The 288,358-nt window shown below is 34.6% G+C and overlaps 1 protein-coding gene and 2 pseudogenes across 2 annotated transcripts in view; all 3 read right to left on the bottom strand.

Moving 5' to 3' along the window:
- The window catches only part of PCDH10 (protocadherin 10), a 62,899-nt gene extending 34,649 nt beyond the window's left edge, over positions 1-28,250 (bottom strand). Inside the window, exons 1-4 of one of the 2 annotated variants that reach the window (XM_037992010.2) lie at positions 24,766-28,250; positions 23,135-23,193; positions 22,486-22,592; positions 14,130-14,435 (exon numbers count right to left, since the gene is read on the bottom strand). In XM_037992010.2, coding sequence (XP_037847938.1) covers positions 14,130-14,435; positions 22,486-22,592; positions 23,135-23,193; positions 24,766-27,396 — 3,103 coding nt within the window. In that variant the 5' untranslated portion in view covers positions 27,397-28,250. The remainder of the gene's footprint in view (positions 1-14,129; positions 14,436-22,485; positions 22,593-23,134; positions 23,194-24,765) is intronic. The other variant, XM_007999800.3, reaches the window with a different exon arrangement.
- A 23,850-nt stretch (positions 28,251-52,100) lies between these two features.
- On the bottom strand, positions 52,101-52,991 carry LOC140712131 (R3H domain-containing protein 2-like; annotated as a pseudogene).
- A 140-nt stretch (positions 52,992-53,131) lies between these two features.
- Positions 53,132-230,775, bottom strand: LOC140712130 (R3H domain-containing protein 2-like; annotated as a pseudogene).
- Between the last annotated feature and the right edge of the window lie 57,583 nt (positions 230,776-288,358).

The raw sequence follows: 288,358 nt of genomic DNA, 5'->3' as shown, positions 1-288,358 counted from the left end.
ATAGATATATTTGGTATATGTTACAGAAAGACATTGTTTTCCATACTAACAGATGACTTTCATTTACTTTGAGCATTTTAGGGCATCTGTGTCTTTTACACAGGGCTATCAGGACACAATAGGATAACAATATCTTGTATAAGGCTAGAATTTGCACCAATGTGCCAATACAATTCTCTAAACATAGATGAGTCAAATTCTATATGGACATTGATTTTCATCATTTTAATTTCTTTTTGCCTGAGCAAATAGAAATCCTTTTTCTACAATTATCAAATATAATATGCTACTTCCTATACTGAAATAAAAATCTGTTGTTTGTATTCTTCAGATGATTTTCACTGTTGTACATAACCAAGTATCTTTACTTATTGTAAGTATACAAGTTAAAATAATGAGAATATGAAATTTTAAAAGTTATAATCATGCTTTGTGATTAACACATGAAACAAATAAAGCTTAACCTTTGCTGAGTATTATGTATTTAGTTCTACAATATCTGTTCCATTGGTTTCTTGGATGGAACAGGAAAATAAGGAGACTGTACTTTTAAAATATGTATTATGTGAAAGAATATATGTACTGCAGATGTAAAATAGTGATATATAGTGAAAAGAATATTTGGAGTCTGATTTTTCTCTGGGAGTAAAAGAGAGCATAATTAGTTCTATTTAAGCCCAGAATTGTAATTTTGTCCATACTCAGACTGATGTCATTGTTCCAATTTTAACTGAATATATGGTTGCCTTGAACATTTAATGAGTGCTTCTTTTGGGCAGGCACTCACTGCTTTAAACATGTTAAATAATTTAATTTCCACAATGAGCTTTGGAGGGACTATGTCACAGATGCAGAAAAGGAATTATAGGAAGGTTAAATAAATTAGAGGGGTCCCACAGATAGTAGCTGGCTGGGTGAGTAGTTGAAACCTGGCTGACTGACCCCATAACTGGTGCTGTTCACCACATTGCTTCTCTGATGTGAGAACATGTACAAAGGTCACTCATAAATCCATAGTATGCTATAAGTTCAAAGGAATTAAAAGCATACTTGGAGAGCAAAATAAAAAATGATACCTTCTAAAATTAAAAGTTCCAAGCTATAAAAATGGTAAAATTTGTGATGCTTATGGAAAAACTGTTCTGAAATCAATAAGAACAGGGTATGTTTCAGGCATGTATTTACTTAGTATACCACATCCAACCAGGTGAGCAGGTTGTGCTTCAGGCACATTTTCAAGCTGAAAACTTTTCAGGAGTAATCCAATATGCCCAAGGTTGGTTTATTCATTGCTAAAAATCTCAAAGGAAGACTGTTGATTTGCATGAGGTTTAGGGAAGGGAAGGAGGATACAATAATTCAAAATACTTTTGCATTTTTTCTTGTTTTGCATTTTTCAATGTTTCTAGGATGACCCAGAGCATATCACACTGAGAAAACCTCATTGGAATATTTTTATTTGTGCAGTAGGTACAGATCACTTAACATCAAGCGAGGATGCATTGGGCTATGTGTGGTCAATAGCAATTTAAGTTGATCTAATTCCCTTTACATTATCAATCAGAGTTCTGATAGTATTTATTTTTATTTTTCCTGTGGAGATCTCTTAAGAGTATTTCAGTTTATTTGACTATTATATTGGTATTTTAAATTAAAATATTAATCTTATTTCTATATATCAGCCTGTGATGAGTTCATGAAACATAAGCATTTTCCTATACTCCAGGCCACGAGAACATTTATATAATCTAGTTCCAGGCCAAACAAAACTGAAGACCACTGTGCTTGGAATACAGTTGTGACCAACAATGAGTTTTCTTGAATGTGGGTCACACTGTTCTTGTCAGTAGCTTGGGAAGACTTGCTTAAAGCAGCTGGTTAAAAAGTGTTTATTTACAGTTTTAAATTGTTATGGTGCTTCTTCACAATAAATAATACCACTAAAAATAATAGGGCCAATTGATGCCCCTTTGAAATTAGAGAGGAAAGTAAGTTAAAGGAGAAGAAACTTAAAACATTAAAAAAAAGAACACAGACTTAAAATTAACTTCAAAACAATACAATGTGCCTTTGTAACTACTTTAGATGTTTCCTTGGGGAAAAAAAAAAGGTAATCTTTCTCTATATTGGATATATAAGCACACTTTTTATAAGCATTATGAAAACAATTTCTACAAAAATTACTACAAAGAGTGATTTACATTATCAAGGAATATGTTACTAGATTTCAAGCTCAATTTTAACTGTGAGAGGCAAATATTAAATTATTCAATGTTAAGTATTTGCTAAAAATAATTCTAATATAAGCCTGAATGTTTAATTTTTGTAATAATTTCAATAGGCATTAATATTATGTTTTCATAACTTGAGAAATAATTATCTTCACACCACTCCATAATATAACTTAAAATTATAGATTTCCTCAATCATTAGCTTAATTCAAGCTCTAAGAAGTTAGAATTCACTCCAATCCATCAAAAAAGGCATTTCTGCATTGTCTAATACCATTTTGCCTATATAAAATTAAGTATATTTATATAATAATATAAAATATTTATAAATTGATTCTAAAATTATTTACTATAGCCTATTTCACAGGACTTACTGTGATCCTTGACAGAAGAGAACTGTCACCTTGTAACAATTTACAAAAGTGATATCTTTATTTTGTCTTATTTCATTTACTCATGCCTATAAAATGGACACTCAGTAGGTAGTTACTTCTGTTATTACTAAATTTAGTATTAATGTCTAGCCAATGTAAGTTTTCCATTTTATTATTTTCTCTTTCCATTTATTTTTCTGAAATGTATGACTAATTCATGCTTTCACATTACCAAGTTAGGCTATATTATAATTTAATCTCCAAACATCAACTCCAGATAGAATAATTGTATATGGCATATAAGACCTGCTTGCTATATCTTCCAAAGTGATGAAGAAAGCATGTATTCCTTCTAGGTTTAAGGGTAGCAGGCAATTATGACTTTGAATGATTAATAAGGGGTGTTTCATTTTTATTTAATTGTCAGTCGTTCTATACTAACTGCCACCATGGATTGCCTTAAACTTCAATAGAGGATGATGTGACACCAAAAGTGAAAATTCTCATTATAAGAGAAATAAGCCAATGTAGTAAAGAGAAGACTCCATATTAGACAAGGTTAAGATATTTTTCATCTAGAGTCAACTGACTTTGTTGTACAATAATAGCTTAATGTGTAAACTATTATTACATACAATATGAAGTTTTAAACCTGCGAGTTATGATGCATACTTTTTAATATACACAATCTATGGTATTTATTACATATGTACATATTTGACATTTTCATACTCAACATTTATACTCTATGCATCTCCCTAAATCTCTTTCTAAAACGACAATATCTTAATTTTGTTTCGGACATTTCATTCTCCATTGCAATTCAACATGTGAGATGAGAAAAAAAAAAGACTTTAGGAAACTAAATTTTTTTCCTCTAAAAAATTCCAAAGAAAGAAAGATAAAGTCATTCCCAGAGAAACAGGAAGGGAGGGAAATGAAACCAATGCTTTTTCAATTGTCTCTTCTTCATCTTCAAGTAAATTGAACCTTTCTCTCCTTTGCCAGATGCAGATGAGGAAAGGCATTTTGTGGGAAAATACAATGCAGGGCTAGAACGTGATATTTCACCAAATCACAGATGGCATATGCATACGTATGTAGTTTACAAAGCTTTCTAGGTAAAATGTTTCCATATCCCTCAGGAACAAGAACCAATGTCAAGGTTAGGATATTTCCTGTAATGTGTAATTTAAATCTTACAGGAGCTATATAGATCCATTTCCCCCTTTTCTGCTCTCCATAAAGACAGATTAACTGATTACCATCTTATCTGTGTATCATTTGTTTAAATACTTAACATTTATTATGTCACCTCTTTACTTTTCCTCTCAATTCACAATTCCTTGAGCCATTTAAACTCTCTTCAGATACGCTATTTCCCAAAATGTTAATCTCTTTACTCTATTTAAAATTTCCTTTAAGCATCATAGTCCACAATTTGTCACAATCTTCTAATATGTGTTCAAAGAAAAATGAAATACAAACATCTCATTTTTTCTACTCTTTTGCTAGTAGATGGTATTCAAGTTAATATATTTTAAATATTTGTTGCTATGAAAGCCATTAAGTTAACAAAGGATTACATTTCAGTCAATAAGATATGAAGACAAGCATAAAGCATTTCTGATAGATTAGCCATAAAGAGAACTCCAAAGATAGAGAAATTATATCCAAGGAGAACACTATATCTTCCAAAATGATGAAGAATGCATGTATCACTTCTAGGTTTAAGGGTAGGAGGCAATGTGACTTTGGATAATTAATGCTAACTAAATTGTCGTCTTTGCTCACACACTGGTATATATTAGGCTCTGCAGATGTTTTTTCCCTATATTATCAAGGAAATCACTGGCTATTAAATTTGAGTGGAACTCAAACATACTCCATTATTTCTCCAATTACATAAAGTTTAAACCCCAGAAAAACTAATTTTTGGTTACAGACTAGGATAGTAGTAATGCTTCGGGTAGTAGTAACTCTAAGTGGGCAAAAGAATGGATTTCTTGACATACTATAGTGGTAATATTTTGGCTACTGGACATATTATGTGACAATGTTTTGGTAACTATACAGTGTACTCATTTTGTAAAAATTTCTTGAGTTATACATTTATGATTTTTGTACTTTTCTATATGCATATTATACCTTGATTAAAATTTTTTAAAATAAAAACATTGCTACCTGTAAAGCTGATTTCAGTCATGAATCAAATCAATTGGAAATATAAGTAATATTAATATATGTGAGAAAATTATGGAAATTTAAATAATAAGTAGATAACCAATGATAGTAAAAAAAAAACTTATTTTTAAGAAGAAATATTGCTCTTGTGGTTATGTTAAAAACTGTATCTTTTACAAGCAAAGTGTAAACATTAATGGATTAAATGGTAGAATCCTTCTGGATTTGCTTTGAAACATCTGAATGAAGGAGCAGTTTTATCAGTGTTTGGATGAAACAAGTTTGGTCAAGAGTTGATTCTTTAAGCTGAGCAATGGAAAACCTGAAAGATTTAGTACACTATTCTCTCTACCATTGTATGCTTGAAATTATTCATCATTTAAAAATATTTAAAAATATTGCTTATGAGAACTCTTTAGATTCTGTATAATATTGTCCTCTGTTACCATTGTTTTTTTAAAAAAGATTAAGGTAAGTAAAGAATCAGGATAAAGCTATTTCATGACCTCTAATGTAATCATCTGATGTGCATTTCTAAAGAAAATAGACCTAAAATCTGTACTACCAGTGACTAACAGGGCAGTTAATTCTGGAATCAGAACTAGGCTTATTAATGGTGAAAATAATACACAAGAATTTTATCCTAATTTTTCAGGTCAGCCTCAAGTTTCCTATACATTTTCTAAGCATACAATGTCTGGCAACTGCCAAGCTGTAACATTAACTCTCATATCTGTAGACTTACTCCTACCATTCATATTAAATCTACCTGTGAAACATTTAAGCTTACATACACCATCAGGTGTATATCATCATGACAAATTTATTATATCTATTTTGTCTACTGTTGCCATTGTTGGCTCAGAACTTTCTACTATGTTTTGCACTTTAAGAAACAAACCCATATCTTTTATTGGAAGAGGAGAGCTCCTCTATCTTGACTATTTCTGTATCCAAGGTGATTCAGAATTTAATCCAGAAAATATATATTTAATATTGATTTTAGTTATGTGTTACTTCTATGTTTATGTCTTGTTTAAAGAAACTTAATTGAAAAATATGATTAAAACATTTTAAAATACATTTTTATGGAATAAAGTGGTAATTTTCAGCCCAAATATAGTGACTGACATATAGATGTGCCTTAAAACACTTGGTGATAAACTAAAGCTAATTTTCTAGTTTGTGTAAAATATATGATGAATATCAAACACAGGTAATATTGGAATCTAGTGTAAGATTCAGGCCAATCTTAAGGTGGGGAAAACCATCTACTGACTACAACATTTTTACTAGCAGTTAAAAATACTGCCTTTCTCATAATACATAAACACTAGTACCAGAAACCTGTTTCATCTACAGTGTCATAGTTTATTTTGCCATACTTAAGCACTGTAAACTTAACAATCAGTACCTTAAAAAAAATAGACTACCCAGGCGGGGTGGTTCGTGCCTCTAATCCCAACACTTTGGGAGGCCCAGGCCAGGAGATAGAGCCCATCTGGGCTAACAGGATGACACCCCGTCTCTACTAAAAATATAAAAAATTAGCCGGGTGTGATGGCATGTGCCTGTAGTTCCCAGCTACTCGGGAGGCTGATGCAGGAAGATCCCTTGAACCTGGGAGGTGGAGGTTGCAGTGAGCCGAGATCGCCTGGGTGACAGAGCAAGACTTCATCTCAAAAAAAAAAAAAAAAAAAAGAATATACTAAAATGCTAAAATGAATTCAATCATGTATCTGTTTCTCAACAAGCACCATATTGTCATGTTAACAGCTTCTGATAATAAAGTAGCCATTCGTTAAATACATTGACTCCTATCTCCTATGTTGCACATAATCAAAGTTTGTTCCATAGATATAATTAAAAATTAAATATAACTGATTAAAAATGTAATGATTCTATATGGGATTTAAATGTATGTGAGTGTATCCATATGACTGAATCATGAAACTAGAACATATAAAATGTATTTATAATCCCTTGTTGAATGACTTGAAGTTATCATTGATAATTCAGACTAACACTGTATTGTATATATATACAGACACTTTATCAAAGTTAATTTCAAATATTGTCTCTTCAATCCATACAGTCAAAATAATTGTATCTCTAAGAGAAAAGGTATGAGTAAGTGTTTTACTATTACCATACATAATGTATATACATTATATCATATAAGGTACAAATTATAGAATCATAAATAAAATCCTGATTTTTATCTGCAAAATTTCTAGCTTATAATTTGTTTTTAATCTATGTTTTTGGTATGTAATTATGTTTTGGGAGACAAGGTTTTTGAATTTCCTACACTCTCCTCACCTAAATTGAAGTAGGTCAAGCTAATTTACAGTGACTAGGAAGTCTTATTAAAACTCAATACAAACCTAAAATATTTTGTTACACTCCAGGAAACATTAAAATGACTCACATTATGCTGAGTTTAATCTTAATTCAGTAATGTTATTTAATCTTGAACAGTGAATCTCAGAGTTCGAAACAGTTTCTAATCTTTATTATCTAAATGACACTATCTAATTTCTATTAAAAGGATTGAAGATGATGAAGACTCACCCAAAAAATGTCTGGCACATTGAGTATTGAATAATGTTTAATGATATTTATAGGCAATTGAATTTGTAGATTCCAGACTTATTTACAATATCTTTATAACTTAACATGTTCAAATTTTGACTCATATATCTTCAGTATGATGAGGCAGGAAAAAATTCCCAAGTAGGTATTTCTTTTCATTGAATAATTCTATTTATATTTTAATTGATAGTCTTACTTTGTTAAGCTCATATGATAGACAAATGCTTACACAGTTTTATATCAATGTACAAAATAAGAAAGAGGATGAAAATGATCTGTAATATAAAATGAGGTATATAAATAATATTAATATGCTAAATGTTAATTCTAAGAAGTCCTAAATATGCATGAGATAAACTGCTTTGAAAAGCAGTTGAAGAGTCATACTAAAGAGCTATAAAATATTGAATAAAAGTATAATTAACTTTTATCTATTATGTTTTCTCTATATGCCCTTAAATGACAATATTTTACTTAACCATTTATTTGTGAACTCAAAAATATAATTTTAAAATGCAAATAAATAAATCCTACATGGGAATTAAATAAAGAAAAAAAGTGACTAAACTAGAGGAAAACATAAACCTCTTAGTTTTATAAAAAGATGAAACATGAGAGCTAACATATTAAGTTGCTAGTAAATAAAAGAAAGATGGCATTGCAGATGGGGAAGAATGGGGAGTAATCAAAATTCTAAGAGTGTTAAGAAATATGAAACAATTTAACTCTGCCTTAGGATATGAAATAAGTTCTTAGAACAAATCAAAAGACGTTTAAAATCTCAAAGTCCTGAAACACTCCATGATATTTTACACAAACACACTAGTTGGGTGCATTTCAATAGCTTGAATTAGTTTAAATTCTACTTCCCCATGTAAAAATCTGTAGGTGTAGCTAACAAAGAATATAACTAATTTAAAACATTTTTTAAAAATTGGAAGAAAAGAATAAAGTTTGCTTGGAGGTATCAACAACTGCATGTGTGCATAAATGAATGAATAAATAATGACAACATTAATGAAATTTTGCATACTTTAAAAATGCCCATTAATTCATTTTTCATCACATAATTATTTAGCATTTATAATATGCATAGCTGGATAATGAGTCGAAATATGCCAAGAGAGTAATTGTATTGGGAAGAAAAATTGTAGTAGAGCTGGAGCAGATTTTAGCAAAGTTAATAAATGGTGAGAAAGCAGTTACAAAACATAGTACTTATTATTGTGTAAGTTTTGAATATTTAGAATATAAAGTTTGGGGTGAACCACAGGTCAAATTATCAAAATAAAGTCAATTCAATTGAAAGTCATTAAAATAGCACTTTTAAATATTGCAGATAATTATAAAGATAACTATACTGATAAAATAAACTATGAAATTGTTCTTTAACTGGGGGAACAGAAATTTCTTGCATGCTAACTAGTTCCAAATTACCCACAGGCACAAATTTTAAATGACTTGAAATAAGTCACAGAGAAGTACTGATGTCTGAGTAAGTAAAAAAAAAAAAATTGCTTACAGAAGTGACTAGATATTTATATATAAAACAACTGCTGTGTTTCATATCTGCACCTCAGAAGGATTTTTATAGCTTTCATTTTAAATTGTACTAGCTGAGATAGACCACTATACAACAATTAAAGAAAAAGAAACAAAATATAGTATCTCATGTATCTAGTGTTACAGAGAAGTTCCCACCAACTGCTGCATCACTCAGTTAACTGGAGGAATGACACGAACTATGAATAGATGACCATTTTTCAGAGAAGTAGAATATAAAAAATTCACCAAATACAATAAAATAAGTAATATTATAAAATAGTATAAAATATAATAAAATTCAGATAGAGAAAATGAACAGAGTTAATTTTTTTTTTTTTTTTTTGTCTGATGCCTAGTTATCATTTGTTTCCTATTCCTGGAGTTGAAGTGAGTAAACTTTTTGATAATGACAGATTTATTCATAATTCCTGGATAAAGGGATTTATTGATAAAATAGAATGACTAGTATATTTCTAAGACCATAAAACTGTCCCAAAGAAATAAACTGAAAAAGTGAGAAAATTAGGTTCACCAATCTGTATGTATATAAAAGAGTAAAAGAACAACAAAAAGAACCCACTCTCAGAGTACACACAGTAGCACAACATGGAAGAAAACTAATCAGAAATTAACACATCAAGTGAAAAAGAAAAAATCCCGCAAGAGAGGTCCGTTCATTTAGTGGTGTATGGGCCTATAGGAAAGCAAGGCCTTCTAGAAAAATATTTATTTTTGGACTTTAACATTGGATAGTGACACCATATTTATGACATTAGAGGAAAAAAATCCTAGAGAAAGCACTATACAGAGGTACATAAGTATGAGGTAATGTGTATCAATAAGAAAAATCATTTTATTTTGAATTCTGTGTATGCTCTTACAGCACTACTGAGTTCAACAAATTATGAAAACTCACAGAAGGCAGGCTGAGATAATGAAGGGATTGGAAGAAATGTTACTAAACAAAACATGTTCTACAATTTCAATCAACTAAAAACTTGAAGTGCACATAGACATAATACAGATACCTAAAAATTTCCCCCATTTAAAGTTTATCGATAAAAGGTCTAGATAAAGGTTTAGCAGTATTTTAAATGAACTGTTTTAGAAATTTATTTTTTTAATCATGATATGGGTGTGTCAAGTTGAAATTTCATGAAGGTTAACAAGTTGGCAAAAATAAAATTAGGTCAGGAGACAACCAGAATGACTTTTAGTATACTTGGACTAGTACAAATGTTGTATAATATGAAGGAAGGATGTGCCATGAAAATAAATTGTTCCCTTTAGACTCTAGAAAGCTCCATTGATTCAGAAATGTAGTCATTATGATGCAGTTTTTTTCACTTCATTCAGTACAATTTATCATTATATGACACTTAAAGAAATATTTTCATGAGTATATTTTGATGTAATTGTATTGAGTACCTTATGATTGTCTTCAATTTTTAGGAATTAATTATGTTTATTGGCAAGAATCAACAAGTATCCAAATAACAAATACTTATGCCTTTATTACTGTATAGTTCAGGCTGATAGGAATTGAATTTCATGTTCATTTACTGACAAAAATCTTAAGAGATGGTGTTCAAAGTATAAAGCCAAAATCATAAGCAGGAATGACTATAAAAATATTAAAGTGTTTTAACTAGTAGGGTTTTCTGAAATTATACTAATAATATAACTTTTGTCAATTACATTATTGACTTTATATTCATTTTATATTTTTATTTATGGAGATTATCCAGATGGTTTTACACATAACTTATTGTGTCATTTGAAAGAATGAATTATTTTAAGTAAGATGTCTATGATTCTAAACAAATCCTTAAAATTTTCATGATAAAAATGCAATGTTATTTTAAAACTCCAGAAAATATTTTCTTTCATTTTAACATGATTATTTAAAGTGCTGCAGGTAATTATTAATTTTAATTAAAAATGAAAGTGGTATTTTAGTGTTTTTAATTACGCTAATGAAAATTAAAGGTAAAGTAAAACTGAAATTTATTAACGTTTTAAGGTAAATGTAAATATGGCATTTCTGAATATATGGCCATGTTCTACATGTTTAAATTGATTTATGCAATCTTTGAGTGTATCCCTTTGCTCCATATCAACTTAGCAAACTGTAACAGTATAACAAAAATAAGAGAAAACAAGCTCAGAAAGTGCTCATGAATAATTCAGCAAGTATTGAAAGATGTGTTCAAAATTATTCCTGATTTTTAAAAGTCTCCTTTTATTAAATACATCATTTATGCTCTTCATGTGTCTTTTGTTAATACATTAAAATAAAAAGAAACATAACTGTAAGCATATTTTTAAGAACATGAAGTACATTATTTAATGTTTGCATCCACCTATTTTTGTGTAAAAGTTGTTTTCTTGCAGTTTTTAGTTTTAACTTTAGCAATCGGAGGTATAGAAATCAAAAGTTATTTATATTGACAATGATCTCTTTTGTAATTTTAAGCATATCGTCATTTCCTTGTCATTATTGTAGAATTGACAGTGACAGTTTCATTAGGCTTTTCAGAGCTTTACACAAACATAACTAAATATACTGCTATTTTTCCTAACATTAAAATGTACATTATATTCATTATGAAACTGCATATTTAGCAAAAAAACCTACAACTTTAATAATTATTAAAATATTCTGATTAAAAGCAAGTAATTAGTGCCAATTTTTAGCTTTTTTAATTATGTAAGGGATTTGCTTTTAAACTTAAAAGATGACACTATTTCTATTCTGAATGAAAAAGAACACAAGTATCAAAAACTGTCACCATATGAATTTGGGGGGCAAAATGGTCAGGAGTAGTCTTGTTTTAGAGTTTATATTATCAGACTAACCATAAATTTTTTATGATTATTAAGTCAGAGCCGTGGTGTAATTTTAAATATAATTGGATGACTCTAAGAGGACATTAAATACTAAAAGTTAAATAAAAAAAAAAAGTCTAGACACGATTAAAGTTGTATGAAGAACTAAGAAGAGTAGAAGTGAAAACAACAAAATAGCTATTCTTCTGGAAATTTTCCACTCTGGGTCACACGTCAACCCAAACCCTAAATTTTGAGCAGTGTGAACTGGCTAAAACAGATTGGGGGGGAAAAAAAAACAAAAAAACAAATAAACAAAACAAACAAACAAACAAACAAAAAACTACTATTAAAAACTAACTCATTCCAACATACATACATATATATATATATGAATAATGTGCAAATAATTAAAAATTTCCTGGTGAAATAATAGATGCATTGTTTTGATTTTTAGCAACACACATAAATGTTAATAAATTTCATAATCCCTGAATGAGATTTCTAAATGAAATACCAGATTCTTAAGAAATAGAAAAATTTGTATTAAATATATATGCAGCGTTAATATTTTAATAATAAAAAATTGCTTCCAATAGTCTTATTAATAAAAAAATCTAGTCAGTAAAGAAAAGACATTTGTAGATGTTTAAAATTCCAGGTCGTCGGCCGGGGGCGGTGGCTTAAGCCTGTAATCCCAGCACTTTAGGAGGCCGAGACGGGCGGATCACAAGGTCACGAGATCGAGACCATCCTGGCTAACATGGTGAAAACCCGTCTCTACTAAAAAATACAAAAAAACTAGCTGGGCGAGGTGGCGGGCGCCTGTAGTCCCAGCTACTCGGGAGGCTGAGGCAGGAGAATGGCATAAACCCGGAAGGCAGAGCTTGCAGTGAACAGAGATCCGGCCACTGCACTCCAGCCTGGGTGACAGAGCCAGACTCCGTCTCAAAAAAAAAAAAAAAAATTCCAGGTCTATATGTAAGTATAATTTCATCAAGAGCACTAAGAGCGAAAGAGGGCAAGTTGATTTTCCCACTATATTTGAAGTAGATTTACCTGTTATTATATGGTAAAAGCAAATATTGTATTTATTTAAAAATACAAATTTTTATTAATCTGAATCATATACCCTTCACTTTTTGCCTTGAAATTATTAATAATGTATTTCTTTAATGTATATTCTTAGTTTAAGTGAAACAGTAGTTAAATTCACTGTTTAAATTTTGGAAAAGTTTTACTTTTAATAGTAAATATAATTTTGAGTCCAGAATTCGATTTCAGAGGCAAAGACAGCATCATGTTCCTCACTTACTAAAATTTGGTTTTAGGCTACTTTATTTCACTATCATGTGTGGATTTGTGAGTTAAACTAAAGACATTAGCATCCAAATTGCATTTCAGATATCTCAATATTTCCTGTCTTTAAGTATTTGTTCTCTCTTTGTATAACTTTAAAAAATAAAGCAAAACAAATGATTTTTTGGTTCTGAAGTGCTAAAGTGGTACATCACGCTGGGGTATTTGTGGTTCTGAGTAATTTGAAAAGCTGAAAACAATCTTTTATAAAACACCCCATGACTATTGTTGTCACCACAATGTATGCATCTAATAAAAGACCATTCTTTTAAGCATATAACACTTGTCTATTTGCATTATCTCTGTCCAGATTAGTAGCCACAACCTCAATGCATTCAATCTTTGCTTTTCACATTATACATCATAAGGGCTAAAATAAATATTCTTCTGTTTTTTTCCTTTAGGTTTTTAAAAACACTTTTACTTTTCAATTTCATCGATCATAAAAGAAATGATATATCTACAATCTGTCTCATCTTTTGTTTCTAGCTTATAAATTCCACAGTTATTTTTGTAGTAGATGAAAGAAAACATTATATAGGATGGATCTGCTATACAAGATAAGTCATCTTTTGATTGAGTTGTCATGAGTTTTTATCTTTATCAAACATTATTTATGTAGTTTGACCAAGATATTGAATTGTCAGTAACATTTATCCATTAATTAAATGAAAAATATTTATATTTCTCATTACCAAGATCCTCAAAGGAAGTACATTATGGAATCTCAAAGCATTTTTATTCTTCACAATGATTACATAAAATAATAAATTTGGAGAATATAGTCCTATATTTTGAAAGAGCTAAGTGCGATTATTAATGTCTCAATGTTAGAGGAATCTATTATTTTAAATAAATAAAGAATATTGCTCTAAAGTGCTGCCAGCATCCTGTCACATTTATCCTTGTTTCTTAAAAAAACCTGAACTCCATTTTTACCAAAAAGAGTGGAATGTTGAACTTTATCTCCTCAAAGGGAACACTTTTACAGAGCCCTTTGTGTAATACTTACTCAAATATGGTGGTTTGTAAGGCGCTCGCGTATTAGACAGCAGTCCGTCCAGCTCCTTCCTCTCCAGAGTGCTGTGAAGGGCCTTCTCTTTGCCAAAGGTGGAGAAGGACCGCTCTGCCCCAGGCTGGGCTTCTGGAGTTTCAAACACCTCAGTGTCTGGAACAGAGTCCATGCCGGGAACATGCAGATTGCTGCGATAATCAGCAGCCTGGCGTCCATCAGAAGGGACAAAAGAAGGCATCCAGCACCGATCTGAGTGGCCCAGAGCTTTACATTCCTCAGTGCAATTGGAGAAGAGATCCATACCTGTTAGCAGAAAAAAGAAACTACAGATGTAGTCTTCACCAACATGACCAGTTACTTAGCAGTGTAAGATTACAGGCAGCATAAAGGGTGACAAGTGAAGGTGTCTTAACAAATTTTCCCTGGCTTATCCTGACAGGAACCAAATATCATTTTGTCTCATTTTTGTTCATCACTTTAAAAAGAGAAAATGATCGACAAATGTAAAAGATAAGATTCTTCTGGCAAAGAGGTCTCTGAAATAGATATTTCTAAACTACTTAAGGTATTGGGAAAAAATATTGGCTCTAAATAATTTAAATAACTGGGAAATGGTGAGTAAAAAAAGTAGACATCTTTTAAAAAATCTCTCATGAAGTGTATAATAGAGAAAACAACAAGGTGTAAAAGCTTTAAAATCCATGATCCCTAACAATGATATCTGATTTTTTTCCTTAAAAATAAATAAACATAAGAAATATGCCAAGCACCAAAAATGATATTTAGATTATGAAATTTGAATATGAAGCAGAAAGTGAAATTCAACAGAAATGTGGTATACACAGAGGAATATCAGTAAAAATCAAGAATAAAACACAATTTCATTAGCAGCCAAAAGCATATTTTCTGAGATTTCTAGGAAATGACTTCCTAAAGATATTCCTCAATGACACTGTGGTAGTCCATATTACTAAAAACCACTTATCATTTACCACCTTAGACAAATCCAGAACAAACGACTGTAATTAGTGAAACCAAGGTAACCAAATGCAGTGTAAATCAACTGCAGATACTATTGACAAATACCTTATTACTTGCTCTATATTGGAACACACTTGTCCTAGTCAACCAAGAGTTGTTTGCTTACTAATCCTATAATACCAAGATTTCAAAGGACAAGTTCAAATTTCATTGTCTTCCTTAGATTGACAAGATTACAAATATTATCTGATTATGATCAAGAAAGGTCATTGAGTTTCTTAAGCAAAGCATAAGAATTTTCGAGCAATACAGAATACTATTTAATATGAATGCTAATACATAGCACTACACAGAAAAACACATAAACAAAAATAGCATTTTAATGTTTTTCTAAACATAGTAACATATCTATCAAATATTTTAAAACAGGGCCGAAACGATCTCAACCTATTCTCAAACTTTAAATGGATAAGAAGCTCCCCGGCTCACTGGCATGGAGCTGGGTGTGGAATGACAGTGCCTAGTAGGCCACTTTTATTTTCTAAATAATATTAAAAAAAAAAGAAAAAATAATTAAAAATTTTTAAAACAGGATAAATTTGAAAAACAAAAGTATATTATTAGTCTGTAGAAAAGAAACTCGAGTCCATACACAGTCTGGAAAAACATTTTTTAAATCAAAAAAGTAATATTTATTTAATGAACATACTTGATTGTTACTTCTATTAATATCAAAAGTGATTTGAGCTCTTGAACAAGTTTTGGATTTTAAATTCCTGATAGTATTCTGTTATATATTGATTTATGTGTGTTTGTGTATATGTTATCGGCATATAAAAAATAAAATAATTTTTCAAAACTATGAACACTTCAGTTTGTCTAAAAATAATTTTTCAAAATTATGAACACTCTAGATTAGTTTGTCTAATACTATCTAGATTATCTAGATTATCTAATACTTAACTCTAGTATTTTGGAGTTAAGAACAGCTAATTACATAAATTAAAAAAAGTAACACAAAGCTTCTTATCATATATTAATCTTACTGTGTAATGACTTTTAAAAAATTTTATATTAAACTATGTAGAATGCTAACTCTGACTTTGATTATAATATTTCACTGATAATTTTCCTGTATAAGCCTGGAAATAAATTACTGATCAGTGAACTGTTGAGGAACAGAAACGTGAGCTGAAGCTGGGATTAAGGAATCTGACTGAGAACAGCATGTAAAACATGTAAATGTTTCACTAGACACCAGAGAAGCTCACTCCTTTATCCTATTTTAGGAAGAAGATATGTGAAAAGAAAAAGAGAAAGGGAAATAGAATGTCCCTGATACACGTTTACATACTAACTAGGTAGAGGCTACAGAACCAGAGAGAAGATTTATATTTTGACATGATAAATGCTGCCTATTTGTTAATAGAATGATAGGGGAACATAGATTTTTTTGATAGTAGAAACTATCTTTAAGAGTAAAATTATTATGAGCAATTATTTATTTTTAAAATAAACTTAATATATACTCAATTTGAATAGCTGATATAATTACATTCCAATATAAATTTGAACTAATACCATTTTTCCCACATGATGAATAAATATCATTTTAAATATGCTAGATAAGACAATATACAACCTTTCACATACTTTTTTTGCACCTAGGCCCAACTACTCTTCTACCTGTGAATATGACAATTCTACACATAACTTTAATAATCTAGTATGTCAATATACATTAGGATACTGTTTGATTTTGGTAGAAATTACTTTTATGTAGTTTATACCCCAATGTGCCCATTTTCTTATTTGGAAAGTATGTTTTTCTTCTGTCTCTTTCGATTATTTGAGTTTGGTTAAAATTTCCTCAGATTACATAGTAAAGTTCACACACGTTGAGAATCGGTATTAAAAATAAACTGTAGCATGTGCATGGCAAAAAAAAAGAAAAAGTGAAGATATAGAAAAGTTTTTTGTTTAAAGAACAGTATCACTCTACCAAGGCAATAAACATGTAAATAATGTTCTTAATAAATCTATGAATTAATCCTTTTAAAGTGGAAGTCCTTTAGTAATAATATGCAGCTTCATATAACTAGAAGGAAAGGTAAGGTGGCTCAAATTGTACATAAATGTTTCACCAGTTTTATTGATGTGTACCTATTTCTCAGGAAAAAAAATCAGACATAGAAACAAACATTTAAAACATAACATTAATAGTAAATCAATAAACAGATAAGTAACAAAAATTAATTGAAAATTGATTTTTTCATTTGTTCTGTAGTTATATAGTTTGAGAGCCACATAAATTTATTCCGTTACGATTCCTCATCTTTGGAAGACATTGTATAACCAACATTTTATCTTTTATCATCTGTCGTTAGTCCCATTAAATATAGTACTTTAATTACCAAATAACCAGAGGTATATTTAAGTTTTGTTGTGATAAATGACTTTATGATGCACAGGGATGCCAGATATTACAGTAGCTAGGATATATTAAAATGCATAACTTTAACACTGTTCTTACAATTTTTTAATAGCTCAAATTGACACCTCAAAAGTTGGTAAGTTTAACTTAATTTTTCTTTTTCTCATTCAAATGCCCTTACTATGGAAACTGTGGGTTTTTACAACAGAAAATTACAGACCAAACCTCAATTAAATTAAAAATAAATAAATAAATAGACTTTAGGGATCCATGTGCAATTTTGTTATATGAATATATTGTGTAGTGGTGTTGTCTGGATTTTTAGTGTAACCATCACCTGAATAATGTAAATTGTACTCATTAGATAATTTCACATCCCTCACCTGTCTTCAGTCTTCCCACCTTTCAGAGTCTCCAATATCTACTATTCTAAACCTCAGTTTTGAAATTTTGGTAATATCTAATAAATGTTTCAACATATACCTTTTACTTGCAATCTCTTTTTCTAGTTATTTATTTTTTCCACTTTTCAGAAATAATCGGTTCTGCAAGGGATGACAGCTGACGTGATAGACTGCCTGTTATGCAAATATATATGCAAACAAATTTTGAAGTACATGGTTTTCAACTGGCAAGTAACTTGTCCTGTATACTCAGAGGCAGTGGATATTTCCATTGAGACCAAATTGAGATTTCAGAAATTTTAGAATTCAATTTGTGCTATTTTTTTTGGTGACTGTCATAATACAATATTGTGTGAACATTTCTTTTTGTGCAACAAGCTTTCATTGAAAACATTTTTTTCCAAATATGATAAATTAATTTTAAAGAAGATAAAAGACTTCTCACATTTTGAGAAGATTTCTAGTCTTTTAACTACTTAAGATACATTAATTGTAACCGCAAAAATTGCAGTATGTTTTAGGAAAACATGGTTTTGAAGCAGATAGTTATTAACATAACTCACTCATGAAAAAATCAAAATAAGTCCATAAAATTTTCTCCCTACCTATAATCTTTCAAAATGTATATATTTTTCACCATTTCCTCTCAATATTTTGTCTTCTATATTGCTTCCAGTTATAAATCTCTCCACATTTTCAAGTTGTAGCTCCAAGTTTCACAAGTGAATAATGTTTTATAAATACTGGTATAAATTCATTTTATACATAAACCCAAAAGCAAATTTGACAATTATCTAAATTCTTAATGGAGTTTGGAAATAGGTATTTGTGTTTATAATAAACCAATAATTCTATTGCTGATATTGTAGTAATGCAATGGCTTAATGCATTTCAATGATATATTTTATCTACTAATTTGAAATTACTGACCAATCAACTCATTTTGTTTTTAAAATTCATAGTCAAATTTTGACCATGTATTATATCTATATCTATAATTAGTTAGAAACTAAACATAGTTGGAAGATAAGTTCTCTTATAACTGAAAGAAAAAATTATTGAAGAGAAATTTGATAATTTTCAGAGAATGTCTAACAAGTAATTCAATCACTCATTAGGATTCTTCAACATATTTTTTTAAAGGCACAAGGTATTAAAAATAAATCTACAATTAAGCTTAGCATTATTGACAATGTAGGTATCTAATAACCGGAAAAGCAACCTGTCACTACTAACAGATCACTTTAAATATACCTCAAATAATATTAAAATGTTTAAGAATATACAATTTAAAATATTCTATCTGTACCCTAAAATAGAAAAAAAATAATTATGTTTTAATCTAATGACATAATAAAGTTGAAAACATACATCTTTAAAGTCCAGTTCTTTGGCTATTTAAGCTGTGATTAATCAGTTTTTCCTCTTGTGATGGTTTATGTTTGCATTTACCACTTCTCCTTGGACTACTGCCATATCTAACCAATACATCAATAGTGCACTGAAAAAAACGGAAAGCACCTTGACAAGGCTATATAAAGAAAGTACCACAGAGCAGTGGTCAAGGCGAAGAATTTCACACATGGAGCCAGGTGCAGTGGAAAACTGAAAAAGCTTATGTGATTCTCCGTGCAGCTGTCTTCGTGTTTAAAGCCCTTCTATGAACAACATTGGTGACGGCAAATGGCTTAGAAAAAAGAAAAGCAAGAAGGAGGGGGTGTAAGATAGAACAAAAAAAGAAAACTATTCATAAAAGAATAAATAGAAGGCATATCTAAATAAATAATACAGAATAATGTTAATGAAGAAAAAGAAATAGTAGTAAAGAAAAAGGAAGTTTAAACAGGTGAAGCACTGAGCTAAACAGTCTGTACACTATAGTGTGGAATGTGGTACAAACTGAAAGAGAGAATTCAGAGTCTTTATCTTTCCAATGTTAGCTTTGCTTGATAATCTAACTTTTCCCCACTAAAATCTAGTTAAGTGAGATTTGCTTATTACAGCATAATGTTTTTTTTTTTTTTCCTATCCTGAACTTAGAAAGCTATGCTATGAGTAATATTACCTAATTTTGCAAAATAGTAAGATCATTAATATCTGGCTTTACAGTGAAATACAACAGATTTATCTGAAATGGGCTTAAATTTTTGGAAATAGTCTAGCTGTTTGATGTGAGGCTTATAGTACGTAACAGCAGTATGGATTGAAAAAAGTTTTTAAGTAAATGCACTTTAATTCTCTGCATTTGAGGTTTTATACTTAAAAAAGAAAACACTTCAAAATCATTCTTATAATAAAATTAGACATTAAATCTGATTGCAATTCAGCACACAAAGGTGCAATCACTTCTTAACATAAGTGTTTTATTACAATCCTAAAATAGCTATTATTGTACCCAGTATGTTGTGGCTGCCCTGTAACTACTAATGAGATACATAAACGGATTGCTAATTCTATAATACTTTTACATGTTTAAGAACTTAAAGATAAGGAAAAATATTTAACATTTTGATAAAAATAAAAACTGCCTGGCTGAAGTGTTTTCCACAACACATTTTAACATTTTTGTATTCTTTTAAATGCTTTGGCATCTCCAATAATTTGAAAGAAACATTACAGAAATGGTAACACTGGGTGACTGTAAAATAAAGTAGCTACTGGGAAGATGCACTGATAAGAATATGTTCTCATCTATCTTCCAAATTTGGCTCTTTTTGCAGATGTTTATTCATTACTCTTTCTTCAGTTAGGTTATTATGGGTCATTATGTCTGAGGGACTAAACTAATTGAAATGTTCATTGAGATTGAAGTGCTACAAGAAAAACAAAGCCGGGCGTGTGGGGTGGGAAAGGAGTAAAATGCATCCAAAGAAACATGCAACAGATACTCTTTTTAAAACATTAAACATTTTGTTTTAAAAGTTTTAAAAGGCTGACAGTTAAATTAGAAACTCTGAAGAAGAACAAGGATGAGCAATGCTAAATGTACAGTTTTTAAAGATAACAATAAATCATATGCCATATATAGGGCAAAAATGAAAGGGACTTTGTACTCACATATAAACTTCTGGCAAGATCTGGTTTGTTGTCAGGTTCCCAGACACTAAATAGATGCTCTGTTCACTTAGCGTGAAGGCCCGCAAGGGGCAGGGACCTCCGGGGATTCTTGGCAGTTCTCAAGTCTCATTAGGCCTGCATATTAATGACTCACAGCAATATAAAGAGACTCTTGAGCAGCCTTTTTTCCCTTCCTCCTGCGTGGGTTTCCCAAGGCTAAGGCAGCCACAGACACAGCACACATTAGCCAAGTGAGAGGCTTGTAGCAACCACTGCTGCCAGGCCACCATGGGGTGTACGCTGCCCTTTGACACACTGCCTCAGCACCATCCAGAGGTCCACCAAGTGTGTTAAGGAATGAGTGCTCTCGAGGACTAATATCACCTTGAAAATAAGAACCTATCACTCTATGGTTATATTATTAACTAAAATAAAGGTCCAGTTTCAACAGAGCTGAGTTGAACCCAGAGACAGTCTAAGATCAACATTTTCAGGAGTTAGAAAATTTGACTAGCCTTTCTATTTCTTCATGTGTCATATAAACCCAAAACTAGTTAGAAAAAGTAAAATATTCAACAAATACCCTTCAAAGATGAAAACCAAATAATTAGGAAGGACACCAGAAGTTTATTAAATCATTTTCATTTTAACACGCGTTTTATTTCATGTAAGAGTTTCCTTTTAGTATTAGTGATAAGAGTTACCAGTATCTCATAAAACTTGACTTATAATAAGAAAAGTAAAATGAAATAAAATAAATATATATCACATTGGAACCTGTCAATGACTACCGTCAAGCCCAAATACAAATATTCTCAGAGTTCACCTTTTGATGTGTCATGGACCCTGTTGAAAATATGAAGAAACCAAGGACACTTCAGAAAATACACATTATCACGTATTACCTAACATTCTGAAGCCTAAGACTCAAGATTAGAAACCCTGTTTTCAACCCATTAATGACTTTTAATCACCATTACTTTTCTCATTCAATACTTTGTGGTGTGTAAACTGCATTGCCCTGGAAAACAAGAAATGTGGATTCTAGTGTTCAGTCATCCATTTATCCTCTTGTGACCTTGTGCAGGTCAATCAATTTTATCCATCTTCAGTTATCTCATCCATAAACAAGTTTAAGAACACCTTAATTGTCTGAAGACTGGTAACTGGACCAGGTGAGAGAGCTATGTCTTTCTGTATGCAATGTGTCCATTAAAGAACATTACATAAGCAAGATACATTTGATATTCTGAAACTCTCCACAATGAATTCCTAACTTTAACTCTCCAAAGGAGCATTGCATTTTTACAATTCTCTTTAAGTCTGCAATTATCAAAGTAGAGTGACACTCTTTTTCTGTAGAGTTACCAGCATTAAACATACGGAAAATTGCCTAGGACATCATCCTTCCTGGGTTTATTTTTAAAAATGAAAACTATAAAAGTTAGCATTTAGATTGCCCTTTGATCACACTTACCAGCTGACTGGGCACGGTTGGTGGCATCATGATCACTATCTCCCTGTTCACTGTCTCCATGACCACTGTCCTTAGAGCTTACTATGTCGGCTTCCTGGAATGCAGAACTAGAAGTACAAAAATGTGAATATTAGAATAAAAAAGGTGAAGAAACACAGAAAACATTCTTCTGCCACCACATGGTCACAGATGGTGCTGCAGACCCACAGACCTCTTAGTTGGCTTTGTTTCTGCATAAAGCTAGTTTTTATAACCTAAGCGTAACTCTTTAAAAATGATCGATTAACAGTCATTTTGAGCACTTAAGTCATATAAAATTTAGGCTTATTCTACAATTGGAGCTAAATACATGTTTATATCATTTTCATAAAATAGATATACATTTGGAACAGTAAGGAAGACTATCAGAAGCTGTGTAGGAGTGTAAATTGACAAAATATTCAAATATATTTTAAATGTATATAAATGAAATATAATGTATAATTTTTAATGTTTTGTTTAGGAAACACAATATAATCCGTATTTATGTCCTGCCTTAATTGAAAATATTTTATACATTTTAATTTTAATTTAGAATAATATACCTACTTCCTACTTCTACTAGGTAGTAAATTGTCCATTACTTCTAGGGAAAAAAAAGAGTCCATACCTGTTAACTCGGCGAGGTCTGTCAACTAGATAGCTGAGCTCTGCTCGCTGGTGTTTAGTCTAGAAAAAAAAAAATAAATATATCAAGAGCATTTGAATGCTATGGGTTGAACTAGTAGTCTACTTTTGAGGTTAGGGACTATATCTAGCTTAAGTAATTGTATATATTTTTATGAATTTCCAAGCTCTCCTAAGACCTCATCCTAGTGATTTCTGTGTAAGGGCAGGGGAGATAGGCAGAGACACTTGAAACCACATTTTAGTCACTTGTAAAGGTTAAAAAAATAAAATTGGCTAACTTTAAATGTGTGTGTGTGTTTTTTAAAGACAAAATACAAATGACTTCATGGCTAAAGCACATATACTATTGTCTCTAACAGAGTCAACCTGTTTATATTCTGCAGTCTTTTTTTTTTTCAGTGGCTTAAAAAAAGTGTTTAGGTGCATACTGGTTGACACAAGAAAAACAGCACGCTCAATAAGCAAAAAGTTTGGATATTTTGTGGAATTATGTTGTTGTTTATTTTCAAAATGTGCTTAAGATACAAATGAGCTGTACAAATATTCATGAAAGTCAATTAATAATATCTAAGACTCAAATAAAATAACCTGCCAGGAAAGGAGTTCATAATCCTGCCCGCCCCGCCACACCCCCATTCTTTTCCACTCCAAAGGCTCTCTGCATTTGCCTCCCCACCTCTACCGCCCACACACCTTTCCGGTCCAAACTTTCTTTTACATAAACCAACTCTGTTCTCCCCCCAACCCCCCACCTCCAGCTCTGTCACTTCTCCATCCTTTTAAAAAGAAGTCAGAATTGACAAGTCAAATTCTTTTATGAAGAAAGCCAACAGCAGTGATTTATCCAAAACAGTGGCAAGAAGATGATTATTAGCTAAAAAGATATATTTAAGACAACAATTGTTTAAGCCTTTCGTTAGTTTACTCTTAACAGGGGTTTGTGCCAACGCAGCTTCATTCAAATTCACACTGTGTGGGCGCTCGGCTTCAAGAGCGTCTGTAAATGCTGTCCAGAGCCGAACTGAAGGATTTTTTTGCAACCCGAGTTCAAAGGACAAGGATCTGATAACTTGTTCACTAAAACATGCATTCGAGGTTAGACAACTGTGTAAAGTTAAACAATCTATAGCTTACTTGTACACGCGACTGAAAGCATAGTTAAACAAAGCAAAAATAGAGCCAACTTTATTAACGCCTGGGACAGACGCGAAGAAAGAAGACCTTTGCCAGTGCTAGAAAGTAAGTCCCTCCTCCACATTTCCCTCTCCCTTCACGCAATTTCCCTTTATCCCCAGGTTACTGAGAAGGGAAAGGGCTGACAGGAATTAAGGTTTTAAAGGAAAGATGGAAGAGCAAAGGAGGGAGCTCCAAGGTGGCAAAGTACCAAGGGGACGGAATGAAAATAAATGTGAAAGGGTGGAACAACGCGAAAGTTAGGTTACACACCAAGGAGTGGGAGAAGGTGACCGCCCATCTCCGCTCGCACAACGATACACATAAGGTAATATCCTAAAAATAGATACACAGTGCACCAGAGATACAAGGGCCAGGCTAGAGGAGGCTTTCTGATGGAGGAGATGAGAGATGGTGGTCCTTTCGCTTCAGCCTTACCTCGTTGGACAAAATGCTTCCGTTGGAGATGATATCAGGCTGCTGGTCGGTGTAACCGGTGACTATGGCCCCGCAGGGGTTGTGCTCAGTGTCCGTACTCCGCGAAGGGCTGCAGGGCTTAAGAAACATCAGGTCGGTCTTGGCGGACTCTGGGGTCAGGCAGACCTGGTAGCAGTAATTCTGGTTGTGGTGGTGGGAGCCAAAGCCCCCGGACTCCTCCACCGGCACCTGGGCCGGGTTACTGGGTACATTGGAGCTCTGCACCAGCATGATGTCCGACTTACTGAGTTTCTTCTTGCGCGCCCGGGCTTGGCGGCCACAGCAGGTCGAACCTCCGCCACCGCAGCAGCAGCAGCAGAGGCAGCAATCGCTGGCCAGACAAGTGTAGATGTTGAGCTTCTTCTCTTTTTGGCAACGCACGGCCAGCACGATCATGGCTAGCAGGAAGATGAAGGACACCGAGCCCAACGCGATGATGAGGATGAGGGTGAGGTCTAGCGAGGTTTCCCCGCCGCCAGAGCGGCTGGGGCGCTGGTGCTCTCCCGACCCTCCGCCTCCGCTCCCGCCCCCGCCCTGGGGCTCCACGGCGCCATCCACCAGCTGAACCACCAGGGTGGCGGTAGAGGACAGGGGCGGCTGCCCATGGTCGCGCACCTCGATCACCAGCTCATAAGGCCGCTGGGGGTCGCGCTTGGCCGGGACTCGGCGCGCTGTGCGCAGCTCCCCAGTGCGCCAGTCCATGCGAAAGAGGTTCATTTCGTTGCCACGCACGATGCTATAAGTGAGCCGGGCGTTCTCGCCATCGTCCGCGTCCACGGCGGCCACGCGGGTGAGCAGGTAACCCGGCTCCGCCGAGCGGGGCAGCACCTCACGCGCTGGAGTCCCGTTGCGCCCTGGTAGAGGCGCCACGATGGCAGGGGCGTTGTCATTTTGATCTACTATGAGGATGTTGACAGTGGCGTTACCCGCCAGCGCCTGGGGGCTGCCAGCGTCCCGGGCTTCCACCTGAAAACTGAAGTCCTTGAGCTGCTCATAGTCGAAGGAGCGCAGGGCGTACAAGTAGCCGTTCTCAGAGTTGATAGACACGTAGGTGAAGACGCTCATGCCTTGGATCTGGCACTCGAGGATAGAGTAGGCAAGCTGGGCGTTGGCGCCCTCATCGCGGTCGGTGGCGCTCACCGCGTAGATGTAGGCGCCAGGCACGTTGTTCTCAGTCACATACACGTCGTAGACCGGCTGGCTGAAACGCGGCGCGTTGTCGTTCACATCCGACACTTGTACCTGGATCGACTTACTGGTGGAGAGCGCAGGCTCGCCCCGGTCCCGGGCCACTACGGTCAGGGTGTAGGAATCCCCCGCCTCTCGGTCCAGAGGGGCTTCCGTAACGATGGTGTAGTAATTCTTAAATGAAGACTTGAGGCGGAAAGGCACGTCTCCCAGTAGCTCGCACTGCACCTGCCCATTCTCCTCTGAGTCGCGGTCAGTCACGCTGAAAAGGGCCACCACAGTGCCGGGCGCCGCACCCTCGCTCACCGCCTCCTTCACGGTGCTGAAGCTGATCTCTGGCGCGTTGTCGTTAGCATCCAACACTCGCACTAGCACCTTGCAGTGCGCAGGCACGGCGTTGGGGCCCAGGTCCTTGGCTTGCACGTACACTTGGTACACTGGGCTCTCTTCATAGTCCAACTCGCCGCTTACCTCCAGTCGGCCAGTGCGCGGCGAGAGTCCGAAAAGCTCCCGCGCCCGGGGCGAAATGTGGCTGCTGAAGGAGTACACAACCTCACCGTTCTGGCCCTCGTCCGGGTCGGTGGCGTTGAGCTGGATCACGAGAGTGCCTGGGGGCGAGTTCTCTGGTAGGGACACAGTGTAGACGGGTTGGTCGAAAGCGGGCACATTGTCATTGGAGTCCAGCACTCGGATGGTGAGTAGGGCCGTGCCGGTGCGCTGCTGCTGGGGGGGCAGGCCTGCTCCCCCGCCACCTCCCCCTCCTTCTCCTACTCCTCCCCCTCCTCCCCCGTCCACCGCGGTCAGCACGTAGCGGTGCACCGCTTGCTGCTCTCGGTCCAGTGGCTTCTCCAGCACCAGCTCAGCGAATCGGTTGCCATCCCCCTGGGTCTGCACGTCCAGGGAGAAGTAGCTGTTGGGGGTGATCTCGTAGTCGCGCAAGGAGTTGGTGCCCACGTCTGGGTCGAATGCGCTCTCCAAGGGGAAGCGAGTGCCTGGTGTGGCGCTTTCAGAGATTTCCACCGTCAGGTCCGGCTCCGGGAAAGAGGGGGGGTTGTCATTAATGTCCAGCACCTCGATCTCCACCTGGAAGAGCTCCAGGGGGTTCTCCAGAAAGACCTCCAGGTGCAGGACACAGGAGGGGCTCTGTTTGCAGATTTGCTCGCGGTCTATTTTCTCGTTCACGTACAGCACCCCGGTCTCCAGGTTGAGGTCTAAGTAGGGGGTCCTTGAGTTTGGCACCGTCTGAAACCCGCGAGCCGAAAGTTTTGTAATGTCCAGACCCAGATCTTCAGCGATATTCCCCACGAAAGTGCCATGTTCCTGCTCCTCCTGTACCGTGTAGTGAAGCTGGGAAAAGACTCCTTCCACCATCCAGAGCAAGGCAAAGAATAATAGCACAATCATCTCCAAAAGGAAAGGAAGTAGCTTCCCGCAGCCAGTCAGCTACCCAATCACCTCCCCCACCACCACGAAAAAAAAAAAAAAAAATCTGAAAAAATACAAATAAAAGTGCGCTACGTAGGGGCTCCTGTGGCTTTCTGTCTTTAAAAATCTTACTCCTTTTGCTTCATTTTAGAGCTTCCAGCAGTCCAGCCTCATTTTTTTAATCTTAGCACAGGAAGGGTGACAGGCGTCCCCTTTCCTCATCTGTAATCTTTCCACTGACCAATTAATAAAATAACAATAATACAATAGTCAGCGTCCTTTATTCCGACAGTCTTGGCGCAACGCGGCGCTGGCAAATCCCAAAGAGGAAATTTCGGTATTTCAAGATTGTCCTCGGTTTGTCTTCTTGCTGATGGGAGGAGAATGAGGAGGAGGAAAAAGAGGAGGAGGAGGAAGAAGAAGAAGAGGAGGAAGAGGAGAAGGAAAAGGAGATGCTGTTGGCACCGTTAAACATGCCTCTTAATGTCAACGGCTGGCAAATGCAAAAGGGCTTAAAATCAGCGACAGAATTTTGTGCCGGAAAAGCACAGAACGGCTCTGCAGCTTAAAACTTTCATTCTCTTCATTTCTCCGGATGGATGTTCTTCTTGACATTTTTTTCCTCTTTCGTTCTATTTGTATTTTTTGTCTTTCATCGTCTTGGTTCCCTCTGTCTTCATCTCCACCGTTACTTGCCTCTCTGTAAGTGTAATGAGCAATTTCTTTTCTGCTGTTTTCTTCCCAAGCCTCTTTCCCTCTAACCTCTTTTTCCTTCCAGTCCTTCCTTCCTCCTGCTTCAGCCTCTGAGCTTGTGGTCTGGGCTGGCAGTTTCTGAGCTCCGAGCGCTCGGCTTCTCCGTTTTTGCGCAGCGCCCTCATTCTGCCAACCAATCGCCGAGGAGCACCACCCACCGGGCTGCCGGTGACTGGCCAAACCGGCCGCCAAACAGATACGTCACGGGGCAGCCGGGCGGGGCGGGACAGAACTCTCGCCCGAGCGACCGGGGTGAGTGTGAGTGTGAGAGCGAGAACAGCCCCGCAGGTCCCGAGGCGCTGGCTGGGGACGCTGCCGCGGAAAGTTCCCAGTCCCCAGCCGCAGGTAATGGGGAGGGAATAGAGAGGTTCCCCTGTTTGCATCAGCAAATGCGAAAACATAATAGCAACAACTGCGGTATCCTCTCCTAGGAGCGGGATTTCCAATGATGCTAACATTCTTTTTCCTTTAAGGTATTTTCCCTGATACGGATCATGGAACTAAATCATCTAGAAGGGGAAAAAGTAGCGCAGGGGCCACTAATTGGCAAGGGTTACCTAATTAAGGGACCCTAGCAGAGATTGGCAGGGCATTTAAAAAGTGGGTATTATATGACATGTGTCAATCTAAGGTTGAGGGGTCTGACGGGGCCGCGAGGAAAGGGGTTAAGCAAACGGAGTAGGGGGTGGAAGTGGCTCCTAAAAAGCGGAGGAATTCACGCTAAACGATGTGGGATGACAGCGCTTATAGACAGGCAGACGCGTTCGACGTGCCTCTTTCTTCCCTAAATACATATTCACAAAATACTTACCAAGTAGATTAACTCACTCGAGGACCTAGCTTCGAGCCGTGAGTGCGTTTATCAGTGACTGAGGAGTTTGATTTGAGCCTCTTCCCACGAGCCCGCCATCCTAACGCCCGGCCCTTGGGCAGCCGGCACACAGCAAAGCCAAGCGCTGCAAAGCGCCTCTGATATCCCTGCGCCTTGTGCGGCCAAGTGCCACGCAGCGGCTGGGAACACCGACTATTTTCTAATTTTTTTGGCAATTGGAGATCGATCCCTTTACCCACCATGCTAGACTTGACCACTGATTTCTGCCGATCCTGGGGTCAGCCCGCGGGGTGAGGACAGTAGGGCGGCGGCGAAGGCGGGCGGAGTGGTGGGCAGGAACGGTGCACAAGAGGGACCCGAGTGTGCACCGCTGCGGGTATCTGCGAACACGTTTGCACATGCACGGTACTTGCATCCATCCTCCCTGGCCCAGGGCTTAGCTCTGTGTAAGCCCCCAGCGGAGCCTTCCTGAGTTCTGAAGGACGCGCTTGACCAGCTGTCAGTGCCCATTCCGGAGGCGCAGGGGCAACGCGGCACATCTACATAGCTAGTTCTTGTGAAGTTAAAAAACAGCGCGAACTCTTTAATGCTAGAGAGTGGATAGAACGCCAATTCTCTAAGGAAAGATATGTAAATATATATTTTTAATTAACGGGCTACTAGCAAGGAATTGGTTGTTTATTCACGATAGAAGCCCCTATTCAACCTCCTTCCTTTGCAAAGAGATAGGAAGGTCCTTTGCTGCTTTCTGGTAATGAATGACCCAAGAATACGACCACCACAACCTGCGGGAAAGGTAGAGTCTTTTTCCCGACCCGGAGATACGTTGCCATTCCCTCCTGGCAGGGAATGAAGGAGGGCAAGTGTCCATGGGCGTGATTGTAGCCTGAGACGTGCTTCTGAGAGTCCCGCGAATGCACTGCCCCGATTTCCGCGCCACCCCCCCCTCCCCGCAACGCCGGGTCCCCCCGGCCCCCGCACTTCGCTCTTTCATGAAGATGGGTCCTGCCTTTGAGCGCTTAGAAGGAAAGGATGCCAGCAAAAATGGCTAATCCTTTTCCAGCTGCAGTAAATTGAAGACTGACCAAAGCCAAGCGAAAACCGCTGCAGTTAAAATGATTTTAGCATCATGTCTGCGGCTGAGAATGGAGCGGCAGTGTATAAAGGGACCTGTGGATCAATGAAAAGGAGATTATAGTGTATCTGAATATTAATACGGTATTGCATCTGTACTTCCCACCCCTCCCCCCTTTCTTTTTCATCAGATCTGCAGAGTTGAAATGAAATATTTTGAGCTCTTCAAGCTGACTCGTCAGAATCCTGGAGCCTTTTAAAAAATGACGGTAATTTTCTAATGTGTTCATTTGTACGTATGGAAACACTTGTGTGTGTGCGCGCGAGTGCGCGCGTGTTTGCATGTGAGAGACATGCAGCTGAATGATAATGCAGATCCAGAAATTGGGGAAGAGGGTTTCTGCCCCCGAAATATAGATGAACTTTGAGCTGACTTGGGGCGTATGCTGAAAACCAGAGAGCTTCCAGAGGTGGAGATGAGATGGCCAGATTTGCCTGTAAATAATCACTACATCCACTGTAACACTTGAGCTGCTTTTATTTTTTTATTTTTTTAATTTTTTTATTTTTTATTTTTTTGGTAGCAGCTGTGTTTGAATGGAACTCTCTCCGCAAACGTGGGTTACAGGCGTCTCCTAGCGGCGAAATCAGCATAGGGCAGACCAGAGAATTTTGCTTTGGAGAGCTCGCCTTTTGGGGGCTCTACGAGATTTCTTGGGTCATAGGTGTCTGTCTGCACCAGCGTCGCTGAGCCCAGGTCCCCTAGAGGTCTCGCCTCTCCGACTTCTAGTCTCTGTGGCGCCAGCCGGGGACCGGCGGGGTGACGGTGGGGTCTTCTTTCCAGCAGAACAGAACAGAGCCTGGTCCTCCGCCTCCCGCTAGATAGCTCCAGCAAAGGGCAATTCCAAGAGCATTTTGTTTGGAGCCAAGATCAGAGATTGGCATTAATAGTCTTCTGTGCTCCTTTACCCTAGAGCCTTTAAAACAACCACACCCCATCACCCACAAAACAAAACAACACTCCACATTTGCCTTTTAAAATGCCTCTAAAATGTAACAGGCTTACTTTTTCCCTTGCTCTGTCAATCAAACAGATCCTGCCTTTCGTTTTTCTTTTTCATTCTTACTCCTGTGGATCCCAGAATTTAGTGAAATGAGGTTTGATACAGCACCCTCAGTAACGAGGTTGACTACATCTTTGAACTGTAGAGCATCATGATGTATATTCTGTGTTCTTCAATTCCCCCGTTACTGGAGCGGAAAAGGAGAAGGAAATCTATTGTATGTAATCCCTTCTTCACCCTCCCCCTTCCACCCCCTAGGAACGCAAACTGTTTGACCCAGGACAAACAGCACCCTAAGAAACAGAGGAAAAGCAATTTTATTATTTGGAGGGAGGTTATCAAAATCAGTTTTCATAAAAGTCCTGCTTTATATATTAGAGTGATAGTGCATATTTTTTATTTCAATGGGCTTTAAGTGCAGCAGAAACGGGGGCGCTAAGGATCCCACAAGTGTGTTTTACAAACTTTGAAACTGAGTTAAGGGTTTGCTTTCTTCTCTGCCCTTTGCTGCAGAGGGTGGGGCAGAAACAAGTTTGTTAACCAGCCTTTGGATAAATGAGTGTTTGCAGTGATTTAACATGACTTGAAAGCAATTTGTTTCTAAATCCTTTTATTATTGCTATGTGCCCAGAGCTTTGAGGGAAGTGTTTTTTTTTTCTTTTTTTTTTTTCTTTTTTAGAATTGGAAGAAAAAAAATTACTTTATCAATAACCAGGCTCCACCAGGATTGACCAAGATGTTTGTTCCTGGCACTTGTCATTCTCAGCAAGCACAGCACAGAGAGCAAATACAAAAGGCCCAAAGTGCATTGCATCTTTTATGGGTAAGCATGAAATAGGTTTATTTGTGGTGGTGTAGTCCAACTTAAGAGGTGGGAAGACAAGGCTTTGGAACCAATGCCACAAACATTGTGTTAGTTTTTGTTCATCTGTAGTAAAAAGTGAATGCTGACTAGAATTTCTGGGAAAGATTTAGAGCATATGCAATTTTAAGTATTCAGGTAACTCTTTAGTTACTGTGTTTTAATCGTTCAAGCCCATCAGAGAACAAACCAATCCTTGTTCTTGGGATTGAAAATACTAGATATCCCATCAAGCACCATTATCTTGATATTTAAAGTAGAAATATGCTTCTCCATTTTGTTTAACCTAGTTAATATTGGGGTGGCTTCACATTTCAGTGCCTTTTCAGTTATCAAGCAGGGCCAACATTTTGTTAAACTCTAAACAGTGAATTAAAAGCACTGAATGAGCTGAAGCAACCCTCTAATGCAAAATGACAAATTGCACTTAAGCGATACATGAACAAAAAATCATTTATGGATTTTTACAATGGTCTGAGCAAATGAAAGCAACATGAATTATACATCCTAATGCTCACAATATCATTTTCTAATAATACTGTTTTAGTTCAGATGCTATACTCTGCTCCTTTCTGTAACAGAAATTAATCAATAAGAGGTCCAGGCATGTTTTTAAATTGGGCACCGGTTTGTGATACTGATTCCAAAGTGTGTCTGTGTATGTATACATATGCATATATATATATGTGTGCATACATTTTATTTTGGTTTTGGGGAGGTGGGTTGATGACAAATATTGAACATGCATTCTTGTCAGATTCTTCACATATTGTGTCTTTTGGTAGTAAATAGTCCTTTGAAAACTTTTGTTTTTTCCATACCATCTTTAAGAATGTGAATAAATAGATCTCATTCAAAATGACAGTCTTTATTGCCACATGAATTCTTTTTATAAATTAAAATGCATTACCTCATCTTACTCTTTTCTTCCATTACTTTGGATATTAAAACATCTTATTTCTCCAAAGTGTCTCCTAACCTTTTCATATTTGTTTTATCCTCTCTTTTTCAGATTATTGTTTTATTCTTTAGAGCATTAGAAACATACCTGGGCTAGTGAAAAGGTCATGGCACCTTAGTTTTGTAGCCTTAGTAGACAAAATATACCCTATGGGTTGTCTTAAATTACAGAAAAAAATCAATCAAATAAAATTTTATGTGCTGTTTGTGTTTTGAGTCTGAAAAATACAAAAATCTAGTTTCCTTTGTGTTATGATGATTGACTACTCCTAGCATTTTTATTTAACCATTTGTGGTTTGTATAAGTGGATAATTTTTGGTAGGTATGTAGATTTTAAGTGAAGGTGGTGTCTGTGCTGTGTTGCATCCTCAACCACAGGAAACTGCTAATCACCCAGAGGCCTCTAAAGTCACATTATTAGGCTTAATCTTAATTATCTAGGTTTATTAAAAAAAAAAAAAAAAGAGAGAAAAAAACAAAACAAAACAAAACATTGAATCCCCATTTCTGCTTTTGACAGCATTAACAACTACTTTTACTGAAAGATTACTGAAATCAATGATGTGATTAGGATTGTAAATAAGAACTAAAAGACATTTAAAAAGCCAGCTGCTTTGCTTAACAAGGAGATGTGTAGATTTTACTGACATGGCCCAGAGACAGAAAATGAAGCTTCAAATATAGAGGTCGATATAGAACAATTTCAAAAATTAATTGCAAGTTCTGATCAAGTTCATATGAGTAAGAGAGAAGTTGTCTAGAAAGAGCTCTTTTTTTTTTTCCTTACCCAATGATTTTACTTTTTATTTGATAGAGATACAAAACCTGCATAGTTTTAGTGTTTGCCTGGAAAGTGTAAACTATTTTCTTAAAAGGAAACCCTTTGATTTTTAAAATACAAAATAAGATTATTCTGTATAATAAGAATAAGAACCCAAATTTTGATTAGGGTTGCAAGTCATAGAGCTATATTCTGAAGAGTTTTAAAACATTGGGGACAGACATTATCAAAAGAATATAAATCACAGTTTGAGAATTACATTAATGATTAGAATTACATTAGAATTAAAATAGTAAATCAGAACAAACAGTAAAACAGATACCTCAATTTAAAAAAATATATATTTCTCTCAGTCTCACTGCCTGCTTAGTATAACTCTTTGTATAAGAAACACGATTTCCATGATATCTTATTTAAATGGGCTTGGCAAATGCTGCACTTTATTGCTCTGTTTTATTGCAATTTCATCTATTCATTTTAGGTGAAAGTTACTAATGGTTTTTAAGCAACTTGATATTTACCTAGAATTGTTACATAAGCTATATTTGATATTCTCTATCTATATAGGTTTTATTATCCCAACATTCTAATTAAGGCTAATAAAGATGTTCAGAGTTTTAAGTAACTCACTGCATTATTACAGAATTCAAATCCAGATCTTTTGCTGCCCATATACAGGCTCATTTTATTACCCCGTTGGCTTTCTTCAGTCTGTCTGAATTGAATTTACTTAGCAGGTAAAACAAACAAAAAACTCAAATTACTTAGAAATGGAGTTAATCCAGATTTTGGACTGACAGATATGCTGATTTTAGTCTTAGTCAAATTGGCTAGTACATTACTGAGTTAAGTGTTGAAGGAATTCATAAATATGTTTGAGGGTTTTCTTCTTTAAGAATTTTTATCAGTGAAACAAAGCTCGAATACGTTTTCTCACAGAGGGTGACATTATAAGCAGTCATCTTTTCCTCATGCAGAAGTGCCCAATGTGGAAATCATAGATTCCACATTTTTTTAAAGGAAGGAACAAGAAAATTGATGAAACAAGTTCAAAATGAAGGTACCTGTGCCTCATCATTCCTGAAGAACGCTGATCAATGATCCCAGAAGTATGCCATGTTCTCTTAATTCATCAGAGATTGAAAGCAAAGGAAAATCAAGAATTGTACCCAGTTTACACGGTGCAAATATTGGTGTTTATTTTGTAAACATTTCTGAAGCAATCTTTTAAAGGGGAAATGTGTTTTTGTTAAATGAATTTCAAGTATCACTTCATGCTAATTTCTTCTTCAATGTTGCTTAAACATGGTTTCAGCCGGTCCCGGTGGCTCACGCCTTTAATCCCAGCGCTTTGGGAGGCCGAGGCGGGCGAATCACGAGGTCAGAAGATCAAGACCATCCTGGCTAACACAGTGAAACCCCATCTCTACTAAAAATACAAAAGATTAGCCGGGCGAGGTGGTGGGCCCTGTAGTCCCAACTACTAGGGAGACTGAGACAGGAAATGGCATAACGCGGGAGGCGGAGCTTGCAGTGAACTGAGATCGGGCCACTGCACTCCAGCCTGGGCGACAGAGCAAGACTCCGTCTCAAAAAAAAAAAAAATAAATAAAAAAAATAAAATAAAATAAAATAGTTTTAATTATAAAGTTTTGAAAATTAAAAGATTAAATTTATTCATGCCAGGAGAAAAGTGGAAAAGTGGACCTTTAAATTTTGAAAGACATAATCAACGAAGATGATTGTGGCATCGTATTTACTACTATAAGTAAAATTTGTATTAATATTTTGGTATAAGAACTGACAGAGAAAAAAAGATCAGGTTTATTTTAGAACTGTACTCAGTAATTCAGAGTATATGTAATAGGCTCTATAGGGTAGGTTATACATATTTTTTACTCATTTCTGAAGGTACCTATCTGTGACAGGAGATGATATGGTAAATTTATGAAGAACATAACCTTGATAATTAAACCAAATTGCTTCATATTCTTGCTTCTCTAAATATTTGAAGTTGGACAAATTATTTTGAAGCTCTATTAAGTGTGTCAAACATTTGAAACATTTATTAAACTACGATGATACATTGACCTTGTTATTTTGAGGTTTCAACTGAAATGATATAGGTAAAATTCTTATTCTATAGCGGATTCTCAGTAAATATTAACTATTTGTATGATAAGGTGTTTTGGATGAGGTAGTCTATAAACAGATATTTGTTGAGAATAATTGGCATTAATTTTCTTGAGGATTTTATTTCCTTTGTCAAATATATATTATTTACTAGGCAGATACCAAAACATTTGGTGTCCCTATTTTGAGGGAAATTGCAATATAATTTTGAAGACTAGATGCAAATGATAAGTGAAGAAGACAACTAACTAAATTTTAGTTAAGCTTCAAAAACATAAAAGTCAATTATGAGCTTTTCCCATAATCATATATCACATTTATTTGCTTTCTTTCAGATAAACTTGTATTTTTGGTAAGTTAAAATTTATATGATAAAACTGATAGGCAGATAAATTATAAAAATCATTTTCATAAGCAGACAGCTCATTCATTTTTGTTTTTTTATTTAAATATTTGTCAAAATTTTATTATTAAAGGGTTCTAATTTGATAGAGTCATTTAGTTTTTTTCCAATTCTTTAGCGTAGCATCTTAATACCTTCCCTTTATTCATGCCAATGAGTACTAAAATTCTCAAAATTTAAAACAAATTAGTGAAAAATAAGCCTCCTAAAATAGGATGAATTCATTAGAAAACCCAATTCTGAGCCTTAAGCCTCAATTGTATTTGACCTTTCTTTTCTTTTCTGCATTTTCCTTGCCATTGTCTGCCTATGATTGCTTTTATTAACATTCTTTTTAGTAATTATTACAATTTGAGAGGCAAAGACTCAAAAACAGGCATTGGAGTCTAGCCATACGAATAGTGAGAGAATGGAAAATAAATGTAAATTATGATATATGTTTCGCAATAATTTCATAGTCCTTAATTTTGTAATCAATTTGATAAAGAATATATATATATATATAACTTCATTAAGAGTATTAAAAGTATTAAAACATATGACTATGAGTGCTAAAGGCATGGAGAAAAAAGAAAACACTTGAATAAAATAAATTAAAGATTTCTAGAGAAGGACAGCTTTCGTTATGATTTTAAGGGCAACAGTGGTGCAGATTGGTAGAAATAAATATCCGAAGAGAGTTAGATGGACTTGAGCACTAAAGAAATGAAGGCAGGGATAGCAAAAACACTTTTCTAGAAAGGTCATAGAAACAGCAAATGAATGTATTCAATTATGGGCCAATATCCTGAATTTGGACCCAGTTGCTTAAATGCATAATTTCAGCAGTCCTCAATTTTGTTTCATTTGATTTATGTTTTCCCCATCTCCACTAGAAACTTGTCCAATTTGATGTCAATGGAAATGCGTGAGATCTTTATTCAGCTTTCACACCTGAGCAATGCTTTTGGTATGTCTTGGGCTAATAGCCAATGTTCAGTCTTAGAATTATGATAAAAACCTAATATTATTGCTTGTTCCTTAGCATATATATTTGAGAACCTTGGCGGCTGCTGCTAATTTAATGGTAAAGTACTGATTGCTGATTTTCTCAAAGCTTTTTTTAAAAACCGTAGCCAGTCAGACTACCTAACAAAGTACCTAATTTAACAATAATATATTTACATTTTGCTGGATAACACAAGTGGCAAAAGTATTGTTTAAGCCCAAGGAACCTGACAAGCATTCAGTTGGTCACAGGTTTCGATGGATTTGTTGGCTGCATAACTAACTAGTACTTAATGAAGATGTGCTGACTGGATGAATGAATGCTTGACTTTTTACCTTTCTGTTTTAAATTTTAAAATATATTTCTAAGATATTATACCTTAGTTTCACAAGCTATGTTTTTAATAATCTGTATTTGTAACAAGTATTTTAAAATTAGTTATTTTTAAGAAACTTTACCTAAAATGAAAAGTTCACTGTACCTAATTACAAATGTGTTACAATACTTGATGTCTCCCAATTAATACAGTGCATTTCTCTAAACTGCCACTACTCAAAAGTGGTATCTCTTCTTATAATTTTCTTTTGTTTTCAGATTTTCTTCTATTTCATAATACTGTGTTGAATATATAAATATGTATAGAGTAAGTACAATGGTCAATATTCTGAATCGTTTTGTTCATTTTATAAGGTCATGATGTCATACTAAGAAGAAACCCCCTGAGATGAGAATGTTCGATGTTAAGAGTGAGTATGACTGATACAGAAAGACATTTGCTGCCCTACGTAGAATCAGGAGGTATTTTAATTTTGAAGCATGTTGCAGGGTGAAGTTAAAAAGAAAGGTTGATTAACCTGTTATATTTAAAATGATGTCTTGAATTTCAAGTCAGAGGGGACACTGTTTAGCTTCTAGTTTCTCTGTTCTTCAGCCTTCTGAAATGGAGATACTTCAGTTCAAATATGGTATGTTGGTCACCATGGTATATTTTATTTTTTCTTCTCTTGGGTTGATGGCTAACCCCAGTCTTCTTTATTCCGTAACTGACACACTCATATTGTTTGTGGTTTAGATATTATGGAGTTTGTAAAACTTAACTCTGTATTTTGGCTATCTAATAAGGCATAGGTCGGTTGTCCAGAGTGCAAGAGTTTAAGTGGAAATGTACACACATGCACACCTGTGTGCACACACATACACGTGAGGAAAAAATGGCATTGCAGTTAAAACTTTATTTTGTCATAAAAAATAGAAACAGATCTGTGCAAAATCAGATGATGCTACACACAGAGTATACTTGGATTACAATGGAGAACTTGAACGATCGTTGTGAAAAAGAAAGTTTAGTTTTTTCATTTTATATAATATACAAATATGAATTCCAGATGGATTTAAGCATTCACTAAAAATATAAAACCACAGGATAACTAAATTTGTAGTACTGAATATTTCTATCACTCAGATATGTTTTTTAAAACCAGGCTTAACATTGTACCTTTTCATGTCTACTCCCCAAGGCAAACAAAAACAAAAACCAACCAACAAAACAGAAAAAAAAAAAAAAAAAAAAAACCCAAAATGAAACAGAAGTTTTTGAAGGACAGCAGAAATGGGAAGTTTTTTCCATGATGCAATACGCTAAATGGAAAGTAACCTTCTCCTGGAAGCTACACCTAGATGGCCCTAGTCATGTGAAACCAGTGATGATAGCAACAGATGAAGATTCTGGACAGGGAAACTAAGGCTTGAACAGTTTGGATATGTCTGTTATTAAAATGTACGCATCTTTTGACATTGGAGTAACAAGAGGGGGTAAGTAGGATTGTTAGCTTTTTAAAATATTTCTTATTAAGAGAATTTTTTAAAAGCTCAATTTTTGGTGCTAAAATCCAAGACACGCTGGAAGGTGGCTTATTTCAGTTGGAAAGATAGTAAGCTGGTTTTCAGAGCCCAAGTAGACAGTATATTTTGGAATCCTGAAGTCTGTTATTTCTAACATGCACAGATAGCATTGACAAATTATCTTCTGACTGAAAATCTAAGTTACTGATGTTTTTGATGGTTATTTATTTCTTATTGCAATTCACATTGGAATTTTTCTAAAGGTTTTTTATGTTTTCATTTATTTGTTTTAGTATATTGGTTCTTATCTGATTAATTATATTTTTTCCTAGAATTAAAATAAAATTATATTTATCTCAGAAAGGCAAAGAATGAGTAAATATTTAACCTAGAACACATGATATGTTTATTATAAAAGTTTATTGATCTTTATCGTTATTCTTTTTAACAATGTATCAGAATTAGGCTATGTTGAGATGGGACAATTTATTTATAATCTTAAAACAAGTACTTCTCTAAGTAAATATGTTTCTCTTTTTTCTTTGTAAAATTCGTAGTTTGGGGTTAGCTGGCATTCTCATAAGTTACATAATATTTTTATGTTTAAAATAAGGGTATGCTTGGGGGCATGAGATCTGATTCTTAGGTTGGGGACTGTAACAATAACTCCTATTTATGTCTCTGTTTTAAAATCAGATCTATTGTATACAAAGAAGAATTTTACATGTAATAGCAGAAATGTAATAAATCTTAAAGTTTTAATTTTAAAACTTAATTAAAAATATAAATGCCACGATACTTAAGGACCTCTATTTAATATGCTGCTTCTGTCTTAAATTGTTGACGTTCACACTGTCCTTGCAGAATTTTATTGCATTCAGGAACGTTTGTGAATTTTCTTTTATCTAAGAAGAATGTGTTATATTTCAGTGAATTATAGGTGGCAGTATACACAGCTAAATTCCATGTGTTACTGCAGGTAGATAAGAGGTTTTTCAATTGTTTAAAAATTTTATATTTAAGCTTTTTGTCATTCTAGCCTGGTTTCTTAATGACCTCCCATTTTTGGTCTTAATATAAGAACACCAAGTAAACTTCTTTTGATAAGAGAATGCTGGTGAGAAGTATTTTGAATCTCAAGTTTATTCTGAATGTTAGTTAAATGCATTTCAAAAAAATTGCTAAATAAAGATACATTAGAAAGAGTATAATACTCATTGACCACTTGATTTAATATTAAAATGAGAATTTAAAACCAAATGAACTCTTAGAATTACATATCAAGCCAATGACAGAGAATTTTTTATTCTGTCTCTTTCATTTTCTGTTTTAAAGGTTACAAGCAAATATGCTTTGACTGCTAAGTTGTGAAATGTAATACTTTTCTGATTTATTATCCTGAAGTGTGATACCTATCTATGAGAAAGTTAAGTACAAAATTGCCGTTCTTTATGCCTGATATATACCCTGAAAGTATTATATTCATGAGAATGATGAGAAAATTATATATGGTATGAAGAAAGAGAATAAACCTTAAATTGATGATCGATAGTTATACTGTGGCATCTCATGGAGAATAAAAATGTTGAGCATTAGGGCAGTCTATTAACTTCATTCCTTTGAGAAACTTTTACAAAGTGTGTCTCAAGGTTTTAATGACAGTTATTGAGAGACATATGGGGTGGTGGAAGTGAAAGTCAGAGAGGTAAACAGGTCTAACTCTGCTGCCCTGCATGCTTTTCCTGTTGTGCTGTTTTACATACTGAACCTTGTGAAATGTGACACCCCTTTTCCTTTGAAACTGAAATTATTTTATCTAATCAAAATTTCTCATGTGTAGAGGAGGACATTGAGAATGAGATGTTCTCAGTGTAGGGTTGACATTACAGAATATAACCTCTGATAAGTAAACATTACTTCGTTTTTATTTATGTTTACTTTTTTTTTCTTCTTTTTTGAGGCAGAGTCTTACTCACTTCAGACTCAAATTCCCAAGGCTCAAGCAATCCTCCCCCATCAGCCTCCCAAGTGGGACTCAAATTCCCAAGGCTCAAGCAATCCTCCCCCATCAGCCTCCCAAGTGGGTGGCACTACAGGCGCACACCACCATGTCCAGCTAATTTTAATGTTATCATTATTTTGGCTGGGCACAGTGGTTTATACCTGTAATCCCAGCACTTTGGGAGGCCGAAGTGGGTGGATCACGAGGTCAGTAGTTCAAGACCAGCCTGACCAACATGGTGAAACCCCACTTCTACTAAAAACTACAAAAATTAACTGGGCATGGTGGCACACACCTGTGGTCCTAGCTACTCGGGAAGCTGAGGCAGAAGAATCACTTGAACCCGGGAGGTGGAGGTTTCAGTGAGTTGCGATCACGTGACTGCACTCCAGCCTGGGTGACAGGGCGAGACTCCATCTCAAAGAAACAAACAAAAAACAAAACAAACAGCAACAAATATATATATATATATATATATATATATATATATATATATATAATCATTATTTTTAGTAGAGATGAGGTCTCACTATGTTGCCCAGGCTAGTCTTGAACTCCTGAGCTGAAGAGATCTTCCCACTTCAGCCTCCCAAAGTGCTGGGATTACAGCCATGAGCCACCACACGTGTCCTATTTGTGTTTTCTTGAGCGTGGGATTTTTTTTTTTTTTTTTCAGATGGAGTCTCAGTCTGTCGCCCAGGTTGGAGTGCCGTGGCGTGATCTTGGCTCACAGCAACCTCTGCCTCCCAGGTTCAAGCAATTCTCCTGCCTCAGCCTCCGGAGTAGCTGGGATTACAGGCGCCTGATACCGCACCTGGCTATTTTTTGTATTTTTAGTAGAGACGGGGTTTCGCCATGTTGGCCAGGCTAGTCTTGAACTCCTGACCTCGTGATCCACCTGCCTCAGCCTCCCAAAGTGCTGGGATTACAGGCGTGAGCCACCGCGCCCTGCCCGATTGTGGGATTTTTATTTATTTTATTTGTTTGTTCTTTCCCTCACCATAATTTATTTATTTTAAGATACTCAATTACTTTATAATTATTGACTCATAATCAACTTATAATTTTCCAGTATGTATTATTGTTTGCATTTGCTCACATTCACACTGGCCAATTGTTTTGCACCATTTAACACAAGCAGATGTATCAACATCATTGATTCTTATGTGAAATAAGCAGATTTAAATAAATCCAGATTGAAACTATTTCTTCATAATATTTCCATGTTCTTTTTCAAGGTCCTTAAAGATAGAGTCTCAAAACTTGTATGTTTCTTAAGTACTCTTCAATGAATTTTTATTGCTTTTTGATAAGATATAGTTCTTCAGCATTTGAAAGTCTGAACACTCCAGCATTTAGAGTTAAAAATAGGGATACATCTATAGAAACCCAAGGAGATTTTAGTTAAATGTATTGAACTAAGTTCATTTTAAAATGTGAAGCCATGACAATCTGCTAAAATAGGAGACCGATCAAAGAGTCTCTTTTGGGATGGAGACATGCAATGGGCCCCAGGTTTTATCTTCACTTTCTGAATAATTTACTCACTTTGATAGTTCCTGAGTCAGATAGTGTGTCGAGAAAGAGCAACTTTTCACCTGAAACTAGTACTAGACCTAAAACTACCACATTACCATAGGATATGTCTCCCCAAAAAGTCTTTTAAATGTATTAGTTGAGATTTCAATACTTAAACTGTTGCCTAGGTTAAATTAAAATAATAAAACAAACATCTTTGAGATGTAGATGTTGCGATATAAGTACAACTGACTTATTTTGCATGTTTAACTAGGGCCTAGGAAAAACCATTTATACAGGTTGTGCCTATATGGACCTATATGATAATCTAGATATTAGATCCTTTACTTTTATGGACTCACATTTATATAATATAAAGCCTTCCAGAAATTAATAACTTGTAATGTCCCATGTAATTTCACTTTGAAATGAAAAATGGCAAGTAATTTTGATTACTTGCTTAATTCATTTATTTATTCAACACATATAGAGCACCTGTAATATGCCAAGATGCTTGAACACATTAGTAAACAATGTTCTTGCCTTCATATGTGTGTGTGTATAGACAAACAATATCAATTAAGTATATTAAATAAATAAATCATCTTGAATACTAGGACATTAAAAGTGCCATAGAGAACAGAAAAAGTAGAACAAGTTAAAGGAATCTCTTAATTTTAAATTAAACACTTGTTTCCTATGAAATTTGTGGTGGTTATAAAATACAGATATGAGGTTGAATGGGATAATAAGTGAATATGGTTGTTATGCCATGAGAAGAGAAAACAAAAAACAAAAATTTGGTTGTTCTTTTTTAAAGTTTCTTTCAGGAGTTGCTTTAAAGCTGATTTCTCATTAGCCACCAAATTGAATGTTTTCCCACTCGGCAATTTGCCCCACACACTAAATCGGTGGCAGAAGCACTGAAATAACTTCGTCATTCTAATGGCAAGAAGGCTTTTAAAAAATTTTTGAATAAGTTTCCATTTTTTGATAGTTAACTTTTTTGCAGAAATGTGAGTTAGTATTTTAAGTGTCAGTGGAGGTAAATCATTGGTTCAGGATGTTGCATATCCAGCAGGAACCCTGGGAGGAATTTCTTTTTTACCTTAATAAAACTGTTATCATTTATGGGGAGTAGCTAACAGTAAAATATATGCAAGGAAATAAAAAGCAAAGACAAATCTAATTACTATTATTTGAACAAGTAAATTTCATATAGAAACTGATGACAGTGAACTGTGTCAAACTTGACTACTCTGACCGTGTGCCTCCATTGATTGGCCTTTGCAAAAATCTGATTTGTAGTCAAGCAGTAATGAAAATGCTTAAAGATGCTGAAAGTCAGTATAATGGGCACTTTTGGAATGTATCACGTCTTCAGTATGCTTCCAATATACATTTTATAAGATTTCTTTCAGTTCATTCGGTTATATTATTAGATAAGCACTAATCTTGGAAAATGTTATTTCCTATACTGCATGCAAAATCTGTAGTGAAAAATGCTCACTTCTTACAGTTCTCTGGAAGATTTTGTCTTGCTAAAGTTTCGTAGTTTTATTCTACCATTGTGTCTATCACCTAAGATTACTTATTTATTTGCTTACTGTCTTCACATACTTACTTGTTTTAGAAAAACATGAAATAATTCCTTATAGGTTGGAACTTTGTGGTAGGTGCTTACAAGTACTTTTCTGGATAAAAATATTTGCATAGAAAAAGTGGTAAGATGATAGGGCCAGTGTGAGTACCCAATTTTTGAACCACCACTTAGTTATGTCTGGGTCATAGATGTATGTGGACTAGAAAAGGAGAGATGGATCCCAGGATAAAGGCGGGAATATCACTAAACGTAATAATATTAGAGAAACAGAAACCTGGGTAAATTCAGTCAAGTTCTACATATGTGATGTTCATAATGATGACAGTCAAGAAGAAAATGTTAAATATTGTCACCTATATGCCTTTTAATAAGGCAGAGATATTTTTAATTCATTTTAGAAAGATGTCTATGAAATTGTCCATATTTTTATAAAGTAAATAACAAACTACATTAATGAAAATAATAATTTCAGTAGTGTCTGAAGTCCTTGACTAGTTATTTTAAAAATGCTTTGATAAGGAAAATTATTTTGTATGTATTATCTATTTTTAGATTCTGATGGATACATTACATCATTACAGATTGTATTCAATCTAGTTTTAAAAAACTGCTCCATATATATTTAACTTACTGATTTGCCATGCCTCATTAACTGTAAACCTGTTTCTCAATGAATTTTCTATTATTTATAGGCTTACAGTGCAATGAATTAATATATTTACAATTATATATTAAAAACTTTCTCAATCACATTTAAATCATTCTTCCTTCTGATACAATGAGCTCTATTTTATCAGAAGTTATATGGAATTATACAAATTTACCTGTAAATGTGTTTCTAACTTAATTTCATCACATAAAGTTGAAACTATATGTCTTAGTGTCTTTAGAAAGATTGTTAAATTTATATAATATCTTTCTGGGAGAAATGTGAGTAATTAAGAGGCACAATGTTACCTATTTAATTAGCCTATTTGTATCCTCAGAAGAATCCTTAGTTGTGAAACGTATGAGGGAGCTTGCCCTTAGTTAATTGAATCAGAGGATTTTAAAAGTCATTTACATTTCTCCTTACTCATTTGGTTTCGTTTTGTTTACTCTAAAATGGCTCACCAAAAGATTCCAGACCATAAACTTTTGTCTAAGTAATATTTTGTTGAAACTTGTGTAAATCTATGGTCAAATCTAGGGTCAGTATCAACCCTATTTTGTTCCCAGAAAGCACTGAGTACATTTTTACAATAAAGAAGTATTCAAATATAAAAATATATCACGTAGATCTTTAAGAGTAAGGGATTCAATGTGTTGACACCCATTGAACAATTCAAAATGCAATTTGAGAACTACTTCATCTTTCTTTCCTGTGGATATTGCTAAACCACAGGCACAAAGAGCTTAGTTCACTTATGGATCCTCCCTTCCCCAGATAATTATATTTACTAAGATAAACTTTACCTATTTTACTTTAATATTTCTTTGAAAGGTAAGTCCCAGTTTAGAAATCAGTGAATGAAAGGCATCATGCTTTTAATTACTTTTAAAATGAATCTAATCTATCTCCTTTGAAAACTCTAAATTAGATTAAACTTTTGAGGGAGAAACAAAAGCAGAGGGGAGTTGCCGTGAAGTGTTTTGAAGCCAAACGTAAGTTGCCAATCCTTTTATGGAATAAAGGAAACTAAGAAAAACAGCAGCTGCCATTTCAGCTCAATAACTCCAGTACCTCCTAATGAAATCATTTTAAGACTGCTGAGTAGAAATAGTTTAAAGGTCCATTGTAAAAGAAACAAGAATTTTATTCATTAATTAGACTCGTCAGAGACTGCTTTGAATTTGCAAAACTGAATAACCTTTTATTCCATGGTTATAGTTAAATCCTTAAGCTCATTTGATTTCCTATGTCCCATTTGATTTCCCTTTAAGTTTTCACCTTTACAAATGCATTATAGGCCAATCCCATAATGTTTTCATTGCCCTCTCACTTTAGTAAAAAGGCAACGGAGTAACTTCATAAAATTAACACACAATTGTGGGAATATAAATTGCAGAAATGAAGTCTGCTGATAATGCACAAGTAATAGAATGGAGAACATTTTTGTTTATGTGTTTTCTCAACTTCAGATAGCTAATGGAGACTTATATATATATTTTTAAATTTTAATAGTGACATTTTTATGCTGTAGAATATTAGACTTGTGCAGAGATTACTTTTGGTTTTGTTACTTTTCAGTTAAGATTTATTCAAATGCAGAATTCATGGCAGTATTTGAGATTCTGCCATCTAACAGGTATGAGACATTAATTCATACTTCATTAATTTAGAATTTCTGAAAATTTGGGTCTAGTATGATTTTTTTTTGACAGTGAAAAAGAGGGTATGCTAAAAAATAGTATACATAGTATGTAAAGTATACATATATACTTATGTATATACTAGGGAAAAGTATACATATTTAGAAATCAGCAGGTTTCAAAATTTTAAGAATAGTTGAAAATGTTCAAAGCATTATTTTTCAATAACTATGTCACGGCTACAACTTACTAATTATATCATTTATCTTCGTAAGAAATATTTGGTTGTTCTAGAGCTTAACATACTTCACATTATTACAGTTTCTTAAAAATACTTAAAACTTTTCTAATGCAATAAATTTGAATTTTAATCAAACAGTACAGTGAACAAAACAGAGATCTATTGCTCCAGCCTCCTTATCAATATACACAGTCCCCAGGGGCAATACTCTGAATCTTTCAGCTGTTTTCTGGTATTTGTGCATGACACAAGCAGTACTCTAATATTTCTGTTTCTTGATTTTCTGCTTTAGAATGTATGTTTCCATTAATGTCTTAGAGTGAGATTTCTTTTAACTATCTGCCCATACATATAAAACCATGTTTCCTCTCTCTCCATTATCCCAAAAGAGCTGTATTATATTTTTTGGTTAAAATATTATTTAGTGTTTACATTATTATGAGCATATAAATTTGCTTTTATCTGAGCTTAGTATTATACTTTGAATACAGTTAGTTTCTTGAGCAAATGTTTTTATTGGAGGTTATATCTTGTTTTATCATATGTTTAATTTACATATACTTACAACTCCAACACTCCAGAAACACTATAAATCCTGTCGGTACAAACACATCAGGTAATCTCCTGGGTTCTTTTTTTTTTTTTTTTTTTTTTTTTTTCAATTTTTTAACGACAACTTCTGAAACAGCTGCTCTTTGGGTCAGCTACATAGCTGCTAACCCCAGACTTCCTATCACCATCATCCTAGACATTCCTTTTGCCTTTCTCGTGTGTTCAGTCTTTCACTTATCCTCTTTCTGTTATTTCTTAATTTTAGGAAAACATTTCCTCCAGAAACTTATGAGAAAGGAATCATGGGCATTACATTTTTGAGATTCTACAATTATCAGAAACATTATTGAACATAGTATTTGACTGAAGATGGAATTCTAGTTTAGAAATTAGTATTTTTCCAAATGTTGAAGTTGTTTATTCTAACTTCCAGTGTTTCTCTTGAAAAATGTTATGATGTTCTGATTCTAAATGCAGATCTGTCTAATGTGAACTGTTGTGCTTGTTAATCTTTCCAGAAGATTTTGTTATTATTATCTCTTTATCTTTGGTATTCCACAATTTCAAAACAGTATATCCTGTGTGCCACTCCCCATAAAAACACAAACAAAAAAATACATTTCACTGGGTTGAGTACTCAGCAGGCCTTTGTACATTCTGAAAGATAAATATCTTTCAATCTTCAAAAATATTTTGATATCATTTCTTTGATGATTTTATTCTTTTCCTTTACATTTTTTGATATTTTTTCCTTAAAATTTAAATCAGTGCTCGAATTATATTACCTTTTATTGTCTATTTTCCATATCTTTGTGATTTTTCTGCTTTCTAAAATGTATTCTTAACTGGACCGTCTAACCCTTCTGTGGATATTTTTATGTGTGTTGTTACATTCAGTAATTTCTAAGAGTTATTTCTTTTACTCTGAGTTTACTTTTTAAATAATCTCATTGTGCTTTTATGGATACATTATCTTCTATTATGTCTCTGAAATAATTAATATTTTCTTTTGAATTATTATCCTTCTATGTTTCTTCTTTTTCATCCAAGATCTTATTTTCTATTTATTGATTTTGTTCACTTTTCATTTAGAGGATTGATTTATATATGGTACTCATTGACCATCCATTCAGTTTTGAATGCTGAACAAAAATGTTGATTTACTGCTCAGAATAAAAGTTGATTGGATGCTTAGTGTGCATGAGTCAGCTTGCAAATGGCTGGTATACCTCACATAAAGGAGAGTCACTTAATTGAGTATTTTTAAGTATTAATGTTTAGGATCCATTTATCCTGGTCTGATGTTCGTAGAGAAGAATTTTCTAATCTCCTGCAGGTGAGTGTATGAAATTGGCTGGGGAGTTCCATTTTTGATAATGCAGACATTCATATTAAGCCCGTTGTTTTTATTTGTCTCCCGTATTTCCCTCCACTCCTATCAGCTATGTCTGGTGATCCAAAGATAAAACCCTCTTTTGCTTAACATCTCCATAAAGTTCATGTGTGTTGAGGAGAGAGGGGTACTTTAAGGATTGGTAGGAAAGTTAAAAGTATTTTTAGAGAAGTAATCTTTCCTGTCATTCAACAAACCTCATTATTTTCAGTCTCATCCCACAAGCTTTAGTAGTTCTTTACAAGTCACTAGTATTTCCCATTTCTGAGTAATTCAGTGTCTACAAGGAGGGACTTGGCTTACTTCCTTTGGTTTTTCCTTTGAGGGAGCTTTGGCATTGGCTTTCTTTACTATACTGTATCCGTTACCATTTATCCATCTATTTTTCTTTTACCAAAAAATGTTTAACATCTCTCATCTGCTGTAGTTTCTTCTCCCTTTCTTGTGTTTGTGTGACTGTTTTGCATTCATTCACTTGTCACATGAATGAAATTGAGAAAAAACATTCTCAACCAGAACTCACTGCATCTTCAATTTTGTAAAACTATTCTGTAATTCAATAATTTTTAAATTTTATTTTAGTGACTTCACATTAATGACACTTTGCATTAGCTGAGATAGCAAAATGTTCTTGTGAGGAAATGGTTACTTGTTAGCTATGGAATTCAAATCTTGGCTGCCCACCACTGGGATAAAGTTGATTTGAAAATGAATATATCTATCTACTGATTGAATTCTTCAGTCAGTAAAGATATACTCCTATAATATACCAGAGTGTTTAAGTGATTTTCTCTAGTACTCAATTCCAAATACAAAAAGACAGTGTTAATGAATGAGACAGCCTATCAGTAGTATTGCAATGTATGGTTAGCTTATTCCTAGAATAATTGCTACTGTTATTGTCCATGAGTTTTAGACATCACTATTGATGATTGCTACTAAAATATTAATAAAATTGACCAATATCATAAAATGTCTTACCCAAATATATAAGACTCAGTGAGCATATTGATATGTACTATTAAATTGCTGTAACTGACGAAGATATAAAAAGAATATACTATTGAAAAGGGAGTAAATTCAAGGAGGAAATGAATTAAAAAGTTATTTAGTGATAGTATTTTTGGCTATTTTCTATTACAAAGGAAAGATCAAACGTTGTTTAATGCTTTTGAATTAGTGGCTAGATACTGGCATTGATAATTGAGATATGAAATATAGGAAAGATAGAAGTTTGGGTGAGAAATGTTGGATTTGGTTTCAGGCAAGTTAAGCTTGAGGTTATTTTAAAATATTAAACAGCAGCCTGTAATACAGTACTGCAGCTCATCAGAGATGTCTAGGTCAAATATGTAGAATTGATCAGATTAGCTTAGCTACACAGAACAGAAATATTCCCATATCACAAGTGTTTAAGCAAAATAACAGTTTATTTCACTCTAGTAGAAAAAGGCTATGGAAGGCAACTTAGGCTAATTTGAGCTCAACAAAGTTATCCAGGCTTTTTCCAGATGTCCACTCTGCCATCCCAAGGGCTGGCCCTCCTCCTATGAGGTCCAAAATTTTGCATGTAAATGCTTCATCACAATGGTGTCTCCAATAGCTAAATGGAATAAAGGAAGAGGACATCACCCTTCTGTTTTAAAGACACTTAGTCAACCTCCATCACCATTCTGTTTACATCTCTTTGGCCAGAATTTATTTGTATCTCATGAAACTACAAATAAATCCTGGGAATAGAGTCTTTTAATCTGTATGGTAACCCAGCAGGCTAAAAACCAGCTTTCTGTATTTAAGTAAAAATAAGAGAATAGAGGAAGGAGTATGTACCTGACAGTTTTGATTTAAGTTACTGGCACATAGATTGCATTTTGAAATGTAGATGTAGATGTATATGAACCAGAAAAAGTATGTTAAAAATCTTATTTTAAAATCAGATTTTTGCAGGTTGAGCAATGAATGCAGATGAAGAACTAAAGAGAAGTAGAGACAAATCCTTCAAGGAACTTGAATGAAAAATGAGGGACAGGACAGTATCTCAGAAATTTAGGTTTGTGAGAGACTAAAAGTGAAATCAGAAGGAGACCAGTCAAAAATGAGGAACATGATGAGCCTGATGACCAAGTCGAATTTTTAAATGATGCTATATAATGATTTTCTACTTAATGAATGTATGTGCACTAATCCTTTACTTTAGATATTATCATCTTTTTTTATGTAAGTGCAAAAATGTAGGCCTGAAAGGTTAAATAACTTAAATTGAGACACAGAGCTGTGAATTTAACCAATGCCCCAATCTCAACTCATAATCTCAATCTGTCCCACTACCTCTTCTTAATTAGGAGGGATCTTAACTCTTAGGCATAATTAATTTACTTTTTTTTTTTTTAATTAGGAAGTTAAAAGCTCAGTGAAGGTGAGATGGTGTTAGTCAGAATGAACAATATAAGTATGCTTTCAGTGGGAAAAAACTTTTTAATGGTGACAAATTTCAAAATAATTTATCTAGGATCAGGTGCTGAAGGTGCACATTCTAATTATGTTTCCAAAGTGGAAGCTGATCGCTATATATTTTTTTGAGTGACAGAATTTTTTTTTCGTATTTAAATACATAACTAACTTTCCTCCAAATAACCCCCAAATAATAAACCAGATTAAATAAAATTCACAGTGAATATGCCCAACCAACATCTGTATGTGCAACTAAACACTGTGTCTATTACTGCAGTGTGAACCGTAAACAATATAAAAGTGTTCTGGGGAGTCGAAGAAGCCCAAGTTTTAACTCTGTGGTATTTGGGGAGAGAAGATGCAGAAAGTAAGAGAAAGGGGAAATAAATTTTCTATTTCTTAATTTTGTCCTTCCAATATATTCATAAAGACTAAAAGAGAAAAGGAAGCTTGGAATTATAAATAAATAGAGGAATACGGGAGTGTGGGACTCTTGCAATGCTACCTGACCAAAACATATGAAAGAAATTAATTCCTTTCAGATTGAAAAGTTGGGAGAAGAGATGAAAAGTGACAGAAGAGGATGGGAAAGAGACAGAAGAAGAGGGGACCATCCAAGGGAAAAGAAGGGACCCATGGCAGGGGAGTAAGATGGAGTTCAGTACCAGTGAGTGCCTGTTTCCATCTGTATCCCTGTTATCTGAGGCTCCACTTGAGGGTCTGTCTCCTTTCTTGAAGCCTCTATGCTGTCAGGATCTTCCAGTCCCCTCCACCTGCCTCCACCCCTACAGAAAAGGTCCCTTCCCCTTTTCTGTTTACTAGGAGTTGGCTCATTCCATAACCCTCAAGTCATAGTTCTTTTTAGTCAAAGAGGGAGACTCAGGCATTTGCTACTGCTCAGAGCCAGGAGGTTGCCGAAACCCTACATAGAGAAGGATTCATACCATTTGATGATTCAGTGAAATCCTGCTATAGTACACTGGTATGCTACCTGCCAGGAGGCCTCCTTCCACAGACAGGCTCACAGGGACTAGCATGGGTTGCTAGAAGGGAGGCTGGACCACATTTTGGTAAGAAGGACCAAGCTTGCATCTGGCCCCCCATCCTGCTTCTCTGGCTGTTGATCAGGCCCTGGTACTGGGGTTGTGGATCCCATTCAAGCTTCTATAAGCTGCCTGCTCCTAGTTAGGCATTATAGGATATAAACCAATCTTCTAGGATGGTTGAGGTAGCTGTTGACCACATTGGGAGCTGCAGACCACGGAGTGAGAGAGAGAGAGGTCAATATTTCTGGTTGGAATTAGAATACTGTCCAAGGAGATAGTAAAAAATCTGGATCTGTTGAGGGGGCTGCATGTAGTTCTGGGCAGAACTTGCTGAGTGGAACAGTTGGAGATAGGGAGGAGCTGTCCTGTGGGAGGGGCTGTACTGCAATGAAGCTTATCTGCTGAGGATGCTGAAAGATAAGTGGGGACCAGAACAGAGGGGAGGATGGGTCAGCTGTTTCAGTAGAATCTTAGTGGTAAAGCCTCGTTTCTCCGAAGGGGTTGCTGATGTTGTTGGCCTGTGAGATCTTGTGATTATTCATGGGAGGCTGTTGCTGAGGCATGGGTGGGAAGAGAGGAAGTTGCTGCTGCTACTGCTGGGCAGTATAGGGGAGAAGGCCCCGGACAGACAGGGATGAGATTACCTGGTTGCACAATTCCAGGGCACCTAGTGCCATACCTGGCCTGGAGATCCTTCTTGCACTGCCACCTTTACTGCTTCCAATGCTGTAGTCAGATGAAGATAGAGATTCTGCTGAAGTAGCTGGCTTTGGTAGCAAAGGGTCACATGTTTCAAGGCCATGGCTCTGGAGATTTGAGTTCACTATTGGTGCTGCTCTGTTGGATGCTTAGGGAAAGCTCAGCCCCTTGAGTGGCAGCTCAGCCCCTTAAGCTAATCCGCAGCCGTCATGTAGATATCTGTTCTAGACAATCTCTTTCTGTACTGAATTGTTTCACTTGAGAATCAGTCTCTGTTAAAATTCTATATTCTTCTCATCCGTTATATGTCCTGAAAACTCTGTTCAGGCAGTCTTGTGTTACTGGTTTTGTTGATGATGACAGATTTTCAAGTTTGAGCAACATTGTGGTCCATCCCAAAATAGGCAGCTATCCAGTGTAACTGCCTCTAGTGATATGAAGTCATCTGAGGGAACCTCTTAACTGGTTATTGTTTTAAGAAATTTCAGAATCTCCTATTTTAATATTAGTAGCATCATTTTTGGGGGTTCTTTTTCAGTGTACTTACAATAAATTCATGGAAATCTGTTCCAGCAAAGTGTGTATAATTTTGGCTTGAGTGTCTGGACACCATCTTCCTTGGGACTTTTTTTGTTGGTTTGTTTTTGTCCTTGTCTTCCTTTTCAGAGACTTTCTTTGAGGACTTTTCTTTCTCCTTATCAGAAGGACAATGAATGTGCAGTTGAATTGCATCCTTGGTCCATCACCAAATGGGGTGGAGGGCTTCTCACATTTTGCTAGGCTATGCACAACTTCAACTTGGAACTGGACTTGGCTGTTGTTCTGATGTGACCATATTTGATGTCCATCTTTGTGTCTCCTGAGTCAAACTGGTATCTTCCCCTCTTTCTCAATTGCTTTCTTGTCTGGAGTCTTAGATGTAATTTTGTCTTTGATTATAGGTTCTTCCATCAGTTTTTTTTTTTTTTTTTTTTTTTTTTTTTTCCGGATTCTTTCATTAATTCAGAGGATCTTTTGAGCAGTGTTACTGTTAGACATTGACCAGCAGTGCAAGACTGATATATACCAGTAGTATGTATTTAAATAAATTATCAATAACTAACAGAGATGAGAATGATAAAGACCTGGGTGGTAGAGAAATATTTTTACTTTGTGTAGGCAAGCCCCAGCTGGGACCAGTTGCTTGATGGTCTGAAATAAGACTATAGCATATTAATATGATTCAGTGTATTATTAGTACAAGGTTAGTTAAAATATTCTAATGCATTCATCTCCTAATATGATGTTCTTACATGAAGAATAATCCACTATTTATGGCTCATTGTGGGAAGAAGGTATAAATGCGTATAATTATTTGGGCCCTTAATATGTGCTAGTGCATTGAAGTCTTTTAATGTTTTTATTTACATTTTTTTTCAACATTTTGAGGTTGATAAGATTATTCTTTTACAAATGAGAAAACTGAAATTGAGGTCAAGATTAAAAGGCTGGTAAGTGGTTGAATCAGAGTTGTACTCAAGGCCAACTCCACAATACAAAATCTAAAAAACTCACTATATAATATTGTCTGCTTGGATGCATGTATTTGTTTCCTGGGGCTTCTTTTAAAAATTAGTCACAAACTTGGTGGCTTAAAAAAAACGGAAACTTATTTTCTCACAGTTGTAAAGACCAGAACTCCAAAATCAAGGTGTTAGTTTCTTCCAGAGCCTTCAGGGAAGAATTATTGCTTGCCTCTTCCAACTTCTGGTAGCTTAAGGATTCGCCTGACTTTTTGGCAGCATCACTCTAATCTCTACCTTCACCTTCACATGACCTTCTTCCTTGTGTCTGGGTGTGTTACCTTTTCTGTCTCTTATAAGGAAACTTGTCATTGGCTTTAGGACCCACTGGGACCCCTGGGTGATTTAGGATCAACCAGCATGATCTTGTCTAGAGATCCTTATCTTAATTACATCTTCAGAAACTCTTCTTCTAAATAAAATAGCATTCTAAAGTTACAGGTGGACATATCTGTTGAGGGCCACTATTCAGCTCATTAAAATGAGCATGACCACATTTTTGAAAATGTGTTTTTGAATTGTGAAATATAATAAATATACAGAAAAATATGTAATACTAATGTATAATATAATTTAAAATTACGAAGTGATCACCCTTGTAGCTACTACCCATATCAAGACACAGAACATTCCCAGAAATCTAAAATATACTGTTTCCTTTAAGGATCACCTCATTCCTGTTCAATGGAATTATTATGACTTTATGGGAATTACTTTCTTGCTTTTCTTTAAAATCTTACTACTCATATTGTAAAATAAGACAGTTTTACATGTTTTTCAATTCTATATAGATGAAACATTATTATATGTTATACTTTGTGTTATGCTTCTTTTAATTAATATGATATTTATAAGAACTATGTATATCATTGAGAGTGGCGGTAGCAAATTTATTTTCTTTACAGCCTAGCTATATGTTTTTCATTTGTTACATAAGTTTATCACATTCTATTTTTGACTATCACAAACACAAACTATAAACATTTTTTATTTATTCTGGTATAACTGTGCACAGTTTTATATGAGATGTATGCTCACTAGATGACAGGTTTGCAAAGTAGTTATAGCAATATACCTTTCATTAGCAGCTTATGTGAATTCCCAATGTTTTCACATATTTAATAGCACACAGTACTGCCTGAAATTTTAGTTTTCTTATAATTTCATAGATGTGCAGTTATATTCCATGATGGTTTTAATTTCTCTCTCTTTTTTTGAGAAAGGATTTTGCTATGTTGCTCAGGCTGGTCTTGAACTCCCAAGTAGCCAGGATTACAGATGCGTGCTACCTTGCCAGGCTTAGGGTAGTTTTAATTTAAATCTCTCTAATTACCAATAAAATTGGATATATCTTCATAGGTTATTGGATTTATACTTTCATAAACTTTTTGCTGGTTCAACTGTTTTTCCCATTTTTCAATTTGATTGTCTTATTTGTCTTTCTTCTTATGGTATGATTTTGGATAGGAGTCCATTTGTTAATCACACATACTATAAATGCTTTCTTTCATGTAGTAGTTGTCTTTGCTATCTTTTTATTGTGTGTTTTCATGAGCAGAAGTTCTTTTTGTAATGTAGTCAATTTTATTCATTTTTTATTTATGGTTAGTGCTTTTGGTACTTAAAAAAATCTTTTTTTACCCTATGTTACCACTGCTTCTAATTTTAATTTTTCTTTTTCTGTGCATCTATCACCAGCTAAACCCTTTGCTGATTGACATATTCTTTTTCCAGAGATGGTAATATATTTAGGTTGTAATCAAATCTTGCTTAGTGGGAGCAATTCTGTCACTTTAAGATGTGTTGTATAATTCGTGTACATGATTTTTCCAACTTAACTTGGAAGCTAGTCGTAATTTGCTCATTTTCATTTTCTTAGGAGATTTGTTGTGGTGGGCCTTAGCTATCCTGTAAGTATGAATAAAAGAGGGTTTCCTTTGAAATTGCTTTGCTCTGATAGTGCTTTGGTTAAAGAATCTTCCCAACGGATTTCAGAGTTGATCATACTTTATATTAGTTAGGTATTTGACTATATGAAAAAATTTACTGTTTATCAAATATTTATATATGATACTTCAATGAATTATCTAGTGAAAGCTATAAATACATGTAGCTATGATAATTTTATGGAAGACTCTCAGATTCATTAAATTACATAATCAAGGGCAAGCTAGGAAGTTAAGTGCTGAAATATCAACTCAAGTCTGACTTTTTTTCAGTTCTTCCCTTAAATAAAGTTTTAAATTTTGGAGTGACAGATTCACTTATTTTAAATTATATCACCAATTTTAAGAAATAAAAGAGCCATATCATTTAAACTATGTCCAGATTTATCCCTACAAGCATTCTTTCTTTATCCAGATTCATGTAGAGTTATTCACTTTATGATCCTTTTGGTTTACATGTTAGTTAAATGTAATGTGTTTTCTTTCTCTGGGAATTTTGGGGTGAGGTATAGGGAGCCTCTGTCGGATAAAACTTGCTTAAGCAAGTGGATTTTATTTCTTTCTTGTTTCCTTTCTTTCTTTCTTTTTGTTTGTTTGTTTGTTTTTTTTTTTTTGAATCAGAGTCTTGCTCTGTCACCCAGACTGGAGTGCAGCGGTACAATCTTGGCTCACTGCTAACTCTGCCTCCCGGGTTCAAGCAATTCTCATGCCTCAGCCTCCCAAGTAGCTGGGATTACAGGCATGTGCCACTACGCCCAGCTAATTTTTGTATTTTTGGTAGAAACGGGATTTCGCCATATTGGTCAGGCTGGTGTCTAACTCCTGACCTCAGGTGATCTACCCTCCTTGGCCTCCCAAAGTGCTGGGATTGCAGGCATAAGCCACCGTGTCCGGCCTCTTGTTTGCTCTTTAGCATATGTATTAGATGAGTGAAATAAGGGCAGTATGGGCAAGAAAAAGAAAAAATATTCAATTCAAGAAGTTTATTTACTATTTGTCTACAATACCATTTGACTATGGTTGCTTTTTAAAAAAAAAAAAAAAAAATTCTAGTTAAGCTTATACAGTTTTAGAATATATAAATGCCAGTGCTTTAAAATTAAAATCAGATTTATATATTTGTAATGGGCAATTTATAACCTTCTGTCTCAGAAGTTACTTTTTAAGAGCAGATTCAATGATTCCAAACTCATCTACTAGCTCCAGACTAATGATGAAGATACATAGTTATCTCTGAGGTTATAGATGGGCTAGGGAAGAAGAAAAAGTGAGCATACTGATCTTTTGACCCTATTTGCAAAAATATATGAAATATTATAATGAACAGGTAAGATTTTTAAGAAAACCTATATTTTAAAATGCAGTGTCTAGACTAATATAGCACTTTTGGATAAAAATGCTCACAGTTGTGCAGTTGTGTGAATTTTCTAATCCCTTTTGCCTTCTAGCATAGGACCACCGTCAATTTATCATGTAATTAATTCTTTAAAATTATAGTATCTGTATAATAATAGACTGTAGTGAAAATTTTGGTATTCGAAATAACATCTAACATGTCAGACTAATATTAATCACCACGTAGTAAGCCATCTTTTACACATGTTTCCATCTACGGTTTCTTCTTGGTGTTATTTCTCATTTAGAAAAATTTCAGGAGTTCCTAGATTTGAAATCCTAGTATAAATACACTTCTTTAAAACAATTTCTTTTGTTTTTAATTATAATCACATCTTTTTTAGTAGAGCATCAGAGAGGGTAGCTTTTATGTGTCAGTTTCTCCACTGAGTTATGCCCTATCATGCTTTCAGGACATACATTTATTGTACAAATATATGTCCTACTAGTTGGTATAGGTTGAAGTCAGAGTAAATCTTTACCATTCTACTAGGTATTGGGGGCTTCTCTTAAAATCATGCTTTTCAATTTACTTGGAGTCTCCTTGGCTCCATCTCCTGCTGTTGTAATCATCAGCGGAAGTTCATAGAGAGTGGAATTTCTCAAAATATAGACAGTTTTTTTGTTCAGAACACGAGCCCTGCAGGCATTTCTTTTCATTTTTACTTAGCTTGGGATATTTAGCTGCACCTTTGACTTTAATATGCTTATTACAGAGCCTGAACACAGAATATGCTTCCCCCTGCTTTGAGATACAGATGGCAAAAATCCTTAGTCTGCCAAGGAATTTTATTTGCTTTTAAATCCTAATAGTCCCACTACATGACTTTGTTATATTAAGATTTTAATAGTGCAAATAAGGGTCAAGGCTTCTTTGTTGATTAAATTATAAATCACCCTTTGGCTTTCTAGTATCTGACAGTTATTTTCTATTTCATCTTTAAAAGCGGAAGTCCATGAGCTTTTCATCCAGTGATGTAGTTGGATTTTATTCATGTTCAGACTCATTGAAACCTGCCAACCATATAAAAACAGTTGCCAATATGGGAGAAGTCTTCCTTGTGTTGTGATAGAAAGGATTTCACTGTTTAAAAGTAAATTTAAAATAAAAATGTATTCCCTTCATTAAAAGAGGAGCATGTGCCTGCTTGTCACAGGTGGCTTTCTATAAGAATAAGAAATAGGGTAGACTTATTTGAAAACATCTTCAATTGTTTTTCAAATTGTTTGTATTTATACACATACATACATAATATTTATATACGCACACCCATACACAAACATCACCCCATATATATATACACATATATACACACACACATATACATATATCATATATGTATATATGTATATGTGTGTGTGTATATGTGATTTTCTTTTTTCTTTTCTTTTTTTTTTTTGAGACGGAGTCTTGCTCTGTCGTCCGGGCTGGAGTGCAGTGGCCGGATCTCAGCTCACTGCAAGCTCCGCCTCCCAGGTTTACGCCATTCTCCTGCTTCAGCCTCCCGAGTAGCTGGGACTACAGGCGCCCGCCACCTCGCCCAGCTAGTTTTTTGTATTTTTTAGTAGAGACGGGGTTTCACTGTGTTAGCGAGGATGGTCTCGATCTCCTGACCTCGTGATCCGCCCGCTTCGGCCTCCCAAAGTGCTGGGATTACAGGCTTGAGCCACCGCGCCCGGCTACTTACACTTGATTTTCAACCAACTTGGAATGCAAATAAAACTTTTTCTTTTTCTTAAATTAATGCTTCTATTTTTTTGACTTGTAATTTATGTGTCTGGATTTTAAAATGAGCTGAATTTTGAGTCAGTGAATTTCTCTTGACATTACACTTAGTATGGTTTTGCTCTACTACCTGAGTTCTTTTTTGTAGGTGGAATTGTTATCTATCTAATCTTCTGTAGCAGCAAATATAGGATCATAGTAAAAAACAAACAAGCAAAAAAAGTTCTATTGATTTTGCCACTGTGATGTTTCCCTATCACTTCCATCCCTTCCATTCATTCTATCACGGCCCTAATTCCGGTCCTCAGTTCCTTACATCAAATTTTTGCAAGTTTCTATTTAGCCATTTTGCTTTACAATTTCTCTCCATTCCAATTCATTCTAAATATTACTTTCAAAAGTATCATTTTAAAAAAATATAGTCTTATCACACTTTTTTCTACTACAGAACCTCCCGTGTCTTCCCATTGCTTTTGGAGTAGTTTCAAATTCCTTAGGAACTGCACAGTTCAATTCAGCGGCCACTAGCCTTATGCAGCTATTTAAATTTAAATATAAACTTAATTAAAAGTAAATAAAAGAAAATGAGTTCCTCCATCACAGTAGCCTAGTTTCAAATACTCAAAAGTCACATGTGGCTAGAGATTACTGAATTGAACAGCACTTTTCTAGAATATTTCTCTCATCATTAAAGACTCTATTGGACAACCCTGCGTGGAATGTTAAGACAACCCTTCCAACTTACTTTTAACCATGTTCTAGCTTATTTTTTCAACCTCATTTTCTGCTACACAGTGTTAACATGCTTCTGTGATCAAGTCATATGCATTTACTCATTGTTGAAAGCATCAGTCATTCAATTAACAAACTTCACTGAGCACCTTCTATATGCTGGGCACCAGTCTGTTGGAAGCACCACTGTGAATTTAAAACAAAACAAAGCAAAACAAAACAGCTGTCATGGAGTTTATATCAGTGGGGATTATAAACATCCAAAAATTTCAAAATGTAAAATATCTTTTGGCAAAGAGCGATAGACAGAAAAATAAAATCTGGTAATGTGTAGAGAATGATGGGTGGTGGTTAGATGGGGTGTTCGGGAAAGGGCTTTTTGATAAAGATATATTTCAACAGAGGCCTCAATAAAATGAGGAAGTGAAACATGCAGCTCTCGGGTAAGTGTAAGCTAGTCATTCTGCTGCATTCAAGCTTTTTGCTACTCTTAGCTTTGTGGAAATATTAATAAAGGTCATAACGTTATTAAGTGGTAGCCTCTTATCTTGCTTTAACGTTTTTTGGTCTCAAGCCAGAATGTAATCAGAATCATAGACTATTAAAGCTAGAGGCATCTATAGAAATCATCTAATCCATTTTGTAATTTTAAAAAGGAGGTACCTAAGATTTAGATAGGGTAATTGATTTGTTTTAAGTGACAAAGTGAAATAATGGTAAATGGCAATTAGAACCCTGGACCCTTAGTATTTTCTGAATAGTACTGAGTTTTCCAAGTAATGAGATCCAGATGCTGATGACATCTTGAACCTTTAAAAATTTTTTTTAAATGTATTATGTATTTAATGCTTTATTTTGATTTTTCTTCAGAAATTTGTTGATGTTGATATTTAAATGAACCATTTGGTTTTCTCTTTATGCTGACTTTTCATATGGTCATTTGGAAGACATATTTACAACGATATACACATGTGGCTATCTTTTAAATTTTACTTTCCCAATACTATAAAACATTTATTAGCATTATAAACATGATACACACATATGTATATATGCATGTGTATGGTGGGTATATGTGTATATCTGTCATAATTCAAATATCAATTTTATGTTCTGCCTTTGTATTCACAGAATGTATTCACAAAACTCTAAAATTTCTTTGTGTGTGGTATTAAATAGCATAAAGTCATGAATTTTAATTGAATTATGGCTTTATTCCCCCAATAGAATCCTGAGAAATTGCTCTAAGAACTCACAGAAGGTGGCTTAAGGTTTTTTTTTTTTTTTTTTTTTTTTTTTTTGGAGAGGGAGTCTTGCTCTGTCGCCCAGGCTGGAGTGCAGTGGCGCGATCTCGGCTCACTGCAAGCTCTGCCTCCCGGGTTCACGTCATTCTCCTGCCTCACCCTCCCAAGTAGCTGGGACTACAGGCTCCCACCACCATGCCCAGCTACTTTTTTTTGTATTTTTAACAGAGACAGGGTTTCGCGGTATTAGCCAGGATGATATCAATCTCCTGACCTCGTGATCCGCCCTCTTCGGCCTCCCAAAGTGCTGGGATTACAGGCATGAGCTACCGCACCCGGTCCTTAAGAAGTCTTAAAGTCATCTATGATAGGTGAGTACTCAGGTTCCTCTCCTTAAAGTCATCTATGATAAGTGAGCACTCAGATTCTTCCTTTGTGGGATGCAAGTTCATGACAGATTCCTCAAGGTTAATAGCTTAGTAGTATAATTTTATTGCAGTCACTGTATTGTCTACGCATAGTAATGTTGTAAGGCACATCTTTATTTAATAATTCTGAAAATATTTCGAGCACCTAACTTCAGCTATTGAGAATAGATATAAAATTATGCATTATGCTCTATAATTTTAGGGAAAGAAATTATTTTCTTGCTACATCAATAAATCTTTCTTTCACATACATCCTTTCCATATAATAAATATCCATTTCTCTTTCATATATCCATGATTAAATGTCTTAAATGAATAAAATATTTCTTTTGAAAATATACAGAATGGTTTGTCAAAACATGTGAAATGCACTGTATGGTTCCAAAATCTGTTTTTCATGTTTTTCTTTGGGGTGTGATCTGTTCCTGTTGGTTTAGTGTTTGTGCCTTAATTGTAGTATATCCTTAAGGAAATTGAGTATTGGTAGACTATTTATTGCAGTTGAAGATATAGCAAAAGAAATAAATAAGTTTCCAGGAGGGAAATACCTACAAGTGAATGATAATACAGTCAGTGTAAAACAGCCTTTCACTAAAGAATGTATATACTATTATTTACTCAAAAACTATTCAGCAACTATTTTACCCACAGGTGAAATGCACTGGAGTGTCCAGTTTTGTGTCACGTGTCCTTTCTGCCATTCTCAGGCTAATGGCACTCTTCATGACAAGCCTGATTGTACTGTTAAGCTCCAGAGGAAAAAATGTGGCTACAGAGTATATTAAAATACATACAATTGAAAAGGAAAATGTTCATTTTTGCAAGCAGAAGATTACCAACAGAATGCTAAAATTGAAGGTCAGTTTTAGAATGAGCTCTCATATTATGGAGTTTATGAATAAACTATGTATTATATAAGAAAAGAAAAATCAATTTTATACCGAAGTAGTGCTTTCAAAAATGTATTTTAGTTTTCTTATAGAAAAGTAGAAAAATGAAAAATACATGAACTCTTTCTTAACCCTAATCTATATTTTTTAAGAATTTTTAAAATGTTTCATATGTGAAGTAAAGAGGCAAGAAAGTGAAAAGATTTTTTTTTTTTTTTTTTTTAAATGGAGATGCTATGGGAAAATATAGGCAAATGAAGGAGTACAAATAGAAAATGTAATTTTATTGAATAACAGAAAAAAAAAAATAGTGCAAAACAGCCTCTCTATTCTTTTGTTCTTGGGATCAAAGCTTTCATTCCTGGTGATTGGTGGAATCCTTTTGGTTGCTATGCTCCCTTGAACAAAATCTTAAATCAAATTAACTCAAATTCTGTGTGTGCTATTAGAAACCATCTCATCTCATAACATGACTTTAGTATATTTTTCTTAATATCAAAGAAATTATATGGGCTAAGTAATTCTCAAAGCACCATATAAAGTTTAGGTATTTCTTTAGACGAAACAAAATATATGTTCTTTTTCACATTTGTGTTTGATTTTATTATAAAATTTGACAGAAGAAACCAAGGAAAGAGAAAAGAGAAACCTCTGGAGACTTTGTATTTTCTTAGCTGACAAAAAAAGCTTCACTTTTAGCAATTTTTCTCTCTCTGTTTACTTATTCTAAAGTCTGACTGAAACCAGACAAGAAAAGAATATTATATTCTGTTTTTGGCTTTTTACGGGATTTTTTTTTTTTTTTTTTTTTCAGCTAGAAGAAAGATTTGAAGTGCCTTTACAAGGTTATTTCCAAGGTAATGTTTATTTTATTTTTAAATAGCAAATTTTTTGAGATTCAAAATCAACATCCAGTCCATATGTCACTGAATATAAAGTTCCCAGTGGTGAAATAGGCACAAAGTTAGCCTTGCAGACTGTAACTGACAAATGTGGGTATAAGGAAAGGAAAGATTTGAATTTGAATTTGAAATATGAAAATTCCAAGCCTAAGATGTATGCCTTGGTTTTTGGTGATGAGAGTTAGAGACACAAGAGAAATCAGTTGTATTACGACAGTAAACAACACACACCTTGCTTTGCTTTTGTGTCTGCCTACATGCTTATAGTCCTAAAGATTTATGGAAAGGGCAGAAAGAATAAATCAAGGCCTGTTTTAATATAATCAATCCTATTGCCCTCACAGAAGAAAATATGTTACCTGTGATAGCAGCTTAACAGTCACAAAGTTTCCATCTTAACAGTGACAATCCATAGATTTTATTACTCTAAGGAACCATTTGGGTAGTTAATATGGAAGGTGCAGAAGTAAAGAATGTAATTAGTCTACAAATCAGGAGGAGATTCATATCTCTGAAGTTTTGATTTTTCTGATCCACGTAGTACTATATATCTGGATTTATTTAATTCTTTAAAATTCATCAATCATTTTTATTAAATCTTGCACATAATTTGTGAATTTATTACTGAGAATTTCATATTTTATTAATAACATTCAAAATGATTTTCATTGGTTTAGTATGTATTCTACAGCATAGATAAATTCTTGCTATTTCAAATAATTTAATGATTCCTTACTGGATATTTTATTAAAATATAGTCTTATTATTTTTCTTAAAATTTGTATACATTTTATTTTCTCCTCTTGCCTTACTACACCAATGGCGGATTCCAGCACAGTGTTCATTGAAATTCCATACTTTCTCATTCCCAATCTTGTTCCCAATCTCAAAGGGAAAACTTTCAAAATTAAATATATTTTTGTAAAGCTCTTTAGATCTTCTAAGTCTAAGGAATTTCTCCGTTAGAGTCTGCTTACATTTTCATAATGAGTGCTACAATGTTTTGTCTATCTGTATTGAGAATTCCATATGATTTTTAAAATAAGATGGCAAAATACAAATACAGATTTACTAATGTTAAGACAACTTTTCTTTATTGGTATAAATCCAACTTAGATATGATATATTATCCTTTTTATGTAATTCAGCAAATTTATTAATGCTTATAAAATTATAAATATTAGTAAATTTTAAAAACTGAGTGTTTTCTTACATGAGTTCATAGATGAGATAAAACTATAACTTTTCTTTTTGGTTTTGTCCTTGTTAGGTTGTGGTATAGAAGGTGCATATCCTCTTTTTCAGTTCTCTTGAATGATTTATATATATTTAAATTGTTTTTGAGATTTTAATAAAAATCTCCAGCAAAAACATTCAAGCCTACTGCTTTCTTTCCAAGAAGATTTTTTAATTTTAATACAATTATTGAATTAATTGATTGTTATTATTATTTAAATCAAATATAGATTAATGTTAATGGTATAGGAAATTTAAGTTTTGGATGTTTTGAAATAGTTTTGTTCACGTGTAATTGTTTAAAGATTTGTCCACTTTTGGTAAAATTTTGAATATCTTGGAATTTTTTGTTCATAATAAACTATCATTTTGTTATATCTACAGGTCATCTGTCTCTTTTTAAGAGAAAAATAATATCCAAAGAAGTTCCACCACTCAGAAGGCTTTTACATTTCATGTCTCATTTGCCAGAATTTCTTCTTACAAACTCTAAACCAATCATGGTTAGGGTAATGTAATTACCTTGCTTCGTTTTTAGGTGATAGAGTTTTCTTTCCTTTTTGATGATTTTACTATGGAAGTGTGAACACTTGAACAACTCAGTCAGCAATAAAGAATGAGGTTAGAACTGGATTTAGCTGGAAAATCAACATTGTCTAATATAGAAAGAAAGGAGCAAAACAGAGAGAAAAAAAAAGTGAGTTTGTTTATTTGTTGCTTAAACTGATTGAAGTTGTAATCCTGACCCTTTGTAGCTGGAAAAGTCCTGATTACTTTTCCTGATTGCTTGCAAAATAGTGGTTCTTTATTTCTTATTTTGGTTATAATTTATTTACATAATGGGATTTATTATCTGAGGGATAGTTTTAGTTTTTAAGTCCACTTGGGATGCTGTAGAGTCAGTGGAGAATGAGCATGTGATATTTTAAGGAATGATGTCATATGTTTACCTGAGCCAGTTTGAAACTTCACTGAGACTAGGATGAGACACTTGCTTTGCTATATTAGTATTCAGGAATGCTAGTGGCTATGACAAAGAGGCCAAAACAACAATGGTTAAGACAAGATAGTATTTTATTTTTCTAAGTCTGAAGTATATATATTAATACTTACATTAACTATATATAATATGTTGTTATATATAATAACTATAATAATATAACAATACTTTAAACAATATTAACAATATATTAAATTGCTTAATTTCACAGGAAGGTAAAATTGATCTTGAGAGCCCAGTTTGGAAGTAGGACACATCACTTTTGTATGCATACCATTGAAATAATTCATTTAAATGGCTACATATAACCTCAAGGGACACATGTAGTATAGTTGGACATGGATATACATAGTAGTTTTATTAGTGAAATGAACAGAATTTATTTTTTGGTAAACAACTTGTAGTCTCTGCTCTACTGCCAGTCATTGTTTAAAGTTAGCGTATATATCAGAAAAAGAAAAAAAAAAAAAGTAAATTCCTAGAACTAAATTTTGCAATGTTTCTAATAGTTTTTCTATGACACTGGATTTTTTAATACGATATGCTTTTAAGTAGAACAATGTTTCACAGTTAAAAAGCTAAAACTCCTACCACTTGTATGTCTTAGTAAAAATGTAATTTTGCATTGTATAAAATGTTATATATTTCTGATTTTCTTTCGAAACTAGTATGCACTCTTGGTTCTGATGTGAATACCAGCCATTTAATCACTGGGTTATTTCTATTTATGTAGTCATGATAGCAAGCTTTTCAATACTCAGGAAACTTATTTATCGGTGAAATAGTCCTTCACAAATGCTAAGTCAATTGAGAGTTTATAGGTTGTTTTTGTTCTTGTTTATTGTTTCTGATCTCTGCTGTCATGGATGTATTATTGTGTTCTAATGAGGTGAGGCTAATCTGACAGAATATGAATAAAATAGAAATTAGATAAAAGCTATTGTAAAAGTAAAAATACCTTGCAGAAAAGGAAACATCAATATTTAATATGTTCATTTGTATTCTGTGAACTATGTCGAAAGAAAATACTCTCTAATATTCTTTGTAGATTTTGTACTGGGTGAAACACTGCCAAAATGGAAGCACATTGTTGACACACAAAAATGTTACATTAAAACAACAACAACCAACACTGTGTCATTATACTCTCCTCTAATTGTTATCAAAGCACTATACTGACTTTAATGCTTTACTCTTTTAGATATATTTATCAAGAAATTAGGCTCAAATTTTGAGAACATTGCAACAATGGAAATTCTATTCTGTTTTTCTTTTTTTTTTTTTTTTTCACTTAACCTAATCAAATATGGTTCTTAGAAGGTGTTTGTTTCAACAAAGTATTATATGATAATTTTTGCCTAATTTTGTCCCCTTTCTTAAAATATTGATCGTGAGTAAAAAAATGTTTATCATCCTGCCTCTTAGTCTTCTTGTAATATTCTTTTTAATAGGAAGATGATATTACTGAGGGTATTGAGTTTACTCCTATTGTTTTTAAATCTTACAAGAAATTACAATTTCTAACTTAGTAAATATGAACCAAGATACATTCTTTATTTGTAGTTATTTATTTACTTTAATATACTTTAATTTTTTGAGCAGTTTTAGGTTTACAGCAAAATTGAGTAGAAAGTACAGAGATTTTAGTTGCACATATTTATTATAATAGACTTTAATATTTTGAGTTTTAGGTTTACAGCAAAGCAGAGTTGAAAGTAAAGAGATTTCCTGTATACCTCCTGCTCCCACACATGCGTAGCCTCCCCATCATCAATATTGTCCAACAAAGTTGTAATGATCAATGAACTTACAGTGACATCATGATCACCTGTAGCCCATAGTTAACATTAAGGTTTATACTTGGTGGTGTGCATTCTGTGGGTTTGGATAGATTTGTAACGGCATGTATCCACCATTATAGTATTATACAGGGAAGTTTCACTGCCCCAAACATCCTCCGCACTCTGCCTGTTCGTCTTCCTTCCCTTGTAAAGTTTGGCAGCTACTGATTTTTATTTTTTATTTTTTTAATTTTTAATTTAATTTTATTTATTTTTATTTTTTTGAGACAGAGTCTTGCTCTGTCGCCCAGGCTGGAGTGCAGTGGTGCGATCTCAACCCACTGCAACTTCCGCCTTCTGGGATCAAGCAATTCTCCTGCCTCAGCTTTCTGAGTAGCTGGGATTACAGGTGTGCACCACCACGCTCAGCGAATTTTTTTGTATTTTTCGTAGAGACAGGGTTTCACCATGTTGTTCAGGCTAGTTTTGAACTCCTGACCTTGTGATCCGCCAACCTCGGCCTCCCAAAGTGCTGGGATTACAGGCATCGTGAGCCACCGTGCCTGGCCACTACTGATCTTTTTACTGTCTCCATACTTTTTCTTTTTTCCCTAAAGTCAAATAATTAGTATTAAAGAGTAAATAGCCTTTTCAGACTGGCATCTTTTACTTAGTAAATGCTTTTATGTTTCCTCCTTTTTTTTTTTTTTTTTTTTTTTAAATGGCTTAATAGCTCATTTCTTTTTAGCACAGAGTAGCATTACTTTGGCTGGATGTGCCACCATTTACTCATCAATTCACCTGCTGACTGACATCTTAGTTGCTTCTACATTTTGGCAATTATGAACAAAGCTAATATAAACACCTTTGAGTATATTTTTGTGTGGACATAAGTTTTGCACTTTTTAGGATTAATACCAAGGGAGCATGACTTCTGGATTGTGTGGAAAGAGTGTTTAGTTTGATAAGAACCCACCAAACAACTGTTTTTCAAAGTGTTGTATCATTTTGTATTCACATCAGCAATTAATGAGAGTTTCTGTTGTTCCACATAGTAAACAGCATTTAGTGTTGTTAGTGTTCTGGATTGTGGCCATTCTAATAGGTGTGTGGCATCTCCTAGGTGGTGGTATTACATTGTTGTCTTACTGTATTTATTTATAGATATATAATTTATAGACTTATTTATGAGCATTTCTACAAAACGATGAAAACATTAACCAAGATTGTATATTCTCTATCCTAGTTTTTGTTTGAACTGAGCAATTTTTTTGTCTATTATGTTGTAAAATTATTACAAATAACCATATTTGTTCCAAATCAAATTAACTGTTAGATTCTTTGATACCTGGGTTAGTAAAATAGTCCCTGAGTTATTAAGCCATAAACCAGTATGGCCACTCTTCAGAATAATAGTGTTAGAACTGTTTATAAAATTGCTAACCTGAGGGTGGTCATATTCAGTAATGACAATTTTTTTAATGAAATTAAACATCTATATTAATTTTGTATTGGTTTTGTATTAGTCTGTTTTCACACCGCCAAGAAGATATTGCCTGAGACTGGGTAATTTATAGACAAAAGAGGTTTAATTGACTCACAGTTCCACATGGCTGGAGGGGCCTCAGGAAGCTTACAGTCATGGTGAAAGGCAAAGGGGAAGCAAGGCACATATTCTCCTGAGAACTCACTATCAGCAGAGAACAGCACGGGGGGAACCACCCCCACGATCCAATCACCTCCTGCCAGGTCTCTCCCTCAACACGTGAGGATGACAATTGGAGATGAGATTTGAGTGCAAACACATCCAAACCATATCGGGTATCAAATATTCAGACATTTCTTGCCCTCATGTAGCACTTCTTAACGTAAGCTTTTGGAACAGGCTATTTTTGGCTCAATTAATTTATCCTAGGGAATATTCATTTTGAACACTAAAAACAAGTGTTTTCTCCCTACTCTTTATGCTTTATGATGATCAACCTAATATTTAAAGTACTAATCAGCATGCAGAAGTTTAATTTTTTTCCTCCTATTCTACCTTCTTATCCTCCTCCTCTTGTCATTGTCTTCTCTTTCTTTAGCAGTAATAATTGCAGTGAGGAAACAGCCATGACAGCCTATTTTAATAGAAATGACATATTTGATTAAAACTTCATTACTTTTAAAAGAATATTATTTATACTACTTTTCAGCTCCATTTTACATTTTTATCACCTGCCTTCATCTCTGTCTTGACTATCAATGTATTGGCACCGTTTACCCATACCAACTCAATAGTCAAGTATAATAACCAGGATGACTATTTATGTTTTCCTTTTTATCATACTAGTTATATTAGCATTAAGAAATATTAAGCCTCTATACTTAGTTCTTATTAAGTTTCAGTATGGGTCCTCACACTTTTTGGTTTGAAATTACATTATTAGTAGTTGTTGAGACCAACCCCAAACACTTTTTAAAGTTTGCTTTAGATAAACAGTGTTTACTATATTAGAAATTGAAACAAACATTTCCAAAACATTTTTATTGTATATTAACATAAATATTATGGAAAATAATGTTAATTTTGAAACAAAAAAAAGTGAGAAAAGCATTGTTTTACATCTTTGCAAATCTCTTTAATGTCTGCCTCAATAGGAGATTCATAGGGTTTTATCCCCTTCTGCATTGGTCTGTTGTGATGTCATATGTCATGTAGCCTTTAGAAACTTCCTCTGCATTCTTGTATGAGAAAAAGAGTGTTAAAAGCAAATAATGCTTTATTATTATAAGAAATATAGTTCTGACCTTGTGAATCCACTGAAAAATTGTTGAATATCTAGGAGTCCTTTAACCATACTTTGAGAACCACTGCTACTGAAAAATATTATCCTACTCATTCAATACATCTTGCTTTTCTCTCAACTTCACCTCTCTTATGATCAGTCGCTTGTGAATTTTTACATTCCAGCGTTACACTAATGGATTTCTGATGATATCTAGGTCAAAGTATGATGTTAAAAGTTATGTCTAACTTTGCATGTATAATTCCTCTGCTAAGGAAGCTTTCACTCATCTTCTAAACATTACTCAGATGTCACTTTCCCTGTGATACATTAATCACTTGCTTTTCTTTTTCATTGTATGTACTTCACAAATACTTTTATTATCTCACAACCAGATATTAATTACAGTTTGCAAACCAAGGTGTATTTAAAATATTACTTTCTTTATTTCCTTTAGATAAAACTGATTTTACTATTATACTCTGACTTTCTAAATTTACAGGAAATTATATCTCCAATGTGGTAGGTTCTCCTTCCCCAACCTAATGTCCGTTCAGAATCTGAGATGCCTACTTTGTGCCCAGGGAATGGACAGGAGTTTCTGATGACTGGTGATGGTACACGCTGACTTTCTCACTGCCTGTGCTTACAGTGGTTTATTCGACTAACACTTTTTAGCTGTTTTCATGCCATGCTTGAGGTGTCAAATCTCTCCTGTGCCTGGTGACCAGCCCACGACCATTCTTCTTTGAGGCCTGGAAGCAATGTCCCATTACTGTTTGGATCTGTACCTCTGGGCCCCACCAAACAATAGTTTAAGGGGAACCTCAACTTACTTCCTGCTTTTCCAAGACTCTTTTTATCTTGTCCCAAAAACTATTATGCTCAGTAGGTATAGAACTTACAAAACAAATTTTCAGAATTTGGACAAGCTAACTTTATTTTTAGTTATATACCTATTCCAAATACATGAGGCTTGAGGCTTACTACTTTCTTGAAGAAGAGGCAGCAAAAAGGTAACAATATGGGAGAGGAAAAGAGCAATAATTAATATACTAAAGTTTACTCAACCATACATATATTAGACATGTTATTTTATTTGATGAGTATTAGCTTTGTATCCCTTTATTAGTTTTGTATCCCTTTCCCCAAAATACATATATACAACGCATGGATGGACACGCATGTGAAGTCCTGCTGTAGGTAGATTCTAGTGCCAAGCATAGTGACCAGCATTTATATAATAGGACCTATATAAATGCTTGTTAAAGTCATCTAGAAAAATATAACTAAAGTATTTTTACCTGCAAATACATTGTTTATATCTTAATTTTCTTTCCGTTCTCTTTTTTTAATAGATGGGTTCTCATGATGTTGTCCAGGCTGTAGTGCAATGGCTCTTAAGAGGTGCAATCACAGTGCACTATAGCCTCAAACTCCTGGACTCAAGCATTCCTCCTGCTTTGGATTCCTGAGTATTGGGGATTACAGCCGAGTGCTACTACATCGGCTTTGTCTCTTAATTCTTTTTGAAAAAGGATGTAAGCTATAACTTCTTCTTTATTATTTGAATTGAGAAAATGAAGGACTAAAAGGCCATATATAAAATATTGATACCCTTCTTTAAGGACTTTAATATAGTAAAACAAGTTTTTAATATACTAAGAACATTTACTGAATATCAATGCATTTTAGACTCTTTGTTGTGGTACAGGAAGTATGCAGTAGGTAGGCAATGTGTTTTCTGATCCAGAATTGTTTATAAAGTAACATTTCCTTGCCAGCGTTGGAAAATTATAACGAACTAGCATACTGAAGTATGCACACTAATCTATTTGTCTACTGGAGTTTCTTCTGAGCATTAAATGAAATGATATTTTAAAATAGCTAGTACAGTATATCATGGCTGTTAGAATCTGCTCAATGAATGACAGCTATTTACTTTACTTTTTTATTTCCCTCTAACTATAGACCTTGTGGGTGTATAGCACAGCTAGCTATTATACAGCTACGAGGAATACCAGTACCTGCTGCTGCTAATAATTCCTTGATGGTTTATCTCATAAAACTACTCCCAGATTTCAAAAATGTTTTTGAATTTAGGAAATGAGTTAATATTCCTAATTGTAAGTATCATCTTTGATTTTTACAATACAGATTTTTTTGTTGGCATCACTATTGAAAATACTTCCTTTTGTCTGACAGTAAATCAAAACAAACACTCATTGTATTTATTTGCATGGTTACATTAAATATGTTATAAAGGCCTCTTTTCTCTGAACTTGGTCTAAATATGCTTTTCATTCTTAAATAGTTACAGGAATAGATGAGTTTTTCCTCTATTTGTAGTTCTTTCAATCCCAAGTTTTGTTCAGTGATCACTATCATTGAAATTCTGAGATGTATTTAACTTTTACACTCACTGTTAACTTGCCTAACTTAGTTCATCTAAGCTTGTGTGCAGGTCAACTTTGACAAGTAATTTAGAAGGTTGTCATATTTGACATGAAACTTCTGCGATCATGGATTTTCTACTCTATTAATATTGTCAACTGAGCTGTTTTCTGACATTCTAAAATAAATGTGAGCTGTATTTACTATTATTCAAAAGACAGATCACTCAACTCCTCTGAATGAAAAATATTTTACTGGCTAGTGAGGAAAGTTATATTCAAAAAAATTAGTGGGATGATCATTCAAATTCCCATCAGTGTAATTTAATTGGAATTTTCTTTGGATATACTTAAATTTAACTATTGTGTTGTTCTTTCTTAGGCTAAATGAATACAGCAATTTTTTTTTAAAACTCCATGTCAAGAGGTTTTAGGCTGCCTTTGTTCATTTCTATTTTAAATCAGCTAATAATTTCTCTAAAGGTTGCAATGTAAATGTACCATGGGAGGCAAGCCTCTCCCTCCCCCCTACCACTTGATGGAGAGGGAAAACTCTTGAATGAGTCTTTACATTAAGCAGAGGCTCTCTTCCAGAATGAAAGGTTTCTGTCAATGCAGTTCCAGGAAGTTTAACTGTTTGCAAGAAAGTGAGTGCAGCAATCTCTTAATCAGCATAGAATAATGGTTAAAAGCAGGTTCTTTATAGCCAGATGTCTAGGGTGCACAGTCCTGTCTCTACCACACTGGACCTTGATTAAGTTACTTTAACTCCCTATGCTTCCATTTCCTCAATTGTGAAAGGGGGATAAAAATAAAGCAACCTCATCAAGTTGTTATGAGGTGCAAATGAATGAGTTTTCATTTCTTATTTTTAAAACATTAGGAATTATGGCTGGCACACACAGTAAACCCTACATGAGTTAATAATTATATAAATACATGAAGTTATTTATTACTAAGATATGCCAAGTACTGGGTTTAGAGAAACAAGAGAGACAGACATGACTCTTGTTCTTAGGAAGATTATAGTCTGGGCAGCAGGGAGTCAGTACACGTGAATAGACAAAGATGGGGAGGGAGGGTGCTGCAAATTTCTACAAGTCAGTGTAATGTAATGACCTATTTTCCTTCATCATTTGTGTTAATTCCATATGCTTTACTCACATGGCCTCTGTTGGGGCTTCATTTCTCCCACTATGAACAGTGAACTTATTCCATTGCATACCCTCACAAGACAATTGCCATCAATCTATTCAGGAATGATGGTGTCCTCTGCTCATCAATATATTTATTAATGCCTCAGAAAAGGAAAACTCTTAGTCATTATTTCTTTTAGTTTTTTATGATCCTATTAATTATTATGCTCTTTATTGATTTGTTGCATCCATATTCTTCTAGTATATAAACTTTCCAGCATGTTAGGGTAAGTCTTTCTCTGTCTTATTCTCTTTTAATTCTGCAGTACCTAGGATAGGTTCTAGTACATGGAGCACTTAGTAAGGAATGAATGCATTCATGCATGAATGAATATGTCTATGTGCTCTTGTGTAAATGTTAATGTTGGATAGATTTCCAGAAATTTGAATTGCTTTATCTAAAGTTAGGGGCATTCTAATTTTATGATGTTCCACCTAATTATCCTTCAAATGGATTTTACTAATGGACATTTTCATCAAATATGTATGAGAATGCACGTTTCTATAAATTTTTACTAATACATGATCTTAGTTGTATTATCAGTCAATATGTGAACAATATTTATATTGGTTTAATTTGTATATCCTTGATGATTGGTAAATTTGAGCATTTGAAAAATATATATATATTTTAAATGTATATATATGTATACACACACATACATATACTGGCCCTTTATATTTCTTTCTCTGTAAATAGTCTGTTTACACACTTTGCTAATTTGCTTATTAAAAAAAATACTGATTTGTAAGAAGTCATTTTGTTCTATCGATGCTATTCATGATATATTGGTTTGTACTCTACAACCTTTATAAAAGCTTGTGTAGTTATAGTATTTTATCTGTGGTTTTAATTGTATTTATGATATAGCATATTTTCTTATTTTTGAATAACAGCCTAGTATTTTTCTTCCCATTTTTAAGCATTTGTGTATTGTTCTTGCCTACTGCCATAGCTTATACTCCTATACTCTTCAGAATAGGAAAGACAATCACCAGCTACCTTGTCTTGTCCTTGATCTTAGAGAAAATGTCTTAATTATGGTTTTTTTTTTCTATCGGCTGTTTGTTTTTGCATGCTTTTTATCAAGTTTAGGAAGTCAATTTATTTTTCTACTTTGCCAATAGATTTTTTTAGAGTTATGGATGGATGTTTAATTTTATCACCATTTCTATTGAGAGTAACATATGATTTCCTTTCATTAATATGCTGATGTGATGCATTATATTAATTGATTTGTAAAAATAAATAACCATACTTGCACTCCTGGAATGAACCCAACTTTGGCATAGCTATTTTATTGTTATTGTTTTTTAACTTTGATTGACCTCAGTTTGTCTATATTTTGTACCTAAATTTTGTACCTAAATTTAACCATGAGTTTTGATTTTCTCTTTCTTGTGATGTTTTCATTAATTTTTATTTCAAGTTTATGCTAATAAGTGACATTTACGTTCCTTTTATTTTTCTTTTAATTTCATATTTTCTGTATATTACTATAATCATTGATTAATGATTATATGTATATGTTTATATATGTATGTGATTTCAACGACTGTGAAAGCATCCCCAAAATCATAGTGAAAATTAATTCTTTTAGTACTATTTGTAAAATAGAACCTAAATTTTCCACTGATGTAAAATGCCATTTTCTTTTCGTATATTAAGGACATATGCTTCTGTGTTTAATTTCCGTTTCATTGGTCACCTTTCATCAATAATATATTCCTTAATAATGACTTTTTAAAATAAAAACTCTTTATGGCTAAAAGACCATAACACCATCTCTAACATTTTGTTTGTTCAAGATTATCTTATGGATTAAATACTTAAATGTAAAACCCAAAACTATAAAAACCCTGCAAGACAACCTAGGCAATACCATTTAGTACATAGACAGGAGCAAAGATTTCATGACAAAGTTGCCAAAAGAAATTGCAACAAAAGCATAAATTGACAAATGAGATCTAATTAAACTAAAGCACTTCTTCATAGCAAAAGAAATTAGCGACAGAGTAAACAGACAACCTACAAAATGGGAGAAAAATTTTGCAAACTATGCATCTGACAAAAGTCTAATAACCAGAATCTCTAAGGAACTTAAATTTACAAGGAAAAAAACAACAACCCCATTAAAAAGTGGGCAAAGGACATGAACAGACCCTTTTCAAAAGAAGACATACATGCAACCAACAATCATGAGAGAAAGCTTAACATCACTGATCATTAGAGGAATGCAAATCAAAACCACAATGAGATACCATTTCACACCAGTCAGAAGGGCTATTATTAAGAAGTCAAAAAATAACAGATGCTGGCAAGGTGGTAGAGAAAAAGGAATGCTCATACACTGTTGGTAGGCGTGTAAATTCTTTCAACCACTGTGGAAGACAGTGCAGTGATTCCTCAAAGGCCTAAAGATAGAAATGCTTTTGACCCAGCAAACCCAGAATCCAATACTGCATATATACACAAATGAATGTGAATCATTCTATTACAAAGACACATGCATTCATGTGTGCATTGCAGTACTGTTCGCAATACCAGAGACATGGAATCGACCTAAATTCCCATCAATGATAGACTAGATAAAGAAAATGTGGTACATATACACCACGGAATACTATGCAGCCATAAAAAGAATGAGATCATGTCCTTTGCAGGGACATGGATGGAACTGGAGACCATTATTCTTAACAAACTAATGCAGGATCAGAAAACCAAGTACTGCTTGCACTTGTAAGTGAGAGGTAAATGATGAGACCACATGGGCATATAGAGGAGAACGACACACATTGGGGTCTTTTAGAGGGTGGAGGTTGAGAAAAGGGAGAGGATCAGGAAAAATAATGGGCACTGAGCTTAATACCTGGGTGATGAAATAATGTGTACAACAAAGCCACATGACAGAAGTTTACCTGTGTAACAAATCTGCACATGTACTCCTGAACTAAAAATTTAAAATATAAAAGACTATCAGGACTGGACGTGGTGGCTCAGACTATAATCCCAGCACTTTGGGAAGCCAAGGCATGAAGATCGCTTGAACCCAAGAGTTCAAAAAAGAGTATCTTGGCTATGTTTTTGGCATTTTACTCTTTCCTATGAAATTTATAATACATTTTCCAGTTACAGAGGGGAAAATACTAGAATTTAAATTAGAATTTAATGTATTCTATAATTTTCTTGGGAGAGAATTGACATCTTCATAATAGTGTGTTTCTCCTTGTTTTCCATGAATATAAATAAGACTTTATTTAGGGATTCTTAACTCTCTTTCAATATTATCTTAACATCTGCATTATGGTTGTTTCTTCTTTTGTTAAGTTTATTTTTAGCATTTCACACTGTGTGTTACTATTTATAACGCTATTTAAAATACATTACCTAGCTACTTCATGCTTGAAATACATTTAATTTTTGATAAGCCCTGGTAATAAATGCTTACCACTTCTAGTAACTTATCTGATTATTTTTTAGTTTTCAATTCTGATAATTATATGAATTTTGAATAATCGAAATTTTGTTTCTTTTTTTTTCCCAGTGATTTTCTTTCCCCCTTTTTTTGTGGCAGACCTCTGTAAGATTTTGAATAAAAGTGATGATAACAAGCATACTTATATTTTATATTACTTCAGAGTTAATGATAGTAACTATTTCTCATTAAAAATAAGGTTTGCTTTATTGTGATTATTTGAACATCACTTTTGTCAGCCTGTGTGTCTTTCTATTCCTAGTGCGCTAAATTTTCACTTGTTAGCAATATTAATATGTGTAAATTTCAGCAAGTAACTTTTCTACATTTATTAGGATGATTTTATATTTTTTCTTTTAATATATTACTGTACATTCATATTTGTAAAATAAACTCAACTTGGTCATGTTGCATTTTTTTATGTTACTCTTGGTTTGATTTTCTAATACTATTTTTAGGATTATTATAGGTATGTTCATAAATGAGAAACGTCTGTTTTTTGTATCAATTTCAAAGTAAGGTATATGCACTCTATCTAGTCTCTAAATTGCTCTCTATATTGAAATATCTTATCCTTGAAAGTCTATTTGAATTGGCCTATTAAAAATATCTAGGCCTGGTGATTTTTGGATTTCTTTTTTTAAATTACTATGCTAGTTTCTTTAATAGTTATTATAGTACAAGTGAGGTTTTTTTTTCTTAATCAGTTTGATATTTAAAAAAATATAAAATCAATTTCATTTAACTTTTCAAAACTGTTGACATAAAATTTGTTTATTATACAATATGATTATATTTAAATCTCTAATATATATTTATTATATTTATAATATAATATATATTTATTATGCAATATGATTATATTTAAATCTCTAATATATCTTATTTATGTGTCTATCCTTCCACCTGACATAGGTTGCCCTACCTTCTTTTTTTATTAGCCCAACCAAAATTTATATCTATTGGTCATTTTTTGGTGTATGTCTGTTATTGTTTAAAGAGCCTATGTTATATTCTTTCTTTCTTTTAGCAGGGAGCTATACGAAAAGCAAAATCTTAAGAAAACATGACCAATGTACAGAAAAAATAAAAGTGAACAGAGAAAAATTAGTAAGTACATATAATTGGAAACACCTATTTCTAGATTTTAAAAACTATGAAATCAAATTGAAAAGAGATTTACATAAAAGATGGAGGTCTTAAAATTTCTCAGATAATTTGAATAAGCCTTCAAATAATCACCAGATTCAGTGTATGATATTCCTACTTAAGCTTATTTTCTAGTAACTATCCCTGTTATTTGAAATAATGATCTACTGAAAGGGGCAAAGGAGAAAAAAAAATAGACTCTAGAGTTTTGTCTACGAAGGATCTTTATGACTGGCTTATTAGCACATGAAATTGACTTGAAAGAAATACATCCAAAGTCTATTAAGTTTTTGAGGAAATTGTTTTTTCAATTTCCTCAAAAAACTCCTGAGCTAGGAGGAAAAATGCACTCAAAACAATCCTCTGGCTCTTACATTTTCATAAGAAACAACCAGTGCAAGATGGATAGTTCCCAAGGGTAAAGAACAAGCAAGTATTTCCCAGGGAGCAGAACCTGAGGTCATGGAGAACAATAAACAAGGAAGTAACTTTTGGTCAGGAATGTGGGTCTCATTAAAGAACTTTCCCCACAGTAGGGCAAATCAGGTGTGTCTCAGTAGGGGTGCTTTGTAAGACCTATCCAGCAGGATTGTATGATTATTATTAAGAGGGGTGTGTGCTGTGTTCTTTTTTCCCTTTCTTAAATGTTACTTTTCTGCTATAGTTATCTTATCCCTGCTCTACCACTGACAACATACATAAGACTGATTGTTTTTATATCATGCTTTGCAGGACCACAACAACCACTCCCAGTCATGATGGAGAGGAGTGTTCAATACCCACAGATCCTGAATTTTGAGCTGATTATACTAAATAGATGGGACTTAGTTTCATCTGCCATGGGGTAAGCGTATACTACCTGAGGGAACAGGTACACATGAATATTTATTATTACAATAACTGTTTGTGCAGAACTTGCTTACTGCTCACCAATATTCTTATTCTCCTCTAATTGATGTTAGAAATAGACTTTTCCTAGCTTCTCTTGCTTTTTTGTGTAGACATTTCCTGAGGTCTAACCAATGTAGTATAAACATAGTTGATATATATCATTTCTAGACTTGACTCATTAAAGATTCCCATGTATGGTTATTTAAGCTTTATTTGCTTCCTGTCTAGTGGAATGGAGAAGACTGCCAGGGAAGTCTTGGATGGCATAGGGTGAAGATGGCAGAGTATCTGTTGGCCATTTGGAGGAGGATTGTTCTCTGATCTGTTTACTCTTGTAAACAAGCAATACATTTCCAATATGTGCTGTTTCATATTTTGAGTTCATTTGTTGCAGTAGCTAGTTGATCTTACCAAATAAAAGCAAGATTATTGAAGAAGTAACAGTAAATACATGTATTAATGAATTTATCCTGAATGAAACATCATTTACTTCTAGCTTCACATTATTGTTTGTAATCAATTTTATAATAATACTGTTATAACTATGTGGTCCTAATTCAATGTTCAAATCGCCCAAATTATTTTTTATGGTGAAAACAGTAAGTTTTAACTGAAATAATTAAATTCAACATAAAAACTGCTAAATAAAGGAATATTTCTGGCTTATGTCATGATCTATTAAAGTGCATTTTATATCATCAGGAATCTGTCCTACTCATTTCCTTTGGCTTAGATTTTCTCTATGTTGATTCTTTTCTGCACAGGTTCTCTATGGTGAAGATGGCAACTTGCTGACTCAGTCTCAGAATGCCTTAAATCCACATATTGTGGCAAGTGGAGGTCTGCTTCTCCAATATCTCTTCCAGATAAGTCTGGAGAGGACTGTAATTGATCCACCCTGAGTCATATGTCCATGTCCAAAGCAACGAGTTTGGAAAATTTCATGACACACTCCTAATTTTGTGGTAGGAGACACATCAGAACCACACAATGAGTCAGTCTTATGTATACAATAGAGTTTCATCTTCCAGATGAAAGGAAAAAAAGTTGTAAAACAAAAACAAATATTCACTAATGGGGATCTATCTGAATTTCACCTGTAACTACAAATGCCCAAAAGTAGATTTACAGTTCTCCTAGAGTGTCATGAATTTCAAAACATATACATGGAATCATAAGGTAATATCTTAATCACTTCTCTCAACTTTCTGTTGAATCTCTCCTTAACATAAAATGAGAATATTTTAGCAGTAGGAGAAGGATTATTTTTTCATTTATAGACCTTTATCAGGCACTAATGTAGGATTGAGTTTGACCTGATACAGTGTTCTATCTCTGAGTGCTGTCATTCAGGAGTTTGATTGTAAATACAATTTATTTTATATGATACCAATATAGAGAACAAATTTACTTTTTTTTCTCATATAATCATGTAATCAATTGTTCCAACATAATCTATTGAATAGATATTGTGGCATTTCCCTAATTATTTGTAAAGGTACTGCTACTAGATATGAATATTTATATATGAGGATATGAATCATGGCTCTCTGATTTGTTCATTATTTGCTTGTCTATTCCTGTGCCAGTACCATACAATTGGTACTAATATAGTGTTCTGATATTGACAGGATGAGATGTTCCTTCTAATGCTGTGGCTTTAAATTTGTCTTGGTTGTACATTTCTTTATATTCTTCCATATACATTTGTGGTTCAGTTGTCAGCTTTGAAAATCACTTTTGGGATTTGAATTGGAATTGCATGAAATTTGTAGACTAACTTGTAGAAAATTGACATTTTTATGATATGAATTTCCACATTCTTATAACCATGGGTGTGTTATTTATTTTCACTTTTGAATATTATTGTGGGTTTTTAATAATAAAAATAACAATAAGTTACATGGTGGTTACTATGTGACAGATGTTGTCAAAGTTCCATCCATATATCAACTTATTATATATTCTTATGGGAAGATACCATTATTATCTCCATTATGCAAATAAGAAAACCGAGGTACAAAGAGCTTAAGTAACATGTGCTAAGTCATATAAGAGTAAAGCTTTATTTGAATGCATACAATTTGTCTTCAGAGCTTGAAATCCATTTTATTTTATCTTAATTTTACTTTAAAAAAAAAAAAAAAAACTTTGGAGACAGAATTTTGCTCTGTTGCCGAGGCTGGAATGCAGTGGCATAATCTTGGCTCATTGCAACCTCTGCCTCCCAGGTTCAAGCGATTCTCCTACCGCAGCTTCCCGAGTAGCTGGGACTACACTTGTGCGCCACCATGCCTGGCTAATTTTTTGTATTTTTAGTAGAGACGGGATTTCACCGTGTTAGCCAGGATGGTCTCAATTTCCTGACCTTGTGATCCGCCTGCCTCGGCCTCCCAAAGTGCTGGGATTATAGGAGTGAGCCACTGCGTCCAGCGTGAAATCTTTACTAGTATCTGATATTGCCTCCCTAAGAACTTTGCCCACTCCTTAGTGATACTACCATTGGCTTAGTATTTTGGATTTTCTAGTAGACAATAATATAATATTTGCATAAAGCAAATACACTTATTATTACATTAAAATTTTTAAACTGCTCATTTGTACTTGCTTTCATAAAGCCTTAACTAATTCCAACAAAGTATTGATTACTGTGGATGATAGTGGTAAATCTTGTTTTGTATCTAATATTCTTTTTTTTGTTTGTTTTTTGTTTTTGTTGTTGTTGTTGTTGTTGTTTTGAGACAGAGTCTCGCTCTGTCCCCCAGGCTGGAGTGCAGTGGAGCAATCTCGGCTCACTGCAAGCTCTGCTTCCTGGGTTCACGCCATTCTCCTGCCTCAGCCTCCCGAGTAGCTGGGACTACAGGCGCCCGCCACCGCGCCCAGCTAATTTTTTGTATTTTTAGTAGAGACGGGGTTTCACCGTGGTCTCGATCTCCTGACTTTGTGATCCGCCCGCCTCGGCCTCCCAAAGTCCTGGGATTACAGGCGTGAGCCACCGTGCCCAGCCAGTACCTAATATTAAATAAAGTGCTACTAAATGTAAGTGAGATGCTTGCTGTAAGTTTTATTAAACACTATAAAGTTATTTCCTGTCTATTTTCAAGAAGTTTTTATTATTTTAAATGCATGTGCAATTTTTTAAAGTATTGTTTTACATCTCATATTAAATAAAATGCTTGTAAGTATTTAGTATATTACTAAATATCGGTGAGATGCTTGTTGTAAGTTTTAGTAGTTAAACACTATAAAGTTATTTCTTTTCTATTTTCAAGAATTTATTATTATTATAAATGCATGTACAATTAAAAAATGTCTTATTTGCTCTTATTTTCTAATATGAAAACATTTGTGCTTTCCTGAGATGAATGCTGTGCTCTCATGAAAGATTGCAGAGTCAAAAAGTAGCCTCTGGAGTTAAGACTTTCTGGTTTTAGGGCCTCCTATGGCCACTTACTAATTATGGGTCTTAGGAGAGTTACTGAAACTTCATAATGGGTACCAATCCTAGATCCTGTCAAAAGGAATCCTTCTCTTGGCCATGACTTTGGAAGGTCCTTTACATGACAATCACAAAAAAGTATTATTAGATCTAATTTATTAGATAACACTTGGGTGTCTCTAATTGTTATGATGGTAAATGATTAATAGGCTCCAAAAATGCATATATGTATATGTTTATATAGATACACACACAAATGTGTATATGTATATGTATATATGTATATATACACATGCTAATATGTTTATCATACATTTTATTGATATAAAGTTGTATAACACACAACTTACAAATAATAATAAAATATTCAATATTATTTCAGTATTATTTATTGTAATTCTGTATAGCCAATTGCTTTTCACAGAATGTTTTCATTGACTTTTGCTGAACTCCTGTGTATGAAGCCAGCTTACCAGTGTATTCACTAACAAGTGTAGTCCTGACATGAACATTGGTTGATATTTTCATTTACATTAATAAGGCAGTGAAATAACACAGACGTGTATTTGAACTTCACTTGTTCATCAGTGATGTGAGCAACTTCTTTGCCAAATCAGATAATAGGTTTAGAATAATGGAATAATATTTTCCCAATTTTTTTCTACTAGCAAGGTAATGGCTACAACAAGACACGTTTTTAGGCTTAATGCAAGTTATTAACATTTTCTCTATGACTTTTTAAAGTCTAGACAACAAAACTGTAAATCAAACCCTGATTTATAGTATTTGCCCGGTTTTTTAAATGTAAATTCTCCCAATATGGCTAATTTCAAGCTACTAGTGTGGAAGGAGATGCACAGTAGAACACCATTATATGATAGCCCCATCTCACCGGTTAGATGAGATAATCTCAAGAGCATAGAAAGCAGCAAACTGTATTAAAGTATTTAGGAATTGATGAATTTTGAATATTCCTTTACTTTTAATATAATTTATTTAAATATAAGTTTATAAAGTCCCATTTCTAGTAGTGTCTATGTTAAAAATTGGCTTGCAAAATTTTTGAAAATTTAACAGTTCTTGGGAGCCTGTGTGAACACACTCCAACACATACCTCTGCTGGCAGAATGCAGCACTCACTGCTGCCATATGACAACCCATTGCACTAAACATATACTTTGCTACACCTTTCAGGTTCCAGAAAAACATTCTCCACATCTCTTGGCCTACGCTTTAAACCAAAAAGGTGACCACATTAATTATGAAATGTGTAGACTGGACTGCTCCCTTTGTTGGAGATGGACTTTGCTCTTGAGCATAAGGAGGATTTGAGTAGCAGAAGTGCAAAGGAAAAATAGAAGACACATTAATTAACTTGACAAATCTTTCCTCAGAAAGGACCAGAGCAATAGGTTTTGCACAATGTCATATCACATAAATAGTGCAGAACTTCTTTCTTTTGGTATTGCAGTTCATGGTTTGGAGTTACACATTCACTAATGTTACACAAAGCCAAAAAAGAAACATTTTGCAACTCTCAAGAGTTGAAATTATCTTGAAATTGTATATGTGTCCTCTACACAGAACATGAAAGACACCTAAAATCATTAACAATGAAATGACCATTGAACATTTAAATTGCAAATAGCAATATTTTGTAAAATACACATTAATATTTAAAATTTGAAAATAAGTGCATAAAATTACATTTATTGAAATAATATGATTTCAAATTTGGATATTTATTAATTGTAACTTACATTTTATCTTTAAGTTATTTGGTATATATGTTTACTGAACTATGACTTACTTCGAGAAAAAGTACACCAAGTTTAAATGTTAGGCTCAAATTTTCACACAGAAAAGCACGTCTGTGGAGCCACCACCTGATGCAGAAACAGAACTTCCCTAGCATTCCAGAAGTGTTCCACATTATGCTGACCCTTTTGGAGTCACTGTCAATTCCAGAATAATCTTTATCCTGACTTCTTACATCAGAAGTTACTATTGCTGCTGCTGCTTCTTTTATATGTATGAAACTCTGCAGCCTTTTTATGTGTCTTGATTCTTTCCCTCAGCATTGTTTGTGAGATGTATTCGTATTGTAGCACAAAGATTTAATAGTTCATTTTCCTTGCTGTATAGCAATCCATTGCATGAATATGTCACTATTTTTTAGTTATTGATGGACATTAGAGTTATTTTCCAAATTTGTATTAAATATTACTACTATGAATATATGTTGTATATCTTTTGACAAATATGTTTTCAAATTTCAGTAGATATATATATGTAGAATGGTAATAATGCAATTGCACTGCATGTGTGGGTCAAGCTGTAGAACTACAACCTAACTATTTTATAAATATTACCAGTTTGAACTTCCATCAGCAGCATATGAGGTCAAATTTCTCTATACACCATACACCTGCTAACACTTGAAATTAGTTTCGTTTTTCATTTTAATATTATGGTGGTGGATATACAGTGGTATTTCAACCTATTTTACTTTGAATCTCTTTAATAACTATGACTAAGAATTTCAGCATTTTTCATATACATAAATTTGTCACTTGGATTTTTTTTGAAGAGTCTGTATTTTTGACTTTTGTTTTCTACTTTTTTTTATTGATTTTTAAGAGTTTGTCTTTATTTCATTTATGTTTTTGTTGGCTATAACAAATATATATCCAACAACATAAATATTGAAGACATTGATTTTAATATGCAAATATTAAATATTTTTGTCTTTTTTTTTTTTTTTTTTTTTTTTTTTTTTTTTTTTTTTTTTGAGACAGGGTCTTGCTCTCTTGCCTAGGCTGGATTGCAGTGATGCGATCATGGCTCACTGTAGCCTCAACCTCTGAGGCCCAAGTGATGGTCTCTCCTCAGCCTCTCAAGTGACTAGGCCACAGGCGTGAGCCACCACTCCTGGCTAATTTTTAAAGTTTTTATAGAGAAGGTGGAGGTCTCATTATGTTGCCCAGGCTGTTCTTGAACTCCTGGACTCAAGCAATCCTCCCAAAGTGCTAGGATTACAGTTGAGAGCCACCAGTTTTGAGCCCAGACTTTTTGTCATTCTCAATAGTGTATTTTGACCAAATAAATTTTAATGTAATCCAAGGTACTGTTTTTTATACTATTCTTTTTCTTTCATAAGAAATCCTTGATACCCATGATCAGAAGTATAATCGCCTGTGTTTTCTAATAAAATCCTTGTTGCTTTACCTTCTATATTTAGATCTATAGACCATCTGCAGTTGAGTTTTGTTTATGATATGAGGTGTTTAGATTCATTTTTAATGTAACTGCCTAGTTGATTCAACATCATTTTTAGAATTATCTTCCTTACCTAATGTATTGTGCCATTGCTTTATTATATGACCTTGCATGGTATCTGTTTCTAGACCCTATTTAAACACTTAAAATATCTTTTAGGCTTGTCAATAAAACAGTTTGTAAATTGCAGTAGTTAATAATAAGTCTTGATACCTGGTAATGTAGGTTCTCCAGCTTTCTCCCCTGAGATTGTCTTTGTTACTCTTGGCTCTTTACATTCCCATATATACATTGGAAACAGTTTGCCAACTTCTATGTAGACACACAAGTACCCACACAGGCACCAACTTGGATCCTGATTAGGATGGCACAAAAGCTATACATGAATTTGGAGAAATTTATATTATTAAAATACACTTCAAATTCATGAATGTGCTATATTCTTCTAGCTAACATTTTAACTGATACCTATCATTAATCTCATGAAGTTTTCAGTGTACTGGTTTGCACATTTACTTTTAGATATTTGATTTTTATGCTATTAAAATTGTATTATATTTTAAATTTTTATGTTTTTACAATTGCATGTGTTCTATAGAAAGGCACTATTTGTGGTAATATGTTGCCTTTGCATCCCGAAACCTAGCTAAACTCACTTATCATTATTATTATTTTTTTTCTTTTGAAACTGGGTTTCACTATGTTGCCTGTGCTGGTCTCAAACTCATAGGCTCAAACAATTCACCAACCTTGGCCTCCCAAAGTATTGGGATTACAGGTGTGAGCCACCGTGCCTGGCCTAACTTATTAATTTTAATATTTTGAATATATTTTTAGAGGTTCTGCAATGACAGTCATGTCACCTGTAAATAATGAAAGTTTTCATACATATTTTAAAAATTTCCAACTTCCTTAACTGCCATTGTTTAAACATTTTCTTGTCTGGTTGCAGTTGTCTACCACCTCTTGTGTAGTGCTGAACAAATTTTGTTTACTGAGAATCTTTGTATTCCTTCTGATCTCAGGATTAAGTCTTTTAAAAAATCATTATAAAAATAAGATTTACTTTCCACAAGGAGTTTTATTTTTAATCAATAATGATTTTTGAATATATCAAAGCATTTAAAAATCTATTGGGACAATATTTTTATTGTAAATGTACCAAAATCTATAATTTTCAAATGCTAAACACACTTAGCATGGATGGACTAGAACCCACTTGGTTGTGATGTTATTTTTCTCTTTCATTGTTTGATCCAATTTACAAATATTTAGAGTATTACCATTTATGCTAATAAGAGAGGTGGTTCTGTAATTGTTCTTTCTTATAATGCCCTTTTCAGGTTTTTGTTTGCAATTTGGGACATGTTGGAAATAATTACTTCTTTCATCGTCTTTTAGAAGAGTTTATATAAAATTGATGCTATTTCCTTCTTCAACATTTGGATTTGACTAGTGGACCCTTTTGTGCATGAAGTTTTATTTGTAGAAAGTGTTAGAAATGGATTTAATTTCTTTAAACATGCTAAATCTGGTATTCTAGTTTTTTTCTAAGTTTTGTTTTCCAAGGCATATGACTATCTCATTTATATTTTCAAACTTATTAAAGTTTACAATATTCTTAAGTTATCTCTTAATGTTTACAGGATCTATAATGTTCTCTTCATTTAAATTGATATTGGTCTCTTTATTTCTATTTTCTGGACTAGTTCTGCAAATAACTCATTAAAAGTAGTTAAAATTCGTATTCCAAATAAAAATCTTTAATCTCAGATGACTTTCTGCATTGTACATTTGTTTTCTATTTCCCTGATTTTACTTTTACATTTATTAATTCCTCCTTTCTGTTTTCTTTGGTAAGATTTTGTGCTATTTTTCTGTCATCTTGAAGTGGAAGCATAGATAAATCATTTATTTTCAACTTTCGTTCTTTTATATGTTTTTAAAGGTCTGAGTGTTCCTCTAAATTCTGCTTTAACTGCGTCTTACAAAACTGAAAGGTTCTATCTCAATTAGATTTCAGTTAAAATACTTTTTGAAATTTCTGTAGTGATTTCTTATTCAACCTATGCATTGCTTAGGGCATTTGGGGATATTCTAGTTAGAAGTTTGTACTGATTTCTTGCTTAATTTCACTGTGGTCAGAGAATATTCTCTAAATAATTTAAATCTTTGAAACATATTAAGCCTTGCTAAAGAATCAAGAAAATTATCAATTTTGGTAATTATTTTATGTGCACTTGAAAAGAATTAATGTCTGTCATTGTAAGGTACAGCTTTCTATTTATGTCAATATGTTGATGTTATTTATCATATGTCAATATGTATGACAATCATATATCACTATGAATCCTTTTATTCTGAATTTACCCATTTCTTTCTTTTTTTTTTTGAGACGGAGTCTAGCTCTGTCCCCCAGGCTGGAGTGCAGTGGCGCAATCTCGGCTTACTGCAAGCTCCGCCTCCCGGTTCATGCCATTCTCCTGCCTCAGCCTCCTGAGTAGCTGGGACTACAGGCGCCCTCCAACGCGCCCGGCTAATTTTTTTTTTTTTTTTTTTTTTTTTTTAGTAGAGACGGGGTTTCACCGTGGTCTCGATCTCCTGACCTTGTGATCCGCCCGCCTCAGCCTCCCAAAGTGCTGAGATTACAGGCATGAGCTACCGCGCCCGGCCTTACCCATGTCTTCATTTGTTACTGCCAATTATTGGTTCAGTGTTTTAAAGCTATGTTACAAGGTGCTAATATAATTATAACTGTTATGTCTTTTTGTGGACTGACCATGTTATCATTATGATATAGCCTTCTTTGCAAGTACTAATGATTTCAATCTTAGAATCTACATTTTCTGTTCTTTTTGTTTCATACCATCTTTTTGTGCTTGTTTATGGTTTTATTTTTAACATCATTTTATATTCAATCTTTTTGTTTTTGTAGTTTTAGGTCATGTCTGTAAAAAGCAGCAGACATGGGAATTTTTATCTCAGTTTGAAAATATTGTATTTAATTGGAGTACTTATTTTCTTTCTATTAAACATAAGAAGTGATATATTTAAATGTATATCTATTGGTTTATTGTATGTTTTCTACTTATTCCACTTTTGTCTGTCTTTATACTGTCTTTCTTTTGTATGAATCACATTTTTTATTATTTTATTTTTCTTACTGGTGATACATTCTTTATTATGTCCAATTTAGAAAAACATTTGGTCATTATCTCTTCAAATATTGCTCCTGCTTCATTCACTTGACCTCTTCATTTTAGGTTTCCATTCAACAGTTATGTCCCATGAAGAAAGTGTATCCAGTCCAGCTTACAATTCAAAAACACACATGACTCTGAAGTTAATACCCTATTTTTTAGAAAAGGGCAGAATTGCTTTACTCATGATTACATTATCATCATCAAGAAATATATTTTATTTTTAATGGTCAAGATTTAATAAAATTAATACTTTTTACTTCTTTGTCATATGTGAAATTGGCATTTTAAAAAACTGTGTGGGGTTTTTAATTGTTGGTCCAAGCTGTGAAGCAGAGTGCAATGTGAGTGCTAGTGCAGCTTGGTGCTAGCGCTTTAATTTGTGTTATGACCCCAACTTTTTTAACCACCATTGCTTTTGCACCATCAATGCAGATGTCAACAAAATGGAAAAGGTAAATAGCATCTTAGTATTAGGATGAAAAGATTTTTCACATATGCAGATGGCGTTTTAAGAAATGTTACCTTAAATTAATCAGGGTTGAACTGGATTGACATAAGGTTATGTTTCTTAAGGGTTCCCTTCTCTCCCTTTAGCCATTTTCCTTGGGTATAGCTAGTTAGGAATTGCAACAAATTGCAACAAAAGTCTGGAATATTCCCTGGGACCTTTTCTTAGCTGGACTCTAAAGGTAAATCTTTGACTCTTCAGTGTTAACTGATATTAGAAAGCTCCCTTCTTTCAGAATGCATTCAACTTAGCTTTGTAACCTACCTCTTGTCACATCAGATTTTGAGCAATAAAGGTAAATCTGACAGTTTGTTTTATGCTGCTCAAATCTCCAATTTTATCTCTAGCACTGGAGACTGCTTAAAGTTCTTCTGATGTCTTTTTGTTCCTCAATAGTGGTTCTGTCTCAGCTAAGGCTGAATTTTCAATCTCTTGCTGTGCCCATTTTTAGTAAATACCTCTTGGAGAAATGTATATGTAGAATGTCAGCTTGATTTTCCATGACATTCTTCTCTTCAGAATGTTGGCCCCACTGGTCCTTCAGGCTTCTGAAGCTTTCTGATTTTCTTTAAGAAATTTTTTTTTTCCACTTTGCTTGGCTTTTCCTTTTGTTTTTGGTAATAGTAGTAGTGAAAGCTATTACATTCTGTTCAGAAGAGGAATATATCGGTTGTAGATTTATTTATTTTTGTTCTGCTAAAGATGATGGTATTTCAGTCTTAACAGTTTTCTATCTCTATCCTTCTGTAATTTATTCTGGGTGATTATGTTTTTTGGAATATTCAGGTCACTCACTTTTTCTTTCACAAAATAGATCTATTATTTAAATTATCTATTGAATTTCATGTTTAATAAAAAATATATTTTTTATTTTGGAAGTTACATATTTTAAAAATCACTTTCTTATAGTGTCTTTTTTCTTTAAGGTATCTATTTTTTACTAATTACTTAAAACATATTTATTTCATAATCTCATGTTTTTTACAATTTAGAGTCATGAGATCTTTAAATAACCTGATGGCTATGTCTAGTGACAAACTCTCTTAGTGTTTCATTCCTTAAAGTAGATGTTGAGATATATATATATATATATATATATATTTGATATTTTACTTTAGGTAACCTTTTGTTCTTTGGATTTAAAGAGCTTTGGTAAAAAGGTTTTTTTTTTTTCTTTTTTCTTTTTGCTGAAGTCCTTAGTTGTCTCACTTTTCCCATACTGATTTTATTTTAATTTCATAGATTAAGATTTCAGCATCAAAAATATATTTCAAATTCAGACTTCACACTGTGCATGGATCAAGATGTAAATTTTTTCAGGTATATTTTTAAACACCTACTCTCCTAAGTAAGAAGCAGGAGAAGCCATCGAAGTAGTTTTTACACCTTTTACATTTTTTTTTTAAATCAGGAAAATACCACTTTGGAGCATGATATAAGTATCTCAGATTCAGCCTACCACCTCATGCTCGTTCAAGGTAGTGCTTCCCATCTTTATGAGCACATTAAAACACATTTCAGGGACTTCTAAGACTGATGCATGAACTCAGATCTTCTCAGACCATCAGCTCCCTCTCACAGCAGAGGCTTTCAGTTTTCCCTGTACTTCTGGCCTGTGCTAATTTTGTTTTTCCTCTTACTTCTTTACTTCTTTTTTTTTTTTTTTAATTCCCTTTTTCTTTTTCTTTTTGAATTCAGCTATGTTTTTTGAAACATTTTTATATTAGATTTTATCCACAGTACCTATATGTTTGCATTCAGACTGTGGGAGTGCTTTTCTAATTAAATTAGTGTACCATGCTGATGGATGTTTTGTTAACAACTTCATTTCAGTATTACGTTGTCATATATCTCTTATGACTTTGCTTACCTGAGGCAGTTTACTTGTATCCCGTGTATTACTTCTATAATACATTGTTAGAGTACCTGGAAAATATAGTCTGCAAATTTTACTCCTCCCAGCATTTCAGTTTGTGTCCATTATATAATTTCTTAATAGTTTGCAGCAAACAATATTATAGTGCTTGTTAGTCAGAATAATCCTACTCCCACCCAACCCTTCCCTGCAAATATGTCTATGTCTGAATGTCTAGAACCTGTGGATATATTAAGTTACATGGCAAGGGAGAATTGATGGAATTATAGTTGCTAGTCTTTCAACCTTAAAATAGAATTATCTTGATTATACTAATGGGTCCAATGGGATAAAAAAGATCATTTAAATGTGGAAGTAGTAGGCAAAAGTATCAAAGCCTGAGTCAGAAAAGTAGATGCAATTATGGAAGTGAGGTTAGAGTGATACAATGAAAATACTCAACCTGCCATTACTCACTTTGTAAATAGAAGCAAACCACAAACCAAGGAATCTAGGCAAACTCTAAGAGCTGGAACTGACCGTGAAATAGATTTTCCCTAGAGTGTCCATAAAGGAATGCTGTCTAGCCAACTCCTCGATTTTAGTCCAATGAGACCTTTGTCAGACTTCTGAACTCCAGAACTGTAAGATATTAGATTTGTGTTTTAAGGCACTAAGTTGATGGTCCCCAATTTCTGTTTTAATCTAAAATATTTTGAATGTCAAAGCAGTCATATATCTTCATGACATGGAAAACAGAGGATTAATGATAAAAGATAGGATTCCTTAGAAATTAACAATCTACAGTAATGGAACACTGTCAGCTTTTACAGTGTGGCTGTTATAGCTTATGGGTTTCTGGTTTCTAAGCATGCAGTGAAGGAAGGGAAAATAATCTTTCTACTTTATTTGTTGTTTGTGAAGCTGATCCCTCCTAGATGTAAAAGAACATTGGATGTTTTTTTCTTCATGAAATTATTAGACATTATAATTAAGGTAAACTAATTATAAAGCAGCAATAGTTTTATTTTCAAAAAAGTAAGTTTTCAAGATTTTAAAAGTATTTTTTTCATAGGTATTTTAGTGTGAACTGGAGAGAGCCTGGCAGAAGCCGTTGCCTTGTTTTAATTTTAATTGTAAATTAAATATTTCACACAATACCAATACCAATTGGGGGAGCATGTTAGGCAGTATCAGTATGTGCCTACATGTGCCTACGGATTTGTATAAGCATACGTTTTATCATGATAACTCTGGCAAACTAATTTGCATCAGTATGTAATCAGAGTCGAGACTTGTTTTAATTTAGATTCTGGATTAGAAAAACTCAGTACATAAATTCAGACCTAAGAGCGTTTGTAAGTTGCATTATTTCTTTTGAGATACTGAGACATTATTACATATTTATATATCAAACAGTTTAAAATAATTCTGACATTTTTATGTCTCTACTTTAAAAAAAGCTAGAACTTACTCTGTCTAAAATGCTTTCTTATTCTGCCTCTGTTTCTTTCTCTCTCGTCCTCATTTATTAAGTGCCTTGCGAGCAACTTGGGCACGGTCCATCACCTCTAGATATTTTTGTGGAGGACATCCATCAGTTACATTATTCCGATTAAATATGTGTTTGGAGATTGGAAAAAGAGAATGTTCTTTATTATTTCTAATGCTTCCCTGCTCCCCACTGCCGTATTTAAGAACAGAGTAAAGTTCAAATGACTGCTTTAAATCACTTTTACTTTTTTAAAAAGGTAGAAAAATATAAACAATTTTGGTAATACAAATAATGTATCTCTACAGACATGGAATGTGGTCTTTTAAATTGAACATGTCAAAATGAATTAAAATGCTGGAATAGCCTAGCTGTGGTATTAATTGATTAGTATTATACTATTATATTGGTTATGTCAATGACTCATAAGGTGTGCCATTTCTGCATTCATTGGCAGCATAGCTGATTTTTAAAGGACTATTTCTGGCTTCATTGACATTTGTAGTGACCACAGTTCCTTTCAGTCACTTGCTCCATTTGATGATCATTTCTTTATTGGCTCAGTGGTAAAAAAAACATATCTTCAGTGTTATTTGAGTACTCTGAACACAGAAAAACTCAGACATTGAAGCAATGGACTAATTAACATGCTTAATTATGATAATTCAAATGGTAAATGATGCACTTAAGTTTTAAATTATGTTTTTCATTTGTGGATTTAGCAGAGTCTTCTTCCAGCTTAAGAGTAAAGCAGAAATTTGCCCCCTGCAAAAATTCAAAAACAAAAAATATAAAAAACTCCCCAAAATATCAATAGAAAAAGAAAGCAGCCTACTTGGCCTTAAGTTGATTTATGTTTTTGAGCCAGAAATGAATAAACAGAAGCAGTAATTATAGTTCATAGATTATTCAAAACAAAGTAAACATTATTATTGCTTTCCAATTATGCATTTTTAAAATTTATTTTATTACTTACTGATTATTTCACAGTCCTGCCACATTAGTATACTTAGACTACTTCCTGTGTTAAAACCAATTAAAATGTACAAATTAAATTTTAATTTGCGTTCTATTTCAAGTGCAATAATGTTCTGAAAAATCTTCATATTTCCTCTTAGAAAAAAACATATAAATCTCAGCTACCAAGTACCAATTAGTATGATTCTTTCAATATTTTAGAAATTTTCTGATCACTTTCAATTTTTTTCACATTATAAGCAAAAACATGCAAATAATATTTTAGTGTATTTCAATATATGTAAATTTGTTGTTAACTATTGTGGCTATGTTATGCATAAAATGTAATCATAGAATGTCAATTTAGCTCTGAAACACAAATCTCTGTACAGAGATATTCATACATTAGAAGTAAAGATATTTTTTCTTTTTTAATAGACTCAGCATTAAACTCATAAAACATATTTCTTGTGTTAAAATAAAATTATGCTTTTTAAAGATGATAAGGCAGATGTTATTCAAGGTGTGTCTGTGGGGAGGGAGGACTATTGCCATAGGTATAGGGACCATTTCAATGGGATTTATCATGAGTAGAGGGAGATTGGGCTCAATTCCAAATATGGCATGACCAAATGGAAATTTCTAGCTGAGTAGTTAGGTTGTTGTTGGAGGATGGAAAATTACCAAAAGGAAACATTATGGGTAAGAGGAGAATCTAGCTAAACTTATCTAATATGATTCTTGTTGGACATAGGCCACAATGATCAAACATTACCTGGAGGTGGAGGATAAGGATGCAGATCAGATGTCTAGGGTGATAAGATACCAAGAGTTGGGGGTTCTTTCTAAAATGACTTATCAGGAATCATGCTAAAACTGGATTTTACAAAAAAGTACACATATGGGTATAGGAAAAACTAATGTTCACTTAAATCTGTAACTTGGTAAATTAAACAACGTTTATATTATTTTTACACAGAGGCAAAAGACAATGTATCATACGTCTTAATTTCAAAACATTACCTCTGGTTGTTTTGAATAAAATAATAAGTTTTAGAAAGCATTCTGCAAGATCATGTAATTTAAGAGTACTCTGTAAAACAAGACTTGGACAAGGACCAATGTGAGCAGAACAACCAAGGGAAATTGCCTAGTTGGAATGCTACCACTGGTTCTATCTTCAGCTGATTCTTATTGCTGCTGCTGTTGCTGTCCTTGTTATACTTGACTGTAGCACAGGTGGCACAAATGATTTATAGCTGAACTTTGTATCTTTGCATAGCTTTCTCATATTTCACATTTCAGAACAGAATCTTAGTGGTCATTTTTGGGCCAAGGACAGGGAAAGAGGACCATCTTTCCTCTTTCAATCTATGTCTCAGGTCATCTCTCCTTCAAGTAAAATGGACAACCAATGTATTGTTTGAAATTCTGACTATTGGAAAATATTTTCTTCTCCACTGTCCTTTAATTCCACCTAAATATGATGGGACTGCTGTTTGTATCTGTATGATATCAACATGCGATACCATCCTTAAGCTGAGTTTGAATTTGGAGCCATAGTTGTGATTTGAGAGAAAGGCTGCAGTGCAGCAGGAATAGATGGAACTGAGAATGTGAGCCAGTTCCTCATGTAATTTAGCTGTGCCTGCAGGACATTCCCGGTTTCTATTCTTTATATATCCTTATATACTGCCACTTCCACTTGGTATTAAGGTATTGCTGATGTAGGGGAGGGAATGTATCTTTTCCTTCTACCCATCTTAGGTTCACCACGCCGGCTAATTTTTTTGTATTTTTAGTAGAGATGGGGTTTCACTGTGTTAGCCAGGATGGTCTCAATCTCCTAAACTTGTGATCCACCTGCCTTGGCCTCCCAAAGTGCTGGGATTACAGGCATGAGCCACCATACCTGGTCAGAAATTTTTAAAATATAAATAAGAAAGGAAACAGTTTTATGACTATCCAGTACAAATGAGAGTTCGTGTCAGAAAGTAAAATTTAATCTGAGAAATGAAGAATGCAATGGGGCATATCAGGAAATATTATCACAACATGTGTATGACTTCTATGATTTACAACATATTTCTGGGATAACTTCAGTTTTATTTTAAATAACCAAAACAACTCTTTTCATTAAGTAAGTAGTAATGCCAGTTCTATTATTATTCCAAACTATAGATAGTCAACTACCTTTAGGTATTCAGGCTTCATAACAACATCATGATAAATGCGTGAATTTGAATATTTCTAGAAAAGGAGGCATAGTATAATATGCTTTATCTAAAAATATAATTGATGAAAAATAAGTCGTAGCTTTATAGACTCAATTTCTAAATTGCCTTTACATGCAAAAATATTGCTTTTATTTAAAAGATGTCCTTTGAAATATGTTTCTGGACATAAGCCCTTCTGATCCTATGCTTTTTTATTTTTCCATCCCCTGCTTAACACCATAAGTCCTCAGCAGAGTGAAACTTCATGTATAATATTTTCTACAGACAAAGTTACCATCAACATCAATAGCAGCAACATGGCAACAGCCAACATTTACAGAACTTTTTACTAAGTTCCAGTCACCGTATAAGTGCTTTGCAGGAACTCTTCTTTTCACTTCTCACAAAAATCCTATGAAGTGATTCATATTGAAACTGAGACTCAGAGAAATGGGATGAATTGTGAATTGGTCAAGGTCAAACAACCCCTGCCAGTTCAGGGATCAAAAGCAGTCTGACTCCAAAGTCAGACTTTAAAATCAGAGTTAAACCTTTATCTTCTGTTTCAGTTTATGCTTTTGTATAGCAACTCATTTTAAAATTTAGTGGTTCTAAAGAACAATCACATTTAGTATATCTTATTTTTGGGGGAGTTGACTAGACTCAATTGAGTGGGTCTTCTGCTTCACCTTTTGCTTCCTGGGGCTATAGTCAGTACGAGTTTCAAAGACGGGAACACATAAGATGGCTCACCTAACATGGCTGGTAGTTGGCACCAGCTGTTGACTGAGTACTTAGCTGGGGAAGTCAATAGGAGCACTTTGGATGTCCTCCATATGGCTTTCCTACATTCTTTTCTCATAATGAGTGATTTCCAAGAAGGAACTTTCTAAACAAGTTAAAGCAAAAATGGCAAATCTCTAATGGCTCAACCTAATACGTTGTATAATGTCACTTCTGTTGTGTTCTAGTTGTCCAAGAAAGTTGTAGGTCCAGTCCAGAGTCAAAGGGAAAGAAGTAAACCACCTCTGATATGGTTTGGCTCTGTGTTTGACCAAAATTTCATGTCAAATTTCAATCCACAGTGTTGGAGGAGGGGCCTGGTGGGAGGTGACTGAATCATGGGGGCAGACGTCCCCCTTGCTCTTCTCCTGATACTGAGTGAGTTCTCAAGAGATCTGATTGCTTAAAAGTGTGTAGCACTTCCTTCTTATCTCTCTTTCTTGTTCTCTGGCCATGTAAGATGTGCCTGCTTCCCCTTTGCCTTCCACCATGATTATAAGTTTCCTGAGGTCACCACAGCCATGCTTCTTGTACAGACTGTGGGACTGTGAGTCAATTAAACCTCTTTTCTTTATAAATTATCCAGCCTCAGGTACTTCTTTATAGCAATATAAGAATGGACTAATACAGAGAATTAGTACCGAGAAGTGGGGCATTGCTGTAGATACCTGCAAATGTGGAAGCAGCTTTGTAACTGGGTAATGGGCAGAGACTGGAACAGTTTGGAGGGCTCAGTAGAAGACAAGAAAGTGAGGGAAAGTTTGGAACTTCATAGACTCTTGTTGAATGGGTGTGACCAAAATGCTGATGGTGATTTAAGTCTAGGCTGAGGGGGGTCTCAGATGGAGATGAGGAACTTATTGGGAACTGGAGCAAAGATAACTCTTGTTATGCTTTAGCAAAGAGACTGGGGACATTGTGCCCCTGCTCTTGGCATCTGTGGAACTTTGAACTTGAGAGAGATGATTTAGAGTATCTGGTAGAAGAAATTTCTAAGCAGCAAAGCATTCAATATGTGGTCTGGCTGCTTTGAACCACATACATTATATGAGTGAGCAAAGAGATGATCTGAAACTGGAACTTATATTTAAAAGGGAAGCAGAGCATAAAGTTGAAAAATTTGCAGCTCGGCCAGGTGGTAGAAAAGAAAAACATATTTTCTGGGGAGAAATCTAAGCCAGTTGCAAGCATTTGCATAAGAGGAGCCAAATGTTAATAACCAAGACAATGTGTCAAAGTCCTGGAAGGCATTTGAAAGCAGCCCCTCCCATCACAGGCCTGGAGGTCTAGGAGGGAAGAATGGTTTTCTGGGCCAGGCCCAGGACCCCACTGCCCTGCATAACTATGGAATGCTGCTCCCTGCATTCCAGATTCTCCAGCTCTAGCTTTGGCTAAAATGACCCAAGATATGCCTCAGGTTGCTGCTCCAGAGAGTGCAAGCCATAGCCTTGGCATCTTCCACATGTTGTTAAGCCTGCAAATGTGACAAGGGAGAGTTGAGAGAGCTTGGAAGCCTCTGCCTAGATTTCAGAGGATGTATAGAAATGCCTGGATGTTCAGGCAGACATCTGCTGCAGAGGCAGAGCCTTCTTGGAGAATCTCTACTAGGACAGTGTAGAGGGGAAATGTGGGGTTGGAGCCCCTACACAGAATCTCCACTGGGGCAATGCCTAGTGGAACTGCGAGAAGAGGGCCACCGTCTTTCAGTCCCCAGAATTGTAGATCCACAGACAGCTTGCACCATGCACCTGGAAAAGCTGCAGGCACTTAACGTCAGTTTGTGAAAGCAGCTGAGGGGCTATACCCTGCAGATCCTCAGGAGTGGAGCTGCCCAAGTCTTTGGGAGCCCACCATCTGCATTAGTGTGGCCTGGATATGAGACGTGGAGTGAAAAGATATTATTTTGCAGCTTTGAGATTTAATGACCACCCTGGTGGGTTTCAGACTGGCATGGGACCTGCAGCCCTTTTCTTTTGGTCAATTTCTCCCTTTTGTAATGGGAGCATTTACTCAATGCCTGTACTTCCATTGTATCTTGACAGTAATTAACTTTAAAAAAAAAATTATTATTTTTTATTTTAGAAGTTCATAGGTGGAAGGGACTTGCCTTACCTGAGATGAGACTTTGGACCTGGTATTTTCAGTTAATGCTTGAATGAGTTAAGACTTTGGGGGACTGTTGGGTAGGCATGATTGTGTTTTGAAATATGAGAAGAACATGAGATTTGAGAGAGGCCAGGGACAGAATAATATGGTTTGGCTCTGTGTCCCCACCCACATGTTGAATTGTAATCTTCAGTGTTGGAGGAGGGGCCTGGTGGGAGGTGATTAAATCATGGGGATAGACTTCCCCCTTGCTGTTTTCCTAATACTGAGTGAGTTCTCATGAGATCTGGTTGTTTTAAAGTATGTAGAACTTCCTCCTTATCTCTCTCTTTCTCCTTCTTCTTCTCCAGTGATGTAAGATGTTCCTGCTTCCCCTTTGCCTTCTACCATGATTGTAACTTTCCTGAGGCCTTCCCAGCCATGCTTCCTATACAGCCTGCAGAACTGTGAGACAATTAAACCTCTTTTCTTTATAAATTACTCAGTCTCAAGTAGTTATTTATAGGAATGTGAGAGCAGACTAATACAACCTCATTTGTGGAGGTGTGGGCATTTTAATTTGCCATGCTACTGATTTACTGCATTGTAGGTCATGTTGATTTCAATAAAAAATTCATTTAGTATTTATATGTTAGCACAGTGGTGTTAAAATTTCCTTAGAGAAATAATTATTAACTTCTGTATTTTTATATATCTTTGAATCATAAGCACGAAAGGTACCTAACATGACTGCATTAACTAACCTTTTTGTAGCTATATGTTCATTGGCATACTTTGTTGGCCTATGAAATGAAACTTTTGTTGCTGGAAAACTAGAGCTATTTTAAAACATTATTTTTATCATCATGTTCTTAAATTTTAGTATTGTCTATCTAATCTGGAAATGTTACTTATATTAAACCATTTATTTCTAGTTTTTGTTCTATTTTTATATTATATTTTGGGGTTTCTTCGGCAAAAAGTTTCACACCAGTGTCATTTCAATGACATTTCATTCCAGTGTCAAGAAAATGATAGACCTATTATTTTTCCATAAAGAAGAAAAAAATGACACATTTGATTTCACACATTGTATCCATCAAAACACCATAAATAATGGCTGAAAATATGCATGATTTTATTAATTATTTAGTATTACACAATTAACAAAAATATGACTAATTCACATATTTCTTTATGACTTTAATCATATTATTTCATGATATTGCTAATAAACCACCAAAAGTATGCCAATAAGACTGGGAGGTAATGAAATTATTTAGATTGTAAATAATGTGATATAATAGATTTAAATAGTTATATAACTTAACCAGTATGGGAAAAATTACACTTTTGATCTAAGTATTATTGAAAAAATGCCTGGAGAATGAAAGTGGTAGTAAGTAGAGCTTAAAATAATAAAATAAATATTAAGCAAGTGTATTAGTCTGTTCTTGCATTGCTATAAATACCTGCACCTGGGTAATTTATAAAGAAAAGAGGTATAGTTGGCTGATGGTTCTGCAGGCTGTACAGAAAGCATGATAAGCATGATACTGGCATCTGCATGGCTTTTGGGGAGGTCTCCAGAAACTTATAATCATGGCAGAAGGCAAAAGGGAAGTGAACGCTTCACATGACTGGAGCAGAAGGACAAGAGAGAGGGGGGGTGTGCCACATACTTCTAAACAGCCAGATGTCATGAGAACTCACTCTTGAGAGGATAACACCAGGGGGAATGGTGTTAAACTATGAGAAACCGCTCCCATGATTCAACCAGTTCCCATCAGGCCCCACCTCCAAATTTGGGGTTTACAATTGGACATGAGATTTGAGTGAGGTCACAGATCCACACCATATTATTCCACCCATGACCCCTTCCAAATCTCACGTTCTTCTCAAAACAGTCCCTCAAAGTCTTAATGTATTCCAGCATTAAGTCAAAAGCCTAAAATCTCAACTGAGACCAGGAAAGTCCATTTTGTCTATGAGCTAGTAAAATTAAAAATGAGTTAGTTACTTTCAAGACAAAATGAAGGTACAGGCATTGAATAAATACTTCTGTCTCAAAAGAGAGAAATTGGTCAAAAGAAAGGGATTGGGGGCCCCACACAAGCCTGAAACCCAGCAGGGCAGTTATTAAATTTTAAAGCTCCAAAATAATCTCCTTGGCTCCCAAGGAATTGGGCAGCTCCACCTCTGAGACTTTGCAGGGTGCAGCCGTCATGGCTGCTTTCACAGACTTGCACTGAGTGCCTGCACATTTTCCAGGTGCACCATGTGGGCTCTTAGGGGATCTAACTTTCTGGGGTCTGGAGGATGGTGGCTTCTTCTCACAGCTCCACTAGGCAGTGCCCCAGTGGAGACTCTGTGTGGGGGTTCCAACCCTACATTTCCCCTCTGCACTGCCCTAGTAAAGGTTCTCCATGATGGTTCCTCCCCAGGCAGGCTTCTGCCTGGATATCCAGGCATTTCTATACATCCTCTGAAATTTAGGCAGAGGCTCTAAAACCTCAACTCTTGTACCCTGTGTACCTTCAGGCTGACCACCACATGGAAACTGCCAATGCTTATGACCTACACTCTTTGAAGCAATGGTCTGAGTTGTGTCTGGGGCCCTTTTAGCCATGCTGGGGCTGGAGTGACTGGGATGCAGGGAGCAGTGCCCTGGGGCTGAGCAGGGCAGTGGAGCACTGGGTCTGGACTATGAAACCATTCTTCTCTCCTAGGCCGCCAGGCCTGTAATGGGAGGGGCTGCCACAAAGGTCTCTGAAATACCTTCAAGGCCCTTTCCCCATTGTCTTCACTGTTAAAAATTGCCTTCCCTTTAGTTATGCAAATTTCTACAGCCTGCTTGAATTACTCCCCTGCAAATGGGTTTTTCTTTTCTTCCACCAGGCCAGGCTATACATTTTTCAAACATTTATGTTCTGCTTTCCCTTTAAATATAAATTCCAGTTTCAGGTCAATTATTTGCTCATTTAACTGATCATATCCTGTTAGAAGCAGCCAGGCTACATATTGAACACTTTGCTTCTTAGAAATTTCTTCCACCAGATACCCTAAATCATCTTTCTCAGGTGCGAAGTTTCACATATCTTTAGGGCGAGGGCATAATGCCTTCGATTCTTTGCTAATACATAAAAAAGTGACATTTTCTCCAGTTCTTAATAAGTTTCCTATCTCTATATGAGACCTCCTCACTCTGACCTTCACTGTCCATATTATTATCAGCTTTTCAGTCACAACAATTTAACTTGTTTCTAGGAAGTTCCAAACCTTCTTTCATCTTCCTATCTTCTTCTGAGCCCTCCAAACTGTTCCAACCTCTGCCTGTTACCCAGTTCCAAAGTTGCTTCCACATTTTCAGGTATCTTTATAGCAATGCCCCACTTCTTGGTACCAATATTCTGTATTAGACATAGGTCCAAGCTATATCAATTTTTTTGTATTTGAACACAGATTCAAACCATATTAGCAAGCGTATCGGTGCAATATGGGCTGACCATTTTCTAAACTGGGCTTACTGAATTCAATTTGTTAAGCTAAATATTGTCTTTGAAAGTATGTTATATCAAAGCATAGCCAGTATTTTATTTTACTCTTTCCTGAAATGTATGAAATAACTAAATATTTGCTTGCAACTTCCTTTTAAAATATATTACTGGATGTTAAAACTGATCACGAGGTTCTGGAGGCTTTCTACTGGGAGTTATATATTCATCATTGAACTTAATATACATAAACACTTCAAAGTAGAGCTAATATTGCACCCATAATAAAGAGAGAAAAGTTACCATCAGAGAGTGGAATAAATTGTTTAAAATCACACATCAAAGATGTGGTGGAGACTAAATTTGATCCTATGACTTTCTGACTCCAAGCCTGTACTGTTTAGAATATACTATTAAGTGTCTTAAAACAGTTTTTAAAAGGGTTAACTTTGATATAGCTCACCCAATACTCATTTTTTTTAAATTTTATACATTTGCCTTCTGTCAGGCACCATTGAAAGCAATGAGGAAAGAGAAATGAATAACAGAGCCATCTTTGTGGCCTTATTGGTTTCATAGTTTATTGGCAAAATACAGCCACTAGTCAAATTGTGATCAAAAATTATAATCACATCAATTTATAATCAAAACATGTAAAAGTGCCAAGAGAAAAAGAAACACGTTACTTCTAGATCAGATAACAGGAAATCAGAAAAGTCTCCCATAATGAAAATTTTTATTTGAGCTGAGATCTGAGGAAGATAGTTTAAAAACATAAAATGCAGGGAGTACTTGGGATGAGTTCCAGCCGGTAAGAAAAGCATATTAAAGGCCTTGTTTGAGAGAAAGCAACGTCTAGTAATTAAAATAAGGCCAGTATTATACAGCCAGAATCCAAAGAATAAAGGGCAGGGCATAGAAAATGAGTTACTGCAGGCAATGGCAAGATTATGTTTTGATCATGCGAAATACTTACATTTTAATCTGAGCTAATCATTGGGAAGCCTCTGATGTATTTTCAAAAGTGGGTAGCAAATGAGATTTGCATTTTTAAAACTCCCCATTGGCTACATTGTAGAGAATGAAGGGGATGAATTAAATGATTAGTAAATTTAAGATATCTTTATGTATCTGAGTGATGATACCATATGACATATTGAATAAATGGTAGAATTCAGGGGAGAGTGCTAGGCCATGAAAAAGTATTTTGGGATAATTTGGAATATAAGGAAGCTAACTAAAATAAATAAGGGTATAGATTATAGAGCAGAAAACAGTGGGCTACTTCTAATTCCTGGGAACAGCAAAGTTTACTGAACAAGTTCAGAAGATTCAGCCAACATTGGAGAATGAGAGTAGCAAAAATGTTGGAAGAAAATGGTTTTGTAACAGCAAAACAAAGCGTTTGAAGCAGAAAGAAAATAGTCAATAATGTTATATGCTCTTGAGGAGTGAATTGAGACAGGAGAGGAAAAAGTAATTTGCATTAAGTAATGTAGAGGACATTGGTTATTCTAGTGCAAACATTTTGACAGAAGTTAGGGGCTGAAGCCAGATTGGCATGAATTAAGGGTGAACACAAGGTAAGGAAAGAAATACAGAAAGAAAAGACCAGTTCTTCCAAGATATAAATCTTATGAAGACGATAAGTAAAATAGATTTATAGCTAAAAGAAAATGCCCTGTCAAGATATTTTGTAAAATTCTATGGTAGTATAATTGACTCACAATAAATTGTATGTATTTAAAGTGTAGAATTTGACAAGTTTTGAAATATCTATACACTTGTGAAATCCTCACCACTCTTAAGATTATAAATGTATTGTCAGTCCCTAAATTCCTTCATTCCCCTTTGGAGTACTTTTCTTCTGTCCTTCCCTAACCCTTTGCCCCATCCAAAGGCACCTGCTTATCTGCTTTCAGTCACAGTGATTAGTTTGTTCTTTTCTAAAATTTTATATAAATGAAAACATACAGTATGCTTACATTGGTTATTTGACTTCTTCCATTTAGCATAATTACCTTGAGAGAGTGTTTTTGTGTATATTCAGTGTTCAGTCCAGAAGGGCTTCAGGATGGCTGACTAGAGGCATTTGGTATTTGTCTCTACCAAAAAGCAGAATCAAAGTAGTGGTGAGATAATCACACTTCAGATAGGTCATCTGAGAGAGACAACTTGAATAAAGTAATCAAGTGATAGGAAGAACATAAAGCAAGGAAGGAGAGGCGAGTGAGGCAGCCTCCTCAGCTGGGATCAGCAGGAGGCCTCTGCGGGGAAGGGGAAAGGGTAAGTGAGTGAACTTCAGAGGTTCACATCCCCACTGCAGACTCCTGCATTCTAATCGTGAAAAAGACTCTAGATCCTCGTGGACCTAAAGGCTAAAATAGGGAGCTGCTTAGAGACTGTGCAAGGCATTGCTTCAGAGAGGGAGCTCATGCTAGGTCCCACATACTTGTTGAGCCCTAAGGAGCTACAGCAAGATGCCATATTGAGAGCCCAGCCACTACCAGACTGCATCCTACTCTGGGGCATAACAGAACCTGCATCTCCACATCTCTGAAGACTATTGACATGCCCTGCCTATAACCACAACCATAACTGGCTGCTGACTTCAAGGGTAAATGTGAGCCATTGGCAAAGACCCTGTTGCCCCAGCAGTAAAGCCACCATTCATTTCCATATGCCCTGACATTAGATTTCCCCACCTGCAGCAGCTGCAGCTATGGATGCAAAAGTCAGGGCTGAAGTGCAAGTAAAGTGTACTTCCCAGCCACCTGCATATGGCTGCGATCACAACAAGTAACCCTACCTTCCCTAGTAGCAAGGCTGTAGTGTGGCCACTGATGCCCCAATCCACTGCCTTGGGCCTGGGGATTACCCCACTCCTGCTTACCACAGCCAGTGCCTTAAAGCACCACAAGGGGGCCTGAGAACAGGTTTGCCCAACGGAGCTCTGCCCCTCCGGTGCCTAAGCATGATGTTTTGGGGTCTGGAAACCATCCAGCCCGTCTACCATAGTAGGTACCTGAGCCCTCTGCCCAGAGGCCTGAGGTTGGGCCCACCCAATGTACTGCTACCACCACAGTGGGGAACCATCTGGATGTGCCACCTATGGTCCTGGGGACTGGCCCATCAAGCCTGTCACAGCCACCACCAACATCAGAATAAACTGCTTTGGACTTACAGATTAATCTCGCCACTGTTGCTGATATCACTCAAACCACTCATATAGTCCAGGGCCCTAAGGACTTCCTCACTGGCTCAACCCACCATTGCTACTACCAGTACACACACAAGTTGCATGGAGGCCCAAGAAATGGCCCACCTGGATGCTAACATTAGTGCCAGCATATACCACCTGGTGCCCAAAGACAAGAACACTCAGCTTACCACTACCACCACTGGGGCCTGAGGACAGGCCCACCCAGCGTCCCCATTCTGAATAAAACTTTACCACAGCCTCCACTACCAATTGCACCCTAAGCCACCGAGGAGACTTAGACACTACTGACATTGTTTACAGCTAAAATCATATGGAGACTATACTATTGCATGCAACCAGAATCAAAGCCAAAGTGACCTACCTCATCAACACCGTAGATACATCTTCTGGAAAAAATTATTTCATACAAAAGTAAATTCAAAAAATTAAAAGAAGTGACTGTTGCATCACATGTGTAGAAATCAACATAGGGCACAAGAAAAATGAAAAAGGAACACAACAATTTTCCAGCAACAAGTTTCAATGAAGAAATTTATGAAATCCCATAAAAAGATTTGAAATAATATTAAAGAAGCTCAGTGAGATACAAGAGAATACCACAAATAATACAAATAAATCAGAAAAACAACTTAGGATACAAATCAGAAATTTACCAAAAGTATATCATAAAAAATAAAGAAATTCTAGAGCTGAAGAAATCACTGAATGAAATACAAAATACATTCAAAAGCTTCACAATAGATTAGATCAACAGAAGGAAGAATTTCAAAACTTGAAGACAGGTCTTTTGAAATAACCCGGTCATAACCCAGTCAGACAATTAAAAGAAAAACAGAATTGAAAAGAATGAGCAAAGCCTTAGTGTCACATGAACACTATAATGTGACCAAATATTTGAATTGAAAACTTTCCAAGTCTAGAAAGAGATTTAGACATCTAGACACAGGGAACTCAGAGATCCCTAGAGAACTACAATGCAAAAAGGTCTTTCCTATAGCGCATCATAGTCAAATTGTCAAATTCAAAGACAAAGACATAATTCTAAAAACAGCAAGAGAAAAGCATTTGGTTAGTTATAAGGGAAACCAATTAGACTAACAGTGGATTTCTCAGCAGAAACCAAACAAGCCAGGAAACAATGGGATGGTATGTTCAAAGTGCTGAAAGGAAAATTGCCAGCCAAGGATAATATATCCCCTAAAGGTATTCTTCATAAATGAAAGAAATAGAAAGTCTTTCTCAGACAAGCAAAAACTGAGGGAATTTCTCAACACTAGGCTGACCTTACAATAAATGCTTAAGGGAGTTCTACACCTGAAAGTTAAAGAGTGATATCTATTATCATGAAAACGCATAAAAGTGTAAAATCCACTGTTACAACAAACACACCAACAAGGAATAGAAAAAGTTAAAATAGGACCATTTCAGAAAACCATGAAACTACAATAATAAGCAATAACAGAGAAAGAACAAAGGAAACAACCAGAAGTCAACTAATGAAACGGCAAGAACAAGCTCGTAAGTATCAATAATAACCTCAAAGGGAAAAGGATTAAATTTTTCACTTAAGGGATACTGTATGAATGGATTAAAAAAAAGTAACCTAACTAAATTCATACTATAAGAAACTCATATCACCTGTAAAGACACATAGAGACTGAAAATAAAGAGAGGGAACAGAAAAAAGATGTTCCATTCAAACGGAAAGCAAAGCAAACAGGGTTACCTATACTTATATGTGGTAAAATAGACTTTAAGTCAAAAACAATAAAAGGAGGCAAAGATCATGATATAATGAAAAAGGATAAATTCAGCAAGAGGATATAATAATTTAAAATGTATGTGCACCTAACACCAGAGTACCGACATTTATAAAGCAAATATTATGAGATATAAATGAAGAGACAGATTCAAACACAGTCACAGTTGGAGACTTCAACACCATGCTGTTAGCATTAGCCAGATCATCTAGACAGAAAATTAACCAAGAGATATTGGGTTTAAACTGCACATTAGGTAAAATAGACCTAATGAACATTTAGAATTTTTATAAGGTGTAAATCATAACGTTTTTCTTTTGTGGATTATGCTTTTAAATGTCGTACTAAAGAAATATCAGTTTAACCCAAATTCATAAATATTTTCTCCAGTGTTTTCTGATACAATTTTTGAGTTTTAGGTCTTACATTTAGATATAAAATCCATTTCAATTTAATTTTTATATGGCATTCCTCTAGATTGAAACTTTTCCAATAAAATGTGTTGAAAATATTAACCTTTTCTCTTTGCATTTTCTTTGCACTTTTATCTAAAATAAATGGACTCTCTATGTAGATCTACTTATAGACTCTATTCTGTTCCACTGATCTCTTCTTTACTCATATGAGAGCACTACATTAAATGGATATTATTCTTTCCTAAAATGTTTGATAGAATTCAGCACTGAAAACATTTGGTCCTGACAATTTATAGTAATAATATTACTAGTAATATTATTAAGTATTACAGAACCATATCTCTTATGAATATAGATGCAATAACCCTCCACAAAATATTAGAAAATAAAATACAACTGTATTAGTCAGTGTTCTCTAGAGGGACAGAACCAATAGGATAGATGTATGTATGAAGGAAAGTTTATCAAAAAGTATTGACTCACATGATCACAAGGTGAAGTCCCACAATAGGCCATCTGCAAGCTGAGGAGCATGGAAGCCAGTTCAAGACCCAACACCTCAAAAGTAGGGAAGCTGACAGTTCAGACTTCAGTCTGTGTCTGAAGGCCTGAGAGCCCCTGGCAGATCACTGGTGTAAGTCCATGAGTCCCAAAACTGGAGACTTTGGAGTCTGATGTTCCAGGGGAGGAAGCATCCAGAAGAGGAGAAAGATGAAGCCCGGGAGACTAAACCAGTCCAGTCCTTCCCTGTTCTTCTGCCTGCTTTATTCTCGCTTCAATGGCAGCTGATTAGATGGTGCCTACCCAGATTGAGTGTAGGCCTGCTTCTCTCAGTCCATTGACTCAATTGTTAATCTCCTTTAGCAACACCCTCTTATATAATTTTTGAGTTTTAGGTCTTACAGTTAGATATAAAATCCATTTCAATTTAATTTTCATATGGTGCTTCTCTAGATTGAAACTTTTCCAGTAAAATGTAATCAGGATGGTTCTGGTATAGTCTTTTACTCTGTAGCACAGAGCTTTGTTATGGCAAACACTCTTAAGTCATTTTGAAATGGTTATATTTCCTCTAACTTTGCCAGAGCCAGGAAGGCGTCTTTAACTTTCCCCTGTGAGAACTTAGAGGTGGTGATGTTCCTGGAGGTATTCCCCCCAAAAAATGTTTTGACTTCTTTATGAATTAATCTCCAAGGATTCTGTCTCTTTCGTGCTAGTCCATACTCAGCTTCCAGTATTCAGTTACAATTACAGTGAGGTATCCTATCAGTTTTTGGCTCTAGTGGTTTCTGTTGCAGGTAAGCCAATCTGGCCTGTGACTCTCTGGATCCATATCTCTCTCCAGATTTCCCAGTGCCTTTTTGCCTTGCAGCCTCAGTGATATGGTTTGGATTTGTGTCCTTGACCAAATTTCATATCAAATTGTAATCTCCAGTGTTGGAGGAGGTGCCTGGTGGGAGGTCATTGGATCATGGTGGCAGATTTCCCCATTGTTTTTCTCATGATAGTGAGTTCTCATGAGATCTTGTTTAAAAGTGTATGGCACCTTCCCCACTCCCTCTTTCTCCTGTTTCAGCCACGTAGGACATGATTGCTCCCTCTTTGCCTTCTGCCATAATTTTAAGTTTCCTGAAGCCTCTCCAGGCATGCTTTCTGTACAGCATGTAGAACCTGGAGCCAATTAAGCCTATTTTTAAAAAATAAATTACCCAGTCTCAAGTAGTTCTTTATGGCAGTGCAAGAACAGGATAATGCACTCAGTTCTCTAATGTGTCCAAGGAAAGTCACTGGTTTTCAGGTTTTCCATATTTATGTTGTTGCAGCTATGATGGCAGGAGTGATAATTTCCTAGCTGCTTTAACATGTTAGCACTGAAGCCAGAACTTCTATGATATGATTATTCCATTCTTTTAGTTTACTTTGATTTATTTCAATTTAAACATGTGACTTCTCTACATTTTATAGAACTTCATAAAGGAAAAAAATAAGCTAAAAAGATAATTGTAAATTTAGATATTTTGAACCTACATAATACAGCCATGAAAGAGTTAATAGGTCCCGGATTAATATTGCATTTTATAATGAAGATATTTGAGTGAAGCTTATTTTTATCCTTTCAAGATATGTTGCTACTAACAGAAGTAATAAACATTGTTTGGTCGAATATTTTCATACATGTTAAATTATTGTGATAGTTGCCGTTACAAAGTGATTGGCGAAGTACATATCAAATGAAGTCTCCCATCTCAGTGAATGAACACTGTCTTAACAGTGCACTCCTTTTGAGCATCTTGCTAAAGGACTTCAATTTTGTTATAAATGCTTCTTGTATTAAATTTTCAAAAGAGGTTTATATACTAAGTAAAAACCTGAATTTGCTTCTCTCAAATTACTGTATCAAAACTAATGGAAGATATGTTGCTGTTGGTTAATTTCAGCTTGAAATTCTATAATAAATATTTCTGGAATTGTGATGGGCTGAAACCTCCAAATTTTATGCTCCCGTTTCTGTCCCCAAAAGCTATCTGACCCATAATTATTGTGTTTAAAATTTAATTTACTATTTTATAATTCTATGAAACTTCGTATGATAATTAGAGATATGTCTAGAGCAAAGTAATTTCAAATCTAACTATCAGCTTTGGGAACCTGAATGAGGCAAGCCCAAATGACAATGACTTATGTCTCTGCATCCCCAAATTTCCAGAATATATCCTCTGAATATCCAGGAACTGGGCTTAAGCAATGTCAAACTGAAGTTTGTCTTTTCTGTTTCTGTGCTGAATTGGAAGCTCTTTATATTTCATGAAATGTTTGATTTTACTATGCAGTCGTATGTACCTCCAACTGACTGTTAGGCACTTTTGATTAAGAATAAATCTAGTTGATCATCTATAATGAAGAGAATATTTATGATATTTTGCTGACCACACAGCCTCAAGTATCTCTCTAAGACTGTTTTTTTTAAGAAAGAAGACGGCATTATAGATCATTGGTTATCAGTCTGGATGAACATAAGGATGATCTCAGATAGTTTTGAAGAGTTCTGAAACCAACGTATCTATGAACAGAGATTCTTATTTGGTAGATGTAAATATGACCTTGGTTTTAGGATTTTAAAAACTATTCTTATATAAAGTCAGTATTAAAACCAGTGATCCAATGACTATAAAGTAACTATGTCTTTTTAGATTGGTTCTCATGACCCTTAGTTCAAAACTGAAGAATTTTATTTCCTACCAGCTTGCTTTAGTTTTGATAAATGCTATGATTTGAATTCTTGTTCCCTCCCAAACTCATGTTGGAATTTAATATCCATTTAATAGAATTAAGAGATGGGACTTTCTGAAGTGATTAAGCCATAAGGGCTCTGCCCTCATGAATGAATTAATGTCAATGTAATGAGAATGGGTTTGTTATTGTGGGAGTAGGCTCCTTGTAAAGAGACAATTTTGTCCTGGTTTTCGTTCTGTCTCACTCTCTCTTTGTCCTTTTACTAAATGGTGTCTTGTGCCATGTTATGTCACAGCAAAAAGGCCCTTGCAAGATGCTGGCTCCTTATCTCGGATTTCAAAGCCTCCAAAATTGTGAGAAATAAATTTCTGTTCATTATAAATTACCCAGTCTGTGGTGTTCTGTTAGATCAGCACAAAACAGATTATGACAACAGACAACTATAACAATGAACAATGCTGAAATTCCTTTTTAATATAATATCACTGCTGAACTTTTTTTTTTTTTCCCTCAATGAGCACAACTAAGTTTTTTAAGCAGAAAAATTTCTGTACTTAACCCTGTTGTTAACAGCCACTATGATTCACTGACAGAGTCCAACACTTGCTGGGGCAAATGGTGTTTGAAAAAGTCTTTATATTTTTTTTTGCTTGATCTTTTTATGCTAAATTTAATGTACCCAATGAAAACAAAATATCAAGTACCATGAATGATGAATCATTTTATTATGCATTCCCTATAGCTGATCCTCTTTTAAAAAGTTGTAAATTATTTTTCTTAATCTTAGGGCTTTTAGGAAACAAAACTCAAATTATTTTCTCTGAACATTAATGTATAAAAACAGTCAACATATACTCATGAAATTATGTATTTTTAAAAAATAAAAATATGCTTCAATTTATTTATAATTTAACCTTAGTTCCCAGAGCTCTATAAATATTATACAAAGAATATATACCAGGGAGTCTTCAATTCCCTGATAGGAGCGATTACACAAACCATTGTGAGGTTGACTTTTTGTTGAGTTGATGCCAGCTACACTAATAAATTAACTTTGAAACATTGTGCGCCACAGACAAAAAACAGAAGTAAGGCTATTTACAATGATTTTACTTTTATTTCAAAAAAGTAAAAGATTATCAATTTTATAAAAATAGTAACATATTTTAATACTTATTTGCAATTTATACTCTTAAAATACTATGCAATTGTATGATCCGTAAGGTAATTATGAAATTTCTAAGAGGGGATACTGTGTAATATATAAAAGACCCCAATTTAGACTAATATTTAAACATCTTCTTTTAATGTTCAACAGCATAAACTTCATGAAAATAACATTAAAACTAGCTTGGAGGACTTAAAACAATATGAAGCACAACATATGTAACACTTTCACCCTACAAGCTTAAACCCAGAATATGCCTTGCATATAAACATAAAAAGTTTTAATTTAGGTAAATCAGAAATCATCAGATTAACTGTCAATTCTAGTAAATGAAGTGGCTGTATGATGGTTTCTATGAACTGTATGCTATCAATGGTAATATTTTTCACTTTTTCTGGAAGTGTCATGTAATATAATTAAACTTATCTTCTGTCTTTTGCAATTGTAAAAGAAGTCTTAAAAAAGCCTAAATATGGGCTGGGAATGGTGGCTCATGCCTGTAATCCCAGCACTTTGGGAGGCCGATGCGGAAGGATCATGAGGTCAGGAGTTTGAGGCCAGCCTGACCAACATGGTGAAACCCTGTCTCTACTAAAAATACAAAAATTAGCTGGGTGTGGTGCTGTGCGCCTGTAATCCCAGCTACTCAGGAGGCTGAGGCAGGAGAATCGCTTGAACTTGGGAGGTGGAGGTTGCAGTGAACTGAGATTGTGCCACTGCACTACAGCCTGGGTGACAGAATGAGACTCTGTCTCAAAAGAAAAAAAAAGAAAAAAAAAAAGCCTAAACATGTGGATCTTAATTAATACATAGAACTACTTAATGTAAGAGGTAGGAATAAGAGCCTTGTGTTTGGATTTAAGTTTATCGCTTTTTCATCTTGCCAACTATCCCTTTCTCAAATGTCTTACTACTTGAACTGTGGGCATTTAGCTCACTATTTTTTAATGTCTGGCCAGTTTATTATTTAATAGATTGTAATATATAAGTGCATCATATTCTGATCTAGATTTTAAGTTACTTGTACATCTGAGAGATCTTTTTACATTTGTTTTAAGCTCTGTAGGGTCTAATAAAAAGAATAACATCTTTTAGAGATTTAGCATATATGTTGACCTTTTCTTCTAACAATATTGATAATTACTCTAGTCAAGTCTTTTCCTACTCCATGGAAATATGGACTTTACTGTATTATTTCTTGCTACATCCTTTGAGGAGATGTTGTTGAAAAAATGTTGGGTGGGCAGACTACGTATTTTTCTTTTTCAACTTTTCCTATAAACCATAGCATGGATCTATATAAGCTCATTTTCACCAGATTTAACTGTAAGGGGTAAATCAATGGGCGACTGGGCAATTACATTTAGTCTTCAGGTAAGCACAATGAATTACATAGTATTTACACTACATTTTGCTTAAGGGAGAGTGGAATAAGTAGTATTGTTCCTGAATTTCTATATTGGATTTTCTTCCATAAAGCCACTGCTTTGGTTTGAATGTTTGTTTCCTCCAAAACCCATGTTGAAATTTAATTGACATTGTGACAGTATTATTAGATGAGACCTTTCAGAGGTGATTGGGTCATGAGGGCTCTGGCTTTATGGGTGGAATTAATGCTGTTACAAAAGAATGAGTTTGTCCCCCTTTTCGCTCTTGCTTTTCTGTCTTCCACCATGTGTAAAGGTGCAGCAGGAAGACTCTCACCAAATGCCACACTTTGATCTTGGTCTTCCCAGCCTCCAGAACCATGGTAAATAAGTTTCTGTTCATTATACATTACCTAGACTCAGGTATTCGGTTGTAGCATGACAAAACCAAATAAGATAACCACTAAACCTTATTTTTCCTCAGATATACTGTCAAATGAAGTACCATTTTTAAGATTTCTACATATATAATGCCATTTTCCCAAGACATATTTAGGAAAAATTCTAGTAATTTCTAACTCTTGTATTAGGATTTAAGAAACATAAAATCATCTCAATGTAGCTATAACGCAATAAGAACTTTGATTAAGTTAAAACAAATAATAAAAGAAAAAGAAGGTTGAACTCACAGAATGCCCTTCTTTTCTCATTATTTTCTTCTTTAAATCCAGGGAGCTGGCCCTTTTACAGGAAAAGGTAATTTTAAAATATCAAAATAAAACTCTTATTGTCTCATTCGTACGGGGATTGAACTTGCCTAGAAATGCCATATCAGGAACACATTTATTTATATATTTAGTTAAGTTAAATACTCTTGAATAGTTAATGCCACTTTGTATTCTTAGACTACTTTTTCTAATAATCTAAATAGTTTACTGAATATTTGTGTATGATTATGGTAAACTGTCCAAAAGGTCAAGATGATGAAAGAATTCCCTCTTATATATTGTGGTAAAGCTGAGAATAACATTTAGATATTAGATGCACACATAAATAATAAACATTATGTATAAATGAAATATTGCACGTATTGTCTTTATGAAATGTTACACATTTGTTTTTAATGTTTAGCTCAGTAGTAGTTACATTCATTCCATAATTCATCTGAGATTAGGTTTTAGGTGTAAGCAGTACCTCCTCCTTTATTTATATGTGCACAAAGTTGTTTGGAGACACTATCAGGCTTAATTTTCTGCCAGTGAAAAATGGTCAAGAGGTTAAATATATTCAATAATAATATAAAATTATTAGTTTTAAAAATTCTACAGGATATACTTTTTATATTTAAGGCCTTACTTTAAAAACAAACAAACGAAAAACATTTTTAATGTTGTTTCTATAAGAACCTTACAGTCTTTAGGATTTTGTTTGTGTATATGTGTGTGTGCGCACAAGCGCTTGGTTTTCTCTATGAATTCAACTCTAATGAGAGCAGCACCATTTATTGATATTCTATTCTATTTCAAACATTATGTTCCAGACATTTCAGAAATGCTACTTCATCTAATCTTTTAAAAATCCTATAATATAGATATAAACATACCCTGAAGTCTCCTCTGATATGTGGCTTTTTCGCTCCTGTAATTTGTCAAGCAGGAGGGTATTTCCTCGAGTAGGAGAGAAGGTTACAGCTCTTTTACTCCCACCTCCCACAACTAGCTCGGCGGGTAAGCCAGGGACGTCACAACTCTTTCGCTCTCGCAGTTGGGCTAACAGGAGGGAGTAGTGTTCAATGGTTTCTTCTCTTACATTGTTCGGGGAGCAGGAGGGAAGGTTACAACTTTTTTATTCCCGCCATCCGCAGCTCAGCAAGTTCCGAGTTCTTGTCCTGCAACAAAGGAATAAGATATGTCAACACCAGAAAGTAAATAAGGCAGAAAAGAATTTTGAATGACAGAAGGAAAACTCTCAAGTGCCAGAGGGGATCTGAAAGCGGGTTAGCCATCTGTGAGGCTGAGTCCTGGGTTTTTTATGGGCTTAGAATGGGGAAGTGTATGCTGATTGGTCCATGGGTGGTATTGGAAAAAGCACCATTGGACTGGTTAAAGGACATCATTCAGAAGGAACCAATTGAGAGAGAGTGGGTAGGACAAGGGATAGTTCTCACGGCAGCCGTGGCCTCTATCTGGAACTGGCAGCTTGGATTGCAGGCTTTAAGCTGTCCTTGTTTTGAGGATTGGGTTTCCTGACTGCTTGCCTAGGAGTTTGTCTTCTGTCACCATCACAGGCATTCATGATCTCTTAGGTAATACTTCACTAGCTTTTAACATACCTCTCTCTTTCAGTATATTCTGAAACTACTATGGCTTATATGTTTACCAGTATTTTTTAAAATGAAATATAGGTCAGATTATGAATAAGAAACAAATGTAATTTATGATAGTCTCCAAGTAAAGTACAAATTTCATCCCATTTTTACGTTATTCTTTATTTTACAAACTCCTCTGTTGACATATGCCATGAATGGATCCAACTAAATTTAACTATTCGGGAGGCAGGAAATATAGGGCTAAAATATAGACTTTTAAATTTGCTTTAATGTTGCTTAACTCTGTGACCAGGAAATTTACATCTGTAAAATTAAGATTATAATATTTAACTACCATATAATACCCATATACTGAGGGTAAAATACTTAATGTATACATATTGCTTTGTTACTGCTTAATATGTGCTAGCCTTTATGTTATTTATTTAATGACGTCCCCCCCAAAAAAAGATAGGTTAAAGTCCTAACCCTCATGACCTCAGAGTGCAGTCTGGTTTGAAAATAGAGTTGTTACAGATATAATTATTTAAGATAAGTCTTTTATATTGGAGTAGGGCGAGTCTCTAATCCAGTGTGAATGGTGACATTATGAGAAGACATGGAGACATAAAGATAAAGCCACGTGAAAACGGTGGCAGAGATTAGAGTGCTGAATCTACAATCCAAGGAACGCCAAGTGTTACCTGGGCTGTCACTAGAAACCAAGAGCGAGATGTGGGACAGTTTCTCCCTCAGACCCCTAGGAAATAACCAACTATGTTGATACCTTGATTTAAGACTTTCAGACTCCAGAATTGAGATAATAAATTCCTGTTGTTTTAAACAATCCAGTTTTTAGTACTTGGTTATCACAGCCCTAGGAAACTGATACATCTTATTATATCAACTTTTCTTACGTATATTCTTTTATCTTTATTCCTCTGCTCCCACTATGCTAGTTGTGCTTTTCAGTAATTAACTCTTACTTTTGCTTTAAGCTCAGTTCTCTAATGCATGTCTGTACCTCTATCATACAATCCACACTCTCAGCTATTAATTAATATATCTATATCATATCCTTTGTCATAATATGATTTTATGATTTACTTCTATATAGTCTGCTTTGCTGGAATATAAACTCCCAATATTCAAAAACTAAAATGTATCTGCTTTGGATTCTTTGTTAGTCCAGTATCTTTCACAGTGTCTTGCACATGGAAGAATCTCAAAAGGTTTCTGAATGAGAATTGTTTTGTATTTTGTTTGTTTTTAGTAACTGTGACCATAACAGAGTATTGTTTCTAGAATTTCTTTGTAATGCTAATTCTAAAATTTATAGAAACATTGAAGGCTTGTAAAAATCATGTTGGACAAATATGCTAAGTAAATTCATTTCTTTATAATAATTTGCAATTTTATTAGACTACAAATATATCATTAATATTTCAGCATTAAATATTTTTTGTCAGAATATTTGTTTGCAAATTAGAATAATTCCAAACTTCTGAAAATTCAATTTTTAAATAAATGCATATATTTAAAATTTAGGTTTTTATCAAGTTCAACATTATGTGCCAAATTTTAAATGGTTAAATTATTAGTAGAAACTTGGAGAAGTATTTTATATCCAAATATCATCAGCATAATTTACATTTATTTTTTCTTACATTAAATCACAAAATAAAAACTCATAACTTAAAAAATTTCTTCCTATTTAACTAAAATCAAGATATATGGAATATTCCACATCTGCCATTTATTTTGTTGAAGCTCACTAGATAAATATATCCTCATTCTATAATAATAAATAATGTGTTTGTAATTTAAGCAGTAAGATACCCCCAGCAGGCTGAACCCTGGGTAGCAAGGGGAAAAACATGATTTTTTGATGCACTGAACCTTATAGTGCATACCCAGGAACATGCTGAGTGTAATATTTTTTACTTATCCCCGAACAGTAGAGATTACTATTGGTACCTGACAGAATTTGTGAGGATTCAAAGGCCAGGGAAACATAGTTCTGACTAGGAGGCTGCTATGTTTGTGGTTCACAGAGGTAAGATGTACACTTTACCTGTGTCTATTCGTATTCTGTCAATTATATCACCATCAGACTTACGACGGTCACATATTTTGTTTTTGTTCCTTTTTTTTTTTTTTTTTTTTTTTTTCTGAGACAGTGTCTCGCTCAGTAGGCCAGGCTTGAGTGCAGTGGCGGATCTCCGCTCTGTAGACTACAGGTCCCGCTACAGCCGCCCACCACCACGCCCGACTAACATTTTTGTAATTTTGGTAGAGGCAGGGTTTCACCATGTTAGCCAGGATGGTCTCGATCTCCTGGACAGTCACATGTTTTATACCTTATGGTGCTTTGTTAACAAAAGACCAAGCGATCTATGGAGGAAAAATGAAGAATTTATTTTCTATTAAAAAAAACAAATCTGCAGATTGGAAGGGCACAGCCTTCAATACAATGAAAATGTGCTCTCTGAAGAACAAAGAAAGGAGCTATCTTAAATAGAGAAAATTCTCACCCAGGTTTTCACTCAGGACCGTTTATGCAAATGGCAGTTTCAAACTTGTTCTGTTCTGATTGGTCAAAATATTCAAGCTCTGATTGGGTGGTTTCCAAGCTCAAAACCAGATATCTCTGTCAGATGGTTCTTTCAAATGACCAGTTTCAGTAGTGGCAGGGGTAGAGGGAGTCCAGCCACAGTTTATCTTGGCACCAACTATAGGAACTGGTTTGGTTTGACTGTTGAAAGGGAATTTCTGTAGCACCTTTACAACATCTTCCCAAGAACACAAAGTATGTGACCATTCTCACACCCAGTCATGGCTGCTTGATTCTGTTTTAACTGTGAACATCTCTATTAGCCATGGGAGTCTATTTTGTCTGTCATCTAGGGGTATAATTTAACACTGCCATGTAAACCTGCTTTCTCAATGCATTTTCTCATATGGTAGTTGAAATGAGATTTGATTTTAATTTGAAGGAAAAAGTGAAAAAATTATAGGGTCTTTTTTTTCATTATAAAGTCTTAAAACTCAGTATTGGTTATATTTCTCCTGTCAAAATTTAGTACACACCCATCATTGAAAAAATGTTAAGGAAAAATTTATGGTCTGGTTACAAGTAGAATAACATTTTTATTTGTCTCTAAAAACCACTTCTGAAGGATTAATGAAGTCTCTTCAATGAACATTTCTTATATTTCTTACATTAACAAAACCTGATCCTATCCTGAAGAGACTTCTTCCTTGACTCCCTTCCAGGTGGAATTTGTTGTCTTACATACTCTGACTACACATCACTGTCCAAAACTATGGTAAATGTTCTCTTCACTTCCTCAGTGTTTCTGTGTTGTTATTCCTTGATCCATTTTTTTAAATGGAAAAAATAAAAAAAGAAAATCCACTTTGCCCATTTAGAGCTCATGCCATTAGGATAAATGCCTTTACCCTTACACATCCATAGTACCTACCATTTTATTGAAAATGTTGTCCCATGAGGTGCATTATTAATACTAATTGTAGAAACCCCATCCAACAATATTGCTTTTCAGGCCTTTCACATTCTCATCTCCAACAGCTTATCTTCATAACACCTTTTAGTTTCCTCCTCTTTAGACTTTAACACCTGCAACTGCAGGACTAAGGAATATTAAATTCAGACCTTTTAAATCTCACTTCCTAGCAACTTTCTCTCTTCTTTGCCGTCCTAACTTATTTTTTCTCTACCGTGTTGGGTCCTCAAGTCCATTTATGCCTTTAATTTCATCTAGATCTCTCCACCCTGCTATGATAGATTTTTCTAACACTGAAGGTGATTAACCGTCACAGTTTGGTTGAGACTAGGGGTTTCTGGGAACTCAGGACTTTTGTGCTAAGGCTGAGACATGAGACAGTCCTGCCAAAAACCAGAGAGGTTAGTCATGTTACTTCAATCACTGTAGCCCCAGAATACTCTTGCTCTGTTCCACCAGCCTGGTAAAATTACAACCTAATTCCCTGGAGAAAATCACCTAGCTTGTTAAACTGGCACCACTGGAAAATGTAGTTTATTTTTTTCTTAACATTGCCTGAGAATAGTGTCATTTATGTCAACTGCACTTTCATTGGTTTGTGATTCTTCATTATTGTCCTTATACTTTCAGCCTCTTAACTGCCACACTGTCCTCCCTGTGCTTCCCTAAAAAATTAGAAACAACTTGACATAGTAGTAGCTACTGCCAACAGGCCTACATTTTCACCTTTATTACCTCCATCAACATTTAAAATTAACACCCATTTAAATGGAAGAGGAATTACTTCTTATTCAAAGCTAATCTCTTCATTTATAGTCTTGAGTTAGTTTTACCCTGCCTTTCTCAACCTTACTTTCATTTGACAACCAAATCTAATTTATTCTTGCTGTATATAGTCCTGAAACCATTTCAATTTTATCTACCTCCAGTGCCAACACCCATCTCTTAACTTGACCATTAGCTTCATAACTTGACCTCAACAACTTCATAACTAGTCATTTTTCTCATATATATACACTATATATATATATACTTTCCAACTGATATATTACATTTAACTGAAGTGATCTTTGAAAAATGCAAACTAATCATTTCTCCTCGTGAATCAAAATGATTTAAAAACATTTCATTATGCTTAACATAAAACTCCAACCACTAACATGACATGCAAACTACTAAAACATTTGGCCTGAGATTTTCTGTTCAGTTTATTTTCTCCTCTTTCAATTTATGCTCCAGATAAACTAAACTTTTCTTGTATTTCCTGGTACAAGCATGCTGATATTTTGCTTACAGGTTTTCCATATGTTGTTACCATTTCACCAGTCCCTTTTCAGCACCTAACTGCTACTTACTCTTCAGATTACATCTTATATATTACCTTTTAAGAATCATTTCTCAGAGTCTTAGACTGGTTAGGAGCTTCTGTAATTGTTCTCACAGCATGCTATACTTCCCCATCGAAACACCTGTCAAAATCTATTGTCTATCTTCCCTAATTGACTATGAATTCTCCAAGGAAGCTTGTCTTTCCTTTTTCCAATCATATGCCTTAATACTTGGGACTTACTGGATAAGTAGTATACATTTATAAATAAGGTAAATAAATAATTCAACTTTAAAAAATTCTTTTTTGGTATCTAGTTATATTTATTATCAGATATACATTAGCCTAGTTGTAGTAACCTTTTCACAATGTATACATATATCAGAATATTATGCATACAATGTAAATATATACCATTTTTAATGTCAAAAAAATTACGAGATAAGGAATGTTATTTAACACACATTTGGAATTCCTAAAACTTTGTCTTGAGTAAGACATATGAAAATATTTTAGTAATTTTTAAATGTATTATCTTAAAATGTAGACCAATTTATGATATTGGATCATTTAAGGGATCAATTATTTCGCATTTCTAGAAAAGAGTTTATTGAAAGATTCCTTTAACTTTATTTTAAAATTTTTTTGACTTTTATTTTAGGTTCAGGGGTCCATGTGCAAGTTTATTATATAGATCGACTCTGTCATGGAGGTTTTGTGTACAGATTATTTTGTCACACAGGTAATAAGCATATTACCCAATAGGTAGCTTTTCAATTCTCACCTTCCTCACAGCCTCCATCTTCAAGTAGATCCTGGTGTCTGTTGTTCCATTCTTTGTGTCCATGTGTGCTCAGTGTTTAGCTCCCACTTACAAGTAAGGACATGCAGCAATTGGTTTTCTGTTTCTGCATTAATTTGCTTGGGATAATGGCCTACAGCTCCATCAAAGTTGCTGCAAAGACATGCCCTCGTTCTTTTTCATGACTGCATAGTATTCTATGGTACATATGTACCACATTTTCTTTATTCAGTCTACCACTGATTGGTATCTAAGTTGATTCCAGGTCTGTGCTATTGTGAATAGTGCTGTGATGAACATCTGCATGCACATGTCTTTAAGATAGAACAATTCATGTTCCTTCGGGTATATATCCAATAATGAGATTTCTGGGTTGACTGGCAATTCTGTTTTAACTTCTTTGAAAAGTTGCCACACTGCTTTCTACAATGGCTGACCTAATTTACATTCCCAAGAACAGTGTATAAGCATTCCCTTGTCTCCATAACCTTACCAGTATCTGTTTTTGGACTTTTTGTTAATGGCCATTCTAACTAGTTTGAGATGGTATCTCATTGTGATTTTGATTTGCATATCTCTGATGATTAGAGATGCTGAGCAATTTTTTCTATGCTTTTTGGCCCCATGTATATCTTCTGTTGAAAAGTGTCTATTCATGTTCTTTGCCCACATTTTAATGGGGTGGTTTGTTTTTTGTTTACTAATTTAAGATACTTACAGATTTTGGATATTAGACCTTTGTCAGATGCATAGTCTGACAAAGGGCAATTAAAAGGCACAGAGTGGCAAGTTGGATAATATTTTCTCTCATTCTGTGGGTTGTCTGTTTACTTTGCTGATAGTTCCTTTAGCAGTGAAGAAGCTATTCAGCTTAATTAATCCCATTTGTCAATTTTTGTTTTTGTTGCAGTTGCTTTTGACATTTTCATTGTGAAATCTTTGCCAGTTCCTGTGTCCAGAATGATATTTCTTAGATTATCTTTCAGGGTTTTTATAGTTTAGGTTTTACAATTAAGTCTATAATCCACCTTGAGTTGATTTTTGTATATGGTATAAAGAAGGGGTCCAATTTTACTCTTCTGCGTAAGGGTAGTCAGTTATTCCAGAACCATTTATTAAATAGAGTTAGGGTTAGAAGTTCTTTCTCTATTGCTTATTTTTGTCAACTTTGTTGAAGAACAGATGGCTGTAGGTGTGCTGGATTATTTCTGGACTCTCTATTCACTTCCATTGGTCTATGTGTCTCTTTTTGTACCAGTACCATGCTGTTTTGGTTACTGCATCCTTGTAGTACAGTTTGAAGTCAAGCAGTATGATGGCTCCAGCTTTGTTATTTTTGCTTAGGATTGCCTTGTCAATTGAGGCTCTTTTTTTGGCTCCATATGAATTTTAAGATTTTTTTTTTTCTAAATCTGTGAAGAAGGTCATTGGCAGTTTAACAGAAGTAGCATTGAATATGTAAATTGTTTTGGGCAGTATAGCCATTTTAACAACATCAATTCTTTCTATCCATGAGCATGTAATGATTTTCCATTTGTTTTTGTGAATCTCTGATTTATTTGAGCAATGTCTTGTAATTCTCACTGTAGAGATTTTTTTATCTCCCTGGTTAGCTATACTTTTAAATATTTTATTTTTTATTTTCTGGCTATTGTGAATGGGATTGTGTTCTTGATTTGGCTCTCAGCATGGATGTTGTTGATGTATAGAAATGCTGACATACATACATTGCTTTTGTATCCTGAAACTTTGCTGAAGTTATTTATCAGATCTAGGAGCATTTGGGCAGAGACTATGGGGTTTTCTAGGTGTAGAATCATCACAACATCTGCAAATATAGAGAGTTTGATCTTCTCTTACCCCACTTTTATGCCTTTCATTTCTTTCTCTTGCCTGGTTGCTCTGCCTAGGACTTCTAGTAATATGTCAAATAGGAGTGGTGAGAGTGGATATTCTTATCTTGCTCCCCTTCTCGAGGGAATGCTTCCAGCTTTTACTTTTTCAGTATGATGTTGGCTGTGGGGTTATCATAGACGGCTCTTAGTATTCTGAGGTATGCTTTTTCAATGTTTTTGTCTAGTTTGTTGAGGACTTTTAACATGAAGGAATGTTGGATTTTATTGAAAGCCTTTTCTACATCTATTTGGATGATCGTATGGTTTTGTCTTTAGTTCTGTTCATGTGATAAATCATGTTTATTGGTTTGTGTACATTGAACCAACCTTGCATACCAAGGCTAAAGCCTACTTGATTGTGGTGGATTAGCTTTTCAATGTGCTGCTGGATTTGGTTTGCTGATATTTTGTTGAGGATTTTTGCATCTATATCCATAAAAGATATTGGCCTGAAGTTTTGTTTGTGTGTGTCTCTGCCAGGTTTTTGTTCTTGATGATGCTGACCTCATAGAATAAGTTAGAGAGGAGTCCCTCCTCTTCAATTTTTTGGAATACTTTCAGCAGTAATGGTACCAACTCTTCATTATACATCTGGTAGGATTCAGCTGTGAATCCATGTGATTCTGAACTTTTTCTAGTTGGTAAGCTTTTCATTATTGATTCAATTTCTGAACTCATTATTGGTCTGTTCAGGGATTCTATTTCTTCCTGGTGCAATCTTTGGAGGTGGTATGTTTCCAGGAATTTATCCATTTTTTTCTAGTTTTCTTCAGTTTGTGTGCACAGAGTTGTTCATAGTAGTTTATTCTTCATTTTGTCATTGGTAATTGTGTTTATTTGGATGTTCTCTCCTTTTTTTATTAGTCTAGCTAGTGATATATAATGTAATAGATAACTAACTAGACTAATAAAAAAAGAGACTTATTTATTCTTTTAAAAAGCCTATTCCTGGATTTATTTATCTTTTGCCTGTTTTACATCTCAATTTCACTTAATTAAACTCTGATTTTGGTTATTTCTTGTCTTCTGTTAGCTTTAGGGTTCGTTGGTGGTTGTTACTCTAGTTTCCCTAGATGTGATGTTAGGTTGTTAATTTGAGATCTTCTTAACCTTTTGATATGGGCATTAAACACTGGTCCATAGAGTTGTATTAATACAATTCTGCTGTTTTCTTATTAAATTTCTGTCTGTAAAATCTATCTATTACTGAAAATCATATATTTAAGTGTCCTAATATTATTGTATTAATATGTCTTTTTGTCCTTTAGTTTTGTTAGTATTTTCTTTATGTATTTAGATGCTCTTGTGTTGGGTACATACATATTTTCAATTGTTATTTCCTCTTGATTCTTTGACCCCTTTGTCACTATACAATGAAATTATTTGTCCCTTGTGACAAATTTGAGTTAAACTCTATTTTGTGTTATAGATGGATAGCAACCTCTGCTGTCTTTTGTTTAGCATTTGCGTGGCATATCTTTTTCCATCCCTTCACATTCAGCTTATGTGTATGCTTAAAGCTTGAGTGAGTTGTTTGTAGACTGGTAGCATATGGATGGAGCTTGCTGTTTTTTATTTTTGTTGTTGTTGTTGTTGTTTTTGTTTGTTTTTTTTAAATTCATTTAACCACTCTGTCTTTTGACTGGAGAATTTCTTTCATTACATTTAAGGTAATTATTGATAGGTCAGGATTTATGCTGCCATTTTGCAACTGATTTTCTGACTGTTTTGTAGTTTCTTGCTTTCTCTCTTACTGTCTAGCTTTGTGACATGATTTTTTTTAGTGGTATGCTTTAATTCTTTCTTTTTTAATTTGTGTATCTACTATAACTTTTTTTCTCTGTGGTTACTGTGAGGCTTACATAAAACATCTTTTAGTTATAAAACCTAATGACAAGTTAAACCAGTAATATCTTTACTTTGACTGCATATAAAAGCTCTACATTTTAACTTCTCTTTCTCGTTTATTTTATGTTATTGATGTCACATTTTACATTTTTTATATATTGTCTATCCATTAACAAATTATTATAGCTATGGTTATTTTTAATACTTTGGTCTTTTTTATATTAGCATTAAAATTGATTTACTCACCACTATTACAGTATTAGAGTATTTTAAATTGGATTACATTATTTCTTTTAGAGCAAGTTTTATAGTTTCATATGCGGGACAGTTCTCTGGATGGCTTTGGACTGACCCAGTTTTCCCTCCTTTCTTTGTTTGTCTATATATCTCAGAAAAACTGTAGAATGTACTGATAATGCAATATCTTTAGATGAAGAACCACTGCTTGAAACAGACTAAACTTTTTTTTTTTTTTCTGTCTCTCCTACAGAATGTATCATCTTAAGTTAGGGCAGAACTCTCTGAGATAGCCTCGGTTTTGTATCTGTTCACTGGAGGCAGGGTGCTCTTTAAAACTTTTTCCAGGGAGTCACATGGCCCTTGAGGTATATAACCTAGGGTGGGTTGCCTTTTGGGTTCTTCCAGTTGTGGTGCAAGTTGGGTACATGCAGTGAATACTGCATTGCTCCAGGCAGCTTTCTTAAACACTATTTTTGTACTAGAGGATTAGATAGAGTCAGAAAGCTGGAGTGTAAGGAGCTGGGGAAAATGGTATTAGTTGAGTATGTAAGGATCACTTTATCTAGTCTTTGGTCTAAGCAAAGGTATTATAGTATTACAGCTAAGACCTCAAAAGCACAGGCAACAAAAAACCAAAAATAGACAAACCGGACTATATTAAGCTAAAAAACATCAGAACAGAAAGGGAAGACAGAATCAGATGAATGGAAGAAAATATTTGCAAACTATTCATCCAATGAGGAAATAATATTGGGGATATACAAGAAACTGAACTCAACAGCAAACTAAATAAATAAGTAATAATAATCTCATTAAAAAATTGTCAAAGAATCTGAAAAGACATTTATCAAAGGAAAACCTACAAATGGTCAGCAAGTATATGAATAAATACGCAACATCACTGATCATCAGGGAAATGCAAATCAAAACCATAATGAGATATCATTTTACCCCAGTTAGAATGGTTGCTATAAAAAATAAAACCCAAATTAACAAATGCCAGCAGTGATATGGGGAAAAGGGAATTCTTCAAAATTACTATATATATATTTTAAAATATTCATTTTTACAGCTGTTTACAAAACTTATGTTATCTTATATTCAGAGGATACATGTTCATGTTTGTTACACGGGTATACTGTGTACTGGTGGGGATTGGGCTTATGGCATATCCATTACCCAAATAGTGAACAGTGTACCCAATAGGTTGTTGTTCAACCCTTGTCCCCCTCCCTCTCCTTTGTTGGAGTCCCCAATGTCTATTATTTCCATTTTTATGTCCTTGTGTACTCATTGTTTAGCTCCCAATTTTAAGTTAGAATATGTGGTATTTTGTTTTCTGTATCTTACTTTACTTAGGGTAATAGCCTCCAGCTCCATTCATCTTGTTGCAAATGACATAATTTCATTTCTTTTTATGACTGTGTAGTATTATCTGGTGTATCTATACCATGTTTTCGATATCCAGTCAACCATTGAGGACACATGTTGGTTCCATTACTTTGCTATTGTGAATAGTGCTGCAATGAACATATGAGTGCAGGTGGGATATTTTTGGTTTTTATCTTTTTAATATAATGATTTATTTTCCTTTGGGTAGATAGTAGATAGTAGTTAGACTGCTGGATCAAATGTTAGTTCCATTTTTTTTGAGGAATCTCCATATTGTTTTTCATAAGATTGAACTAGAAAAGATAACTCTTGTACTCTGTAGGTGGAAATGTTAGTTAGTACAGCCATTAAGAAAACAATATGGAGGTTCTCAAAAAACTAAAAATAGAATTACCATAAGATTTAACAATCTCACTATGTGGGATTTCTCCAAAGAACAAAAACTCAGTATGTCAAAGAGATACCAGCACCCTTATTTTTAGTTAAGCACTGTTCACAATAGCCAAGATACAGAAAGAACCCATGTCAATCAACTGATAAATGGATAAAGAAAATGTGATTATACACACACACACACACACACACACACATATGTTGTATATTTTGTCATATATGTGTATTTAGAAGACAAAATCTGTTGAATGGGATAAATTATTTGCAGACCATTCAATGAGGGCCTAAAATTGGATATATATAAGAAACAAGAAATATGTATATGGGGATAAATGTATATATACTTATTTATATGTATATATCTCACATTTTCTTTATCCATTCATCAGCTAATGGGCACATATATATATATATATACGTGCATGTGAAATACTATGTATACTATATACAATGAAATACTATCCAGCCATACAGCAGAATTAAATCCTGTTATTCACAACAACATGGATGGAACTGAAAGTCATTATATTAACTAAAATATGCCAGGCACAGAAAGACAAATATCATTTGTTCTCACTCACATGGGGTAGCTACACAAATTTATCTTATGGAGGCGGAAAGTAGAATGATAGTTACCAGATACTAGGAAGGGTGTGGAGGGCGTGGACCAAAAGACGTTAGTTAATCAGTACAAATATTCATTTAGACAGAAGGAATAAATTATATTGTTCAATAGCACAGTGTGGTGACTATAATTAACAACAATATATTGTATATTTCAAAAGAGCTAGAAGAGAAAATATGAAATGTTTCTAGCACAAAGAAATAATAAATGTTTAAGATGATGGGTATCCTAAATAACTCAATTTGATCTTTACACATTGTATGCATGCATCAAAATATTACATGAACCCCATAAATATGTACACATATTATTCATTAGTAAAAAATGACTAAAATTTTTTAAAAACAATAAAGACAAAAAAGAAAGTAATAATTTAGTTTTTATTTTAATTGTACTAGAATGTTTCCAGCAGGCAAGTATTGATATCTGATTTATGACACATATATACTTTATATAAATTACTCTTGCTTCTTTTGTGGAAAAGGAATTGTGGAAAATTTGAAAGCAGAAAGAGTATTCTTCAGGCTACTTCCAGCCAGGAGGAAGGGTTTAAAATGAACCTGTGTCAGTAAATTTTTTAAAAAACATATTGAACAAGTGGAATATATAGGAATTGTGTACAGCTTATGTATGAAGAAGTCTATATGTCTCACTGATTTTTGCCTTGAATGGTGGAATGAAATTCACCATCATGTACTATGTTAGGGAAGGCATGAAGAGGAGAAGATTTGGCGTTAGTTATAGAGAGTAGAGGCTAAGAGATTATTAAATTATTTTTGGAATTGGTTTTGAGTTACCTGTTGGACATCTAACTAAAATGTATATGATAGAAATGTACATAAAGGAAAGACAGATATCCAAGGAGGCAAGTGAGTATGGTAGTGAAATTGTCACTGAATAGGAAAGAAATTTCACGAAGAGGTTGAGAAAGAAATCAGGAGGTAGGGATGCCCTTTAAAACAAGAGAGGGGACAGTTTAGGAAGGAAATTTCAGTTAACTGTTCCAGAGAAGAACAGAAAGGAATAAAAAAGTATCAGTATAATGTAGCAATAATGGCAGTAATTATTGACCTTTTTATAAATAGTTTCACTGGGATCAGAAACTTTGGACGGCAAGGATACCTCTTTCACTCAGAGAAGTGTAAAAACAGAATAATATTTAATTTAGGTTATTATTTGGAGAGGCAAAGTTGCAATAAATATTATATTAGGTAGAACACAAAGTCATGTACTTGGAGTGAGGGTAAATGGATTGGTTAAGCATTTGATGGGCGAGATGAAAATTTGAATAACTACTGAGGGTAGCAAACTTGGCTAAATCACATGCTAATAAGAACAGCAAATATTTTCAAGGACTATTGAAAAACATTTGCTTACATTAAAAAATCCATCATTATATTCTTAAGTCATTATCAGTGTGAATATTACACTAAACACATTAAAATTACTAAATTAAATGTATTTCAACATCTTTTATATATACTAAATTGTGGTTCACACATTTTTAACAAAATTATCTCATAAAGGACAACTATTTTTGTATATTTCTGATCCAGAAGACATGCTGTTTTATTAATTAGTGTACAAGGAATTGTTAAGTTAGATGATTATGTTCAATTAAGTATAATGAATATAATTAATGTAGTTGGTGTTTTAGGTTCTTGAGTTAATAGTGCCATTAAATGCTGCTGTTTTTGTTGTGGTAGTGATTATTGTTATAATAGAATACAAAACTTTGAGATGATAAGAAAGTTGAACATTTTACTACTCTTTTATAGCAAGTTGTACATATACATTCAATATATGTGTGTGTATATGTGTGTATATACATACATATGTTTATCATTTAAATAGCAGATCATAACTTAAACACATTATACAATGATAGACTTCTAAGTCATTACATTAACTACTTCAGAACATTTATTTCTTGTTTATTTAGAAAGAGTGGGTTGGAAATTGAAATATGGGTTTAAAATTATACTTAGAAGATGAGTATATAGTCTTTTAATTATCTGAAATGAGAAAACATTCATTTGGTTACTATAAAGATTTGTTAAGCATTATAAACATGCCAAATATTTTAGATAAGGTAATTTTTCTTATTAAATGCTTTAATATTTTACTTTTATGTAAAAACAATTTTGATATTAGCCATCAGTAACAACACACAATAAAATTTGAATAATAATTATAATTTGTTTCCCTACCTACTTCTACAGGCAATATTAATGAATATTTAAGTACTGATAAATGAAAATTCTTCTTATAGCTTTAAGCAATGCTGTAAAAAGCATATGAGCTATGTTTCTTGAATTATTTATGGTATATAGAGCATAAAGAAAAGATTTTAAAAATAATTTAGAATTACATTGATTCTAAGCAAAAGTTGTATTATATTACATTGGTAAATGGGAAGAAATTCTTATTTTGTATGTATTTTCTCATTTTATATATGACCATGCGTAATTCCATGTGTTTTATTTTCTCTTATCTTAGTCATGTAAGCCTGCAGCTCATTTGGCTTCTATTGTGTGAGCTAACTGAAAGTTCCTACTTATAAATGTTTTGAAAGGATAAGATAACCCATAAATATTTATCTCCTTACTTCAGAAACTCATGTTATGCATTTTTTTGTGTGTGTGATAAAGATTTATGTTTCCCTCCTAAAAAATGCATGTTCTTAATGTTTGAAGTTTCCAAGTGGTGTCTTAACATGCAATTTCACAATTTATTTTCTGAAAACGGGAGATGACTTTTCTTTGTGTTGGGTGTTGAAAATGTGTCTCGAGTTCTAGTTTGTCAACCACATAAACCTTTCAATATAGGGAAGAAAATGTTGCTTCTGATGGTTTTCTTTCAGCGAAAATAAACTCATCATAAAATAAGGGTGAGATATTTTAATTCAAAAGACTTTTTGTGTAGTCAATAGTAATGAAAACATTTAGAAATACTGAAAAACACAAATTCTTTTGTCTTCAATATCCTTTCATGTAAGTAAAAAAGTTGGAATAAATTTGTGTTTTTCAAACTGTGCTCCTTTATTCCTTTCAGTTAGGATTACTGCATGTGGCTGTGTACAGTGCAAAAACAGAGGTTCCGACTGGCAACCTGTAGGCTGACAGGACCATGGTTCTAAAAGTAACCCAGAAAGGAGAGGGCAATAAGTCTAAGTAGTAAGATTCTGAATCTCCAATTCATAGATTCAAGAGAGTAGGTATACTTTTAAATGTTGTATTAGATTGAAACGACTGATTCCTTGAATTTGTTTTCTTATAAAATCCATCTGGTGTGTGTGTGTGTGTGTGTGAAGAATTAAAATGATTGATTTAGTTTTTATTGTTTAGTACTATTTAGTTTTTATTTTTTCTTGAATCAGTTTTGGAAAATTGTATTTTATCAGAAACATTTCCATTTTCTTTTGCTTAAAATCTCTTCGACAAAATTTTTTGTAGTTTTTTCCATCTTTTTATATCTGCGGCATTTGTAGCTGCATTTGTATTTTAATGTATAATATTGTGTATTTGTGTTCTCTCTTAGGTTCTTGACTGGTGTTAGAGATTTGCCAAATTTATTAATTTTTTAAAAGATTCAACTTTTTGTCTTGTTAAAAAGTTATAAAAACCTTTTATAAGTTGAAATTTTAACTGTGTTTATTTGAGCAAAGAGAACCAAAGCGAAGCAAAACAAAGCAAACAAAACTAAAAAAGAAATGATTCACAAACGGGTAGCTCTCCAAACCAGATCAGGTTCGGAGAATTTCAACCAATAACATGATCTGACAGCATTTATAGAAAATAGATGTGTCATTTAGGGAACACTTAATTGGTTACGGCTTAATTGGGTAATTGGTTACAAAGCCTCCTCCAATTAACTAAAGCTCAGCTACTACAGTTAGACTTGACATTGGTTTTGTCTTTTTAGTGAAGGAGCTTAGTGAAAATCAATGGCCACACATAAATTTTATTTAACAGTCTCTTTAAACCTCTTTATGGGGCATATGTGATGTTTGAATACAGGCATACAATGTGTAATAATCCAATCAGGGTAATTGAAGTATCTATCACCTCAAGCATTTATCATTTCTCTGTGTTAGGAACATTCCAATTTCACTCTTTTCAGTCATTTAAAAATATATGATAAATTATTGTTGACTATACTCACTCTGTTTTGCTAATAAATTCTAGACCTCATTCATTCTATCTAACTGTATTTTTGCACCCTTTGACCATCCCACTTTATCCACTCCTCCGTGGTGCCCTTTCCAGCCTCTGGTAACTACACTCTCTATCTCAATTAGTTCAATTGTCTTAATTTTTAGCTCCTACATATGACTAAAAACATGTGAAATTTGTTTCTCTCTGCCTGGCTTGTTTCACTTAATGTAATGTCCTCCAGTTCCATCTATGTTGCTACAAATAACAGGATTTCATTGTTTTTTATGGCTAATACTAATTCCTATGTATGTACCATGTTTTCTTTATTGATTCGTTGATTCAAAATCTTGGCTCTTGTGAATACTGCCACAGTAAACATGGGAGTGCAGATATCTCTTCCATATGCTGATTTTCTTTCTTTTGGATATGTACCTAGCAGTGGAATTGCTGGATCATACAGTAGTTCCATTTTTAGATTTTTGAGGAACCTTTATAGTGTTCTCCATAAAGGCTATGCTATTTACATTCATGCCAACTATGGGATGTGTTTTCTCCACAATGTGTCAGGGTTCTCCTTTCACCACATCCTCACCAGCATTCATTATTGTGTTTTGTAATTTTTGATTGTGAGTTGTCATTGTTATAAGTCTTATCTCAGGTGATCCTTGTGGCTGGATGACATGGATATTCTTCCAGGAGGAATCGTGCTTGATCTTGTCAGGTTCCTGAGAACACCACAAACTAATTTCCTCTTAATTAAATTAATAGTCTTGAGATAACACTGTAAATTCAGACATCAATCTGTGACTAAATTTTTTTCTTTCAACTTCATCAAGTAATAAAGCAGGTTTAGAATTTTCCTTGTGGTGCGCTTTACTTTGGAGCAAGTTTATTTCCATTTTAAAACGTCTTCCCAGGTATTTATCTTATCCTAAAATTAGCTTTGTGAATAGTATTCCCCAATCCATCTCTACTTTTCACAAACCCCTGATCTTTATATAAAAAGTCATTTAATACCTGGGTTCCGACTATTCCCTGATGGTGTCTGGCAACTCAATTGCTTAACAACATTTCTAAACCACATCCCATTATCTTCCTTGGTCTCCATTTTCTTCAGACATTATATATATGAGAAAGGATATTAAATTAATATTACCCAGCATTTTATATATTTTATAATCAGATTTTCAAATCAGATATCATCTTAAGAGTTCGGATGTTATAAAAATTTTAATATCACTGTAATATATAATTTTAAAGTTCCCTCTAATTCACTATAATTTATGATCCTTTCATTATTTTATAACTAGCAATTAATATATAATTAATTGCTTATGGGATAAAATAAATACTTTAAGAATTTAAGTCTACATAAATAGCAAAACAAAGACCAACTTCTTACAGTCAACCTAAATTATTAATGTGTGGATTCATTCAGTATGAATGTGTGCTTCCCTCATCTTTACCTACTCCAGTCATAAAAGCAATTTTTTTTATTTTGCTCTGGAAGAATGCTTTACAATTTTGACTTTATGATAAAAAATATATCTGAAACAAAGCAATAACTCCTTAATTTGATACCTTAACTCTAAGCATTACACTGGTGCTATTTAGTATATTGAGTCTTGGTATGAGCATTCATTGTTTATTTTGATAATGTGCCAATGTAGATATATTTGGAAAAGAATCGTGACATGATACATATAAAATTTTAAGACATTATGTGGACTTTAATAAAAAGGCCAGCAAAAACATATTCATTTAGGAGATCTTAATGATTGATCCTTATATTAAGTCCAATTAAATGTGTATAATAATAATATCTTATAATGACTTTGTAATATTTCACTTTATATATTAGCCAGATAATATCACTGTTTATATATAAAGAAATTGACTTAATAAATAGGAATAGTATATATCACGCTAGAATTGCCACCAGTTGCTTTTTCTACATTTCATCTTCTCTTTTTGTTTTTCATTTTATGCTACTTTTTTTTTCTGCTTTCATGTCTTTCTCTCTGTATTTATTTACTTATGTTTGTTGCTTCAATGCTAATATCCTTACTTGTTACCAATAATGTGCCTACTTTACATTCTTTTTTCTTAAAAAATGATTCAGTTTCTACCCCCCTCCCCCAACAACAACAACAACAGCAACAACAATGTAACACATAGACCAGCAACACTTCAGGGTAGCACCATTTTTTTTTTTTTTTTTTATTCAGTGTTTAAGTCTACCAAGACTTATATCCATAGAAATTACATACTTTTGACTCTAACTTGGAGCCCACTCATGTTTTGGATTCAAAACCCATCTTCTAAACAATTTTATTCTTTGTTTCTTCTATCCCAGCCCTATACCTGGGAAGGTACTTTATAAATTATTGCTGGATATGGCTTACAACCATTGAGTGCTTACCCTAAGTTCTATGCTTATTTTCTCCATTGCAGGTACAAATATTTTTCTAACTGAATACAAATACATAGTACCAATTAAGTACTTTAAACTAATATTTGAATAGTGCTTTATAATTTATAAAACAATTTCATGTATATTATTTCAACTTTGTGTGGAAAGTAGTAGAATTATCTGCATTTTATGAATGGAGAAACTGACACTAAAAAAAGATAAAATGATTTACCTAATATGATAGCATGAAATTCCAAAGTTTATTGGAGATGTATTTATCTAGAACATTTCCTGGCCTATTTTAGATGATGAATAAATGTTTACTGCATGAATAAAATAATGATAGAGTAGTTTTATATCAAATCTCTTTTGCTTGCTACCTCTGTGATCTTGCACAATTTTCTTGAGCATTCTGAGCCTTAATTATGTTTTCTGAAAGTTGAAAATAACAGTGTTCTTTTAAAAGAACTGCTGTGTATAATGTTAACTATGGGGCTTTAAAAAATGAAAGAACTACTAAGAATATTAAATGAAATAACATATTATGACATAATGAACAGTAAATACTAAATGAATTTAGCTTTCTTCTTTTATCTAAAGAGTCATGGTTATTTTTTTGTGTTTCAGGACATACAACAATATCCTTCATTTAAACCAGGCATTTTACTTCTCTGCTATGTTATTATTTTTCCAAAAATGTGCTGCATATCACTGTCAAAGTGAAGAAATACAAAGTTTGGAGTCTTTATTGATAAAATAGGGCTACATTTACATTTATGAAGGCTATACATATTTAGTTGTCGTAATTTACATTTCCATACTGTGGCTGTGACAAACTAAGCCTAAAACTCGCTTATAAATTCAATTAAAGATTAAAATTTATTTTAAAAAATCGGCCTATTTTATAAACACATAAAACAAAACATCTCCCCTACATATTTATATTTTTAAACAGAATTAGAATTGTAAGAGAAAATATATTACAGAGGTGATTCCTCTGTAAGATGCAACTGAGATGTAAGATGTAGACTTGAGATTTCTCCAAAGAATTTATTCCTTTGACATTACCACTGGCATCTACTGAAACATTCCTTGTACTGAGAGGATAAAATATTTGACATTTTATATACAAAGACTACTGCAGTACAAAATAAATATTATTCTCTTGTTTGATCCTGCCCCCCCATTCTGAAATTTGAGAAATTCTTTTTGCCTCTCTTCAAATATACAGATGAAATGTCAAAATCAGAGTCATGTTGAACAGTTGAAATCTTGTCTCCATGATTTTCTTTTTAGTTTGGATTTCTGAAAGCTGACTCAAACTCACGTTGCATAAAAAGTTTCTTTCCTCATCTCTCGAGGATAACCTGATTTTCTGCACATAAATGCAGCTTAAATGCAGGCTTGCACATGTTAATGGTGGATTTCTTGTGGCATACCCAATAGTTGTCTACATGTTGCAATTGTGCACTCATTAACTTGTTCTTAACAATAAACTCCTGAATAGCACTGGCTAAATCTGACTTTGCCCATGTATTCCCAAACACTTCTTATGTACTGTATATGCATCTTTGTACATATTATTAAACTGCCTTGGTTAAGAAAGACATTCTTCCATCTTTTATTTAGTGCTTATTATGTGCTATGTACTGTGTAGATGCTAGAGATACAGAAATCAATACATTGTTCTTTCTTGTAAGTGTTAATGAATAACAAAGCCTGGAGTTCTTTTTATTTTTGATTTCTCGGCTATAGATACCACATGTTCAGATATACTTGTGACTTTATAACAAAGATGGGACATGTAAAATCTAGAAATTTCTTATTAATAAGAATATTTACAATAGGAAGAAATCATTTTTACAAATAACCTAGGAACACAGATGAATTATAACTTGGCAAGACTATTGTTTTATAAATGGTTCATTTTCTTATAGCTGCGTCAATCCTAGAGGGTCAAAGAGTTGGGAAAATAAAAACCTAATCCACATTGCTGATAAAATAAGAGCTTAACTTGCTTAATAATGAGACACTGTAACAGTTTAATTGTGTGAACTAACACAAGAAAATATCCACCTAATGCTTAAGACTGCAATAAATTGAAATAAAAGCAAAGTCAAAATATCTTAGAAATTAAACATTATGCCCAGGCATGGTAGCTCACACCTGTAATCTCAACACTTTGGGAGGCCAAGGTAAAAGCATTGCTTGAGGCCAGGAGTTTAGACCAGCCTGGGCAACATAGTGAGACTGTTTCTACAAAATTTTAAAAATTGCTGAACATGGTGTTGCGTGTCCATAGTTCTAGCTTACTCAGGAGGGTAAGGCTGGAGGATTGCTTGAGCCCAGGAGGTTGAGGCTGCAGTGAGCCACGGTGATCACACCACTGCATACCAGCCTGGATGACAGAGCAAGATCCAATCTCAGAAAAAAAAAAAAAAGGAAATTGAACATCTTAATACTTTATGTCATTAACAAAACCAATTCAACTATTTTTCTGATGGCACTATTAGATAACTCTGCAGAGTTAAAAAATAGTCCCAAGATGCTAATAATACTAGACACAGATACAGTAATATAAAATGGGGTTTCCAAAAATCATCATTGTACAATGCTAATTCACTGAACACAGGCTTACGTACATCTTTGCTCTTGGTTTTTTTGAGCCATAAGGGTTTCTTATTTTGGGAACCTAAACTATGAGCTGTGCTGTGCAACTCTCATCTTTGGATATAAGGGCTAGAGATGATTTCTTAGTGCCAAGGAAAAGGAGCTAATTTAATAATTTTTACTAACGCCAAGAGAGTTTGAAAGGTATATTTTTCTCTTTTTATCTATCTTCATCTTCTGCTTCTTACTTTATTGTTTCTGTACCTCTGTATCTTCACAATTTACCATCAGACGTGTCTTCATAGATTTCACAGTAAATAACTCAAACTGTGAAATTGAACCAAATATTATTTTCTTACGTTAAGTTGTGTTGTGATAACAAATTATTTCATTTTAAAATTTGATTGAAGCTACAAACATTTCTTGCTTACACTGCATGAGTGCTGTACATCGATTGTATCTCTGCTAAGCTTGTCTGGTCTCCACATGTCTTATAATTCTGGGATACAGACTGGAAAACAAATGATATCTTGGACATGTATTCTCATGGAAAAGCGTAGAAATGCAACAGCCCAAGCCATATTGTAGCGTCACATTTAAAACTTTCTCCTGGATGAAGTTATAATAAACATGATGTCTTCTCACATTTCCTGGGTCAAAACTTGTCATTTCGCTATGCCCAAAGTCAATAAAATTGGTCTTACGTTACTCCTCTAAGATAATGACATAACAATGCGTAAGACTGCAAATTCCATTACAGAGATAAAGAGTGAACAGCTGGGAGTATTAATTCAATCTACCACAATGTCTTCAAGCAGATCGTTTTTTCTAAATTGCCCATCTTGTTAATAATATCTTTGATCACCATGTATTGAAGATGGCAATCATTTGTAACTTCTGTTTATTCCTCACTAAGCACAATTAATTGACCACCAAAAATGTTATGATGCTACCTGTTCAATATCTTTTAAATATGTTTCACTGTATTTTCATCTATTGCTACAATCTAAGTTCTAGCCATCATATAATTTATCATATGAGTAATTACTTCTATTGCCTTCCTAAATTGACTGATTTAAGATGTCCCTTGAGTTCCTTTTCACACCAAATAAAAAAGGGTTGTTTCAAAATAATGCATTATGAGATGTTGCTCCTCTGCATATTTTGTGTGTTTTTTTAAAAATTCCAACTTTTATTTTAGTTACACAGAGTACATGTGCAGGTTTATTACATGGGAATATTACGTGATGCCGAGGTTTGGGGTACAGATCCTGTAATCCAAGTAGTGAGTGCAGTACTTGATAGGTAGTTTTCAACATATCCTCTCCTCCCACCCTCCCTTCTACAGTAGTCTGCAGTATCTATTGTTTACATATTTATGTCCATATGTGTTCAGTGTTGAGCTCCCAGTTACAAGTGAGAATATGCAGTATTTGGTTTTCTGTTCCTGTGTTAATTCACTCAGGATGATGACCTCCAATTGCATTGATGTTGCTGCAAAATACATGATTTTGTTCTTTGTTATGGCTCTGTAGTATTCCATGGTATACATGTATCACCATTTCTTTATCCAATCTACTGTCACTGGGCACTTGTGTTGATTTCATGTCTTTGCTATTGTGAATAGCACAGTGATGCAGTGATAAACATAGGAGTACATGCATTTTTTTGGTAGAATGGTTTATTTTCGGTTGGGTATATATGCAAAAATGGGATTGCGAGATTGAATGGTAGTTCTATTTTAAGTTCTTTGAGAAATCTCCAGACCGCTTTTCACTGTGGCAGGACTATTTATATTCCAACCAACAGTGTATATGCATTCCCTTTTTTCTGAAACCTGTCTAACATCTGTTCTTTTGTTTTTTGTTTTTTGTTTTTACTTTTTAATAATAGTCATACTGACTAGTATGAGGTAGTATTTCATTGTGATTTTCATTTCTCTGATGATTAGGGATGATAAGCATTTTTAAATGTTTATTGGCTGTGTGTCTTCCAAGAAGTGCCTGTTAATGACTTTTGCCTATTTTTTATTGTTGTTTATTATTATTTTGCTTGTTGATTTAAGTTGCCTATAGATTCTGGCTATTAAGCATTTGTCAGATGCTTAGTTTGTGAATATCTTCTCCCATTCTGTAGGTTGGCTGTTCACTTTGCTGATAATTTATTTTGTTATATATAAGTACTTTAGTTTAATTAGATCCCACTTATCTATTTTTGTTTATCTTTCAATTGCTTTTAGAGACTTAGCCAAAAATTATTTGCCAAGGCTGATGCCAAGAAGAGTATTTCCTAGGTTATCTTCTAGGATTTTTATAGTTTGAACTCTTCATTTGAATGTCTAATCCATTTGAGTTATTTGTTGTACATGGTGAAAGGTAGAGGTCCAACTTCAATCTTCTACATATATCTAGCCAGCTACCCTAGCACCATTTATTCAGCAGGGAGTCTTTTGCTCTTTTCTTGGTTTTGTCAGCCTTGTCAGAGATCAGATAGATGTAGGTATGTGGCCCTATTTCTGAGATTTATATTCTGTTCCATTGGTCTCTGTGTCTGTTTTGTAATATATCATGCTGTTTTGTTTGCTGTAGCTTTATAGTATAGTTTGAAGCTGGGAAATGTGATACCACTGGCTTTGTTCTTTTTGCTTAGGGTTGCTTTGACTGGTCAGGATTTGTTTTGGTTCCAAATAAATTTTAGAATAGTTTTTTTTTTTTTTTTTTTTTTGGTAATACTGTGAAGAATAAAGTTCACAGTTTGATAGGAATAGTATTGAATCTGTAAATTGCTTTGGGTGGTGTGGCCATTTTTACAATATTGTTTCTTCTAGTCCATCACCATAGAATATTTTTTCTATTTATTTGCATTGTCTTTGATTTATTTCAGCTGTGTTTGATAGTTTTCCTTTTAGAGATATTTTGCCTCCTTGATTAACTGTATTTCTAGGCATTTCATTTTCTTTGTGGCTGTTGCTAGTGGGATCATGGTCTTGATTTTACTCTCAGCCTGGACCCATATTAGTGCATAGAAATGCTACTGATTTTCATACATTGATTTTGTATATTGAACCTTTAGCAAAGTTGTTTATCAGATCTAAGAGCCTTTGGGCAGATTATTTAGCATTTTCTAGGTATGGAATTATATCAATGAAGAGAAATAGGTTGAGTTTTTCTTTTCCTGCTTAGATGCTTTTCATTTCTTTCTTTTATCTGACTGCTTTGTCTAGGAGTTCTAATACTGTGCTGAATACCAGTGGTGAGAATGGACATTCTTGTCTTGTTCCAGTTCTCAAGGGGAATGGTTCATGCTTTTACCCATTGAATTTGATGTTGGCTGTGGGTTTATTATAGATGGCTCTTATTATTTTGGGGTTATGTTCCTTTCATGCCTAGTCCATTGAGGGTTTTTATCATGAAGGGATGTGGGATATTATTGAAAGCTTTTTCCATGTCCACTGAGATGATTGTATGGTTTTTGCTCTTAACTCTGTTTACGTGGTGAATCAAATTTATTGATTTGTATATGTTGAACAAGCTGTGCATCCCAGGAATAAATGCTACTTGATTGTGACATATTAACTTTCTGATATGCTGCTGGATTCAGTTTGCTAATATTTTGTTGAGAATATTTGTGTCTATGTTCATTAAGGAAATTGGCCTGATGTTTTCTTTTTTCATTGTGTCTCTGCCAGATTTTGGTATCAGACTGATTTTGGATTCATAGAATGAATTAGGGAGGAACTCTTTTCCTCAATTTTTTTGGAATAGTTTCAGTAGGATTGGCGTCAGTTCTTACTTTTATATCTGGTAGAATTAGGCTGTGAATACATTTGATCCAGGGCTTTTTTGGTTGGTTGGTTCTTTATTACTGATTCAATTTCAGAAGTTCATATTGGTCTATTCAGGGTTTCAATCTCTTCCTGAATCAATCTTGGGGGGTTGTGTACTTCCAAGATTTTTTTCAATTTCCCTAGATTTTCTAATTTGTATGCATAGAGTTGCTCATAGTAGTCTCTAAGGATCTTTTGTATTTCTGTGGGATCAGTTGTGATATCACTTTTGTCATTTCTGACTGTGCTTATTTGGATCTTCTTTTTGTTTGTTAATCTAGCTAGTGGCTTATTAATCTTATTTTTCTGAAAAACAAACTCTTAGTTTCATTGATATTTTATATGGATTTTACCATCTCAATTGCATTATTTAATTTTAGTTATTTCTTTTGTTAGTTTTGAAGTTGATTTGTTTTCTTTTTTTTTTTATAGGTTCTTTAGGTGCTAAGTTAGATTGTTAACTTGAGATCTTTCTAACTTCTTGATGAAAGCATTTAAGACTATAAACATTACTCTTAACACTACTGTGGATGCATCCCAGACATTTTGGTAAATTATATGCCCATTTTCATGAATTATAAATAATTTTTAAATTTCTGCCTTAATTTAGATGTTCACTTAGGAGTTATTTAGGAGCAAGTTGTTAATTTCCATGCATTTGTATAGTTTTGAGAGATTTTATTGATATTTATTACTGTTTTTAATGCACTGTTGTTCAAGAGTATGTTTGGTATGATTTCAATTGGTTGAACTTACGGAGATTTCCTTTATGACTGTGTGGTTGATTTTAGCATATGTTTCGTGTCCAGAAAAATATATATTCGGTAGTTGCTGGGTGGAGTATTCTGTAGATATCTATCAGGTCCAGTTGGTCAAGTGTCGAGTTTAAGTCCATAATTTCTTTGTGAGTTTTTTGCCTTGATGATCTATCTGATTCTATCAATGGGGTGTTGAAGTACACCACCATTACTGTGTGGTCGTTTAAGTTGTTTTGTATGCCAAGAAGAATTTGTTTTATAAGTCTGAGTGCTCTAATGTTAGGTGCATATGTAATTAGTGTATTAAAAGCTTCTTGTTGGATTGCCCCTGTTAGTTTGTAATATCCTTCAGTTTTCCATCTTTATTTTTATTGGCTTTAAGTTTGTTTTATCTGATATAAGAATAGTGATTCCTGCCTTTTTTATTTTCCATTTACATGGAAAATCTTTCTCCATCCTTTTACTTTGAGCCTGTGAGTGTCATTATATTTGAGATGATTGCCTTGAAGACAATAGATGGTTGGGCCTTGTCTTTTGTCCAGCCTGACACTCTATGTCTTTTAATTGGGGTGTTTATCCCATTTCCATTCAAGATTAGTTTTGATCTGTGTGATTTTGATCGGGTCATTGTGTTGTTAGCTGGTTGTTATGTAAATTTGACTATGAGAATTGCATGGCCTGTGGGCTATGTGCTTAAGTGTGTTTTTGTGGTAGCAGGTGTCTTTTTTTTCTCTTTTTTTTTTTGTATCTGTGTTTGTTTAAGGACCTATTATAAAGCTGGCATAATTGAAACATATTCCCTCAGCATTTGCTTGTCTGATAATGATTTTATCTCCTCTTATCTCCTCTTCACTTACGAAACTTAGTTTCAGAGGATATGAAACTCTTGGTTGGAATTTCTTTTCTTTAAGGACATTGAAAGTAGGTCCCCAATCTTTTCTGGCTTGTAAGGTTTCTGTCTCTAGTGAGACTAGGTAAATTTGTAAGGACTTTATCCTCAAGTATATTTTCCAAGTTGCTTATTCTCTCTTCTTCTCTCTTTGGGATGCCAGTGATTTGTAGATTTTTGTCTCTTTACACAATTCCATATTTTTCAGAAGTTTTGTTCATTCTACTTAGTTCTTTTTAAATTATTATTTGTTTTGTTGGACTGAGTTGATTTGTAGTACTGGTCTTCAAGTTCTGAGATCCTTTCCTCAGCTTGGTCTATACTGCCGTAAATACTTGTGATTGTATTATGAAATCCTTGCAGTGAATTTTTCACTCAATAAGTTTAGTTTGGATTTTTCTTGAAAGAATTATTTTATCTTTCAGCTCTTGAATTCTTTTATTGAATTGCTTGGCTTCCTTGGATTGAGTTTCAGCTTCCTCCTCGCTCTCAATGAGATTCCTTGATATCCAGAATATGAATTCCATGCCTGTCATATCATACATTTCAGATTGATTAATAACAATTGCTGGGGAGCTGGGGAACTCATGTGGAGATAAGGAGACCCTCTGGCTTTTTAAATTTTCTGGATTCCTGTTTTGATTCTGTTTTACCTGGTAGGGTTGGTGTTCCTTTAAATCTGGTGTAAATTGAGTATACTTAATTGGCTTCATTTCTGGAAGTTTTAAGAGAACAGACTCTGTACAGTGTCTTTGTTGTTGAATTCTTGCCCTAGGTTTCAAATGGGAGAGAATTAGCAAAGTGGTTTTTGGTATTGTAGTTTGGGCTGCAATTCAATTGATGGTACTTGAAAGCAATGGGGTGGTAGATAGTTGCTCCTTTGTGTAACTTTGGATTTGCAGCTGTGCTTTGTGATGTGAGGGGTAGAGAGGTGGCATTCCCCTGTATCCCACCCCAACCAGGTCCACTCCTGAGCCTTGTGGGAGGCAACTCTGAACTCTGACACTCTACCTGCTATTATTATTATTATTGTTAGGTGTTTCAGGTCATGAGCATCCCTCAGGCAGAGACCTGGTAGGGAAATAAGCCACACTCTTACTGGATCAGCCCTGTTGAGGGAGGCATGCCTAGGTCCCACGCCAGCCTGAGAATCTGTGCAACTCATTGCTCTCAATATTCTGAGAGTGTAGGTCCTTCCTATACCTGGAAATTGGGCTCAGAGTCCAGCTCAGCTATCCTGAACTCTGGGCCACAGTCCTGGAGCACCAGTACCTGCTCCTGGCTCCCTCTTCTGGACACTTGAGTTTGTATTAATAGTAAAGCTAGGATCCCAAAGGTCCATGGCAAGAGTGGAAAGTTTCCCAGTCTCTTCAGTCACTGCAGCCCCAGGAGCTGTTCAGGAGCAGAAACTAGCCTTAGCATTCAGGCATCCCACACAGGGTCCCCAGCTTCCTTCTTCTTTGGCTTTAGCATCTGTCTTTTTTTCCATCCACATTTCTCTCCACAGATCTATTTAAATTATGTTGGTTTAGTTGAAATTCTGGTCTATTTCCATGGGAGTGGCACTTCTTGGCCGCATTTAGTTGGCCATCTCCTTTTTGTGATTCTTCGTGACTTTATGGATGAAATTTTTAAACCAAATCCAGATGATCTTCTAGGCCTTTTATGATATGGACTTTAGTTGGTGCTCCAACCAAAGTTTCCAACTTTACCACTATTCTATGCTACATTGCTCTTTATCAGATTGTACCCTCATTTTGAACTTTCTTTCCCTTGTTTATTCAGTTAATGTTTCCTCTGATAAGGTGCTAAAACAACACTATATCTGGGGAGGATGTCATTGCTACCCCCATCACAGACTATATTTTAAGTAATCTTCTCTGTAGTCTTTTAGCACTGTATACATATTGGTTTTGGAATTCACACTTTAACATAAATGCATGAAAATATGTGTCTCCTTTACTAGACCATAAATACTAAAGGAACACTTCGTAATATAGCTCTGAAATTTGGTTTTTCTGTATTTAAATGATTGCAAAGATTGTTTTATTTGATTTCATTTTTTAGATGACTACCAGTATTTTTATAATGTTTCATACATTCCATAATATGAAATATATAGCACTTTGCCAAATAACAAAACTTCAACTTACCATAGCTTGATCTGCCATAATGTGTGGGAAATAATTGGACCACAACCAAACTTTCAGCTAAACTTACCTGAATTGAGGCCCAGATATAAATTCCTTTTATGGGGGGGCAGAGCAAGATGGCCGAATAGGAACAGCTCCAGTCTCCAACTCCCAGCACGAGCGACACAGAAGACCGGTGATTTCTGCATTTTCAACTGAGGTACTGGGTTCATCTCACTGGGGAGTGCCAGATGATCGGTGCTGGTCAGCTGCTGCAGCCCGACCAGCGAGAGCTGAAGCAGGGCTAGGCATTGCCTCACCTGGGAAGCACAAGGGGGAAGGGAATCCCTTTTCCTAGCCAGGGGAACTGAGACACACAACACCTGGAAAATCGGGTAACTCCCACCCCAATACTGCGCTTTAAGCAAACAGGCACACCAGGAGATCATATCCCACACCTGGCCGGGAGGGTCCCACACCCACGGAGCCTCCCTCATTGCTAGCACAGCAGTCTGTGATCTACCGGCAAGGCAGCAGCGAGGCTGGGGGAGGGGCGCCCACCATTGCTGAGGCTTAAGTAGGTAAACAAAGCTGCTGGGAAGCTCGAACTGGGTGGAGCTCACAGCAGCTCAAGGAAACCTGCCTGTCTCTGTAGACCACCTCTGGGGACAGGGCACAGTAAACAATAACAAACGCAGCAGAAAGCTCTGCAGACGCAAACGACTCTGTCTGACAGCTTTGAAGAGAGCAGTGGATCTCCCAACACGGAGGTTGAGATCTGAGAAGGGACAGACTCCCTGCTCAAGTGGGTCCCTGACCCCTGAGTAGCCTAACTGGGAGAAATCCCCCACTAGGGGCAGTCTGACACCCCACACCTCACAGGGTGGAGTACACCCCTGAGAGGAAGCTTCCAAAGCAAGAATCAGACAGGTACACTTGCTGTTCAGAAATATTCTATCTTCTGCAGCCTCTGTTGCTGATACCTAGGCAAACAGGGTCTGGAGTGGACCTCAAGCAATCTCCAACAGACCTACAGCTGAGAGTTCTGACTGTTAGAAGGAAAACTATCAAACAGGAAGGACACCTACACCAAAACCCCATCAGTACATCACCATCATCAAAGACCAGAGGCAGATAAAACCACAAAGATGGGGAAAAAGCAGGGCAGAAAAGCTGGAAATTCAAAAAATAAGAGCGCATCTCCCCCGGCAAAGGAGCGCAGCTCATTGCCAGCAACGGATCAAAGCTGGACGGAGAATGACTTCGACGAGATGAGAAAAGAAGGCTTCAGTCCATCAAATTTCTCAGAGCTAAAGGAGGAATTACGTACCCAGCGCAAAGAAACTAAAAATCTTGGAAAAAAGTGGAAGAATTGATGGCTAGAGTAATTAATGCAGAGAAGGTCATAAACGAAATGAAAGAGATGAAAACCATGACACGAGAAATACGTGACAAATGCACAAGCTTCAGTAACCGACTCGATCAACTGGAAGAAAGAATGTCAGCGATTGAGGATCAAATGAATGAAATGAAGCGAGAAGAGAAACCAAAAGAAAAAAGAAGAAAAAGAAATGAACAAAGCCTGCAAGAAGTATGGTATTATGTAAAAAGACCAAATCTACGTCTGATTGGGGTGCCTGAAAGTGAGGGGGAAAATGGAACCAAGTTGGAAAACACTCTTCAGGATATCATCCAGGAGAACTTCCCCAACCTAGTAGGGCAGGCCAACATTCAAATCCAGGAAATACAGAGAACGCCACAAAGAACTCCTCGAGGAGAGCAACTCCAAGACACACAATTGCCAGATTCACCAAAGTTGAAATGAAGGAAAAAATCTTAAGGGCAGCCAGAGAGAAAGGTCGGGTTACCCACAAAGGGAAGCCCATCAGACTAACAGCAGATCTCTCGGCAGAAACTCTTCAAGCCAGAAGAGAGTGGGGGCCAATATTCAACATTCTTAAAGAAAAGAATTTTAAACCCAGAATTTTATATCCAGCCAAACTAAGTTTCATAAGTGAAGGAGAAATAAAATCCTTTACAGATAAGCAAATACTGAGAGATTTTGTCACCACTAGGCCTGCCTTACAAGAGACCCTGAAGGAAGCACTAAACATGGAAAGGAACAACCGGTACCAGCCATTGCAAAAACATGCCAAAATGTAAAGACCATCAAGGCTAGGAAGAAACTGCATCAACTAACGAGCAAAATAACCAGTTAATATCATAATGGCAGGATCAAGTTCACACATAACAATATTAACCTTAAATGTAAATGGACTAAATGCTCCAATGAAAAGACACAGACTGGCAAACTGGATAAAGAGTCAAGACCCATCAGTCTGCTGTATTCAGGAGACCCATCTCACATGCAGAGTCATACATAGGCTCAAAATAAAGGGATGGAGGAAGATTTACCAAGCAAATGGAGAACAAAAAAAAGCGGGGGTTGCAATACTAGTTTCTGATAAAACAGACTTTAAACCATCAAAGATCAAAAGAGACAAAGAAGGCCATTACATAATGGTAAAGGGATCAATTCAACAGGAAGAGCTAACTATCCTAAATATATATGCACCCAATACAGGAGCACCCAGATTCATAAAGCAAGTCCTTAGAGACTTACAAAGAGACTTAGACTCCCATACAATAATAATGGGAGACTTCAACACTCCATTGTCAACATTAGACAGATCAACGAGACAGAAAGTTAACAAGGATATCCAGGAATTGAACTCATCTCTGCAGCAAGCAGACCTAATAGACATCTATAGAACTCTCCACCCCAAATCAACAGAATATACATTCTTCTCAGCACCACATCGTACTTACTCCAAAATTGACCACGTAATTGGAAGTAAAGCACTCCTCAGCAAATGTACAAGAACAGAAATTATAACAAACTGTCTCTCAGACCACAGTGCAATCAAACTAGAACTCAGGACTAAGAAACTCAATCAAAACCGCTCAACTACATGGAAACTGAACAACCTGCTCCTGAATGACTACTGGGTACATAACGAAATGAAGGCAGAAATAAAGATGTTCTTTGAAACCAATGAGAACAAAGATACAACATACCAGAATCTCTGGGACACATTTAAAGCAGTGTGTAGAGGGAAATTTATAGCACTAAATGCCCACAAGAGAAAGCAGGAAAGATCTAAAATTGGCACTCTAACATTGCGATTAAAAGAACTAGAGAAGCAAGAGCAAACACATTCGAAAGCTAGCAGAAGGCAAGAAATAACTAAGATCAGAGCAGAACTGAAGGAGATAGAGACACAAAAAACCCTCCAAAAAATCAATGAATCCAGGAGTTGGTTTTTTGAAAAGATCAACAAAATTGACAGACCACTAGCAAGACTAATAAAGAAGAAAAGAGAGAAGAATCAAATCGACGCAATTAAAAATGATAAAGGGGATATCACCACCGACCCCACAGAAATACAAACTACCATCAGAGAATACTATAAACACCTCTATGCAAATAAACTGGAAAATCTAGAAGAAATGGATAATTTCCTGGACACTTACACTCTTCCAAGACTAAACCAGGAAGAAGTTGAATCCCTGAATAGACCAATAGCAGGCTCTGAAATAGAGGCAATAATTAATAGCCTACCAACGAAAAAAAGTCCAGGACCAGATGGATTCACAGCTGAATTCTACCAGAGGTACAAGGAGGAGTTGGTACCATTCCTTCTGAAACTATTCCAATCAAAAGAAAAAGAGGGAATCCTCCCTAACTCATTTTATGAGGCCAACATCATCCTGATACCAAAGCCTGGCAGAGACACAACAAAAAAAGAGAATTTTAGACCAATATCCCTGATGAACATCGATGCAAAAATCCTCAATAAAATACTGGTAAACCGGATTCAGCAACACATCAAAAAGCTTATCCACCATGATCAAGTGGGCTTCATCCCTGGGATGCAAGGCTGGTTCAACATTCGCAAATCAATAAACATAATCCAGCATATAAACAGAACCAAAGACAAAAACCACATGATTATCTCAATAGATGCAGAAAAGGCTTTTGACAAAATTCAACAGCCCTTCATGCTAAAAACGCTCTATAAATTCGGTATTGATGGAACGTACCTCAAAATAATAAGAGCTATTTATGACAAACCCACAGCCAATATCATACTGAATGGGCAAAAACTGGAAAAATTCCCTTTGAAAACTGGCACAAGAGAGGGATGCCCTCTCTCACCACTCCTATTCAACGTAGTGTTGGAAGTTCTGGCTAGGGCAATCAGGCAAGAGAAAGAAATCAAGGGGATTCAGTTAGGAAAAGAAGAAGTCAAATTGTCCCTGTTTGCAGATGACATGATTGTATATTTAGAAAACCCCATTGTCTCAGCCCAAAATCTCCTTAAGCTGATCAGCAACTTCAGCAAAGTCTCAGGATACAAAATTAATGTGCAAAAATCACAAGCATTCTTATACACCAGTAACAGACAAACAGAGAGCCAAATCAGGAATGAACTTCCATTCACAATTGCTTCAAAGAGAAGAAAATACCTAGGAATCCAACTTACAAGGGATGTAAAGGACCTCTTCAAGGAGAACTACAAACCACTGCTCAGTGAAATCAAAGAGGACACAAACAAATGGAAGAACATACCATGCTCATGGATAGGAAGAATCAATATCGTGAAAATGTCCATACTGCCCAAGGTAATTTATAGATTCAATGCCATCCCCATCAAGCTACCAATGAGCTTCTTCACAGAATTGGAAAAAACTGCTTTAAAGTTCATATGGAACCAAAAAAGAGCCCGCATCTCCAAGACAATCCTAAGTCAAAAGAACAAAGCTGGAGGCATCACGCTACCTGACTTCAAACTATACTACAAGGCTACAGTAACCAAAACAGCATGGTACTGGTACCAAAACAGAGATATAGACCAATGGAACAGAATAGAGTCCTCAGAAATAATACCACACATCTACAGCCATCTGATCTTTGACAAACCTGAGAGAAACAAGAAATGGGGAAAGGATTCCCTATTTAATAAATGGTGCTGGGAAAACTGGCTAGCCATAAGTAGAAAGCTGAAACTGGATCCTTTCCTTACTCCTTATACGAAAATTAATTCAAGATGGATTAGAGACTTAAATGTTAGACCTAATACCATAAAAATCCTAGAGGAAAACCTAGGTAGTACCATTCAGGACATAGGCATGGGCAAAGACTTCATGTCTAAAACACCAAAAGCAACAGCAGCAAAAGCCAAAATTGACAAATGGGATGTAATTAAACTAAAGAGCTTCTGCACAGCAAAAGAAACTACCATCAGAGTGAACAGGCAACCTACAGAATGGGAGAAAATTTTTGCAATCTACTCATCTGACAAAGGGCTAATATCTAGAACCTACAAAGAACTCAAACAAATTTACAAGAAAAAAACAAACAACCCCATCCAAAAGTGGGCAAAGGATATGAACAGACATTTCTCAAAAGAAGACATTCATACAGCCAACAGACACATGAAAAAATGCTCATCATCACTGGCCATCAGAGAAATGCAAATCAAAACCACAATGAGATACCATCTCACACCTGTTAGATAGGCGATCATTCAAAAGTCAGGAAACAACAGGTGCTGGAGAGGATGTGGAGAAATAGGAACACTTTTACACTGTTGGTGGGATTGTAAACTAGTTCAACCATTATGGAAAACAGTATGGCGATTCCTCAAGGATCTAGAACTAGATGTACCATATGACCCAGCCATCCCATTACTGGGTATATACCCAAAGGATTATAAATTATGGTGCTATAAAGACACATGCACACGTATGTTTATTGCAGCACTATTCACAATAGCAAAGACTTGGAATCAACCCAAATGTCCATCAGTGACAGATTGGATTAAGAAAATGTGGCACATATACACCATGGAATACTATGCAGCCATAAAAAACGATGAGTTTGTGTCCTTTGTAGGGACATGGATGCAGCTGGAAACCATCATTCTTAGCAAACTATCACAAGAACAGAAAACCAAACACCGCATGTTCTCACTCATAGGTGGGAACTGAACAATGAGATCACTTGGACTCGGGAAGGGGAACATCACACACTGGGGCCTATCATGGGGAGGGGGGAGGGGGGAGGGATGGCATTGGGAGTTATACCTGATGTAAATGACGAGCTGATGGGTGCTGACGAGTTGATGGGTGCAGCACACCAACATGGCACAAGTATACATATGTAACAAACCTGCACGTTATACACATGTACCCTACAACTTAAAGTATAATAATAATAAATAAATTAAAAAAATAAATAAATAAATTCCTTTTACACTATTTTTATAGTGGTGCATCAAGTTATAAAAATGTTAAGAGATTTTAGGGAATTTGTTTTTGTAATTTATTATGCAAATTAAGTTATGCTTAAACATGTAGATCATCTCCCTAAAATCCAAAGAGAGAAAAATTAAATTAGTGAGAGTGTGCTACTTTGAAGGGTATAAAAGGAGTTAAAATTGTTGGCTCTCAGGTAATCTTATATGAATATCAACTATCATAAGGAACATTAAAAAATGCTGTAGGTATGTTACAAAATCTAATTTCTTTATGCTAATTTAATTCAGATATTGGTGATTTTTGTTGTTGTTGTTGTTTTGTTTTGTTTTTTGGAAAAGTAGTCTCCCATGGTTCCTGAGTGTCCTTACAGATCTTTGCTGAATATTTCAAACAGCAAGGCCCAATATCTCCTGGTAATAAGCAGTGCTAGTCACATCAACACTTAAGTAGGTCAAGAAAACCATGTGACTACTATGCAACTCCTTGCTCCCCAAGGGATGGGGATGGCTTATTCTTACCTTGCTACAAGAAGTACTGAGCCCTTGAACTGGACTTCTTTGTGGTGACACCACCCACCTTACTACCCCCTCCATCGGGGCCCATCCTGTCCCCCCATGGGACTCTACCTTAGAAAATCCTTCATTACCATGCCAAAGCTCCTGCTGTTTGCTCTGTGGTAACTAATAAACTATTTTGCTGGATTTCTTGAGTTTCAGCACTGCTGAGTTCTGGAAAACCTACCTGCTTTCTTTTCTTAGTCATCTTCTCACTCTTTGCTGTAATCTCAAGTTGGGATTCTTCCCTGATAGATTTCTTCTCATTCTAATTAAGTGTGTTTCGTATTCAAATATAACCATAGTCTCAATATATGATATTTCTCTTATGGAACAAATGAAACTGTATACCATGTGAAAAACATAAGGACTGCTATATACAGTACTTTGGCTGCAGCTGCCAATTTATAGGGACTTTTAAAATTGGATATATGACATACAGGCTGATGTATTTGAAGACCACCGCCCCCCCCCTTTTTTTTTTTTACTATCTTTGATTCTTCATAATTTGAAGACATGCTTCATTATGTTTTATTTTAATTATACTTTAAGCTCTGGGATACATGTGCAGAATGTGCAGATTTGTTACGTAGGTATACATGTGTCATGTTGGTTTGCTGTACCCATCAACTCCTCATCTACATTAGGTATTTCTCCTAATGCTACCCTTACCCTTTCCCCTGACCCTGACAGGCCCCAGTGTGTGATGTTCCCTTCCCTGTGCCCATATGTTTTCATTGTACTACTCTCACTTAGGAGTGAGAACATGCAGTGTTTGGTTTTCTGTTCCTGTGTTAGTTTGCTGAGAATGATGGTTTCCAGCTTCATCCATGTCCCTGCAAGGGACATGAACTACTTCTTTTTTATAGCTACATAGTATTCCATGGTACATATGTGCTGTATTTTCTTTATCCATGCTGATATTCATGGGCATTTGGTTTGGTTCCAAGTCTTTGCTATTGTGAATAGTACTGCAGTAAATATACATGTGCATGTATCTTTATAGTAGCATGATTTGTACTCGTTTGGGTATATACCCAATAATGGGATTGTTGAGTCAAATTGTATTTCTGGTTCTAGATCCTTGAGGAATCTCCACACTGTATTCCACAATGGTTGAACTAGCTTATACTCCCACAAATGCTTTTACACTGCATCTATTGTTTCCTGACTTTTTAATGATCGCCATTCTAACTGGTGTGAGATGGTATCTCATTGTGGTTTTGAATTGCATCGTGGTTTTGAATTGTATTTCTCTAATGACCAGTGACGATGAGCTTTTTTTCATATGTTTGTTGGCCGCATAAATGTCTTCTTTTGAGAAGTGTCTGTTCATATCCTTTGCCCACTTTTTGATGGGGTTGTTTGTTTTTTTCTTGTAAATTTGTTTAAGCTCCTTTTAGATTCTGGATATTATTAGCCCTTTATCAGATGGATAGATTGCAAAAATTTTCTCCCATTCTGCAGGTTGCCTGTTCACTCTGATTATAGTTTATTTTGCTGTGCAGAAGCTCTTTAGTTTAATTAGATCCCATTTGTCAATTTTGTCTTTAGTTGCCATTGCTTTTGGTGTTTTATTCATGAAGTCTTTGCCAATGGCCATGTCCTGAATGATATTGCCTAGGTTTTCATCTAGGGTTTTTATGGTTTTAGGTCTTACATTTAAATCTTTAATTCATCTTGAGTTAATTTTTGTATAAGATGTAAGGAAGGGGTCCAGTTTTCAGTTTTCTGCAATATGGCTAGCCAGTTTTCCCAACACCATTTATTAAATATGGAATCCTTTCCCCATTGTTTGTTTTTGTCAGGCTTGTCAAAGATCAGATGGTTGTAGATGTGTGGTGTTATTTCTGGGGCCTCTGTTCTGTTCCCTTGGTCTATATATCTGTGTTGGTACCAGTACCATGCCGTTTTGGTTACTGTAGCCTTGTAGTATAGTTTGAAGTCAGGTAGCTTGATACCATCTTTGGTAGTTTTTTTCTAATTCTGTGAAGAAAGTCAGTGGTAGCTTGATGGGAACACCATTGAATCTATAAATTACTTTGGGCAGGATGACCATTTTTATGATATTGATTATTCCTTTCCATGAGCATGGAATGTTCTTCCATTTGTTTGTGTCCTCTCTTGTTTCCTTGAGCAGTGGTTTGTAGTTCTCCTTGAAGAGGTCCTTCACATCCCCTGTAAATTGAATTCCTAGGTATTTTATTCTCTTTGTAGCAATTGTGAATGGGAGTTGGCTCATGATTTAGCTCTCTGTTATTGGTGTATAGGAATACTTGTGATTTTTGCACATTGATTTTGTATCCTGGGACTTTGCTGAAGTTGCTTATCAGCTTAAGGAGTTTTTGGACTGAGACGATGGAGTTTTCTAAATACACAATCATGCCATCTGCAAACAGAGATAATTTGACTTCTTACTTTCTTGTTTGAATATGCTTTATCATTATGTTCTTAAAATATTCATTCAGCTGGGCGTGGTGGCTCATGCCTGTAATGCTAGCACTTTGGGAGGTCGAGGTAGGCGGATCACTTGAGATCAGGAGTTCGAGACCAGCTTGGCCAACATGGTGAAACCCCGTCTCTACTAAAAATACAAAAATTAGCTGGGCATGATGGCATATGTCTATAATCACAGCTACCTGGGAAGCTGAGGCAGGAGAATTGCTGGAACCCAGGAGATGGAGGCTGCCGTGAGCCGAGATCATGCCACTGCACTCCAACCTGGGTGTGATGGAGTGAGAAACTGTCTCAGTTAAAAAAAATATATTCAATGTAATTATTGCTGTGATTACTCTGACTATTATCCATTTGGACCAATGTTCATTGTAATGTACACATGAAAATTGAAACTCCATCCATTAAGCTTATTTTTTTTCCGAAATAAATTTAGCTTCATTACATATAAGTTAATTATAAGAAAACCTTTGCTTCTACTGTTCTTAATCTTTTCTTTCTGCTTCTTTCATGTCTACAAAACAGATTTTCTGTAGATACACCAGTCAAGGAACATGAGAAAGCAATTTTTTCAATTGTAGGGCTTCCTCAACTCTGTCATTTAGTAATATGCATGGTGAAATTTTAAGTGAAAGCATAGTGCTATTTTTGGCTTCCAAAAATCAATTTACCGTGAAATCCATCCTTCCACACCTCCAGCAAAGAAACAAAAAAGTAAATAGTGAACCTTGGTGAAAGACTGTTCTCATAGAATGCTGTGATATACCTCTTTAGTTGTGTACTGACAAAATATAGCAAATGATTTGTGTTCTAAAGTTCTGTATGTTGTTGTGTATTGGTGGAAAGATGAATTTGTTAGTTTATACAAATTTGACGCCATGATTTTTCTTTTTTGTGATATTGTCAATCATAGCTTCCTGAATGATTATTGCAGTACTCCTTAGCATTAGTAGTGATTTTCTTTTTCAAATCCAAATTACAGATCTTTACACAAAAAAATCATGATTTTACTATTATTATTGTTATTACTTTTAATGCTATATATTATCAATGTAAAATATTATACAATTGCTCAGTAAAAAATCTTTCACTGAGCCATTGCTGTTGAGCACTTTTCCCACTATTGATTTGTATCCCCTCTATTGAGCACTATTCCCTCTATTTATAGGCGAGTAATTGATCCAGAATATTTAGCAATTGAACAAAGTAAAATGATAGTGCTCTAGATTTAAGCTGGATCTTTCTGATGAGAACATTCAAACTACAAACAAGCACATACTATGCTTCCATTAAGAAAAAAATGCACATGTTTAGAGAAACTATATATTGCTGATATTAAAATTAAAAATTAAATTGGTGGGGACTGTAGAGTTAATAAAATTATCGCATGGCCTTTTAATTGTGATCTTTTGTTGTTAATTATAATGTTTACTCAAATAACAGGATAGATGAGATCTAAACTATAGCCTTGATTTTAATAAGCACATGACTTTTTCATACATATCATTCCATTGCATTTGATTCAGTTTTTATATTGCTGCTATAGCAGAGTGCCACAGACTGGGTAATTTATAAAGAAAAGGAGTTTATTTGTCTCACAGTTCTTGAGGCTGGGAAATCTAAGCTCATAGTATTATCACCTAGAGAGGGTTTTCCCGCTATGTTCTAACATGGCAGAAGGCCATGTGAACACACAAGACACAGAGAGGAAACGAGGGCCAAAGTTATCTGTTTATCAGGAGCCCACTCCCACAATAACTAGCCCACTCTTGTGGTAGTGGCATTAATCCATTCAATAGGGTGGAGCTCTCATGAACTAATCACCTCTTAAAGACCCTGCCTCTTAATACTGTTACAGTAGCAATTGGTTTCAACCTGAGTTTTGGAAAAGACATGCAAACCATAAATTTCCCTGAATACTTTTCTGCATTTTAATTTCTCTTTTAGGGTCATTACAAGACAATATAATAAGAAATAGTTTTGGAGAGTGAAATTTGAGTAATTAAGCAATTCAGCAGATCTGAATCTCAAACCAAATAGTTTTAAAACGTGTCTTGTTATAATCTATAGAAATTCCTTGTTTGTTTACTTTTCCATCACAAATATCTTAGAACATATAAATGGTATCTTGGTTATGTGAAGGAATTGGTGCTTTCAGAGGTAGCCCAAGTGACTCTTTTTGCTTTTTAACCACTGTTTCTTATTAGTATCCTAATCATATCATTTGTGCTTCTACAGGGGAAGGTATTCCTGAGGGCACTTGAACTTGACAAATGATATTTAAAATGAGCAATAATGAAAACCTTTGTGAAACTGAGTTTGGAAACACAGAACTAAAACCTAACTTAAAAGACCAGCTTGCTTTCTTAGGGTGTTACTATAAGTAATTGTATGTTTTAAGGGATTAGATTTATCCATTTATAAATCTGCATCAGTGTAGAAAGTGACTTGCTCTGCTTTTCCTATAGAGAGAAAATATCATGAGCATTATTAATTTTAAATTAAGCCAGATAACAAGATCTATATATGAATAATAGAATTTATAGTTTTGGGGAAAAATTACAAAAACGATTTTAATGAGAAAATATTACTTATCCTAAACAGAACTATGTTAGTAAAATTCCTATGCAACGTAATTTATAACACTTGGATAATATTAAAATGTGATGAATGAGGAAAACTTAATAATCTTTGGGATATTTAGAGGTTTTCTAATTAGATAAAACAAGCAATTAAATTCACTTATAGGGACATCCTTGTAAGGACAGATGAATTATCACTGCACCATCGAAATTTGATTTTGCCAATTTTACTTTCCAATTAAGTTCAGAAATGGCAAGATTGTGTTGCTGCAATTAAGTGTCATTTATTCTTCATTTCTGTATTTAGCAATAAATTATTAACCATCTACTATTTATGCTGTCCTATGTTCAAGGAACTGGGTATGTAAAAGTCAATAAAGCATAGTCTGTTCTGTCACGTATTTCAAGTAAGAAAAAATTCAATTAGCTCCTTTGTTAATTGCATGCTTTATTTGCTGGAAAACTTGAAGTTTTGTGCCTTGGGCAATTATTTGTATATGTTAAAAGCAAGACTTTAGAGTCTTCAGATGTCTTTGTTGATGTTTATGATTGTGTTTAAAAGAGTATTTTATGTATCATTAGATAAAGAAAATGTGTAAACATACTGTTATGTCCAGCCTAAAGCAGGACTAAATCATTACAATCTAGTGAAACAGTTTATTCTCAATGTTGAATTATGGTATATTAAAAATGATGAACTTCTATCATTTCCTTAAACCATCTAAACTAGAGGTTCATGAACCATTTCAGATAATTTGGGAAAACTCTGATGATGTATGTTATTTAAAAGCAGTAGCACTTTGTAGAGTTGTCTAACTGAATGTTTCCTTTGCTCTGAGTTTTCTAAAGTGGATACTCCTCTACTCCTCTGCAACAAACAATTTAAAGAAGTTTAACTCCTGACAGCCTTTTACTACATAAAAGCCCAGCACATTGATATACTATATTGGTCACCTGTGATCCTCTTTTATGATATTTTATCTTGAGCTATTCTAAGATTGCCACTTACTCTGTATAGAAGGGCAAACAGGGTTAAGCAAAGGAAAAGTTAACAAAATCAGAGAAAAAAGTTTCCTGATGGTACTACAGTGCTAGAGGGTCAGTTCTATTTATAAAAGAAGATGTGGATTAGCTCACTGAACATTTACAATTCAGATGACAAGAAGATACTTTTAAGAGCTGATTTGCTATTCTCAGGCCAGTGCCCATGCCAAGTGAGCTAAAGTAACTTCACCAGCTGAGCTAGTGGAAGTACTTAATATACTCATCTAAGATCTCCATAAGAGTAGCTTTTTGGCTGTAACAAGGCCTGAAGCTGTCAACCTTCTCCACTGTCACCAGTAGATATCACTGCAGTCAATTAGAATTACTATAGAGGATTTGAGCAGACACACACATGCATCTTTTCGTTCTTGCATAGGCAGCTGCCCAAAGGTCACTAATCCATGACTGGAGGGAGGAAGTCTTGGCAGTGATGCAGCTTGTGCATTGACTGAACAGCTATAATCATCTGTCCAAACGTCTTAGTAGGGAGCATCAGACTGATTTCTCAACACGGGGAAATGAGTTTCCTTTTAAAACCCGTGTGATATATCTTGGTATAATTAAACAGATCAACCTTAGTCACAAAGGCAACTTTCCTGTAATTTGAAAATGAACAGACAAAAACTGGAAAAAGGAAATGAACATGTTAAGTGTTCACCCTCTAAGTATTTCCCATAATAGTAATAATTGTAATAACAATAAGCTTGGTGGTAAGTTTTTTTGGCAAATGTTTCTTCAATAATGAAAAACATTTGGGTGGCTCACACCTGTAATCCTAGCCACTTTGGGAGGCCGAGGAGGGATGATCGCCTGAGCTCAGGAGTTCGAAACCAGCCTGGCCAACATGGTGAAACCCCGTTTCTACCAAAAATACAAAAAAATTAGACTGGTGTGGTGGCATACACCTGTAGTCCCAGCTCATCTTGAGGCTGAGGCAGGAGGATTATATGAGCTGGGGAAGTGGAGGTTGCAGTGAGCTGAGATCACATCACTGTACTCCAACCTGGGAGACAGAGTGAGACCTCGTCAGAAAAAACAAAAAAAAGAAAAACATCTGGAAACTAACTGTTTATTATAAACATGAGTAATTATATTACTCACTATTTTAACTTAAAGATTTTGGCAGTTAAGCACTCTATTAACTATATTGTTTAATTAATTTAAATTACAACTCAGAATGTTTTTATATTCTTAAAAATTGTTTTACATTCTGGGTTTTCAAAAAGTATGAGTTGTGTGGCAGAGAATGAATAATTTTTCTATTCCTGAAAGTTAACTAATTATTTATTAGAAAGTCAGAAATATGTAGAAAGCAAGGGGATATTTGAGAAAGTGATATGAAATTAATAAGTGGTATAAAATTAAGAAAATTAATATTAGAGTTTTCTTTGAGGTAATCCTTTATTTATTTATTTATTTTCCTTGAGACAGAGTCTCACTCTGTTGCGCAGGCTGGAATGCAATGGCGCAATCTTCGCTCACTGCAACGGCACCTCCCAGGTTCAAGTGATTCTCCTGCCTCAGCCTCCTGAGTTGCTGGGACAATAGGCATCTGCCATCATGCCTGGATAATTTTTGTACTTTTTTTTTTAGTAGAGATGGGGTTTCTCCATGTTGGCCAGGCTGGTCTTGAGCTCCTGACTTCAGGTGATCCACCTGCCTCAACCTATCATGAGATACTATACTGTTATTGTCAGAAGTAATTAATTCCAACACATTCTTTTTGATAAAAAGTTATTTTATACATTATACTGCCATACTTACACCATGGCACAAAAAGAAAACCATACCCATTATATTTATAAAGTAAGTAAATTATTACGTAGATTCTGAGAAGCATGACTTTAAGCAAATGCCTGTATAATGCTAAGTGAAATGAATTCTTAAAATTAATATTATAATTTGTTTCAAACTATTCTCTCTTACTTCAGTTTACGGAAATAATAATCTACACAGAGTTGACACATAGCTAATTCTACGGGAAAAAAAAAATTAGCATTCACCTTGATTATCTTGGTGTTTTATCTGAAAGGTCGTTAGATTATTAGCCCATATTTTTAGATTGCATATTGTAAGAGCTTTAGATGGATGGTTCAGAGGTTAGATGGCTTCAAGTCTCAAACAGTCACAAAGGGGTGCAGCAACTTGGATCATTATGTCTGTCTTCACTGAATGAACACTCAAAGCAAAAAGTGTGAAAGCTTCTCTCTTACCTCTCTCTGTATCAGAAAGAAAATTCTCTCTCTTTTTTCTCTCTGGACAAAATTGCAGTGAAAAAAAGATGTTGAGGAATGACTTTCTGGCAAGGAAGAAAGAGGAGGAAATGTTTTGATGGTTAGGACTGAAAAGCGTCTGGCATATACACCCTAATTATGACCCAAAAAAAGGCCATTTTTGTTGTTTGTTTGTGTGTTTTTTGTTTGAGACGGAGTTTCGCTCTTGTTGCCCAGACCGAATTGCAATGGCGAGCTCTCGGCTTACTGCAACCTCCGCCTCCCGCCTCCTGCCTCACGGGTTCAAGCGATTCTCCTGCCTCAGCCTCCCGAGTAGCTGGGATTACAGGCATGCGCCACCACACCCAGCTGATTTTGTATTTTTAGTAGAGACGGGGTTTCTCCATGTTGGTCAGGCTGGTCTCGGACTCCCGACCTCAGGTGATCTGCCCTCCTTGGCTTCTCAAAGTACTAGGATTACAGACGTGAGCCTCCTCGCCCGGCCAAGGCCATCTTTTAAATTCCTCATTTAAATAGGTGTGAAATGAGAGTCATGCTATTTGCATTATGTGTGTGTTGGTAATCCTGGAATCTGGTTGTAGTAGCAATATCAGCTTTGAAACTTTTGTGGCTTGTGAACATTTAAAAATCACTGAGAGAAGAGTCTCATTGATGGAGAACATTATTGCATTTGATTACCTTGATAAAACTTGTCAGTTTCACACCTTTCTCAAGTCATAATTATGAATAATTGATATTTACGGAGTAAACATTTTGTCAACAATAAACATAATTGACATGACTTGTTTTTCAATTACATAATATTTTAGCTTATAATGAGCGTATAAAATATAATGGAACTGAGTAAGAACATTGGGAGATGCGTCTTTAAAGTGTCCTATTAACTTTGAGACTGATTTATGGTGAACTACACAAAAATACTGTATATTGAGAAGATAAAAATTATTGTCTATCCAGCCACATTTTGCCCCTTAAGATTGAGGGAAGCAAAATTGGGGCTGGTATTTAGTGCCATGACAGATTCATGCTATTTTCCTTCTGTTTTTCATTTTGCTATTTGACATGCTAAAATAGCAAATGGAGATAGTAAAGAAGGGACTTGTTTGTAGAAAAATTGGAAATAAATCTCAGAGCTTTGATAAAGGACATATTACTGGAAAGATTTTCATTGAATTATGTTGCCAAATTCAAAACTCTGTATAAATGAGATTCAAATAAAGGTAATATTTTGAAAAAAGTTATCTCCCTGCTCTAATTTGTTTCTAGTAAATGCAAAAGCACTTTAGAAGAGTAAAAGCTCTGTGATAAGTATCACTCTCAAAATATAGTGCACAATTTTATATTGAACTTAATCTTGAATATCTACATTGACTTCCCATAATATCCTGAACTTTTAAGGCAAACATTTTTCTTGCCTAACTATATATTTCAATATTGTTTTAAAGTTTGATTGCTTTCCAGAAGACTGTTGTCATCTGCCTCCTGATTTATTCACTGAAGAAGGTGTTAGAAGTGCCCAGCAAAACATCATGTGCAAATAGACCAATATCACATGCATTTGTGATTGATAGTGATGATGATGACATTATAACCAATCTACTCCATTGTCCTATTTGCTTGGAAAATACTGTCCATATTAAATCAATGAAAATGTTTTATTCATTATTGCAAGTCACATAATATCACATAATTCATGAATGTTAAGGCAGTCTGTTTAGATAGCATAAATTTTAATGTTTATAAGTAAAATTAAGATGAGTATTAATCTGACTGACTACTAAGGAATTTTATAAAGCACTTGATTATCTCATTGCTGTGAAGATATATATATATATATATATATATATATATATATAGAGAGAGAGAGAGAGAGAGAGAGAGAGAGAGAGAGCGCTTAATCTATGTGGATGGGAATAAGTAGATAAAGTGTTCCAGGAATTGGTTCCTGTAAATTTACTGAGATGGATTTTATCTTTTTTTCCACTTTAATTCCTTATTTTTATTCCAACACAAAGGATCAAACAAAAGAATTCCCGGGCTTCTCTAAAATGTTTTATCCTTTTCTAAAAGCTTTTATTATCCTTTAAAAGTATTTATTGAGTACTTACTGTATGCTGGAAACTTTGTTAGGTGCTAAAGATAACCAGTTTGCATTTATTTATTCTCATGTCTTACCCAAAGAAATTGTATCCTTCTAGTAGGCTCACTTAGGTATCTACTATAATTCTCAACACACTATCTTGCCTCACTGTATGTTCCTTATGTATTCCATGATGCAGAAACTCTACTGGAGTTCCAGAGGAAATGTGTAGAGAGTTTAGAAAAGGCCTTTTCAAAAAAGCATGTCAATAGCATTTTAATCAAAATATAGTTTGTATGACTTGCAAATTATCTTCTCTTTTAGTATAAACTCCATCACATATCTGCTCCGCTAACACAGAATATTAGCATTTGACAGCACATGCAACACACACACAAAACACACACAGCATACACAAATAGAATGAGACTCTTGGAGAAGTAGTCCCTGCCCCGTTTACCATTGGAATAGAATTAAACAGTTGTTGGGCTTCGTGGAAGGAAACTGGGGTAGAAGATGAAGCCCTAGGTGAACATTAGGAAGATTATTGGTTCTACTACAGGCACTGACTTTCATTTTTTCATCTTTATGCCTCGATTTTCCTTTTAAGGAGTTTTTTGTTTGTTTGTTTGTTTGTTTGTCTGTCTGTTTTGAGATGGAGTCTCGTTGTCTCCCAGGCTGGAGTGCAGTGGCGCGATTTCGGCTCACTGCAAGCTCCACCCCCTGGGGTTCATGCCATTCCGCTGCCTCAGCCTCCCAAGCAGCTGGGACTACAGGCGCCCGCCACCACGCCGTGCTCATTGTTTGTATTTTTAGTAGAGACAGGGTTTCACCACGTTAGCCAGGATGGTCTCGATCTCGTGATCTGCCCGCCTCGGCCTCCCAAGGTGCTGGGATTACAGGCGTGAGCCACCGTGCCCGGCTTAAGGTGTTTTCATACTTAGCTTGCTACCTCATGTATTAATGAAAATTATATATATGTATAGGTATAATCCATCTTATAATATATTTTTTTAGTTTAAATTTTTCTAATAAGCATACAAAATGGTCAGGCCAAGTGTCTCATGCCTGTAATCCCAGCACTTTGGGAGGCTGAGGCAGGCAGATTGCCTGAGGTCAGGAGTTCGAGACAAATCTGGCCAACATGGTGAAACCTTGTCTCTACTAAAGATACAAAAAAAAATTAGCCGGAGGTGGTGTCATGTGCCTGTAATCCCAGCTACTTAGGAGGCTGAGGCAGGGGAATTGCTTGAACCAGGGAGATGGAGGTTGCAGTAAGCTGAGATCGTGCCACTGCACTCCAGCCTGGGTGACAGAGCTAGACTCTGTCTCAAAATAAATAAATAAATAAATAAATAAATAAATAAATAAAACATACAAAATTTAGTTAGATATCTTTTGTTCCTTAAGAAGGTATTTATTACTATGAGGTTGGTCACCACATTTAATATGCTCTACCATGAACATTTAAAAATCTAAAGTAATATTTTGATTTAGTATTACAATGCCATTATATATGGTATAAAAATAAGAGCCATTTCAAACCAATTTTTACCTATATAAAGACTTAAGTTTTTATTTAATAATTCAAATTAATTTGTTGAAAATGCATTATTTTTATTCTCAACCTTTCTTAATCTCAGCTATTATATTCAAAAACATATGATGAAGAATTGCTAAGAACAAGAAGTATTCCGTGTTGTAGTTTGACAGGAAGAAATATAATTCACTCCATAAATCAAATTTATTATGACTATCATTAAGATCAAAGCAAATTTCTTTACTTGAATTAAATATTCTTCTTTCATAGTTAAAACAATAAATTTATAAATATGGCCTTTTGTATGTCTTAGGCAGTTGATAATATACATTTATGAGTCAATATCATGTGTCATTATAAAATGTGTTTAACATGTATATAGTTGAATGCATTTACATTTCTAAAAGTAAAGTGTTCTCTGAGATCATTTGAAAATATTTGTTAAAATACATATATGTGAAATACTTTGCATTTGTTTCACTACGTTTTTTTTGTTTTTTGTTTTTTTTTCTTGAGACAGAGTCTTATTCTGTCGCCCAGGCTAGAGTATAGTGGAGTGATCTCAGCTCACTGCAACCTCCACCTCCTGGGCTCAAGTGGTTCTCCTACCTCAGCCTTCCGAGGAGCTGGGATTACAGGCGCACACCACTACACTCGGCTGATTTTTGTATTTTTAGTAGAAACGAGGTTTTACTGTGTTGGCCAGGCTGATCTTGAACTCCTGACCTTGGGTGATTTCCCCACCTTAGCCTCTCAAAGTGCTGGGATTACAGGTGTGAGCCACTGTGCCTGGCCCAAAGTTTGTTTTTCTTTTTGCATTTATTATTAGGATCTTGAGGAGGTGCAGAAACAGACTTTTTAACAGACTAGATTTTTTGAATTCCATATTCCTTGTTCTACTGGAGGTTCTTTTGGTTACAAATAATGGAAATTCATTGAGCTACTTAAGAAAACAGGAGCAGAGTGTTAATATTGTTAGTTCTTCAGTGTTCAGATATTCCCTAGAGGAGGAGGACAAGAAAGAAGAAATCAGGTGAATCTGGAATGTTAATTATAATCAGTTAATTCTGTTTTTACTTTTCTGTCTCTCAATTCTTACCCACCTCTTCCTGTGTATCTTCTCTTGTAAAAAAGGACCACTCCCCTCTCTCACTGGAATTATATTTCTCAGGTCAGCACTTTTTATTGTTAAAAGAAAAAGTGACACAGCAATAAAATCATAGAGTTAATGTGAGCAAACAGCAATTCCTTAACTGGGAAGCATCAACCCAAAAGAGGTTTAGTACTCTGATAAAACATCACATGCAAATATTTATAGAGTAAACAGGGAAGTAAAACAAATTCTTTGGTTACAGTTACAAAATTACTTTCTTTGGTTTACCTTGCTAGGTCATGTAACTGTGTGTTAATTGGCTGTTTTGGATTACCTAAGGTTAAGTTTTGTTTTTTTGGAACACAAGCCTTTAGCAGAAATGACCCAAGTTTAGTTTCATTTATGTCTGTAGTTTTAAGCAACGTTAAGGCTATTTTTAAGGCCTTGCTGATTTTGTTTGTTCAGGAACTTTTCAGGCACGATCTTCGTTTTATTTTGCCTCAACACTTCAGGATGTTGAATCTACGTAATCTTTCAACTTTCATGCCAATACCTAACTGTTAAGACTCAGTTCCTAGAAGAAGACTGCGATTGGTCTAGCTTAGAGTATCTCCTAAATGTGATTCATTTGTCTGGATTTTGATAGTAAGAGTTTGAGGAGAAAGGGTGGGATTCTGTAGATACAGCCTGGTCTATGGGTGAGGATAGTTCTCAGGAAGTAAGCTAATGTCTTAAAGACTGTCTAATATAGACTTTTAGTACAGATAATTAGAAGTTTAAAAATTTTATACTCTCATGTTTTTGTGGAAAATAAAAGATTTTTGAAAAATGGAAAGCTCTAGAACCTGGAACACAGGGTTCTTCCTTTCATGAAGAGCATATACTTTGATAATACAATGTATCCATTAGTGGTTCTTCATTTTCAAAACGGTTATACTGACAGTTTTATTGACTGTGTTGCATAGAATCTCTTCTAGGAAGCCTTTCCTATCAGGAGGCATCAAAGTGGTTGCTCTATATACATTATATCTTAGCTCTTGTGACAGTGGTGATGGTTGATTGAACAGAATGGACACCTGAATGAAGCCCAGCCACTTGATTGGTGAGACAAAAACTTCTCAAATTCTCTTACCACTGCCAAGTGGAGGTGGCTCCTTGAGCTCCTAGACCAGGATTCTTGAAAATTTTTAGTTCCCAAGAAGCTACACTGTCTTAGCAGTCCTCACAGATGATGAGCTCTGCATTCTTATCACAGTAAAACCTCTGTCTCATGTGAGTTCTTTCTTCCAGCTAAAATAACTCTACTTATAAAACAGAGAATGTTATCACAATATAGACTAAAGCATTTTGCACACAAATTATGTGCCAGGCATTGATCTAAATAAATTCTGTATAATTCAGTTAATTATCACAATAATTATGCAACATAGGTGATATAATGATTTCTATATTAACAAGTAAAGAACTTAAAGCATTGAGTTGAGCAGTATGTAAAAACTGATGAACTTGGCTGGGCGTGGTGGCTCAACCTATATCCCTAGCACTTTGGAAAGCCAAGGCGGTGCATCTCTAGAATCCAGGAGTTTAAGACTAGCTTGGGCAATAGGGAGAAATCTTGTCTCTACAAAAACAAAGCAAAACAAAAATTAGCCAGGCACGGTAGGATGCACCTCTAGTCCCAGTTATTTGGGAGTCCGAGAGGCGGGAGAATCCCTGGAGCCCAGGAGGTTGAGATGGCAACAAAAAGTATGTAATAAAAAGTGGCTTAGCCTCACAACAAGGAAAATGTTTTTGGTATTAGTGTTATTTTCATTTTTAGATGAGAAGTGACTATTACTAGATGAAGGAACTGATGCTTTAAGTGTTTGAGGGGCTTGCCCAATTCCTCAAAACTAATTGATACTTAGTAGAGATGTGAATTCAGATAGATCTGGTTCCTTATTAGGTGTTTTGAAAGTAATAACTTTGGTTATTGTGCAAAATAAAATAAAACAACCAATTCTCAGTGTTCTGTTTCAGAGACTTAGTTACATGTATACTGCCTTTTGTAGCCCACATCTTCAGCTGAAAAAATTGATACCTATGTACGTGTCTCAGAAATCATATTCCTTTACTGGTGCATGCTACTTAACAAATATCCAATATATATGATATACACATTAGGTATTCAGCAACAGAACAAACTAGGTCAGATTTTTAGTTTTATTCACTGTGTGACTGTAGCCAAATCACTTAATCATTCTATTCCAACTATTGATACAGAGATTATCATTAACCCCCAAGAGCATCCAGGAGCAGTGCCAGGAATTCTGGATTTCAGTAGCCTTGTAGACTGTGTATTGTCTTTCTCTTATTGCACACAAGGGTCAGTGTCTGCCACTATAAAAAGGGTTCCCATGGTTTTGAATTAGGATGTAGAAATGAATTTGAGATTTTTAACATACTCTTACTTTTTTGTAATTTTGCTTGGGATCCATTAAGTAATGATTTTCAGGGGGTGATTTGATGATTCATGATTGGTATATTCATTAAATATAAATCAAGTACAACAATGTGAATACATTTAATACTACTCAACTATGCACTTAAAAATGGTCATGATGGTAAATTTTAGTATGCATGTTTTACCACAATTAAAAATAATAAACAGTACATTGAAATGTATTATACTGAAATATTTATAAAACTATAATCCACATACAAATAATCTTGATTATACTATTCTCAATATTTAATTTAGTAAATAATAACGAATGAAATAAACTTAGAAAAGGACAAATAACTTATTTTCTATAGTTATTAAACCAATGGACATTATTTTATATTAGTCAACATTTTCTGTAACAGAATAGTTTTCCCTAAATATAGGATGACAATAGATTTAGTTGTCTAGTTGTCATTACTGGAACATTTTTGAAAGTGAGAGGGGTGTAAGGAACAGTCAGACCATGGCAGCAGTTATAAGCTAAACCTGAGCCCCTACTCTTTATATGCAATGATGAAACTGAAGCCCACATTGCTTGAGTGCTAGGTCAAAGAAAGTATAAAAAGTAACGACATTAGCATTTATTTTCTCAGAGTTACCAACTGACTTTATTGTATTACTTTGTTTTCTTTGAAAGCAATCATTTCTTGATATAAAACTAGTAGTTTGTGAATTAGTTTCTATATTAAAACTTTAGCAGTTAGTAATACAAGATAAATATGTAAAAAATACAGTTATAAATAAAAATTAAAAAATATTTTGCATATTTATTATCAGAACTATTATAAGCTATACTTTCCCAAAGAAGAATAAAAAATATAATGACTAAAGTGACCATTTTTAATTAGAAATAATATAACATAGACTACTTTTGCTCTGTTGGTTTTCCCTTTTGAAGTTACAGAAGGGCATACAACTAAGAATTATTTAAAAGTGTCAAATAAAACTCTTAAATAATTTTTAACTTAATTTTCTTTTACATTATAAGATTGAATAATGACATTAATTTGTCACAGTGAAGTTTTTTTTGTTGTTGTTTTGTTTGTTTGTTTTCGTTTTTGTTTTTTTTGTTTTTTTTTTTGAGATGGAGTCTCACTGTATCGCTCAGCCTGGAGTGCAGTGGCATGATCTTGGCTCACTGAAACCTCTGCCTCTTGGGCTCAAGCAATTCTCTTGCCTCAGCCTCCCAAGTAGCTGGGATTACAGGCATATGCCACCACACCCAGCTAATTTTTGTATTTTTAGTAGAGAGGGTGTTTCACTGTGTTGGTCAGGCTGGTCTCAAACTCCTGACCTCAAGTGATCCACCCGCATCGGCCTCCAAAAGTGCTGGGATTATAGGCATGAACCACCACACCCAGCCTGTCACAATGAATGCACATAGCAGAAGAACATAGTTTTATTTTTATTTTTATTTTTTTTTCAGTAAGGCTTATCATTTACTTAGAGTCAAAATTCCAAAAGAACATCTTAGTGAAGTTTTTAATCTTAAAATGGTACAGTGTAAAATATCTAAAAAATGTTTCATCAAAATTGGTAAGTAATTATCAAGTCACATAATTTTGGAGAGAACTATCTAACGCTGACTATTGCTTTAGTTACTATTATAGTCACTATTATAAATGATGTATAGCTTAAATACAGGTCATCAACTAGATGATTTACAGGCAAAATTAAAATAATAGATTATGCTTATGTTGATATTAGTGTATATTTTTAAATATTTCCATATTGATATTTCAATGTATTTAAAAATTACAGAATTAAGGGATTTTAGGAAATGCAGAATTTTTTTTTTTTTTTTTTTTTTTTTTTGAGATGGAGTCTCACTCTGTCACCCAGGCTGGAGTACAGTGGCGCAATCTCAGCTCACTGCAAGCTCCGCCTCCCGGCTTCACGCCATTCTCCTGCCTCAGCCTGGAAATGCAGATTTTTATAGATGCTGTTAATAGATAAAAATAAACAAAAGCATGATTTTTTTTTAAGGTTTAAAAACAGTATTAGATATACAAACATTTCTTAATGACAGCAATTGCCAATGTTTTACCATCATGCTGAAATTGTAAATCTGTGAATGTATGAGTCACTAGTTTATTTCAGTATATGATCACAAAGTCTTGGCATGGATAATCAAAATGTACCACAGTCATATAAAATAAAAATGCATAAGGATATATTTCAATTTTTCCTTTAATTAAAAATAAACCTGTATGTAATGATGAATAAATCAGAAGAAAATCACTTAATTACTATAATTACCAAGTTTTATAAACACGTGTATTTTCCGAGGTTTTTTTCTAACTCTAGGGTTCAGTCATATTCTATTGTGTTATACAGACAATAAAGAAATAGAAGGCAGTTGAAAACATTTATGAAGAAAAGGAAACTTTTATTAAGAAAGCTTCAAAAAAGAGTAAGATTTTAGAGCATTATAAGAGACGGGTAGATGTACTGGAAGAGGGTAGGAGAGATTCCTGAGGAACTACCATGTGAGCAAAGACCTGTTTACAATGAGGAAAGGAAGTGTACCATGAAAATATATAGAATAAAAGGATTTCTGCCAGAGAAAGTAATGAGTTATAGATGCTATGAGGTCATTACTGTTTTCTAAAGCAGCAGAAAGACTAGGGAGAGAATACCCACTGTCTGCTCGTGAGAAAGAATGGGTTTTCTTGTGACCTTGACTTCATCATTTCAAGTGACTGAGCTTCTGTTTCCTTAACTGCACAGTGGAGACATAAATCTGCCTTAACTACCTCAGGGTTATGAAGTGAAAATGTTTGTAAAAGCATGTTGAAAGTTGTAAAGGGCTATGAAAATGTAAGCTGTTGTTTTAAAACTATTTTATTACATAACATAACTCAAATAGTCTGAACCCCTGTACCTTGTAGATAATGCACAAAGTAGAGATGTTCACTTGGTAAAATGGGCAAGAGTCAATGTAACTTGATTTATTCCATAATTTCAAGGAAGTTTTAACCATTTAACCATTTTTATGCCTCTCAAATTTCTTTTCTAAGTCTTAATTTACTTATTGATAAAAAGGAGAAATAAAACCCAATGTATAGATTTGTGATAAAGACTTGATAAGATACTATGTATAAAGAACAGTACTTAGCAGAGTTCTTAGAATATATTAATTACCAAATAATCAGTAACTTTAATAGAGAAAATTGTCCCTTTATGGTGATTATAATCATGAGATGTTGTACTAAAATATATATAATCCCATAAATTCCTATGTAAGGTTCTTAATCACTGATGAAGAACATATAATTATACTATAAACCAATCATAGATAACAAATAAAATAAATTAAAAACACTAACTATGTTTAGAAGTCAGTGATTTCATTAAATAGTGAAGGTTTCAGAATAGTAGAAGCACTGAACTGATAAACATATTCACATTTTTAAGAATGTTATGTTTTGATTAACTAAAATAATTAAATACACACATCACTGGCTTTTAATTTAAAAAGACAATTATATTATTTATAGACCTCTTGAATCATAACAAATATGATAGTTTTATTTGCCCAGTAATATTATTTTAATAAAATAGTTCAACAGTTAGAAGCACAGTATATATATTTGTAAAGGATACAAAAACACAGAATTTTATAATTTGACAAATACATATTTAGAAACTAATCTGTATTAAGGTTTACAGATATAATGGTGAAACAAAATTTTTTCCACAATTAATATCACCTTCTAATTTGTACACATTATTATAATGTAATGTAGTAAGTTAAGTGAAAGAAAGAGTATACAGAAACAAGGCTGTGGTGTGACACCAATTAGAAAGACGTTTTGAAAGAGGAGGTTTCTAAGCTAGGACTTCAAGGTCTAGGATTTAGCCAGTCATAAACAGAAAACTTTGTGTCCTGGGTCAAGGGGAGAGCATGAGCACAACTATAGTGGAGGTACTAAGAGAAATTTAGTACCTATTTCTGCATAAAAGAGACATAGACTCCAGCTATAAGACTGAAAATATAGGTTGGAATGATGCTATAGTGGGTCCTATATACTATAATGGTTGATAAGATACTGAAAACAAGCAGCGAGCCCTAGAGTTGCCTCAATTTACTGCCTTGAGATAGATTTCAGTCTGTTGTGCAGAAAAGGGGAGGGTAGGTGGAGCTTGGCAGACTTCTTATGTTGAGCCTCTGGAAGTCGGAGATGTCAGCTCTGCTACAGCACATGGGACAGCATGCAAAAGGAAAATAGCCGCGTGGAGAAGTTTGTTTGGAAATATACAGAGGGTTCTTCCGTAGTGTTCAGAAGAATACTGGTCAGAGCATGTCTATATGGAAACGAACTGAGGCAAGGAATGAACTGTTTGGGAGTATTAAAGATAACAGTGCCAGACGCTTGCAGAGGAGCAGAAATAACACCTGCTTCCACCAGCCAGAATGAAAGACCCTGTAGTTCAAAGGACATCAGGTAGAATATTCAGAACACTTTAACTCTGGGGTGAGGAGTGACTATTCATAGACCAAACACTTAATAAACCTTAAAAGTAAAACCTCAAAAGATCAAACTGCAACTGCGTGCTAAACAAAGCTCAGAAATATTTGTAAGAGTAGGATAATAGCTAGCATTCAACAAGGTAAAATTCAGAATTTATGGCATCTAGCCAAAAAATTCCAGGCATATGAAGAAGCAGAAAATATGAATGACCATTTTTAAAAAATCATTGTATTGAAACCAACCAAAACTGATATAGATGTTAAAATTAGCAGACTTGAGTCATAAAACATTATTACAATTGTGTTCATTTTGTTAAAAATGTTAAATAGAGTTATGGAAATATTTTTTTAATGCAAAATTGAAATCAGGAATGGAAAATATAATGGTCTGAGATGACTATGGGCTAGCTGGGATTAATGACTATTATACATTGCCAAAAGAAAGTGGTGACAATGAACACATAGGAATAGACAATAGATACAGAAAAATAATTTTAAATAATAGAAAAAAGCATCAGTAAGCTGCAGAACAATTTCAGGTATCTGAATGTAATCATAATTAAAGGAGATAGAAGAGAGAACAACAAAAATATTTGAAGAAAATAATGGCTGTTTTGTTTCCAAATGTGAGGAAAATTATAAAGTCATACATTGAATTTGCCAAGTAAACTCAAGCACCAGAAAATATGGAGAATAATACACCAAGGAATATTATACTTAAAATTATCTAAAAAAAAAAGAGAAAATCTTAAAAGTAGTCAGAGAAAAAATATATATACATAAGAGAAACAATAAAGAAGATAATAGATTGGAAACAACACAAGTGAGAAAACAAAAGAGAAAAATATTTAATGTAATGCTAAAGAAAGAAAACGGTCAACATGGAATTTCATATTCAATGAAAATGTCTTTCAAAAGAGAAAGTAAAATATAGACTTTTTAGACATGCAGACGCTAAAATAAGTTTTCACTTGAAGACTTGTGCTGTAAGAAATTTTAAGGAAGTTAATTCTTCTAAGGCAAAAGAAAAATGACACTGATAGAAATATGGATTTACACTATACAAATAAATGAAGAGCAATGGAAATGGTAACTCTAGGGGAAATATCAAAGATTTTTCTTTTTATTTAAATCAATTCAAAAGATAATTGTTTAAATATGTGGGATACATAATATACATTAACACACATATATAAATATATGTAACATCTATATTAACATATATTCACACACATATTAACATATATAAACACATATATAGTAACACTTGCATGTTAACACACATAGACATGTATGTTAACACATACATATGTATATATTGACATATATGTCAATATATGCATTAATATGTCAATATATGTGTCTATACATTAATATATATATGCACATATGTATGTAAGTTGTATGACAATAGTGTCATAAAGGCCAGGAAAGAAGAAATGGAAAATTTCTTCTATGATAAGACTGTTGTGCTATAAATGAAATGCTGTAATATCAATTGGAGTTAGGCTGTGTTAAATGAATGATGAATATGATAAACCCAAAAGAAACCAATAAAATAAGAAAATAAAGAACTATACATAATAAAACAAAAAGGAGATAAAATGAAATCATAGAATGCATTAATCAAAAAATGTAGAAAAAAGTAAAAAGAGAACAAAGAACATTTATGGCAAATAGAATTCCAGAGGAAGATTATAGTCTTGGCACTAATATAAATAGACACATTATATGCAAGTGTTCCAAATAGTACAAATAAATAAGAAAAATTTTCAGTAAAAATAAAATTGATAAAAAAGATTGAATAAAAGTAAAAACAAGAGAGACGTAGCTATATTTATTACAAAAAAACTAACTTTAACAGGACATTAATTATTAATAAATAATAATAAGACATTGAAAAGGAAAGAAGGAAAAAAATATGCCATCCTAACTGTAGGTAGAAGACTTATTAGAGAATAAAAAATCAAGCCACATGATGGGATAAAAATATTCGTAATGAAAATACCTGAACAGGACTTGTATCTGGAATATATTAAAGATTCTCAAAACTTAATAATAAAACAAAAAAATTAAACAAATAAAAATTTTCCTCAGATACTGCATTAAAGAAAATACATAAAGAGATGAAAAGCATATGTAAAGATTCTCAATATTACTCAGGAAAAGCTAATTTAAATTAAAATTACAATATATACCACTATATTTCTATTAGACTGGCTATAAAGACTGTCTACACAAAATGATAGTATGAATGTGTTGGAATTACAAATGTTATACACTACTGATGTGAATGTAAAATGGTACATGCAATTTAGAAAACAAATTGACAATCTCTTAAAGTGTTAAACATATCTCCCATAAAATCCAGATGAATGAACGTATACATTCATAACAAATACTCGTGCACAGAAGCTCACAGCAGTTTGACTTGTAATAACTTTAAACTGGAAATGTCTCATATGGCAATCAACAGATAAAAAGATAAATTATGTAAGATCCACATAAAGAAAGACTTCTCAGCAATTAAAAAGATTTAACTATTGATACACAACAACATGGATGAATCTCAAAATGATTATGCTGAGTACAAGAAGTCAGAAAGAATTATGTGTGATTTCACTTACATAAATCTTTAGAAACGGCAAACCAACATGGTACAGAAAGATGAACAGTGTTGTCCTGGGAAGGTGAAAGGATAAGGAAGTGGGGAGGGTGGGATTACAAGAGACATGAAGCAGTATGGAGACGATGCATGTTCGCTTTCTTGATAATGGTGAGGATATCTTTTGTGTAGACATGTATCAACATTTGCCAATGGTGTTTGTTAATTGTGTTTAATCTATTAACATCAATTTTACCTGTATAGAGCTGTAATATTTTTTAAAAGGTATAACAACAGATGGGAAGTGAGAATGTTGGTAGGTAGCAGGGAGTCTATATTTTTTAGTCTATGGAAAATTGAATTTTTAATTAAAATTACAACTCTAAAATCTGCACCAGACGAAGTTCATATTACAAGATAACTCACTGAAACTTTTAAAGTACAGACAATCTCCATAGTCTTTTCACATTTCTGGTACATATTCAAAGACCCACTGATTTTAAATATTTTTAATTTAATTTTAAAAATAACGTTAGGATTACAGAAGAGTTGCAAAGATATTACAGATACTTTCTGTGTACGTTTCATCCCAATTTTCCCTCATTTTAGCATTTTATGTAACCAGGGCACATTTGTCAAAACTAAGAGGTCAACAATGGCACAATATTGTAAATGAAACTATTAATCTGGATTTCACCAGTTTTTCTGGTAATATATTTTTTCTTATTCCAAGTTTCAATCAAGGGGCCCACATTATATTCAGTTTCCATTGTTTCTTTGACACTTCCAATCTGTGATGGTTTCTCAGTCTTTCCTTATTTTTCATGACATAGAAACTGAAGAGTGCTGTTCATGAATTTTGTAATGTGCTCTACAATTTTGGTTATTTCAATGCTTTCTCGTTATTCAACTGGAGTAGTGAACTGTGGAACAAGACCACAGAGGTAAAGTTTTTTTCATCGTATCTTATCAAGGAGAACATGATATTATGGCTTTCTACTGGTGATATTAACCTTCATCACTCAGATAAGGTAACATAACCCAGTTTTATATACTATAGATCTCCTCCTTCCTTTGTAATTAATAAATATTATGGGGCGTTACATGGAGACTATGCATATATTCTGTTTGCCTGAAACTTTTACCCACAAATTTTAACATTCATGGTGGATTGTGCATTTATACCTGTGGCATTGTAATAGTGATTTTCTGTTTTCCTCAATTATTTAACATTTTTAAAATGGATTTATTCTGTAAGAGTTGTCATCATCCATATATTATTTATTCAATCATTTCTTTATATCAGTATACACTCATGGATATTTATTTGTACTTTAGTCTAAAGCCAATACTATTTTTATTTATACTTTCTTCAAGCTGTTTGAGTGTTGACCACTTGGGGTTCTTTCAGATTGTCTCTTGTGTATCATTCCCACCAGCATTCATCATTCCCGGCGCCAGTCCTGGCCACTTAATATCTTAGAGGGATAGTTTTATGTACGCTTGTTTTCACCAGATGAGAACCAAACATCTCTGGAGTTCCTTCCTGGCCCTGCTCCTTATTTCAGAGGGGTAGATTTTTAAAAAACAAAACAAAATGACAAAAACAAATTGCCTCCTGTGTACTTTTGATAAGCTCTTATCTTTGTGTTTTAGTTGTTGTTAGCCTTTCTTACCTTCTGCCACCATGAGTTGTTTCAGGGTCCTCTCGTCTTTTACCTTTTCCAGAGTTGGAATAAATTGTGAATTACTTTTCCAAGGAGCCCTTGTCCCTTTTACCGAATAGTGGTAGTTAGGAACTATTTCCCTAGTCCTGGGTACACTCTTTATTACTAGAGTGTCATCAGTTGTAGGCCCACTCCACCAACAGAATGTGGAAATAAATGTATCTGTACTAGCTCATGTTTATATATATTTGTGTATTTATTTCTTTATTAATCTGTGTTTATATATAATATATATGCACATCACATATGTGAATAATGTCAAACATACACACACCCCAGAATAAAGCAAAATATGAGTTCATACTGCTATATCTGATCAGTCCACAGGCGTTAACACCACAGGATTCATTCCATTATTACTTTTCTGCTTCTTTGAAACTTCTTTTTCCAACTAAATAAAAAATTGGTTTGTATTACCTACAATACATTTACATATTTGCTCAAACCTCATATATATGTAGTTTCAGAATTGCTAATACATATCCCTGTGCAAAACAAACTTGTTTACTAGAGTACACTGGTTTTTGTACAATTCTCTATCTTTGCAATATCCAGTCAAAACATCTTTCCAAAGTAACTTAAAAAAGTCAGTTCCTTTACTTACTTGCTTAAATATGGTTTTATCATTTATTTGTAATACAATAAAATTCATTTTTTATACAGTCTCTATTCCATTCTGGGCCCCCACACATCATATTTTTGTTTTGTTTTGTCTTTAAATGTGCAATATAATTCACTCTGTGGGTACACTTCTGTGGGCTGAGAAATGTAGAGTCATGTATCCATCACACAGAACATTTTCATCATCCTCAAATGTTTTCATCTGATGTCCCTTTGTAGTTAACCTAGCCCTCCACCCCACCTCTCAACAACTACTGATCTAAATACTATCCCTACTGTTTTACTTCTTCCATAATGTCATATAAATGAAATAATGCAGTATAGAGCCTTTGTGAACTGACTTCTTTCACTTAACAAAATGCATTTGAGGTTTATTCACATCGTTTCATGAATCAATAGTTTATTCTTTTTTATTGCTGAGTAGCGTTCAGTTATATAAATGTTATCCAGTTTGTTTATTCATTCATTCATTGAAGGATATTTGGATTGTCTCCAAATTTTAGTGATTATAAATAAAACTGGTATAAATAGTAGTATAATGATTTGTGTCAACATAACTTTCCAGTTAACTAGGGAAAATTCCTAGGAATTAGATTGCTGAGTCATCTGGTATGTGTTCTATTCATTTTTTTGCCAGTTTTTATTTTTGTCCAAACTTCTTTTAATTGAGATAAAATTTAATAAATATTTTATGGAGTTCAATACATTTGGAAATTTCATTTCTTCTTAATAACAAACACCAATATTACAATTTAGAACCTTTCAGTCATCGCATAAATTTTTAAAATTTTCATTTATATTCAAACCACTTCTGCCATATATATATATATACACACACACAGAAACAAACACTAGTCTTATATTTTTCTCAATAGATTAGGTATATCTGATCTAGAATTTCATCAGATAAATGAAAATATGTAGTCATATTTTATATTTTATTCAACATCATGTTCTTAATATTATTTGTTAATTATAAATCATTCCTTTTTACGATTTTCCATAAAATGAATTCATCAAAATTTGCTTATTCGTTCAGTTATTTATAGACATTTGGGGATTATTTTTTTCAAGTTTTTTTTTTTTTTTGTTAGGTGAATAAAAATAAAATTAGGAATAATTGGATATATAATTTTGTACAAAAATGGCTTCACTTATTTTAGATAAATTTGTAAAAATGAAATATCTGGGTCATAGTGTATTTTAACTTTGTATCTTACAAGCAGTATTTTTAAGGTGCTTCCAACATTTTACATAATTACTATTAGAGTATTAGAGTTCAAATTTCTGTATGTCTTAATAATGGTGTAATATTTTTACTTTGGCTATCCTTGTGGTTATGACAGTGTCTCATTGTAGTTTTAGTTTTCATTTTCCTAAGTACTTTAGTTTTCATTTTCTTGATGGGTAAAGACTTTGACCACCACCTCATTTCCTTATGAAATATTGTTTTTAAGTATCTGCTTAAGTGTCTGCTCAGTTTTAAATTGCTATATTTAGTTCTAAATATTTATTATTAAGAATTCTTTATATTTTTTCTATATAAGTTATTTGTTAGATAAATATATTGGGAATATATTTTTATCAATTATTGGCTTTCTCTTCCATTTTCTTAATAAGCTATCTTTATGGACAGGGTATTTTTAAAATAGAAGTCCAATTTTAAATTATTGTTTCCCTTTTACATATGTGAATTTTTTGTCCTAAGAAAATTTTGCTGACCCAAGTTATGAATACATTCTGCTAGTTTTTCATCTAGAATATTTTTAGTTTTAGCTTTTACATTTAATTTAAAATCTAGCTTACTGGGCCGGGCACAGTGGCTCACACCTGTAATCCCAGAACTTTAGGAGGCTGAGGCGGGCAGATCATGAGGTCAAGAGATCAAGACCATCCTGGCCAACATGGTGAAACTCCATCTCAACTAAAAATACAAAAATTAGGTCGTCATGGTGCCACGCACCTGTAATCTTAGCTACTCAGGAGGCTGAGGCAGGAGAATTGCTTGAACCCAGGAGGCAGAGGTTGCAGTGAGCAGAAATCACGCCACTGCACTCCAGCCTGGTGACAGAGCAAGACTCTGCCTCAAAAAAAAAAAAAAAAAAAAAAAAAACTAGGTTATCCTAGTTTTCTACTATATTAACTTACAATTCTATTAGCTTTATTGTATTATTAATTCTTTAAAATAACTATATTTTTGCGAACAGTTGCATTTCTTTTATTTTCAGTTTTCATAAATATTATTTTTTATCACATTTTTTAACAAAGTCCTCAAGGACGATGCTAAATTTACCATTTTGCATTTTTATAGGTAAGGAACTTCTAAAACTTCACCATCTCACCATTAATGGTGAGGAATTAATTTTATACTTCCGATTTGCTGAGAAGTTTTATCCAGAATACATATATAATCTTTGGCAATTTTTTTCCCTTCATTTACATAGATGATGTATTTTTTTCTCTAGCTTTTTAATGTGTTGATTTACATTGGTTGATTCTCAAATGTTAAACCAACCTGTCATTCCTGAAGTTAATTCTCCTGGTAGTGTTATATTGATATAATTTTTATCGGGGGAACCTGCCTTCAATATTTCAACATATGTTCTTTCTGTTTTCTCTAAATGTCAGCTGGTCTGAGAAATAAAGAGAAAGAGTACAAAGAGAGAAATTTTAAAGCTGGGCCACCAGGGCTGACATCACATTTCGGTAGATCTGTAATGATCCACCTGAGCCTCAAAACCAGCAAGTTTTTATTAAGGATTTCAAAAGGGGAGGGAGTGTATGAACAGGGAGTAGGTCACAAAGATCACATGCTTCTGAGGCCAATAAAGATCACAAGGCAAAGGGCAAAGCAAAGATCACAAGGCAAAATTAGAATTACTGATAAGGGTCTATGCCTAGCTGTGCATGTATTGTCTTGATAAACATCTTAACAGAAAACAGGGTTTGAGAGCAGAGAACCGGACTGACCAAAATTTACCAGGCTGGAATTTCCCAATCCTAGTAAGCCTGAGGGTACTGCAGGAGTCCTTATCTCAAACACACAAGGCAGACACTCCCAGAGTGGCCGTTTATAGACCTCTCCCCAGGAATGCAATTCTTTTCCTAAGATCTTAATATTTAATATTCCTTCCTAGGAGAAGAATTTAGCAATATCTCTCCTACTTGCAGGTCCGTTTATAGGTTCTCTGTAAGAAGAAAAATATGGCTCTTTTTGCCCGACCCCACAGGCAGTCAGACCTTATGGTTATTTTCCTTTTTCCCTAAAATCGCTGATATTCTCTTCTTTTTAAGGTGCACTGATTTCATATTGTTCAAACACACGTGATTTACAATCAGATTTCATATTGTTCAAACAAACATGTTTTACAATCAACTTGTACAGTTAACGCAATCATCACAGGGTCCTGAGGTGACCTACATTCTCAGCTTATGAAGATAACAGGATTAAGAGATTAAAGACAGGTGTAAGAAATTATAAGAATATGATTTGGGAACTGATAAATGTCCATGAAATCTTCACAATTTATGTTCCTCTGTCGTGGCTCCAGCCTGTCCCTCCGTTTGATCTCCCTGGCTTCCCGCAACATATTTTATATATTATTGGCTTCAATTGGCTGATGTTTCTTGAGAATTTTTCAATTTAAATACATGAATGATATTAATCTATAACTTTGTTTATCAGGAATGCTTTTGGAAGTTTTTGAAAGCTGAATTAGATGCTTGAGGAAGCCTTCACTCATCTTCTAATTAACCAGTGATTTTGCTTAAATATTTGAAATAATTTACTAATTGAACAATCTGGGCTTAGAATTTTTGTGGAAAGATTTTAAATTATAAATTTTAAAAAAAGCTACATGGGGTATTCAAAGCTTATATGTTGTCTTTTGGTAGTTTTTGTCACCTGTATTTTCCAAGAAAATGATTCTTCTGAATCTCAAATATTATCAAAAGCTTATTCATATTATTTATAGTTATGAATTCATTATATGTTTAATATTTATAGAATCTATAGTAATGACTTTTTTTTTTTTTTGAGATGGAGTCTCACTCTATTGCCCAGGCTAGGGTGCAGTGGTGCGATCTCTGCTCACTGCAAGCTCTGCCTCCCAGGTTCAGGCTATTCTCCTGCCTCAGCCTCCCAAGTAGCTGGGAGTACAGGTGCCTGCCACAATGCCTGGTTAATTTTTTTTTGTATTTCTAGTAGAGATGGGATTTCACCGTGTTAGCCAGGATGGTCTTGATCTCCTGACCTTGTGATCTGCTTGCCTCAGCCTCCCAAAATGCTGGGATTACAGGTGTGAGCCACTGCTCCTGGCCTCATGTTTTAATTTCTGTTGCTGAAAATGTTAGTGTCTTTTTCTTGATCATTCTTGTTATTTGTCTATCCATTCCATTAATCTTTTTAAAGAACGAACTCTTTTATTAATTTGAATTGTATTTCATTGATTTTTGCTATTCTTTTCTTTTTTCTAAAAACTAATTTGTTCCTAAAATTTTTTAATATAATTTTCTGGCTTCTTTAATTTGCTCATCTGACTTTTAAGTTGAAAATTTAGCTCACAGATTTTATACCTTCCCCCCCCTTTTTAAAAATAATATAAGCCTTTAAAGCTATACATTTTCCTCCATGCAAATATTTAATTTTATCCCCTAATAATTTTGATATATTGTACTTTAATTGTCATTCAACTGGAAATAATTTCTATTTTTCCTTGTAATTTACTTTTTTAACCAGTAGTTCTAGTTAGGAGAATATCGCTTTATTTCCAAATATTTTGGGGGAATAGCTATGTATGTTTTTTAGATATCTAATTTAATTTTGTTGGGCTAATAGTAGATACTATGTATGATTTCAATACTTTGAAATGTATTGAGTTAATAATTTGCATATATTATAGCTCCATGGTGATCTGTAAATATCAATTAGATTGTTTTAGTTGATTGTGTTGTTCAAATCTTCTACAATATTATATTTTGGTCTACTTGCCTTATCAATTATTGAGAGAAGGATGTCAAATTCTTCACTAGTATTACAAATGTATACTTTTCTTCTTTAGTGCTGCCAATTTTGCTTTCATGAATTTTGATGCTCTGGCATTTAGTATATATTTAGAAAAATTCAATTGACCATTTTATCTTTATGAAGTGCCCCTCTTTATCTCTGGCAATACTCCTTGTACTGCAGTTTGGTTTGTCTAATGCTAATATGGCCACATTAACTTTTGAGTTTATATTTTGCATGCTATATCTTTTTCCATTATGTTATCTGAACTTTTCCATGACTTTACATTTTAAAATGCATCTATTGAAAGCATGTTGTATATTGCTTTTATTTTTAAGTCTTACAAGTTATGTCCTTTTTAAAAACATGCAGTCAATGTCATACAATTTAATTGCTGTCTGTAAAATCCAACTACTTTTGCTACATGTTTTATAATTATTTCCTCCGTTTTTTGTCTCCTTATCTTCCTTTTCTATCATTGCTTGGATTAATTGAACACTTAGAGTTTTCATTTTATCTAATTTATTGTATTTTTTCTATATTCTTTTATAGTTTGCACTAGGAAGAATGAGTTGTTTAGCTTCAGGAACAGTGGTACTAAGAATAGTAGTACTCTGAATTTTATAAGGTTTTAATTATGTTTATAAAAAGTATACACTTTCTCAACTAACAAGATGTTGGTGTGACATTAACTGCTCTTTTAAGTAAAATATATTTAAGAATTTTTAAAAAGCAAAGGAAAAGTAAAACAGAACTTAAGCTCATCCAATCAGAAGGAGTCAACAGTCTTATACTTATGTAACTAGAGACTTGAGTAAAGTGAAAAACAACAACAACAAAAAAACAACTTTATAATTGCAACTAATCAAATAATTGCTAAATTTGGCTGCTTCTTTTTCTCAATAAGCACTTGCTTCTGGAGTGGGGGAGGAATAGTAGTACTAAGCAATATGAGAACATGAGATCTGTGGTTAGGTGTGTTTCATTAATTTTAAAAAGTTCACAGTCATTACTGCTTCAAATATTTCTTGCCTTTTATCTTTCTTTCTTTTTCTGTTTTTATATCAGTTATGTCTATATTGCAGTTTTTAAAATTGTTCTGTCATTCTTGGATGTCATGTTCTGTTTTTTCATTTTTTTTCTTTTTGCATTTTATTCTGGTACTTTTTACTGACATATCAAGTTCACTGATTCTTTCCTTGGTCATTTCCAGTCTAATATGCATCCATCTAAGACATTCTAAATTTTCTTACAATGTTTTTCATTTGTAGAATTTTCTGTTGCTTCTTTCTTAAAATTTCCATTTCTTGATTCACATTACCCATCTGTTCTTTCTTATAACAGTAAACTTTTTTCTATGGTGGCATTTAGCATATTAACCACAGTTATTTTTAGGTTGTCTGTCTAATAATTTCAACATCTGTGTCAAATCTGAGTTGGGTTCTCATCTTTGTTTTATCTCTTCAGGCTTTTCCCTCAGGGCCTAGGGCATGCCTCGTGGTTTTTGCCAGAAACCAGATATGTTTATCAGATAATAGAAACAAAGTTTAATGTTTATCTACTGTGAGAATTTGTGTTAATTTAACTAGAAGTTGGGCTTTCTTTCTTGGTCTCTACAATATACATGGCAAAGGCTTTAAATTTTTCTGCTGTTCTTTTTGCCACTCCTCATGACTTTGTGCTTCTTAAGTATTCCTTATTAGAGAAAGTCTGTATCTTGCCACTTTTTCAGCTGTTACCCACTATTATTAAATACATGATATCTGGTGGTGCAATGTTAACATGTGAGGGAGGAAGACTTTTTATAACCTTAAAATTTATCTCAGTCTTTTAGTATGCTGTGTCTCTGGCCTGTGACCTGTGTAAGTTTTCTTCTTCTTCTTCTTCTTCTTCTTCTTCTTCTTCTTCTTCTTCTTCTTCTTCTTCTTCTTCTTCTTCTTCTTCTTCTTCTTCTTCTTCTTCTTCTTCTTCTTCTTCTTCTTCTTCTTCTTCTTCTTCTTCTTCTTCTTCTTCTTCTTCTTCTTCTTCTTCTTCTTCTTCTTCTTCTTCTTCTTCTTCTTCTTCGTCTTTTCTCCTTCTTATCTGATATAGAAATACTGGTGGGGGCTAGGGTAGGAAGAAAGACCTTCTATTAAGGCTCTAGAAAACTCTGGTATAGTCTTCTTCAGGATAGTAGGCCTTTGTTAATGTCATGGTGTTAATTAACAAGGATTACTCCTTTTGTCCCCCTTCTATAGTCATGGGGAGATCTTTCCTGCATCTTCACCATGGTGGGTTGAACATAAAGCTGATGAAAGTGAGGGGTCTTCTGAAGGCTATAGCCCCTAGAATTTTCTCATATTCAACGTAGCCCACAATCAGCCTTCAATTATTTATCAAAACTACTATCATTTGGTTCCAGTAGCTTCTGCTCCATGTAAAGAGATCTCGACTATTACTTTAGGTTCACTTGTTTCTCCAGATTTCAGGATAGCAGTTTGTCCTGCTACCTCAGTTATCTGATGGATATTACAAACATTTTTGATTTTTAGTTTGCTCGCTATGATTGTTCCATAAGGAAAGGAGTGCTGTCTTCAAAGTTCTTTATATAATGGACATAAAACTTAGAACTCCTGCCGTTAGTTTTTTTAAGCCAAATTATTAATTATATCTCAAATATATTTTAAGAGTAAGTTTCATTTCTACTTGGCATCCTGTCAAGAGATTTTTGAAGAGCAAGTTACAAACAGGCTTTTGTTCGTTTGTTTTTTTGTTTGACAAGGTGGTTTAGAAAGTCTTAATCTTGGAAAGAAACTTTCAATCTCACTTCCCAGTCATTCAGTGGCTTAGGTGTCTTCTTGGTCATCTTGGTCTTCATGGGTTTGGTTTTCTCTGGTGCTAATTCTGCAGGTGCACAGAATGAAAGATTTATGTAGGTATGACTTCTTCCACCTAGATTTCAAACGATGTTGTGGGTAGTCTGGGGATCCAGGCAGAGACTTCTCACAGGAAAGGAGCCACTGTGGAAAGTCCCTAGTAAGGCAATGTTTATTAGATCCATGGAAGCAGGGCCACCCCAAGACACCAGAACTGTAGAGTTACCAGTGTGCAGAACCAATCTGAGGGAGCTGCAAGCAGAAGACACCAAACTGTGAGAGAGACAGCATGGCCTGTGTTCAGCAAATCCATAAAGGCAGGACTGCGAAAGGCTTTGGGGTCCAATCCTCACCCCACTAGAATGTAGAACAGAGAGTCAAAAAGTATTATTTTCCAGCCTTAATACTTAATGTTGTTTTCCCCATTGGGCTTTGGACTTATTAGGGACCTCTTTCTTCTTGTCTATTTCTCCCTTTAGGAATAGGAATGTCTATTTTAGGCTTGTCTCACCATTATATATTGGAAGCACATATCTTTTTAATTTCACAGGTTCATAGTTGAAGAGAAATTTATTTTAGGATGAAGTATGACTTAAGTTTCACCCATATCGAGCTTAAATGTGACTCTGGCCTTTGGACTTGTATACTGATGCTGGAATGAGTTAAGACTTGTGAGGCTGTTGGAATGGAACAAATGTATTTTGCATTGTGAGAAGGATGTGAATTTTGGGAACCAAGGGCAGTATACTATGGTTTGAAGGTATCCCCAAAGGTTCATGTGTTGGAAACTTAATTTCCAATGCAACAGCATTTGAAAGTGTGGCTTAATAAGACATGATAAAGTTATGAGGTTTCTGCATTCATGAAAGAGTTTGTCTTTATTGAGGGAGTGAGTTAGTTATCACAGGAGTAGGTGTGTTGTAAAAGGGATTTCAGTCCCTACTTGCTTTCCTGCTCACATGCTGTCTTGTCTTTGCAACCTTCTGCTATGGTCTGATGCTGCACAAAGGCCCTTGCCAGATTTTGGCACTTTGATATTGGGCTTCCCAGCCTGCAGAACTGTAAGAAATATCTTCCTTTATTATTTTTTTAAGAGATAGAGTCTCACTCTGTCACCCAGACTGGAGTACAGTACCACAGCATAGCTCACAGCAATCTCAAACTCCTGGGCTCAAGCTATCCTCCTACCTCAGCCTTCCAAGTAGCTGGGACTATAGATCTGAGTCACTATGCCTGGATAATTAACATTTTTGAGCGGGTAGAGATGGGGTCTTACTATTCTGCCCAGACTTGTCTCAAACTCCTGTCCTGAAGAGATCATCCTGCCTTGACCCCCTCCAAAGTGTTGGGATTACAGGTACGAGTCACCACACCTGACCATAAATTTCTTTTCTTATAAATGGCCAAGTCTGTGTTATTTTGTTATAGCAACACAAAATAATATTTGACTTGGTTAATTGAAGTCTGTTCAAAACACTCTATACACATCATTAATTTTAGAAGACATGATTTCTGACTCCTGCTTTGAAGGTTATCTTCAGACCCAAGACTTAATCCAAACAAGCGGAAGTGGTATAGTGGGGATATAGTCAAGCATTTCTACCCAATATGGACCTAATTACTGGATTAAACATACCTTGTCTGATGCCAGTTTCTCTTGCCCCAAAAATATAAGGAGCCATCCCTGACTTACGTCTAATTGTTCTGGGATCAAGGTTCTCCAACCAGAGTCCTTTTACCAGTATCTTAATCTACATTCCTAAGAAAAATGTTCTGAGATGAAAATGACCTTTATAATCTAAGAAGCACATCTTACTTTAAGACTTCCCTTATTAATAAAATGCCCTTTCTTATCAAAAAAGTAGAATTTCAAGTTGAACTTAAATTTAGAAATCATGCAGTGTAACCTACATTTCACATTCAAATTTTTGTTACAATATCCCTAAAATGTAAACTGCTGGCTTCTAGTAAAGGAAAATGTGTGACCTTCAGAAGCAGATAAAGCAGGATATTTCAAGGTAGAAGATGCAAATAACTGTGAATCTGGGATGTCTAGTTAATTTTGTTGCAGCACAAAATAAAATCCATTCAGAACATATCCACATTTCTTTATCCTCACTGCACAGCCCTACCCCAAACCACTCTCTGCAAATTTCCTATAATGTTGGGATAACCTTTTGACAAAACCTTTTCTGCTCTGTACCAGCTCTTATCCTTTCTCCTTGCAATACAGAGCAATCTCATTAAAAAAGCTAATTAGATCTTTTTATCTTGTCTGCTTAAAATTCTTCAATGAGGTTCTATGGCACATGAATAAAATTCAAACTGATCTTGAAACAAAATTTAAACTCTTAGCCATGTTCTACAGCATCTCTGCATAGTCTTCAGTTTCAACGTTCTCCCCAGATTCCTATGTTCCACCTATATGGGCCATGATTTCCTTAGACACACCAGCCCCTTCCTCAGCAGAATACCTTTGCATATGTCATTCCCTCATATTTAAGTATAATTTTCCTCCAGATTTCTGCTTATTTCTACTTCAGAGAGTCTCTGACTAGCCTTATTATAATAATTTTCTTCTCATCCTGTATTGTTCCTAGTCCAGGACTCTATTCATTTTCTTCATAGCCCATGTCCTAATTTATTATTATAAAAGGATAAGTGGACACATTTTTGAAATGACATGTTTTGCCCTTTAGACTTTGAACCCATGAAATCATGTTGGCAGATAAATATCTAATTTATTATTATTATTTAACCGCCATAGTATCAGAGCACAGGAAAGTGCCTGGCAAGTGATAGATATTTACTAAATATTTGTTGAACCAAATTTGCACTTATTTTGATTAAAAACACATAATGTGTAAGGAAATATTAATAATTGTGTTCAATAGTATAAAATCGAGTTCATATCTATAATTAGCTCCTTGGTGAACAGTTGTAAATTCATAGCTTATCAAAATATTGCGATTATTAGGTATGTATATGTAGGACAATGCTAAGTACAAAAATATTGCTTGATTTATATGTTAATATTTATCTTATCATTCAAAAGATTATAGTTTAATTTATTTTTTTGTTCTGTTCAAACAACAAGCAAGGAGTAAGCTTCTAGATTCCCCATGGCATGTGGAAAGTGTTTCAGTTCCTTTTTTTCTTCTCCTTAGTACTGAATTCTAGAAGATGGTCTCAATCTTTAATGAAAGTTTGACAACAACGTATTTCAAATCACTGTGCCTCAAAACTCCTTAGTCTTAAGGCATAATACATGTCCACCTTGAGATAGGAAGAAGAATTCAATATTTTTATTTCGGCCATATTAACTTTGAAATATTATCATATATTCAAATTAAGTTGTGAAGTCACATTGAATATGTAAATCTATTTCTCAGAAGAATTCTTAATGGCATGAATAGCTGTTAGTATTACCTATTATTACACTGAGAAAATCATTTTACTTGTCATTTCACAATCAGATCATATTATTATTATATGTATGTTTTTATAAAACAAATTAAGATTTTGTCTTAATAATATAGTTACTGCTTTCTAAAAAATAGTCAATTAACATTCTTATTGTGTGTGTGACTATTGTAAATAATGCATTTTAAAAATAGTGTTTTCAAACTCATGTAAAAATTGTGGATATTTATTTTGGTCTACTTTTTATACTTATTATTTAAGTAGCATTTGTTTGGAGATTACCAGATTTCTTGTATACTCACACTGTTTGCAAACAATGAGAATATTGTTCTTTCTTTTTAAATATTTTTATCTTACTTTTTTTGTATTAAATTGCACTATCTATACCTCAGATCTATTCAAATATTTTAAATTCTACATCTAATAACCTCATTATATAGATCTCTTAAGGTCTGCTTTTATTATTTGTTTTTCTGTTAGTATTCTATCTCATTACCTTATCACCATATATTTTGTTCTTTCTTGAATTATGAAAATTTTATATGAAAAATTATGAGATAAATTTGAAACTTGGAATGTTACTATCTTTTGTCAAAGATTGTTTCCTTAATCAAACTCTAGCCAGGCTCCTCTGAGCCCTCTAAGCTCCCTTCTGAGGCCTCAGAATTGATCTATTAAGACTTGAACAAAACACTAATGTAATTTCTAACAGCTGAAGGCTGAGTTCTTAGGATAATCATAGCTCCCCGTTAAAGTGCATGCCAGAGAAAATTCAAGGATGCCGAAAGAGTAAGACCTGAAGATACGGCCCCTGTCTTCCAGTCCCTGAAGGGGCAGGAGTCTAACTTCCATAAGCTCTGATTAACAAATGCCAGTGGATCTCACCTGAACCTACACCCCTGCTTCCCAAATTTTAGAAGTTTTCATTCTCTTGCCTCTACTAATCCTTTGCTTGCCTCCCTTCCAATGTTCTCATTCTTCCTATAAAATGCCAAGTCACTTAAGTACAAATTGAATTTGAGTTCAGTTCACACTAGATTCTTTTCCTTACAGCATATTACTGATTAAAACAGTATAGTACTGAGTAAAATCTATTCTTACCACTCTAACTAGTGTCCAGCTTTATCTTTGACACTTTCCAGGAATGATTTACATTTGCTTCTATTAAGTGACCAGGTTTATGCAATTTTCTTACCACAGTTTCAGGGATTGAGATAACATGAAACTGAGTTTTGACCCTATTAAGGTCGGTCTCCTTTGCTTACCCTCATTCTTGGATATAGCCTGTCAATTTTTGGTTTTTTGTCTGTTCCAGTTTTGTCTTTTGACCACTTCATTTGGAATTGGCAGATTCCTCCAGAGGAAATCTGAGGCACTGGGTTTGTCTCTTGTTTCCTTCTTCTGTCAGATATTGGCCCCTTTTCTTCATGGTCGTCTTAGCTCTCCAATCTTTTTAAAGTAGATTTTTTTTTAACAGGTTTAATCATTTTCTTCATAGGTGTTTATGAGAATTGAGAAAATTAATTTTCGTAAGTTAGGTGATTTCCCAGAATATAACCCTAAGGTTTTAATGCCACATTTTCTTGGCTTATAAAAATCATTATACATTTATAATTATGATAATTGAATAAATATAATTATAATAGAATATGATATATAATTAGCTTACTAGTAATACTAGACAATTATTGCTATACTTCCTAGTGCCTCATGGCTTCTACAAATTTTTAGGTATTTTTTCTTCTTGTTCCTTTACTGTCTGTTCCCCTTAATTTGTCTCACTTTCACATTCCTTAGGAAAGTAAATCAGGGTAGTTAATTTTTATCCTGATAAAATGGAATTAGTTTATAGTACCTGCAAGATAATGGAAAGCCAGCCTATAGATCTTTGAGTCACAATGTTCCAGTAAGTTTGGCCTTGGTAGTCAGTATTGCATGATATAAACAGAATGCCTTATGCTCAAAAACACCTCCGCATGGCTTGTTAAATGTGACGTGGATTCAAATCTCCCCAGAAGACACTTTACTTGGCAGATCTATCTTCTCTTACTTGTAGGTATATATTGTCATGTAAAACAATGTATGCTTTTGTACAACAGCGTCATTAAAAGACATGGGCATGAGAGACCAGGTCCCTCTAGGCTGACATAGTGTCCTCTGCCACCAATCAGGTACACAACTTTCTGTTAAATGTTCAGCAAGCCAAGCCACTACCCTGTAGCTTCCACTTATTATTTCAGTTTCTCCCGCTTAAATGTAAATAGTCATCAAAAGATTACCAAACATCTGAAGAAAATTTAACGCAAAAAACAAAGCCAAAAAGAAAAAGAAAAGCAATACATTTTGGATAAAACAAAAAACAATATAGAGAGCTAAGGAAAAGAAAAACACAAATTAAAAAGGAATTAACATCCTCTGAAAAATAAGAGCAGATCTCTGATATATGGAAAGAAAACCAGTCCAACCAAGTTGAAATAGAGAAGTTTGTTTCAAGTCACAGCAGCCCCAACTGAGGACAAAGAAGAATACTGGTAATAAAAAAGGGGAAAATCTATAAATTGAATAGTATAAGTCCCCACGAATCCTTCCCATAAATGTGTTTGCGAATTCTAGCTACCAGGTTTATCCCTGTAGGCAGAAGTATAAAAAGCAAAGACACAATGGGGTTTTGTTGTTGTTACTGAGTCAGTAATTTTCAGGAAAAGGCCAAGGCTTCCTTTATTTTGAAAACTACAGCTGGACCTACTGGACAGGCTGCTCAGGCTTTTTTTTTTTTTTTTTTTTCTTTTCTGGGTATGAAGTAGGTATGTGTTTTTCTGTATCTGTGTGCATTTTCCCCCATCTGTGTGATTAAATGCAAATATAATTGTCATGATGCCAGGGCAAGGTATAAACTGCTTTCACACTTCAAATATGGTTAAGATGTTGTTCCAATTATGTATATAAATCTGTTTTATTAAAATTAATCACTTCTTTGGAAAATTTGAGTCTGAAGTATTTTGAATGTCCAATAAACTGAATAAACTCACTGGAAACCTATGTTGACAATTTTTCTTTTCTTTTTTTTTTAAAGAAAAGAGCATGCAGGAAGAAGATTTTTAGAAAATTCCTGAACAAAGCTTACATTTCAATACTAAGCTCTAGTTTTTATTTACATTAGTAAAGGAAATTAAAAATAAAAATCATTTTTATTATCATCAAGATTATATATAACTCCACAACTATAAAATAAAATTTTCTGAGGTTTCTGGGCTAAATATAAATTTAGAAGTCACTAAGTCCTACTCTCAAAAAACTGAATTTCAGAGAAAGTAAATTAATTCCTAGAATCCCATAACTTCTTATGACAAAGCCCAAATAGAATCTAAATTCTTATGTAATTCTAATCATATAGATTTTTCAAATCATCAAGATATTTCAATAACACTTTCTTTTTAAAAAACTGAAATACAACTGTTTCTTTTTTAGACTTGGTTTCAGATTTCCACTCCTTTACTCAAATGTCACTAGGAAAATAATATTTTAGAGTTTTTAGTATGTAAAGTTGAAATCTTGATTTTTTACGTTTTGTGTTTTACGTATTTGTGAAATTTATTTCTTAAGATGTATCTTAGTCTGTTTGTGCTGCTACAGTAGAATACCTCAGGTGGGGAAATTAAAAAGAATAGAACTTTATTTTTTCACAGTCCTGGTGGTCGGGAAGTGGGTTCAGTTGTCTGGTGAGGGCTGTGTCCTCCAGAGGGAAGGAGCGCTGTATCTTACATGGTGGAAAGTGGAAGGGGAAGCCAGTTGAATGTTGCATGAAGTCTCTTTAATGAGGGCCTTAAACCCATTCACAAGGGAGGAGCCTCTTGGCCTGATCATCTTTTAAAGGCCTCCCCTCTTAATGCTATCACATTCACAACATCTGAATTTTGCGGGGCACACATTCAAACCACAGCAGGATGCAATATGAAAAATCTTTGCTCATGGTTGAGGACTCTATAGATTTTATTTTTGTTGTTGTTGTTTTGTAATTCATTTATTCATTCGGTGATGACTTTCTGAAGGCCTCGTGTTGGATAGTACAAATATCAAAATAAATTAGGCATAATACACACCCCAGTGAGCTTTCAATCTGTTAAGGGGAAACTGACACATAAACTGTAAACACAATACTAAGATTCTGGAGTCACTGTAGAAGTAAACAGAGGGTACAGTTGTATACAAAGGAAAGAGTGGTAAATTGTATCTCTGGAATCCAGGAAAAACCTCACAGAGGTTATATGACTTTACTCTTGAACAATGAGTAGGCTCTACTCATAGAGATAAGGTGACACAGAGATAGTGGTAATGGTGAGGGTAAGGGGATGGTGGTGGGAGAATTTCAAACAAAAAGACCTTTCTTAGAAAAACAAACTTTCAGAACTGCAAGTATTTGGTATGGTTAGCGAGTGATATCTGATGAGAATTTCAGCAAGGGATGATGTTAGAGGCAGAACTTGACACCTCCTTCGTCCATTTTTTAGGTGATTGAATTTGTTGTTTTTCTCCTACAGGTAAAAGTGAGTAACTGAAGCAAGAAGTAGAATATTTATATTTTATAAATATATAAAATATATTAACAGTGAATTGAAGGGGATAAATACTTAATTCTAAAATACTGGGCAATTATTCTAGCCTCTAATCCTTAAAATTAATGCCATCATGTGTGGGAATGCAAAAATCTGACTATATGCACTTGCTTTAGTGGGTGTAGATTAGGAAGTGATGGTCACACACAAGATTTGGGAAGAGAGAATTATGGTTAATTTTCTACATCACTGGTGTCCTGAGGAATAGAATACTGAAAATTTGGCTGTTTGGGAAAGGAGAAAGTTGTAGTTTCAGTTAAACAAATTTTAGGGAAAATTAAAAATGTTGATTAGAGAGTTGCATATGTAGATGAAACTCAGGAAAAGAATTATCTGGAAAATAGAAGTCACCCTAGTTGTACATACATATGGGAAGAAAAGAGGAGCAATATACAATTCTAGGATATATTTCTACTTAAAAATTATTCTTTAAAATATTGATAAAAATAGGATACTTTATTAGTACTAATAAAAATTATTTAAAATATTGATAAAAATAGGGCATATAAATAGTACTAAAATATTCTTAAAATATTTATAAAAATAGGATATTTTATTAGTACTAATAAAAATATTCTTTAAAACATTGATAAAAATGGGACATTTTATTAGTACAAATGAAGTCTAAATCTTTCCTGAGCTTCACAAATGTACTACAAAAAGTGATTCATTTCCAATTTAAGTTTGCTGAATCTTTAAATAACTCCAATATTATTCCTCACTTCACTTTTTATAAGAAAGGTCTATATTATAAAAACAAGCCTCCCCAAATCATTTTTAAAGCAGCAAGTGTTTGATTTTTACAAGTTATACACATTCAGAATCAGTCATTCTCTGTACATGAAAATGTTGCCTGGAGTGCCTGAAATATTATCAATAATCTTTAAGTATTTACTTAAAATTAGAAAATTCGCTTGTCAAAAACCCTTACCAATTATCTTACCTAACTCTTCAAATAAACAAACACTTTGACATGTTGGTATTTTACTCCAATGGATTGCATTATTTATATAATTAAATAAATGAGTGGGTAATGGGAAAACACCATGCACAAGATTTTCCTAAGGGCTTGGTAATAGTAAAGCAGCTATCTTCAAATGTTACTTATTTTTGTTATTTTTTTTTTTTTAGTGGAACAAGTCATATCCATGTATCTTAGATTTGTTGCTGTATATCATTTCTGATGTAACAGAACATCATATATGGTAGAACCATAAAAATATCTAACTTGATATGAATTTCAGTATAGTCACAATAAAGATACACTCTTATTGCAAGATACACTAGCAATAAGAATCCATGCCTTATAGCTGGATGTACATCCATGATCAAATTATGTGTTTCAATGTTTGTTTGGGTGATTTGAATCACAATAATCGTGTTATACGTCATATGTCTCTTTCGCAAAAGGTGTTTGTACAAGTTTTTTTTTTTAAGTCTGTTAAGTGAAATATCTTTTGTGGACATATATGTCTCACAATGAAGAAAAATATATAGCATATCCAAAATGATGCTCAATTAACCAATACTTATGAATAACATTAATCTTTTAAACATGATATTTTAAAATGGCTAGGTGCAATGGCTCACACCCGTAAACCCAACATTTTGGGAAGATGAGGCCGGGGAGTCACTTGAGGCCAGGAGTTCAAGATCAGCCTGGGCAACATGGAGAAAGCCCATCTCTACTAAAAATACAAAAAGTAGCCGGGTGTGTTGACATGAGCCTGTAGTTGCAGTTACTCTGGAGGCTGAGGTGGGAGGATCCCTTGAGCCTGTGAGGTGAAGGTTGTAGTGAGCTGAGATCGTGCCACTATACTCCAGCATGAACAAGAGCATAAAACTCTCTCTAAAATAATAATAATAATATGAAAAATGCAAGATAAATTTATGTTGTATTTCTAAATCTCATATAGAATGAATAATTATATTAAATTATAATGAATAATTATATTGAATAATTATATTGAATTTTTCACATTCACATATTTTAAATTACTATACCATCATTATGTATAGAAATTTCCTGTGTCATATTTCTGAGCATTTAAATGTCATCAAAAAGCTCAATTGTCATTATATTTATTCAACTAAATACTACCATTTTATACGTTAGGTTTTCATATTAAAAGTAATAATTTTCAGTGAAAACTGAGACTAGTACAAGCCAGGCATAATTATAATGGACAAGAGTCAGAGTCAAGATGTGGGGGTGAAGGGCAGTGAGGCCACGACCAGGGGGAATGATAACACTTCTAACATAATAAACGATTCCATTCAGATTCCATTTTATCTTTCTGGTCTACCTTTCAACACCTCCACTGTGAATGTCTGACCACATTCGCTCAGAGTGAGCATATTTGTGTCATGGAGAAGGATATTTGTCCTTTCAAGGACAGTTACTGAAAATATTTCCTGCTAAATCATTGACCAATACTACTCAACTTTAATTTAGTAGAGTAGCAATCTCTATTTGTATAGAAGCTGGGCACAAGGATTTGATGACTTTTCAGCCCAGTTTGACTGTAACAGATAATTCAAAATAATAGTGCATTAACCAAAATAGAAGTTTATTGTTTTCCCAGTAAACAATATAAGAAAGGAAATTGAGGCTGTCATGGAGGCTTGGGTGTTTAAAGTCCTCAGGCACTTGGGCTACTTCTATGATGTTACTTAGCCTTGTGCAAATCCCATTCTCAGAGCAATCCCATAGTCAAACATGGTTGATTCAGCTCAAGCCGTCTTCTTTACATTCTAGGCAGTGGGAAGGAAGAAAAAACAATAAGAATAGGTAGGAGATTTTCACCTTTAAAAAAGGTTTATGGAAGAAAATACAGGACATTTTCTGATTAAACATCATCTCATTGACTATGCCTAGATACGAAATGGAATGAGAAATATAAACTCTTTTCAAAGTAGCCATGTATTTACTCATTCATCCTAAGAATGAAGGGACAAATATTGGGAAGAAAGCAGCAGTATGTACATAACGTTCCAAAATACTGAAAACACACAACCCAAACTATACATATTAAAATTATAAGAGTATTTAGTGAAAAGAAAGGGTTGTGCTGCTAAGTCATCAATTAAGAAAGTGAATTTTGAGACAATAAACTATTACCTTATCATATGTACACATAACAAAGACTAGAGTAACTTAATAATGTACACAATATTATTAAAACTAATTACTTCAAAGTAATCAAGCTGTAAATAGAAGTTCTCTATAATGTAGCCCTTAAGAACTCTAGCTTCTGAAGCAGGTTTATTATCTTTGGAATCAGTTTCTAACACTCACTAGCTATATATCTTGGGATATTTTATTTAACTTTCCTGTGTCCTCATCTTCTTATATATAAAAATGAGATTATAATATTTTGTATCTTATAGGGTTGTTATGAGGAATAAATGAATTAATGTATGTAGTTTTCTTAAAGTCATGCATAGCATTTAATAAGAATTCAATAAATATTTGTTATATGCATATGAAAATAGTTTCATTGTATTTTTATTTTTACTTACCAACATTTAAAATATATTAAAATTAATATCATATGTGTATATGAAGCTTATTATAAAGTTTACAGGACATTATGGTAAATAAAACCATAATGGAGTCAATATCTTCAAGATTACTTAGATGGAAGTTACTAATAATTTTCCATGGTTAATATTAAAAGCAGAAATGTATACCCATTTCTTGAACTTGCCTGAGTAATAGAGGACAGCGATATCTATGCTTGCTTAAGTATTATTCACTTATGTTTTACTGTGTAGAATCAATGCATTAGCCGAAGATTTATGAAATGGTATTACAAATGCTGTAAGTGGTTGTAGCAAAATCACACACAGGAATTCACATCAGTGGCTGCATGATAAAAATACTAATTTTATGTATGGTATGTTTAATATTTAACTGAGTTTTTAAGCGAAACTAAGATTAAGAAGTAATGCCATAGATTCTGAAAAGTAAAAGTATTAAAAATTCCAGAAGAAACATGGCTATATACTCAGTTGATGATCATTACAATAATTCCACATCACTTATCCAGTTAATAACTATCTTCATTAACAGGAAAAATAAATGCAACAATAACTCATGAGTCATCTGCATTTTATCACAATCATTTAATATTGTTAATTGAAATAATGATCTCAATTTTGTCTCTGTTCAAAATTATAAGTTCACGTAAAGGGTTTTTTTTCCCTTCCTGTTTGGATCAGTGAGAGTAAAATTATGCTTTCATAATCAGGACCTCACATAAGCCATTTCAAAATGGTGAAACAAGATATAAAATTAACTGTATAGAACAGTAAATAGACATAAGGGTTTGCAATTAACTGTATGGATATAAATGAAAAATAAGTCAGACCAAGGAAATATCAGTTCCCCTCAATGATCAGAGAAATTCAATCTAAAGCTTTTTTTTTTGTTTTTTTTCTGAACTATTCAGAGAATTACAGTTCTCTAAGACTATTCTTGATGTGCTTGCAAAATAATTCTTTAAGAGCACAATCATTTGAGAGCTACCCAATGCAAACTGAGCTCTGTAACTATCCCCTGAATTCAGACTGTGAAGTCAACCAATTTAAATCATATCTCCTCATTTTTTCTTTTTTCTTTTTTTTTTTTGCTAAGTAGATATTTTCTTCTTGTCTTCTAATTGAGGAAAACTCTGTAATTCATAGTTTTTAAATTGTTTAATAAAAGCTTTTAACAAGTAAGTTGCCTCAAACTGGTAGGCTGTCGAGTTTGAAGAGTTGACAGTTAGGTTGATACTGCCTTCTCAGTTACTTGCCAGTGCTATATTTTAAGCAAATAATTGGATAACACTTTCTTTCCTCCAGAAGTCTCAGGATTTTACAGTGACATTCCCAGTGTCAGCAGTGGCTTCATCAACAGTTACGTAAAATGTGAAGATGCCACCAGGAAGTCCTGCTTCACACTTCAGAAAACTAATGTTAGTGGATGTGTGGGTATGTGGGTGTGAAAAATACGCTGTGTATTGTAGCAAAATTTGTAACGGACTTTTTTTTTTTTTTAAAAAAAGAAGGATTCCCATAATATCACACTATAAGCATTGGACAACCTAGAGATTTTGTGAGAAATGAACACTCCTAAGGAAGAAGGATTTTTTGCATCTGTTTCAGGTAAGGATGTCTTCTACTTCTAATGTGAAGTATATGCAATGGAGGATAAAAATTATTTTGCAGTCAGTAGATGATCTGGTGTCAAATCCAATCTTCTTATTCCTTGCAGGTAGACATTTTAGAGAGACCGTATAAAACTACAAGTACCGTGAATAAATATAATGCTATACCAGGATTCTTAAATAAACATTCCATGAGAGAGACAAACAAGTGGCTTAAACTACACTAGAAATTAAATGTAACACTTACATTGTTCTGTGCATATTGGACAAATGAATAAAGGAAGCATGAGTATACCTTAAAACATATTTTTTTAAAACAATAAGTATGATAATATAAGCTTTGAATCTGTCATGGGCCTTACTACAGGCAATCACAACAATGATATTTAATGTAAGACTATAAAATAATTCATAATATTAATTATCTTATAAATGCATATTTTTGGCATATGATTTTGTCAGCAGAAAATCTCTTCCTAAACTGTAGGATAAGAGAGGACTTAATATACTTCTATTCATACCACAGAAGATAACATTCTCCATAAGATGTTTCTGTTGTAGTTTATCAGGATGACTCCTATTTCTCTTCTTGCTTAATACTGGCTTCCATTTTCAGACTAATGTCAAGCATTCATCATAAGTAAAAATTATTACTTGGAACTATTATCTTTTTGAGAGCAGTGTAAAATAGGAGAAGCAGAGAAGCTTAATAAAAAAAATTGACAAAAAGAAATTTATTCTTCACAGTTCAGGAGGCAGGGAGAGGAATATCAGGGTACTAGCGTCTGGTAAGGGCCTTTGTGCTACATCATTCTATGGCTGAAGGCAGAAGGGCAAGAAAGTGTGAGAGCAAGGGAGCAAAAAGGGCCAAATTCATTTTTTTGGTTTGTTTGTTTGAAATGTAGTCTCGCTCTGTTGCCCAGGATGGAGTGCAGTGGCAGAGTCTCAGCTCACTGCAACCTCTGTCTCCTGGGTTCAAGCGATTACCCTGCCTCAACCTCCTGAGTAGCTAGGATTACAGTCACCTCCCACCACACTAGCTAATGTTTTGTATTTTTAGTAGACACAGGGTTTCACCATGTTCACCAGCCAGGCTGGTCTTGAACTCCTGACCTTGTGATCTGCCCACCTCAGCATCCCAAAGTGCTGGGATTACAGGCATCAGCCACCACACTTGGCCATTATAGCAAGGTGACTCTTGAGATAACTAGCCCAATCTCACAATAACAACATTAACCCACATTCAAACCATTGCAATAATTGAATTGCTTTCTTGTAACTTTACTACTTTAGTATTTTAGTTATCCTGAAAATAACATTTGTTTACTGGCTTTCATGCTTCTATGCTTATAAATATTTTCTATCTTTTTTAAGAAAATATTTTATCTACCACGTGTGTACATATAAGAGGAGAGGGAAGTGTGACATGATAGACAATTCCAGGAATTTTTCATAACATTGAATTTACCTCTGTAAATATAGTATGTATTGATAAGCTTCTGCAGATAAAACATTTGTAAATAAGTACCTTTTAACACCCGTAGAAGAGAAGTACACAGCAATTATATAGTACTGACCTCAGATGAGTCAAATTAGCCTTCAGGCCTAGGGTTACTGACACCTCCCACCATTCCTACACTCTACCCATTTAAAACATTGTCCTTTTATTAAATCTTTCCTTAATTATACTCACTTATGCATGCCATCTCTTTTCTTCTGGGGAACTGAATGACATCCCTGAAAACAAACAAATAAACAAACGGCCAAAAAAAAACCCCCAAAAACATGAATATAGAAAAAATAGTATTTACTATTAAAAAGACAAATAATGGCTTATATTTATTAAACACTTACTAGATGCCAGAAAATAAGCTGACCATTTATATTCATTAAATCATTAATTTATCACAACAAACCCCTACAGTATTATTATCATCTCTATTTTATGGTTGAGGAATCATCAATGAAACTTGCTCAAAGTCACACAGCTATTAAATACTAAAGCAAGGATTGAACCCCAAACGGTCAACTCCGGTCAATACCCTTGAGGGCTACTCAAATGGCATTTGTTGATAGGAAGTGGCTAACTGGAGAGAAAGTGGCTCAACTAGACTTTCTACTTGTCATATTTCGTATCATCTATAATTTTGTTTAGTGTTGCTAGGATTGATTTTTGATTTTTGAAAAGAAACCTGGATATATAGTTTTTTTGTGTGTAACTCCTTCTCATGTTTAAGTTTAGATTTGTTTTTACCAAAATGATAGAAAGTATTCCTGAAACTATTGATATTGGATGTGGCCAAATGACTTGCTTTGGCCAAGGAAATATTAGTTAAGTATGAGATAAACAAGGTACCTTGTATAACAAAGTCAGGGGTAAAAAAGGTTGAGAGACAGGTAGAAAGTGAGAACCATGATCCAGTCTACCAAAGTAAGGACATTAGAATATTCCAGACATTATGATTACTGTGGAGAGATGCATGCTTTCACATATTGTCATCTCTCTTCAGAAATATAATGCTGAGACTTTTTTTCCCAGAAAAGGACTGTGAGGAAAGCGTGGAAAATAGAGTGCACATTTGTAACACAAAGGGAGACCGTCTTCAATGGAAAGTAACAACATTTTAGCCCTTTCTTTTTTTTTTTTTTCTTTTTTTTTTTGTTTTTTTGAGATGGAGTCTCGCTTTGTCGCCCAGGCTGGAGTGCAGTGGTGCGATCTCGGCTCACTGCAAGCTCCGCCTCCCGGGTTCACGCCATTTTCCTGCCTTAGCTTCTGAGTAGCTGGGACTACAGGCAGGCACCACCAGGCCCGGCTAATTTTTTGTATTTTTAGTAGAGACGGGCTTCCACCGTGTTAGCCAGGATGGTCTCGATCTCCTGACCTCGTGATCCGCCCGCCTTGACCTCCCAAAGTGCTGGGATTATAGGCGTGAGCCACCGTGCCCGGCCCATTTTAACCCTTTCTAATGATTCTTTTGTGCAAATGAAGGCCTCCTAAAATTGATGAAGATGATGATGATAATAATATTGTTTATAATGATCTAGAATAAGAATTCACATAAATAAAAGAAGAAAATTACATTACATTTTTATATGCTATTATAATTGTATGTGTGCAATTTTTGGTTTTTTTTTGGAAGCCTCTTTTGGATTAGAAATATTAGAATACGGCCGGGCGCGGTGGCTCACGCCTGTAATCCCAGCACTTTGGGAGGCCGAGGCGGGCGGATCACAAGGTCAGGAGATCGAGACCATGGTGAAACCCCGTCTCTACTAAAAAATAGAAAAAAATTAGCCGGGCGCAGTGGCGGGCGCCTGTAGTCCCAGCTACTCGGGAGGCTGAGGTAGGAGAATGGTGTGAACCCGGGAGGCGGAGCTTGCAGTGAGCCGAGATTGCGCCACTGCACTCCAGCCTGGGCGACAGAGCGAGACTCCGTCTCAAAAAAAAAAAAAAAAAAAAAAAGAAATATTAGAATACTAGGGGAAATCATTACGTTAATTATTTCATATGTGGTTCAAATGTATATAGTCGAATTCATTAATTCTGTATCATATACTTGGGGAAGAATTGGGGAAGTTTTCTTTCATGATCTCGTTTGTTCTATCAGCACAGCGTCTTGGCTCTGCCTTTAAAATATGTTTAGACTCTACTTATTGCCATCTTATTGCCATAACTGGGGTCAAGTTGTCATTGTCTTTCACCCTGGTGATTTAAATAGTCTCCTAACTGCCATCCCTATTTCCACTCTTGACCCCTTCAATCTGTTCTTAGCACAGTAGCCTGAGGAAACTTGGTTAGACATAAATTAAACCACGGAACTCTCTAAAGACTGCACATCACACCCAAATAAAAGCCAACTATTTTATCATTGGTTTCCAGATGCTCCCTTATAGCCCCATTGTTACCTCCCTCACACCATCTTCTCTCACTCAACCCCCTTTTCTCCCTCAGCAGCAGCCCTGTGACCCCTGTGCTGGTCTCTTGTGATGGTGGGTGTGTTCCCTCCTCAGGGCCTTGTGGTTTGCTGGACATGCTATTCCCATGATTAGTTCCCTTACTACCTACAGTTTCTGCTCAGATATTACTACAACTCAGTCAGGCCTTTTTCCACTATGTTACTTAAAATAACAACACATTCTTCCCACCAATATGCCCAAATCATCCTCTCTGATTTTTTAAATTCTCCCAGAACATTTATCACCTTCCAACATGCTATATAATTTACTTATTTATTTTTCTATTTCTTCAAAATATAATGCAAACTTGATAAGGGTAAGTATTTTTGTTTTTTTTTTCTTTAATGATATTGTCCAATGCTTAGAACTATAGTTGAAATAAGCCAGGTGTGGTTGCTCATGCCTGTAATCCCAGCACTTTGGGAAGCCAAGGTGGGTGGATCACAAGGTCAGGAGATCAAGACCATCCTGGCTAACAAGGTGAAACCCTGTCTCTACTAAAAATATAATACAAAAATACTAGCCAGGCATGGTGGTGGGCGCCTGTAGTCCCAGCTACTCAGGAGGCTGAGGCAGAAGAATGGCATGAACCCGGGAGGCAGAGCTTGCAGTGAGCCGAGATAGCGCCACTGCACTCCAGCCTGGGCAACAGAGCGAGACTCCGTCTTTAAAAAAAAAAAAAAAAAAAAAAAAAGAACTATAGAAGAAGAAGAAGGAAAAAAAAAGGTAGATGCTTCATTAATAACTATTGAATAAATAAGTAATATACTTTATACTAATATGGTGATAATATCAGGAGAGAAAAAACTGACAACTAAGATTCCCTCATTTTTATTAAAAAGTTAATATAGAAGATTTTCTCAGACAATTGTTACATATAGCACTCTTCACTTTGAAATTGTGCGTGTGCAGGAACAGAAAACCAAACACTGCGTGTTCTCACTCATAAGCAGAAGTTTAACAATGAGAACACATGGACACAGGGAGGGGGACAACACACACTGGGGCCAGTCAAGGGATGGGGGAAGTGGGGAGGGAGAGCATTAGGACAAATGCCTAATGCATGCAGGGCTTAAAACCTCAATAATGGGTTGCAGCAAACCACCATGGCACATGTATGCCTATGTAACAAACCTACACGTTCTGCACTTGTATCCTGGAACTTAAAGTGAAAAAAAAATTAAAAAAGAAAAAAAATCATTGGAAGATGTGCTCTTCTACAAGGGTTTGTGATAAATGAAAAACTAAATAAATAAATGAATAAACGCAGATTTCATGCCCTGAAAAAAAAAAAAAAAAGAAGTAGTACATATGTTTGTATTACTTTATTGGGAGTTATACCTGATGTAAATGACGAGTTGATGGGTGCTGCCGAGTTGATGGGTGCAGCACGCCAACATGGCACAAGTATACATATGTAACAAACCTGCACGTTATCCACATGTACCCTAGAACTTATAGTAAAAAATAAATAAATAAATAAAATAAAATTTAAAAAAAGCAAACGTAAAAATTAATTGAAATTAAACAAAAATAAAAATAAGACTATCCTACATATAAATATACACATATATGTGAGAGTTTATGTATAGTTATACATACAGAATCATGCACCAGATAACAATGTTTTGCTCAGTGGTAGGCCACATATATGACAGTGGTCCCGGAAGATTATAACACTGTGTTTTTACTGTACCTTCTCTAGGTTTCAATATGTTTAGATTCATAAATTTTTATGACTTTGTTAGAATTGCCTACAGTATTCAATACAAGAGCATGCTGTGCAGATTTATAGCCTAGGAGACATAGACTATATCATACAGCCTAAATGTGTAGTAGGCTATAACATCTAGGTTTATGTAAGTACATTCTATGACGTTCCTATAATTACAAAATTGCCTGTGGATGCATTTATGCATTTCTCGGAATGTATTCCCATTGTAAAGCAACATATTACTGTAGAATGTTAAAATTTTTGTATTGTAATGTTGAATGTTGAAATATAAAAATATTTCTTAAGGAAAAATAAAACCAATTAATATAATAGGTGGCATTTGTAATCTTCATGATTTCATCATTCATTAAGTGGTGATTATAGCACATGTACAATAACCAATAATAAACACAAGATACATAAATAAATCAATGGATCAGAATGGAAAGTCCAGAAATTGACTGGAACCTATACAGTCAATTGATTTCAGACAAAGATGCAAGCTCAATTCAATTCAGTGAAGAAACTATAATTTTAAAAATAAATAGTGTTGAAATAATTGGATATTCAGGCTCCAGAAAAGAAACCTTAGATAGATACCTCACATCTACAAAAAATAATTAGAAAGTTTAATATAACTTAATATAACATATAAAAATATAAATTTCTAAAAGAAATCATAAGATAAAAATATTTGTGACTTTAAGTTAGGCAAAGAATTCTTAGGTAACAAACTATAATTAGAATTGGTAAAATAAATGCTAAATTGGCCTTTACCAAAGTTAAAAATTTCTAATTTTTAAAAGATACTAACTAGTAAGAGAATTAAAGACTAGCCGCAAACTGGGGGAAAAAAAAGTGCAAATCAGACATCTAAAAGAGGACTGAATTTAGCATCTATAAAGAACCCTTAACACTCAACAATTAGAAAACAAAACATACAGTTCAATAAACAGACAAAAATGTAAGCAGCACTTTAGCAAAAAAATACAAATGACAAACATGTGAAAAGATATTTGACATTTTTAGTGACTGGAGTAATAAAATTACATCCATAATAAAATATTATGGCATACTTATTAGAATGTCCAAAATAGGGGAACATCTGATCATAACAAGTTGGTGAAGATTTAGATAATTGGGACTCAGGTACTGCTACTGGAAATGAAAGTGTAACAATAACTTTAGAAACAATTTGGACATTCTTAAAATGTTAAACATACACCTCTAATATCACCTAACCATTCATCTCCCAATATTTTTGAAAGTAAACTTCTGTACAAAAAGTTGCACATGAATGTTCATAGCAGTTTTACGTGTAATAGCCAAAAAGTGGAAACAAACAAAATGTTCATAAACAAGTAAATAAACAAATGACAATATGTTCATGCAATGAAGTACTAGTTAGCAATAAAAATTATTTAATTTTTGATACCTGTAATAATGTGGATGAATCTCAAAATAATTGTTGTGAGTGAAAGAAACTAGACCCTATCTCCCAGAAGTGCATACCGTATGTTTACATTTTTATGAAATTCTAGAAAATTCAAAGTATTATATAGTAAAAAAAAAAAAAAAAAAAAAACAGATTAGATGTTGTCAGGGGATATAAGACGGCAGGAAAATATGAAAGGAAGGAATTACACAGAATTGTAAGGAAATTTTTGGCTGTGTTTTTGTGTTCACCATTCCAATTGTGTTGGCAGTTTGACAGGTATGTTAAAACTGATCTAATTATAAATTGAAATATATGCCATTACTGTATACCAATCAGATCTCAATAAGGCTGTTAATTTAAAAAAATTAGATGATGTGATAATTGTACATATTTATGAGACATAGAGTGATATTTGGATACATGCATACAGTGTGCAATGATCAAATCAGAGTAATTAATGCATGCATCACTTCAAATATTTATCTTTTCTTTATGTTGAAAACATTCAAAATTCTCTTTTCTAGCTTTCTAAATATATACAACAAATTGCTGTTAACTATATTCACCCAACGATTCTATAGAGAGTCCTAGAATTTATTTCTTTTATCTAGCTGTAATTTTGTATCCATTAACCAACCTGTCCCTGTGCTTTCCTCTCCTCTTCACTTCCCAGCCCCTAACAACCACAATCATACTCTCTACTATGATCTCAGCATTTTTTAGCTCCCAAATTTGAGTGAAAACATGGGATATTTATCTTTCTGTGTCTGACTCATTTCATTTAACAAATGTCTTTCTGGCCCATCCATGATACCAGGAATGACAAAACGTCATTGTCTTTTATGGCTGAATAGTATTCCATTGTGTATATACACCATATTTTCTTTATTCTATTTATTTATTTATTTATTTATTTATTTATTTATTTATTTTTTGAGACAGAGTCTTGCTCTGTCATGAAGGCTGGAGTACAGTGGCACGATGTTGACTCACTGCAACCTCCGCCTCCCGGGTTCAAGTGATTCTCCTGCCTCAGCCTCCCGAGTAGCTGAGATTACAGATGTCCGCCACTGTACCCTGCTAATTTTTGTATTTTTAGTAGAGATAGGGTTTCACCATCTTGGCCAGTACCCATTTATCTTTTAAGGACACTTAGGTTGATTCCATATCTTGGCTCTTGTGACTGGTGCTGCAATAAGCATGGGGTTGCATATATCTCTTCACTGTATTGAATTCCTTTCCTTTGGATAAATACTCACTAGGGGGGTTGCTAATTTTTTAAATAAAATTGAAGGAAAATAAAATCAATGGCCATGATCAATGCTAATCTGAACCTTCTTTATTTCACAATTTAACCAATTATAAGTTTTATTATTTGTAGTCTATACCTGGTAATGACAGTATACTGTGGGAATTTTTTTCTTCCCACATAGCAATAGTTTTCAGAACACCTTATTAATAAACCAAAGAATGTAACATGGCAAATGATTTTTTAAGTTATTAAACTATAATCTCCTTTTTTCTACCTGTACCACTTGAACCAGTTAATGTAATAGTTTTTGACAGTTCCAGTATGAAAAAGGCTATCTTCTTTTCAGGGAACAAATAAATTTGCAATACCCTTTTTTTTTTTTTGAAACGGAGTCTTGCTCTGTCGCCCAGGCTGGAGTGCAGTGGCGTGATCTCGCCTCACTGCAAGCTCCGCCTCCTGGGTTCATGCCATTCTCCTGCCTCAGCCTCCTGAGTAGCTGGGACTACAGGTGCCCGCCACCACTCCTGGCTAATTTTTTGTATTTTTTAGTAGAGACAGGGTTTCACCGTGTTAGCCAGGATGATCTCCATGCCCTGACCTCATTATCCGCCGGCCTTGGCCCCACAAAGTGCTGGGATTACAGGTGTGAGCCACCACCCCTGGCCACATTTTTAAAACTGTTATGTTTTAAGGATTACAACTAAACTGTTATGTTTTAGTTATCACTAGCTGGTAGTGATGATCAATAGAAGACAAAAAAATTACATGCTCTCCAATCAGTTTGCTGTAAAAATAGTTTTCATAGCACAAATATGAAACTTCTAATTTTTTTTCCATTATCATGTAAAAGATTACTCTCAGATAAATAAATTCAAAGGAGAAATGAAAATATAATGCTAATATATTGCTGATTACTTGTTGCTAGTATAATTTATTGCTAATACCATGTAAGTGTAGAGAAAAGTTATAATGATATTAGAAAATGTACCTTATTAAGGTAGACTCCAATTATTTTATTAAAATTTGATAGAGTATGTACCCATTAACCAAGAAAAATCAACAACTAGAAATGCAGAATTTTTTTATCCAATAACATTTTCTATTTTATTTTAATTTTACTTCACAAATATATTTCATATAATCAAATTTCAAGCTGTGTCTAGGAGTCAATAGCAATTCAGTTTTATTAGCTTAACCTTTTACTCCTAAATGTTATACAAGTATAATTATTTGTTGATTAATTTAAATCAATGACACAGTTTGAGCACTTGTGTATTCTGAAGAGATTCAGAATTATACAGCTGAGAAGAGCCTTAAAGTTATAATTCTGATGTCAAGTGAATGTAATTTTATTCTAGTTTTTTGAACACTGTTAATCCATGTATGATATATTTGACAAATGTCAATTACAAGAATGTTTAATTAACCAAAAGACCCAATTTTCTGATTATTTTTGGGTAAATGGGTGCTTACTAAAATTTCTGTTAAGAAATAATGGACATAAATGTAACTTTTCTTATTTATATGCCCCTGTCTAATGAAAATTGAAGATCTCTGACCTGAGTTCTTTCTTTCTATCTTTTGATAGAAAGAATTGATCGGTAAGGTAGTTTCCCCTGAAATGTGTATCTTGAGAGTTGAAATATAGAGTTCTAGCAAACACAGGATTTACAAAATGGATTTTTATATTACGTTTATTCATTAGTTGGTAATACTTCAGTGATTTTCAATGCTTATTATATTAAGCTTTATATTTGCATATTGTACAGATTATTAAGCTATTGTCTTTCAGAAGGGTAGGAGAAGGGCTTTCTTTCATCCAATTTTACGTATTGTTTCTGTCAGCTTAATTGGCAATTGCCTTTTATTTGCACAGCAGCCATTAGTTTCAGTCTCTAACTTTTTCAATTTTTTTTTTTTTTTGAGACAGAGCCTTGCTGTGTCACCCAAGTTGGAGGGCAGTGGCGCGATCTCGGTTCACTGCAACCTCCGACTCCTGGGTTTAAGCGATTCCCTTGCCTCAGCCTCCTGAGTAGCTGGGATTAGAGGCGTGTGCCACCACTCTCGACTAAGTTTTGTATTTTTAATAGATGTGGGGTTTCACCATGTTGGTCAGGCTGGTCTCAAATTCCTGACCTCGTGATCTGCCTGCCTCGGCCTCCCAAAGTGCTGGGATTACAGGCGTGAACCACCGCGCCCGGCCCTTTTTCATAATTCTTAAAACCACCCTAATCATGTAAGTGTTATAGTACCAGCCTGCCAAAGGCCAACTGAGTCTGAGCACCAATTCTGTAGGGTGTTTTCTAGGGTCTGAGAATCCCAGTATATTCTCTTTGTTCTTAGCTGCTATTTCCTTCAGTTTTTATTTCTGTGATAATTCAGTTTGTATGCCTGTGTTAAGCTTTTCAACAAACATACTATTAATTCTTTCTATTGAATTTTCTCTCTTGATATGTATTGTATGATTTTCTTTGTCTTTACTAGACACACTATGTCCAATTGATGGGTACACTTATATACAACTAAAAAAACAAAATCCTCTCCAAAATTCCATCTGTCATATATTTGATATTGAAATGAGCTTTATACACCATTATATTGCACCCGAATCTGTAGAAAAAGAATCTGTCGTAGGGATTAAAATCAGTTTAATTATGAATGCTGTTGATAAATGTATCTTAATCTCAATTCAATTATTTTTCCTTCTAACGAAGTTTCACCATTACCGTAATGCTCCCTTATACCTCTTCAATCATTTTAAGAATTTCAGCATTTCCACAATACCCATTTTCCCTTTTCTGACCTCATCTCCTGCTCTTTCATTTTTGACTTAGCTATATTTATTGTTTTTGATAGCACCTTTTTCCTTGTTATCCTTTCTTCAATTGGACCCCAATGTTGCACACTTGTAGACTTATTCTCACCTTCCTGGTTGCCTCTTTCTATCTCTTCTTTTCTGATTTATTTCCATCGACCTAATATCCAGGTTTTTGTCTCTCTCTTTTGAAATCTATATTTCATTATTATTATGATTTCCATTCATTCCTTTGGAAAACTCATCCAGTCTCAAATGCCATATTACACAAATAATTTATTGATGATTTGTGTTTGTTTAGTGACATTCCGGGACTAGTTTATTTAAGGCTTATTCTCCTTGATGTATGGCCACTCAAATCATTGTTCAATGATCTTCTAACTTGGTTAAGTCTTCTACCTTTCATCTTTTGCTGACAGCCCCGGTGTGTGTGTCTATTCTTGCTTTCGATTCTCTAGCAATTTACAACTCTTTCATACATTTAGTTCTTGCAATGACCTCAACATCAGCCATAGCTGAGAGATAAAGCGACTTCACAGAGTTTTACTGGACCTGCTCACAATCGTCACGACCTCCTAGATCTCTCTATGTGGAAGCTTTTTAGTGCCCCTTAGGGACACCTGATTCCCCAGACTTTCATTTATAGTTCTTGCTTTTTATCAATCACAACTAGTTTCACAGCTTCAGACGATATGATTTGAACTGTTGCTGTTCATTGTTTTTGACAATGCCCTTAGGTTAAAGTTCTTCTTAGTTGAGGAGATTTAAGGCAGGAAATTATGACAAGTTCTGCAAATTCAGTGTTTCCATGGAGCTAAAAGATAGTGAAGTTCGTTGAAGATGAAGCTTTTTGGAGACCGGTTCATTCTGCCTACTCCAGTGGTTTTTCCACTGTTTTTTTTGCAGCTACCATGGTTGCACAGTAGCTGTTATTTTTGAGGACAGTGCAGAGTTAGGAAGATGGGAATGGAAATGGAGTAAATTAAAATGCCACAAAGGTTACTACTCTTACAAAGGTTCAACTACTTTTATAGAATAAATGCTTCTTATAGCGTAAAAACAAACAAACAAACCTGTAGTTGTGGAAAACAGTAATCTTGAAAGATATTTTATTTTGTCATAAAACAGTGCAAATTCATTGTCTCACAGTCCTGGAGACTAGAAGACCAGTGTCAAGATGTTGGGAGGGCCATACTCTCTTGAAAAGCTCTAGGCGATAATTTCTTCTTTGTGTCCTCCTGGCTACCAGTGTTTGCTGGCAATCCTCAAAGTTCCTTAACCTGTAGGTGCATTACTCCGATCTCTTCTTCATGATCACATGGCCTTCTGTGTGTCTGTCCTTTGTGTCTCCAAATGCCTCTATCTTTATAGGGTCACCAGTCATATTGCATTAGGGTTTATCCTAATCTAATGTGACCTTATCTAAACTTGATTATACTTGCAGAGACCCTATTTCCAAATAAGGTCACATTTACAGGTACTGGAAGTTAGGACAATTAAAAAAAAAAAAAAAATGTTTTTATGGAGGACCCAATCCAGCCCACTACCCTCTTTGATTTTTGCGGGATCTAATCTGCAGTTGTGATAAATTGTTTTTGAAGCACACCTTCAGTTACATCTTGTGGGTTTGGGGAGGTTGTATTTCCATTACCGTTTAGTTCAAAATACAATCTGATTTCAGTTGTGGTTTCCTATCTAGCTTATCAGTTTCTTAGAATGTGTTGCTGTTTTAAAACACTTTGGGATTTCTTGGTTAACTTTTTGTGAGTGATTTTTGGCTGAATTCTTTGTTGATCAGAGATTATACTCTATTCTTTCATCATTTGAAATTGGTTGGGATTTGCTTTATGCCCCATCATATTGCCCATCATTATGATCAGTTTGTTAAATGTTTTATGTGTACTTGGAAAGAATATGAGTTCTGCAGTTATTGTGTACATATGTGTTGATTAGGTAAATATTTTTAATGTAAGTTTATATACTAGATTTCCAATGACCCTTACATCATCATTCTAAAATCCTGCTTTCTAGACCTTATTATGGTTTCTTGAAATAATGATGTGTTGAAGGTTTGGGTTATCAAGAGACAGATACCAAAGATATGCCCTACCTCTTCTTGCCTCATTTTGTTCAATACTAAGCAATATATATACATCTTCCATGCTGCTTCATGGTTTCTGGTAAAAGTAGTACTTTTCAATGACTAAAATTGACGTGGCTTATTTAATGGTGGGTATTTTGCACATATAAACTGATAAGTTTGTATTTAGTTTGTAATAAAGCTTAATAGGGATGATTGGATCACTGTATCACTAGCAGAAATTCCATTATTATATTTCTATAGAAGAAACTGTGGGCTTTCGAGTATGTCACAGGAAAATAGCAGAATTACATCCTATTTCCTGATGTTGCATCTAGATTTCTGGAAAACCTACAAAGGTATTGGTATGATTTTCTAAGAAAAATACGCATTAATCACAATCCGTTAATTACAGTAGCTTCAAATTAAAAGTGAGCAGTATTTTCTTTTTTTTTTTATTTTTTTACCTTTTTCTTTTTAAATTTATTTATTATTATTAAACTTTAAGTTGTAGGGTACATGTGCACAACGTGCAGGTTTGCTACATATGTATACTTGTGCCATGTTGGTGTGCTGCACCCATCAACTCGTCATTTACATCGGGTATAACTCCCAATGCAATCCCTCCCCCCCCCACATGATAGGCCCCGGAGTGTGATATTCCCCTTCCCGAGTCCAAGTGATCTCATTGTTCAGTTCCCACCTATGAGTGAGAACATGCGGTGTTTGGTTTTCTGTTCTTGTGATAGTTTGCTAAGAATGATGGTTTCCAGCTGCATCCATGTCCCTACAAAGGACACAAACTCATCCTTTTTTATGGCTGCATAGTATTCCATGGTGTATATGTGCCACATTTTCTTAATCCAATCTGTCACTGATGGACATTTGGGTTGATTCCAAGTCTTTGCTATTGTGAATAGTGCTGCAATAAACATACGTGTGCATGTGTCTTTATAGCAGCATAATTTATAATCCTTTGGGTATATACCCAGTAATGGGATGGCTGGGTCATATGGTACATCTAGTTCTAGATCCTTGAGGAATCGCCATACTGTTTTCCATAATGGTTGAACTAGTTTACAATCCCACCAACAGTGTAAAAGTGTTCCTATTTCTCCACATCCTCTCCAGCACCTGTTGTTTCCTGACTTTTGAATGATTGCCATTCTAACTGGTGTGAGATGGTATCTCATTGTGGTTTTGATTTGCATTTCTCTGATGGCCAGTGATGATGAGCATTTTTTCATGTGTCTGTTGGCTGTATGAATGTCTTCTTTTGAGAAATGTCTGTTCATATCCTTTGCCCACTTTTGGATGGGGTTGTTTGTTTTTTTCTTGTAAATTTGTTTGAGTTCTTTGTAGGTTCTAGATATTAGCCCTTTGTCAGATGAGTAGATTGCAAAAATTTTCTCCCATTCTGTAGGTTGCCTGTTCACTCTGATGGTAGTTTCTTTTGCTGTGCAGAAGCTCTTTAGTTTAATGAGATCCCATTTGTCAATTTTGGCTTTTGCTGCCGTTGCTTTTGGTGTTTTAGACATGAAGTCTTTGCCCATGCCTATGTCCTGAATGGTACTACCTAGGTTTTCCTCTAGGATTTTTATGGTATTAGGTCTAACATTTAAGTCTCTAATCCATCTTGAATTAATTTTCGTATAAGGAGTAAGGAAAGGATCCAGTTTCAGCTTTCTACTTATGGCTAGCCAATTTTCCCAGCACCATTTATTAAATAGGGAATCCTTTCCCCATTTCTTGTTTCTCTCAGGTTTGTCAAAGATCAGATGGCTGTAGATGTGTGGTATTATTTCTGAGGACTCTGTTCTGTTCCATTGGTCTATATCTCTGTTTTGGTACCAGTACCATGCTGTTTTGGTTACTGTAGCCTTGTAGTATAGTTTGAAGTCAGGTAGCGTGATGCCTCCAGCTTTGTTCTTTTGACTTAGGATTGTCTTGGAGATGCGGGCTCTTTTTTGGTTCCATATGAACTTTAAAGCAGTTTTTTCCAATTCTGTGAAGAAGCTCATTGGTAGCTTGATGGGGATGGCATTGAATCTATAAATTACCTTGGGCAGTATGGCCATTTTCACGATATTGATTCTTCCTATCCATGAGCATGGTATGTTCTTCCATTTGTTTGTGTCCTCTTTGATTTCACTGAGCAGTGGTTTGTAGTTCTCCTTGAAGAGGTCCTTTACATCCCTTGTAAGTTGGATTCCTAGGTATTTTATTCTCTTTGAAGCAATTGTGAATGGAAGTTCATTCCTGATTTGGCTCTCTGTTTGACTGTTACTGGTGTATAAGAATGCTTGTGATTTTTGCACATTAATTTTGTATCCTGAGACTTTGCTGAAGTTGCTTATCAGCTTAAGGAGATTTTGGGCTGAGACAATGGGGTTTTCTAAATATACAATCATGTCACCTGCAAAGAGGGACAATTTGACTTCTTCTTTTCCTAACTGAATCCCCTTGATTTCTTTCTCTTGCCTGATTGCCCTAGCCAGAACTTCCAACACTATGTTGAATAGGAGTGGTGAGAGAGGGCATCCCTGTCTTGTGCCAGTTTTCAAAGGGAATTTTTCCAGTTTTTGCCCATTCAGTATGATATTGGCTGTGGGTTTGTCATAAATAGCTCTTATTATTTTGAGGTACGTTCCATCAATACCGAGTTTATTGAGCGTTTTTAGCATGAAGGGCTGTTGAATTTTGTCAAAAGCCTTTTCTGCATCTATTGAGATAATGATGTGGTTCTTGTCTTTGGTTCTGTTTATATGCTGGATTATGTTTATTGATTTGCGAATGTTGAACCAGCCTTGCATCCCAGGGATGAAGTCCACTTGATCATGGTGGATAAGCTTTTTGATGTGTTGCTGAATCCGGTTTGCCAGTATTTTATTGAGGATTTTTGCATCGATGTTCATCAGGGATATTGGTCTAAAATTCTCTTTTTTTGTTGTGTCTCTGCCAGGCTTTGGTATCAGGATGATGTTGGCCTCATAAAATGAGTTAGGGAGGATTCCCTCTTTTTCTATTGATTGGAATAGTTTCAGAAGGAATGGTACCAGCTCCTCCTTGTACCTCTGGTAGAATTCAGCTGTGAATCCATCTGGTCCTGGACTTTTTTTGGTTGGTAGGCTATTAATTATTGCCTCAATTTCAGAGCCTACTATTGGTCTATTCAGGGATTCAACTTCTTCCTGGTTTAGTCTTGGAAGAGTGTAAGTGTCCAGGAAATTATCCATTTCTTCTAGATTTTCCAGTTTATTTGCGTAGAGGTGTTTATAGTATTCTCTGATGGTAGTTTGTATTTCTGTGGGGTCGGTGGTGATATCCCCTTTATCATTTTTAATTGCGTCGATTTGATTCTTCTCTCTTTTCTTCTTTATTAGTCTTGCTAGTGGTCTGTCCATTTTGTTGATCTTTTCAAAAAACCAACTCCTGGATTCATTGATTTTTTGGAGGGTTTTTTGTGTCTCTATCTCCTTCAGTTCTGCTCTGATCTTAGTTATTTCTTGCCTTCTGCTAGCTTTCGAATGTGTTTGCTCTTGCTTCTCTAGTTCTTTAAATTGCGATGTTAGAGTGTCAATTTTAGATCTGTCCTGCTTTCTCTTGTGGGCATTTAGTGCTATAAATTTCCCTCTACACACTGCTTTAAATGTGTCCCAGAGATTCTGGTATGTTGTATCTTTGTTCTCATTGGTTTCAAAGAACATCTTTATTTCTGCCTTCATTTCGTTATGTACCCAGTAGTCATTCAGGAGCAGGTTGTTCAGTTTCCATGTAGTTGAGCGGTTTTGATTGAGTTTCTTAGTCCTGAGTTCTAGTTTGATTGCACTGTGGTCTGAGAGACAGTTTGTTATAATTTCTGTTCTTGTACATTTGCTGAGGAGTGCTTTACTTCCAATTACGTGGTCAATTTTGGAGTAAGTACGATGTGGTGCTGAGAAGAATGTATATTCTGTTGATTTGGGGTGGAGAGTTCTATAGATGTCTATTAGGTCTGCTTGCTGCAGAGATGAGTTCAATTCCTGGATATCCTTGTTAACTTTCTGTCTCGTTGATCTGTCTAATGTTGACAGTGGAGTGTTGAAGTCTCCCATTATTATTGTATGGGAGTCTAAGTCTCTTTGTAAGTCTCTAAGGACTTGCTTTATGAATCTGGGTGCTCCTGTATTGGGTGCATATATATTTAGGATAGTTAGCTCTTCCTGTTGAATTGATCCCTTTACCATTATGTAATGGCCTTCTTTGTCTCTTTTGATCTTTGATGGTTTAAAGTCTGTTTTATCAGAGACTAGTATTGCAACCCCTGCTTTTTTTTGTTCTCCATTCGCTTGGTAAATCTTCCTCCATCCCTTTATTTTGAGCCTATGTATGTCTGTGCGTGTGGGATCGGTCTCCTGAATACAGCAGACTGATGTGTCTTGACTCTTTATCCAGTTTTCCAGTCTGTGTCTTTTCATTGGAGCATTTAGTCCATTTACATTTAAGGTTAAGATTGTTATGTGTGAACTTGATCCTGCCATTATGATATTAACTGGTTATTTTGCTCGTTAGTTGATGCAGTTTCTTCCTAACCTTGATGGTCTTTACATTTTGGCATGTTTTTGCAATGGCTGGTACCGGTTGTTCCTTTCCATGTTTAGTGCTTCCTTCAGGGTCTCTTGTAAGGCAGGCCTAGTGGTGACAAAATCTCTAAGCATTTGCTTATCTGTAAAGGATTTTATTTCTCCTTCACTTATGAAACTTAGTTTGGCTGGATATAAAATTCTGGGTTTAAAATTCTTTTCTTTAAGAATGTTGAATATTGGCCCCCACTCTCTTCTGGCTTGAAGAGTTTCTGCCGAGAGATCTGCTGTTAGTCTGATGGGCTTCCCTTTGTGGGTAACCCGACCTTTCTCTCTGGCTGCCCTTAAGATTTTTTCCTTCATTTCAACTTTGGTGAATCTGGCAATTGTGTGTCTTGGAGTTGCTCTCCTCGAGGAGCATCTTTGTGGCGTTCTCTGTATTTCCTGGATTTGAATGTTGGCCTGCCCTACTACGTTGGGGAAGTTCTCCTGGATGATATCCTGAAGAGTGTTTTCCAACTTGGTTCCATTTTCCCCCTCACTTTCAGGCACCCCAATCAGACGTAGATTTGGTCTTTTTACATAATCCCATACTTCTTGCAGGCTTTGTTCATTTCTTTTTCTTCTTTTTTCTTTTGGTTTCTCTTCTCGCTTCATTTCATTCATTTGATCCTCAATCGCTGACATTCTTTCTTCCAGTTGATCGAGTCGGTTACTGAAGCTTGTGCATTTGTCACGTATTTCTCGTGTCATGGTTTTCGTCTCTTTCATTTCGTTTATGAGCTTCTCTGCATTAATTACTCTAGCCATCAATTCTTCCACTTTTTTTCCAAGATTTTTAGTTTCTTTGTGCTGGGTACGTAATTCCTCCTTTAGCTCTGAGAAATTTGATGGACTGAAGCCTTCTTCTCTCATCTCGTCGAAGTCATTCTCCGTCCAGCTTTGATCCGTTGCTGGCGATGAGCTGCGCTCCTTTGCCGGGGGAGATGCGCTCTTATTTTTTGAATTCCCAGCTTTTCTGCCCTGCTTTTTCCCCATCTTTGTGGTTTTATCTGCCTCTGGTCTTTGATGATGGTGATGTACTGATGGGGTTTTGGTGTAGGTGTCCTTCCTGTTTGATAGTTTTCCTTCTAACAGTCAGGACTCTCAGCTGTAGGTCTGTTGGAGATTGCTTGAGGTCCACTCCAGACCCTCTTTGCCTGGGTATCAGCAGCAGAGGCTGCAGAAGATAGAATATTTCTGAACAGCGAGTGTACCTGTCTGATTCTTGCTTTGGAAGCTTCCTCTCAGGGGTGTACTCCATCCTGTGAGGTGTGGGGTGTCAGACTGCCCCTAGTGGGGGATGTCTCCCAGTTAGGCTACTCAGGGGTCAGGGACCCACTTGAGCAGGCAGTCTGTCCCTTCTGAGATCTCAACCTCCATGTTGGGAGATCCACTGCTCTCTTCAAAGCTGTCAGACAGAGTCGTTTGCGTCTGCAGAGGTTTCTGCTGCGTTTGTTATTGTTTACTGTGCCCTGTCCCCAGAGGTGGAGTCTACAGAGACAGGCAGGTTTCCTTGAGCTGCTGTGAGCTCCACCCAGTTCGAGCTTCCCAGCAGCTTTGTTTACCTACTTAAGCCTCAGCAATGGCGGGCGCCCCTCCCCCAGCCTCGCTGCTGCCTTGCCGGTAGATCACAGACTGCTGTGCTAGCAATGAGGGAGGCTCCGTGGGTGTGGGACCCTCCCGGCCAGGTTTGGGATATGATCTCCTGGTGTGCCTGTTTGCTTAAAGCACAGTTTTGGGGTGGGAGTTACCCGATTTTCCAGGTGTTGTGTGTCTCAGTTCCCCTGGCTAGGAAAAGGGATTCCCTTCCCCCTTGCGCTTTCCAGGTGAGGCAATGCCTCACCCTGCTTCAGCTCTCGCTGGTCGGGCTGCAGCAGCTGACCATCACCGATCGTCTGGCACTGCCCAGTGAGATGAACCCAGTACCTCAGTTGAAAATTCAGAAATCACCGGTCTTCTGTGTCGCTCGCGCTGGGAGTTGGAGACTGGAGCTGTTCCTATTCAGCCATCTTGCTCCGCCCCCCTCTTCTTGTGAGCAGTATTTTCAATGTATGCTGTACTTCACTGTGAAGGCTCATCCTGGTCTAATATAGGGATTTTCCTGATTGCTTTTCATTGATCTAAAAGGATAAAAATTCCCACCGAACTCTAAAGTAGAACCAGATGTAGGCCCAGCAGAAAGAATGCAACTTACCACTCTGTTTAAGTTTGGTTTACTCTAAACTTATACAGCTCTCAAGATTCACCCTATCTATAGCAATAAGTTAAAAAAAAAAAAAAAAAAAAAAAAAAAAAAAAAAAAAACTAAACTAAATAGAGATATAGGAATACAGATACAGCTGGTAATGCAATATATTTATTTTCCTGGAAAAGCTGTTAGTCATACCTCCTTAGGGCGCTAAAGGTTTATTCACTTAACCTCAACTGATAAAACCAAGGATTCATTCTCTCTTGCCTAGAGCACTGGGATGTCCAACTCACTGGTCTTTCTGCTTCATGCTGCATTCAGGACATCCATATATTAGATGGGTCAACATGAATGGCTGAAACATTTTTAAGAATAATTTACCAGTGGTCTCCTTACTTAGAAGAAACCATGCAATTCTGGAGGCATATTTTTTCCAAGAGTTTGTGATTATATAATAGGTACAACTTTTTTTTTTAATATACTGAGCTGAAACTACATTGCCTATCTTATAGTCATTTTCCCATATATCACATTTAAAAAAAAATGTGTGTAAATGATATGTTCCTCATCTCATTACAAATTTCTTGTATGGCTTTTTATCATATTACAATTGTAATTCAAACTACTTTCAGTGATTTATAAAACCTCTCATTATCCAACCTCTGACCACTATGTCCTACCACTGTCTACCACACTAACTCTACCACATGTGCCAAGTTGGCAGTCTTGGTGCTCACAAACATACCACGCTAATGCATGCTTTTGCTTTCACTGCTCCCCCTGATTGGCACATTCCTCTGCAATAGCTTTATCTTTATCATTTCACCTCATTTAGGTTTCTGCTCAAATATCACTTTCTCTTAGTGATTCCCCAGCCATCCTATCTATAAATAGTAAGAAAAAGAAAAAAGAAAATTGATAAAACTGGGTGATCAGATAAACATTTACTTGGATTGTGAGGGAATATTCCTTGAATGTGGAGTGAGGTTATACTAAACCTGAGAAAGAAATGACAAGAAGGAGTCAGCTTTGTGAAAATAGATTATAAATACTGTTTCAGAAGAAGATAGGCTGAAAAATAGGCAATTGCCGTAGACTTTGACAGCACCGATCTTTTCTCATACTACTATTTCTATCTAAAATGTCCCTCCTTTAGGCTTGTCTGTTTCTTGACCATCTTTTGAAATCCAGCTTAAATGTCATCTCTCATATGGAGCCTTCCATAGCCCTTTTTCCAAAAGTTCTATTCTTCCCTGTGCCTCTGTATCCTATATTTTATTGTGCGTAAAATGCTTAAGGGGTGCAGTCATGTGGGGTGGCATGTGTCTAATGAAGTCATATGGAAAGTTGCATGACTCCCACGTTTATTGATCAAAAATTGATTCATTTTTGTGCTCAATGTGACAGAATAACTTTCTTGCACAAAAAAATTATGAAACATCCTCTTCATGTATAGTTAAAAATGAAATAAATCATTCGGTAAGTTAGGACAGTTCAACAGTACTCTGATCTATCCCAAGACAATAACTTCTATGCTTATTTGCATGTGTATAAGTGTGTGTGAATGTCTGTGTGTGTGTATACAGAGAACCCAAAAAGTCTGAAAGTATTATATGAACTGGACTAGATTATTATATATCATTTCATCAGATTTTATAATCAAATTGTTAAAAAAATCTGAATTCTCAAGTTCTATGGGTACCCTAAATATAATTTATTTCAAAGAAGGGTGTGTGTGCTGGGGGTTTAGAGGGTGTGTTGCAGACATGTTGTATGTCTTTACTGGTACCTTGAACTTAGTTGGCCTATTGGGCTACCTAACACAGTGCTAGTGCTAATCATGGCAGATGTTAACAAATATACAAAGAAAATGAAGTTGAAGGGCAAAGCAATTGGAGGAAAATTCCTGTGGGATAATAAGTAAAATAGTCAAACAGTATTTTTAGTGTTTCATTATAGCAACTTTCTAGAGGAAGATGTTAAAACTAAAATTTCAGCATTTTAGCATACATGCAAAGCCTAAAAAAAAGCTTTTTGAAAAAAATTAAAAGGACACGAGATGAAGATGTAGTCAAATCTAGTTCGTATGTTGTAAATGAAGAACAGCATGAAAAACAAAAGTATAGCAATTGAAATGTAAAATGATGGAGAAGTTCAGAGTAGTGCAGGATAGACTTTTTTTCTTTGAATACTAATTTCAAAGTCTTACCAGTTTCTTAAAGATGAAGAACTTGAATTTTATGTAAATAGAATTCTTGCATATACTATTTTATATTACATATATAGTTTGTTCTTAAATTTACATGCAGTAGTATATGAAGCCTTATCTAGTGTTTTAAGTTCAAAAAGTAAAAAAAAAAAACCACACACACACACACAAATAAATGCTAGTGGAGAGAAAAAGGAAGATAAGATTCTTACTATTGAAGTAAACTCTCCTCTTTACCATTTGCTAATTTTCTAATATTCCCAACTGCAGTTCAGGACTAATATGGAAATGTTATTTACACATATGGGCTTTCTATATGAAGATTTTAGGACACTTGCTTTGGCTTTTAATTTGGGCTGCCTGGGTTCCAATTCACATCTTAGCTATGTGTCACTGTACAAATAATTTATGTTCTACAATTGTCACTTTCCTGATATTTAAAGGGTGAGTATCTGAAGTACCTGAAATCTCATGGTGTGATTGTGAGGATCAAATGATATACTTCAAATATAGTATTTCACAGTGGATGGCACATGGCAAATTTTCAAAGTTGTAGTTATCTTTATTATTATCACATGTTTTCATGCTACTTATTGATATATAAAATAAGTTCCTATTTTTAATCCAATTAAGAGAATAAACAAGAACATTAACTAAAGTTTGAAATATCAGTCTAAGATTGTGAAGGAAAATTTTCTGATCTTTATTTACATTTATAACCACAGTGCTTTAAACAATACCTTGCACTCAGTAAACATTTGCTCAATTGGACACAATTCAACAAAGCTACATTTCCATTGCTTATTAATATAATTGTATATCTAAATATGTGGACTTTTTCTCGGAAAGTCAAATTTTACTTTCCAAAAAAACAATATTCCTATACTGTTCAGATTTTTATTTGCCCTAAATCTAAATTTAATTGGTCCTAATAGAATCTTACACATTCTTTAAAGTAGCTTTGGATTTAATTCAGATGCCATTCAATTTTTATGCAAAGAAGAATTTTCTTTGATATTTTGAATGTTGTATACCTGTTTTTCAGGTTTATGTGAAGAATATAAGAGGAAAAACTTTGTGCCAATGGCTAATCATCAAAATTTTAGATGTTGTGTTTCAGTATTCATCAAGACTATAATTACTTTGTAAACAATTTCCCATTTCTTTTGCTTTTATAAATCAGCATGAAAAATTAAAACTAAACATTGAATAGTTAATTTTAAAATAAAACAAAATTTTATTTGTAAACGAATTTTGAATTTATTTAAAATTACTAATAAAATATTTCATATGAAACCATAGATTATGTGTTAAATTGTGAATTCCCCCAAAATATCTTGGATTTTTTACCCCAAGTACCTCATATTGTGAAATAGTCAGTTTAAATGAGATCATTAGGGTGGTGCCTAGGTCCCTAATCCAATACAACTCTTGTCTTTTTTAAAAGGGAAACCTTTGGACACAGGGATAGACAGGGAGAACCCCACATGGACATGAAAGCAGAGATCAGAGTGATGCACCTATAAGTCAAGGAACAACAAAGATTGCCATAAAATCACCAGAAGCTCCCAATGAGGCATAAAACAAATCCTAACAACTTCAGAGGAAGCAAGGCCCTGCTGACACCTTGATCTTCAGACTTGTAGCCTCTAGAACTGTAAAAAGTGCAATACATTTATATTTCTTAAGCCATCCAGATTGTGGTATTTTGTTATGGCAACCCCAGGAAATCAATATCCCATCCACTTGGTGCTGCATCCAGACCACTAGATGATTTAATGAACAGGAATGACTGTAACTATTTTAAGAATAAATGTACTAATTGTCTCCTTAATCACGAGAAATCAGATGACTATTGTAAGAACATACTTTTTAAAGAGATGGTAAGTACATAATTTTATGTCTTTTATGTGAGCTCACAATCTTGAATCAACTAGTCTAAATTCTGTATTCATACACTACATGATATAACATCATATAATCCCCACTTTTTAATAATTTCGAATCTGTAATCCCTAGGAACAGGTAAAGTGAGACAACTTTGGTTATCGTGAAGCCTGTTGCAAGAAATATCAATCTCCCTGTCCAAAATAATGCCATGCTGAGTAGTGATAGCCTTAACTGTAAAATGGTGGCTCATCTCTGCAAAATGCTATTAAATGAAGATCAAATTCTCTGACATTTTAATGAAACCGAGGCTGGTTAATCGTCCATATTATTTTGAATTCAGAACTTCTTTTATATAAATATATATAAATAAATTATATATGTATGTATAATGGTATTCCTGTGTTTTAATATAAGTATTTATGGGCAAGGGTTTGTTGTTTTCTACAGGGCTATGATCAAGAGTCATTCATTTTCATCAATAATCATTTGGTTTTTTTATTAGTAAACACCTGATCCCACAAAAGAGTGTTCAAATACATCACTACATTCTAAAAATTAAAAAAGGTATACATGTATAGGTCAGTCAGGTGAAAAAAAGTAAAGTATTACTCGTACTGTAAGCGCTAACTCTCTGCTCTTTCTGATTGTCCTCCGCAAAACCCCAGAGGTAAATATTACATCAAATGTCACAGTGATAGTTCCATTACCTTCCATTAGAGTTTTGCCACTTTTGTATATAACTAACCATTTATCCTGTTTTGAATATTCCATAGTATTGTATGCATTCTTTGTGGACTTGCTCATTTAATGTTAAATTTGTGTGATTTATCTATGTTAACGCATGTAGTGGTTAATTTCCATTGCTGTCCAATACATTATAGCATATGTATATTGCCATTTCCTTTTAATGAATATGTGGATTAGTTTCTTTTGTTTTTTGTTATTATGAACAATGCTACTATGAACACTTTGGGATGTGTATTTTGGCACACACATGTAAAACTTTGGGTATATGCCTTGGAGTAGATTCAAGTCATTTTGTATGCATACATTTTAATTTGGCTAGGGAAAGTCTATTTTTCAAAATAGTTGCACCAATTTGCACTTCAAGTATAAATGAATGAGTGTTCCCATTGCTCCCTATGTTTGTCTATATTAGAACTGATTCACTTTGTAATATTTATCCCTAACTGTTAAATTTTCAAGAAGATAAAAGCTTCTCCTAAAAGGGAAGATTTGTGGAGGTGACATTTATGTTTGGCCTCTCTAATATGATAGCATTAGATTACCAGAGCTAGCACAAAAGAGGATTAGAGTTAAAAGAACATCACCACTTAATTAAAGAAGTCACAAACAGGGTTGGGAGCAAAACTGTTTGGGAAATTGGGTAGCTAAAAATAGAAATATTGGTGTGGCAAAACTAGAAGGACAGGTCATTTCCTCCTTCTTAAACAATTTGAAAGCCTTAAAAAAATTTATTTTTATTTGTATTGTTTTTTTTTTTTTGTGTGTGTGTGTGTTAAATGCAAGTAATGAGCTGCAAATATATTTTTTTCATTTTGTAGCTTATCTTTATAGACTCCATACAGTGTTTTTGATAAACAGATCATTTTAATATACAAATTATAAATATTTTTCTTTTTGCTTAAACATGTTGTTTTCTAAAAGAAATTCATAGTTTCATCTCAAAAAGCCCACTATTTTTTTAAGGTCTTCCTTTGACATTTATATCCACAATTCACTTTGAACTAATTTTTTCAAACATTTAAAGTTTAAGGAGGAAAAGTTACATTTTTTCCAAATGTATAATTGTATTGGTCTTCTTGGATTGCTATAACTGAATAACATAAACTGCATGGTTTAAAAAACAGATATTATTTTCATAGCTCTGAAGCATGGAAAATCTAAGATCAAGTTTCCAGCTGATTCAGTTCCGTGGTCACCCTGATCTAAACCTAATTACCTCCCAAAACCCTCCTCTCCACACATCATCACATTGGAGATTAGGACTTCAACATATAAATTTGGGGGAGGAGGGCACAACATTCAATCCATAATAATAAACAATTATTCCTACATAAATTATTGAATAGGCCATTCTTTGTTTTCTTCAACTGCAATACTCATGCCATCATTAATAACGATTATACATATGCATTGATTGAATTTGTCATTTTCTATTACTGTATATCTATAATAAATTATGTTGCCTTATTTATGGTAGGTTTTAATAAGTTCTGATACCTAATGGGGCAGGTTCTCTCAACAACTTCTTGTACACTAGTATGTTAGGTCTCATTGCCATACAATTTTTGCTACTAATGTTACATTGGTTTTAAGTTATATTTTAAAATATTGAGATTCTAATTGGGATTGTACTGAATTCATAGATCAAATTAAATATTTTAAACAATCTTTAAAATACGGACATTTTAAATCTAAGAACAACACAATTTGTCAAATTTTTAGCATGTTTTAATAAAATGTAATAATTCTCCTGCAAAAACTTTGAATATAGTTTATTTCTGGCTACTTAATATTGTTGTGATTGTCAATGCTATCTTTTTATTTAGACTTTAAATGGTTTTAAAATCTTCTTAGGTCAAAAATTACCATAATTTTGTGCTCATGGCAGATTTCAAAGAGAGGGACTTGAAGCGGAAAATCTTTAAGGGATCTTTGCACAGCCAGAAGTCCTTTTCAGGCTGATGTACATAAAATATTTAGTAGCCAGGGCAGTGGAAGCTCTGAAGAGTGAAAGGAGCTCCCAGGGCCTGTAAAGGCCGGTTTGTAAGCTCACTCTTGGGGTCCTGTGGTTCTGTACCTGCAGATGGCAGCAATCAGTAGTGGCTGTGAGGAATCTGGGGTATCAGGTACGTGTCCAGCTCCTGGCACTGGTAGAGTGCTACGCTGCTATCTTTTTTAAAATGCAGGAATTTATTATTGGTAGATAGAAATATATTTGTATATGAACCTCCTATACAACAAATTACACTTCTAAAGTCCTAATACCGGTGTTTATTCCTTTTTGTTTTTAGTATAAAATTGATATCTGTGAATAAATAGGTTTTTATCTTCCCTTCCAATTTTTATGCTTTTTATTTCATATTCTTTTACCTCAAAATTTAGAACCTCTGGTGAGTATTAAATAGTATTGGTGAAAAATTATCCTTATGTAAAGATAATATTTCATCATTTCATCATTAAGAGTAATATTTGTCTTAAAACTTTGGTAGATAATATCTGTTCATATAATGAAAGAATCAATCATTCATAATTTGCCATGAGATCTTTTTTTAAATCTTTGAGCAGATTTTGAATTTTACCAGTCATTGTTTAGCAACTATTGAAAGTTTTGTTTATGGTGAATAATAATGCTAAATTTTAAAATAATTTGAGATATTTTTCTTACATAAAAAATTGGTCAATATATATTATTTGAATATACATTATTGAGATCTATTTTTTCAACGTACCCATGAATTTAAGTGACTACTTTGCATAATTTTGGCAAATATAACAGCCACCAAGATATAGAAAATTTTCAACACCTTAGAACATCTCCTGTGCTCTTTTCCTATAAATCATTCCCACTCTTCTCACCTCAAGCAACCATTAATATGATTTCTATTAATATGAATTATTGTTGACTGTTACAGAACTTGCCTATTGTAGAATAGGGTCATAAAATTGTCTTCTTTATTGTACAGATTCTTAAGCTCAGCATAAAGATTTTCAAGTCAATTCATGCAGCTGTGGACACCAGGAATTCCTTCTTTGTATTACTGCCTAGTATATCGTTATATTGATACCTCATCTATCTTTATCCATTCTCTTGTTCATGAATAATTGTTTTTTTTCCACCTTTGTTTATAATGAACATTGAGCATTGTGCTATGAGCATTGCATACATGTATTTTGTGTTGTGTATTTTTATTTTTCATGAATGAATATTTAGAAGTGGAATTTCTTATGGTAATTATGTACTTTATACCATAAAACTTTTTGCCAAAGTGTTTGTATAACTTTACATATCCATGAAGAGTGTATTTGATGTTCAATTATTCCATATATTAATTACCAATTGGCATGTTAAGTCTTTAATATTAAACCTTCTAGTTGGGGTGAGGCGAAATCTTATTATGTTTTAAATTTAAATTTACCTCATAAATAAGGTGTTGAATATTTTTTTATAGTCACTTTGTATAAGAAACTTTCTATTCAAGTCTTTTATACATTTTTATTAAGTGTTTCACTTTTACCAAATTTGAAGAGTTCTTTATGTATTCTGTAAATAATTTATTATTCAGATTAATTTTTTGGATATATTGTCTTTTTAATCTTTTTTATTACTTAATGTCTTTTTATTTTCAAAAAGTTTAATTTTAATAAAGTCTAACTTATTTTCTTTTATTTTGGCATTACTCATTTTCTATTCTAAGAAATCTTTCCCTACACCAAGGATGCAGATATTATATTCTCCACTTTCTAGATTTTAGAAGTTGTATAGTTTCATACAGGCAGCTTTACTTTCAAGACTATAATCCTTTTAAAATTACTTTTTATGTATATTTTAAGGTAATGGTTGAGAATAATTTTTCTGTATGAATATAACCATGTAAATAATTTTATATGGTTAATATTCCCAATTTTTATTCACATATTTTTCAGGCTTTCCTAAAATATCTTCTCTTCAGATATTTTCAGCTGTTTATTGTTTTTGCTGATTTTAATTTACTGTGTTTTGTGTTCTTTTTGTGTCCCTTTGTGTTTTATGACATTTGATTTTGCACTAATCATGTTCCTTGGATCTTTTTCTGAGCATATTTTTTTAAAGGTAGGGCTTACTTTGTTTCTCCAGGTCAATTCATCAGACCTTTCATCAATGAGCTTTTTCTTTCTGACTAGAGGGCATTCTTTAGTTTTTCTTTTATTGATAAATTGGATTTTTATTGTCTGAACATGTCTTTATTTTACTTTCGCCCTTGAAAAATAGTTTTTATGGAATATAATTCTGGGTTAATCGTGTTTTGGCTTATCAAATTAAAAAAAATCACTTTTTCTAAATTGTTGCTATTGAGAAGTTTGTTGTCTAATTATTATTTCTGTTTGGTTTCTAGTGTTTTGTTGTTGTTGTCTTTTTATATTGTAGATACAGGTGTAATTACTTTTTCTATTCTCTAGTTAGTATTATATGGCTTTATGAATCTGTGAATGTCTTTAATTAATTCATTAAGAATCTCCTTTCTACTTTTTTTCAAACACTGAGTATAATTTACGTTCTCACCACCTATTTATTGATCTTTGTTTTTCATACTATCATCTTTTATAACTTTTATTTTTTATGGAAATTTTTTTTTCAGAAATCTATTTTAGTTAACTGATTTTCTCTTCAGCTAAGTCTATTAATCTATAAATTTTGTCATTGGTTTTAAATATTTCAACAATTCTATTTTTCATTTCTAGATATCCTTTTGGTTTATTATAAAATTTTATTTGCTCTTCCTTATTTTTAGTTCTCTATTTATACTTTCTCATTTTTATTTTAATTTTTAAAACATATATTAGCCAATATTAAATTTTCTTTTCTGAAAATTTTGTTACCTGAAATCTTCTCTTCAGATATTTTCAGCTGCTTATTGTTTTCGCTGATTTTAATTCACTGTGTTTTGTGTTGCTTTGGGTCTTTTTGTATTTTGTAGCATTTGATTTTGTATTGATTATATTCTTTGACACTTTTTCTGAACAAATTTGTAAAAGATAGGACTTGATTTGTTTCTACAGGTTAATTTATTTCTCATGAGTGATTAATGGTACTACCAATCTGAAATTATTTTATGTTAATTTACTCGAAATATTTCAACTGCTCTGTGGGAATTCAGTGATTCCATCCATGTCAGCGTTTGATGTAGTATGAATTCTCAGGGGGAATCTGCCCCCGCTATTCTTTAGTGCCACAATTGAAATAGGTGAGTTTCTGTCTTATTCCTTTTGTTTAAATTTGTTTGTTTGTTTGTTTTTTAAACTATTTCATCTCTATAATGAGATGCTTTTGTCTTCCAACTTAACTAAGATGTCTTATTATACTTTCCACATTGGGTAGAGTCTAGGTTTTATATTTTGTCCTCCTTTTAGTATGTACAAAGTAGTTCAGTATTCCAGGAGTTTGAGAGAAACTCATGCTGAAAAGCAGCTTTGGTGCTCTTTTAATATCTTTTAAGATCTCTGCCTATTCTTTGGTTTGGAGTCATAGGTTACTCTCTACTGTCAACTCAGAAAGTTTTGAAAAAGAGTACTAGAGTGCTTCATTCCTTATAATAATTTCATTTTAAGCAATGAGAATCCTGTAAATCTGTTCTGTATGATAAATGACTATGTGCTCATTTTAAACCATCTGAAGTAAAATAATTTAAACTTGTTCATATAGATTGTGGTTATCAGGATTATCAGAAAAATAATGTGTACTTTTCTACAAAATATCTGTTTAATACATAAATGCTAGCCAATGTTAAAAATATAATCTGAAACCATATATTCTATTTTAAAAACAAAATCTTGGAAAATATTTAATAGTTAAAGATATCTAGCAGTAAATTTATTAGAAGATTGAGCTCGAGCATATTTAAATCATTTGTTTCTCAAATGAGTAACTTTAAAATTTATGAATCAAAGACTATGTAAAGTAATGCTAGCTAACAATTACTCTTCACCTTGTATTAGATTGTTATGGGATCATTGGGATGTCACTTGCCAGCCACAAACATCTGTGGCCAATGGCATCTTTGCCCAAATTTTCCTCTGGCCCACTGGGCTTGTTCTGCCCACTCAGCCTGGTAGGCTGCATTCAGCTCCTGCTACCAACCTGGATCCCACACTTGCTAAGGATGAGCCAGGTGCAGAGCAGTGAGAGGTGTGTGAGCGAGTGTAGGGTCCAGTCACTGTGCACAGCCAGGCACGCTGGCTGTGGGAGGGTGGGCAGCTCCAGGCATGAGCATGGGTGCCAGCTCCCTGTGAGGCTGTGACTGGGCCAGGCGTTCCATAAGCAGCTTCTACAGCTGACACTGGGGAATGTTGTGTGGCACCTGGAAGCTTGGAGATGCCAGGAACCACAGAGCCCTAAAGCGGAAGTCACAGCCATGGCTCTGGGAGCTACTAGCTCTGGGCTACCCAAAGAGCTGCAGCTCTTCTCTCCTTCCCTCATATCTCCTTGTTGCCCATAATGTGGTGGGCAAGAGGCATGCTTCCTTCCTGTTTGTGTTACAACTCTTTTAGCCCTGCCATTTGGCAGGTCTGGCATTCTTATCCTGTGTCTAGGAAGAATGGGATATGCAGAGAAGTGGACATTGAGCAAGAAAAAGAGCTTTATTGAGGATACAACAGCTCAGAGGAGACCCACATTAGGCAACTCCTCTCCATAGGCAGGGTGTCCCAGTAAGTGCTCAGCTCTCAGCAGAGAGGATAGTTCCTCTCTACAGCTGGTCGTCACATCAGTTCTTCGGCTCTCAGAAGGGAGGGTAGCTCTTCTCTGCCAGGCAGGTCATCCCAACGAGTGTCCAGCTCTTAGCAGAGAGGGTAACTCCTCCCCGCGGCTGTCCATCTCATTATCTCCTAGAGTCCGGCTGAGTCTGGGACTTTTATAGGCCTCAGAGGGGAGGAAATGTGTGCTGGCCTATTGGTAGGCTATGGACTGCTGAGACCAGCTCAGCTGGGGAGACCCTAACCCAGCAGCGCTAGAGGGATTAAAGACACATACACAGAAATATAGAAGTGTGGAGTGGGAAATCAGGGGTCTTACGCCTTCAGAGCTGAGAGCCCCAAACAGAGATTTACTCACATATTTATTGACAGCAAGCCAGTTATAAGCATTGTTTCTATCGATTATAGATGAACTAAAAGTATTCCTTATGGGAAACAAAGGGATGGGCCAAACTAAAGGGATGGGTTGGGCTAGTTATCTGCAGCAGGAGCATGTCCTTAAGGCACAGATCGCTCACGCTGTTGTTGGTGGTTTAAGAATGTCTTTAAGTGGTTTTCTGCCCTGGGCTGGCCAGGTGTTCCTTACCCTCATTCCAGGAAATCCACAACCTTCCAGAGTGGGCATCATGGCCATCACAAACATGTTACAGTGCTGCAGAGATTTTGTTTATGGCTAGTTTTGGGGCCAGTTTATGGCCAGATTTTGGGGGGCCTGTTCCCAACAATGGGCCTGCCCGGAAAGGGCACCACAAGTTCCCACTGTGTTCTGCAGGACAGGCGGCTGGGCTCCTAGACTTCAGACCCTCCTCAGCTTGAAGCCTCAGCTTGAGGCTTCACCTCGGATCCGCCCCCTTCCACCCAGAAGCCTGTCTTCCTCCTGCCTGCGTTCATGGTGCCCAGGCTGTTTGTGCCAAGGGGTGTTTGCAGGCCAGTGCTGAGCTGCCCTCAGCACCCCCTGACCAACCTCGCATGACCGTTGGTGCCCAAAATCCAGAAGGGGCCAAAGTGTCAGGGCGCTGGTGTGTCAGCGCTGCTTTGAGCATGTGCACACTCAGCTGGATTGCAACAGGACCTGTGGGCTTTGCCTCAACTTTACTCAACTTACTCCATGATCAGAGCAGGTGGCTACAGCAGTCAGAAGCCAGAGACTGAGAGCAGACACCTCCAAGTCTGTGAGGGCAAGACCAGGAGTTCCCGGGCCCCTGAGAGCTTACTTGGCGGCCCTGTCCAACCCTTTACAAACAAACCTGACACTCCTGGGACCAACCCTGCAAGTCCTGCCTGCATCTTCAGCCCCCAGGATGCAGCAGGAAGCAAAGTTGAGGCCATGGCAGAGGCTCTGGGCCTGGGAGCAGATCCTTCGTAACCATGCAAGGGTAGGGGTGGCACAGTAGGCTTCCTCAGAAACATGGAGCACTGGAGACCCACTGCCACCACTGCTGCTTCTGCAGCCACTCCTGCTGCCACCATTTATGCCTCTCTGCTGCAGCTACTGCTATGGCAGCAGTGGCTTCAGATGGCCTGCTGCTGCCATCAATGTTAAGCATTCCACATTAATATCCTCATTTAATATTATAGTATACTTAAGAGGAACAAACACTCCTTATCTTTATGAGACAGGTAAAGAAACTAAGGCTAAGAAGTGTTAACTGTGGCATGAAAGTTTATACAGGAGTTATGAAAAAAGCTTCTAAAACTCCTATCTGTTTTGCTCCATAGAGTGAATGTTTAAATACTACAATATGCCAACTTTGTATATAAGACACTGTGTGAAACATTAAGGGTGATATATGTTTATATTAAGGAAACTATCACCTATTTCTTGATGATAAATGTAAAATAAAATTCAATTGTATATAAGGATATGTATTTTACATATACTGTATGGTATATTATATAATATTTATGTATAATATGTAAGTGTATATGTCCATGTATATTAATATTTATATATATGTTATATATATGTGTCTGTATATATTTATTTTTTCTAGGGCTATCATAGCAAATACCACAGACTGGGTGGCTTAAGCTATAAAAATGTATTGTCTCACATTTCTGGAAGCTAGATGTCTGAGATCAATGTGTTAGTAGTGTTGGTTTCCTCTGAGGCCTCTCCTCTTGGCTTGTAAATGGCTACCTTCCCCCTGTGTCTTGACATGATCATCCTTTTGTATGTGTATGTGTCTCTAGTCTCCTCTTCTTATAAAGACACTAGTCGTATTGGTTTTAGCCTATCCATATGATCTCAAATTTAATTTAATTTCCTCTTTATGTCTCCGTCTTCACCACAATCACATTGTGAGGTACTGGTAATTAAGACTGTAATATAGACCGGGCACAGTGGCTCACGTCTGTAATCCCAGCACTTTGGGAGGCCGAGGCAGGTGAATCATGAGGTCAGGAGTTCGAGACCATCCTGGCTAACATGGTGAAACCCCATCTCTACTAAAAATACAAAAAAATTAGCCAGGTGTGGTGGCATGCACCTGTAGTCCCAGCTACTCGAGAGGCTGAGGCAGGAGAATGGTGGGAACACGGGAGGCGGAGCTTGCAGTAAGCCGAGATTGTGCCACTGCACTCCAGCCTGGGAGACAGAGCTAGACTCCATCTCAAAAAAAAAAAAAAAAAAAAAAAAATAGACTGCAATATATGAATGTTCAGGAGACACAGTTCAGTCCATAACTATATATGCAGATATATGCATACTCATAAAATGCAATAAATAGTACCAGAATGTACAATTATAAATAAGTAACACTCTGTACATGCAATTCCTTCTGAGAAGGAATGATTGATAATTTTAAACTGTGGCTTTCAAGAAGACTTTACAGAGGAGGTAGATTGAGACTGGACATAAGAGATGTTGGTGGCTGTGATGGAAGGGAGAGACATCTGTGCTGGGAGAACTATTTAAATGAGACATTGACATGCAAAAACAGGAGCTATATTCAGATGACAATAACAATGAATTTAGTGATTTAGCCTGAATAAAAGATTGGTTTGTGACATGACAAGAGGGAAGGGTGATTTGATACCAATTAATGGAGAGCTTGAATTCCAGAATGAGAAATGTTTATGTTGTTCTGCAGGAAAAGAAAAACTTCACAGTTAAACAAACAAACAAAAAGTTTGTTTGTTTTCAGCTGGTTTTACTGTATTCTATTCTGCATCAAAAAAAGTTATGCTTACTCCTTTCCTAGGCAAATCACTCAATCTGCACACTATGAATTATATCCCCGCCTTCCACCTCTGAAAAGTTCTGATGTCAGTTACATCTTCAATTTCTGAATTCTTCAATTTCTACCTTGACATTTTTTTTTTTTTTTTGGTCTTTTAAAAGTCAGTACATCTTTTTGGGAAAAATAAAACAATCTCATTTGTCTTGGCCTCAGTCTTATAATTTTCCTTGCTTATGAATACACCAAGCTCTTACTTCCCGTTTTTTTAACTTCTTTTTTTCACTTCTCTTTCCTCTGCAACTGACTTTATCTCTCATCACTCTGTGAATATTAACCATACCAGGGTCCCACATTTTCAAACTCCACGACATCTTTACAGACCCCATGTAGCTCAGTGTACCATCATCATTCAACACGGTTGACAGGTCTAAGGAAATGCATGGATTTTGTAATTACACACAGAATGCTTAATGATCTTGATCAATTTTTATAACCTCTAAGAGTCTAAATATAGTAGTGATATCTCAATAGGGTTATTGAGAAAATAAAATGAAGCAATTTATGAAAGGTTTATCACAGTGTGTGATTCACAATACACATTAAATAAGCAGTAGCTAATAGTGTCTTAACAGAATTATCACTTCCTTCTGTCTCTAATTTGGGTTTTTAATGCTTCCTTTTAGCCTCAAATTCCTGATATAAGAGCCTCTTCCTACCCTATGCTAATAATTATTAGTAACTTGAGTGTAGAAGAGAAAGATTCCTCATAAGGTTATAAAGTGATGTGGAATGCTAAGACATGAAGGGCAAAGCAGTATTATTGTAAATATATTTTTTAACCCCACCGAGAAACTGCCATTGTAATTTGTGTAGGGGCTGCTGTTCTGACTCTGTTCATGCATTACAAGTCAGTCATTTAAAATCTTGTACCACAAGGATTATTTCTTCCAAGTTACTGTCTCTAACACTCTGTAGGCAAGAATGCCTAAATATGGGACCTAGTATTTATATGTTAGTCACAGGATCTTTTCCATATGTCACATTTCTTCCCTGGTAAAAATCCCTTCCTCTTTATGTCCTCACTCAAAAGTTCTCATTTAATTGTTTTAATCCATAAATTGGAGCCTGGTTAACCATTTTAAAGAGATGGTAAGATAGATGGTAACCTACCGTAAAGTTTAAAAGAAATTTCTTCTTCCTCCCTAACATACTCTTACCCCAATCACATTTAACACCCACATTGTTTCAGGAGCTCAAGCCTTCTGTTGTTCTATGTACTTACCATTCTCCTGTCCAAAGACGTTTGTTATACTGAATGATCTGACTTCTCTCATCTTTCATATCTCAGCTTCCTTGTCAACACTTTCTATAACTTCTTTATCAAAGAAAATTTTCTTATATTATTTGTTATGTCAATAACCTTTTGTGGAGCTTACCACAATTGTAATTTTATTCCTATTTCTGTGATTAGTATTCCCTAAGTTTTATAAAAACAGGGGCTTTGTTCAATTTAGCTAATTTCATACCCAAAACCTAAGATGTAGCCTTCCACAATAAAGTGATTCTAAATGAAAAAATGAGCTCCAGTTCTTAACAACAAAAGAACTCTTTATCTTACTCAGAAGAGAGTTTTGTCTTTTGAAACACAATGAATGCTCCACCCTCCTAGAGAGCAGATGAAATGATTTCATTCTCTCCTTGAGTTATCCGAAGGAACCAAATCTCCACTCTCATGAATAGATCTAAAGGCTACTTTCTAAAACAGAAACATTAAATAAAATGCCCTCTGTTTGCTTCTCTCTCTCTCTCTTTATGATTTTGTATACAGTTAAATAAATAATATATTTGCATGAAACTTTCTTTCTTTATGTTCTTTAACACTTGCTCCTAGTATTCTTCCCACTTCATTAACTGCTCTATGCCAAACTATTTAACTGGATTTTAAACAAAATTATTAGTATTGTTCTTTTAAACGCTAATATAATCACATTTTTTTTCTGCTGAGTCTTTCTATGGCTTCGGTTATTTTTATAATTATATGTATTCATGTTTACATGAATGATTATTAACTTTCTAACAAAATATAGTTAGAGAAAACACATGACATGCACACACACACAATTCAGTTATCAAATAGAATGTGTGGACAGAATTTCCTTTTTTTAGAGGAAAATAAAAAGCATTTGCTGTGATTATATTTAGAAATCACAATTAATCAGTACTTTGCCAGCACAGTACCTTCTTCTTAGTAGTTTTGGTGTCAGTATCACTGGAGGAATGTAAAATGGGTAAAGACTGAAAATTTCAGTACCAGGGGAAGGGAATAGGTAATGAAGTGGACACAAGCCCAGTTCAATAAATATGTTTTGACCAGCATTGAAAAAGATTTAGTTTCTGCAATTTCTCGACATAATAATCCATCTCTCGTAATAAGCCATATTGTAATAGATGAATATATTGGATTGTAAACTCTGCACATATGGTCCTAACTCTCAACTCTGATTTAATTTTACATGTAGGCATCTGACAACCTTATACACTTTCTATAGGCTTGGGATCTGTAGGCAACTTGGGATTAATAACATGAACCCATAAACTCCAGAAAATACATCAAGATATATCTTTCCACTCTTGCATCTGTTAGTATGATAATAGATTCCCATGTGCTCTCCTTAAGTCTACTATGGCAAAACAAAACATACAAAGATAAATATTGTATCAATGCTACATTTCAAGTGCTGGAAGCCTGATGGAAAATGTTTTAGGAGAACAGGAATTCTGTTGATAGCTAGAAATATCCATAAAAGATAGAAAAACTATGGGTCCCCTCTTAACCAGCATTGTATACTTCTCTACACTCTAACTAAAACAGCATTTTCAAAATTTACATTTTCCATGTCAAACATCCACTATTAATAAAAACAAAAAACAACTTTTAGTAGTTTCCAATTGCTCTTTGCATAACATATGCTGTCTTTAACATGGACAATACACTGTTGCATGATTTCGTCCTTGCCTTTCTCTCCAGTTCTATCTCGCAGGTTTGTGATTGGTATTCCATTTGATATTCTGTTCCAGCTGGCCTCTTAAAAGGATTTTTGAATGTGCTATTCTTGCTCTTTGTTTTTCCACTCACTGCATCCGCTTAGGTAACACTTGTATCTTATTTATATTTCAGAATAGAAGAGATTTTTCAGGGTAAATCTATGTCATGCTTCTCTGTTATATTCTTTTACCTGATTATATCTTCATATGATTTATGTTTGTGAGTGTATTATTATTTTAGCTATGATTTATTAATATGAGTGTTTGGCACTGGATGCAATAATTAGTAGAAAAAATCATTATTTTTTCATTGCTCTATTGCCAGAACCAGTCACTTTCAATTGATCTATAATTGTTTATTCACTGAATGAATGGGCTTTAGCTGTGATGCTTAATTCGGAAAACACGGGAGAAAATAATACTTGCCCAAGAAACTTTTATTTAAGGCTTCTATGTCTTATCCTGGAAGATAATATATTATTATTTATTTGTTTTTAATTAACCCAAATGAAGATTTTATATTTTTGAAAGAAAATAGGATTCTGAATCCTGTGGTGTTATTCATTATTTTCTGGTATGCAAAAAGTAACATTAAAAAATAGTATCAATGTAAGTCCTCAATTAAAAATTATTTAAAAGCTGTATTTTTAGAGCTACAGCTGTTATGTTCCTATAGTTTTAAGGCCAACTCTACAAGTTAATTATATGGCAAATACTAAAAAGCAGTAGAATCTGGTTTTATAGATCATAGATAAAACTGAAGAGACTTTGTTTTAAGGAATGCATTTTTCCATGTCATGACATGTTCAGAAGTCCATGAGTGTAATGGGGTTTATTTTCCTCTCTCATCCTATTATTGTATAGTCCTCAGCTAAATAGATGAAGTTTCTTATTTTTCATTAGTACCATTAGTACTGGGATAAAAGATTCAGATTTCAGTCAGAATGTAAATAATTGCCAACTGCACTTGTTTGATGCCATAACAGTACTTCCCAGCAGTATCACCTCATAGAAACTCATTTTTAAAGTGACACTAATATCAATGTATTTCATAACATTTAATAAGATTTAACATATGGTTATTTTGAAATACACATATCACCTATAAGGAAAGGAGAGTTTGACATAGTTTATTTTATTTTCTCAGGCATAATTTATCATTACATTACTAAATTGTTCTCTATTTTGAAAATTAAGCATGTTTAAGCTCTTCCCATGTATGATTGTATACAATGGAGAATAAAAAATTTAATAGCAAAAAATTTACCCTTTTGAAGTTATGTGTTTCAACACAATTTTAGGTACATCAAATGTAGTATCATATTTAAACTTGTGACTGCTAGACCAGCTGTAATGAAGAGGCCAAGATAATGTGTAATAACAAGTCAAAATGACCTTAATACTAAACTTATTGGAAAATGTATTGCAAAGTCACTTATACATGAGTAATCAATAACACACCCTTAAAATGACTAAAATCTTGATGAATTACAGGATTTTGGTCAGGGCAGTAGCATTTTGTCCCACCAGAGGAACATTTTGTTAAAATATTAAACAGCATTTTTTATGATTTGCTTTAAAGTTATTAAGAATATAAAGAAGTCTATCAAACAAGCCTGGAAATTAAAAGTGGAAATAAACTGATTAGGCTCTCCTACTGCCCATCTCTCTCAATCACTAGTTGACATCCAAATGAATGCATTGACACAAATTTTTAAAATCCAACTAAATCTAGGAGATACAGTGTGATTCTAATTATTCCACAAAATATCATTAAGACAAAGGGTCTTATAATCATTGTTTTTTGTCTTTTATTCAAATAACTGCATCTAGGAGATATACCCTTAGCAATTATCCATTTATGTAGCAGCACTCAATAGTTTAATTGACGAGTAGATTAATTTACAATAGACAACAATCCTCCTACATATACCAAAACAAATTTCCAACAAAAGCATATGATTTTCAAGTGAGAATAATTATCTTAAAATACTAAATACCAAATTTATTACAAATAAGCAAATTTGGCCATACTGTTTCTAGTGAAAGATGGTATAAAGGAAATTCAAATCTGCTGATTGAGTCCTCTGATTCACTAAACTTAGGATGCTGAAGCACACAAATCATCATTATCTGAAACTCAGATTTACATAACTTCATCTCTTTACTGAGATAATTGTATTTTTTGGTCCTTCTTTCTGTTGGTTTTATGTTTCACATTTATTAATTTGTATATGTTGAGCCATCCTTGCATCACTGAATTTGATTTGCTGGTATTTTCTTGAGAATTTCTACATTTATGTTTATCAGGGATATTTGCCAATAGTTTTCTATTTTGTTGTGTCTTGTCTAATACCTTGCGATCAGGGTGATGCTGACCTCATAGAATGAGTGTGGGAGAATTTTCCCCTTTTCAGTTTTCAAATAATTGGTATTAATTGTTCTTTAAAAGCCTGGTAGAATTCAGCAGGGAAACCATCAGTTCCTGGTCTGTTTTCTTGTTGGGACACTTTATATTACTGATTCCAATAATTTCTCTGTTCAGGTTTTCCATTTCTTCTTGGTTTAATCTTGGTAGGTCATCTGTGTCTGGGAATTTTTTTCATTTCCCCTAGGCTTTCCAATTTCAGTTTGTATGTGGGGTATATATGTTCATAATTGTTTTTAATGATTCTTAGTATTTCCATGATGCTATTTGTAATATATTCTTTTCCATTTCTCATTTTACTTATTTAGGTCTTTTTTTTTCTTGTTATTTTTCCTAATTATTTGCTGATTTTTTATCTTTTCAAAAAACCAACGCTTTTATTTTGTTGATGTTTGTCTTTTTTTTTTTTTTTTGGTCTCAGTTTCACATATTTCTGTCTGGTCAGGTCTTTATTGCTTGTTCCTTTTACTAATTTTGGATTTGGTTTGTGTTTGCGCTCTTAGTCCCTTGAAATACATCATTAGGTTGATTTAATTTTTTCTAGTTTTTTGATGTAGGTTATAACCTACAATCAGCCCCCACCCAAATCTCATGTTGAATTTTGATCCTGAGTGTTGGAGGTGGGGCCTGATGGGAGGTGATTGGATCATGGGGGTGGTTTCTAATGGTTTAGCACCATCCCCCTAATGCTGTCTCATGATAGATTTCTCGTGAGATCTGGTTGTTTGAAAGTGTGTAACACTTCTCCCTTTGGGCTCTCTCTCTCTCTCTCTCTCTCTCTCTCTCACTCCTTCTCCACTATATGAAGATTGTAACTGCTTCCCCTCTGCCTTCCGCCATGACTGCAAGTTTCCTGAGGTCTCTCGAAGCGTACCTCCTGGACAGCATGTGGAGCTGTGAGGCAATTAAACCTCTTTTCTCCCATAGAGTACCCAGTCTCTGGTATGTCTTTATACAGAATGAGAATGGACTAATACAGAAAATTGGTACCAGAGTACAGGGGCATTTCTATAAAGATACCTGAAAATGTGAAAGGGATTTTGGAACTGAATAATGGGCAGAGATTGGAACAGTTTGGAGGGATGAGAGGAAGACAGGAAGATGAGGGAAAGTTGGAACCTTCCTAGAGGCTGAGTATAATGGCTCATGCCTGTAATCACAGTACTTTGGGAGGCCAAGTGGGGTGGATCACTTGAGGTAAGTGCTTCAAGACCAGCCTGGTCAACATGACAAAACCCTGTCTCTACTAAAAACATGGAAATTAGCCAGGTCTGGTGATGCATGCCTCAATCCCTGCTACTTTGGAGGCTGAGGTATGAGAATCTCTGTGACCCAAGATTGTGCCACTGCACACCAGCCTGGGTGACAGAGTGAGACTCTGTCCAAAAAAAAAAAAAAAAAAAAAAAAAAAAAAAGAAAGAAAGAAAGAAAGGAAAAACAAACAAACAACAACAGAAAAATTATTAGAGACTTATTGAATGGTTGTGACCGAAATGCTGATAGTGATATACACAGTGAAGTCCAAGCTGAGGCGGTCAGGAGGAGATGAGGAACTTCTTGGGAACTGGAGTTAAGTTCACTCTTGCTAGGCGTTAGCAAAAAGACTGGTGGCATTGTGCCGCTGTTCTAGAGAGGTGTAGAACTTTGAACTTGAGAGAGATGATTTAGGGTATCTGGTAGAAGAGATTTCTAAGCAGCAAAGAGTTCAAGAGGTAGTCCAGCTGCTTCTAAAAGCCTACAATAATTTGCATAACCAAAGAAATGACCTGAAACTAGAACTTATATATAAAAGAGAAGTAGAACATAAATGTTTGGAAAATTTGCAGCCCAACTATGCAGTAAAGAAAAACCCATTTTCTGGAGAGGAATTCAAGGCTGCAGAAATTTGCATAAGTAAAGAAGAGATGAATGTTAATAGCCAACACAATGGGAAAAATGTCTCCAGGGTAGGTCAGAGGTCTTCACAGCAGCCCCTCCCATCATGAGCCTGGAGGTCTAGGAGGGAAAAATGGTTTCCTGGGCCAGGCACAGGGCCTCACTGCTCTGAGCAGCCTTGACACCTGGTTCACTGTGTCCCAGCTGCTCCAGTTCCAGCTGTGGCTAAAAGGAGTCAAGGTACAGCTTGGGCCATTGTTTCAGAGGGTGCAAGCCCTAAGCCTTAGTGGCTTCCTTGTGGTGTTGGGTCTGTGAGTGCACAGGAGGCAAGAGTTGAGGTTTGAGAATCTCCTCCTAGATTTCAGATAAGGTAGAGAAATGGCTGAGTGTCTAGGCAGAAGTCTGTTGCAGGGGTGGAGCCATCATGGAGAACCTTTACCAGGGCAGTGCAGAGGGGAAATGTGGAGTTGGAGTCCCCATGCACAGTCCCCACTGGGGCATTACCTAATGGAGCTGTAAGAAGAGAGCCACCATCCTCTAGACCCCAGAATTGTAGATCCACTGACAGCTTGCACCATGGGCCTGGAAAATTCACAGCACTCAATGCCAGCCCTTAAGAGCAGCCACAGAGGCTATACCCAGCAGAGCCACAGGACCACCCTGCCCAAGGCAGTGGAAGCTCATTCCTTGCATCGGTGTGACCTAGATGTGAGACATGGAGTCAAAAGAGGTTATTTTGGAGCTTTGAGATTTAATAACTGCCCTGCTGGGTTTTGAACTTGCATTAGCCCTATAGCTCCTTTCTTTTGGCCAATGTCTCCCTTTTGGAATGGGAACATTTACCCAATGCCTGTATACCCATTGCATCTTGGAAGTATTTAACTTGTTTTTGATTTTACACACTCATAGGCAGAAGGGACTTGCCTTGTCTCCAATGAGACTTTAAGCTTAGATTTTTGAGTTAATACTGGAATGAGTTAAGACTTTCAGGGACTGTCGGGAAGGCATGATTGTGTTTTGAAATGTGAGAACAGGAGGGGCCAGTGGTGGAATAATATTGTTTGACTCTGTGTCTTCACCCAAATCTCATGTTGAATTGGGATTCTGAGTGTTGGAGTTGGAGCCTGGTGGGAGTTGATTGAATCATGGGGGTGGTTTCTAATGGTAGTGCCATCTCATGATAGCATTACATGTGGCCATTTGAAAGTTTGTAGAACCTCCCCCTTCACTCTCTCTCTTCTGCTCTACCATGTGAATAAGGTGATTTCTTCCCCTCTTCCCGTCTTCTTTGATTGTAAGTTTCCTGAGGCCTCCTCGATCATGCTTCCTGTAAAGCCTGAAGAAATGTGGGTCAATTAAACCTCTTTTCTCCATAAATTACCCAGCCTCAGTTCTTTGCAGAAATGTGAGAATGGACTAATATGTTTAGCATGAGAAATAATTTTTAATTCTTTATTTGTCATTTATTCAGGAACACATTTAATTTTCATGTACTTGCATGTTTTTGAATGTTCCTCTTATTTTTAATTTCTAGTTTTATTTCACTGTGGTGAGAAAAAGATACTTGATAATATTTTGAATTTTAAAAATTTCTTGAAGCTTCTTTTGTGTGTGTGTGTGTGGCCTAGCATATGGTATGTCCTGAAGAAGTTTCCATGCCTCAATGTGAAGAATATGTTGTTTTCTGTTGCCAGACAAAATGTTCTGTAAATGTCTGTTAGATCTATTAGGTTGAAAGCACAGTTTAAATCCAGTGATTTTTTTTTTTTTCTTTTTCTTTTTCTTTTTTTAGATGGAGTCTTGCTATGTAGCCTAGGCTGGAGTGTTGTGGTGTGATCTTGGCTTATCACAATCTCTGCCTCCCAAGTTCAAGCAAATCTCCTGCCTCAGACCCCAGAGTAGCTGGGATTATAGGTGTGTGTCAACACATCTGGCTAATTTTTGTATTTTTAATAGAGATGTAGAGATGGGGTTTCACCATGTTGGCCAGACTGGTCTTGAACTCCTGACCTCAAGTGATCCATTTGGCCTCCCAAAGTACTAAAATTAACAGATGTGAGCCACTCTGCCTGGCCTTGATATGTTTTTATTTTTATTTTCTTTCTAGATAATCTAGCCATTGCTGAGAGTAGGGCATTTAAAATCACTATTATCATATTGGAGTTTATCTCTCCAATTATATGTAATAATATTTGCTTTATATATGTGGGTGTTCTAGTGTTGGGTGTATTTGTATTTATAATTGCTATATATTCCTGATGAATTAATAATTTTATCATTATATAGTGAGTGACCTTTTTGTCTTTTCTTCAGTTTTGACCTAAAGTCTGGTTTAATGGATGTTAGTATAGCTACCCCTGCATGTTTTTGTTTTCTGTTTGTGTGGAATACCTTTTTATATTCTGTCACATTCATTCTGTTTGTGTTTTCACAGACAAAGTTTATTTCTTGTAGGTAGCATATAGTTAGGTCCTGTTTTCTTATCCATTCAGCCCGTCTACGGTTTTTAGTTGGGGAATTTAATCCATTTATATTGAAGGTTATGACTAATAATATGTGAGGACTTACTCTTGTTATTTCATTAATTGTTTTCTGGTTGTTGTGTGTATCCTTTGCTAATTCCTTTCTCTCTTATTATATATCTATATGGCTTGTTTTTCTGTAGTGATAAGTTTTTATTCCTCTCTTTTAGTCCTCTGTGTATCTACTCTACCAGTGAGTTTTATATTTTTGCATGTTTTCATGAAGATCATTATAGTCCTTTTGCTTCCATATTTAGGACTTTCTAGCAACTTTCTCTTAAGACTTGTCTAATGGTTATAAATTCCATCAGTTTGTGATTGTGTGGGAAAAAAACTTTATTTTCTCTTTCATTTCAGAAGGATAGTTTTGCTAGGTATAGTATTCTTGATTGATAATAGTTTTTCTTTTGGCACTTTGAATGTATGATCCCGTTATCTCTTGCCTGTAAGAGTTTCTGCTGAGAAATCTGCTATTAGTCCAGTGGGGCTTCCCTCATATGTGACTTGATGCCTTCATCTTGGTGGTTTTAGAATTTCCTCTTTGTGTTTGATTTTTGAAAATTTCACTCTCTTGTGCCCTAGAGAACGTCTTTTTGGATTGAATATATTTGAAGCCTTTGAGGTTTCTGAATCTGGTGTCCATAATTTTCCCAGGATGGGAAGTTTTTAGCCATTATTTTATTAAATAGATTTCCGATGCCTTTTCCCATCTCTTCTCCTGTTAATGCCATAATGCAAATATATGCATTTTTAAAAAGATGTCCCATAAGTCCTGTATGCTTACCTCACTTTTTATGTTTATATTTTTATTTTTTTCTATGACTGGGTAATTTCAAATGACCTGTCTTCAAGTTCAGAGATTATTACCTCTGCTTTATCTAGTCTAGTATTAAGGTGCCTGATGTATGTTTTATTTCATTCATTGATTTCTTCAGCTGTAGAATTTCTAGTTTGATTCTGTTTTATGATATCTATCTCTTTATAAAATTTCTTTTTTATATTTCAAACTGTTTTCCTGATTCCATTGAATTGTCTATCTGTAGTCTGCTGTATCTCACTGAGCTTCCTTAAGGTCATTATTTTGAATGTCTTTTCTGGGCGTTCTTAGACTTCTTTTTCTTTGGAGGATGTTATTGAAGAGCTATTGTGTTCCTTTGGTGATCTCACATATCCTTACTTTATCATGTTTCTTTTGTCCCTGCATTTTGTCTGTATATCTTGTTCAGCAATTGACTCTTTTAAACTTTACAAGTGGCTTTCATAGAGAAAGACTTTCACCTGAAGTTGGGTTGTTGTGGTTGAGATAGGTATAGTGACTCTGGTAATAAGTAGATACAGTGATATATTCTTCATGCAGCTTCTTCAGCTGTGATCAAGTCAGCAATAACTGTGTCTATCTCAGTGACTTAGGCTATAGAAATATGTGGCAGTGGCAATGAGAGTATAAGTAGTTAAAGTTCTTGGAAGCAAGGGATTTTGGGGTAGTCTTATTTTTGTTTTCTCCAAAATGAGGAGACTCAGTAAAGAGGATCCCTCCTAGTATTAGATCCAACATGACCTATAAGTATCTGTAGTGGTAATGGGTTCCAGGTGCATGTGCTCATAGTGAATGTGGAGCTAGAGTCTTAGGCTTAAGATCTTACAAATCCATTTTGGTACCTGAGTGTTGGGGTGAAGTTTCACTCTCTGTGCAGGGTTTACTGTAGATTGCCCAAACAGCCAGGATCTGTGACTCAGAGACATCCCCTAGCAGCTCAGGCACAGAGGGCCAGGTTGTGGTTGTAATTCTGACTGTAGAGGACAGGGCAGAGTCTTGGCCTGACTCCAGGGAAGAAGGTGTTCTCTGAAGGTTTGGACCTGATGAACAGAATATTGCTGCAAATTATGAATGAAAGCCAATAGGACTCAGTAACAATTTGTGTCCCAGGTAATGAGGCACTGTATATTGGTGACTCTAGGCCCTTAGATGGTAGAAATTGGCAGTATTCCAGACACTTGTTAGGCCAGGTGCAGTGGTAGCAAAACCCTAAAATGATGGTACACAGCTTGCGTGTGTGAGCCCCGAGTGTAGGAAGCAACACAACTTGACTCCACTCCCTAGAGAGACATGTCTCAGCAGCTCAGACTCTAGGAGGCTAGACCAGCTTCAATGAAGTGGAATGCTAGCATAGTTTGCCCTAGAGGGCAGTGTTTCTCAGCTCAGCCACTGATCTGTTTCTCTGGGATGTGTGATACTACATCAGTTTAGCCATTAAATGTGCTGCTTCTCAGCTCAGCCAAGGCACTGGGGCCAGTGTGCCTCTTCAGCTCAATCTCAAGCAGTGTGATTATTCTTGGAAGCCCAGACACCATTTCCCTGGGATGCATGGTGCCACATAGCTTAGGCAATGGGGTGTGTGATTGCTCTGGGCATCCAAAGCACTATTTCCCTGGGTGTCTGGCACTGCTTCAGCTCCAACACAGGGGACAGGGGACAGTGACAAATGGGAGAGGCATGTGAAATAGCTCTATCAAAGTACCATTTCCCTGGCAGGTAGTGTGTGGCTTCAGCTGGCGTTCCATGGGGCAGGATTCCACAGCAACTGGAAATGTTTTTTTGGAGTCACTGCCAAATAGCCATTTCTTTTGAGAGACAGCTCACAGATCCAGCTCGAGATCTTAAAGACAGGGTGCAGCAGTGACTGGGAAGGGTAGATGGAGCAGTTCCACTACGGCACTGTTTTCCCTGAAGGAAGTGTGCAGTTTCAGCCTGGGTGCTAAGAGGCAGGCCACAGTCACAACTGTTAGGGGTAAGTGGAGAGGTTCCACTGCCACTTAGCCCCACACAGAAAAGTGCCGTAGCTTCTTGCAGCTTGGATTGGGGTGGCTGAATTACTGGGCAGGGTTGGTTCACTGACAGCTTAGCCTCAGAAATGAAAAGGCACAGTAACCACTCACCCCTGAAGCAAAACACACATCAACAGTAGTGCCAGTTCCAAAAGAGTGTAGCGCAGTAGCCATGAGGGCCACTGGTGCCAAGATACAGGTTTACTCTTTCTCTCTGGCTCACACAACTGTGTGGACCCTTGGTAGTTCCCTTAGTTGAGCTTAGTGCCTATGAGGACTGCAGGGGACCCCAGAGGTGAGGACTATAGGTGTCCAAGATATTGAGGGGTAGCTGCTGGAATCTTCTTGCTTACCTTTTCCCCAACAGGGAGAACTTCTTCCTAGTTCCCAGCTGAGCCTGGCTGAGAGATGTGGTAGTGGAGCCCAGTTGTATCTTTTCATTCTCTCTGTGGCCATCCTGAGTTTCTGTGCTCATAAATTTTTGTTACTCCATTGATATACTCTGGTGCTCTCCTTTATTTTTGTCAAAAGGTAGTTGGATATTTGTTATTTTGGCTGACTTTAGTGATAGAGAGCAAGCTCTACAGCTTTCTAATCACCTGTCTTTCTGACATCAGAACTGTATAACAGGTATTGTTACCTCCATTATAGAATAAAAGGAATTCAGCCTCAGATATGTACATAACTTCACTGAAGTTACACAGCTCCTCAGTGGCAAAACAAGTATTCTAATGTAGGTTCAATATCAAAGTTGCAAGTTTTTTTCCTACAATAAAATACCTTAGAGTTGAACAATTATCAGTAACAAGTTTAAAACAAATATATACATTTTTATTAAATCCCATTATATTGATGACGTGCCTATTTGTTTCAGTTTATTCAATAAATATTTATTGTCTGTTCCACAGAAATTTTAGCGTATACACGAGAGAGACATAAAATGAATGAAGGATTATAATACATTGTAATAAATTCTGAAATGCTGAGATATAGGTATTGTGGAAATATTTTAAAGGAATGTCTAACTCAGCAGTAAGTGTGAGAAGAATGTGTCTTACACTGTGATGTCAAAAGTGTCCTATGGCTGCCATTTTTAAACTGAGGGTCACCTGGAAATGATTCTGGATATAAATGCAAGAGTTCCAATTTTGAAAAGCAATCTAAAGATCTTGTAAATTATCCTAAAATTTGTGGAGGTTGCAGGGGGAAAATTGGCTTTAAATAGTTTTGAACAAGGTATATCCAGAAATAGCTTTCTACTTTGCAAGATCATTACCAACACTATATAAAGAATGTCTTTGAAAAGGGAGAATCATTGTATCTTTTTCCATTATGCACATGAAAAATTAAGTCAAAGTAATATAAAAGAAATAAGAGACTGGAAAGAGCAATACTTTTGTGGTAGTATCAAAAGAACTTTGCTTGGGAGAGAAAAGAAGATTAAGAAGTACTAAGGTTAAGAAGTACTAAGGTTAAAAATAGAGCCTTAAATATTCCATTACAGCTCAATTCATATATTAAATTTACAGCAGTATATCCAGTTAATTAGACTGTTAATTTGATAAGCATGGCTGACTGCAGTTTATTTAGAACAAACTAATAATGATTTTGCTTATTAAGAATTGTTTAAATGTATGCAGAAGAAAAGGAGCCGGTGAAAGGGATGCAAATTTATATCAATCAGGGTTCCTGGTGACAAAGCACCGGTAAATAAAACTAAAAAAACTAAAGAAAAAAATAATTTATTGAATAGGCAGCAGACAGTTTATACAATTTATAGGTATGTAGAACAACTATACTCAGAAAATGGGCAGGGCCAAGGGTGCCTGCTCATCAGACGAGCTCAAACAAAGTCAGTCTTGCCAACTCTCCCCTTCCCACATACATGCCCTAGCAGTAATTAAAGTACAAAATACACATTACATTTTGAAGACTCGATATGATAAAATAATGTGAAAATATCACTTTAATAATTCCACATTAATTATATGTTGAAATGATAATGTTTTGAATCTATTGATTTCAATAATATAAACTTAAAATTAATTTTACTTATTTCTTTTTGTTTCTAATTTGGCTAGTAGACATTTTAAAATTAAATATGTGGTTTTCATTTGTGTCTTATATTTACATAAGGTAGCATTGTCCTAGAGTACTCGCTGGGGTCTTGTGTGAATGTATGTGAGTGTGCAGGGAAAAAAAAAAAAAAAAAAGGAATTGATTCAGAACTGACAATAGCATTGAGTTGCAGCATTGGGTTACTGTCTTTTCTTTTTTTTTTTTCACCCAAATCAAGGCCAGTTTTATCATCACAAAGCCTGATTCACCTGTTGGAAGACAAGAAGAGTGATACAATAGAATAGATTTGAAGATATCAATAGGAAATAGGTATAGAAAAGAAGAGATTAAGGGAACAAACTTCCATTTGGAGTGATGAGAAATTCTAAGCAATATGTGTGGCTTGGTAAAATTTTGGAGTTTGCAATTTTTGTAATTCTTGTGTTTTATTGACATATTTTTTCATCAAATTAGACCAAAAACTAAATGAAATGCCTGCCAAAACATACAAATGATGTAAAAAAGAGATAAATCCAGGAGTCATTTAGGTTCATGCAGCACAGTTAAAAAAACATTGATTTATTTATACTGTTGCATTACACTCACATGAATGTGTGAAAGGGAATTGAAGACAGTGTGTGCTAAAAATAATAATAATAATAATAATAATAATAATCCTGTTAGTTGTTGTTATAAGCCTTGTAAAACACCAAATAACATAATTGGTAAAAGAAAATATTTTAACTGTTGTGTGCAAGACGATTTGATTTTTTTCAACAGCAGTCAAAGCAGGAGCAAATGCTGACCCGCTGTTTCATGCAATAGATTCCCGTTCTTCTTGTTAAGCCCATTAAACTAAGAATTGCTGAAGAAAGCAAATGTCTTGCAAGGGACAAAGTCCATTTGAGCTTATAGTTTTGCCTTAGGCCGAAAAGGAAAGGAAAACCCTTTCTACACTTTCTAACCCTATGTGGTAGTTATCTTGCTAAAAGGGAAATCTTCTTCAAGCAATTTCCAATAAAGAATATCATTATCTCCAGTGGCTCTTTTGATTATTCTGCATACCAATCCGTCAGCCAGTTTTCTAGAAGTTTCAGAGATGACTGTTAATGCCAGTAGCAATTATAAAGAAAACTGATCCTCTAAAGGCAACAGTTTGATACTTGTTCCTACAAACTGCCTTTCCACAAATAATACCAGAACGTTTTCACTCTTAAAAGCTACAGCAGACATAAAATAAAATGATTGTGTTGACCAGGTGATTGAATCAACTGTCATAGGCATAGAATGCTAGGCTAATATTTTAAGGGAAATATAATAAAAACCATGTAATAGATTTAAATACTGCTCAGTTTTGAAAGGTTAACAAGGAGAGAAAGCTCTCTGTTCTCCAAAATATTTTCATTGTACATTTCAAAGTAGATGAAGGTTAGCTTTAATTTGTTCCTTTTAGTATCATGGCTTTCTGGTTTATGTATGTAATCACCATAAATGAAGTAAAACATAATTTCAGGCCTCTAAATATTAAAGTTTAAATAAATAGCTTTAGATAATACACAAAGTATATTCTCTAATTATGTAAATATTTGCTGAATTGATGCACCATGAGATCATGAACTTTCATAAATAAATGAAAAGATTCATTAGTATCTATCCAGTCTAGAGTTACAGGAATCTTACTCTGAGACAGTGGTATGAATTCCTACAGTCTCCAGACATGAAACTTGTAAATCCCAACACTTACCTGACTAGTCTAAAGCAAGTTACCATAGAATATCTAAGCATATTTACAGCTTCAATGGCAAATGCTGCTTTTTCTGAATCGAATAGTAGCTTCTTTAATGTAGTTCACATAACTAATTAAACCAAGTTCAGTGCCTGTAACTTTAATTATATTACCATAGGAATCTAGGTGTCAACATTAAGACATTTTCTGTATATAGTATATGTGTAAAAGCAAGCACACTAGACCAGAGACAATAATGGGACTTGGCATACATAAATAATAACGATTAAACATTAAAATCCCACAGAGGCCTTCCACATGCCTTGCACTCTGCTAAATCCTTTTATATAACTCATTTCATCTCTAAAGCTAAGTGTGAGCTGTCATATTTTTCATGTATACAGATAATCGAAGCTCAAATTGAAAACATATGCCTGACTTCGTATAAATGCTCTTTTCATTACAAAACTGTGCATCTCATTATTGATACTCACTAAGAAATTGATGAAAGAGGAACAAATAAATGAATGAAGGAATGGATATAGAAATTCACTACTGTGCATATTGTTAAGTTTTTACATATTTCTGGCAGTTTAGAAAAATGCATGTCTAAGACTACTATTTACATAAATAGTATCTAATAATATTTAACTATCTTTTTGTTTTATGACATTCATTAGTTTTTAACAAATCTAATTATAATAATATATTTATTTATGTTTTTAACCATTATTTCAGTTCAGGAGTACATGTGCAGTTTTGTTATATAGGTAAACTGAATGTCTTGAGGGTTTTGTATACTAATTATTTTGTCACCCAGGTAATAAGCATAGTACCTGATAGCTTTTTAATCCTCACCCTCCTCCACCACCCACCCTCAAGTAGGCCATGGTGTCTTTGTTCCCTTCTTTATGCCCATTAATACTCAGTGTGTGACAACATAATTTGGGAAATAATCTTATTCTATTTGTTTTAGAATATAGAATATTAGCCACCTTAGATATATTACTTATAGTAGTTAAAACATTTCCTGTTAATGCTGAGAAAAAACAGTAATGTAAATAAGAAAATAAGCTCTTTTTGTTTTTGTTTCTGGATTCATGCCTTAACATGTATAAATCATGATAAACAACTTTTTTTTTTTTTGGCATCATGAGATTATTTTTTCTTTTAAAAAATATTTTGTATTTTTAAACATTTTTATGGGTACATAGTAGGTCTATATATTTATGGGGAACATAAGAAGTTTTGATATAGGCATGCGATGTGAAATAAGTACATCATGGAGAAAGGGGCATCCATCCCCTCAAGCATTTATCCTTTGAGTTACAAATAATCCAATTACATTATTTAAGTTATTTAAAAATGTATAATTATTATTGACTATAGTCACCCTATTGTGCTATTAAATAGTAGGACTATTCATTCTTTCTAATTTTTTTGTACCCATTAACCATCCCACCTGCCCGACAACGCCCAACTACCCTTCCCGGACTCTGGTAACCAGCCTACTCTCTATATCCATGAGCTCAATTGATATGATTTTCAGATCCCACGAAAAGGTGAGAAAATGCAATGTATAAACACATAAAATATTATAAACACAACCCCAAATATTCTAGCTTCTATTAAAATTTTACTTTATATATGATAGGTCTGAATTATAAAGTGTATTTTGTTGAAAAGATTTATACTGAAGTCATAAAGTATGAAGTTTAAAGTATATGATTAGTACTTATTGACACGTGTCTGAATAACCTGTCATAGGCATGAAAATAAATAGGAAGGAATAATACTTTTACTTAATATACTCTAAAAAGTTGTAATCATACTTAAGGACAAATCTAATGTATTAGAATCTGATGAACATATTGGATTTTTAATCCTTGTGATGTATTTCTTCAATGTAAGTTGCGAGCTAACTTTCTCATATGGGCTTGCATATTGACTTTCAATAATTTAGTAAGAAAAAACTATCAAAATGGAAATATTTACTGTAAACATAGCTGTAATTTTGTATAATGTGCATTATAAATTGATATCCTAATATATCATCTTAAGTGTTACTTCATGTAGTTAAGTTTGCAGAACATAATTTTACTTACTCTATGCCCAAACATATCAAACGAGCTACAAATTTTATTAGCAAAATGCCTAGGCATTTTGTACAAAAATGACATTTAGTACAAAAATGACCGACCATATTACTAAGTGTTTTAATCTAATATGATGGACAATGAATTCACTTACTTGAGGAGTTTTAACTAATATTGTTGATATTTATTGTGTGGCTGGGTCTTACAAGAGCTTCTTGGCTGGGCACGGTGGCTCATGCCTGTAATCCCAGCGTTTTGAGAGGCCGAGGTTAGTGGATCACAAGGTCAGGAGATCGAGACCATCATGGCTAACACGGTGAAACCTGTCTCTACTAAAAATGCAAAAAAAAAAAAAAAAAAAAAAAAATATTAGCCAGACATAGTGGCAGGTGCCTGTAGTCCCAGCTACTCAGGAGTCTGAGGCAGGAGAATGGAGTCAACCTGGGAGGTGGAGCTTGCAGTGAGCCGAGACTGCAACACTGCACTCCAACCTGGGCAACAGAGCAAGACTCCGTCTCAAACAAACAAACAAAAACAAAACAAAACAAAACGACAACAACAACAACAAATGTGTTGGAATTAATTACTTCTGACAATAACAGTATAGCATCTCATGATATACTGATGGGCTGAGGCAGGTGGATCACCTGAGGTCAGGAGTTCAAGACCAGCCTGGCCAACATGGCGAAACCCCATCTCTACTAAAAAAAAATACAAAAATTAGCCGGGCATGATGGTAGATGCCTGTAGTCCCAGCTATTCAGGAGACTGAGGGAGGAGAATCACTTGAACCTGGGAGGCAGCAGTTGCAGTGAACCAAGATTGTACCATTGCACTCCAACCTGGGCAGCAGAGCGAGACTCTGCCTCAAGGAAAATAAATAAATAAATAAAAAGGATTAGCTCAAAGGAAACTCTAATATAAATTTTATTAATTTTATACCACTTATTAATTTCATATCACTTTCTCAAATATTCCCTTGCTTTCTATATATTTCTGACTTTCTAATACATAATTAGTTAACTTTCAGGAGTACACAAATTATTTATTCTCTGCCACACAACTCATGCTTTTTGAAAGCCCAGAATGTAAAACAGTCTCTAAGAATATGAAATTGGTACATCCAACTGTAAAAGCAAAAAAGACACTCTTCTAATTCCCTGCATTTCATCTATTTGAGAAAAAAGTATTTGCCTTACTTACTAAGTAAAATCACTGATCCTTACAATACCCAGCACAAAGTTATTGACTGCTTCCAATGCAGATAAAGAGAAAGAAAGGAAAAGAAAAATAGAAAAGGAGAAAAGAAAACAAAAGGTGATTTCAAAGCAGATGAACACATTTTACTACAAATAATAAAAACATGTAACATATCCAGCTCCTGAGTAATAGACTGGCTCTACTATTTTTCTTGTCTTCACACTTTTGTGATAGTTGACTTTTCCTGTTGCCATTAAGGCGTTTTCTTTTTGTTTTTCTTTTCCCTTTTTTTTTCTCTTTTATTTCTTTTCTTTCTTTCTTTCTTTCTTTCTTTCTTTCTTTCTTTCTTTCTTTCTTTCTTTCTTTCTTTCTTTCTTTCTCTCTCTCTCTCTCTCTCTCTCTCTCTCTCTCTCTCTCTTTCTCTCTCTCTCTCTTTCTTTCTCTCTTTCTTTTTTTCTTTCTCTCTTGTCACCCAGGCTGGAGTGCAATGGCACAATCTGGGCTCACTGCAACCTCCACCTCCTGGGTTCACACCATTCTCCTACCTCAGCCTCCCGAGTAGCTGGGATTACAGGCATGCAACACCACACCCGGCTGATTTTGTATTTTTAGTAGAGAGGGGGTTTCTCCTTGTTGGTCAGACTGGTCTTGAACTCCCAACCTCAGGTAGTCTGCCCACCTCGGCCTCCCATAATGCTGGAATTATATGTGTGAGTCACCACGCCCGGCCCATCAAGACATTTTCTAGGAGCTTCAGTCATTGACTGCATACAGAAAGACAGAGAAAGGGAGAGGAAGATGGAGTGGGGAAGAGAAACAGATGAGAGACAGAGAAAAAAAAGTTTCTGCATCTAGGAGCAGAGGTAAGAAACTTTTCCGTCTACTGTAGAGTTATACTGACTTGTCGTTTCGTGGTGCCCATTAACTTCACATTCAATCAATTTATATGGACGGAAATTAGTCAAAATTTCTTCTAAATTGGCCAAGTGTGGTGGCTCACGCCTGTAATCCCTGCACTTTGGGAGGCCAAGGTGGGTGGATCACGAGGTCATGAGATTGAGACCATCCTGGCTAACAAGGTGAAACCCCGTCTCTACTAAAAACACAAACATTAGCCAGGCATAGTGGCAGGTGCCTGTAGTCCCAGCTATTTGGGAGGCTGAGGCAGGAGAATGGCGTGAACCCAGGAGCTGGAGCTTGCAGTGAGTCAAGATTGGGCCACTGCGCTCCAGCCTGAGAGACAGAGCGAAACTCCATCTCAAAAAAAAAAAAAAAAAAAAATCTTCTAATTTTAGAAGTATATTTACTGTTCAGAGACAGTTTTTGAAAGAAATTTTATCTTTTTTCTTATACATTAGAGACAGTAGAAATTATTTTGGGGAATCTTAGAAATATATCATTCTAAGGTGGATGACACTAATACCATTTTTAAACACATATATGTTTAAATAGAATTTAGCATACTTTAAAAGCAGATAGAGATGTTATTATAATAATTATCTTATTCTTTTTCTGCCTTGTTAATTACTGAAAAGGATGAAAAAGGATTAATTATAAATTATAATTACATAGTTAAACATTTGATTTTTCAATTCAAGAAAATGTTAAATTTGTGAATAATCACTAGTGATTACATATGCTATTAATCATATATATACACATAGTTATGTATATGTAATCATGCATTGCTTAAGGATGGGATATGTTCTCAGAAATGCATCCTTAGGCAATTTCATCATGTGCAAACATCATAGAATGTACTGATACAAACCTACATGGTATAGCTTACTACACACTGAAGCTATATGGTATAGCCTATGACTCCTAGGCTACAAACCTGTTGCTGAATGCTGAATACTATAAGCAATTGTAATACAATGAAACAGCAAATGTAGTACAATGTTTGTGTATCTAAACATATCCAAACATAGAAAAGGTACAGTTTAAACCACTGTTGTACATGTGGTCCGTAGTTGCTCTGTAGTACATGAGTTTGTGTGTGTGTGTGTGTGTGTGTGTGTGTGTGTATTTAGGACTATAGGAAATTTTAGAATAATCTTAAAAACATACTTACATTTACATTTAGCATACTGAAATAAAATCTAGTTTAAAGGCAACTGTGTTTATTTTACTCAAATGTTTATATGTTTATGTACCACCTTCTTACCCCAAAATTCATATGTTGTAGCCCTACCCTCAGTTCCTCAGAATGTATGTGCCTGTATTTGGAGATAGACCCTTTAAAGAGGAGATAAAGTAAAAATTAAGTCGTTAGTGTGGGTCCTAATCCAGTCTAACTGGTGTCTGTATAAGAAAAGGAAATTAGGACAGAGAGAGGAACCAGGGAGAAACACACACGAGAAAAACCCATGGGAGAACACAACAAGAAGGAAGCCATGTGCAACCTAAAGAGAGAGGCTTCAGGAGAAGTCACGCCTGCTGATACCCTGATCTCAGACTTCTAGCCTCCAGAACTATGAGAAAAGATACTAATGTTTTTTAAGCCACCCAGACTGTTGTATTTTGCTGTGGCAGCCCCTGCAAGCTAATAGAAGTATTATTCAGCATAGAAAATTTCAGAAATATACATAAAACTTAACTTCCCATTTGCTGCTCAAATTGCTGACTTCAGAGCACAGAGAAATGCAAGCTGTTTGCAATATTTTTATGCATTGATATCACGTGAAATAAAAATAAAAGAACAAAGAGTTTTACCTAAAAATGAGCATGTTATAAAACAGTTATCCAAAAATATGCCTTTTTCACTAAAAGAAAATAGATGATTCAGTAAAGGTTATGTTACATTTCATAACTTATGTGATTATTCAGATAACCTATTAGATTTTCTCTAAATAAAACTAAACCACATCCTTCTTTGCAGTGACATTTACCACCTTTCTCATTGTTGTGGTTATTGTACAACATGAGATCAAAATGAACATATTATTAATAAAGTTAGTTGACATGGTCCTAAAATAAATTATCTCAAGTTTTCAATCCTCAACTCTCATTGATATTTCTGGTCATAATCATCTTATTCCATCATAATATTAATTCACATATTCATTTAATTTTTATTGAACATTTTTCACAAACAACAGGATAAACATTGAGGAAATAATCAGGAATAAAATAGTCACTTATTTCAAGAGAGCTCCTAGTCAATTGGCATATGAAAGATATGTGAAAGAACAACAGTAAATGAGTTTTAGAGTTGCTAAGTCATGTTCAGTACATAGAACTTAAGTGGTCAGAGGCGAATTCTAGAATTGGACAGTAGACTGTGATAAGTTTGACTTGAAAGTTAGCCAGAACATCTAAAAATTAACTTCTGTATTTGGAACAAGACAACTTGAATCAAGAATGAATGCTTAAATATAGCCCCCAAAATGGAAGTAGCTATTAGTTGAATACCGACAATGGTTTGAACAGTACAATTCAGATCTGGAAACCCTCTCTACAGACAAATCTGTTTCAGCAGATGTTGTTTTGGGGAGGATGGGATTTGTTTCATGATCAGTGGTGAAAAACATGTACAGTTACCACAGAAAGAATCTAGGAAACATAAGGTGAAATGTTTTACAACTTGACACTAAATTTTGCTTAGCATTCCAAAATTGTATGTTTTTAAACGCATAGCAGTGATCTTTATTTATTTGTTTATTTAGAGACAGGGCCTCATTTTGAAATTTGGGCTGGAGTATAGTGGCGCGATCATGGCTCACCGCAGCCTTGGGCCCCTGGGCTCAAGCCATTTTCCTACCTCAGTCTCCCTAGTAGCCGAGGCTACAGGCACATGGTACCATACCTGGCTAACTTTTGTATTTTTTGTGGAGACGAGGTTTTGCCATATTGTCCAGGTTGGTGTTGAACTCCTGAGCTCAAGCGATCCATCTACCTAGGCCTCCCAAAATGTTATTAATAAGACTACAGGCATGAACCACCACCTGCAGCCCGTAGCAATGTTAACTTTGTATATGGAAAAATAACAGAAGTAAACTAGAGTAAGACCAATTTTTTTAAAAGGCATTCAGCTTTTCTCCTTAGAAATAAGTACAGAATATTTCAATAAAATTTTTCTAAAAGGTAAAGATTTAATGTGTTACATCTGTGCAGAGATTACATAAAAGGATATGTTCAATTAGCAGAAATTTTATGCTTAATGTGATAATTTCTTCTACTAGTATAAATACGTTAATTAATACAAAATATCACATCAATTTCACTTCTTTGATATTTTAACTTTTATTTTTCACGTAGTCATAGACTGGTAAAATTTTCCTAGAATTTGTCACTAGTTTTTAGGTTCAAAAACATAATAAGAAATGCAATGCTATTACGGTTTTCATTTTCCTTTTAATTTCCCTTCTCAAGGATGGATAAGATAAAATATAATGCCCAGTTTCAGGTCTATGTATAATAGAGCATTTACAATGGTTACAATGAGCAGCAAAGCCAATGAATTAGTGCAAAACTGATAATTCTCCATTCAATAGGCTAGATATACCTTGAGCATACTGAATTTCATCTACACAATTTTCTTTACCTACCCACATTCAGAAGAACAGAAACAGCAATGCACCCGCACATCATACACAGTTATTACATTTAAACCCCCACATCACACACAAAGACACATGAACACATGCTGATGTCGACATACAATAGAATACCCAACTCAGGCCGGGTGCAGTGTCTCACGCATGTAATCCCGGGACTTTGCAAGGCCGAGTAAGGTGGATCATGAGGTCAGGAGATTGAGACCATCCTGGCCAACATGATAAAACCCTGTCTCTACTAAAAATACAAAAAATTAGCTGAGCATGGTGGTGCGTGCATGTAGTACCAGCTACGTGGGAGGCCCAGGCAGGAGAATCTCTTGAAACCAGGAGGCAGAGGTTGCAGTGAGCCGAGATTGGGCCACTGCACTCCAGCCTGGTGATAGAGCAAGACTCGGTCTCAATAAAAAAAAAAGAAAACACAACTCAGACAATTTCAAAGCAGCCATCAGTGAGGTATAAAATTTATATAGGGACTCACATTTCAACAGGAAGGTAATTCCAAAGCTGATCAATCTAAAAAGTATCACACAATTCTATGTGATTCAGGAAGACAAAGAATACTGTAACATGAATACTAGGTCAGTAGTATGTCTTGCTCTTGAAGACAGACATGTAAGGAGATAAATAAATACAATGCAATAAATGTTATCATAGAAGAATATAAAAACTACCATGAAAACAGGCAGTTAATTTTGATTTAAAGTTTCAGAGAAAACAAGAATAAGAGTGTATATTCGATTTTTACCATGAAGGTTTTGTTCATTTAGTAAAAAAACTAAAGAGGGAAATGGTAGTCAGAATAAGGGGCAAGGTCAAAGTCAGAAAAGTAAGAAAGTTATTGGATTATCTTATATGTTAGAAACAGAAATCTCCTAACAGAAAGTTGAGAGATGAGATTTAAAAGGTAGCATGAGGTCAGATTTTGAAGGACCTCATTTGACAAGTTTAGGAGTGTGTAGTTTATCCTATAGAGTAGGAAATTTTAAAAATAGAAGGATTTATTTTTGTACACATGCAATAGAGTATATAAAGCCTATATGTTCACAAAGCCAAAACCAGGACATCAAAAGCACGTTTGTAACTCCCTGTATTCTCTGCCTAATCACATCCTCTTCCTTCCTCTGTCAATGAATCTACTGCATTGGCATTGTTGATTTTTTGTTAAAAGTTCTACTACCAATGTATGAACTTCCAAATTATATATTTTAGTTCAGGCTGTTTTTGATCTTTTGTGACTTTTTTTTTTTAATTATGTTTGTTGTAAGATTTGTGTGTGTGTGTGTGTGTGTGTGTGTGTGTAGCTTTGATTTATTTATATGAATTGTATGATATACCATTATATTATGCTACAGTTATGACTAAATATGCCTTCTGGAAGATGTAAGTGCGAAATTTTCTCTAGGGTGTGTACCTAGGTGTAAAATTGCTATGTTAAAATATTTGTACATTTTTAAATTATCTAGATGATGTCAAAATCTTTCCAAATGTGATTCTAACAATGTATATACCTCCTATCACTATATGAAGTTACCATTTGGAAAGTTTTTTTTTTTTTTTTTTTTTTTTTTTTTTTAGGATTTGCCTTTCTGTTTTGTTGTGTGATAGTTTTATTAATAATTGTGCTTTAAATTTACTTTTCACCTATTACTATTGGAGTCAACAATATTTTTTATTGTTTATTTGCTATTTCCATTACAAATTTATGTTTTTTTCTTGGAGATATTTTGTGCTTTGCCAATACTTGGGTGATTAGATAGGCAATTCATATCCTCTCTGACTTTATACTTTGCTTTTTTGCCTTGTTTGTGGAATTTTCTGAAAACAATGGTTTTAATTTTCTAGTAGTCAAATTATCCATCTCCTCCATTATGAAAAGTGGTTTATGCCTAGTTTTAGATATTATTTTTGATTCCAATTTAAATTTTTTTCAAAAATCACATTTTTGTCACATTTGAGTCTCATTGACCTTGAATTATTTTGAGATTTAATATACAGGTCAATTTCATTTTTTGCTTTTAATGAGTATGAAAAATTCATGAGCATAGCACCAGTATCCATCATAAGTTATTCTGTTCTTCATTTTTGCCTATATTTGACAGAATCAACTATGTCATATATCCAGGGTCCATTCATAAGTGATATATTGATTTCACTATAATATATCAATGTATCACAATATATGTATAATGTATTATAATTTTAATATTTAAAATACATTGATTTTATCATTTACTGGTTTTATTTTTCCAGTGATTATTATTCCACCAGTGATACACTGTCTTCATCATAGCTACAAAATAAATTATTGATACCATTTTTGCTTTCTATTTGTTCTATTATGTGCCTATTTGCTCATTTCCTTGTGGTTTTTTTTTTTTTTTTTTTTTTTCTATTTACTACTGTGGAAATTAAGTATACTATTTATCTTTTTTAGTATTATAGGCATTTCAACATATATATTTAATGATTCAAATTCAAAAATTAATTAATACCTTCATCATCCTCCTAGACAATCCATGAAATTTAGAAAGTATTTAACTCCTTCTCTTATTCAAAAGTATGTTATTAGAGTTGCATATTTTAATTACGTATGGTCTCTTTTTTAAACAGATGTTCAGTTGCTTTTTCTTTTTCTCTCAAATATGTGAGATCATTTTAAAACTATATTCGTTCCCTGTCAATGTTTTTAAGCTCAATTCTTATCTTTTAGATGGAGCAAACACACATCTTTAATATAGTTTAACACATTTTAAGCATACATTATTTAATAATGTACTGATAATTAAAATATCTGAAGACTTTACTTGTCTGTTTCTATTTTCTGTTGATTTGTATTTTTTTATTTGCTTCTTTTGCTTTCTTTACTTGGTTCTAATTTATATTTTTTAATTGCCTGGATGCACTACTAGTTTAGTATTACTTTTAACTAAATTATTAACTTGCATGTTTTTTTCTGCTCACCCATAACATTTGAGCTTGGGCTGCAGATATGTACTTCTTTTCCTGCGATTCATTATTCTGAAGGACTTTCTCCCTTGTTTTGCTTAGCCACAATAAAAAATTTATGGATAGTTTTCATGATGTGAAGGTGGTGTTGATGGGCTTATTTCTGGTTCACACCTAGAATGAAGATATAGAACTTTGTGCACCAGGTATTGAGAGAAAGTAGTACCTGTAGACTCTCTTGGATGAATAGTGGCTTTTGTTTCTGTCCTCATGCCCTACAAGGCCATGTAAAAAAAGCTTGGGTTCTAGATATTAACAAATGCTCTCAGGGTAGAAGAGCTCTTAGGATTACCTTTAACTCTCTGGATCCCTACTGCCACTTAGCCTTTGATCTTGTAATTTCTTAGTATCTACTCATTACACTGCTGTTTTTAAAGAGAATTTGGGGATCCTACATTTGCGCTGATCTACCTGACCTTGAACCAGTACATTGTTTCATGGGGGAAAATAAAACAGGGGAAGTTAGCACTTCTTCTGGTTTACCCTCTTGCTTATATTATTGATGTAATTGATTAAAGCCTTGACTGTTAACTTCCATTTTTGCTTGTTGCTTTAATTGACTACTTTGACACCTGGTAGCCTCTGCATATTCTCTCCAACTTAGCTGGATTCCTGACAAATTCGTACAATGAACAGGATAGTTTGTGAAGAAAGCTCTGGAAGAACAAAAGCCTGAAGATTTTATAAGATACCTTTGGGAGGTTTCAGCAAAGTACCTGGGGCATTATGAAAGTGCATCATTTGCAAGAGTCTGAGGGTTCCAGGGAACACTTCACAAACTGGCCTTGATAAGTGCTAGCAAAGCCTGTGGGCACTTCACCAGTCCTGACGGTGGGTTTTCGAAAGTGCTTGGGACATTCTTAAAGGATGCTAGAGAAATTGTTTTTATAACCTTTTCATTTCTGAGAGGGATTACTGGTCTTTCTCATTAGTCTCTGACCCTCCAGCTGAGCATCTGGTGAATCCGATTAGAGATCAAGCATAGGGGTCCATCAAAAGCTAGGAAAGCAATTTCTTAGCCATTGCCTAGAGCCCTCTACCAATAAGACCAGAGAGAGGCAGGGGGCTTCTGCATGCTGAGTAATACTAAGCAGGTCAATGATAAATACTCTGTGGTGCAGCAAGATGCTGAAACCTCAGAAGAAAAAGGAATGCCCATCCCTTTGGTATATTAATACTTTGCCCAGCACCATGATGAGACCAGGAGAGTTCATTCGATCCCCTCCAGAAGCCCTGCTCTCCTCTCATATGCCTGCCCTGCGTTGCTCGGTGGGAATCCTGGCCAAGAAACAGCTCTGCACCCTCAGCTAGCTTTTCCACTTAGTTCTTCACTAGCTGCCCTTGTCTCAGAAAACTTATGATTAAATTCTACCAGGAGGTCTCTGAAACTACAAGAGATTTGTTCCCTTGGTGGGGTGCAGGGGATATCAGAGGTCCTTTGCCAAGGTTAAGATTCAATGAGGAGATAAATAACATTTGCATTTCTTGAGCCTATATGTAAATAACCATGTTCCCTGAAATCCCTGGCACCAAGATGAGTCAAAAAAAAATAATAATGCTCTGTGGTTTTGGGTCTGAGGCCATCACTACAAGGACCCCTGCCCGAGACTGACTATGAGTGGTTCCCTTTCGTTATTACAAATCCCTCTTGTTAAGGCTTTCACTCCTGAATGTGTTATTGGTATTGATGTCTTGTTTATGTAGACTGCTGCTAGCCTTTGCCACCAAGTCCTGATATAATTGCTACAATAAGGAAAATTATAGAGGGCATGTGGAAGATTGTGAACCTACCTGACTTACGGGTTACAGTTAATACAACTGTTTGTTGGAGACACTGGCAAGCCTCAGACGGACATTTACAAAATAAGCTCTCCTGGGTGAGGAAACATTTAGGTAAAAACCAATTCCAGTCCATGTAAGTCTTTTGTTACCTATATGGATGCTTATTAGACAGACTTCCACATTGACAGTGGGAAACATAACCAATGAGTTGACTACACCTGTCAACAAAACACAGAAACTGAAGTATCTTCCACTGTTGAGAAACCAGATATGTGACTGATTACCTCCTGGATACACAAGAGTGCAGCCCATGGAAATTCAGACACCATCCTAGACTGGACTGACACATATGAACTGCCACTGTCAAAGAAAAGTTGCCCTTACTGCAAATTCTGGTCAAGGTTAAATACACCACCTATGAATAAATTCCACAGGTCAAGAACCAGAATATTCTTGGCAGGTAGGTCATGTTGGGCATTTCATCCCATTAGGAGAGTTTCACAGGATCCTGACTGCAGTGGACACTTTCTCTGGATTTAGCTTAGCCATCCCCATGCATTCTACTGACTCAGGGCACCCTTTCCAGGTCCTATAAGGGTACATTTGCTTCCTGTTAAGTTTCCTCATCACAGTGCATTTGACAGCAGGCCCAAGTTTGTGACCCAAGCTACACAATAATGGGCTCAGACATGGGACATACTATGAATTTTCAATGCTTCATATCACCCCCAAGACACAAGATTATCACATGTCTTAATGTAAAATTAAATCACAGGTGTAGGTGTCTGATAGGTAAGGACAAAATAACCCAAACTTGGACTGCACATCTTCTGTAAGCCATCTAAGGTCTCAATGCAGCAATTCCTCAATGCAGCAATTCCTCAAAAGCAATTCCTCAAAACATATTTCTTATGTTCAGTATGGTTATCTATCCCCTTTTCTTCAAATTTACACTCTTCTTTTATAATTATTGACACCATAGTCTCATGGGGGATCCTGTAAAGGTTTTGCATTCCCTTCAATTTCTTTCTGAAGCCTCAAATCAATGACAGCTCACAATGGCTATTAAGCAAGGAATGGGAGATATGTAAGCTCATTTTGAAATCTTTTAAAACTTCAAGATGTTATACTAACCAATTCTTAACCATAATGTGTCTGTGATTACTTTGTAGAATTTTTTTTTTTCATACAAATGCTTTTGTCTTTCTCACATATCTCTCAGATGAAAGTTCTAAATAAGAATAGGTGATGACTTTCAGCTGGGCACAGTAGCTCACACTTGTAATTCCAGCACTTTAGAAGGCCAATGAGGACAAATCACTTCAGGTCAGGAGTTTGAGACCAGCCTGGCAACCATGGTGAAACCCGGTCTGTACTAAAAATAGAAAAAATTAGCTGTACATGGTGGTGTGTGCCTATAATCCCAGCTACTTGGGAGGCTGAGGCATAAGAATTGCTTGAACTCAAGAGGCAGAGGTTGCAGTGGGCCGAGATCTCGCCTTTGTGTTCCAGCCTAGGGGACAGAGCAAGACTCCATCCACACACAACCCAACCCCTGTCAGTCCCCGAAAAAAAATAGTTGATAAGTTTTTTAAATAATAAAGTTTTTATTACTAGATGGAACACACTGATGATAGCAGTGAACAAAACAAAACTAAAACCTTGACACCTGGGGAGGCACCAGGGAGGATGTTAATGATCTTTATCTTACAGCTCCTAAAAGCTTTTTTGTACTCCAAAGAAACAAACAAACCAAAAAGCTCATTCTCCATGCTGCCTTGCTCAGCTGCTGTGAGCACTTCAGATTCAAACTGACGGTGATCTTATGACCCTGCCTACGACAGAAGGAACATCAGAGAATGACCTCATCTCCTGAATGCCTGTGAGACAGTAGAGAGTCATGGCTTCAGCCGCTGTGTATCCCATGCAGAACGCCTCACCTTCAGCTGTTGTTCATACTTGTGAGGCTGAAAAACAGATATTATAAATTAGCAAAACTGTTTGAAACCTACTGCCACTGGTGGCTTTTCTAAAACTAGGGATTCAACCGAGTTTTTTTGGACTGACCTGGGAATCCTAGGGTTGGAGGCCTGATGACCATAGGCTGCTCTGGAGGTCCTGCTAACCTGATGTTAACAGGTATATATATGCTCTGCTTGAGTGTCCCAACATTGTAAATGCTTTGCTTCCAGAAGGACCAGCTATGCCCTTGCGGTGTGTCCTCTATCAGGGCACTACCTTTGCTTGGAAGGCTTCAGGTCAGCCTTAACTTACTGGCCAGAGCTATGCTGTCTGAATTGATACCTCTGGCCAGGGATAGGGCTATGACACATATTTTCCTGACTCGATAATTGTATTAGTCAGGGTCCTCTAGAGAGACAGAAATAGGAGAGTTTATTAAGTATTAACTTACATGATCACAAGGTTCCACAATAGGCTGTCTGCAAGCTTGAGGAGCAAGGAGATCTAGTCTGAGTCTCAAAACTGAAGAACTTGGAGTCTTATGTTCGAGGGCAGGAGACATCCAGCACAGGAGAAAGTTGTAGGCTGGGAGTCTAGGCCAGTCTTTCCTTTTCATGGTTTTCTGCCTGCTTTATCCTGGCCCTGCTGACAACTAATTAGATTGTGCCCACCCAGATTAAGAGTGGGTCTGTCTTTCCCAGTCCACTGACTCAGGTGCTAATCTCCTTTGGCAACACCCTTACAGACACACCAGGATCAATACTTTGTATCTTTCAATCCAATAAAGTTGACACGGAATATTAACCATCACAATAACTACTGGGACTGATGGTTACTTTCAGCCCTTCAGGCAGGTCTGACCTTACTGCTTGGAGTTATCTTGATCATGGCTTTGGTTTGCTATTGCTTCAGACTAGTACCCAGTGATTGTCATATCCCTTCCATGTCTCACCTGTTTGGATTCACATGGGGGTAACCCATGGTTCTTGTTCAGGTCCTGAAAAATGAAGAAATGAAATGAAGGGATTCTGCTTCTCGCCAACTTCACTCTATATGATTGTTCAGGCTGACCATAGGCACTTGAAAAGGCTTTACTCAACAGACGTCACAGGAGATAACCTCTTCCTCACACCAGACTTGATGTAGAGTCAATATGCTACGGTCTCTGAAAGGAGTTGCAGTCAAGGTCTCAGGTCCTCCTGCCTGGGTCATGTTCTCATGCATAGCCGCATTCCTAGCACTCATGCTTCTAGTTAGAGGCCTTCTTAAATGGGGAGGGCTGTAACCCTTCAAGACGTTTATCTTCACTCAGATCATTACTCAGTTCTTTTCCACTCCCAGTGCTCCCTCTGACCACCAGGTCCACACAACTGTAGGAGAGTTTTGTTTAAGGTTTCCTCAACACTAAGAGAACTCCCACTTTACCACCCACGTTTTTCTATGCTCATTCACTTGCCCCTTGTTATTCCATGGGGCTGAGTGCTGGTTTCTCATAAATTGCAACAGAAAATAGAAAATAACAGAATAATATTCTAATTTTGCTGAAAGAAAATTAGTTGTCAGCTAACAATTACATATTCAAACTTTTATTGAAAGTGAAATTAAGACATGATCACACAAAAATAAATAAATAATACAGGGACTTTGCAACCATGGGTCAATTCACAAAACCTTCAGAAGATTTCTTTCAGGCAGAAAGAAAACATTACACGATAAAATACCTGTATGCTATAGTTTGGATATTTGTCCCCACAAGCCCCATGTTGAAATTTGTTTCCCAATGTTGGAAGTGAGAGTCTAATGGAAGATGTTTGGGTCATGATGGTGGATCCCTCATGAGATGCTTGATGCCATCCTCACAGTAATGGGTGAGTTCTTGCTCTATTTGTTCTCACAAGAGCTGGTTGTTAAAAACAGTCTGGCATATTCCTCTCTCTCTTATTTCCTCCCATATGATGTGATTTCTACACACACTGGCTCCCCTTGCATCCTGCCATGAGGAAGTACCCTGACGATCTCGAAGCCGAGCAGATGCCAGCACCATGCTTTTTGTACAGTTTGCAGAACCATAAGCCAAATAATTCTATTTTCTTTATTAATTGCTCAGCCTCAAGTATTCCTTGATAACAATGCAAATGGACTAGACAATTTGTCTCAAACTGACACCAAACAAAAATTGATTGTCAATATGCTAATCCAAAATGGTACATTAAATAATTTATTGTTTGAATTTATTCAGAACACAAACATGCCAGTGCAACTAAGTTAAAAATATGATAGCTACTTAGAAAAGTATTTTTATATTCATAAATTTAAAATTATACTTCTACAAACATGAATCAAAGAAGAAATCCTGATGAAAGTTAGAAAATTCTAAGAACTGATTGGCAATTAAAAATATTACATGTTAAAATTTATGAGATATGATTAAAGCATCATTTAGAGGGAAATACATAGTCTTAAAACTACATATGAAGATAAAGATAAAAAGTTATAAACACACAAGCTAAAAGAAAAATCAACAAAGAAGGAATTAAGGAAAGTAAAAAGAAAAAGTTAAATACAAACATTCAATATAGCAACACAGAGCTCCATTTGTCTTTAAGAAATGTAATGAATCAGACAATTCTCGATCACATAAATTTTAAAATGAAGAGACAAATAATTTTACAAAGAAAAGAAGGTATAAATAAATAAGCCGAAATATGTGTTATTATATAGCATGTATTTATAAAATAAAAAAAATCACTGTGCTAGGAAGCTCCAAGATAGCTTCTAGTTATCCCTCAGTATTTATACCCTTGTGTAATTATCCCTCCTTGAATGTGGGCCAGACATAGCAATTTGCATCTAACAAAGAATATAGAAAAAGCAATGAGATGATATTTTTTAGATTAGGTTAATCAAGCTTTCTATCTCACTCATCCTCTCTTACCCTCTTGCCCATGGATCTGCTGGAAAGTCAGTTGCCATGTTGTGACATGTACCATGTTTGGCAAAAAACCGAGAGGATTCGTCAGTTACCTGACACTGAAAAACTGAGGGCCTCAGTCCAACAGACCCTGAGAATCTGAATCTTGCCAAGAATCACAAGAGTGAACTTGTTAGGAGATCATCTCCAAGTAAAGCTACAAATGGACCTTTGCGTGAGAGGCACCCAACTAAACCACACCCAGCTTCCTGACTCTCAGGAACTCTAAGGTAGTAAATACTTGCTGTTGCAAATCACTTATTATGGGATAATTTGTTTCACAGTAACAGCTAACACATGAAACATAAAAGAGGAATACAAACAAATAACGCAAGAAATTTCACAAATGTAGACCGATACAATCCTGCTAAATATAACAGTGAAGAATAATTGTATACAAAGAATACTGCATCGTAATTACAGGAATGGGTATTCCACATTACATAACTAACTCATATTATTTACCATATAAAATAATTTATAAATAATACAAATGATAATCTCAATTTATTCAGAAGTATCTAATAAAATTCAACTTCTTCCAGATGAAAACTTCAAACTGCTAATACAATTATTAAATTAACAGATGCACTTACAAAAATCTTACAGCAAGCATTATATTAAATGGTAAAATACTAATGTATTTACTATATTTTAACATCAGAACCAAGAGAAGTATATCCATTTTCTAGTCAGCATTTTACTTGAGGTGTTAGCCAGAGAAGTAAAAGAAAGTAAAGGTAAAAAACTATTAGTAAGGATTTTGAAAGAGAGAAAAAAAAATTTCTAATAGCAAAAGATTGTTTTATTCTATTACATTAACATTTTGAGCAATATATTTGTTCATTAAAAACACCATAAGGTGAGTAAAAATGCTGAGCAGGGAATACATATAGCACACATTTAGCAAAAAGTTATTATAGATAATAAACAGATTAAAATATAGTTTACTCATAAATCAGAAAAGGTGAAAAGCTGGCAAAAATAAATATAGACATTTTGCAAAAGAGGACATGCAAATGGCACATAAACATGTACATTACCACTTACCTCACTGATAACCAGGGAAATATACATTAAACCCACAATACGTAATTTTATACCCCTCAGATTTGCAAAAAATGTAAAGCCACACAAGGTCTTGTTGAGTTGTGTAAAGAGATGATATACTAAGAATTCCAGACTGTGACAGTATAAACTAGCACAATTTTAGAAAATAAATTAATATTACTACTGAAGTTAACAAAACATGACGTAGTAATTCTATGCCACAGCATCAAGAGACATACACAAGAATATTCCTCAGAACGTTCTTCTTGATTTCAAAAAACAACAATAAACCTGTAGGATTTCTAACAATAGCATGGGTTAAATCTTGTTTGCACATCATGGAATATTCCACTGTAATCAAAAGGAATACTGCTATATTCATTAACTTGATTTAATATCATAATCATGATATTGATTAAAAAACTAAAATCACAGATAGATTATTTAGTACAGTTCATTTATGTAAATTTCAAAACAGGCAAAACTAGGTTATGCATACTTATGAACACAGGTAAATATCACTTTTTAAAGCAAGAGCACAGCACAAAAGGCAGGAGAGTGGTAACCTCAGGGGTAAAGAGAAAGCTCTGTAGCTATTGCATAGCACATTTGGGGTTCCTATAGGACTAGAAATATTTTATGTGAGTTTAATAATATGTGGAAGGGTATACATCTTAGTGTTATTTTTCAAACTCTGTACATGCATTTTAGTATGGACATTTCACAATAAAAACTTTTGAAAACTTTAAAATGAGTTTTTAAGTCTATGCAGTCTTGCAAAATATTTACCTCATTTTTATTCAAAAAGTATTTATTGTCAGACATCAACTAGGTATTTTCTAGCAAAATCATAAACCTCCTAATCACTGTTTTGAAAGGAGTAACCTCTCTACCATTGTTTTAAAAAAGAATTCCAAATCTGCGATTTTATTGAAAGCATTCTTTACACTATGAGATATGTCATATAGTATCTTTGAAATTATTTTTGAATTTTTTTGTGAACTCATTATTTCAAAGCTGATGATTCTCTATTCTTTATAGAGTCAAGAAGAATCTAGATTTATGCTTTTCTGAAAAAAGAAAGCACTGGTGTTCACATAATGTTAATATCATAAATGCAAGAAATACAAAATCAGAGAGAAGAAAGGTGCAATTTCTCTAGTTTTTCATCTTATCCCTCTGAAAGCCTGCCAAAGAACCCTCCTACCAACTAAACTCTGTGTGTGTGTGTGTGTGTGTGTGTGTGTGTGTGTGTGTGTAAATAAGAAACTGACCGTTTTTGAGCTGAGGTCTAGTTACTGCTATAATGAAAACAATAATTTTAATTATTTACAAAAATGTTAAAACCAATTTATTTGACTAAAATACTATTACCCAAATAATTAGTAAAAAGGAACTATCTAAAATAAACATACAATAAATTTTTAGTGAATCATGTTGTCATTTTATTCCAAAACATTAATGGTATAGCAATGTCTAAAATTATTTCTCTCATTTTTCAGCTGAAAAACAATATTTTGAGCTAGATTTTCAAATATCTAATTTAACTGTTTTCTTTTAAATTATTCATATTAATGGCATGTATTCAAATGTCTGTTAAAATCCCATGCAAAGTCATAGGTACATTATGAAAGAAGTGGCATATGCCAATATGCTCCTGAATGATGCATGATACATTAATAAGCATTTGTTTAGTCAAAGATATCTGAGATGTATTTAAATTCCATTATAATACTTTGTAAATGTTTAAACACACAAAAAAAGGAAAGGTATATCTACATCTAGGTTTGGACAAGAGGCATTGGCATCTCTTCTGAGAATATAACAAAACGCATATTAATTGTAAGTATCTTACTCAGATCTTTACATGTCTTGGCCAATTATGAATGCTTTGATTTGATGGTATTCAACTGTTGGATTTAGGATATCCAAAGAGATGTGATGTATCATTTTAACTTCAGAAGTGACATTTTGTTTTTCACTATTTTGTATACATATAGTAAAAACAACAAAATAGCCAATTGGCATTTGTATAACCAAGAGTACAATATTGTGTTAATATTTCAATCCTCTTCATTACAATCTTCCTCATTACAAAAACTTATAAATTATAAATAGCAAATTATAATGAAAATGCATAAATTAAATGCAATATAAATTATAATGAAAATGCATAATACCATCGTGAGGATGGGGTTGGGAGGCATGCTAAAAGCTTCTAGAGCAAATTAAATTTTAATCAGATATTTAAGTATATAAAACAAATAATTTTATTGTAAGCTGTAACAAAGGTTTGAATGTTTTTTTAAAGCATATGTAAAAAATGTAAAATTTGACATTCGGGACTTAATATTGAGTCTATTCTAGATTCCCAGTTATTTATCTAAAACTATGGAAATGATGCCCGGATTTACCTCCATGAAACTTCATTACAGGTGGATCTCATACAACAGCTTGAGAGAATGTCACTAACAATGAGGCAGATAGAGAAGAATCGAGAACAATTTTAAATGCTCTATCATATAAAATAGTCAATTCTCACATTATGAAATAAAAACTAAACTCTGGATTGGGCATCTGCTTTAACATTTCACAATGATTAATTTTGAGGCAATCAGTATAGCTTTGCTCCTTTCACCAATTTAACGATTTTAATATATACTTAGAGAAGGGGCAGCTCAAAATGAATGGCATAAAATAAAAAAGAAATAGAATTGCCATAGTATATCCTTACATTTTTTTTTTTTTTTTACAACACTAAGCACTAAGTACCAATTAATAGATGAGAAAGTTAAAGCTCAGAGAAGTTATGTAAATTGCTAAAGTTCACACAGGTGTAAAGTAATTAAGGCAGGATTCTAAGTCATGCAGTCTATCTCCAGAGCCCACACTCTTTCTTAGGCACTATTCTAGAGGCCCAGAATAAGTTTTTTGAAATAATTTAAAGTTTCAGAAGAGAAGGAAGAACATAACTCTGAAACTTGTCTATTACATAAGCCAAATCTTCAGAAAGGGGAAAGTTTAAAAATGCAAGAGAATATAGCATCAGTTATCAAACAAAAAAGAAGATTAAAGAAGATTTAAAAAATAGGATGAAAAAAGATGACAGAATGAGATGATTGTAGACAGATCATATGGGAAAAGATTATGATGATTAAAGAGACAACAGAGGATGAATTAATGTATGTAAAATATTTAGTAAACCACCTAGCACATAGTATGTCACTAATAATTAGCTATTATAATTATTATCAATCACTTACCCCTAAAGAGAACAAGTTTGATACAGTCTTTGTTGGTAATTTGTTAATATATTTATTTGTTTCCCACCTTGTGCTGTGGCTCACACGTGTACTCTCAGCACTTTGGGATGCCGAGGCAGGAGGATCACCTGAAGTCAGGAGTTCAAGACCAGCCTGGCCAACATGGTGAAACCCTGTTTTTACTAAAAATACAAAAATTAGCTGGGTGTGGTGGTGGGCATCTGTAGTGCCAGCTACTGGAGGCTGAGGCAGGAGAATCACTTGAACCAGGGAGGCAGAGGTTGCAGTGAGCGGAGATGACACCACTGCACTCCAGCCTGGCAACAGAGTGAGATTCCGGCTAAAAAAATATGTGCGTGTATATATATATATATATGTGTGTGTGTGTGTGTGTGTGTGTGTGTGTGTATGTGTGTTTCCAATTGGCAGTGGTTAGATTGACAATCCTTGTCCTTACTGACTGCCAACACTATACTCATATCTGAATCTTGGGAGCAGATTTATGTTCATGACTTCATTATCTTGACTAGTCACTAAAAGTCATTTCATTATTAATATTTGGTGAATTATTTCTAGACCTTTACAGTGATTGTCAAATTTATAAAAATATGACCAATTAGATTTAAAGAAGTACTACAAATATGAGCTCAACTTGTTCTGTTCCTTCACTTCTGGCTCTTTTAAATATCTTTCTCATTCATTTATTCATTTAGTTACATGTATACTGAGCAACTATTAAAGGCAAAGCATGTTATAAGTGCTGTTTTGCTTACTATGTATTAGACCAAATTCTGGTATTAAATATAATAGAAGAGAATACACCTAAGCTGAACAGGAGATTATGTATGAAAATACAAATTTTTACAAAAGTCTAAGAGAAAAAATGTGAAAGATAACTCAGAGACATCATGTCGGAAATGTTCAATTATAAGAAATATAAATAAAATAAGGAAAAATTCAATTTTAGTAAGAACTGAATAAATGTCTATAGGGCCCCACAAGTCTCTTCACAAATAAATTTGAAATTTATGAGGCAATGTCTATAAAGTATGGGATGTGAATGGTTTTTTGTTTGAAAATATTATGACCTGTCAAGTTGTCATTCATTAGTAATGTTAGAAAAGTTTTCTTAGCTCTTCAAAGTTTCTGGAAAACCACAACTCAAGGAATTCTTCTAACTATATATATATATATATAAAGTGAATATTTTTCAATCCCCTTGACAGAAAAATCAAAATCATGAACTAAAGAATGTGAAAGAAATTATTATATGAAAGTAATTAAAACTAAAAATAATTCTATAACAATTTTATTCATCTTGTTATAAATCAGAATGTAAATTCCAATAATTTTTATTGATTGAATTAATATCAATGAAAAATCCAAATTATATTATATTAACAAAGGTAATGAGTCAATATTTACATTGCCTTTGTCAAGAAACTTGAACCACACCTCACCTCCCACATATAGATAGAAAAAACTGTTAAACATTTTTTGTTTTAACTGTTCTTCTCTTTCTCTAAGTGTGGCAACATGTCCGAAATGAACTTTGAAATCTTGCTTAAATTCACTACTTTATGGGCCAGGCATTGTGGCTCACACCTATAATCTCAGCACTTTGGGAGGCCGAGGCAGGCGGATCACGAGGTCAGGAGATCAAGACCATCCTGGCTAATATGGTGAGAACCCGTCTCTACTAAAAATACAAAGAATTACCCAGGCATGGTGGCACAAGCCTGTAGTCCTAGCTACTCGGGAGGCTGAGGCAGGATAATTGCTTGAACCTGGGGGGCGGAGGTTGCAGTGAGCCGAGATCGCGCCACTGCACTCCAACCTGGTCACAGACTAAGACTCCATCATTAAAAAAAAAAAAAAAAAAAAAAAAATTCACTACTTTATGATTATCCAAGATATTCCAAACGTTTTCTATTTCATTCACCAATGCACCTATTTCTTCTTTCTTCTTCTCTCCTAAGGACATAGGTTATTGAAGACAGGGACGAATTATTTGTTCTATAATGTGTTTCAGTTTTCTGAGAGAAGGTTATATTATTAAAGTATCATCAGTAGGCCTTGTCTATCATGGAGCATGAGGGTCCCACAAGTGACACCCATTTATGAAGTTTCAAGGGAGTACTTAACCACCAAGAGACACAAAGGTATAACTAGGCGAGTACTTCAGGAGAGTGTATTACAACTTTTGTCACAGACTTTTTTACCTCTTTGAATGCAAAATGAAAACTTTCCTATGTTTCTACTAGTTTAGTGGTTTCTTTTCTTTCATGCCTAAAAATCTCAAGAGATTAAGACTATCAACATCACTATGCTTCTTGATAATCGTTTACTTCATAATCATTTTGTTTCTTATATCTGTAGAGTCCTAAATGGTAAAAATAATAACTTAATTGTTCATTTCTACCGTTCATACAAAAATAATAGTATAGAGCAGTCTTATAAGTAACAGATTCACTGAAGACATTCTTTCTTTCTCTTATAGACAGCTTGCGTCACTGAAGACATTCTTTCTTTCTCTTATAGACAGCCTGACACAGTCCCTCTCCAGGGCTCCAACTTTTACCACCAACCATCAACTTTGAGGTCTTAAAAACCTATCCATTGACATAAAAGTTCCCTCCATAATTCCCTCAGAATTGAGGAAGTACAATTAGAGGACTTACAAAAATAGAATCCCCAATGTTCTTCTGTGACTCCTAGAACATTTATTTCTACTCTATTTCATCAGTTAAATAGATCACTGGACAATTATGATTTGATAGCAGTCATGAAAAAGCTGCTCAGGAAAACACATCATCAGGATTTCTAGGCCTGAAATAAACAAAAACAAAAACAAAAACAAAAACAAAAAAAATTCATGCAAGAAAATTGAAGAAAGGCAACCTAATCATGAACATTTTTTTAAAAATTTTTACCTGGACAGTAGTTATATTTAAAACACATTCAGAAGTCTTCCTAACTGTATAACAGTAAGACAAAAAGCATTTTCTGATAAAGTCATTAGATGAAGTTTATTGGCCTAAGATGGAACTCTGACATACTCTGGTTTATATCAGTGCTGTTGCTTTACGCAGCACACTAATTGTTTCCATTAAGCTATTGGCATTTTAGAGTCATTGCTTAAACACCATGGTACATTAAACAATTCTGAGATATACAACTCTGGTATGGATATATTTAATTGCTTTTGGCAAGCCTTAGTTAAAAATAAGTATACGTTTTTAAATATAACACCAATAAAATTAATGAACACATTCTAGAACTGGAAAAATAGGAAACAGTTGATAACTGAAAATTCAACAGAAACAAAACAGTGAAAGTAAAAGTCTCTCATCCCACTGGAATCTCTGTCACTGATTGTCAAAAACAAAAATGTGAAAGCTTTGATGAGTCCAGTTAGTGCAATGCAGGGATCAAAGTGTCAGGCTGATAGAATCAAAGGGAACAAAATGAGGTAGTAATGTTGTGCACCAGATTTGAAACCGTGGCAATGATGAGAGGTTCTCTCAAAATGGAACAGGGAAGCTTTGATTAGTGCACCTTGTTTGTACTCTGAAGGCATCAAAGTGGCAAATGCGCCTGGATCAAATGGGGCAGAATGCAATGGGTAATGGAGCACTCAGAGCTCACCAGAATTTAAGCAGAGATGCTGATGATGTGGTGGAGGCCAATGCACACATTCCCATCTGGCAGCTGGGGGAAAAAAAAAAAAAGAAAAGAAAGGAGAAAAAAAGGGAATAATTTCAATCACTTGAAAGCTAGCTGATTAGGACACAAGCAAAGGATAAAATAGCATTTGCAATTATTGCATGAATTTAGTTTTAGTGAAAACTAAATCATTTTTTAAAACTGGGGGAATATTACCAGTTGTTTGCTATTTATTGTGCTTGATGTATTCCATATTCATTCTAAATAGAACAAATCAGGTTTGTATCAAGTTTGTTAATTCAAAAAGTAAATTACCTTTCAACTTGAACATGTGTAAATCTATTTATGATAGGATGATTTTTGTGTGTGTGTTGTACCTCTGGGGTCCATTACATAAGTAGGATTCATTTTTACAGCTAATTCTGCATTTGCAGGGATTTTGCATTCCCTTGGAATCATTTCCATTTGAAGGTTAAGTCTTAAGACGACTGTCTAACTCATTTGATTCAATTCTGTTTTCTTCATTCAGGAGTTAATGTGCTTGTGATTAACATATGAGTATATTATTGTAATATTAAAACATCTAACTCAAATATCCCCTAACATACCATAGTGATAATATTTTACCTAAAAATATAGAATGGTGTTTAACTGTATTAACATTACAATAAAATTAAATGTCATTTGTATTATTGTTAGGATTAATATTAATAGCTACAGAATGCAACTCCTATATCCAAAGATGTATACTAGTTACTTTTTAGCATTTACTATCTGTCATTCTTACAACACCTCTCTAAATGGGTATTGACATGATGGGAGAAGATTTTCTGGTGACTTGGAGAAGTAAATGCATTTTGAAAATGGAAGGGAAATTAATAATTATGACTCAGAGATCAGGCAGTTATACTGTTTGCTTATATGTTTTCCTCTTTTCGTAAACCTTGCTATGACTGCCCCCATCTGAAGAGTAAATTCTGCTGCTCATTGAGTTTGGATTTTGCCTTGTGATTTGCTTTAGCCAACACAATATTAGCAGAAATTACCAGAGTAGAGACATTGCGTGTGCTCATATTTTTGGCTTTCACTCTTGCCATTTTGTTGTCCATTTTGAGACGAATATGCTCCAGGTAGCCATGGTTTTAAGAGAATCAGCAGATCAATGGAGTGAATGGAAATCCAATGCAGGACCTTTAACTTAGTCTAGCTGATCCTTGAGTCCAGTGGAGCCTTGATCTACCGAAAGAATAAAAGACAATACAAAGTTTGCATTAATTGTCAGGTACCATTCTTTTGGAAATAGCTCTCCAAAACAGCATTATGCCTACCTGCATGTACAGGTAGAGCGGTCTTGATGAAATATGCACAGTTCTCTAATTGAAGGCATTTATCCTTTGAAGCAGAGATTGTAGTTTTTTACCCAGGTACTATTACTTCCTCCATTATTACTCTGCTTTCCTAGTTTCCCCAAAAGGGCTTTCCATGGGTTACTAAGTTGCCAAATCTCTGTAGAGTGTATTCAGCAATGTGTTCTCACAAGAGCAATAGGGGATGGAGAAACCTACTTCCTGTACCTCTTGAGCATTGTCACTCATAGGGTGATGCTGATCATACATCTGTTCTTCCAGGTCTTTGAAAAATCTTTTTTTTTTTTTTTTAAAATCTTAACATTTGTTTTATTTCACATTATTTCTGATAAGGCTGTTTATTTTATTTTATTTTTTTATTTTGTAACAAAACCATCAAACAGTTGAGTCCCAAAAATTATTATTATTATTATTTTTTACTCCAGTTTTAATTATTCAATGTGTAGGATCACATGTAGACAATTAAACAAAGTGGCAGGTATATGTTTTAAACATGCTATTGATATGCTTCTGAAAGTGAGAGAAATTTCTACTTGTGATGAAGTTGTAAGGTTGCACAACCTTACTTAAAGAATAGCTGAACACATTGCAATACATTTTTTCATTCAGCAATTAAAAGTGATGTTTGTGGAATATGGAGGAGATTGTTTTAAAAATTAAAATAAGATAAAAAGGTTTCCCTCAACAATTAGCTTATTTGGAGATTGCATAGAAGTAGAAATCTTACAAATAGCTACACTGAGCAAAATAATGATAATTATCTGACCCAGAAATGAACAAATTCTGCTCATTCTTTAGGATACTGCTCTCACTTTAAAAAGTTCATATATTATAAGGTAACTGAATTAATATTTTTAACATGAAATTCAAATATCTCTGCTAAAATTTAAACTGTATTGCAATTTACTTATGGGAACAGATAATTTTTTAAAATATGAGGAAATGTCCTTTAACAAAAAGTGATAGTATAAGCATAAATAATATTTTGATTGAATTTTTTTTTTTTTTTTTTTTTTCCTGAGACAGATCTTACTCCAGTTGTCCAGGCTTGAGTGCAGTGGCATGATCATGGCTCACTGCAGCCTTAATCTCCCAGGCTCAGGTGATTCTCCCTCCTCAGCCTCCCGCGTAGCTGAGACTATAGGTGCACACCACCAAGCCTGGCTAATTTTTGTATTTTTTGTAAAGATGGAATTTCACCATGTTGACCAGACTGTTTTCAAACTCCTGGGCTCAAGTGATCCACCCACCTTGGCCTCCCAAAGTGCTGGTATTACAGGAGTGAGGCACCATGCTGGCTTGACTGTTGAATTTATTAATATCATCCTCCTCTAAATATCTGGACTAACACCCTGATTTACACACATAAGAGAGCCAAGAAGCTCTTTATCTTTTTCTTTTTCTTGTTTTTTGTTTGTTTGTTTGGTTTTGTTTGTTTTTTGTTTTTTGGTTTTTTTTTTTTTTTTTTACATTTTTACAGTTTTTTTAGAGACAGGGTCTTATTATGTCCCCCAGGCTGGAGTGCAATGGTGTAATTATACCTCACTGCAGCCTTGAACTCCTGGGTTCCAGTGATTCTTCTGCCATAGCCTTTCGAGTAGCTAGCAGTGTAGGTGTATGCCACCATGTCAGGCTAATTTTTTATGTTTTATTTTGTAGAGATGGGGTCCTGTTATGTTGCCCAGTGTGGTCTTGAACTCCTGTGCTCAAGTGAACCTCCTGCATTGGCCTTCCAAAGTGCTGTGATTAAAAGCATGAGCCACTGTGCTCTGTTAAATTTTTCAATTACTAACATTTTCAAATTATTTTTTAATTGATGATTAAGGCTCTTGTTGAGTCTTCATTAACAGATATTATAGGGTTAAATGAAAAAGTTTTCTGTGTAAAGGTGAGACAATAGACTAGATGATGGCATAGAAATTATAAATACATGCTATTAATTTAGGAGTAAGTAAAGGATATAAAATAACTTTTAAAAACTTGAAGGAAAGTATAGAAAAAATAAATTTCAATCAAAGTAAAATAAAACAAAAAGCCAAATCAGAGCTTTTATAAAATGAGGAGATAAGGGTGGAATAAAACAAAATAAAATGTTAAACTAATGGCCAGGCATGGTGGTTTAGGTCTGTAATCCCAGCACTTTGGGAGGCTGTGGTGGGTGGATCACAAGGTCAGGAGTTCGAGATCATCCTGGTCAACATGGTGAAATCCCGTTTCTACTAAAAATCCAAAAATTAGCTGGGTGTGGTGGCGGGCACCTGTAATCCCAGCTACTCAGGAGGCTGAGGCAGGAGAATTACTTGAACCTGGGAGGTGGAGGTTGCAGTGAGCCTAGATCGTGCCATTGCATTCCAGCTTGGTTACAGTGTGAGACTCTGCCTCAAAAAAAAAAAAAAAAAAAAAGGTTAAACTCAGATGTCAGTGTTCTACTCAGTTTGAGTGGCCTTGACAAAATACAAACTTGGTGGCTTGAATAGCAGAAATTTATTTTCTTCCAATTCTGAAGGCTAGGCAGTCCAAGATCAGAGTGCCAACATGGACCAGTTCGGGGGAAAGATCTCTTCTAGTCCTGTTGCAAATGGCTGCTCCCTTGCTATGTGTTCGCGTGATGTTTCCAAAATACCTAGACATGCAGCGAAAGAGAGCAAGCTCTCTGGTGTCTTTTCTCATGAAGGCACTAATCCCGTCATGAGGTTTCCCCACCCTTATGGCCTCATCTAATTCACGTTGCCTCTCAAAGGCTCAGTCTCCAAATACAGCCACATTGGGGATTAGAGATTCAACATATGAATGTGGAGTGGACAGGAACATTTAGCCCATAACAGTCAGTAATCACAGTTGATGTGTAAATTTCACCTTTTAAATAGTCTTTAAATTACAGTGCAAAATGACAGAAAATCAAGGAAAATAATTAAGCCATCATTATATGGAAAGATTTTTAACACATTTATCAAAATTCAATTAACTTGGGAATATTTAAATATTACACCAATCGTAATAAAAGAGCAACCATACACACAGACACATATACAAACTCCCATGTACATTTATATATACACACACATCTATAAATACATACTTATATTCGTAAAGATATGAGAAATATATATTTTAAATAATGAAAAAATATTAAAAATTAATATGGATCTGAGGCAAAAGTCAAATGTGAGGTTGAAAACAAATATCACCATCATAAAATGAAAACAGTATTTAGAGTAGATTAGAAATATTCTTAAAACAATAATTATTTTACCTCTATTATTAAATATAAAATTTCAATTCAAAAATAAAATATACAATTCAGTTACAAAAATTTTTTAGCACGTTGCTCAATTGCTCCTGCCAACATTATGCTACAGCTTTTCAGCATAAATAAATTTTTGGTTTTGACTAAGGTCATTGAAAGTGTATGGAAAAGACCGTGATAACTCTCTATTGCATTTTCCTCTCAGGTACATCGAAAAATTGTATTTCCCACAGTCTCTTGCAGTTAGTGGTTCATGAAACTAAATTCTGGCCAATAAAAACACATATAAATTAATGGTCTCCAAAATTTCATTTAATACCTCTGCCCTATTAAATATCTTACTCATCTCTAATGAGTCATAGTCAAAGATGTAAGTTGTACAATTTTTTGTTGTAGTGAAAAATAGAAGGAAAAACATTAATATCTATTAAATGTTAATAGTTAAATATATGCAGTATAGACAGATATGAACATACCATGTAACTTTGAAAAGAATGAACTACATCCACATGTATCTACATGGATCCACCACAAATACATATTATTTAGTTTCTTTAAAAGTTCAGAAAAAATAATATAGATTAGAATTATGTTAACCTTCAACCAAAAACAAATACGCCAAAAGTAAAATATTAAAATGTGTTTGCCTGTGTAGATAAAAAATGTAAAAACTATCTGCAAGTATAGAACCCAAAATCATAAACGTTGTCTTCAGCTGAAGAGAAGGAAAGAAGATAAGAATTGGTTGAACTTGATGGAGATTTTAGGTTTATCTTTTTTTTGTTGTTTTATTTTGAGATGAAGTCTCACTCTTGTCCTCCAGGCTGGAATACAATGGCACAATCTCGGCTCACTGCAACTTCCACCTCCCGGGTTCAAGCTATTCCCCTGCCTCAGCCTCCCAAGTAGCTGAGATTACAGGCATGCGCCACCATGCCCAGCTAATTTTTATATTTTTAGTAGAGATGGGGTTTCACTGTGTTGACCAGGGTGGTCTCAAATTCCTGACCTCAGGTGACCTGCCCACCTTGGCCTCCCAAAGTGCTGGGATTGCCGGCATGAGCCACTGCACCTAGCCAGATTTTAGGTTTATTTTAAACACCTGTTTTTTTTTTTTTTTTTAACTAAAGGAGAGGCATGTGCTAATTGCATATTTAAATTAATTATAAAATTAATTAAATTTCAACTATAAATCTATCATTTCTACTAGTATTGTCTCTTATTCAGTTTAAAGTCTTACTTGCTTCCATTTTTCCTTATATACTATAGTTTATATTTATCTATTATCTTTACATCGCTCAGTATGTTCTCCCATTTGTTTCCATTTTTCTTACATTCTGGTGTTACTTACACATGAAGCAATGTGTGCCTGGCTGAGTATCATCAAACTTCTGTTATCAGCAGTTCTCACTCTGGGCTGGGAGAGTGGGGGATGCTGAAATAACAGAATCTCTAAAGAGGATATGGAATCTATAGTGTCAAAATACGTTGATTATAGTAGAATTCTAAATAATACAAATTTCAGAAATGTCATTGGCAAAGTCTTCTTTATTGATGAGGAGATGCAAATGATGGAAACTCCACAAGCCAAGAAATAGGTAAAAAAATTAGTTTATGAAGAATTACCACAATTATTTTTCCTCTGCAGTCTAGGATTATTTAGCATTCATCTTGCACTGCTTCACATGAAGATTACTGTAGCAAAAGCCCCCAGCTCCTTTTCCACCAAGATTCTTGGTTTTTAATCTACACTTAATACTCAGAGCACAGTTCTAGATGGCCTCTGCTTTACTTCCTGTTTTATCTTTCCTTTTCTTGCCATAACAACACTCTGCTCTATCTAAGTCTTCTGGTCTTAAATTCTTCATCATAGTCAAAACCCATTCTTCCTGTATAGAGGCTTAGTATCCACATTAAGAAGTAAAAACTAAATGAAAAAATAGAAAGAAATACAAAGGATTTTTTTTTTTTTTGAGGACTTGTTTTGGATGTGGAAAGCAAAGTGGCTGATACATAAGAAGGCAAGATAAAGCAACATCACCAATTTTAAATCAGTGACTTTCAGTATGAAACAGAAAAAAATTATAAAAGTTTATATCTCTTGTGGAAATATTTTTTAAAACTTTTTTAGACTTAGTATTCTGTGTTTGCATATATAAGTAAAAAGAATATAATTAGCAATTATAGTGATGTTCTAGCTTGATAGGGAATGAAAATGATTATTACCAGAAGTCTTATGAGTCCCGAGTTACAAAATGGTATTGAATTTAGCACAGTCCAATAACTGCTCTTGAATTTTGTCAGTATCACACTGTACAAATAAAAGTCATAAGCGATCAAAATAAACAACTGCTTCATTTCTATAATTATAGTTTTTACATTTCTACTATGTGTCATATATACTGCAATTTGCTTACCAATAGTTTAGCTATAAATTTGTATGTTTTTTATATATAGTATATAAAATAAAATACAAGATCTATATATACACACATATTCATTTTAGAATATATATATATGTATTTAGCATATCTATCTATATCTTTATATATATTTTAAAGTGTGTGTGTATACATATACTAAAATGAGTTACTACACTTGGGACCATCTGGTAAAATGTAAGTAGTTGTGACAGGACCGAAAGAAATTAATTTATGTGAACGGATTTGCTCACTTTGTACAAAATTTTATTGTCCTCATTTTACATATTCCAGTCATCTGGTAGTTCAGTGATCATAGGAATATTGTCATGGCAGATAGTAGAAGCCCAAAAAGGATGGGCAGAAACATGCAGAATTCCCTAAGTTTTTGTTTTTAAACTAACATTATGACTTTGACCAACCTTCCATAGGCTTCAAGCCCATCATCTGACCAGGCTTGATATCTACAGGGTTGAAATGTATACTCAGACTTCAGTGAAGGCCAGTGCAAAGTTACATGACAAAGCATATGTATGTATAGTACTATTAATATTCCAGAGAGGAAGCAACCAATATGAAACAGACATTGTACGGTTACACTTCCCTGCTCTTGCCTCTTTCAACCTACTTCTTGCTGATGATATTAGGAATAAACTGCTTACCTTGCTTCATACAGCCAGGGAATAGCAGAACTTTGGCATCTAACTCAATATATTCCGAGAAAGAGTGCTTCTTCCAGAATTTGGTATAGGTGATTTCCTATCAAATTGAAGGAAATATTAAAAAGTGAGAGCTAAGTTAGCAGGAAAATATAAAAGAAAATATATAAATTGAATTATTCTCACTGATACAGCTGATCTTTTTACTCATTAACAAAACTTCAAGAAAAGGAATTTTAAGCAATATTTTAATTAGATGGATTTATTTATTGGTCCAAACTATTTAACAAGTGCTTATAGTTAAGTTTTATAATAGGTACTAGGTATAATGATTTAAGATGTAACTGATTTTTGCTTTTTTGGGAACCATAAAAATATGAATACACCAAAAGAGTTATTAGAAGCAATTTCTTATATATAGGCTAAAGATAACTTGGTTATGTAATATTGAAGGTAGTGAAGACAGTCATGTTAGGGACATCGAATGGATAGAAATGTGTGTGCCTATAAGTTGAAAATAGATTTCTAGGATAATTTGAAGCTTTATGGTTTGTGTGCATGAGTATATGATTGTATAATTCACAGAAATGCATATTAATATTAATAGAGGAAAATTGTAAGGAAGAAATGCAAGTGTTCATTTCTGAAGATGTATAGTAGGAGATAGTTGTGATAAACCTCAGTTTAAATGCAAAGTAATGAGTAAACACATAATGTTGGAGTTTAGAAAATAAAGTGGATATATACTAAAGTGAATTGTCAACATAATTCTGGCATTAAAATTTATGACAGTAGATAATATCTATTTGGAAAAAAATGGAGAAAAGAAGTATAAGTATGACAGAATTGAATTTAGCTCTTTTCCACAGATATTTACATGTCAATTATTACAAAGAGGATATAAAAATGTTGCTGAGAAAGGGGAGACAAAAGGATAAATGTACAATATGAAGCCAAGGAAGAATAGATTGCAAGAACTTAGACACGGTCAGTTTTATGTGATGTTCTTGGAATGATTAAGCTGCGGACTAAAACTGATTTAATGGATTTAGCAAGAAAGGACAAAATTTAGCAAGAACAGTTTTGATGAAGGGGTAGGAGTTAATTGTGAAATTTTTACTTTGCAGGTAACCTAAGAAGTTTGAAGTACTAAAATATGTATTTATTTATTTATTCGATCCAGTAAACTCTTAAATTGAATTGGTATGGAAAGCCATTCCTGGGAAATGTGCCCTGGTAAGACAGGAGGAGTTGTAAATTGTAACTTTTATTTTCTCATCATGAAAGCCCTTGATATCAATAAAAGCTTCATTGATCAGATATAAAATTACAACATTAAATGTCAGTTTCAGTAAAAAAAAAAATACTTTTGGACAGCCAGAATAGAATGAAATAAAATCTCCTTTGCCAGGCATGCAAATCCCTAGAGTAATATATTTACCTCAATATTGTGTACCATATTTCATGACTCAAACAGATCCATGAAATTATTTCTAGACGTAAAATGTTTTGGGGTGACAGCAATGAAAAATTTAGTTGCATCTAGGAATGCATGAAATTGTATTGCTGAAATAGGTTTCTTTTCAAAACTAATTGTCTTTTTTTTTCTGTTTCAAAAGAAAGAAATGGGTATATTGAACCATTGTCCCCAAAGTATCAGGCTTTTCTACTTGTCCTAAACTTCAAAGACAAAACCTTTCCTCAAATAGACCAAATAAACCCCTGAAATAAAAACTAATCAAAATATCGATTTAATAATATGCATTTCCAGCAGTCTTTGAGGAAAGAAAATTACATTATTAAAATTTAGCAAAGAAATTTACTTGAAGTTTCTTCAACAATTCCATCCACCTTTCTCCCCTCGTTTAGTATTAATATGAGCTCTAATTATCATGAAATCAGTTCTCAAAGACTGGCCATGGTAATTTTGCTCAAATTCTAGTTCTGTAGTTCTCAGGAATGCCTGTAAAGTAATCGATGGATTTGATAGAAAGTTCAGATCAGGTTTTCAATGAGGAATAAAAGCTGAGTTCACAGATATACATATAAATTTGGTATAAACAAAAAAGTAATATCCAATAAGACATACATTCTGTTAAGAAGCAAAAGGATACACTCTAATCGATTATTTAAATAATTTACTCTTACAATTCATAATCACATTATTTGGGAGACAATATACAGTTTGTTCAATTCGTTTGATAATCCTTTTGGCTAGAACAATAGGGTTTGTTTATGTATTTCCAGATTCACATATTTATTTTTATCTATTTTTTAATATAAAAGTAACATAGAATATAGTGAAAATTCAAATGGGACAGAAAAGTGTAAACTAAAAATAAAAGTCTCATCATGAAGACCCTCTTTCCAAATATATTATTATTTTCTAGTAATCATAAACATTTCAAATTGACAAGTAATATCTGTATATTTATGGTGTACAGCATAATGTTTTGATGTATATATGTCTGCATTATCTTATATACTTACCATTTTTGTGTATGCGTGGTGAGAAAACTTAAAATTATTCTCAGCAATTTTCAATTATACTTGATAAAGTGTATATATATATATATATATATGCACACACATACACACAGAGACAAGTACAGTTAATTGTTATTAACTGTGGTCATCGTGATGTACTATAGAGCCCTTGAATTTACTCTTTCTGTGTAACTGAACTTTTATGTCCTCTGACTAACATCTCCACAGTCACTCCACCCCCAAGCCTCTGGTAACCACCATTCTACTGTTTATGATTTCATATGTTTTACATTCTATATAGAAATGAAATTATGCAATGTTTGTCTTTTAGTGTCTGGTTTATTTCACTTAACATATAATTTCAGTTTCATCCATGACATTTTAAATGATAAGATTTACTTCCCTTTTTTAAGGTTAAATAGTATTCCATTATTTATAAATGCCATGTTTTCTTTAAAAATGTATCCATTGATGGACACTTAGGTTGATTCAATATCTTGGCTGTTGGGAATAATGCTGCAATGAATATGGAAGTGCGGATATCTTTATGACATACTGATTTCATATACTTTGGATGTCTTCCCAGAATTGGACTTACTGGATTTTTATGGTAGTTTTATTTTTAGCTTTTTGAGGAAACTTCATACTGTTTTCCACAATGATTGTATAAATGGCTAAACAGATGTGGGAATGGTTGTGCGTTCCCATCAGCAATGTACAATAGCTCTCTTTTCTTCACATCCGCACCAACATTTATCTTTTCCTTTTGATAATTACTATTCTAACATGTGTGTGGTAATATCTCATTGTGGTTATAATTTACCTTTCCTTGATAATTAGTGATAGGAAGCATTTTGTCTTATAGCTGTTGACCATTTGAATGCCTTCTTTTGAGAAATAGGTATTCTTTTCCTTTGGCCATTTTTAAACTGAGTCATTTGTCTTCTCATTATTCAGTTGTTTGAGTTAGTTATATATTTTGGAAATTGACCCCTTGTCAGATGTATTATTTGCAAATATTTTCTCTTATATTGTAGGTTGTCTCTTCACTCAGTTGATTGTTTCTTTTGCTGTGCAGAGGCTTTCTAGTTTGATGTAATCCCATTAGTCTATTCTTGCTTTTGCTGCCTGTGTTTATGGGTTCATACTTTTTAGAAAAGTTACCCAAACCAGTGTTGTGTAGTGTTTTTCTCTGTTTTCCTTTAATATTTCTACAGATTTAGGCTTTATGTTTAAGCATTTGATCCATTTTGTGTTGATTTTTATGTATGCTGTAAGGTAAATTTCCAATTTTATTCTTTTGTATATAGATATTCAGTTTTCTCAGCACCATTTATTGAAGAGTCTGCTCTTTTTTCATTTTGTGTTACTGATATCTTTGTCGAAAATGAATTGACCATACATGCATGGCCTCATTTCTGGGTTCTCTAGTATGTTCCATTGGTAAATGAATCTACAGTTGACTCTTGAGCAATGCAGAGGATAAGGACATCGACCTCCATGCATAGTCAAAAATCTGTGTATAACTTTCAATTCACCCCAAACTTAACTACCGATAGCCTACTATTGATAAGAATAATTTCAGATAACATAAACAGTAGGTTGACATATGATTTTTTAAATGCTATGTATATTATATACTCCATTCTTACAATAAAGTAAGCTAGGAAAATAAAATGTTATTAAGATGTAATAAGTAATGAAAATATATTTACTATTCATTAAGTGCAATCGGATCATCATACAGTTCTTCATTCTTGTCTTCATGTTAAGTAGGCTGAGGAGGAGAGCAAAGTTGGTCTTGCTGTCTCAGAAGTGTCAGTGGCAGAAATAAATCTATGTATAAGTAGGCATGTGCAGTTCAAACTTGTGTTGTTCAAGGGTCAACTGTATTTCAATGCCAGTACTATGTTGTTTTAATTGTTATTGCTTTGCAGTGCAGTTTGAAATCAGGTAGCATGATGTCCCCAGGTTTGTTCTTGCTCCGTATTGTCTTGGTTATTCGAGGCTTTTCGTGCTTCCATATACACTTTATAAATTTTTTTCTCTTTTTATAAAAAATGGCATTGGAATTTTGATAGGGATTGTTTGGAATTTGTAGGTCACTTTGGGTAGTATGGACATTTCAACAATATTAATTCTTCCAATTCATGAACATGGGATATCTTTTCATTTATTTATTTCTCTTTCAATTTTTTTCATTAATATTTTACAGTTTTCAGTGTGCAGGTCTTTCATCTCCTTTGTTAAATTTATCCTTAAGGATTTTATTTTTGTAGCTAATGTAAATGAGATTTTTATCTTTATTTCTTTTTCAGAAGAAATAGTATATAAAATCATTACTGGTTTTGGTGTGTTGATTTTGTACCCTGCAACTTTATTATATTCATTTATTAATTATAATGGTTTTTTTTTGGTGCAATCATTAGGGATTTTTATGTATAAAATTATACCATCAGCAAACAGATAAAATTTCACTTCTTCCATTCTTATTTGAATGACTTTCATTTCTTTTTCTGCCTAATTGTCTGACGATGACTTCTAATGCTATGTTGAATATAAGTGGGGAGAGTGAATATCTCTGTCTTTTTCCAGATCTTGAACCCAGAAAGTCCTTTGAATTTCACCCCTCATATAATGTAAGCTGTGGGCTTATGATATGTGGCCCTTATTGTGTTTAGGTACATTATTTCTACATCTAATTTGTTGAGAGTTTTAATCATAAAAGAATGTTGTATTTTATCAAATGCTTTTTCTGCATCTAATGAGATAATCATGTTGTTTTTGGTCTACCAATGGTATGTATCACATGTATTGATTTGCATATTTTGAATAATTCTTGTATCCTCAGGATAAATCCCAATTGATCATCATAAATGACCCTTTTAATGCATTGTTAAATTTGGTTTTTGCCAGCATTTTGTTGAGAATTTTTGCACTTATGCTTATCAAAGATATTAACTTGTAGGTCTGTAGTTGTCTTTCCTTGTGATGTCCTTTCCTGGCTTTGGTATCAGGGTAATTCCAGCCTTGTGAAAAGGATATAAACTTCTTTGATTTTTTGAAAGAGCTCGCAAAGGATGGATATTAGTTCTTTAAATATTTGGTAGAGTTCCGTAATGAAGGCTTCAGGTCTGTGGCTTTTTTATTTCTTTTTTGGAAGGCTTTTTATTCCTAATTCAAGCTCCTTACTTGTTATTGGTCCATTCGGATTTTCTCTTGCTTC

Source organism: Chlorocebus sabaeus, chromosome 7 (genome assembly GCF_047675955.1).
Source record: "Chlorocebus sabaeus isolate Y175 chromosome 7, mChlSab1.0.hap1, whole genome shotgun sequence".
NCBI classification, from domain to species: domain Eukaryota; kingdom Metazoa; phylum Chordata; class Mammalia; order Primates; family Cercopithecidae; genus Chlorocebus; species Chlorocebus sabaeus.
Note: the sequence above shows the minus strand (reverse complement) of the source record. Positions and strands in the feature narration are given on the sequence as shown.